At 37.0% G+C, this 288,358-nt stretch overlaps 2 non-coding genes across 2 annotated transcripts; both read left to right on the top strand.

The window, feature by feature from the left end:
• Positions 1-211,256: 211,256 nt before the first annotated feature.
• LOC149813224 (small nucleolar RNA R71) lies at positions 211,257-211,359 on the top strand. The gene has a single exon (XR_016428439.1). It is a non-coding gene; the product is annotated as a small nucleolar RNA R71 (small nucleolar RNA).
• Positions 211,360-232,210: 20,851 nt separating this feature from the next.
• On the top strand, positions 232,211-232,313 carry LOC149813225 (small nucleolar RNA R71). Its single transcript, XR_016428440.1, has one exon. It is a non-coding gene; the product is annotated as a small nucleolar RNA R71 (small nucleolar RNA).
• Positions 232,314-288,358: the final 56,045 nt, after the last annotated feature.

Below are 288,358 nucleotides of genomic sequence, written 5' to 3' on the forward strand. Positions count from 1 at the left end.
ATATCTTCTCACAGAAGGATTTGAACATGAGGCAAAGACGATGGTTAGAATTTCTCAAAGATTATGATTTCTCCATTTTTTATCATCCAGGCAAAGCCAATGTAGTGGCTGATGCTTTGAGTAGAAAGGCTGGAAGCCTTGCGAGTTTTATTAGCAGTGAGTGAAGATTACTCAAAGACCTGATAGTTTGGAAGCCTTTTGAAGCAGAATTAGGTCAGATTCAGATCGCTAGCACGACAGTGCAAACATAACTCATGAACCAGATCGTCGCCCAACAGAAGGATAACCCTGAATTCCATAAGATGATTGCAGCATGCAAGTAAGACCAGTCAGCATTGCACTTAGAGGAGGATGGAAGCATCTGGTATGGCCAGAGGCTCTGGGTGGCCGTAGAGCCCCAATTGAGGAAAGAGTTATTGGATGAGGAACATCATACCGAGTTCACTATACATCCAGGGAGCACCAAGATGTATAAAGATCTTCAGAGAAATTACTGGTGGCCCGACATGAAGAGGGACATCGCTGAGTATGTGTCGAGATGCTTAATCTGCCAGCAGGTTATGATCATCGCAAAATTTTTCCTCTCGTAATATTCTCTCTCTTCATTCTCTTTTCCTTTCTAATCCCTATTTCCTCCTTTTTGAAGGGAGAAAATAAAAGATAGAAAAAGAAGAGAAAAGAGAAAAGAAAGAAAAGAAGAGAAAGAGAAACTCTTTTGCGAGGTCTCACTTGACCTTAATTTGAAAATATTTGAGAAAATAACTCGCCTCCGTTTTGAAATATTTACGGGAAAATCGAGAGACAAGATTCGCTCGTCGGTACAAGGTTCGACCGTTCCTGGTGCCTTTACCAAGGATAATCAAATCAAGGGTCGAATTCATGCCTTTTTGCTTTGCCTAAATATTATCTAAGAATTTATTCTAAGTCTAAATGCACAAAAAATCATGCTTGTGCAATGTAAAAATGTATGCTCTTTCGAAAAATGATTTTGGAAATTTCCGAGTGCTTCTGATAAATAGAGTGAAGAAATGGGTTCTAACTTGGAACTTAAGATTTAAAGTTCTAAGTTTTTGGAATAATCAAAGCTTGGAAAAATAAACTTGAACTTCGAAAGGAATGTTTTGAAGTTTGAGATAAAAGGAGAAGAAAGGAAAGTTCAAAGTCATAAATGGACTTTGAATTAGAATTTTGAATCAGGATAGAGATGGAATGCGATTCGAATTTTCAGTTTTAAAGTTTGAAATCAGAGTAAGATTTGAGAAATAGATTTGAGAGATGGAATTGGTTTTTGGATTTTTAGGAATCAAAACTTGGATTTTGAAATCTGGGATGAAGTGGAATTGGATTTGAGAATAGAAGTTGATTTGACATCTGGAATTCAAGATGGAATTTGAATCCAAAGTCTGAATTCTAAATAGAGTTGAGATTGAATTCTGGATTTAGGATCCTAAATGGGAATTGGATCTGAAGTTTAGAATGGAGTTTGGATCTGAAGTCTGAGATCCGAGATGGAAGTGAATTCTGGATCTTAAATGAAATTTGGATATGAAGTCTGAGATCTAGGATGAAATTGGGTTATGGATCCTAAAATGGGGATTGGATCTGAAGTCTGAGATCCAAGGTGAAATTGGGTTCTGGATCTTAGAATGAATTTTGGATCTGAAGTCTGAGATCCAAAAAGTGGAGATTGTACTTGAAAATCTGGATCCAAGTTGGATTTAGGATCTAACTCTGTATTTGGATTCTGAAAGTCTACATGGGACTTTTGAAGATGGATCTGGGTTTTGAAAACCCAGATTGAATTTAAAATTTTAAGAAGGGTGTGATCATCGCAATTTTTTTCCTCTCTTGTGGTTTCTCTCTCTTCCTTCTCTTTTTCCTTTCTAACCTCTATTTTCCTCCTTTTTGAAGGGAGAAAAAATAAAAGAGAGAAAAGAAGAGAGAATAGAAGAGAAGAAGAAGAGAGAAGAGGAAATCTTTTGCGGGGTCTCACTTGACCTTGATTTGAAAATATTTAGAAAATTACTCGCCTTCGTTTTTGAAATATACTGCGGGAAAATAAAGAGACAGGATTCGCTCGTCGGTACGAGGTTCAACCGTTCCTGGCGCCTTTACCAGGGGTAATCAAACCAAGGATCAAATCTATGCCTTTTGCTTTGCCTAAATATTATCTAAGAATTTATCCTAAATCTAAATGCACAAAGAATCATGCTTGTGTAATGCAAAGATGTATGCTCTTCAAAAAAATGGTTTTGGAAATCTCCAAGTGTCCTGAGATGGACTTGATAATGGAGTGAAGAAATGGTTTCTGAATGGTAGAATCTAATCTTAGAACTTGAGATAGATTAGGAAGGATATTTTGAAGTTCTAAGTCTTTGAAATGATCAGAGTTGGGAAAATAAATCTTTGAATTTTGGAAAGAATGATTTGAAAAGGGGAAAAGGAAGGAAATTTCAAAGTCGAAAGATGGACTTTGAACTTAGATTTAGGAGAAGAGGTAAAATTTGAAATGGAATTGAATTTAAGATTTTGAAATCGGGATGGATTTAAGAAATCCAAATGGTATTTAAAAATAGAAATGGATTTAGGAAGTTCAGATGAGATCTGAAAATGGAATTGGATTTGAAGTCTAGAATTGAGAATGGGATTGGATTTTGGATTTTAAATAGAATTGGATCCAAGATCTGGAATCCAAGATGGAATTGGATTTTGAATCCTAAAATAGATTTTGGATCTTAAAAATGGATTAAGGATTTGAAATATGAGATCCGAGATAGAGTTGGACTCTAGACCCTAAGATGGATTTTGGATCTGAAGTCTGAGATCCAAAGTGGAGCTGGGTTCTGGATCCTAGAATGGAATTTGGATATGGAGTCTGAGATCCAAAGTAGAATTGGGTTCTGGATCCTAAAATGGATTTGGATCTGAAGTCTGAGATCCCAAGTGAAAGTTGGATTCTGGATCTTAAAATGGAATTGGATCTGAAGTCTGAGATCCAAAGTAGAATCGGGTTCTAACTTTGGATTTGGACTTTGAAGGTCCAAAGAAGATGGATCTGGGTTTTAGAAACCCAGACTAAATTTGAATTTTAAGAGGGATCAAGTTTTTGAGATTCAGAATCAATCTCAAACTTTGGTTTTGAATTTTGAAGATGATAACATTAAACTTGATTTTGAAACAGAAGGTGACTTCAAAATTAAATTGAACTTTGAAGTTTGATTTAGAATTTGAATTTTTGGGATATACAAATGAATTTCAAAGTCAAATTGGACTTCGAATTCGAATTTTGAATCAGAAGATGGATCAAAAATCTCAAAGTTTAAATTGAACTTTGAAATTGGACTTGAATTTGGAAATGGAATTTTGAATATAAAGATTGAATTTTGAAATTTCAAAGTCAAATTGGACTTTGAATTTGAAATTTTAAATCTTTGAAATAAGATAGAAGAATGAATTAAAATAGAGATTGAAGAGAGATATTTGAGATCACTTGGATTTTGGAAAAGAATTTTGAAAATATGATGTTGCTCTTTCTTAAATGATGAATGAATTTAAAGAATCTTGAAATTGGATTTTGAAAAGCTATTCCATTCTTTAAATGAATTAAAAATGAGATTGAAGATATAATACATCCCTGACTATGGTCATTGAATGTATTATATAATAACCACATTTAAATTCAAGTGAAGAATAAAATACATTTTGGTGCTTTTATAGAGTTTAAAATGAAATTAACTCTCAATATACCCTAACTATGGCCATTGGTATATATATTGAATTAATTTTAAATTAAACTCTGATAAAAGAAGAAAATATTTAAAGAAAATTATGATGAATCTTGAAAAAGGAACCAATATGGATCCAATGTTATTTTATAAAAGATAAAAATACTAAGTCTTGTTTACATCCTGACTATGGCCATTGATGTAAATCATCAACTTAGGATTGATTTACCTCTTACGAAATGGTGCACGTGCCATTCGTGTTTCACCATTTGTGAGATTTTGGAAAATAAAAAAAAAGCACGAAAATAAGCAATTAATGATATTTACAATGCTCATTTACTCTATCTAAAAGCAAAAAATGTAATTTTTCATTAAAACCTAACTTATTACAATATATAAAATTTAAATTTACAATTCCAGGTAATGTCATTTTCCACATATTCCCTGCAAAATTCAAATTAGTTCGAGATGTGTATAGAGAACACTCTACCCAAATTACTGCATTTGAAGCCGAAAGGCAAAAGAGAGACTCATGTGTATAGTTCAAGACATAATATCTAGGAATATATTACATTATGATAAGCTAAATCATATGAACAGGTCATGAAAGTAAAGCAAAAGGAAATGAAGCTGCTGTGATATGTAAGATGCTAACATGACATTCAAAATGCACAGAAGATGTATTGTGGAGCTGATTGGTATTTATATTATGCAGAGACCGATGCCAATGTAGATATGGAATGTGCAAGGGTGTAAAGAATGCGGGTATAATCGGTGTAGCTGTGCTGCTGAGTGTGATTTACAAAGGAGGCAGGTGTGTAAGTGAGTAGATATAGATGCTGAAAAAGTGTGTTTGGCAGGTAATATGGGTTGTGAAGTGCAGTGTTATGTTGTGAAAGGAAAGGAATGCCACAACAAGATTATTGTATTTCAACTGAGTTTTGACTTACCAATTTCAACAATTTTGCATTGATGTCGCCTTATCAAATTCTGAGCTTTTCTGTAATTTATTCTGTTTATGACAGCGGAGCCATCAATAAGCATCAACCGATACATGATAGGGAAGCACTTAAACTTCCTCTTTACACCCTCCTGCTCCATCGAAAAACCTTTCACTAAGGACCTGCAACAACACTTGATCCACGCGTAAGGCCAATTATAAATGCTGGAACACCTTACCAATCCAGTGTTGCTGTCATTAATGTACCAAAACTGATGACAGTGAAATAAAGCAATGATAAAGAAACCTCTGGAAGTACGACAATTTGTTTAATGTATACAGACCATGCGTCAATAGCAGGAGCCTTCAAAATTCTTTAAAAAAAAAGTTTTTTTTATGCCAGCTTTCCACCACAAATTCTCTTGCTGATGAGGTACTCTTTTGTGTTGATGATTGCTCCTGCCTCCTCAACATGAACTGATTTCACCAATGAACTATCTAAGCGAAATGTTTGAATCCTTACTTCATTGCATTCATTTAGAGCAAGAATGCCCTCATATACACTTATGATGAGCCAATATTCCACAAAAACTGATATAACATTGCAAAATAACAAAACCAGTGATGAAGCTCCAAGTGACACAAAGGCAATTACAAATCCAGTAACAACAGAGGTGCAACAATTATGAGTTACAGAAGGTCACAGCAGTTCTAAGGGGCTGCTGTGAAGGGCCCATTGCTACCGTTGTTGAAATGAACTGCTATGGCAGGTCCAAAACCACAGTGTTTTAAGCAGAGGACATAGAGCCATAGTAATTTAGGCTGAACTACTGTAAAGAAAATGAGATTTAAACAAGGGAGTGCTGATGGCATTGAGATCTAATTAATGTTGAGTCTCAGGGTATAACAATCAGTAGATGAATCAGTGAAGTGCGCAAGTGGCAAGCATGGCAGGTGCTGATAGCAAAATTTATCCTACGCTGTATGTGATGGACTCACTGTGTACCCAATATGAGTGCTAAGTGACATCCCATCAAACAACATGGCTATATATGCAAGTTAGTATAGAAATACAAATTGACATATGAAACACAGTTAATAAACAGGAGCTAAACGTAAGCAACATATACTTCACCTTGTCCTGCTAAGCTCCCTTACTAGCGTAGCACCTGGTCCCTTACCCAATCCTCGACTCTGAGTCTTTGAGGATGATGACTCACTGCAAACACCCTGTCCAGAGTTTTATTCATTACGATAGCTCTTCTATTTTTAAAGCTCGTGGATAATGCCTCAAGAGGAGGCCTCTTCAGATCATTCGATGAGCTTTTATTCCCTTCCCATATAACCTGTCATTTAAGCCAAATCAGTTGACAGTATGAGCCCCAAAATGCAAGATATAAGCTGTCATGCATGTCTTTTACTATATAATTCTCAAGTCTCCAATGTACGACCAATGTTATAGGAATCATTTATAAAGGAATCGTAATAAAATTAGATGATACCACCTGAATGTTTCAAACTGATTTATGGGATTACCAGCGTGGCTTTACTGGTAAGCCAATCGAAATGAAGACGGAGACCAGGCTACAGAAGCATTCCAATGCTCTCTTTCATAGACAATTTTCCTGTAGATATGTGGGTTTCCTGCGGATGTATCATATTCACTGAATCAACCACTTGACTGCCCAGCCTTGTATCAGTTGTTTGTCTGATCAATTTATTTTATGCACCATTCTTCTTCGGCAAACAAATTCCATTCTCTTTTGCAACAAAACCGATAAAGAGGGATTTCTAATAACCTTCCCTCAATTCGAAGTTGACATGCACGACTGTAGTTCCAAAGAACTTTGAAAGAGGATATTTATAACAAGCACATGGATAAGGAAATAACAAAAGACAGATTGAAATAATAACAAAAAATCAGCCCAAAGGGGAGTGAAAGTTAAGACATGAGGAGAATGAGCATCCCTTGTGACCTGATGGAAAGGTTTTCACAGAATCCAAAATAATGTCATTGATGCAGACAAGGCCCAATAAACCTAGCACACCATTTTGGGATGCGATAAAGTACCCTGAATGTCATACTAGTGAAGCCACAAATAACAACATGATGAGAATGACATGAGGATGGTGAAATGAAGCTTAATGAACAAAAGACGCTATGACGATGATGTGATAGGGAGCAAATGTTGTGAGACACAGGGCCCATCTGAACTTGTGAATAAATGCCAGCGGATCTTGCTGTGCACTGCATTCCGCTCCAGGTGGGGTTTCAGTGGATTGAGCTTATGTCTTCACGAAGAATGCTATATCCAAAACTGGACATCCAGACCTATGCTAACATGATGCTGGGGACTAGTGGATCGGACTGCCTGGACTTCAAAACACGCAGGGGGTATCAAATGAAACAAAACATGGTGAATATATGCTAATGATGGTTCCCAATTCTTACAAGCAACAAAAAAAAACATGGTTAGCAGGATGCTGACGATGAATAAATTACAGGAAGCATGAACAACTTAAGCAGCAATACATGAACTCAGGCTACAACAAGGCATAGTCATGTATTGTAATGAGAAGCCAAAGGGAATTTAAAGAAAAAAAGAAAATTTCAGACAAGATGACGATGTACAATGAGAATAAGAAATTGAAAACTGATGAAATTTTGTAAACAAAAAAAATTTGTTGGAATCTGAAGATTCCTCTTGATATTGCATTGAGTGGGTCGACCCTGCCATATGCAGGACGATTCCATTCTTCGTGCTGTAAACTAAAAAAAAAAATTAGACGATAAGCAGAGAGATAACATTTTGTAGAGAATCTGAAGGAAGGGAGAAAAATGGCTACTCACCTGGTCGTTGCAGGGATTTTGATCTACTTCAAACAACAAAAGATGAGGTACCTTTAGAGATGGCACTTCAGCTCGGATTGCTGGAGGGTTGATTGATCGTGGCCGTCACTGGAAGTTGGGTTTTCTTCGCTCGATCAGGGAAGATCCGAGAGAAGGAGGAAAAAGGGAGAAGGAGAAGAAACAAAGGGGTGCGGGGGTGAAGGCGATCATGTCTTTCCAAGGGGAAACCAAATCCTTTGTAGTTGCAGATGTCGATTCCCTCGGTGGAGCTTCTGCTGTAGGGATGACCTTCTCCGATCAATGGAGAAGGAATCCAAGGAAATGCCGAGAAGAAGGAAGACCGGGAAGAAGAAGAAATATGATGAGGTGAGAACGGATGGGTGCTCTGAAGGAAAGAGAAAAGGGGGAAGGGTGGAAACGGATGCTGAAGATGAAGGAAGATGCGGGGGTGAGAACAGATGGCTTTAGGGTTTTTATTTGTCGATTCTTAAAGAAGAGGAGGAAGAGTAGGAAGGGAGGTCCATTAGTGATGGGTGGTGGAGAGTTGCCTGGGTGGTTGGCGATGGAAGGTTTAGCTGGAGTTCCTCTGGAGGGGAAGAGAAGGGGATGTTTCTGGAAGAGGAGAGTGTGGCGCGCCCTGCTTCTGGTTCTTTACGAAAGCTTTTCAAAGAGAAACCCTAGGAACAGTTTTGCAAATGGCCCCTGTTATTTCAAAATTTTTACAGAGGGGTTTTTAAAAGGTGTTTTCATAAAACTCGATTTTCAAAAGGTGTTTTAAAAAAGATTATTTTACAAAAGAATGGTTTTTAAAAGAGGTTTTTCAAAAACTAATTTTTTGTTTCTTTTCTATTTGCATTTTCCATTTTTTTGTATTTTTTTGAAATAAAATCTTAAAGTTTTACGGGAAAACAAAGATTAAACACTATTTTTTTTGTATTTTTCTAAGAAATATTTACAAGAGTGTTTTTCCAAGAATTTTAGGCCATTTTGGGGAAATTTCTTCAGAAGGATGGGTTTGGATCCAGATTTTGAGAAAATGTTCGAGTTTTTGAAACCCGAATTGAGAAATATAACACGATAGATCCAAACGGATACCAAACGAAGTGTCTGAGCTTTTCAAAAGTTATTTTGGTAATTTTGAGAATTTGGTTTAAAAATTGGACAACGAAGCTTAGATTTGGATCTTTTATCTGGATCTGGATCCGAAATTGAGTCAGATATATAAAATGAATTTAATTTTAGTAAAATTTGAGAAATGAACTGAAAAAAGTGACTCAATTGCTCAGAAAATGAAATCAGGGGCAAAAAGGGAATATCTAAAAGATTTTAAAAAATTTGGGGTGTTCACAAATGCCCGTCTTTGCTACTAAGCCAGTTGAAAGCCGAGCTTAGTGGCAAAGATAACACTTCAAATTTTGAAAAATGCCTCAGTCACTAGATCTGAACTGGGTGTGGAAGAATTTATTTGAAAGACATGGCTTTTCAGGTTTAAAACCTTATCCTGAATGGCTTGGCGGAGACGAAATCCTCGAAAATGATATGACTGAATAATAGAAATGAGAAAATCGTGATGGGACTTTGGGTAAAGATCCCGAAGTGATGAAAGATAAGAATTTTGATTGAGTCTCATGAGTGAGACAAGATCAACTTTTGGCACGACTCAGGTTTTAGCCCTTAACCTAGATGGGACGAAGGTATCTCGAGATAACCTGAAATGGGGAAAGGAATATATGAAGACCTTGATGGGACATTTTTGGAAGATGCCTCATGAGATGAAGCTCAAATAGGATCCTGTCCTGGATGGATATACAAAGCATGAATTCCTTGATGGGAAGAACCATGATGGGACTGAAAAAACACCTCGTTGAAACAAGAGAAACTCGTTGGAACGAGATTCAGGTTTAACCGAAACCTGAAAAAGGAAGATACCTCGGTGGGCGAGGTTCAAGCTTAACCCTCAACCTTAAGGGAACGACCAAATGGAATCCTCGAGTGAAGAAACCATGATGGGACCTTTAGAGTTTGGACGAACAAAATCCAAAAGGGGTTTGCGAAAGGAGAAAGATGAGATTCCCTAAAGCTTGGAAAAGGGATGACCTTGGGCGTCTCATTGCTGAGACTAAATCAGCTTTTGAAATCGATGACCTTTCGCAGAAAGCACAGGTTTGACCCTTAACCTGAGCGGGTACGACCATACGGATTTCTCAAATGAAGAAACCGTGATGAGACAGGAAGAGATACTTCTTCTGAAGGAGGTAACTCTTCTGGGAGATACAAACAACACTAGGTTGCATCAAAATGGATATTGAATATTTATTTCATTCTTGGAATAACTCAAAGATTTTGCCAATAAGCTAAAATTATAATTGACTCAGATGCTTAAAAATGTGCACGTATGTGCAAAAGACATTTCCTCTTTTACCTAGAGTATTTCCTCCAACGAGGTTAACTCCTCGGTTTTAAGAGTCAAATTCAAAATTTTAGCACTGATGATTTTCTTCAAGGAAGCTATCCATTTCCTTGATATGAGAAGAGAAGAAATATTCTCAATTTCATAAAAGCAAGTAGTGAAAAGACATTGATAAAGGAATTTCGCATAAGAAAAGACGACTTCTGGCAATTTTGGCAGTTTGATATTTGATTGTTTGATAATGCATGAAATGCGCATCATGTTAACAAGTTTTTCATGCATTTTGTAATGAGTTTAAGGTTTTAAACCCATGTTTAGATGCATTTTGATAGTAAGGGGTTATGGTTCGAATTTCAGAGAAATCAGAGTTAAAATGAGAGAGTTATGGCTATTTTAGTGTTCGGGCACGGATTTCGAGGTGGATCGGATCCATATCTGACCCAATCAGGATATTTGGACCTTGGATCAACCTTTAGAAAGCCCAAAATCTAACCCACACGCATATCCATATCCATTTCAAAAACTTTTGCAGAAAATCCCTCAGAAAGTGGCGCCTAGTAAAATATTTTTTTTATAACCTTGTTTCTGAAATTCCAAAAAGTATAAATATAATTTTTAGAAGAACCCTAGGCGTCTTTGGCATTGGGATTGGTGCCTCTTGCTGTAATTCTAGCTCCAGCCCTTCTCCTACCTATCGTTCCATCACATTCTCCATTGAAGATTGGTTCTTGCTTGGTTTTCAAGCATTAGTCTTTCTCCCGTTTCAATTCTAATCATTTCTTTAGCATCCTTGCTGCGTTTTCTCACCATTTTCTGTAATTTTGCAGGTGTAGCAGAGGTGGAGACCATTAATCTTGATTGGAAGTGTGATCATGCATATAATTCAGGGTTTATTAACATTTAAATATGCATGATTTTATAAAATAATGTTTCAAAAACCCAATTTTATGATAGTTTTTGAGTAAATATGCTAAAATGATTTAAAAATAGAAAATGCATGAAAAATAGTTTTATTTTACATTTTTATGCATATTTTAGTTTTTGTTATAGTCATAGTAGTTTTAGTTTTCAATAAAAATAAAATAAAAATAAAATAAAAATTAGAGTTAAAAATTAGAGTTAGATATATTGTGAAATAAGGTTAGTGTAAATAATTTTTTTAGTTCATTTGAGGTTTTTAGTAAATAGTTTGTTTTTTTTTTACTCTTTTAAATAGTTTGTTGTTTTTAGATTTTTTTTAAAAAAGAGAAAAAATAATAATAATAAACCAAACCGGTTCAAACCGGTTTGCATTTGGTTTTTAAACTAAAATAAAAAAAAATATATGATAAATCAAACCAGTTTGCAATTTCAAAAAGAAAACTAAAAAAAAATATAATAAACAAACCGGCTTGAACCGGTTTGCATTTGTTTCAAACCGGTTCCAGCCGGTTTGTTGTTTTTAAAAACCCCAAAAACAGAGAAAACCGGCGCCTCCTTCCATTCACGCCTGAAGCCATTCTTTCCCCTATTTCCCTCTATTCCCTCTCTTCTCTCCTCCCTCCACCATTGCCGGTGGCTCTCCTTTTCCCTAACTTCTCCTTCTTCCTCTTTCTTTATCTACACTCCAGCCGGCGGCATTGGTGGAAGATCCTTATTCCGGCGACAGGTGGTGGAGGCCGCCACCTCTTCTTCAGCTTCTTCTTCATCACGGTAAGTTCTGACTCTTCTCCTTCAGATCTTCTTCTTCCTCCTCTTCTTCTTTCAATTTCTTCTTCTTCTTCTTCTTCTCTTTCAGATCTTCTTGTTCTTCATCCGATTTCTTCTTCCGATCTGTTTTTTTTTTTTTTTTTAACTTTTTCTTCTTCATCAATAAATCCTATTTTTATTCTCCTTTCTGATTCTTCAAATCTTCTTCTGGTTATTGCTATATCTGTAAAACAGAAATAAAAAGAAAAAAAAACTGAAAAAGAAAAAAAACAAAAATAAAAAAAATACATTTACGATTATGTTCTTTTATTCATCGGCCGATCATTTTTAGTTTACAGTTTTTTTTTTTAGATTTTGTTAATTGCTTCAGTCGTTGTTTTCATTCAGTAGTAATTTCTTTTTGTTTTGATTCAGTAGTAATTTCTTTTTGTTAATTCATTCAGTAGTAATTTCTTTTTATTCAGTAGTGATTTCTGTTTGTTAATTGATTCAATAGTTGTTTTCAGTAGATTTTGTTAATTGATTTAGTAGTTGTTAATTGATTTAGTAGTTGTTAATTGATTTAGTAGTTGTTAATTGATTCAGTAGTTAAATGATGTATTTTGATATAGCATAGTTATTATTACCATTTCTTCATAGTTGTTTTCTGTTGCTATTCGGTTGTAGTAGAAATCTCTTGTTGTGATTGTTTTCTTTCCGATCTTATGTGTTTCATTCTAGTTTTTCAGTTTGTCATAGTTAGTGATTCAAAGTTTTTAATTCATGATATTTCTTGTTTTTAATTGATTGCATTCCTTGTTTTGTTTTAGTAATTAGTTTAAGTTCCTGTTAGACATTAGTTAATTGAGTATTAGTTAATAGTTAGTTAAATGACTAATTAGCTATTAGTTAAGAAGTAACTGTTAGTCATTTAGTTGCAATTTAGTTAAATAGTTTTATTTAGTTAAGAGAATGTTGTCAGTTAGTTTTGATTTTTAGTTCTTAAAATTGCTTAGTGAATTACTTAGCCATAGTATTTTTAGCATTTAAATAAGTTGTTTAGTATAGTTTTAGTGTCTATCTCTAGTACTGCTCGTGTTCATTTGAATTGTGCAGGATAGCAAAGACTGGAGCGGAAGCGATTACATGACACGAAGTACAAAGATAGAAGAATAAAGCTTCTTTTTACTTTTTAGTTTAGAATTAGGAATTTAATTGGGTTTGTAAATATTGCACTTTACGCCCTCTGCGAAGGGTATTCATTTGTTGTAATAGTTAGTTGTTTTACTCTTTTGAAACATTTTACATTTCAATAATTCGACAATAAAGATTAGTTTAGATTTGTGTGCTTGAATACGATATATTCCCGTTCCCTGAGTTCGACCCGGTCTCATTCACTAGTGAGAACCGGTTTTTATTATTTGATGTCTGGTTTTCACATGTTTTTCATATAAAAATCTTTTCAAAATTACAACGATTTAAAAGAAGACATCAAATTTTTGGCGCCGTTGCCGGGGAACGGCGTAATATTAGTATTTGCTTTATTGCCTAGTGTTTGTGTGCATTTAGGTTTAGAACCACGTATGTGCATATCTTAGAGACAAGCTTACTTTTCTGCACAGCCCACCTAATAGGATCCCCTTAGAGGTGACTGTGTACGATTGGTATCGTACACATAGATTTCATATTTCTTTGCATAATCTCTGTTATGTGTAACTGCGTGGTGTTTGTTTAGTTCTTGTTGTTTTTAGTTTACTCGCTTTGTGGTTTGCGTGGTTTGGCCGCTTAGTGCGTTAGTTAGGTAGAAAATCCAAAGTTAGGACGTGTGCTACACCGGTCTACTCCAAGGTGTACGCAATGGCTGACGATCATCAATTGATCCGTCCTTTGAGGGAGTACTTCATGCCAAATACGTATACTCCCACCTCCTGCATCACGAGACCTGATGTAGGAGCGAGCCATTTTGAGATTAAGGCCAGTGTGATTCAAATGTTACCTTCATTTTATGGCCTTAGCAATGAGGACCCATATCGTCATCTCGACGAATTCCTTGAGATTTGCTCGACTGTGCGAATCAATAACTTTGGAGATGATGCTATGAGGTTAACTTTGTTTCCGTTCTCTCTCAAAGATAAAGCCAAGCACTGGTTAAAATCTCTTGAGACGGTTCATATTACTACTTGGGAAGGAATGCAAAAAGAATTTTTAAAAAAATATTTCCCAATTAGTAAAACAAATCAGTTTCGTAAAGCTATAACCAGTTTTTCTCAAATTGAGGGAGAACAATTTCACGAGTCTTGGGAGAGATTGAAAGATCTTCTCCGCAAGTGTCCCCATCACCAGGTGCCTCGTTGGCAGTTGGTGCAGTATTTTTATGACGGGCTTACTGAAAAGCATCGTCAAATGGTTGATTCGTCTTGTGGGGGCACTTTTATGCTCAAGAGTGAGGACGAGGCGTGGTCTCTATTCGAGACCTTGAGTGAAAACACGATGCATCATACCTTGTCTTCACGGCTCGATAGGACTACATCTCTGTCTAGTGGTCCTAGGAAAGTTGGGATTTCCGAAGTTGGGTCCGAATTAGAATTGCGTATCAAGGTTGACCAGTTGACTAGGAAGTTAGATCAATTCTTAGCAAATTCTTCGAGAAATCCAGTAGAAAGAGTGTGCGAGCTATGTGCTAGCCCTGCACATTGTGTTTCGGATTGTCCAGCAGCACCATTATATCCTGAATTCGTTCAGGAGCAGGTGAATGCTGCCCAAGGTTTCGCTAAACCCATGTCTGATTCATTTACATCCTCATATAACCCAGGTTGGCGAAACCAGTTTATTTCCCCATCCCATCAGTCCTCCCAGACAGAGTATAGACCCAGTAACCCTTCACAAGGTTACTCGCATCCTATATTTTCACAGGTTCATTCCCAGTATTGTCTACCTTCTCCTCAGGAGCCCATTCCAAGTTCATCATTTCAAGAGAAGATGTTAGAAGCCTTTTCTGATATCAAGGCCACTCTTTGTTCCCATACGCAGTCAATAGCCAAGCTAGAAACTCAAATGGGACAGTTAGCTCAGACATTGAGTAGACAAAGTCAAGGGAACCTTCATAGTCAGTCTGTTGTCTCTAAGGGAGAGGATTCCATGTCATTTGACTTGCAACCCACTGATTCACATCATGAGCAAGTAAAATCTATTACATCCCTTCAGTATGGGAAGGCGTGTCACTCCACTCAGGAATCGACTCATGAGCCCCATATTACTTCTACTGACGAGTCGATTTCCATATTACCTCAGCAGAAGGGGCTTTACTCACAACATACATTTTCATCATATAAAGCCCCATTTCCTCAGCCTTTAGGATCACCAATCGTTTTGAGTAAGCAAGAGGTGCAGATGCAGAAGGTGCTTGACCAAGTCAAGCCAGATCATATTCACCACTTGTCTGAAATTGCATTCATTGATAGTCGGTCGGTCCTAGACTCTCATTTCCTGACCAGTCTCTCAGATGAGACTAATGTCCGTTCTTCATGTCAAGAGAGTCATGATACTACATTTGGAGGTAGAAGGGATGGAAACACAGTGCGTAGTGTCACAGATGACACTCTTTTCTTCATAGAGCCCGGTTGAGTCTGACTTCATGTCCATTGATCTCATGGACGATGAAGGATTTTTCTAGGGATCCGTCTGGCTGGGGACGTGAAACTTAGCGCTTTATGGGAGGCAACCCATATCTTGTATATTATTAGAATTGCTTAGAATTTATAGATTTTATTTTTACTTTTTCATGAGTTTTTCATGTTGTTTTTGTTTCATTCATGAGTTTTATGTTTTGTCATGTATACATTGCATTCATTACATTCATAGAACGTATATTTTTAATTCATGTCAGGTTATTCTACTCTTTTCCCTCATTTATTTCTCTCATGTGCATTCCCGTAGTTTCATTCAAGCATGGGGGAGTGCCACTGGGACAGTGTCATTCAAGCATGGGGGAGGGTGTAGATTGCACACCTTGATATTTCTGTTTACGTTCTTGCACATGTTTACACATCTCTCATGAAAAGTAGATTTTTAAAGAAAGAGTTTGAACTTATATGAATGTTATTTCAAATCTGATGTTTTTAGAGGATTTTTAAGCCCCACGAAAAATTTTTCTGACATAAATCTAAAAATTATGGTTGTTTATGCGGATTTCAAAGAAATGATGATAGATACATGTTAGAATTTATTTTGAATCATAAATATGAATATGTACAGTTGTATTTTTGAAAAACTAAGCAAATGAACAAAAGCATAAAAATAAGCTCAAAAGAAAAAAATATAGCATGTGTTAGGTTGTTTGGATAATTCCACAATCCTTAGTAGATGGAACTTAGATGTAAGTTGAAACTTTTAATTCCATTTTCGAAAAGGAGAGTGGAAAACTTCGTGATCCTAAGTAACTGAGAACAGATACAAGTTGAAATGTTTGACTCTCATGTTATAAGGGTGAATGAAGAAAGTCACTTTTATGTCTTAGTTGATATCTTTTGGTATGTATTGACATTGCACAAGGCATAAAAGCAGACCACATGCAAGCTATAAGAGAAAAATAAGTGCGCAAAAAGAAAAAGCGTGAAAAGAAAGAAAAAAAAAAGAGAAAGAAAAGAGCTTAAAAAGAAAGAAAAGTTCAGTGCTTAGAAGTGCGATTGAGAAAACTTGTGCAGAAAACATATGAGTGAGGATAAGTAAATAATAATATGTTTTTATTGGATTTTCTAAGAATTAAACATAAATAATTGTGATATTTAGAAAAATGAAAGAAATTCTTTTTCTGTGGTGGTATATAAAAGACTCTAATTATGTTTTGATTTTGAAATAACAGGAAATATTTGTGGAAACAAAGCCTTTGATTACCTACTGATTGTGAGGATGTGTAATATTATGCATACATGACAGAGATGTTTGTGGGTAGCATCACTGCAAACCCTCACGAGACCTTACTCGTCTACTGGGGTAACCCAGGGGTTGAAAGGGCTTGTTGCATGAGCTAAATGAAACCGTAATTCCTACGAAAGTGAGTTAGGTGAGAATTTGATTTCTTGCATTTTTCTAGTTTGCTCGAGGACTAGCAAAACATAAGCATGGGGGTATTTGATCATGCATATAATTCAGGGTTTATTAACATTTAAATATGCATGATTTTATAAAATAATGTTTCAAAAACCCAATTTTATGATAGTTTTTGAGTAAATATGCTAAAATGATTTAAAAATAGAAAATGCATGAAAAATAGTTTTATTTTACATTTTTATGCATATTTTAGTTTTTGTTATAGTCATAGTAGTTTTAGTTTTCAATAAAAATAAAATAAAAATAAAATAAAAATTAGAGTTAAAAATTAGAGTTAGATATATTGTGAAATAAGGTTAGTGTAAATAATTTTTTTAGTTCATTTGAGTTTTTTAGTAAATAGTTTGTTTTTTTTTTACTCTTTTAAATAGTTTGTTGTTTTTAGATTTTTTTTAAAAAAGAGAAAAAATAATAATAATAAACCAAACCGGTTCAAACCGGTTTGCATTTGGTTTTTAAACTAAAAAAAAAAAAAATATATGATAAATCAAACCGGTTCAAACCGGTTTGCAATTTCAAAAAGAAAACTAAAAAAAAATATAATAAACAAACCGGCTTGAACCGGTTTGCATTTGTTTCAAACCGGTTCCAGCCGGTTTGTTGTTTTTAAAAACCTCAAAAACAGAGAAAACCGGCGCCTCCTTCCATTCACGCCTGAAGCCATTCTTTCCCCTATTTCCCTCTATTCCCTCTCTTCTCTCCTCCCTCCACCATTGCCGGTGGCTCTCCTTTTCCCTAACTTCTCCTTCTTCCTCTTTCTTTATCTACACTCCAGCCGGCGGCATTGGTGGAAGATCCTTATTCCGGCGACAGGTGGTGGAGGCCGCCACCTCTTCTTCAGCTTCTTCTTCATCACGGTAAGTTCTGACTCTTCTCCTTCAGATCTTCTTCTTCTTTCAATTTCTTCTTCTTCTTCTTCTTCTCCTTCAGATCTTCTTGTTCTTCATCCGATTTCTTCTTCCGATCTGTTTTTTTTTTTTTTTTTTTAACTTTTTCTTCTTCATCAATAAATCCTATTTTTATTCTCCTTTCTGATTCTTCAAATCTTCTTCTGGTTATTGCTATATCTGTAAAACAGAAATAAAAAGAAAAAAAAACTGAAAAAGAAAAAAAACAAAAATGAAAAAAATACATTTACGATTATGTTCTTTTATTCATCGGCCGATCATTTTTAGTTTATAGTTTTTTTTTTTAGATTTTGTTAATTGCTTCAGTCGTTGTTTTCATTCAGTAGTAATTTCTTTTTGTTTTGATTCAGTAGTAATTTCTTTTTGTTAATTCATTCAGTAGTAATTTCTTTTTATTCAGTAGTGATTTCTGTTTGTTAATTGATTCAATAGTTGTTTTCAGTAGATTTTGTTAATTGATTTAGTAGTTGTTAATTGATTTAGTAGTTGTTAATTGATTCAGTAGTTAAATGATGTATTTTGATATAGCATAGTTATTATTACCATTTCTTCATAGTTGTTTTCTGTTGCTATTCGGTTGTAGTAGAAATCTCTTGTTGTGATTGTTTTCTTTCCGATCTTATGTGTTTCATTCTAGTTTTTCAGTTTGTCATAGTTAGTGATTCAAAGTTTTTAATTCATGATATTTCTTGTTTTTAATTGATTGCATTCCTTGTTTTGTTTTAGTAATTAGTTTAAGTTCCTGTTAGACATTAGTTAATTGAGTATTAGTTAATAGTTAGTTAAATGACTAATTAGCTATTAGTTAAGAAGTAACTGTTAGTCATTTAGTTGCAATTTAGTTAAATAGTTTTATTTAGTTAAGAGAATGTTGTCAGTTAGTTTTGATTTTTAGTTCTTAAAATTGCTTAGTGAATTACTTCGCCATAGTATTTTTAGCATTTAAATAAGTTGTTTAGTATAGTTTTAGTGTCTATCTCTAGTACTGCTCGTGTTCATTTGAATTGTGCAGGATAGCAAAGACTGGAGCGGAAGCGATTACATGACACGAAGTACAAAGATAGAAGAATAAAGCTTCTTTTTACTTTTTAGTTTAGAATTAAGAATTTAATTGGGTTTGTAAATATTGCACTTTACGCCCTCTGCGAAGGGTATTCATTTGTTGTAATAGTTAGTTGTTTTACTCTTTTGAAACATTTTACATTTCAATAATTCGGCAATAAAGATTAGTTTAGATTTGTGTGCTTGAATACGATATATTCCCGTTCCCTGAGTTCGACCCGGTCTCATTCACTAGTGAGAACCGGTTTTTATTATTTGATGTCTGGTTTTCACATGTTTTTCATATAAAAATCTTTTCAAAATTACAACGATTTAAAAGAAGACATCAAAGTGCTAAACACACCATCAAGATGAGCCGGCCCTACCTCCATCCGGTTTTCTAAGCCCTTTGATCGCGAATCGGCACCCGTTCCATCTTCGGTGGATCTCCAACGTGTTGCAGCTGTGGAAATACTGTTCGTGGTGATATTCCAGCATTCTCGAACGGTTCGGGACGTCAACCCAAGGCCATTGTCCGCTCTCTTCTTCTCCACGATCGTCGGATCTCCCTTGAGGTAGGTCTTCTTCTATCTTTTCTTCTAGATAAAGCCCAAAATCGTGTGTGTGGTTTTCTTTTATTATTTCTGTGTGTTTTCTTTATTTTTTATTGTTACAACCTTAGAGTAGCATTCGTGCATAGGCCAGCATGGTAGCTTTAGTTTTTGTTTCATTGTTCTTGAGTTCGAGGATTGAATTTTTATTGTTTTTATTCAAAACGTGTAAATCGACTAGAGGTTCTTCTAGCCGATTTGTTTGTTTTTGTTTCCAGCATGTTATGTATTGTCTTTTTTACAGAAAATCCAATAAAAAAATTTCGTTTTGATTCACTTTAGTTGTTGGGTTTGATCGATTCTTGTTTCCATTGAAAAGAAAACAAAAATCGGCTAGATTAAGTCTAGCCGATCTTTGGGGTTTTAATACGTATACGGTCTGTCATTATTTCCTGTGTTGTGACTGCGTGATCTGAGTTCCTTCAATTATTTCCAGTGTCATTTCTTCTCGTTTTAGGGGGAGTTGAATTTCTTATGTGTCGTATGAGAGTTTTTGCCAAAATCGTGAATGAATGTTTGAAGTCATGTAAGTGTATGTGATTCCCTTGTGTAATTCGTGTGGTTTACTGTTTGTGTCGCAGTTCACAGTTTCGTAAAGTTGCGTGAGTCAATTTCATTGTCTTAGGATCGTTTTAATTCTTGTTTTGATGTTTTAGTGTTTTAGGTGTTTTCTTTATATTGCAAAAATATAAAAATCGAGTTTTTCTTGTGTTCTTGATTGTAGTGTTCAGCCGGCTGTAGTTGTTCATTTAGTTCCAGTTTATTACATTAGCATAATTTGTTGATTAATATTTAGTTAAGATAAAATTTTATTTTGTGGTAACCGTGGTGTTGATTAGCTTAAATTCCTAGTGTTCTAGGTTATGCGTGTAGTTAGGTTAGTATTCTTTCTTTGTGTAATTTTTAGTTCCAGCATTTTATTTGGTTAATGTGGTTGCCGTAGTATAATTAGTTTAAATTAAGATCATTATCATGTTGCTATTTGTTTAGTTCTGAAATTTTATGTTATTTAAGTGATAAGTCAATTTTTACTTAGGTAGTCTTCTTCCCCAAGATGGGGCGTCAGCCATTAGAGCTCCAATTGAGCTCTAGGCTGTTTTTGGTAGGAATTAATTGCAATTAGGTAAGTCCATTATGGTGTCTAGGTTCAATGCATTAGGTTTAATGTCTTAGACGTTTTTGAAGTTTATTTAGGTAAGTCTTGAATTAGGTGTAACCCATTTAAGTTTCTTGTAGAAAATCGTGTTTTCCATTTAGGTCCTTTCATTACTCTAGGTAAGTTTTAAATTACTTAGCCTAGAATAACCTTAATTAGATATTGACATTTTTTTTTAGAAGGAGGGCAAGTAAGTAATTGAAGTTGAAAACGTTTTTTGGGAAGATTGGATTTTTCAAAAATCGTGTGGAATATTTAAAGAAAGACTTAAAATTTTGATTGCCTAGCCAAGGTAGAAGGGAGTTACTCATTTAGCTTTGGAAAGTGACTTTGAAATTCAATTAAATTTCCAAATTGGGTGTCCACGGTTTCAAGAAAGAAATAATTGCTATTTAATTTTTGCTTGAAAAGCCAAAACCGTGGGGGTCTCTAGGCTGGACGTTTCCACTTCCCAAGTTGAATTTTAATGCCATTAAGGAGAATGTTTATATTTGGGCTGGACGGTTTTTGATATTCCAAGTTTCCAAATTCATTAATGCATCTTTCCCTCCTTTTATCTAACTTTCCCTAGTGATTTAAATCAGATTAGGTCCTAACTAATTTAGTCATAGTGGCCTTAGTTTAGGTTTTAGAAAATCGTGTATTTCATTTATGTTAGTAATTCAGTCATCAATTAGGTAGGTAGTCATTATTACTTATTTAATTCTTAATTAGACATGTATTAGATTTGAATTAAATAGCTTTATTGATTTTCGTTTTTTTTATTTATTAATTAGCTTTAAATTAGTTACTCTAACTTAGTCAATCTAGTTGACCCAGTTAGCTAAGTCTAGACTAAGCCAAGTCGAGTCAACCTAACCGAACCTACCCTAGTCAACCTAGTTGACTTAGTTAGGTGAGTCGGGTACCTAACCCTAGTCTAAGCCTAGCCGAGTCAACCGAGCCTAGTTCAGTCAACCGAGTCAACCTAACCCTAGTCCTATCCTAAACCCGCAGCCCCTTTGGTCCTTAGTGGCTTCATTCCATTTAGTTGTAATTCATATTGATTAACTAGTTTAGTTATTTATTCAATTGATCTAGTTATATTGTAGAAGTGTGTGTTCAAGTTGTAATTGTTTCTTGTGTGTGATTTTGTAGTTCAATTATTCCAATAGTAGTTAGTTAGTAATAACTGCAGTTTTTAATTTATTTAACTAGGTTTGCATCTCTTTGATTATCTTAGTTGCATTTGCATCGTTAGTTAGCTTAGTGTTAGTCATAAATTGCATCTTGCAGTTATTCTTTCATTCATTTAGTAAAAGTGCATTCATCATCTCTATATACACTGTTAATTAGTGTCATTTAGATTGCATTAGGGTTATTTTGCATTTCTAGTGTTCAAAATAGACTTATTTAGTGAATAGTGCATTGAAAGCAAAACCCGATTTTTGCCCTATCGCACTGTCGTCATTTTATGTGCAAAAATTTCAAGTTTTCAAAATATTATTTTCTATTCACTTTATTGGTGTGTTAACTATCTGCAGACCAATATTCAGCTCGATTCGAGTTGGTTTGGTCTGATTTTTAGGCGTTTTGTGAAAACCGCTTTTTCTGGTTTTTAAATTTCGGGACTTGCGATATCCTGATTTTTCCCAGTTTTGAAATGCTTATATCTGGAGTTTCAGATATCATTTTTCCATTCTGTAAAAATTGTCAGATTCTTTAATCTGTTAATTACAGAACAAAATAAATTTCGGGAAAATTGGACCTTGTTTGCCCTGTCAAACAATGGTTTTCCAAAGAGCTGTCAGAAGTCTATTTTACACTAGATAGGGGCATCTTGGTAATTTCATTCTTTTCAGCATTTTCGTACTGTTTTCAGTATTTTCTGCATATTAGGTGTTTCATCTGCATCATATAGCATTGTTAAGCCTTAAGTTAGTTGATTTTTGAATTAGTTTAATAATTTAAGTAATTGCTTTAGTGTAATTAGGAATTATTTTGCTAATTGCTTGAAAATTAGGTTTAGTTGCATTTTTAACTTGCATTATTAGAATAAATTACTAACTCTTCATTTTCCTTTGTTTTTTAGGTTGAAAAGCCTAATCATTTTCCAGGGTTATTGTCCAAGTGTGAAGAGTGGATAATTGGCGAAAAGACAGAAATACCCTTGGCGTGGAATAGAAGACTTATTTGCTTTTCCCTTTCAATTTAGTGTTAATTTGTAATTGTAGTAGATTTGTGATTGTAGACTGATATTTGTAATCAATAAATTAAATTTTTGAGAAATATTCAGAGTAATTCCTGTTCCCTGAGGATTCGACCCGTACTTACCACTTTGTGGAAAGTCGGTTATTTACTTTTGGTTGACGATTTTCCAAAGCTTGTATTGAAAATTATTGTTTTAAAAATACCACTTCCAAAATATCAACCAAATTTTGGCGCCTGTGATCATCGCAAAAATTTTTCTCTCGTAATATTCTCTCTCTTCCTTGTCTTTTACCTTTCCAACCTCTATTTCCTCCTGTTTGAAGGGAGAAAAATAGAAGAAAGAAAAGAAGAGAAAAGAATAGAGAGAAGAGGAACTCTTTTGCGGGGTCTCACTTGACCTTAATTTTGAAAATATTTGAAATAACTTGCCTCCGTTTTGAAATATTTGCGGCAAAACTGGGAGACGGGATCCGCTCGTCGGTACGAGGTTCGACCGTTCCTGGTGCCTTTACTAGGGGTAATCGAACCAAGGGTCGAATTTATGCCTTTTGCTTTGCTAAGAAATTATCTAAGGATTTATCCTAAGTCTAAATGCACAAAGAATCATGCTTGTGCGAATGCAAAGATGTATGCTCTTTTTGAAAATGTTTTAAAGAATTCCCAAGTGTTTCTGAGATGAATCTGATAAGGGAGTGAAGAAATGATTGAATCTAACTTAGAACTTGAGATAGATCAGAGAAGTTCTAAGTTTTTGAAGTAAAATCCGATTTTGAAGAATGAATCTTGAGAATGATTTGAAGCTTTGAAATGAAAGGAAATAAAGCTTCAATGTCAGAAATGGACTTTAAATTTGAACTTGTTTTTAGGAAATGAAATGAATACTTGAGATGGAATTGAATTTAGATTTTGAAGTTTGAAATTGGAATGGACTGAGAAAATCAAATGGTATTTAAGAATAGAAATGGATTTAAGGGATTCAGATTAGATCCGAAAATGGAACTGAAATCTAGAATTGGAATTGGATTCCGGATCCTAAACAGAATGGGATCCAAGACTTGGGTTCTAGATCCTAAAATGGAGTGGATCTGAAGTCTGAGATCCAAATATGGAATTGGGTTCTGGATCCCAGAATGGTTTTGGATCTGAAGTCTAAGATCCAAAATAGAATTGGGTTCTGAATCTTAAAATGGATTTGGATCTGAAGTCTAAGATCCAAATGTAGAAGTTGGGTTCTGGATCCTAAATGGAATTTGGATCCGTAATCTGAGATCCAAAGTAGAATTGAGTTCTGAATCCTAGAACTGGAATTTGGATCTGTAATCTGAGATCCAATGTAGAATGGGGATCTGGATCCTAGAATGGATTTTGGATCTGAAGCCTGAGATCCGATATGAATGTTGAATCCTGGATCCTAAAATGGGGTTTGGATATGAATTTGAGATCCAAAAAGTGGGGATTTATAGTTTGGAAATCTGGATCCAAGTTGATCTAATTTTGGATTGGAGTTTTTGAAAGTCCAAATGGGACTTTTGAGTATAGATATGGGTTTTGAAAACCCAGATTGAATTTAAAATTTAGAGAAGGCCAAGCTTTTGAGATTCAGGATTACTCTCAAATTTGGATTTTGGATTTTGGATTTTGAAGATGAATCAGAATTTCCAATTGAATTTGGAAGATGAAATCTAGAAATTGGATCTTGAATATACAAATGAATTTCGAAGTCAAATTAGACCTTGAATTTTGGAAGTTTGAATTTGGAATTTAAAAGATGAATCAAGAATCTCAAAGTTTAAATTGAACTTTGGATTCGATCAGAATTTTTGAATATAAAATGAATTTGAAATCTCAAAGTTAAATTGAACTTTGAGACTTGAAAGTGAAATAGAATTGAAAATGAAAAGATGAATTGAATTTTACAAGAGTTGAAGATTGATTGAAGAAGATATTTACATCACTCGGAGTTTTGAAAAAGGAATTTTTGAAAAACATGATGCAGTTCTATCCTAAGTGATGAATGAATTTAAAGAGTTTGAAATTGGATTTAAAAATCATATTTCATTCTTCAAATGAATTTAAATAAGATTAATGATATAATACACTCCTGACTATGGTCATTGAATGTATTATATAATAGTCATATCTAAATTCAAATGAAGGATAAAATACCTTTTTGGTGCTTTTATAGAATTTAAAATGAAATTAACCTTCAATATACCCTGACTATGGCCATTGGTATATATTTTGAGTTAATTTTAAGTTAAATTCTGATAAAAGAAGAATTTTTTTTTAGAGAAATATGATGAATTTTGAAAACGGATCCAGTGGGGATCCAGTGTCATTTTGTAAAAGATAAAAATGCTAAGTTTTGTCCACACCCTGACTATGGCCATTGATGTGGATCATCAACTTAGTATCAATTATCTTTTATGAAATGGTGCACGTGCCATTCGTGTTTCACCATGGTGAGAATTTGAGAAATAAAGGCAAAAATGCATGAGAACAAGCAATTTATGATATTTACAATGCTCATCCCTTCTACCTAAAGCAGGAAATGTAAATTTTCATTCAAGTCTAGCTATTACAATACATAAAATCAAATCTCCAATTTCAAATGATAACCTTTTCCACACATTCCCTGCAAAATAATTGGGTTAATACCAAATAACAATAAATTTAATATGTCACACAAATTCCAAAAGATGTTAATGATAAGAAGATGTTCATATATCAAGAAAAGATAGGGGATGATATATATATTATACTTATACATGTATGTTAGGCATGTAGGTATATATATATATATATATATATATATATATATATATATATATATATATATATATATATATATATATATATATATATCAGTTGCTCATGAGAGGTATAACATGATAGATTTGACTAATCCATCGATTTCTACATATGAATTTCAAGGGTGGTCATCACCATAAATATTGATATGTTAAAGTATGCAGGTGGGAAAGCAGCCCACTGGTGCTGTGGTATTGCAGCCGGGATATGATGGTGTTGTTACAGGTAGTGGTGGCTGGAAGATGCTGGTACTGAAGTGGAAGGTGTATGATGTGAAGAAAATGAAGTAGGTGGCATGACTGAATGTGCTGCAGTAAGTAAGTGCAGGGTGCAGGTGAAATGATGTGGTTGGTTGCAATATGGGGAAATCTGTGTTGCTAAGCTTGGTCCTATAGCCCTCAATTAACAAGGCTGAGATTAAAGAAATTAAATGAATAAGTAGGAACTAATGGGAAAGCCGCCCCAACCGATATCATACAGGTGAGTATTTGCAAAAGATATATCCGAAGAGATGATGAAAATTGATGGCCATAAAAGATAGCCAACAAGTGAATGCTAAACAACATAAATGTTGTAGATGACCAATACCTCTGTGGATGCCTAAGAGCAGTACCTAAGTGCGGTGTGATGGAATCTAGAGGCTATGAAGGTGGAACCTGGGTAGGTGAGTACTGTGCCAAATGCTATTAACAGGGTGTGTAGGTGGTGCAGGGGATGGCTGATATAGCTAGTGGGACAATGGTGTGCTGGTAGTGTAGGGACTTACTAACTGGTGTTGATGGCAGTGATGGGTGTTTGAGGTAAGTAGAGAGAGAAAGAGGGTGATTAAAAAGACACCCAATATACTTAAAAACAGAAAATACTGCTTTGAAAAGAAGAGTTGTTGGGAGAGAAAAGAAAAGAAAAAGCATTCATAATCCCTGTAATGTAATATGAATCCCCCCCCCCCCCCCCCATACATGAAAAATTCAGATATACATATTTGCTAAGTGCTCTTGTAACATAGAATGCTGATTCAACAATATCTATCTCAGCCCATATATGCGCAGGAAGAGAAATCTAATCAGACAAAGACAAAAGCTAGCTGTTATGATATCTGAAATAGCATGAAGCACCAAGGTCACCTCAACTCCACCTTTAAAGGATCACACGAATAAGAGCTTATGCATCCGTACAATCAACAAATCAGAAATAAGGACGACAGGCTCAGTAAACAGCAAACCAACAGTTAAGCATTCTAATATCAATGATTGAAATTAAAACTTTGAAAGTAAAATATCATCAGAGAATCAACAGTTAAGATTTAGACAGTCAATAAGAACTCGATGTCCAAGAATCAATAAATCGGTCAATGCTAGAAATCAGAGGATTGATTTTCAAACCGATTCTTGCAGGAGATCTTATTAGATAATACCTGACCAGGCTGGAAATCTCAACGAATCGATGATCACTGGATTCAAAAATCCATAAAAGATCAATACCCAGATTGTTATCAATTGTCAGGAATGATTTTATTAATAGCTGACTATCAGTGATGGGATCCTCGCATCACGAGGACCTGATCATCGGGAGCAATCAGGAAGTAATCCCCTCTGAAAGAACAGGACACAGCAAAATCAGATTGTTCTTCACAGATAATTGAGCAGGATGATCCAGATTTGAAAAAAAATAAAAATAAATCAGAATTTATCTGTAAAGAAATTCATTCATCGGAGGCCAAATGGTTGCTTCAGGTACTCAAATAATCGTCTTGATAGGTGGTTGATATCGGAGGAAAACCCATCAACGCTCATGCACTCCCTTGATTGCTGGCAAACAAGTGATCGACCAAAGATTTAAACAAATAAATGGAAAAAGCAACGATTAGTTCTGGCTCTAAATATCTAGCTGAGATTCAGACGACAATTTTGCCATGGTTCCAGCCATCGGTGATCACCAGAGATCAAAATACGATCAATCAATATAACATTCGGACAAATCAGAATTAATCCAGAAACAATACTTAATGCCGGACAGTAAAATGAAATAAAAAAAAAAGAACGCCATGAGTTGGAATAAGACCAAAGATTACGATGAAGATCAAAAAATGTAATAACTAGTAGAATTGGAAATCAAATTTCAAGAAATAACATGAACAAGAGATTAGAAAAAAATAAATAAATACATAAATGAGGTACAAAACTGTTAGATCATAACCATCTTATGGCAACACAAAAGAGGGGGTTGGTTTTACACAAGCAATCCAACGTCACTATGGATGCCGTAATGAAGTGATAACAGAAAAATTTTCAAAGGAAGTGAAAATCGAAGGGAATTTACAGTCAAAACACAATAAAATGTCAGAACTAAAAGCCCCTGTTGATGTTACTCTGTATGAGTCGAGGTTGCTATATGCAACCCGACACCATACGCGAGGTTTACCCTCAAACCATTCAAAACTCAAGAAAAACGAATCTAATGCAGAAAACGAAGAAGGATGAAGATGAACTCTTGCCTGATTTGTTGTTATAGATCTTCAAAGCTGGAAGAAAAGAGGACCAACGGGGATCGGATTGAAGGAGAATGCAACTGATCTTTTGGTGCTTTTTGCTGAACTGATCGACAAATTTGTTGGGGCTTCGTAGAATCGATTTCTTTCAGTTGATGATAAGGACCCTTGCAGAAGTTCAAAGGCCAAAGAGGTGAGGTTGAAAATTGATTGGATGTTTCTTTTGAAGATGAAAGCCCCTTTGGTCAACCAGGAGGGGAGAAACCAGTTTGCTTCACTATGGCTTGGCCCGGCAGGGGGTTTGGCGTCTCTCTTAGGTGACTGTAGTGGGGGTACTGTGGATCCTTGGCTATCGATGGTTGGATGATCCCCTTTCCTTGGCTGATCCAGAGCAATCAGGAGGAGGGCTGGTGCTTCGATGTCCGACTCCGTGGTTATCTCTGGAGATCGAGTCTCCAATACTCTGAGATGGGAGCCCCTTAAAAGAGAAGGCAGGAAGAAGATAAAAGGGGAAGAAAAGGACGTGTGTAGCAATGGAGGGGTGATGACGGATCGTCGAAGGAGAAGAAGATGGTGGGGTAGAAGACGGTGCCTAGGGTTTCCTTGTCGTGCCCCTCTTAAGGAGGGGGGCGAAGGTTCGGGAATGGGACGACGGTTGAAGATGAAGGGCGATGGAAGAGTTTGTGCGAAGATGGGTGGTTTTGATGGATAATGGAGGCTGAAAAGGAGAGAGGTTTTGCCGATAGAGGAGGGCTTTAGGGTTTCGGTGGAGAGAGAGAGTGAAGAAGAGAAATGGAGGGGAGCGACTTTTCTTCTTTTTCCTTACGAAAAGAAAACCCTAAAAAGGTTTTGCAAAAGACCCCCCCCTTCAACTTTCAATTTTTTTACAAAAGAGGGCTTCAGAGGTCTTTAGCGATTTTTTTTTTTCAAAAGGCTTAAAATCATTTGTTTTTCTCAAAATTTTTCCAAATTTTTGGTTTTTGTGTTATTTTTCCATTTTTTTGTATTTTTAGAATAAAACCCTAAAGTTTCACGAGAAATCAAAGGTTAAAACTGATTTTTTTGGTATTTTTTTAAAATATTTACATAAGGGGAATTTTTCTGAGAATTTAAAAAGCTATTTCGAGAAAACTTCTTTAGAAATAGGTTTGGATCCGGTTTTTGAGAAAATATGGATTTTAAGTACTGGATTCGGATCCAGAATAAATTTTGAATATACCAATATGGAATTTAATTCAGAGAATCCGAAGAACGATCGAAATATAGCTTTGGTTTCCTCAGAAAATGGAGTCAGGGGCAAAAAGGTCATTTTTACAAAACTTTGAAAAATTTGGAGTGTTCACAGATGCCCCTCTTTGCTACTAAGCCGGTTGAAAGCCGAGCTTAGTGGCAAAGATAACACTCCAAATTTTGAAAATGCCCCAGTCAGTAGATCTGAACTGGGTATGGAAGAATTATTTTGAAAATATGGCTTCTCAGGCTTAGAACCTTATCCTGAATGGTTTTGGGGAGACGAAATCCTCGAAGATGATATGATTGGGTAAAAAAACAAGGAAATCGTGATGGGACTTTGGGTGAAAATCCCAAAATGTTGGAAATCAGGAATTTGATCAGGTAAGATACACTTTTTGGAACGATTCAGGTTTAACCCTTAACCTGGATGAGACGAAAATATATCAAGATGAATTTTGAAAGGAATACATGAGGACCTTGATGGGACATTTTTGGAAAATGCCTCGTGAAATGAAGCTCAAAGTGGAATTCTATCCTGGATGGATATACAAAGCATGGATTCCTCGATGGGAAGAGCCATGATGGGACTGGAAGAAAACATCTCGTCGAAATGAGGAATTTTGTAGGAACAAGACTCAGGTTTAACCCAAACCTGCAAGGAACATACCTCGCGAAGCGAGGTTCCGGGTTAACTTTTAACCTGGATAGGAAATCTACCATACGAATTTCTCAAATGGAGAAACCATAATAGGACCTTCGGAATTTGGACGTACAAATCCGAAAGGGGTTTTACGAGAGGAAGAAAATATAGGGTCCTCTAAAGCTTTTGAAAGGGGAGAAGAAATTGGGCGTCTCATTGCTGAGACTGAAATAGCTTTTGAAATTAAATGATCTTTCGCAGATGGTTCAGGTTTGACCCTTATCCTGAGTGGGGGCACCATACGGGATCCTTGACTGAAGAAAACCGCGATGGGACAGGAAGAGATACTTCAACTGAATGAGGCAACTCTTCTGGAAGATATAGACAACGCTAGGTTGCATCAAAAATTGGATATTGAATGTTTATTTCATTTTTGGAATAGCTAGAAAATTCTGCCAATAAGATAAAATTGTAGTTGTTTCAAACACTTGAAAATGTGCATGTATGTGCAAAGATATTCCCTCTTTTACCTAGAGTATTTCCTCCAAATGAGGTGAACTCCTCGGTTTTAAGAGTCAAATTCAAAATTTTAGCGTTGATGATTTTCTTCAAGGAAGCTATCCATTTCCCTGATATGAGAAGAGAAGAAATATTCTCAATTTCATAAAAGCAAGTAATGAAAAGATATTTATAAAAGAATTTTGTATGAGAAAAGATGACTTTTGGCAACTTTGTCAGTTTGATATCTGGGTGTTTTCCCTACGATGATCTTTTTGCACTCTTTTTGAGTCATTGCACTTTCTCGAGCTCTTACATCATCCTTCATTTGGATGGGTCCTGACTTTTCTCTCTTTTTTCAGAGAAGGGTACGTCACAAACTCCTTCATCTTGGAGATGCTCCGATCCTTCTTTTTCTCAGGGATTATATATGATATTGGCTCAAAAGGTCTTTAGATGATAGCAGAAATCAAATATCTTTTAGGGTTTGTCGGTAGGTTCATCACACTCACCTTCATCTTGACGGTGATCTGAACTTTCCCTGGAAGGATCCGTCACAAACTCCGTCATCTTGGAGATGTTTCCAATCTTCTTTGGCCCCGGGAGTCCACTCGCTTAATTCACCTTCATCTTGACGACAATTGAGAGATCCCTTTTGCGGATATTTGATTGCAACTCTTAAACAAAATGAGAAGATATGGGTTGAGTGGACTCTTTTTATAGCTCAAGATATCTCCACTGCCTGATTGCCAGAAAGTCATTTTTAAACATGCGCCATAGCCAAGATCAATATCAATTCGCTTCTGTCTTTTCAACATCATTGAAGATTTCTTTCATTGATCATATCGAGGACATTTCTTACATCCTTTTGGTTGATCAACAGGAAAAGGATTTGAATTTTACCTCTTTTCGCAAAAAGTTTTACCTTTTTGGAAAAAATGCTAGAGGTAATCTGAAGAAATTCCTTTTGTGTAGTCGGATTTTTAGAATCAACAACTGCTTTTAGCAAATTGGCAAAGTTTTCACGAATTCTTTTGTGAAATAATCGCTCAAATATAGATTTTGATAATCCTTTAGCTAAAATTTTGGAGAAAATAACATGAAAATATTGGTTTTATCACACAACATTGGCTCAACAGGGACTCAACCTAAGAGCCGTAAAGAGTATGGGATCCGTAGGGATTCATCCTACAGATTGAAATTTTGAAAAATGAAGTTTAATTCAATAGGAATTCAACTTAAAAAATTTTCAAAAGAATTTGTGGCAAATAAGAATTTATCTATAGACTAAATTTTCAAAGAACGAATTTGGTTCAATAGGCTTTCAACCTAAGAACAGCAAAAGAAGTATGGATCATTAGGAATTCAAACTACAGATTTACTTCTTGAAGAATGAATGTGGTTTGATGGAAACTCAGCCTAAGAACCGTAACAGAATATGGGTTAGTAGGAATTCAGCCTACAGATTTACTTTTTGAAGGATGAATTTGGTTCAATAGGAATTCAACCCAAGAACCGCAGAAGGATATAGATTAGTAGGAATTCAACCTACAGATTGACTTATGAATGGTCTGAAGGGGATTCAAAATGAGAAATGCGAATTAGTAGGAGTTCGACCTAAAGATTGCGGATCAGTAGGAGTTCAACTTAAAGATTGATGGAAGTAATGGTCCTAAAGGATTTCAACCTAAGGACTGCGAATCAGTAGGACTTCAACCTAAAGCTCGCTGATCAGTAGGGGTTCGGCCTAAAGATCGAAAGAAATGGTCCTAAAGGGTTTCAACCTAAGGACTGCGAATCAGTAGGACTTCAACCTAAAGCCCGCTGATCAGTAGGGGTTCAGCCTAAAGATCGAAAGAAATGGTCCTAAAGGATTTCAACCTAAGGACTGCGAATCAGTAGGACTTCAACCTAAAGCTCGTTGATCAGTAGGGGTTCAGCCTAAAGATCGAAAGAAATGGTCCTAAAAGATTTCAACCTAAGGACTGCGAATCAGTAGGACTTCAACCTAAAGCTCGCTGATCAGTAGGGGTTGAGCCTAAAGATCGAAAGAAATGGTCCTAAAGGATTTCAACCTAAGGACTGCGAATCAGTAGGACTTCAACCTAAAGCTCGCTGATCAGTAGGGGTTCAGCCTAAAGATCGAAAGAAATGGTCCTAAAGGGTTTCAACCTAAGGACTGCGAATCAGTAGGACTTCAACCTAAAGATCGACAGTTTTGAGAAGGAATTTTAGTTCAAGAGGAATTTAACCTGTGAGCCATATTGGTTTGACAGGGGTTCAACCTACATGCTTTTGATTTTATAGGAATTCAACCTAAATATCGCAAATTAAGAAGAAAGGATTCAACTTGTGGATTGAAATAGACCATCATAGTTAAGCTGTATGTGGCCTGGTTTTCAGGATTAAACCCTTATCCTGAATGGGGACTGAAATAAAATCTGAGAAGGATTGACGAAAAAGAGATAGAGATTGTTGGAAGATTTGACAAAAGAGAAGAATCAAGGAAATTTTATGGAAATAATTCTCACAGGTAGCATTGTTGCTCCTATGAGGGGTTTCAGGATTATCCCTTATCCTGAATGGGAAAGGAATAAAATTTTAAGCAAAAGTTGATGAAAAAGCTTTGGAAGAATTAAAATTAAATTAAGAAATAAAATTGATATAATTGAACAAAGAAAAAGATTTAGCAGAGATAAATGAAGCTTTAAAAGAGAAAGACATTCAGGACTATCCCTTATCCTGAAGAAAGAAGGACCTCGTAGGATGAGGTTTCAGGTTTATCCCTTAACCTGAAAGGGGAGGAGAAAGAATGAAAAAGAAGAAAAAAAAAGAAAAAGAAATACCTCATGGGAAAGAAGCATCAGGTTTATCCCTTAACCTGAAAGGGCAATCTTTGAAAATGAGAATCAAGAAGAATTAATAAAATGAATAATAAAAAAAAATTGATAAAACTGATAAAGATGGATAAACAAAAGGTTGATAAAAGTTGAGAAAAGGAGTTTGATCCTGCCTGCATGTGGGATCTTTAAAATGAGAGAAGAAGATGAGAAAATCATTTTTGGAAAGAAAGATTACCCGCGAGAGCTAATCTTTGAAAGAGGATCATTCATGAGAGATCATCATGAGGGTTAATTTTTTGAAGCAATGATTTGAAAACCAAATTTGTAGAAAATATGATCAACACGAGGGTTGATATTTGAATGCAATGATTCAAAATCATTTTTTTTTTAGAAAATATGATCAATGCAAGGGTTGATCTTTGAATGCAATGATTCAAAATCGATTTTTTTTTAGAAAATATAATCAACACCAGGATTGATCTTTGAATGCAATGATTCGAAATCAATTTTCAGAAAATATGATCAACACAAGAGTTGATGTTTGAATGTAATGAAATCAAATTTTGGAAAATGAGATCAACACAAGGGTTGATCTTTGAATGTAATGATTCGAAATCAATTTGTAGAAAAATATGATCAATACGAGGGTTGATCTTTGAATGTAATGAAATCAAATTTTGGAAAATGAGATCAACACAAGGGTTGATCTTTGAATGTAATGAAATCAATGAGATCAACACGAGGGTTGATCTTTGAATGCAATAGTTTGAAACCAATTTTTAGAAAATATGATCAACACAAGGGTTGATCGAATGTAATGATTTGAAGTCAGTTTTTGGAAAATATGATCAACATAAGGGTTGATCTTGGAAATGCAATAATTCGAAATCAATTTTCAGAAAATATGATCAGCGCAAGGGTTGATCTTTGAAATGCAATGATTTGAAATCAATTTGTTAGAAAAATATGATCAACACAAGGGTTGATCTTTGAAAAAGGTTGTAAAAATATTTGAACTAAAATTTTCATGATTTTTGCAAGACCCTCATAGGTAATATCATTTCTCTCATGAATGATGTCAGGATTGTCCTGCATTTTTTGAAAAGAATAGGAATCTGATGGCAAAAGAATATTTTGGAGTGTAAATGAAAATTTAAACAATAAAAGATACCCTAATATTGCGAAAAGAAATAAGAATTGAACCTCAAAGGTAGGAAGAGAATCGACATTTCATTTATAAGCAAAATTGACAGCAAAGACTGAAATATTTACAGGTATTTTTGACCAAAAGGTCACAAAAGACTCGGGCTGACTTGCCCTTACATGATGGTTTGGTAAAGAAAAAGGGAGGACAACAAAAAAAGACTCTAGTGTCATCAGCTTTTTGAATGATCCAAAAAAGGCAATGTCTGGATGGCGGGCTGCTCTTCAGTTTTCTCTTCTATCAGAAGGTGTTTATCGATGCAGTCCTGGATGATATTTTTCAGAACGAAGCAGTGCTCGGTATCGTGCCCCACTGCTCGATGATACTTGCAGAACTGTTCTTTAAAGCTGCCCAAGACTACTGAAGGATCGCCAGCTTTTGGTAGACGAATCATATTCTTTGTGAGCATATATTCCAGAACCTCATCGATTGTCTGCTCCAAAGGGGTGAATTCGTGGTCAGGACCCCAGTCCTTGCGCTTTGGTTTTTCCTGATTCTTTTCTCGCTGCTGAGAATTAGGTTGGGAAGGCTTATTGTTGCTAGAAGACCTTCCTCTTTGACCTCTGAATCCTTCTGAATTGCTGACATGATCATCCTTGTTACCCTTGTTTTCGGATGAGGGACCAACGAAAAGAGTGAAATGGGTTTTCTTCTTTGCATCTTGATTGCCCCTTGCCAAGGTGGTACCGTCATAGACTCCGTTATCTATTGCCATCTCGAGCCATTCAGCTTGCTCAGTCAACTCAATAAATGACTTGGAAGGGTATGGGAAAATGAGGCTTTTCAGGGGTTGAGAGAAGTTATTGAGGATGAGTTGAAGGGCATATTCTTCTGAAATTGAGGTTCTCATCTTGTTGCAGGTATTTCTCCACCTACGGATGAAATCTATGACCTTTTTGTTGTCATCCTGCCTCAAATTGCATAAGTGATTGAGGGTTGGCGGCGCCTCAGTATTGAACATGAATCTCTCTACAAACAGGTTGACAACTTTATCAAAATCACGCAGCTCGACAGGGTTGATGTGCTCCACATACCATTTAGCTGCTATGCCCTCCAAACTGTGAGGAAAGCATAAGAAGAGGGCCCAATTGTTTTCAATGAACCTGGCACATTCGGCGAAGAACGTTGCGAGATGGGCCTTTGGGTTGTCGGACCCATCGAACTTAATAAACTTTCGGGGGAGATCTTCCAAGTTGTTGTCCCCATCTAAACTAAGGTAGAAGTCTTGTCTGGTATATACCCTTTTTCCTTTATCTCGAATCTGCAGATCTTTGACCATCTTAGTCAATACTTGAACTGAATCTTCTGTCGGGACTCCATCTTTAGGCTTGTTGACTGATTCAGGTTCTTTTGCCACTTTCTTGGGCTGTCGCAGATGTTTTGGGATGAACACAAACTGTTCTTCTTCAGAATCCTCTTTTGCTGATTCTGTGCCCTCAGATGTGCTGTCCTGCTGGACCTTCTTTTTGCTGATCCTGGCATGCTTCTTCACTGGATTTCTCTTGGTCTTGCTCTTAGAAGATGTCTTTTTTGAACTTGCCCCTCCTTGCTCAGACATCATCTTTGCCATCATTTTTTGAAAGAACTTATACATCGCCGGGTCAACGTCATCTTCCTCTGAATTATGTTTTCGAGACAATCTGGAAGAGTTTATTTCTTCCACTTCGTTGTCATCGTGCTGCTGAGCTGCCCTTCTTCTCGCTCTCGTTTAAACCATGATGAAACGTTGACGTTTTCACTGATGAATAAATGGAAGGTTTTTAGAAAAGATCTAGGAAGGAAATTTTAGTAAAGGAAGAAATCACAATTTGACAATGAAAATATCCCATTACGAGGGATCGGGTTGTCACCAAATTTTGCGACAACTGCATTTGTTTTTCTGAAAAAGGATAAACGAGTAAAATATGAACAAAGATTAATTTTGAAAAGGACATCTCCTGACAAAAGATGTTTTATTGTAAATGAGGGTAAGGAATAGAATATAGAAAAGGATTTCAAAATTTTTGAAGAATTGCAGGCAGGATTTAGAAGAAATTAAGAGAAGAAAAGGAAAATACACTTGGGTTTTTTTTTTTTTTTTAAATAAAGAGGAAATTTTGAATAATATATACCCAGGGTTTTGAAAAATATAGGGAATATCATACAATCATAGATATACAAACAAGGATGCACAAACAACACTCCCTAGAGGCTGACTCTAAATGCAATATTTTGAAATGGCTTGTAGGACCTTAATCCTAACTCTAGGATTCAGATTATCTGATTTCAATCAAGATATGCCGATATACTCAAGCCGAAGCTCAAAGTACGTGGCATAGAAATATTCCTCTGGTTCTAAGGTAATGGCTTCCCAACATCCTTGAGCACCTACCGATATACCTCGGATTATGGCCCTTAGGTACGTAGTAGGGGGCGCAAACCCAAATAAGTGGTCCAGTTGTGGGGCTCTCTCCCAAACTATGGTTCAGTGAGACAACCCAGCAACGTGAACACCGGGACAATATAGGTAGGGATGTTTTTGAAAACATGTTCAGCATGCAATAAAATCAGAAGGCTCTAATGCAAGTCCTAAAGAGATAGAATTAAAGTGAAAGAAGCATACACTTGCATACATTGTTTGCATTCAATCCCTAAAATTGAGGAGAGTTGTATTTCAGACCTAAGTCTAATGTGAACATGGAATAATCTCCTCAACATGGTCCTACCAAACCATACTTAAATCCTATATGCAATGATGTCAGCTTAGGACAGAGTCTAGGCTCCTAAGGTTTGCATGGAAATGAAGCTGACATTTAAAGAATAAAGACTTAGATAATATCAAAGCAAAGCAAAAAGGCATTAAATTCGACCGGACGAAGACGGGTCCCATCACGGTCGCCAAAACTGTGATCATCGCAAAATTTTTTCTCTCGTAATATTCTCTCTCTTCCTTGTCTTTTTTCTTTCCAACCTCTATTTCCTTCTGTTTGAAGGGAGAAAAATAGAAGAAAGAAAAGAAGAGAGAAGAGAAGAGAAAAGAATAGAGATAAGAGGAACTCTTTTGCGGGGTCTCACTTGACCTTAATTTTGAAAATATTTGAAATAACTCGCCTCCGTTTTGAAATATTTGCGGGAAAACTGGGAGACGGGATCTGCTCGTCGGTACGAGGTTCGACCGTTCCTGGCGCCTTTACCAGGGGTAATCTAACCAAGGGTCGAATTTATGCCTTTTGCTTTGCTAAGAAATTATCTACGGATTTATCCTAAGTCTAAATGCACAAAGAATCATGCTTGTGCGAATGCAAAGATGTATGCTCTTTTTGAAAATGTTTTGAACAATTCCCAAGTGTTTCTGAGATGAATCTGATAAGGGAGTGAAGAAATGATTGAATCTAACTTAGAACTTGAGATAGATCAGAGAAGTTCTAAGTTTTTGAAGTAAAATGAGATTTTGAAGAATGAATCTTGAGAATGATTTGAAGCTTTGAAATGAAAGGAAATAAAGCTTCAATGTCAGAAATGGACTTTGAATTTGAACTTGTTTTTAGGAAATGAAATGAATAGTTTAGATGTAATTGAATTTAGATTTTGAAGTTTGAAATTGGAATGGACTGAGAAAATCAAATGGTATTTAAGAATAGAAATGGATTTAAGGGATTCAGATTAGATCCGAAAATGGAACTGAAATCTAGAATTGGAATTGGATTCCGGATCCTAAACAGAATGAGATCCAAGACTTGGGTTCTAGATCCTAAAATGGAGTGCATCTGAAGTCTGAGATCCAAATATGGAATTGGGTTCTGGATCCCAGAATGGTTTTGGATCTGAAGTCTAAGATCCAAAATAGAATTGGGTTCTGGATCTTAGAATGGATTTGGATCTGAAGTCTGAGATCCAAATGTAGAAGTTGGGTTCTGGATCCTAAATGGAATTTGGATCTGTAATCTGAGATCCAAAGTAGAATTGGGTTCTGAATCCTAGAATTGGAATTTGGATCTGTAATTTGAGATCCAATGTAGAATGGGGATCTGGATCCTAGAATGGATTTTGGATCTAAAGCCTGAGCTCCGATATGAATGTTGAATCCTGGATCCTAAAATGGGTTTTGGATCTGAATTTGAGATCCAAAAAGTGGGGATTTATAGTTTGGAAATCTGGATCCAAGTTGATCTAATTTTGGATTGGAGTTTTTGAAAGTCCAAATGGGACTTTTGAGTATAGATCTGGGTTTTGAAAACCCAGATTGAATTTTAAATTTAGAGAAGGCCAAGCTTTTGAGAATCAGGATTACTCTCAAATTTGGATTTTGGATTTTGAAGATGAATCAGAATTTCCAATTGAATTTGGAAGATGAAATCTAGAAATTGGATCTTGAATATACAAATGAATTTCGAAGTCAAATTAGACCTTGAATTTTGGAAGTTTGAATTTGGAATTTAAAAGATGAATCAAGAATCTCAAAGTTTAAATTGAACTTTGGATTCGATCAGAATTTTTGAATATAAAATGAATTTGAAATATCAAAGTTAAATTGAACTTTGAGACTTGAAAGTGAAATAGAATTAAAAATGAAAAGATGAATTGAATTTTGCAAGAGTTGAAGATTGATTGAAGAAGATATTTACATCACTCGGAGTTTTGAAAAAGGAATTTTTGAAAAACATGATGCAGTTCTATCATAAGTGATGAATGAATTTAAAGAGTTTGAAATTGGATTTAAAAATCATATTTCATTCTTCAAATGAATTTAAATAAGATTAATGATATAATGCACTCCTGACTATGGTCATTGAATGTATTATATAATAGTCATATCTAAATTCAAATGAAGGATAAAATACCTTTTTGGTGCTTTTATAGAATTTAAAATAAAATTAACCTTCAATATACCCTGACTATGGCCATTGGTATGTATTTTGAGTTAATTTTAAGTTAAATTCTGATAAAAGAAGAAATTTTTTTAGGGAAATATGATGAATTTTGAAAACGGATCCAGTGGGGATCCAGTGTCATTTTGTAAAAGATAAAAATGCTAAGTTTTGTCCACACCCTGACTATGGCCATTGATGTGGATCATCAACTTAGTATCAATTATCTTTTATGAAATGGTGCACGTGCCGTTCGTGTTTCACCATGGTGAGAATTTGAGAAATAAAGGCAAAAATGCATGAGAACAAGCAATTTATGATATTTACAATGCTCATCCCTTCTACCTAAAGCAGGAAATGTAAATTTTCATTCAAGTCTAGCTATTACAATACATAAAATCAAATTTCCAATTTTAAATGATAACCTTTTCCACACATTCCCTGCAAAATAATTGAGTTAATACCAAATAATAATAAATTTAATATGTCACACAAATTCCCAAAGATGTTAATGATAAGAAGATGTTCATATATCAAGAAAAGATAGGGGATGATATATATATTATACTTATACATGTATGTTAGGCATGTAGGTATACACACATATATATATATATATATATATATATATATATATATATATATATATCAATTGCTCATGAGAGGTATAACATGATAGATTTGACTAATCCATCGATTTCTACATATGAATTTCAAGGGTGGTCATCACCATAAATATTGATATGTTAAAGTATGCAGGTGGGAAAGCAGCCCACTGGTGCTGTGGTATTGCAGCCGGGATATGATGGTGTTGTTACAGGTAGTGGTGGCTGGAAGATGCTGGTACTGAAGTGGAAGGTGTATGATGTGATGAAAATGAAGTAGGTGGCATGACTGAATGTGCTGCAGTAAGTAAGTGCAGGGTGCAGGTGAAATGATGTGGTTGGTTGCAATATGGGGGAATCTGTGTTGCTAAGCTTGGTCCTATAGCCCTCAATTAACAAGGCTGAGATTAAAGAAATTAAATGAATAAGTAGGAACTAATGGGAAAGCCGCCCCAACCGATATCATACAGGTGAGTATTTGCAAAAGATATATCCGGAGAGATGATGAAAATTGATGGCCATAAAAGATAGCCAACAAGCGAATGCTAAACAACATAAATGTTGTAGATGACCAATACCTCTGTGGATGCCTAAGAGCAGTACCTAAGTGCGGTGTGATGGAATCTAGAGGCTATGAAGGTGGAACCTGGGTAGGTGAGTACTGTGCCAAATGCTATTAACAGGGTGTGTAGGTGGTGCAGGGGATGGCTGATATAGCTAGTGGGACAATGGTGTGCTGGTAGTGTAGGGACTTACTAACCGGTGTTGATGGCAGTGATGGGTGTTTGAGGTATGTAGAGAGAGACAGAGGGAGATTAAAAAGACACCCAATATACTTAAAAACAGAAAATACTGCTTTGAAAAGAAGAGTTGCTGGGAGAGAAAAGAAAAAAAAAAGCATTCATAATCCCTGTAATGTAATATGAATTTCCCCTCCCATACATGAAAAATTCAGATATACATATTTGCTAAGTGCTCTTGTAACATAGAATGCCGATTCAACAATATCTATCTCAACCCATATATGCGCAGGAAGAGAAATCTAATCAGACAAAGACAAAAGCTAGCTGTTATGATATCTGAAATAGCATGAAGCACCAAGGTCACCTCAACTCCACCTTTAAAGGATCACACGAATAAGACCTTATGCATCCGTACAATCAACAAATCAGAAATAAGGACGACAGGCTCAGTAAACAGCAAACAAACAGTTAAGCATTCTAATATCAATGATTGAAATTAAAACTTTGAAAGTAAAATATCATCAGAGAATCAACAATTAAGATTTAGACAGTCAATAAGAACTCGATGTCCAAGAATCAATAAATCGGTCAATGCTAGAAATCAGAGGATTGATTTTTAAACCGATTCTTGCAGGAGATCTTATTAGATAATACCTGACCAGGCTGGAAATCTCAACGAATTGATGATCACTGGATTCGAAAATCCATAAAAGATCAATACCCAGATTGTTATCAATTGTCAGGAATGATTTTATTAATAGCTGACTATCAGTGATGGGATCCTCGCATCACGAGGACCTGATCATCGGGAGCAATCAGGAAGTAATCCTCTCTGAAAGAACAGGACACAGCAAAATCAGATTGTTCTTCACAGATAATCGAGCAGGATGATCCAAATTTGAAAAAAAAAAAATAAATCAAAATTTATCTATAAAGAAATTCGTTCATCGGAGGCCAAATGGTTGCTTCAGGTACTCAAATAATCGTCTTGATAGGTGGTTGATATCGGAGGAAAACCCATCAACGCTCATGCACTCCCTTGATTGCTAGCAAACAAGTGATCGACCAAAGATTTAAACAAATAAATGGAAAAAGCAACAATTAGTTCTGGCTCTAAATATCTAGCTGAGATTCAGACGACGATTTTGCCATGGTTCCAGCCATCGGTGATCACCAGAGATCGAATTACGATCAATCAATATAACATTCGGACAAATCAGAATTAATCCAGAAACAATACTTAATGCCGGACAGTAAAATGAAATTAAAAAAAAAAAAAGAACGCCATGAGATGGAATAAGACCAAAGATTACGATGAAGATCAAAAAATGTTATAACTAGTAGAATTGGAAATCAAATTTCAAGAAATAACATGAACAAGAGATTAGAAAAAATAAATAAATACATAAATGAGGTACAAAACTGTTAGATCATAACCATCTTATGGCAACACAAAAGAGGGGGTTGGTTTTACACAAGCAATCCAACGTCACTATGGATGCCGTAATGAAGTGATAACAGAAAAATTTTCAAAGGAAGTGAAAATCGAAGTGAATTTACAGTCAAAACACAATAAAATGTCAGAACTAAAAGCCCTTGTTGATGTTACTCTGTTTGAGTCGAGGTTGCTATATGCAACCCGACACCATACGTGAGGTTTACCCTCAAACCATTCAAAACTCAAGAAAAACGAATCAAATGCAGAAAACGAAGAAGGATGAAGATGAACTCTTGCCTGATTTGTTGTTATAGATCTTCAAAGCTGGAAGAAAAGAGGACCAACGGGGATCGGATTGAAAGAGAATGCAACTGATCTTTTGGTGCTTTTTGCTGAACTGATCGACAAATTTGTTGGGGCTTCGTAGAATCGATTTCTTTCAGTTGATGATAAGGACCCTTGCAGAAGTTCAAAGGCCAAAGAGGTGAGGTTGAAAATTGATTGGATGTTTCTTTTGAAGATGAAAGCCCCTTTGGTCAACCAGGAGGGGAGAAACCAGTTTGCTTCACTATGGCTTGGCCCGGCAGGGGGTTTGGCGTCTCTCTTAGGTGACTGTAGTGGGGGTACTGTGGATCCTTGGCTATCGATGGTTGGATGATCCCCTTTCCTTGGCTGATCCAGAGCAATCAGGAGGAGGGCTGGTGCTTCGATGTCCGATTCCGTGGTTATCTCTGGAGATCGAGTCTCCAATACTCTGAGATGGGAGCCCCTTAAAAGAGAAGGCAGGAAGAAGATAAAAGGGGAAGAAAAGGACGTGTGTAGCAATGGAGGGGTGATGACGGATCGTTGAAGGAGAAGAAGATGGTGGGGTAGAAGACGGTGCCTAGGGTTTCCTTGTCGTGTCGCTCTTAAGGAGGGAGGCGAAGGTTCGGGAATGGGCCGACGGTTGAAGATGAAGGGCGATGAAAGAGTTTGTGTGAAGATGGGTGGTTTTGATGGGTAATGGAGGATGAAAAGGAGAGAGGTTTTGCCGATAGAGGAGGGCTTTAGGGTTTCGGTGGAGAGAGAGAGTGAAGAAGAGAAATGGAGGGGAGCGACTTTTCCTCTTTTTCCTTACGAAAAGAAAACCCTAAAAAGGTTTTGCAAAAGACCCCCCCCCCCCTTCAACTTTCAATTTTTTTACAAAAGAGAGCTTCAGAGGTCTTTAGCGATTTTTTTTTTTCAAAAGGCTTAAAATCATTTGTTTTTCTCAAAATTTTTCCAAATTTTTGGTTTTTGTGTTATTTTTCCATTTTTTTGTATTTTTAGAATAAAACCCTAAAGTTTCACGAGAAATCAAAGGTTAAAACTCATTTTTTTGGTATTTTTTTAAAATATTTACATAAGGGGAATTTTTCTGAGAATTTAAAAAGCTATTTCTTGAAAACTTCTTCAGAAATAGGTTTGGATCCGGTTTTTGAGAAAATATGGATTTTAAGTACTGGATTCAGATCCAGAATAAATTTTGAATATACCAATATGGAATTTAATTCAGAGAATCCGAAGAACGATCGAAATATAGCTTTGGTTTCCTCAGAAAATGGAGTCAGGGGCAAAAAGGTCATTTTTACAAAACTTTGAAAAATTTGGAGTGTTCACAGATGCCCCTCTTTGCTACTAAGCCGGTTGAAAGCCGAGCTTAGTGGCAAAGATAACTCTCCAAATTTTGAAAATGCCCCAGTCAGCAGATCTGAACTGGGTGTGGAAGAATTATTTTGAAAACATGGCTTCTCAGGCTTAGAACCTTATCCTGAATGGTTTTGGGGAGACGAAATCCTCGAAGATGATATGATTGGGTAAGAAAACAAGGAAATCGTGATGGGACTTTGGGTGAAAATCCCAAAATGTTGGAAATCAGAAATTTGATCAGGTAAGATACACTTTTTGGAATGATTCAGGTTTAACCCTTAACCTGGATGAGACGAAAATATATCAAGATGAATTTTGAAAGGAATACATGAGGACCTTGATGGGACATTTTTGGAAAATGCCTCGTGAAATGAAGCTCAAAGTGGAATTCTATCCTGGATGGATATACAAAGCATGGATTCCTCGATGGGAAGAGCCATGATGGGACTGGAAGAAAACATCTCGTCGAAATGAGGAATTTTGTAGGAACAAGACTCAGGTTTAACCCAAACCTGCAAGGAAGATACCTCGCGAAGCGAGGTTCTGGGTTAACTTTTAACCTGGATAGGAAATCTACCATACGAATTTCTCAAATGGAGAAACCATAATAGGACCTTCGGAATTTGGACGAACAAATTCGAAAGGGGTTTTACGAGAGGAAGAAAATATAGGGTTCCCTAAAGCTTTTGAAAGGGGAGAAGAAATTGGGCGTCTCATTGCTGAGACTGAAATAGCTTTTGAAATTAAATGATCTTTCGCAGATGGTTCAGGTTTGACCCTTATCCTGAGTGGGGGCACCATACGGGATCCTTGACTGAAGAAAACCGCGATGGGATAGGAAGAGATACTTCAACTGAATGAGGCAACTCTTCTGGAAGATATAGACAACGCTAGGTTGCATCAAAAATTGGATATTGAATGTTTATTTCATTTTTGGAATAGCTAGAAAATTCTGCCAATAAGATAAAATTGTAGTTGTTTCAAACACTTGAAAATGTGCACGTATGTGCAAAGATATTCCATCTTTTACCTAGAGTATTTCCTCCAAATGAGGTGAACTCCTCGGTTTTAAGAGTCAAATTCAAAATTTTAGCGCTGATGATTTTATTCAAGGAAGCTATCCATTTCTCTGATATGAGAAGAGAAGAAATATTCTCAATTTCATAAAAGCAAGTAATGAAAAAATATTTATAAAAGAATTTTGCATGAGAAAAGATGACTTTTGGCAACTTTGTCAGTTTGATATATGGGTGTTTTCCCTACGATGATCTTTTTGCACTCTTTTTGAGTCATTGCACTTTCTCGGGCTCTTACATCATCCTTCATTTGGATGGGTCCTGACTTTTCTCTCTTTTTTCAGAGAAGGGTACGTCACAAACGCCTTCATCTTGGAGATGCTCCGATCCTTCTTTTTCTCAGGGATTATATATGATATTGGCTCAAAAGGTCTTTAGATGATAGCAGAAATCAAATATCTTTTAGGGTTTGTCGGTAGGTTCATCACACTCACCTTCATCTTGACGGTGATCTGAACTTTCCCTGGAAGGATCCGTCACAAACTCCGTCATCTTGGAGATGTTTCCAATCTTCTTTGGCCCCGGGAGTCCACTCGCTTAATTCGCCTTCATCTTGACGACAATTGAGAGATCCCTTTTGCGGATATTTGATTGCAACTCTTAAACAAAATGAGAAGATATGGGTTGAGTGGACTCTTTTTATAGCTCAAGATATCTCCACTGCCTGATTGCCAGAAAGTCATTTTTAAACATGCGCCATAGCCAAGATCAATATCAATTCGCTTCTGTCTTTTCAACATCATTGAAGATTTCTTTCATTGATCATATCGAGGACATTTCTTACATCCTTTTGGTTGATCAACAGGAAAAGGATTTGAATTTTACCTCTTTTCACAAAAAGTTTTACCTTTTTGGAAAGAAATGCTAGAGGTAATCTGAAGAAATTCCTTTTGTGTAGTCGGATTTTTAGAATCAACAACTGCTTTTAGCAAATTGGCAAAGTTTTCACGAATTCTTTTGTGAAATAATCGCTCAAATATAGATTTTGATAATCCTTTAGCTAAAATTTTGGAGAAAACATGAAAATATTGGTTTTATCACACAACATTGGCTCAACAGGGACTCAACCTAAGAGCCGTAAAGAGTATGGGATCCGTAGGGATTCATCCTACAGATTGAAATTTTGAAAAATGAAGTTTAATTCAATAGGAATTCAACTTAAAAAATTTTCAAAAGAATTTGTGGCAAATAAGAATTTATCTATAGACTGAATTTTCAAAGAACGAATTTGGTTCAATAGGCTTTCAACCTAAGAACAGCAAAAGAAGTATGGATCAGTAGGAATTCAAACTACAGATTTACTTCTTGAAGAATGAATGTGGTTTGATGGAAACTCAGCCTAAGAACCGTAACAGAATTTGGGTTAGTAGGAATTCAGCCTACAGATTTACTTTTTGAAGGATGAATTTGGTTCAATAGGAATTCAACCCAAGAACCGCAGAAGGATATAGATTAGTAGGAATTCAACCTACAGATCGACTTATGAATGGTCTGAAGGGGATTCAAAATGAGAAATGCGAATTAGTAGGAGTTCGACCTAAAGATTGCGGATCAGTAGGAGTTCAGCTTAAAGATTGATGGAAGTAATGGTCCTAAAGGATTTCAACCTAAGGACTGCGAATCAGTAGGACTTCAACCTAAAGCTCGTTGATCAGTAGGGGTTCGGCCTAAAGATCGAAAGAAATGGTCCTAAAGGGTTTCAACCTAAGGACTGCGAATCAGTAGGACTTCAACCTAAAGCCCGCTGATCAGTAGGGGTTCAGCCTAAAGATCGAAAGAAATGGTCCTAAAGGATTTCAACCTAAGGACTGCGAATCAGTAGGACTTCAACCTAAAGCTCGCTGATCAGTAGGGGTTCGGCCTAAAGATCGAAAGAAATGGTCCTAAAGGGTTTCAACCTAAGGACTGCGAATCAGTAGGACTTCAACCTAAAGCCCGCTGATCAGTAGGGGTTCAGCCTAAAGATCGAAAGAAATGGTCCTAAAGGATTTCAACCTAAGGACTGCGAATCAGTAGGACTTCAACCTAAAGCTCGCTGATCAGTAGGGGTTCAGCCTAAAGATCGAAAGAAATGGTCCTAAAGGGTTTCAACCTAAGGACTGCGAATCAGTAGGACTTCAACCTAAAGATCGACTGTTTTGAGAAGGAATTTTAGTTCAAGAGGAATTTAACTTGTGAGCCATATTGGTTTGACAGGGGTTCAACCTACATGCTTTTGATTTTATAGGAATTCAACCTAAATATCGCAAATTAAGAAGAAAGGATTCAACTTGTGGATTGAAATAGACCATCATAGTTAAGTTGTATGTGGCCTGGTTTTCAGGATTAAACCCTTATCCTGAATGGGGACTGAAATAAAATCTGAGAAGGATTGACGAAAAAGAGATAGAGATTGTTGGAAGATTTGACAAAAGAGAAGAATCAAGGAAATTTTATGGAAATAATTCTCACAGGTAGCATTGTTGCTCCTATGAGGGGTTTCAGGATTATCCCTTATCCTGAATGGGAAAGGAATAAAATTTTAAGCAAAAGTTGATGAAAAAGCTTTGGAAGAATGTGATCATCGCAAATTTTTTTTCTATTCTCTTGTTGTTTCTCTCTTCCTTCTCTTTTCCTGTTCTAACCTCTATTCTCCTCCTTTTTGAAGGGAGAAGAATAAAAGAAAGAAAAAGAAAGAGAGAAGAGAAAAGGAAGAGAAAAAAAGAGAAGAGGAACTCTTTTGCGCGGTTTTCACTTGACCTTTATTTGAAAACATTTAGAAAATTACTCGCCTCCATTTTGAAAATTCGCGGGAAAAATGGAGAGACGGGGTTCGCTCGTCGGTACGAGGTTCGACCGTTCCTGGCGCCTTTACCAGGGGTAATCGAACCAAGGATCGAATCTATGCCTTTTGCTTTGCCTAAATATAATCTAAGAATTTATCCTAACTCTAAATGCATAAAGAATCATGCTTGTGCAATGCAAGGATGTATGCTCTTTTGAAAATTGATTTAGAAATTTCCAAGTATTTCTGAGATAAACTTGATAAGGGAGTGAAGAAATGATTGAATCTAACTTAGAACTTGAGATAGATCAGAGATGTTCTAAGTCTTTGAAGTAATTTAGAGTTTGGAAGAATAGATCTTGGCTTTGAGAAAAGAATGATTTGAAGCTCTGAAATGAAAAGAAATGAAGTTTCAAAGTCAGAAATGGACTTTGAATTCAATCATGGATTTAGGAGAAGAAGATGAAATTTTGAAGTGATATTGAATTTGAATCTTAGAATGGATCTGAGAAAATCAAATGGTATTTAAAAATAGAAATGGATTTAGGGAATTCAAATGAGATTGGATTTGAAATCTAGAATTGGAATTGGATCTTAAAATGGATTTAAGATTTGAAATCTGAGATCCGATGTAAAATTGGGTTCTGGATCCTAAGATGGAATTGGATCTGAAATCTGAGATCTAAAGTGTGATTGAATTCAGGACCCTAAAATGGATTTGGATATGAAGTCTGAGATCCACAAGTGGAATTGGACTCTGGACCCTAAGATGGATTTTGGATCTAAAGCCTGAGATCCAAAGTAGAATTAGATTCTGGATCCTAAAATGGAATTGGATCTGAAGTTTGAAATCCAAAGTAAAATCGGATTCTAGATCAAAAAATGGAATTGGATCTGAAGTCTGTGATCCATAGTAGAATTGGGTTCTGGATCCTAAAATGTATTTGGAGTTTGTTAAATCCAGAAGATGAATCAAGAACTTCCAAGTTTTGAATTGAACTTGAAAAATGGGATTTAGAATTTGAATCTTGAATATACAAATGAATTTCAAAGTCAAATTGGACTTGAATTTGGAGCTTGAATTCAGAATTTAGAAAATGAATCAAGAATCTCAAAGTTAAATTGAACTTTGAGTTTGATTGGAGTTTTGAATGAAGTTGGAATTTCAAAGTCAAATTTGAACTTTGAAATCTGATTTGAATTTGAATATAAAATGAATTTGAAATCTCAAAGTTAAATTGAACTTTGAGATTGAAAATGAAATAGAATTTGAAAAATGAAAGGATGAATTGGATTTTACAGGAATTGAAGATTGATTGAAGAAGATATTTACATCACTTGGAGTTTTAAAAAAAAAAAAAAAGAATTTTGAAAACATGATGCAGTTCTATCCTAAATGATAAATGAATTTGAATTTTTTTTTTTTTTTGGAAATTTGGATTTTGAAAAGCAATTTCATTCTTTAAATGAATTAAAAATAAGATTGAAGATATAATACATCCTTGACTATGGTCATTGAATGTATTATATAATAATCTATATTTAAATTCAAGAGAAGGATGAAACACATTTGGTGCTTTTATAGAATTTAAAATGAAATTAACTCTCAATATACCCTGACTATGGCCATTGGTATATATTTTGAGTTAATTTTGAGTTAAATTCTGATAAAAGAAGAAAATATTTAGGGAAAATATGATGAATTTTGAAAACGGATCCAGTGTGGATCCATTGTTATTTCGTAAAAATTAAAAATCCTAAGTTTTGTCCGTACCCTGACTATGGCCATTGGTATGGATCATCAACTTAGGATTAATTTACCTCTTACGAAGTGGTGCACGTGCCATTCGTGTTTCACCATTTGTGAGATTTTAGAAAAACAAAGAAGAAAATATGAGAACAAGTGATTCATGATATTTACAATGCTCATTCATTCTATCTAAAGCTTGAAATATAAATTCTCATTCAAAATCTAACTATTACAACATATAAAATTTACAACTCCAAGTAATGATATTTTCCACATATTCCCTGCGAAACAATTGGGTTAATGTGAAAATTGGAAGAAGTTTGCATATATCACATAGATGTCAATGGTAAAATGCTCATGTGCCAGGATGTATGATTTAGAACATGAGGAGATGAGAGATGATATATAGATATATGCTTACATGTATATATACAGGCATACCAATGTATATATATATAAACGTGTATATAACATGTATGTAATATAGGTGGATGAGGGCGATGAAGTGCTAGTGCATTATAGCCGTGATGGTACTACCCAAAAAAAAGGGTAATGAAATGGACTGTAGATGAATGTGGCTATAGGGGTGAACATACAATCTTGCAACAGAGAATTCAATGGTTGAAATGACTCAACTTATGCTTTTATAGCAAATCAGGATTGATTTATCAAACCAGGGAATTTCCTTTTCCTAGCAGGAACAGATTTTTGCATCAAATTAGTTAACAGTGGTTTGCCTTCAGCCAACATATCGATTTCAGTAGGTAGATGATATATGGAGTGTGATTGAAGGGAAGGCAGAGTTTGAAGGTAGGCTGCAGGGGAGATTGCTAATGACGGAGGCCCCAATGGAGGGAAATGATTGTGTGATGAAGGTGTTGCAACAGTAACATACACAATGCAAGATGGATGTAGCAGAAAAAGTGGTAAGTTTTATGGGAATATGATAGGTTGCTGTGGTGGCATATAGGTGATGACTTAAGTATGAATGCAGAAGAAGAGAACATACAACAGCTATAAGCTGCTGTAAATGTTCATAAGCCCAGAGGAAGTAATGAAGATGGATTTTGATAGGCGAAGCAGGTGATTGGGAAGCCACTGCAGTCGATGGATAGTGTTGTGATGGCAGGGTAGTGATACTATAGCTGGTTGAAGATAATTGAGAGGGAAATGATGCTGGGAAAATACATAGGTGTTATACTGTGAAAGGGAATAATGAAATGGGTTGGTGGTGAATGCATGCACGGCAATGACTGGTATGAAGGTATGGCTGGAGCTTATAACAAGTGAGGGTTTACACAAGCTATTGTGAGGGTGGTTTGAAGGAGAATAAAAGGGATGGATACATAACCTATAACTGCTATAATACTCTAATTAATACCCTGATCTGAAAACTTGAATATGCTGAATGTGAATAATAGGATGAATATGCTGTGATTTGTGAAGAATATAGTAGAGAGATGAGATATATGATCACTGTGTATCAGTGCAAATGAGGGGAATGATGGGAATGTATTAACAGATAACGTGTGCTGCATAATGGCCTGAAGTGGACACACAAGAATAACAGGAAATGTGCAGCAGGATTGTGGTGTTCTATGTGCAATAGGTAGCAGTTGTGTACAATGAAGGCTTCAGCAGCGTTTAAGCACTGCTAAAAATAAATAAAAAAAAGGTGGTAGCACTAGTGCTTGTTACTGTTATAAACACTAAAGTGCAGACCGCAACAATCATTTTTGGGGCCTGCAAAGGTTATAGCAATTATATATATATATATATATGTGTGTGTGTGTGTGTGTGTGATGAAGTTGTAAGTAAGGATGGCTTGAGGTGATATGACATAGTGAAAGGTTTTGCATTTCTCTCTTTTTTTTTTTTTTTAACCTTAACAGGTAATGAACTGGAAAAGGAAGGCACCCCAGAAACAGACGGCTGTTGGATCATGACCCCCTGGCTCATCATCACTAGGCACTGCTGAAGAAATGAAAATTGTGCTAATATCTCTCCCACTGCAGAAGAGATCGGTCTTACCCTATCAGCGCCCCTTTGTAAAGGTAAGCGGCCAGAACTTAATGCCTTGAAGACCTAACTGGCTTGCTACAAAGAACGACACCATTCTTTGGCAGGAAAAGGATCAACAAATAATGCAGAGGTAGATCGCCCAACCTTTCCTGGAGTTGTAGGTGGCTTCACTTGTTATTTGGGAAAATACAACTGTAGCAATAGTTGCCTCTAAGTTCATCTACCCTAGAGTGGCTTGCATTGATGACCCAAACTTAGTCAGAGGTAAGGAAGTGCTCTATGCAATAGGATTTACAATATACACAGTAGGGTCACCTTAGCTAATTGGGTATCTTGTGGCTGAAGACCTGGGCATAGTCTGGGCATTAGCTGAGGGATGGCAATATTCACGATAGGCTAAAAAAAAAAAAAATGCACACAGGGTGTGACAACATGGCTGTGGTGCAGACATTGAGATGTCGCGGATGAGATGCTTAACATACCTTAACGCAACAATCTGTCATAAAACGATTTACAGTATAATGCACGGTACCTGATTAACAAAATTCTCAACAGCACCTTTTGAGGCTATCAGAAGGATTATCAAAAAAAAAAAAAGGAAAGTAAAGAGGGCCTCAACAAACATATCTCTGCCCACCAATTTACAACAAATAACATGGATTTCTACACAGTGAATCTATGGATTCTTTGGCAATTATTGCTGGTATTGATATAAAAATATTTTGAAGGTAAAAGGCGCGACACAGCATCTTGGGGAGGCATACCATGGAAAGGGCTGAAATCTATTAACATAGCTGGAATACTTTGTTTACCTGATTGATGACACAAATCTCAGAAAGTGAAAGTGCTGAAAATGCAGCCAATGATTTGCAACAACTGGGTTCTCAAGCTTGCTTTTGTCTCTTCTTGCAGGGTAAGGGTGTATTACGGAGACGACCAACGTGAACATCCAATCGTTCACCCTTCCTTGCCCTGTAGCTGTGGCTCCAGTGTATGAATGGTAATGCAGCAAAACATCATACACGATGAATGTTCATAGAGATAAACTAACCACCGAGAATGTGAAACAGCCAATGACACATGGTTTCGGTAATTCCAACCATCAACAAATCATTTCCAGCAGCCATACACTCATCTTTTATGCATTGATTTCTGCAATTGTGAACCGATTTCTGCAGAGAGTGATGTTATAAAGGATGAACAACTAAAGATAGGGGTCTAAGTCGACCCCCATTCAGCAATTTCCTGTCTGATTCAACAATGATGTTCTTTGATAATGTAAAGATAAAATCTAAATAGTGGAGATATGGTGTTGTATCAAACCACCACTACCGAACTGAATCGGTGCTGCTGAGGGCCTAAACTTCCATTATGTCCAGATCACAAGGGGATCTCAGGAAGGAGATTCAAATATTGTCATTCTTGAGCTTTGAACAGACAAGGATCCTACATTGGTCGAATGAGTGCAAGGTACTGTAATCAAATAAAAAAAAATGGAAAATAAGTAGAAATTGAAAACCCATATTGGCATATGAAACCGAGAAGGTAAATTAAAGATTACCTATAATAGACTATCAAACTAAAACAAGGAATCGACATAGACAGGTAAACAAAACGAGCTAATCGGATGAGGCAATAAAAAAAAAAAAAAATGAGACGATGTACAAACAACATGATATAATGATGAAATTGAAACAGGAAACGAAAATACCCCAAAGAAAATATTCATGGTATATGAAGATTAAAAAAAGAAAAGAAAGAAGAACAAAATGTAGGAACATGAGAATTCCATCAATATAGCAATACGTAGGTCGATGTTACTAGAGGTAAATCGACATTACGGATGATGCCCCTTTGTAAACAATGAAAGGTAAACGTAAAAGAAGCAGAGATACAGCTGACGTCAAATTGCAACAGAGAGGGGAAGAGATTTTACAAAGAAAGAGAGAGAAAAAAAAAATATAGTTACCTACCGTGACCTTGTGTTTGCCCGATCGACTCTTTTCAGTTGATGGAGAAGGGAACCAGGGATAAGTGAAGAATTCTTACTTGATTCCAGAAGCTCTGAAGGAAGGAGGGAGGAAGTAGGAAGGAAAAAGGGGTAAAGAGCGGATGCTGGATGGAAATCGATGGGGATACGCAGTAAAGAGGTGAAGAGTGGATCAAAAATGGATGATAGTGGAGAGGTGGGAGACGGATCAAGAAGAAGAAGATGGAGGGGTCGATAATGGATCCGTGAAGGAGGAGAATGTGGAGGGGTAGAAGACGACCTCCCGTAGAGGCTTTGGAGGTCTCTTCTTAAAGAGAGGCTCAAATCCTCGAGAAGATGAAGCAGTTGAGGATGGAAGGTCATCGATCGGGAGAGAGGCGATGGAGGGTGCGAACGGGAGTGGCCGTTGCAATTTTTTTGAAATTCCCAAGAGGGGTCTCCTTTTCAGAACTTTTCTAAAAAAATGGTTTTCATTTTCAAAAGGAGGTTTTAAAAGAGTGTTTTAACAAAAAATAGTTTTTAAAAATGTTTCAATTTGCATATTTTTCTGAATTTTTGGAATTTTTCTATTGTTTCCCCTTTTTTTGATTTTCTTATATTTTTTTTTTCTAAACATATATTTGTAAAAACAAAACTCTAAAACTAAGAAAATTAATACTAATTTTACAAAATTTCAAAATATTCATAAGAGAAAGGTTTTTCTGAAAGATCAGGGTTATTTCGGGGAAAATTTCTTCAAAAGAATGGGTTTGGACCCAAGTACTGAGAAAATGTTCAATTTTGACACTCGAATCGAGAAATACAATGTGATGGACCCAAATGGATGTCGGATGGACTGTCCAAGCTTATTTAAAACTATTTTTGATATTTTCTATAATTTTAATTTTAAAATTTGGACAATGAGACTCAAATTTGGATCTGGATGATGGATCCAGATCCGAAATCAATTTAAACATATAAAATGAATTTAATTTCAGTAAAACTTGAGAAATGAACTGGAATTTAGATTTAAAAATGACTCATTTGCTCAAAAAATGAATTTAGGGGCAGAAAGGGAATATTTAAAAGATTTTGAAAAATTTGGGGTGTTCACAGATGCCCCTCTTTGCTACTAAGCCAGTTGAAAGCCGAGCTTAGTAGCAAAGAAAACACTCCAAATTTTGAAAAATGCCCCAGTCAGCAGATCTGAACTGGGTGTGGAAGAATTATTTTTAAAAGATGGTTTTTCAGGCTTAAAACCTTATCTTGAATGGCTTGGGGGAGACGAAATCCTCGAAAATGATCTGATTGAGTAGAAAATGAGGAAATCGTGATGGGACTTTGGGTGAAGATCCCCAAATGATGAAAGATAGGGAATTTAGATCAAGTCTCGTGGGTGAGACTAGATCAGCCTTGTGGAATGACTCAGGTTTAGCCCTTATCCTGGATGGGACGAATATATCTCAACATAATCTGAATAGGGAAATGAGTATGCGAGGATCTTGATGGGACATTTTTGAGAAAATGCCTCATGAGATGAAGTTCAAGTAGGACTTTATTCTGGATGGATATACAAAAACACAGATTCCTCGATGGGAAGAACCATGATGGGACTGAAGGAAAACACCTCGTCGAAACAAGGGAAACTCGTTGGAACGAGATTCAGGTTTTACCACAACCTGAAGGGGACGACCATATGGAATCTCGAGTGAAGGGATCATGATGGGACCTTCAGAGTTTGGACGAACAAATCCGACAGGGATTTGCGAAAGGAGGAAGGAAATGGGGTTCCCTAAAGCTTGAAAAAGGGATGAACTTGGGCGTCTCATTACTGAGACTAAATCAGCTTTTGAATTTAATGGCCTCTCGCAGGGAGTACAGGTTTTGACCCTTAACCTGAGTGGGAACAACCATACGGATTTCTTGAAACCGTGCTGGGACAGGAAAGATATTTCAACTGAATGGGGTAACTCTTCTGGAAGATATAAACAACGCTAGGTTGCATAAAAAAATGGATATTGAATATTTATTTCAATCTTAGAATATCTAGAAAATTTTGCCAATAAGATGAATTTATAGTTGACTTCAACGCTTGAAAAATGTGTACATGTGTGCAAAGATATTCCGTTTTTTTTACCTAGAGTATTTCCTCCAGCGAGGTTAACTTCTCGGTCTTAAGAGTCAAATTCAAAATTTTAACGCTGATGATTTTCTTCAAGAAAGCTATCAATTTCCTTGATATGAGAAGAGAAGAAATATTATCAATTTCATAAAAGCAAGCAAAGAAAAGATATTGATAACAGATATTTTGCATAAGAAAGGATGACTTCTGGCAATTTAGGCAGTTTGATATCTGAGTGTTTTCTCATGATAATCTTTTTGCACTCCTTTTGAGTCATTGGGCTTTTTCGGGCTTTTACACCATCCTTCATTTGGATGTGTCCTGACTTTTCTCTCTTTTTTCGGGGAAGGGTACGTCACAAACTCCTTCATCTCGGAGATGCTCCGATCCTTCTTTTTCTCAAGGATTATATATGATATTGGCTCAAAGGTTTTTAGATGATAGCTGAAATCAAATATCATTTAGGGTTTGTCGGTAGGTCCATCACACTCGCCTTCATCTCGATGGTGATCTGAACTTTCCCTGGAAGGATCCTTCACAAACTCCTTCATCTCGGTAGATGATCCAAATCTTCTTTGGCCCCGGGGGTCTACTCGCTTAATTCGCCTTCATCTTGACGACAATTGAGAGATCCCTTTTGCAGATATTTGATTGCAACTTTAGAAATGAGAAGATATGGATTAAGTGGGTTCTTTTATCGCTCAGGATATTTCCACTGTCTGATTGCCAGATAGCTGTCTTTAAACATGCGCCATAGCCATGATCAATATCAATTCGCTTCTGGCTTTTCAACGTCATCGAATATTTATTTCACTAATCATACCGAGAATATTTCTTTCATCCTTTTGGTTGATCAACAGGAAAAAGATTTGAATTTTACCTCTCTTTCACAAAGAGTTTCACCTTTTATGAAGAAAATACTAGAGGTAATCTAAGGTAATTCTTTTGTGCAGTAAGATTTAGTTGGAATCAACAAATATTTTTAGCAAATTGGCAAAGTTTTCATGACTTCTATGTGAAATATTTACTCAATATAGATTTTGATGCGACCTTTAGTTGTAATTTATGATTTTGGATATTCTAACCGGTAAAATTGGAACCTTTCATTTAACGACCAACGAAGGAGCTGGAACCTTTCATTTAATGACCAGCGAAGTAGCTGGGACATTTCATTTAACGACCAACGAAGGAGTTGGAACATTTTATTTAACGACCAGCAAAGTAGCTGGGACATTTCATTTAACGACCAACAAAGGAGTTGGAACATTTCATTTAGCGACCAGCGAAGTAGCTGGAACATTTTATTTAACAACCAGCAAAGTAGATGGGACATTTCATTTAACGACCAACAAAGGAGTTGGAACATTTCATTTAGCAACCAACGAAGTAGCTGGAACATTTCATTTAGCGACCAGGGAAGTAGCTGGGACATTTCATTTAATCATTTAACGACCAGCGAAGTAGCTGGGACATTTCATTTAATCATTTAACGACCAGCGAAGTAGCTGGGACATTTCATTTAATCATTTAACGACCAGCGAAGTAGCTGGGACATTTCATTTAATCATTTAACGACCAGCGAAGTAGCTGGGACATTTCATTTAACGACCTGATTTAAGATTGAGACGTTTGGAAGATTAACAAAATATGAGGACTGAGTTTTGTGACTGAACTTGATCTTTAGATTTTGAAAATTTAGCAAAATAGCTAGCGTGAACACTAGGTTTTTTTCCAACTGAGGGTCGGGAAGGAGATCGGCCTATTTAAGATATTTAGAGATCGATGCAAGAAGAATGGCCAGGGTTTCAGGATTATCCTTTATATAGACATTTGATGAGAATTTAGAAAGGAATGATTCAGTTTTACTCCTTGACCTGAAAGGGAAAAGAATATACAATTGATGAGAATTTTAGGAAAAGAAAGATTCAGGTTTATCCCTTAACCTGAAGGGGAAATAGAATAGACATTTGATGAGAATTTAGGAAAAGAATGATTCAGGTTTATCCCTTAACCTGAAGGGGAAATGAAAGATTTTATGAAGAGATAACCTGAGTCTTTGAATTTAGAAGAGATATGACAAGATTTAGAATTTATGATCTATGATTTAGATGGACCAGGTATGCGGTCCAATTTTCAGGATTAAACCCTTATCCTGACGGGGAATATAGAAAGAATAAACTTTTCAGAAGACAGAAGGATATAGAATTTTGAAAAAAATGTAGAACATTTGAGGCAATTGATTTATTTTTGTAAAAAGAATTCTCACAGGTAGCATGGTTGCCCCTATGAGTGATCTCAGGATTATCCCTTATCCTAAATGGGGAAAAGAATAGAATTTAAGAAGGTGAAGAAAAATTGATATAAATTTAGAAAATCAATAAAGGTTGACAAAAACTTGTATTTACAAAAGAATTCTCGTAGGTAGCATTATTGCTCCTACGAGGAGTTTCAGGATTCTCCCTTATCCTGAATGGGAAAAAGAATAGAATTTAAAGAGATTTTAATGAAGGGAAATTGATATAAATCTAGAAAATCAACAAAGATTGACAAAACTTGTATTTACAAAAGAATCCTCATAGGTAGCGTTGTGGCTCCTACGAGGGGTCTCAGGATTTTCCCTTATCCTGAATGGAATAGGATTTTAAGAAAATTAAATGATATAAATCTAGAGAATCAATAAAGATTGGCAAAACTTGTATTTACAAAAGAACCTTCATAGGTAGCGGTATTGCTACTACGAGGGGTTTCAAGATTTTCCCTTATCCTGAATGGGAATAGGATTTTAAGAAAATTAAATGATATAAATCTAGAGAATCAATAAAGATTGGCAAAACTTGTATTTACAAAAGAACCCTCATAGGTAGCGGTATTGCTCCTACGAGGGGTTTCAGGATTTTCCCTTATCCTGAATGGGAACACCTTGGACAACGAGGGTCAGGTTTATCCCTTAACCTGAGAGGGTAGATATAAAAAGAATACCTCATTGAAAAGAGGCATCAGGTTTATCCCTTAACCTGAAAGGGAAAAGAATTGATAAAATTTAATGGAATTTTTGAGAAAATATTTGATAAACTTGATAAAATTGATGTAAACTTGATAAAAATATGAATGAAATGAATGAAACTGATAAAGATATCAAAATTAACTGGAGATTTACAAGATTTGAGAAAAAGAAGTTTTTTTGATCCTGCCTGCATATGGGATCTTGAAAGGAAAATGTTTATTTAAAAGATAAGAGAAAAATCATTTTTGGGAAGAAAATTTACTGTAAGAAGAGTGATCAGTGCGAGAACTGATCCTTTAAACCAAACATGAGAGATTATCATGAGGGTTAATTTTCGAAGGCAATGGTTTTGAATACCTAATTTTGAAAAAGAAGATCAACAATAGATCTGATTTCTAAAAATAACAGTTCGAAATCGATAATAAGATCAACACAAGGGTTGATCGTTGAAGGTAATGCTTAAAAACCAAATCTTGGAAGATAAGACCAACACAGGGTCGATCTTTGAATATAATGATTTAAAACCCATTTTTGTAAGATAAGACCAATGCAAGGGTTGATCTTTGAATATGATGATTTATAACCCATTTAAAAGATAAGAACAACGCAAGGGTTGATCTTTAAAAAGTTTTGAGATCAATTTTGGAGGATAAGAGCAACGCAAGGGTTGATCTTTTGAATAAAAAAGATTTGAAATCCATTTTGGAAGATAAGATCAATACAAGGATGAATCTAAAGGTTTTAAAATCCACTTTGAAAGATAAGGGTTGATCTATAAAGATTTGAAATCCATTTTGAAAGATAAGACCAACACAAAGGTTGATCTTTGAATATAAAGATTTAAAATCCATTTTGAAAGATAAGATCAACACAAGGATTGATCTTTGAATATAAAAAGTTTAAAATTCATTTTGGAAGATAAGACCAACACAAGGGTTGATCTTTCACTATAATGGTTTGAAAAACTTATTTTTGAAGACATGATCAACACGAGGGTTGATTTTTTGTCAAAGGTTAGACCAAGGAATATTTGAACTCCTTGGTCATAACGAAGATTTTAAAATTTCATGATTTTTGAAAAAGCCCTCATAGGTAATATCATTTCTCTCATGAATGATTTCAGGATTGCCCCGCATTCTGAAAAGAACAGGAATTTAAATGCCCCAGTATAGCGAAAGAAGGAAGTATTTGAATATCAAAGATATAAAGAAAAATTGACATTTCATTGATAAGCAAAAGGTTCGATAACAACTGAATATTTACAAGAACTTGAAAAAGGAAAGGACTTATAGAAGACTGGGCTGACTAGCCCCTACAAGACAACTGACAAAAAAGAGACGAAAGCAAACAAAAGACTTTGGCTTTATCAATTCTTTGAGTGGTCCGGGAATGGTTCTGTCAGGACTGCTGGCTGCTTTTCTTCCTCATCCTCTATCAGCTCACTTCTGTCAATGCAGTCTTGTATCATGTGCTTGAGGACGAAGCAATGCTCTGTGTCATGCCCCGTTGCTCTATGGAACTTGCAGAATTGATCTTTAAATTTTCCCAAGATTACGAGAGGATCTGCTATTTTAGGGAGCTTGATCATCCCGTGCTTCAAAAGGTAATTCATAATCACTTCTAAACTCTCAGACAACGGAGTGAAGACTCGATCTTTTTCCCACTTGATGTACTTGGGTTTCTCTTGAAGATCACCCTTTTGCTGAATGCCAATTGGAAGCGGCTTGTCATTGTTCTTATACGCTCTCTCCTTCTGCCCCTTGTTCTGATCTACTCTCGGACCACTGTCACTATTGTTCTTGTTTCCTTTGCTGCTACTACCAAGATTATTGCAGGAGGCATCAACTGAATGAGCAAACTGCGCCTTCTTCTTTTGGTCTTGGACATTCTTGACCAGAGGCGTGCCCTAGTACAGTCCGCTTTCTATTCCTGCTTCGAGCCATTCAGCTCGCTCAATTAACTTGATGAAGGATTTCGCCGGGGAAGTGGCGATGAGGCTCCTTATGGGCTGAGAGAAATTGTTGAGGATCACCTGCAATGCGTGCTCCTCAGGAATGGGTACCTTCATCTTATTACAGGTGCTTCTCCACCTATGAATGAAATCACCTGCTCTCTCATTCTCTCCTTGCTTCAGGTTGTAAAGATGATTTAATGTAGGTGAGGCTTCAGTGTTGAATAAGAAGCGTTCGATGAACAGATTTACTACCTTATCGAACTCTCGTAGTTCGATAGGATTCACGTGATCAGCATACCATCTGGCTGCTACACCCTCCAGACTGCAGGGAAAACAGATGAATAAAGCCCTGTTATCTTTCCTGAAACGGCTGCACTCTGCATAAAATGTGGCCAGATGGGCTTTAGGGTTGCCAGTCCCGTCAAATTTGAGAAACTTACGGGGAAGATTCTCCAAGTTATCGTCCCCATCTAGACCATCATAGAAATCTTCGCCAGTGTAGGTCTGCTTGCCCTTACCCTTGGCTTGAATATCCTTAATAGCTCGATTCATCTCCTTCATCTGTTTACTCATCAGGTCCTCTACTGGAGCCCCAGACTTGGGCTTGTTGACGGATTCAGGCTCTTCTGCAGCTATTTTTACGGACTGCCTTTGAGGATTCTGTTTGTAGACAATCTGCTCTTCCTCTTCTGACTCTTCCTCGACTGACTCTGATTCCTCAGAAATAGTATCTGGCTGCACCTTCTTTCTAATGATTCTGACTTGCTTCTTTACAGGCTTCTTCCTCAGCTTGCTTTTAGGAACTGCCTCTTTCAGCTTAGCCTCGGCTTGCTCTGACATCATCCTTGCCATCATCCTTTGGAACATGTCATACATAGCGGGGTCGATGTCATCCTTCTTGCTCTGACTCTGTCCCCTGACTGATTTAGGAGAGCTTATCTCTTCTGCCTCACTGTCACTGAGTTGAGGAATTGTTTCTTTTCCCCCTCTTGTAGTGACCATTTTTGAAATATCAGAACTCTCTATGGAGGAAAAATGGAGGTTTTTAGACCAAAGAAACCTTTTGGAGATATTTTGACAAAGAGGAAGGATTTAGGTTAAAAATTTAATTATATCCCATTACTAGGGATTGAGTCGCCACCAAATTTGTGACAATTGCGTTGTTTACTCTACGAGGGAGAGTAACCAACTGAAAATATGAAAAGAAAATATTATTTTGAAAAGGATATCTCTTGATGGAAAGAGATTTTTATGAAAATATAAACAAGAATATAAAAAACAGAAGGAAAATAAAAGGAAAAATGGAATTTTGAGAATAAATGGTAAGGATTTAAAATTTTGAAGAACTTGCAGGCAGGATCAGAAGAATTTGGAAGAATTTTTAGAGGAAGAAGAAGAAGAGAAAGAATAATACACCTGGGTTTTTAAAACAAAGAGGAAATTTTGAAATATATACCCAGGGTTTTGGAAAATATAAGGAAGAAGATATATATATATATCATACAATCACAGATATACAAGCAAGGATACACAAACAACACTCCCTAAAGCTGACTCTATATGCAATATTTGAAATGGCTGATAGGACCTTAATCCTAACTCTAAGATTTATATCATCTGATTCAAATCAAGGTACGCCGATATACTCAAGCCGAAGCTCGAAGTACGTGGCATATAAGATATCTCTTCGGTTCTAAGGTAAGAGGCTTCCCAACATCCTTGAGCACCTACCGATATACCTCGGACTATGGCCCTTAGGTACGTGGTAGGGGGGCGTGAACCCAAATAAGTGGTCCAGTTGTGAGGCTCTCTCCCGAACTATGGTTCAGTGAGACAGCCCAGCAACGTGAAGACCGGGACAATATAGGTAAGGTTGTTTTCAAAATATGATCAACATGCAAATAAAATCAGCAGGCTCTAATGCAAGTCCTAAAGAGATAGATTTTAAAAGAAGCATACACTTGCATACATTGTCTGCATTCAATCCCTAAAATTGAGGAGAGTTGTATTTAAGACCTAAGTCTAATGTGAACATGGATAATCTCCTCAATATGGTCCTACCAAACCATACTTAGATCCTATATGCAATGATGTCAGCTTAGGACAAAATCTAGGCTTCCTAAGGTTTGCATGAAAAAAATGTAGCTGACATATGTTAGAATAAAGACTTAGATTATATAAAAGCAAAGCAAAGGCATAGATTCAACCGGACGCAGACGAAGTCCCATCACGGTCGCCAAGCCTGTGATCATCGCAAAAATTTTTTCTATTCTCTTGTTGTTTCTCTCTCTTCCTTCTCTTTTCCTGTTCTAACCTCTATTCTCCTCCTTTTTGAAGGGAGAAGAATAAAAGAAAGAAAAAGAAAGAGAGAAGAGAAAAGGAAGAGAAAGAAAGAGAAAGAAAGAGAAGAGGAACGCTTTTGCGCGGTTTTCACTTGACCTTTATTTGAAAACATTTAGAAAATTACTCGCCTCCGTTTTGAAAATTCGCGGGAAAAATGGAGAGACGGGGTTCACTCGTCGGTACGAGGTTCGACCGTTCCTGGCGCCTTTACCAGGGGTAATCGAACCAAGGATCGAATCTATGCCTTTTGCTTTGCCTAAATATAATCTAAGAATTTATCCTAACTCTAAATGCACAAAGAATCATGCTTGTGCAATGCAAGGATGTATGCTCTTTTGAAAATTGATTTAGAAATTTCCAAGTATTTCTGAGATAAACTTGATAAGGGAGTGAAGAAATGATTGAATCTAACTTAGAACTTGAGATAAATCAGAGAAGTTCTAAGTCTTTGAAGTAATTTAGAGTTTGGAAGAATAGATCTTGGCTTTGAGAAAAGAATGATTTGAAGCTCTGAAATGAAAAGAAATGAAGTTTCAAAGTCAGAAATGGACTTTGAATTCAATCATGGATTTAGGAGAAGAAGATGAAATTTTGAAGTGATATTGAATTTGAATCTTAGAATGGATCTGAGAAAATCAAATGGTATTTAAAAATAGAAATGGATTTAGGGAATTCAAATGAGATTGGATTTGAAATCTAGAATTGGAATTGGATCTTAAAATGGATTTAAGATCTGAAATCTGAGATCTAAAGTGTGATTGAATTCTGGACCCTAAAATGGATTTGGATATGAAGTCTGAGATCCACAAGTGGAATCGGACTCTGGACCCTAAGATGGATTTTGGATCTAAAGCCTGAGATCCAAAGTAGAATTAGATTCTGGATCCTAAAATGGAATTGGATCTGAAGTTTGAAATCCAAAGTGAAATCGGATTCTGGATCAAAAAATGGAATTGGATCTGAAGTCTGAGATCCATAGTAGAATTGGGTTCTGGATCCTAAAATGTATTTGGAGTTTGTTAAATCCAGAAGATGAATCAAGAACTTCCAAGTTTTGAATTGAACTTGAAAAATGGGATTTAGAATTTGAATCTTGAATATACAAATGAATTTCAAAGTCAAATTGGACTTGAATTTGGAGCTTGAATTCAGAATTTAGAAAATGAATCAAGAATCTCAAAGTTAATTTGAACTTTGAGTTTGATTGGAGTTTTGAATGAAGTTGGAATTTCAAAGTCAAATTTGAACTTTGAAATCTGATTTGAATTTGAATATAAAATGAATTTGAAATCTCAAAGTTAAATTGAACTTTGAGATTGAAAATGAAATAGAATTTGAAAAATGAAAGGATGAATTGGATTTTACAGGAATTGAAGATTGATTGAAGAAGATATTTACATCACTTGGAGTTTTTTTAAAAAAAAAAAAAAGAATTTTGAAAACATGATGCAGTTCTATCCTAAATGATGAATGAATTTGAATTTTTTTTTTTCTTTTTGGAAATTTGGATTTTGAAAAGCAATTTCATTCTTTAAATGAATTTAAAATAAGATTGAAGATATAATACATCCTTGACTATGGTCATTGAATGTATTATATAATAATCTATATTTAAATTCAAGAGAAGGATGAAACACATTTGGTGCTTTTATAGAATTTAAAATGAAATTAACTCTCAATATACCCTGACTATGGCCAGTGGTATATATTTTGAGTTAATTTTGAGTTAAATTCTGATAAAAGAAGAAAATATTTAGGGAAAATAAGATGAATTTTGAAAACAGATCCAGTGTGGATCCATTGTTATTTCGTAAAAGTTAAAAATCCTAAGTTTTGTCCATACCCTGACTATGGCCATTGGTATGGATCATCAACTTAGGATTAATTTACCTCTTACGAAGTGGTGCACGTGCCATTCATGTTTCACCATTTATGAGATTTTAGAAAAACAAAGAAGAAAATATGAGAACAAGTGATTCATGATATTTACAATGCTCATTCATTCTATCTAAAGCTTGAAATATAAATTCTCATTCAAAATCTAACTATTACAACATATAAAATTTAGAACTCCAAGTAATGATATTTTCCACATATTCCCTGCGAAACAATTGGGTTAATGTGAAAATTGGAAGAAGTTTGCATATATCACATAGATGTCAATGGTAAAATGCTCATGTGCCAGGATGTATGATTTAGAACGTGAGGAGATGAGAGATGATATATAGATATATGCTTACATGTATATATACAGGCATACCAATGTATATATATATAAACGTGTATATAACATGTATGTAATATAGGTGGATGAGGGCGATGAAGTGCTAGTGCATTATAGCCGTGATGGTACTACCCAAAAAAAAGGGTAATGAAATGGACTGTAGATGAATGTGGCTATAGGGGTGAACATACAATCTTGCAACAGAGAATTCAATGGTTGAAATGACTCAACTTATGCTTTTATAGCAAATCAGGATTGATTTATCAAACCAGGGAATTTCCTTTTCCTAGCAGGAACAAATTTTTGCATCAAATTAGTTAACAGTGGTTTGCCTTCAGCCAACATATCGATTTCAGTAGGTAGATGATATATGGAGTGTGATTGAAGGGAAGGCAGAGTTTGAAGGTAGGCTGCAGGGGAGATTGCTAATGACGGAGGCCCCAATGGAGGGAAATGATTGTGTGATGAAGGTGTTGCAACAGTAACATACACAATGCAAGATGGATGTAGCAGAAAAAGTGGTAAGTTTTATGGGAATATGATAGGTTGCTGTGGTGGCATATAGGTGATGACTTAAGTATGAATGCAGAAGAAGAGAACATACAACAGCTATAAGCTGCTGTAAATGTTCATAAGCCCAGAGGAAGTAATGAAGATGGATTTTGATAGGCGAAGCAGGTGATTGGGAAGCCACTGCAGTCGATGGATAGTGTTGTGATGGCAGGGCAGTGATACTATAGCTGGTTGAAGATAATTGAGAGGGAAATGATGCTGGGAAAATACATAGGTGTTATACTGTGAAAGGGAATAATGAAATGGGTTGGTGGTGAATGCATGCACGGCAATGACTGGTATGAAGGTATGGCTGGAGCTTATAACAAGTGAGGGTTTACACAAGCTATTGTGAGGGTGGTTTGAAGGAGAATAAAAGGGATGGATACATAACCTATAACCGCTATAATACTCTAATTAATACCCTGATCTGAAAACTTGAATATGCTGAATGTGAATAATAGGATGAATATGCTGTGATTTGTGAAGAATATAGTAGAGAGATGAGATATATGATCACTGTGTATCAGTGCAAATGAGGGGAATGATGGGAATGTATTAACAGATAACGTGTGCTGCATAATGGCCTGAAGTGGACACACAAGAATAACAGGAAATGTGCAGCAGGATTGTGGTGTTCTATGTGCAATAGGTAGCAGTTGTGTACAATGAAGGCTTCAGCAGCGTTTAAGCACTGCTAAAAATAAATAAAAAAAAGGTGGTAGCACTAGTGCTTGTTACTGTTATAAACACTAAAGTGCAGACCGCAACAATCATTTTTGGGGCCTGCAAAGGTTATAGCAATTATATATATATATATATATATGTGTGTGTGTGTGTGTGTGTGATGAAGTTGTAAGTAAGGATGGCTTGAGGTGATATGACATAGTGAAAGGTTTTGCATTTCTCTCTTTTTTTTTTTTTTAACCTTAACAGGTAATGAACTGGAAAAGGAAGGCACTCCAGAAACAGACGGCTGTTGGATCATGACCCCCTGGCTCATCATCACTAGGCACTGCTGAAGAAATGAAAATTGTGCTAATATCTCTCCCACTGCAGAAGAGATCGGTCTTACCCTATCAGCGCCCCTTTGTAAAGGTAAGCGGCCAGAACTTAATGCCTTGAAGACCTAACTGGCTTGCTACAAAGAACGACACCATTCTTTGGCAGGAAAAGGATCAACAAATAATGCAGAGGTAGATCGCCCAACCTTTCCTGGAGTTGTAGGTGGCTTCACTTGTTATTTGGGAAAATACAACTGTAGCAATAGTTGCCTCTAAGTTCATCTACCCTAGAGTGGCTTGCATTGATGACCCAAACTTAGTCAGAGGTAAGGAAGTGCTCTATGCAATAGGATTTACAATATACACAGTAGGGTCACCTTAGCTAATTGGGTATCTTGTGGCTGAAGACCTGGGCATAGTCTGGGCATTAGCTGAGGGATGGCAATATTCACGATAGGCTAAAAAAAAAAAAAATGCACACAGGGTGTGACAACATGGCTGTGGTGCAGACATTGAGATGTCGCGGATGAGATGCTTAACATACCTTAACGCAACAATCTGTCATAAAACGATTTACAGTATAATGCACGGTACCTGATTAACAAAATTCTCAACAGCACCTTTTGAGGCTATCAGAAGGATTATCAAAAAAAAAAAAAAAAAAAGGAAAGTAAAGAGGGCCTCAACAAACATATCTCTGCCCACCAATTTACAACAAATAACATGGATTTCTACACAGTGAATCTATGGATTCTTTGGCAATTATTGCTGGTATTGATATAAAAATATTTTGAAGGTAAAAGGCGCGACACAGCATCTTGGGGAGGCATACCATGGAAAGGGCTGAAATCTATTAACATAGCTGGAATACTTTGTTTACCTGATTGATGACACAAATCTCAGAAAGTGAAAGTGCTGAAAATGCAGCCAATGATTTGCAACAACTGGGTTCTCAAGCTTGCTTTTGTCTCTTCTTGCAGGGTAAGGGTGTATTACGGAGACGACCAACGTGAACATCCAATCGTTCACCCTTCCTTGCCCTGTAGCTGTGGCTCCAGTGTATGAATGGTAATGCAGCAAAACATCATACACGATGAATGTTCATAGAGATAAACTAACCACCGAGAATGTGAAACAGCCAATGACACATGGTTTCGGTAATTCCAACCATCAACAAATCATTTCCAGCAGCCATACACTCATCTTTTATGCATTGATTTCTGCAATTGTGAACCGATTTCTGCAGAGAGTGATGTTATAAAGGATGAACAACTAAAGATAGGGGTCTAAGTCGACCCCCATTCAGCAATTTCCTGTCTGATTCAACAATGATGTTCTTTGATAATGTAAAGATAAAATCTAAATAGTGGAGATATGGTGTTGTATCAAACCACCACTACCGAACTGAATCGGTGCTGCTGAGGGCCTAAACTTCCATTATGTCCAGATCACAAGGGGATCTCAGGAAGGAGATTCAAATATTGTCATTCTTGAGCTTTGAACAGACAAGGATCCTACATTGGTCGAATGAGTGCAAGGTACTGTAATCAAATAAAAAAAAATGGAAAATAAGTAGAAATTGAAAACCCATATTGGCATATGAAACCGAGAAGGTAAATTAAAGATTACCTATAATAGACTATCAAACTAAAACAAGGAATCGACATAGACAGGTAAACAAAACGAGCTAATCGGATGAGGCAATAAAAAAAAAAAAAAAAAATGAGACGATGTACAAACAACATGATATAATGATGAAATTGAAACAGGAAACGAAAATACCCCAAAGAAAATATTCATGGTATATGAAGATTAAAAAAAGAAAAGAAAGAAGAACAAAATGTAGGAACATGAGAATTCCATCAATATAGCAATACGTAGGTCGATGTTACTAGAGGTAAATCGACATTACGGATGATGCCCCTTTGTAAACAATGAAAGGTAAACGTAAAAGAAGCAGAGATACAGCTGACGTCAAATTGCAACAGAGAGGGGAAGAGATTTTACAAAGAAAGAGAGAGAAAAAAAAAATATAGTTACCTACCGTGACCTTGTGTTTGCCCGATCGACTCTTTTCAGTTGATGGAGAAGGGAACCAGGGATAAGTGAAGAATTCTTACTTGATTCCAGAAGCTCTGAAGGAAGGAGGGAGGAAGTAGGAAGGAAAAAGGGGTAAAGAGCGGATGCTGGATGGAAATCGATGGGGATACGCAGTAAAGAGGTGAAGAGTGGATCAAAAATGGATGATAGTGGAGAGGTGGGAGACGGATCAAGAAGAAGAAGATGGAGGGGTCGATAATGGATCCGTGAAGGAGGAGAATGTGGAGGGGTAGAAGACGACCTCCCGTAGAGGCTTTGGAGGTCTCTTCTTAAAGAGAGGCTCAAATCCTCCAGAAGATGAAGCAGTTGAGGATGGAAGGTCATCGATCGGGAGAGAGGCGATGGAGGGTGCGAACGGGAGTGGCCGTTGCAATTTTTTTGAAATTCCCAAGAGGGGTCTCCTTTTCAGAACTTTTCTAAAAAAATGGTTTTCATTTTCAAAAGGAGGTTTTAAAAGAGTGTTTTAACAAAAAATAGTTTTTAAAAATGTTTCAATTTGCATATTTTTCTGAATTTTTGGAATTTTTCTATTGTTTCCCCTTTTTTTGATTTTCTTATATTTTTTTTTTCTAAACATATATTTGTAAAAACAAAACTCTAAAACTAAGAAAATTAATACTAATTTTACAAAATTTCAAAATATTCATAAGAGAAAGGTTTTTCTGAAAGATCAGGGTTATTTCGGGGAAAATTTCTTCAAAAGAATGGGTTTGGACCCAAGTACTGAGAAAATGTTCAATTTTGACACTCGAATCGAGAAATACAATGTGATGGACCCAAATGGATGTCGGATGGACTGTCCGAGCTTATTTAAAACTATTTTTGATATTTTCTATAATTTTAATTTTAAAATTTGGACAATGAGACTCAAATTTGGATCTGGATGATGGATCCAGATCTGAAATCAATTTAAACATATAAAATGAATTTAATTTCAGTAAAACTTGAGAAATGAACTGGAATTTAGATTTAAAAATGACTCATTTGCTCAAAAAATGAATTTAGGGGCAGAAAGGGAATATTTAAAAGATTTTGAAAAATTTGGGGTGTTCACAGATGCCCCTCTTTGCTACTAAGCCAGTTGAAAGCCGAGCTTAGTGGCAAAGAAAACACTCCAAATTTTGAAAAATGCCCCAGTCAGCAGATCTGAACTGGGTGTGGAAGAATTATTTTTAAAAGATGGTTTTTCAGGCTTAAAACCTTATCTTGAATGGCTTGGGGGAGACGAAATCCTCGAAAATGATCTGATTGAGTAGAAAATGAGGAAATCGTGATGGGACTTTGGGTGAAGATCCCCAAATGATGAAAGATAGGGAATTTAGATCAAGTCTCGTGGGTGAGACTAGATCAGCCTTGTGGAATGACTCAGGTTTAGCCCTTATCCTGGATGGGACGAATATATCTCAACATAATCTGAATAGGGAAATGAGTATGCGAGGATCTTGATGGGACATTTTTGAGAAAATGCCTCATGAGATGAAGTTCAAGTAGGACTTTATTCTGGATGGATATACAAAAACACGGATTCCTCGATGGGAAGAACCATGATGGGACTGAAGGAAAACACCTCGTCGAAACAAGGGAAACTCGTTGGAACGAGATTCAGGTTTTACCACAACCTGAAGGGGACGACCATATGGAATCTCGAGTGAAGGGATCATGATGGGACCTTCAGAGTTTGGACGAACAAATCCGACAGGGATTTGCGAAAGGAGGAAGGAAATGGGGTTCCCTAAAGCTTGAAAAAGGGATGAACTTGGGCGTCTCATTACTGAGACTAAATCAGCTTTTGAATTTAATGGCCTCTCGCAGGGAGTACAGGTTTTGACCCTTAACCTGAGTGGGAACAACCATACGGATTTCTTGAAACCGTGCTGGGACAGGAGAGATATTTCAACTGAATGGGGTAACTCTTCTGGAAGATATAAACAACGCTAGGTTGCATAAAAAAATGGATATTGAATATTTATTTCAATCTTAGAATATCTAGAAAATTTTGCCAATAAGATGAATTTATAGTTGACTTCAACGCTTGAAAAATGTGTACATGTGTGCAAAGATATTCCGTTTTTTTTACCTAGAGTATTTCCTCCAGCGAGGTTAACTTCTCGGTCTTAAGAGTCAAATTCAAAATTTTAACGCTGATGATTTTCTTCAAGAAAGCTATCAATTTCCTTGATATGAGAAGAGAAGAAATATTATCAATTTCATAAAAGCAAGCAAAGAAAAGATATTGATAACAGATATTTTGCATAAGAAAGGATGACTTCTGGCAATTTAGGCAGTTTGATATCTGAGTGTTTTCTCATGATAATCTTTTTGCACTCCTTTTGAGTCATTGGGCTTTTTCGGGCTTTTACACCATCCTTCATTTGGATGTGTCCTGACTTTTCTCTCTTTTTTCGGGGAAGGGTACGTCACAAACTCCTTCATCTCGGAGATGCTCCGATCCTTCTTTTTCTCAAGGATTATATATGATATTGGCTCAAAGGTTTTTAGATGATAGCTGAAATCAAATATCATTTAGGGTTTGTCGGTAGGTCCATCACACTCGCCTTCATCTCGATGGTGATCTGAACTTTCCCTGGAAGGATCCTTCACAAACTCCTTCATCTCGGTAGATGATCCAAATCTTCTTTGGCCCCGGGGGTCTACTCGCTTAATTCGCCTTCATCTTGACGACAATTGAGAGATCCCTTTTGCAGATATTTGATTGCAACTTTAGAAATGAGAAGATATGGATTAAGTGGGTTCTTTTATCGCTCAGGATATTTCCACTGTCTGATTGCCAGATAGCTGTCTTTAAACATGCGCCATAGCCATGATCAATATCAATTCGCTTCTGGCTTTTCAACGTCATCGAATATTTATTTCACTAATCATACCGAGAATATTTCTTTCATCCTTTTGGTTGATCAACAGGAAAAAGATTTGAATTTTACCTCTCTTTCACAAAGAGTTTCACCTTTTATGAAGAAAATACTAGAGGTAATCTAAGATAATTCTTTTGTGCAGTAAGATTTAGTTGGAATCAACAAATATTTTTAGCAAATTGGCAAAGTTTTCATGACTTCTATGTGAAATATTTACTCAATATAGATTTTGATGCGACCTTTAGTTGTAATTTATGATTTTGGATATTCTAACCGGTAAAATTGGAACCTTTCATTTAACGACCAACGAAGGAGCTGGAACCTTTCATTTAATGACCAGCGAAGTAGCTGGGACATTTCATTTAACGACCAACGAAGGAGTTGGAACATTTTATTTAACGACCAGCAAAGTAGCTGGGACATTTCATTTAACGACCAACAAAGGAGTTGGAACATTTCATTTAGCGACCAGCGAAGTAGCTGGAACATTTTATTTAACAACCAGCAAAGTAGATGGGACATTTCATTTAACGACCAACAAAGGAGTTGGAACATTTCATTTAGCAACCAACGAAGTAGCTGGAACATTTCATTTAGCGACCAGGGAAGTAGCTGGGACATTTCATTTAATCATTTAACGACCAGCGAAGTAGCTGGGACATTTCATTTAATCATTTAACGACCAGCGAAGTAGCTGGGACATTTCATTTAATCATTTAACGACCAGCGAAGTAGCTGGGACATTTCATTTAATCATTTAACGACCAGCGAAGTAGCTGGGACATTTCATTTAACGACCTGATTTAAGATTGAGACGTTTGGAAGATTAACAAAATATGAGGACTGAGTTTTGTGACTGAACTTGATCTTTAGATTTTGAAAATTTAGCAAAATAGCTAGCGTGAACACTAGGTTTTTTTCCAACTGAGGGTCGGGAAGGAGATCGGCCTATTTAAGATATTTAGAGATCGATGCAAGAAGAATGGCCAGGGTTTCAGGATTATCCTTTATATAGACATTTGATGAGAATTTAGAAAGGAATGATTCAGTTTTACTCCTTGACCTGAAAGGGAAAAGAATATACAATTGATGAGAATTTTAGGAAAAGAAAGATTCAGGTTTATCCCTTAACCTGAAGGGGAAATAGAATAGACATTTGATGAGAATTTAGGAAAAGAATGATTCAGGTTTATCCCTTAACCTGAAGGGGAAATGAAAGATTTTATGAAGAGATAACCTGAGTCTTTGAATTTAGAAGAGATATGACAAGATTTAGAATTTATGATCTATGATTTAGATGGACCAGGTATGCGGTCCAATTTTCAGGATTAAACCCTTATCCTGACGGGGAATATAGAAAGAATAAACTTTTCAGAAGACAGAAGGATATAGAATTTTGAAAAAAATGTAGAACATTTGAGGCAATTGATTTATTTTTGTAAAAAGAATTCTCACAGGTAGCATGGTTGCCCCTATGAGTGATCTCAGGATTATCCCTTATCCTAAATGGGGAAAAGAATAGAATTTAAGAAGGTGAAGAAAAATTGATATAAATTTAGAAAATCAATAAAGGTTGACAAAAACTTGTATTTACAAAAGAATTCTCGTAGGTAGCATTATTGCTCCTACGAGGAGTTTCAGGATTCTCCCTTATCCTGAATGGGAAAAAGAATAGAATTTAAAGAGATTTTAATGAAGGGAAATTGATATAAATCTAGAAAATCAACAAAGATTGACAAAACTTGTATTTACAAAAGAATCCTCATAGGTAGCGTTGTGGCTCCTACGAGGGGTCTCAGGATTTTCCCTTATCCTGAATGGAATAGGATTTTAAGAAAATTAAATGATATAAATCTAGAGAATCAATAAAGATTGGCAAAACTTGTATTTACAAAAGAACCTTCATAGGTAGCGGTATTGCTCCTACGAGGGGTTTCAAGATTTTCCCTTATCCTGAATGGGAATAGGATTTTAAGAAAATTAAATGATATAAATCTAGAGAATCAATAAAGATTGGCAAAACTTGTATTTACAAAAGAACCCTCATAGGTAGCGGTATTGCTCCTACGAGGGGTTTCAGGATTTTCCCTTATCCTGAATGGGAACACCTTGGACAACGAGGGTCAGGTTTATCCCTTAACCTGAGAGGGTAGATATAAAAAGAATACCTCATTGAAAAGAGGCATCAGGTTTATCCCTTAACCTGAAAGGGAAAAGAATTGATAAAATTTAATGGAATTTTTGAGAAAATATTTGATAAACTTGATAAAATTGATGTAAACTTGATAAAAATATGAATGAAATGAATGAAACTGATAAAGATATCAAAATTAACTGGAGATTTACAAGATTTGAGAAAAAGAAGTTTTTTTGATCCTGCCTGCATATGGGATCTTGAAAGGAAAATGTTTATTTAAAAGATAAGAGAAAAATCATTTTTGGGAAGAAAATTTACTGTAAGAAGAGTGATCAGTGCGAGAACTGATCCTTTAAACCAAACATGAGAGATCATCATGAGGGTTAATTTTCGAAGGCAATGGTTTTGAATACCTAATTTTGAAAAAGAAGATCAACAATAGATCTGATTTCTAAAAATAACAGTTCGAAATCGATAATAAGATCAACACAAGGGTTGATCGTTGAAGGTAATGCTTAAAAACCAAATCTTGGAAGATAAGACCAACACAGGGTCGATCTTTGAATATAATGATTTAAAACCCATTTTTGTAAGATAAGACCAATGCAAGGGTTGATCTTTGAATATGATGATTTATAACCCATTTAAAAGATAAGAACAACGCAAGGGTTGATCTTTAAAAAGTTTTGAGATCAATTTTGGAGGATAAGAGCAACGCAAGGGTTGATCTTTTGAATAAAAAAGATTTGAAATCCATTTTGGAAGATAAGATCAATACAAGGATGAATCTAAAGGTTTTAAAATCCACTTTGAAAGATAAGGGTTGATCTATAAAGATTTGAAATCCATTTTGAAAGATAAGACCAACACAAAGGTTGATCTTTGAATATAAAGATTTAAAATCCATTTTGAAAGATAAGATCAACACAAGGATTGATCTTTGAATATAAAAAGTTTAAAATTCATTTTGGAAGATAAGACCAACACAAGGGTTGATCTTTCACTATAATGGTTTGAAAAACTTATTTTTGAAGACATGATCAACACGAGGGTTGATTTTTTGTCAAAGGTTAGACCAAGGAATATTTGAACTCCTTGGTCATAACGAAGATTTTAAAATTTCATGATTTTTGAAAAAGCCCTCATAGGTAATATCATTTCTCTCATGAATGATTTCAAGATTGCCCCGCATTCTGAAAAGAACAGGAATTTAAATGCCCCAGTATAGCGAAAGAAGGAAGTATTTGAATATCAAAGATATAAAGAAAAATTGACATTTCATTGATAAGCAAAAGGTTCGATAACAACTGAATATTTACAAGAACTTGAAAAAGGAAAGGACTTATAGAAGACTGGGCTGACTAGCCCCTACAAGACAACTGACAAAAAAGAGACGAAAGCAAACAAAAGACTTTGGCTTTATCAATTCTTTGAGTGGTCCGGGAATGGTTCTGTCAGGACTGCTGGCTGCTTTTCTTCCTCATCCTCTATCAGCTCACTTCTGTCAATGCAGTCTTGTATCATGTGCTTGAGGACGAAGCAATGCTCTGTGTCATGCCCCGTTGCTCTATGGAACTTGCAGAATTGATCTTTAAATTTTCCCAAGATTACGAGAGGATCTGCTATTTTAGGGAGCTTGATCATCCCGTGCTTCAAAAGGTAATTCATAATCACTTCTAAACTCTCAGACAACGGAGTGAAGACTCGATCTTTTTCCCACTTGATGTACTTGGGTTTCTCTTGAAGATCACCCTTTTGCTGAATGCCAATTGGAAGCGGCTTGTCATTGTTCTTATACGCTCTCTCCTTCTGCCCCTTGTTCTGATCTACTCTCGGACCACTGTCACTATTGTTCTTGTTTCCTTTGCTGCTACTACCAAGATTATTGCAGGAGGCATCAACTGAATGAGCAAACTGCGCCTTCTTCTTTTGGTCTTGGACATTCTTGACCAGAGGCGTGCCCTAGTACAGTCCGCTTTCTATTCCTGCTTCGAGCCATTCAGCTCGCTCAATTAACTTGATGAAGGATTTCGCCGGGGAAGTGGCGATGAGGCTCCTTATGGGCTGAGAGAAATTGTTGAGGATCACCTACAATGCGTGCTCCTCAGGAATGGGTACCTTCATCTTATTACAGGTGCTTCTCCACCTATGAATGAAATCACCTGCTCTCTCATTCTCTCCTTGCTTCAGGTTGTAAAGATGATTTAATGTAGGTGAGGCTTCAGTGTTGAATAAGAAGCGTTCGATGAACAGATTTACTACCTTATCGAACTCTCGTAGTTCGATAGGATTCACGTGATCAGCATACCATCTGGCTGCTACACCCTCCAGACTGCAGGGAAAACAGATGAATAAAGCCCTGTTATCTTTCCTGAAACGGCTGCACTCTGCATAAAATGTGGCCAGATGGGCTTTAGGGTTGCCAGTCCCGTCAAATTTGAGAAACTTACGGGGAAGATTCTCCAAGTTATCGTCCCCATCTAGACCATCATAGAAATCTTCGCCAGTGTAGGTCTGCTTGCCCTTACCCTTGGCTTGAATATCCTTAATAGCTCGATTCATCTCCTTCATCTGTTTACTCATCAGGTCCTCTACTGGAGCCCCAGACTTGGGCTTGTTGACGGATTCAGGCTCTTCTGCAGCTATTTTTACGGACTGCCTTTGAGGATTCTGTTTGTAGACAATCTGCTCTTCCTCTTCTGACTCTTCCTCGACTGACTCTGATTCCTCAGAAATAGTATCTGGCTGCACCTTCTTTCTAATGATTCTGACTTGCTTCTTTACAGGCTTCTTCCTCAGCTTGCTTTTAGGAACTGCCTCTTTCAGCTTAGCCTCGGCTTGCTCTGACATCATCCTTGCCATCATCCTTTGGAACATGTCATACATAGCGGGGTCGATGTCATCCTTCTTGCTCTGACTCTGTCCCCTGACTGATTTAGGAGAGCTTATCTCTTCTGCCTCACTGTCACTGAGTTGAGGAATTGTTTCTTTTCCCCCTCTTGTAGTGACCATTTTTGAAATATCAGAACTCTCTATGGAGGAAAAATGGAGGTTTTTAGACCAAAGAAACCTTTTGGAGATATTTTGACAAAGAGGAAGGATTTAGGTTAAAAATTTAATTATATCCCATTACTAGGGATTGAGTCGCCACCAAATTTGTGACAATTGCGTTGTTTACTCTACGAGGGAGAGTAACCAACTGAAAATATGAAAAGAAAATATTATTTTGAAAAGGATATCTCTTGATGGAAAGAGATTTTTATGAAAATATAAACAAGAATATAAAAAACAGAAGGAAAATAAAAGGAAAAATGGAATTTTGAGAATAAATGGTAAGGATTTAAAATTTTGAAGAACTTGCAGGCAGGATCAGAAGAATTTGGAAGAATTTTTAGAGGAAGAAGAAGAAGAGAAAGAATAATACACCTGGGTTTTTAAAACAAAGAGGAAATTTTGAAATATATACCCAGGGTTTTGGAAAATATAAGGAAGAAGATATATATATATATATCATACAATCACAGATATACAAGCAAGGATACACAAACAACACTCCCTAAAGCTGACTCTATATGCAATATTTGAAATGGCTGATAGGACCTTAATCCTAACTCTAAGATTTATATCATCTGATTCAAATCAAGGTACGCCGATATACTCAAGCCGAAGCTCGAAGTACGTGGCATATAAGATATCTCTTCGGTTCTAAGGTAAGAGGCTTCCCAACATCCTTGAGCACCTACCGATATACCTCGGACTATGGCCCTTAGGTACGTGGTAGGGGGGCGTGAACCCAAATAAGTGGTCCAGTTGTGAGGCTCTCTCCCGAACTATGGTTCAGTGAGACAGCCCAGCAACGTGAAGACCGGGACAATATAGGTAAGGTTGTTTTCAAAATATGATCAACATGCAAATAAAATCAGCAGGCTCTAATGCAAGTCCTAAAGAGATAGATTTTAAAAGAAGCATACACTTGCATACATTGTCTGCATTCAATCCCTAAAATTGAGGAGAGTTGTATTTAAGACCTAAGTCTAATGTGAACATGGATAATCTCCTCAATATGGTCCTACCAAACCATACTTAGATCCTATATGCAATGATGTCAGCTTAGGACAAAATCTAGGCTTCCTAAGGTTTGCATGAAAAAAATGTAGCTGACATATGTTAGAATAAAGACTTAGATTATATAAAAGCAAAGCAAAGGCATAGATTCAACCGGACGCAGACGAAGTCCCATCACGGTCGCCAAGCCTGTGATCATCGCAAAAATTTTTTCTATTCTCTTGTTGTTTCTCTCTCTTCCTTCTCTTTTCCTGTTCTAACCTCTATTCTCCTCCTTTTTGAAGGGAGAAGAATAAAAGAAAGAAAAAGAAAGAGAGAAGAGAAAAGGAAGAGAAAGAAAGAGAAAGAAAGAGAAGAGGAACGCTTTTGCGCGGTTTTCACTTGACCTTTATTTGAAAACATTTAGAAAATTACTCGCCTCCGTTTTGAAAATTCGCGGGAAAAATGGAGAGACGGGGTTCACTCGTCGGTACGAGGTTCGACCGTTCCTGGCGCCTTTACCAGGGGTAATCGAACCAAGGATCGAATCTATGCCTTTTGCTTTGCCTAAATATAATCTAAGAATTTATCCTAACTCTAAATGCACAAAGAATCATGCTTGTGCAATGCAAGGATGTATGCTCTTTTGAAAATTGATTTAGAAATTTCCAAGTATTTCTGAGATAAACTTGATAAGGGAGTGAAGAAATGATTGAATCTAACTTAGAACTTGAGATAAATCAGAGAAGTTCTAAGTCTTTGAAGTAATTTAGAGTTTGGAAGAATAGATCTTGGCTTTGAGAAAAGAATGATTTGAAGCTCTGAAATGAAAAGAAATGAAGTTTCAAAGTCAGAAATGGACTTTGAATTCAATCATGGATTTAGGAGAAGAAGATGAAATTTTGAAGTGATATTGAATTTGAATCTTAGAATGGATCTGAGAAAATCAAATGGTATTTAAAAATAGAAATGGATTTAGGGAATTCAAATGAGATTGGATTTGAAATCTAGAATTGGAATTGGATCTTAAAATGGATTTAAGATCTGAAATCTGAGATCAAAAGTGTGATTGAATTCTGGACCCTAAAATGGATTTGGATATGAAGTCTGAGATCCACAAGTGGAATCGGACTCTGGACCCTAAGATGGATTTTGGATCTAAAGCCTGAGATCCAAAGTAGAATTAGATTCTGGATCCTAAAATGGAATTGGATCTGAAGTTTGAAATCCAAAGTGAAATCGGATTCTGGATCAAAAAATGGAATTGGATCTGAAGTCTGAGATCCATAGTAGAATTGGGTTCTGGATCCTAAAATGTATTTGGAGTTTGTTAAATCCAGAAGATGAATCAAGAACTTCCAAGTTTTGAATTGAACTTGAAAAATGGGATTTAGAATTTGAATCTTGAATATACAAATGAATTTCAAAGTCAAATTGGACTTGAATTTGGAGCTTGAATTCAGAATTTAGAAAATGAATCAAGAATCTCAAAGTTAATTTGAACTTTGAGTTTGATTGGAGTTTTGAATGAAGTTGGAATTTCAAAGTCAAATTTGAACTTTGAAATCTGATTTGAATTTGAATATAAAATGAATTTGAAATCTCAAAGTTAAATTGAACTTTGAGATTGAAAATGAAATAGAATTTGAAAAATGAAAGGATGAATTGGATTTTACAGGAATTGAAGATTGATTGAAGAAGATATTTACATCACTTGGAGTTTTTAAAAAAAAAAAAAAAAGAATTTTGAAAACATGATGCAGTTCTATCCTAAATGATGAATGAATTTGAATTTTTTTTTTTCTTTTTGGAAATTTGGATTTTGAAAAGCAATTTCATTCTTTAAATGAATTTAAAATAAGATTGAAGATATAATACATCCTTGACTATGGTCATTGAATGTATTATATAATAATCTATATTTAAATTCAAGAGAAGGATGAAACACATTTGGTGCTTTTATAGAATTTAAAATGAAATTAACTCTCAATATACCCTGACTATGGCCAGTGGTATATATTTTGAGTTAATTTTGAGTTAAATTCTGATAAAAGAAGAAAATATTTAGGGAAAATATGATGAATTTTGAAAACAGATCCAGTGTGGATCCATTGTTATTTCGTAAAAGTTAAAAATCCTAAGTTTTGTCCATACCCTGACTATGGCCATTGGTATGGATCATCAACTTAGGATTAATTTACCTCTTACGAAGTGGTGCACGTGCCATTCATGTTTCACCATTTATGAGATTTTAGAAAAACAAAGAAGAAAATATGAGAACAAGTGATTCATGATATTTACAATGCTCATTCATTCTATCTAAAGCTTGAAATATAAATTCTCATTCAAAATCTAACTATTACAACATATAAAATTTAGAACTCCAAGTAATGATATTTTCCACATATTCCCTGCGAAACAATTGGGTTAATGTGAAAATTGGAAGAAGTTTGCATATATCACATAGATGTCAATGGTAAAATGCTCATGTGCCAGGATGTATGATTTAGAACGTGAGGAGATGAGAGATGATATATAGATATATGCTTACATGTATATATACAGGCATACCAATGTATATATATATAAACGTGTATATAACATGTATGTAATATAGGTGGATGAGGGCGATGAAGTGCTAGTGCATTATAGCCGTGATGGTACTACCCAAAAAAAAGGGTAATGAAATGGACTGTAGATGAATGTGGCTATAGGGGTGAACATACAATCTTGCAACAGAGAATTCAATGGTTGAAATGACTCAACTTATGCTTTTATAGCAAATCAGGATTGATTTATCAAACCAGGGAATTTCCTTTTCCTAGCAGGAACAAATTTTTGCATCAAATTAGTTAACAGTGGTTTGCCTTCAGCCAACATATCGATTTCAGTAGGTAGATGATATATGGAGTGTGATTGAAGGGAAGGCAGAGTTTGAAGGTAGGCTGCAGGGGAGATTGCTAATGACGGAGGCCCCAATGGAGGGAAATGATTGTGTGATGAAGGTGTTGCAACAGTAACATACACAATGCAAGATGGATGTAGCAGAAAAAGTGGTAAGTTTTATGGGAATATGATAGGTTGCTGTGGTGGCATATAGGTGATGACTTAAGTATGAATGCAGAAGAAGAGAACATACAACAGCTATAAGCTGCTGTAAATGTTCATAAGCCCAGAGGAAGTAATGAAGATGGATTTTGATAGGCGAAGCAGGTGATTGGGAAGCCACTGCAGTCGATGGATAGTGTTGTGATGGCAGGGCAGTGATACTATAGCTGGTTGAAGATAATTGAGAGGGAAATGATGCTGGGAAAATACATAGGTGTTATACTGTGAAAGGGAATAATGAAATGGGTTGGTGGTGAATGCATGCACGGCAATGACTGGTATGAAGGTATGGCTGGAGCTTATAACAAGTGAGGGTTTACACAAGCTATTGTGAGGGTGGTTTGAAGGAGAATAAAAGGGATGGATACATAACCTATAACTGCTATAATACTCTAATTAATACCCTGATCTGAAAACTTGAATATGCTGAATGTGAATAATAGGATGAATATGCTGTGATTTGTGAAGAATATAGTAGAGAGATGAGATATATGATCACTGTGTATCAGTGCAAATGAGGGGAATGATGGGAATGTATTAACAGATAACGTGTGCTGCATAATGGCCTGAAGTGGACACACAAGAATAACAGGAAATGTGCAGCAGGATTGTGGTGTTCTATGTGCAATAGGTAGCAGTTGTGTACAATGAAGGCTTCAGCAGCGTTTAAGCACTGCTAAAAATAAATAAAAAAAAGGTGGTAGCACTAGTGCTTGTTACTGTTATAAACACTAAAGTGCAGACCGCAACAATCATTTTTGGGGCCTGCAAAGGTTATAGCAATTATATATATATATATATATATATATGTGTGTGTGTGTGTGTGTGTGATGAAGTTGTAAGTAAGGATGGCTTGAGGTGATATGACATAGTGAAAGGTTTTGCATTTCTCTCTTTTTTTTTTTTTTAACCTTAACAGGTAATGAACTGGAAAAGGAAGGCACTCCAGAAACAGACGGCTGTTGGATCATGACCCCCTGGCTCATCATCACTAGGCACTGCTGAAGAAATGAAAATTGTGCTAATATCTCTCCCACTGCAGAAGAGATCGGTCTTACCCTATCAGCGCCCCTTTGTAAAGGTAAGCGGCCAGAACTTAATGCCTTGAAGACCTAACTGGCTTGCTACAAAGAACGACACCATTCTTTGGCAGGAAAAGGATCAACAAATAATGCAGAGGTAGATCGCCCAACCTTTCCTGGAGTTGTAGGTGGCTTCACTTGTTATTTGGGAAAATACAACTGTAGCAATAGTTGCCTCTAAGTTCATCTACCCTAGAGTGGCTTGCATTGATGACCCAAACTTAGTCAGAGGTAAGGAAGTGCTCTATGCAATAGGATTTACAATATACACAGTAGGGTCACCTTAGCTAATTGGGTATCTTGTGGCTGAAGACCTGGGCATAGTCTGGGCATTAGCTGAGGGATGGCAATATTCACGATAGGCTAAAAAAAAAAAAATGCACACAGGGTGTGACAACATGGCTGTGGTGCAGACATTGAGATGTCGCGGATGAGATGCTTAACATACCTTAACGCAACAATCTGTCATAAAACGATTTACAGTATAATGCACGGTACCTGATTAACAAAATTCTCTACAGCACCTTTTGAGGCTATCAAAAGGATTATCAAAAAAAAAAAAAGGAAAGTAAAGAGGGCCTCAACAAACATATCTCTGCCCACCAATTTACAACAAATAACATGGATTTCTACACAGTGAATCTATGGATTCTTTGGCAATTATTGCTGGTATTGATATAAAAATATTTTGAAGGTAAAAGGCGCGACACAGCATCTTGGGGAGGCATACCATGGAAAGGGCTGAAATCTATTAACATAGCTGGAATACTTTGTTTACCTGATTGATGACACAAATCTCAGAAAGTGAAAGTGCTGAAAATGCAGCCAATGATTTGCAACAACTGGGTTCTCAAGCTTGCTTTTGTCTCTTCTTGCAGGGTAAGGGTGTATTACGGAGACGACCAACGTGAACATCCAATCGTTCACCCTTCCTTGCCCTGTAGCTGTGGCTCCAGTGTATGAATGGTAATGCAGCAAAACATCATACACGATGAATGTTCATAGAGATAAACTAACCACCGAGAATGTGAAACAGCCAATGACACATGGTTTCGGTAATTCCAACCATCAACAAATCATTTCCAGCAGCCATACACTCATCTTTTATGCATTGATTTCTGCAATTGTGAACCGATTTCTGCAGAGAGTGATGTTATAAAGGATGAACAACTAAAGATAGGGGTCTAAGTCGACCCCCATTCAGCAATTTCCTGTCTGATTCAACAATGATGTTCTTTGATAATGTAAAGATAAAATCTAAATAGTGGAGATATGGTGTTGTATCAAACCACCACTACCGAACTGAATCGGTGCTGCTGAGGGCCTAAACTTCCATTATGTCCAGATCACAAGGGGATCTCAGGAAGGAGATTCAAATATTGTCATTCTTGAGCTTTGAACAGACAAGGATCCTACATTGGTCGAATGAGTGCAAGGTACTGTAATCAAATAAAAAAAAATGGAAAATAAGTAGAAATTGAAAACCCATATTGGCATATGAAACCGAGAAGGTAAATTAAAGATTACCTATAATAGACTATCAAACTAAAACAAGGAATCGACATAGACAGGTAAACAAAACGAGCTAATCGGATGAGGCAATAAAAAAAAAAAAAAAAATGAGACGATGTACAAACAACATGATATAATGATGAAATTGAAACAGGAAACGAAAATACCCCAAAGAAAATATTCATGGTATATGAAGATTAAAAAAAGAAAAGAAAGAAGAACAAAATGTAGGAACATGAGAATTCCATCAATATAGCAATACGTAGGTCGATGTTACTAGAGGTAAATCGACATTACGGATGATGCCCCTTTGTAAACAATGAAAGGTAAACGTAAAAGAAGCAGAGATACAGCTGACGTCAAATTGCAACAGAGAGGGGAAGAGATTTTACAAAGAAAGAGAGAGAAAAAAAAAATATAGTTACCTACCGTGACCTTGTGTTTGCCCGATCGACTCTTTTCAGTTGATGGAGAAGGGAACCAGGGATAAGTGAAGAATTCTTACTTGATTCCAGAAGCTCTGAAGGAAGGAGGGAGGAAGTAGGAAGGAAAAAGGGGTAAAGAGCGGATGCTGGATGGAAATCGATGGGGATACGCAGTAAAGAGGTGAAGAGTGGATCAAAAATGGATGATAGTGGAGAGGTGGGAGACGGATCAAGAAGAAGAAGATGGAGGGGTCGATAATGGATCCGTGAAGGAGGAGAATGTGGAGGGGTAGAAGACGACCTCCCGTAGAGGCTTTGGAGGTCTCTTCTTAAAGAGAGGCTCAAATCCTCCAGAAGATGAAGCAGTTGAGGATGGAAGGTCATCGATCGGGAGAGAGGCGATGGAGGGTGCGAACGGGAGTGGCCGTTGCAATTTTTTTGAAATTCCCAAGAGGGGTCTCCTTTTCAGAACTTTTCTAAAAAAATGGTTTTCATTTTCAAAAGGAGGTTTTAAAAGAGTGTTTTAACAAAAAATAGTTTTTAAAAATGTTTCAATTTGCATATTTTTCTGAATTTTTGGAATTTTTCTATTGTTTCCCCTTTTTTTGATTTTCTTATATTTTTTTTTTCTAAACATATATTTGTAAAAACAAAACTCTAAAACTAAGAAAATTAATACTAATTTTACAAAATTTCAAAATATTCATAAGAGAAAGGTTTTTCTGAAAGATCAGGGTTATTTCGGGGAAAATTTCTTCAAAAGAATGGGTTTGGACCCAAGTACTGAGAAAATGTTCAATTTTGACACTCGAATCGAGAAATACAATGTGATGGACCCAAATGGATGTCGGATGGACTGTCCGAGCTTATTTAAAACTATTTTTGATATTTTCTATAATTTTAATTTTAAAATTTGGACAATGAGACTCAAATTTGGATCTGGATGATGGATCCAGATCTGAAATCAATTTAAACATATAAAATGAATTTAATTTCAGTAAAACTTGAGAAATGAACTGGAATTTAGATTTAAAAATGACTCATTTGCTCAAAAAATGAATTTAGGGGCAGAAAGGGAATATTTAAAAGATTTTGAAAAATTTGGGGTGTTCACAGATGCCCCTCTTTGCTACTAAGCCAGTTGAAAGCCGAGCTTAGTGGCAAAGAAAACACTCCAAATTTTGAAAAATGCCCCAGTCAGCAGATCTGAACTGGGTGTGGAAGAATTATTTTTAAAAGATGGTTTTTCAGGCTTAAAACCTTATCTTGAATGGCTTGGGGGAGACGAAATCCTCGAAAATGATCTGATTGAGTAGAAAATGAGGAAATCGTGATGGGACTTTGGGTGAAGATCCCCAAATGATGAAAGATAGGGAATTTAGATCAAGTCTCGTGGGTGAGACTAGATCAGCCTTGTGGAATGACTCAGGTTTAGCCCTTATCCTGGATGGGACGAATATATCTCAACATAATCTGAATAGGGAAATGAGTATGCGAGGATCTTGATGGGACATTTTTGAGAAAATGCCTCATGAGATGAAGTTCAAGTAGGACTTTATTCTGGATGGATATACAAAAACACGGATTCCTCGATGGGAAGAACCATGATGGGACTGAAGGAAAACACCTCGTCGAAACAAGGGAAACTCGTTGGAACGAGATTCAGGTTTTACCACAACCTGAAGGGGACGACCATATGGAATCTCGAGTGAAGGGATCATGATGGGACCTTCAGAGTTTGGACGAACAAATCCGACAGGGATTTGCGAAAGGAGGAAGGAAATGGGGTTCCCTAAAGCTTGAAAAAGGGATGAACTTGGGCGTCTCATTACTGAGACTAAATCAGCTTTTGAATTTAATGGCCTCTCGCAGGGAGTACAGGTTTTGACCCTTAACCTGAGTGGGAACAACCATACGGATTTCTTGAAACCGTGCTGGGACAGGAGAGATATTTCAACTGAATGGGGTAACTCTTCTGGAAGATATAAACAACGCTAGGTTGCATAAAAAAATGGATATTGAATATTTATTTCAATCTTAGAATATCTAGAAAATTTTGCCAATAAGATGAATTTATAGTTGACTTCAACGCTTGAAAAATGTGTACATGTGTGCAAAGATATTCCGTTTTTTTTACCTAGAGTATTTCCTCCAGCGAGGTTAACTTCTCGGTCTTAAGAGTCAAATTCAAAATTTTAACGCTGATGATTTTCTTCAAGAAAGCTATCAATTTCCTTGATATGAGAAGAGAAGAAATATTATCAATTTCATAAAAGCAAGCAAAGAAAAGATATTGATAACAGATATTTTGCATAAGAAAGGATGACTTCTGGCAATTTAGGCAGTTTGATATCTGAGTGTTTTCTCATGATAATCTTTTTGCACTCCTTTTGAGTCATTGGGCTTTTTCGGGCTTTTACACCATCCTTCATTTGGATGTGTCCTGACTTTTCTCTCTTTTTTCGGGGAAGGGTACGTCACAAACTCCTTCATCTCGGAGATGCTCCGATCCTTCTTTTTCTCAAGGATTATATATGATATTGGCTCAAAGGTTTTTAGATGATAGCTGAAATCAAATATCATTTAGGGTTTGTCGGTAGGTCCATCACACTCGCCTTCATCTCGATGGTGATCTGAACTTTCCCTGGAAGGATCCTTCACAAACTCCTTCATCTCGGTAGATGATCCAAATCTTCTTTGGCCCCGGGGGTCTACTCGCTTAATTCGCCTTCATCTTGACGACAATTGAGAGATCCCTTTTGCAGATATTTGATTGCAACTTTAGAAATGAGAAGATATGGATTAAGTGGGTTCTTTTATCGCTCAGGATATTTCCACTGTCTGATTGCCAGATAGCTGTCTTTAAACATGCGCCATAGCCATGATCAATATCAATTCGCTTCTGGCTTTTCAACGTCATCGAATATTTATTTCACTAATCATACCGAGAATATTTCTTTCATCCTTTTGGTTGATCAACAGGAAAAAGATTTGAATTTTACCTCTCTTTCACAAAGAGTTTCACCTTTTATGAAGAAAATACTAGAGGTAATCTAAGATAATTCTTTTGTGCAGTAAGATTTAGTTGGAATCAACAAATATTTTTAGCAAATTGGCAAAGTTTTCATGACTTCTATGTGAAATATTTACTCAATATAGATTTTGATGCGACCTTTAGTTGTAATTTATGATTTTGGATATTCTAACCGGTAAAATTGGAACCTTTCATTTAACGACCAACGAAGGAGCTGGAACCTTTCATTTAATGACCAGCGAAGTAGCTGGGACATTTCATTTAACGACCAACGAAGGAGTTGGAACATTTTATTTAACGACCAGCAAAGTAGCTGGGACATTTCATTTAACGACCAACAAAGGAGTTGGAACATTTCATTTAGCGACCAGCGAAGTAGCTGGAACATTTTATTTAACAACCAGCAAAGTAGATGGGACATTTCATTTAACGACCAACAAAGGAGTTGGAACATTTCATTTAGCAACCAACGAAGTAGCTGGAACATTTCATTTAGCGACCAGGGAAGTAGCTGGGACATTTCATTTAATCATTTAACGACCAGCGAAGTAGCTGGGACATTTCATTTAATCATTTAACGACCAGCGAAGTAGCTGGGACATTTCATTTAATCATTTAACGACCAGCGAAGTAGCTGGGACATTTCATTTAATCATTTAACGACCAGCGAAGTAGCTGGGACATTTCATTTAACGACCTGATTTAAGATTGAGACGTTTGGAAGATTAACAAAATATGAGGACTGAGTTTTGTGACTGAACTTGATCTTTAGATTTTGAAAATTTAGCAAAATAGCTAGCGTGAACACTAGGTTTTTTTCCAACTGAGGGTCGGGAAGGAGATCGGCCTATTTAAGATATTTAGAGATCGATGCAAGAAGAATGGCCAGGGTTTCAGGATTATCCTTTATATAGACATTTGATGAGAATTTAGAAAGGAATGATTCAGTTTTACTCCTTGACCTGAAAGGGAAAAGAATATACAATTGATGAGAATTTTAGGAAAAGAAAGATTCAGGTTTATCCCTTAACCTGAAGGGGAAATAGAATAGACATTTGATGAGAATTTAGGAAAAGAATGATTCAGGTTTATCCCTTAACCTGAAGGGGAAATGAAAGATTTTATGAAGAGATAACCTGAGTCTTTGAATTTAGAAGAGATATGACAAGATTTAGAATTTATGATCTATGATTTAGATGGACCAGGTATGCGGTCCAATTTTCAGGATTAAACCCTTATCCTGACGGGGAATATAGAAAGAATAAACTTTTCAGAAGACAGAAGGATATAGAATTTTGAAAAAAATGTAGAACATTTGAGGCAATTGATTTATTTTTGTAAAAAGAATTCTCACAGGTAGCATGGTTGCCCCTATGAGTGATCTCAGGATTATCCCTTATCCTAAATGGGGAAAAGAATAGAATTTAAGAAGGTGAAGAAAAATTGATATAAATTTAGAAAATCAATAAAGGTTGACAAAAACTTGTATTTACAAAAGAATTCTCGTAGGTAGCATTATTGCTCCTACGAGGAGTTTCAGGATTCTCCCTTATCCTGAATGGGAAAAAGAATAGAATTTAAAGAGATTTTAATGAAGGGAAATTGATATAAATCTAGAAAATCAACAAAGATTGACAAAACTTGTATTTACAAAAGAATCCTCATAGGTAGCGTTGTGGCTCCTACGAGGGGTCTCAGGATTTTCCCTTATCCTGAATGGAATAGGATTTTAAGAAAATTAAATGATATAAATCTAGAGAATCAATAAAGATTGGCAAAACTTGTATTTACAAAAGAACCTTCATAGGTAGCGGTATTGCTCCTACGAGGGGTTTCAAGATTTTCCCTTATCCTGAATGGGAATAGGATTTTAAGAAAATTAAATGATATAAATCTAGAGAATCAATAAAGATTGGCAAAACTTGTATTTACAAAAGAACCCTCATAGGTAGCGGTATTGCTCCTACGAGGGGTTTCAGGATTTTCCCTTATCCTGAATGGGAACACCTTGGACAACGAGGGTCAGGTTTATCCCTTAACCTGAGAGGGTAGATATAAAAAGAATACCTCATTGAAAAGAGGCATCAGGTTTATCCCTTAACCTGAAAGGGAAAAGAATTGATAAAATTTAATGGAATTTTTGAGAAAATATTTGATAAACTTGATAAAATTGATGTAAACTTGATAAAAATATGAATGAAATGAATGAAACTGATAAAGATATCAAAATTAACTGGAGATTTACAAGATTTGAGAAAAAGAAGTTTTTTTGATCCTGCCTGCATATGGGATCTTGAAAGGAAAATGTTTATTTAAAAGATAAGAGAAAAATCATTTTTGGGAAGAAAATTTACTGTAAGAAGAGTGATCAGTGCGAGAACTGATCCTTTAAACCAAACATGAGAGATCATCATGAGGGTTAATTTTCGAAGGCAATGGTTTTGAATACCTAATTTTGAAAAAGAAGATCAACAATAGATCTGATTTCTAAAAATAACAGTTCGAAATCGATAATAAGATCAACACAAGGGTTGATCGTTGAAGGTAATGCTTAAAAACCAAATCTTGGAAGATAAGACCAACACAGGGTCGATCTTTGAATATAATGATTTAAAACCCATTTTTGTAAGATAAGACCAATGCAAGGGTTGATCTTTGAATATGATGATTTATAACCCATTTAAAAGATAAGAACAACGCAAGGGTTGATCTTTAAAAAGTTTTGAGATCAATTTTGGAGGATAAGAGCAACGCAAGGGTTGATCTTTTGAATAAAAAAGATTTGAAATCCATTTTGGAAGATAAGATCAATACAAGGATGAATCTAAAGGTTTTAAAATCCACTTTGAAAGATAAGGGTTGATCTATAAAGATTTGAAATCCATTTTGAAAGATAAGACCAACACAAAGGTTGATCTTTGAATATAAAGATTTAAAATCCATTTTGAAAGATAAGATCAACACAAGGATTGATCTTTGAATATAAAAAGTTTAAAATTCATTTTGGAAGATAAGACCAACACAAGGGTTGATCTTTCACTATAATGGTTTGAAAAACTTATTTTTGAAGACATGATCAACACGAGGGTTGATTTTTTGTCAAAGGTTAGACCAAGGAATATTTGAACTCCTTGGTCATAACGAAGATTTTAAAATTTCATGATTTTTGAAAAAGCCCTCATAGGTAATATCATTTCTCTCATGAATGATTTCAAGATTGCCCCGCATTCTGAAAAGAACAGGAATTTAAATGCCCCAGTATAGCGAAAGAAGGAAGTATTTGAATATCAAAGATATAAAGAAAAATTGACATTTCATTGATAAGCAAAAGGTTCGATAACAACTGAATATTTACAAGAACTTGAAAAAGGAAAGGACTTATAGAAGACTGGGCTGACTAGCCCCTACAAGACAACTGACAAAAAAGAGACGAAAGCAAACAAAAGACTTTGGCTTTATCAATTCTTTGAGTGGTCCGGGAATGGTTCTGTCAGGACTGCTGGCTGCTTTTCTTCCTCATCCTCTATCAGCTCACTTCTGTCAATGCAGTCTTGTATCATGTGCTTGAGGACGAAGCAATGCTCTGTGTCATGCCCCGTTGCTCTATGGAACTTGCAGAATTGATCTTTAAATTTTCCCAAGATTACGAGAGGATCTGCTATTTTAGGGAGCTTGATCATCCCGTGCTTCAAAAGGTAATTCATAATCACTTCTAAACTCTCAGACAACGGAGTGAAGACTCGATCTTTTTCCCACTTGATGTACTTGGGTTTCTCTTGAAGATCACCCTTTTGCTGAATGCCAATTGGAAGCGGCTTGTCATTGTTCTTATACGCTCTCTCCTTCTGCCCCTTGTTCTGATCTACTCTCGGACCACTGTCACTATTGTTCTTGTTTCCTTTGCTGCTACTACCAAGATTATTGCAGGAGGCATCAACTGAATGAGCAAACTGCGCCTTCTTCTTTTGGTCTTGGACATTCTTGACCAGAGGCGTGCCCTAGTACAGTCCGCTTTCTATTCCTGCTTCGAGCCATTCAGCTCGCTCAATTAACTTGATGAAGGATTTCGCCGGGGAAGTGGCGATGAGGCTCCTTATGGGCTGAGAGAAATTGTTGAGGATCACCTACAATGCGTGCTCCTCAGGAATGGGTACCTTCATCTTATTACAGGTGCTTCTCCACCTATGAATGAAATCACCTGCTCTCTCATTCTCTCCTTGCTTCAGGTTGTAAAGATGATTTAATGTAGGTGAGGCTTCAGTGTTGAATAAGAAGCGTTCGATGAACAGATTTACTACCTTATCGAACTCTCGTAGTTCGATAGGATTCACGTGATCAGCATACCATCTGGCTGCTACACCCTCCAGACTGCAGGGAAAACAGATGAATAAAGCCCTGTTATCTTTCCTGAAACGGCTGCACTCTGCATAAAATGTGGCCAGATGGGCTTTAGGGTTGCCAGTCCCGTCAAATTTGAGAAACTTACGGGGAAGATTCTCCAAGTTATCGTCCCCATCTAGACCATCATAGAAATCTTCGCCAGTGTAGGTCTGCTTGCCCTTACCCTTGGCTTGAATATCCTTAATAGCTCGATTCATCTCCTTCATCTGTTTACTCATCAGGTCCTCTACTGGAGCCCCAGACTTGGGCTTGTTGACGGATTCAGGCTCTTCTGCAGCTATTTTTACGGACTGCCTTTGAGGATTCTGTTTGTAGACAATCTGCTCTTCCTCTTCTGACTCTTCCTCGACTGACTCTGATTCCTCAGAAATAGTATCTGGCTGCACCTTCTTTCTAATGATTCTGACTTGCTTCTTTACAGGCTTCTTCCTCAGCTTGCTTTTAGGAACTGCCTCTTTCAGCTTAGCCTCGGCTTGCTCTGACATCATCCTTGCCATCATCCTTTGGAACATGTCATACATAGCGGGGTCGATGTCATCCTTCTTGCTCTGACTCTGTCCCCTGACTGATTTAGGAGAGCTTATCTCTTCTGCCTCACTGTCACTGAGTTGAGGAATTGTTTCTTTTCCCCCTCTTGTAGTGACCATTTTTGAAATATCAGAACTCTCTATGGAGGAAAAATGGAGGTTTTTAGACCAAAGAAACCTTTTGGAGATATTTTGACAAAGAGGAAGGATTTAGGTTAAAAATTTAATTATATCCCATTACTAGGGATTGAGTCGCCACCAAATTTGTGACAATTGCGTTGTTTACTCTACGAGGGAGAGTAACCAACTGAAAATATGAAAAGAAAATATTATTTTGAAAAGGATATCTCTTGATGGAAAGAGATTTTTATGAAAATATAAACAAGAATATAAAAAACAGAAGGAAAATAAAAGGAAAAATGGAATTTTGAGAATAAATGGTAAGGATTTAAAATTTTGAAGAACTTGCAGGCAGGATCAGAAGAATTTGGAAGAATTTTTAGAGGAAGAAGAAGAAGAGAAAGAATAATACACCTGGGTTTTTAAAACAAAGAGGAAATTTTGAAATATATACCCAGGGTTTTGGAAAATATAAGGAAGAAGATATATATATATATATCATACAATCACAGATATACAAGCAAGGATACACAAACAACACTCCCTAAAGCTGACTCTATATGCAATATTTGAAATGGCTGATAGGACCTTAATCCTAACTCTAAGATTTATATCATCTGATTCAAATCAAGGTACGCCGATATACTCAAGCCGAAGCTCGAAGTACGTGGCATATAAGATATCTCTTCGGTTCTAAGGTAAGAGGCTTCCCAACATCCTTGAGCACCTACCGATATACCTCGGACTATGGCCCTTAGGTACGTGGTAGGGGGGCGTGAACCCAAATAAGTGGTCCAGTTGTGAGGCTCTCTCCCGAACTATGGTTCAGTGAGACAGCCCAGCAACGTGAAGACCGGGACAATATAGGTAAGGTTGTTTTCAAAATATGATCAACATGCAAATAAAATCAGCAGGCTCTAATGCAAGTCCTAAAGAGATAGATTTTAAAAGAAGCATACACTTGCATACATTGTCTGCATTCAATCCCTAAAATTGAGGAGAGTTGTATTTAAGACCTAAGTCTAATGTGAACATGGATAATCTCCTCAATATGGTCCTACCAAACCATACTTAGATCCTATATGCAATGATGTCAGCTTAGGACAAAATCTAGGCTTCCTAAGGTTTGCATGAAAAAAATGTAGCTGACATATGTTAGAATAAAGACTTAGATTATATAAAAGCAAAGCAAAGGCATAGATTCAACCGGACGCAGACGAAGTCCCATCACGGTCGCCAAGCCTGTGATCATCGCAAAAATTTTTTCTATTCTCTTGTTGTTTCTCTCTCTTCCTTCTCTTTTCCTGTTCTAACCTCTATTCTCCTCCTTTTTGAAGGGAGAAGAATAAAAGAAAGAAAAAGAAAGAGAGAAGAGAAAAGGAAGAGAAAGAAAGAGAAAGAAAGAGAAGAGGAACGCTTTTGCGCGGTTTTCACTTGACCTTTATTTGAAAACATTTAGAAAATTACTCGCCTCCGTTTTGAAAATTCGCGGGAAAAATGGAGAGACGGGGTTCACTCGTCGGTACGAGGTTCGACCGTTCCTGGCGCCTTTACCAGGGGTAATCGAACCAAGGATCGAATCTATGCCTTTTGCTTTGCCTAAATATAATCTAAGAATTTATCCTAACTCTAAATGCACAAAGAATCATGCTTGTGCAATGCAAGGATGTATGCTCTTTTGAAAATTGATTTAGAAATTTCCAAGTATTTCTGAGATAAACTTGATAAGGGAGTGAAGAAATGATTGAATCTAACTTAGAACTTGAGATAAATCAGAGAAGTTCTAAGTCTTTGAAGTAATTTAGAGTTTGGAAGAATAGATCTTGGCTTTGAGAAAAGAATGATTTGAAGCTCTGAAATGAAAAGAAATGAAGTTTCAAAGTCAGAAATGGACTTTGAATTCAATCATGGATTTAGGAGAAGAAGATGAAATTTTGAAGTGATATTGAATTTGAATCTTAGAATGGATCTGAGAAAATCAAATGGTATTTAAAAATAGAAATGGATTTAGGGAATTCAAATGAGATTGGATTTGAAATCTAGAATTGGAATTGGATCTTAAAATGGATTTAAGATCTGAAATCTGAGATCAAAAGTGTGATTGAATTCTGGACCCTAAAATGGATTTGGATATGAAGTCTGAGATCCACAAGTGGAATCGGACTCTGGACCCTAAGATGGATTTTGGATCTAAAGCCTGAGATCCAAAGTAGAATTAGATTCTGGATCCTAAAATGGAATTGGATCTGAAGTTTGAAATCCAAAGTGAAATCGGATTCTGGATCAAAAAATGGAATTGGATCTGAAGTCTGAGATCCATAGTAGAATTGGGTTCTGGATCCTAAAATGTATTTGGAGTTTGTTAAATCCAGAAGATGAATCAAGAACTTCCAAGTTTTGAATTGAACTTGAAAAATGGGATTTAGAATTTGAATCTTGAATATACAAATGAATTTCAAAGTCAAATTGGACTTGAATTTGGAGCTTGAATTCAGAATTTAGAAAATGAATCAAGAATCTCAAAGTTAATTTGAACTTTGAGTTTGATTGGAGTTTTGAATGAAGTTGGAATTTCAAAGTCAAATTTGAACTTTGAAATCTGATTTGAATTTGAATATAAAATGAATTTGAAATCTCAAAGTTAAATTGAACTTTGAGATTGAAAATGAAATAGAATTTGAAAAATGAAAGGATGAATTGGATTTTACAGGAATTGAAGATTGATTGAAGAAGATATTTACATCACTTGGAGTTTTTAAAAAAAAAAAAAAAAGAATTTTGAAAACATGATGCAGTTCTATCCTAAATGATGAATGAATTTGAATTTTTTTTTTTCTTTTTGGAAATTTGGATTTTGAAAAGCAATTTCATTCTTTAAATGAATTTAAAATAAGATTGAAGATATAATACATCCTTGACTATGGTCATTGAATGTATTATATAATAATCTATATTTAAATTCAAGAGAAGGATGAAACACATTTGGTGCTTTTATAGAATTTAAAATGAAATTAACTCTCAATATACCCTGACTATGGCCAGTGGTATATATTTTGAGTTAATTTTGAGTTAAATTCTGATAAAAGAAGAAAATATTTAGGGAAAATATGATGAATTTTGAAAACAGATCCAGTGTGGATCCATTGTTATTTCGTAAAAGTTAAAAATCCTAAGTTTTGTCCATACCCTGACTATGGCCATTGGTATGGATCATCAACTTAGGATTAATTTACCTCTTACGAAGTGGTGCACGTGCCATTCATGTTTCACCATTTATGAGATTTTAGAAAAACAAAGAAGAAAATATGAGAACAAGTGATTCATGATATTTACAATGCTCATTCATTCTATCTAAAGCTTGAAATATAAATTCTCATTCAAAATCTAACTATTACAACATATAAAATTTAGAACTCCAAGTAATGATATTTTCCACATATTCCCTGCGAAACAATTGGGTTAATGTGAAAATTGGAAGAAGTTTGCATATATCACATAGATGTCAATGGTAAAATGCTCATGTGCCAGGATGTATGATTTAGAACGTGAGGAGATGAGAGATGATATATAGATATATGCTTACATGTATATATACAGGCATACCAATGTATATATATATAAACGTGTATATAACATGTATGTAATATAGGTGGATGAGGGCGATGAAGTGCTAGTGCATTATAGCCGTGATGGTACTACCCAAAAAAAAGGGTAATGAAATGGACTGTAGATGAATGTGGCTATAGGGGTGAACATACAATCTTGCAACAGAGAATTCAATGGTTGAAATGACTCAACTTATGCTTTTATAGCAAATCAGGATTGATTTATCAAACCAGGGAATTTCCTTTTCCTAGCAGGAACAAATTTTTGCATCAAATTAGTTAACAGTGGTTTGCCTTCAGCCAACATATCGATTTCAGTAGGTAGATGATATATGGAGTGTGATTGAAGGGAAGGCAGAGTTTGAAGGTAGGCTGCAGGGGAGATTGCTAATGACGGAGGCCCCAATGGAGGGAAATGATTGTGTGATGAAGGTGTTGCAACAGTAACATACACAATGCAAGATGGATGTAGCAGAAAAAGTGGTAAGTTTTATGGGAATATGATAGGTTGCTGTGGTGGCATATAGGTGATGACTTAAGTATGAATGCAGAAGAAGAGAACATACAACAGCTATAAGCTGCTGTAAATGTTCATAAGCCCAGAGGAAGTAATGAAGATGGATTTTGATAGGCGAAGCAGGTGATTGGGAAGCCACTGCAGTCGATGGATAGTGTTGTGATGGCAGGGCAGTGATACTATAGCTGGTTGAAGATAATTGAGAGGGAAATGATGCTGGGAAAATACATAGGTGTTATACTGTGAAAGGGAATAATGAAATGGGTTGGTGGTGAATGCATGCACGGCAATGACTGGTATGAAGGTATGGCTGGAGCTTATAACAAGTGAGGGTTTACACAAGCTATTGTGAGGGTGGTTTGAAGGAGAATAAAAGGGATGGATACATAACCTATAACTGCTATAATACTCTAATTAATACCCTGATCTGAAAACTTGAATATGCTGAATGTGAATAATAGGATGAATATGCTGTGATTTGTGAAGAATATAGTAGAGAGATGAGATATATGATCACTGTGTATCAGTGCAAATGAGGGGAATGATGGGAATGTATTAACAGATAACGTGTGCTGCATAATGGCCTGAAGTGGACACACAAGAATAACAGGAAATGTGCAGCAGGATTGTGGTGTTCTATGTGCAATAGGTAGCAGTTGTGTACAATGAAGGCTTCAGCAGCGTTTAAGCACTGCTAAAAATAAATAAAAAAAAGGTGGTAGCACTAGTGCTTGTTACTGTTATAAACACTAAAGTGCAGACCGCAACAATCATTTTTGGGGCCTGCAAAGGTTATAGCAATTATATATATATATATATATATATATGTGTGTGTGTGTGTGTGTGTGATGAAGTTGTAAGTAAGGATGGCTTGAGGTGATATGACATAGTGAAAGGTTTTGCATTTCTCTCTTTTTTTTTTTTTTAACCTTAACAGGTAATGAACTGGAAAAGGAAGGCACTCCAGAAACAGACGGCTGTTGGATCATGACCCCCTGGCTCATCATCACTAGGCACTGCTGAAGAAATGAAAATTGTGCTAATATCTCTCCCACTGCAGAAGAGATCGGTCTTACCCTATCAGCGCCCCTTTGTAAAGGTAAGCGGCCAGAACTTAATGCCTTGAAGACCTAACTGGCTTGCTACAAAGAACGACACCATTCTTTGGCAGGAAAAGGATCAACAAATAATGCAGAGGTAGATCGCCCAACCTTTCCTGGAGTTGTAGGTGGCTTCACTTGTTATTTGGGAAAATACAACTGTAGCAATAGTTGCCTCTAAGTTCATCTACCCTAGAGTGGCTTGCATTGATGACCCAAACTTAGTCAGAGGTAAGGAAGTGCTCTATGCAATAGGATTTACAATATACACAGTAGGGTCACCTTAGCTAATTGGGTATCTTGTGGCTGAAGACCTGGGCATAGTCTGGGCATTAGCTGAGGGATGGCAATATTCACGATAGGCTAAAAAAAAAAAAATGCACACAGGGTGTGACAACATGGCTGTGGTGCAGACATTGAGATGTCGCGGATGAGATGCTTAACATACCTTAACGCAACAATCTGTCATAAAACGATTTACAGTATAATGCACGGTACCTGATTAACAAAATTCTCTACAGCACCTTTTGAGGCTATCAAAAGGATTATCAAAAAAAAAAAAAGGAAAGTAAAGAGGGCCTCAACAAACATATCTCTGCCCACCAATTTACAACAAATAACATGGATTTCTACACAGTGAATCTATGGATTCTTTGGCAATTATTGCTGGTATTGATATAAAAATATTTTGAAGGTAAAAGGCGCGACACAGCATCTTGGGGAGGCATACCATGGAAAGGGCTGAAATCTATTAACATAGCTGGAATACTTTGTTTACCTGATTGATGACACAAATCTCAGAAAGTGAAAGTGCTGAAAATGCAGCCAATGATTTGCAACAACTGGGTTCTCAAGCTTGCTTTTGTCTCTTCTTGCAGGGTAAGGGTGTATTACGGAGACGACCAACGTGAACATCCAATCGTTCACCCTTCCTTGCCCTGTAGCTGTGGCTCCAGTGTATGAATGGTAATGCAGCAAAACATCATACACGATGAATGTTCATAGAGATAAACTAACCACCGAGAATGTGAAACAGCCAATGACACATGGTTTCGGTAATTCCAACCATCAACAAATCATTTCCAGCAGCCATACACTCATCTTTTATGCATTGATTTCTGCAATTGTGAACCGATTTCTGCAGAGAGTGATGTTATAAAGGATGAACAACTAAAGATAGGGGTCTAAGTCGACCCCCATTCAGCAATTTCCTGTCTGATTCAACAATGATGTTCTTTGATAATGTAAAGATAAAATCTAAATAGTGGAGATATGGTGTTGTATCAAACCACCACTACCGAACTGAATCGGTGCTGCTGAGGGCCTAAACTTCCATTATGTCCAGATCACAAGGGGATCTCAGGAAGGAGATTCAAATATTGTCATTCTTGAGCTTTGAACAGACAAGGATCCTACATTGGTCGAATGAGTGCAAGGTACTGTAATCAAATAAAAAAAAATGGAAAATAAGTAGAAATTGAAAACCCATATTGGCATATGAAACCGAGAAGGTAAATTAAAGATTACCTATAATAGACTATCAAACTAAAACAAGGAATCGACATAGACAGGTAAACAAAACGAGCTAATCGGATGAGGCAATAAAAAAAAAAAAAAAAATGAGACGATGTACAAACAACATGATATAATGATGAAATTGAAACAGGAAACGAAAATACCCCAAAGAAAATATTCATGGTATATGAAGATTAAAAAAAGAAAAGAAAGAAGAACAAAATGTAGGAACATGAGAATTCCATCAATATAGCAATACGTAGGTCGATGTTACTAGAGGTAAATCGACATTACGGATGATGCCCCTTTGTAAACAATGAAAGGTAAACGTAAAAGAAGCAGAGATACAGCTGACGTCAAATTGCAATAGAGAGGGGAAGAGATTTTACAAAGAAAGAGAGAGAAAAAAAAAATATAGTTACCTACCGTGACCTTGTGTTTGCCCGATCGACTCTTTTCAGTTGATGGAGAAGGGAACCAGGGATAAGTGAAGAATTCTTACTTGATTCCAGAAGCTCTGAAGGAAGGAGGGAGGAAGTAGGAAGGAAAAAGGGGTAAAGAGCGGATGCTGGATGGAAATCGATGGGGATACGCAGTAAAGAGGTGAAGAGTGGATCAAAAATGGATGATAGTGGAGAGGTGGGAGACGGATCAAGAAGAAGAAGATGGAGGGGTCGATAATGGATCCGTGAAGGAGGAGAATGTGGAGGGGTAGAAGACGACCTCCCGTAGAGGCTTTGGAGGTCTCTTCTTAAAGAGAGGCTCAAATCCTCCAGAAGATGAAGCAGTTGAGGATGGAAGGTCATCGATCGGGAGAGAGGCGATGGAGGGTGCGAACGGGAGTGGCCGTTGCAATTTTTTTGAAATTCCCAAGAGGGGTCTCCTTTTCAGAACTTTTCTAAAAAAATGGTTTTCATTTTCAAAAGGAGGTTTTAAAAGAGTGTTTTAACAAAAAATAGTTTTTAAAAATGTTTCAATTTGCATATTTTTCTGAATTTTTGGAATTTTTCTATTGTTTCCCCTTTTTTTGATTTTCTTATATTTTTTTTTTCTAAACATATATTTGTAAAAACAAAACTCTAAAACTAAGAAAATTAATACTAATTTTACAAAATTTCAAAATATTCATAAGAGAAAGGTTTTTCTGAAAGATCAGGGTTATTTCGGGGAAAATTTCTTCAAAAGAATGGGTTTGGACCCAAGTACTGAGAAAATGTTCAATTTTGACACTCGAATCGAGAAATACAATGTGATGGACCCAAATGGATGTCGGATGGACTGTCCGAGCTTATTTAAAACTATTTTTGATATTTTCTATAATTTTAATTTTAAAATTTGGACAATGAGACTCAAATTTGGATCTGGATGATGGATCCAGATCTGAAATCAATTTAAACATATAAAATGAATTTAATTTCAGTAAAACTTGAGAAATGAACTGGAATTTAGATTTAAAAATGACTCATTTGCTCAAAAAATGAATTTAGGGGCAGAAAGGGAATATTTAAAAGATTTTGAAAAATTTGGGGTGTTCACAGATGCCCCTCTTTGCTACTAAGCCAGTTGAAAGCCGAGCTTAGTGGCAAAGAAAACACTCCAAATTTTGAAAAATGCCCCAGTCAGCAGATCTGAACTGGGTGTGGAAGAATTATTTTTAAAAGATGGTTTTTCAGGCTTAAAACCTTATCTTGAATGGCTTGGGGGAGACGAAATCCTCGAAAATGATCTGATTGAGTAGAAAATGAGGAAATCGTGATGGGACTTTGGGTGAAGATCCCCAAATGATGAAAGATAGGGAATTTAGATCAAGTCTCGTGGGTGAGACTAGATCAGCCTTGTGGAATGACTCAGGTTTAGCCCTTATCCTGGATGGGACGAATATATCTCAACATAATCTGAATAGGGAAATGAGTATGCGAGGATCTTGATGGGACATTTTTGAGAAAATGCCTCATGAGATGAAGTTCAAGTAGGACTTTATTCTGGATGGATATACAAAAACACGGATTCCTCGATGGGAAGAACCATGATGGGACTGAAGGAAAACACCTCGTCGAAACAAGGGAAACTCGTTGGAACGAGATTCAGGTTTTACCACAACCTGAAGGGGACGACCATATGGAATCTCGAGTGAAGGGATCATGATGGGACCTTCAGAGTTTGGACGAACAAATCCGACAGGGATTTGCGAAAGGAGGAAGGAAATGGGGTTCCCTAAAGCTTGAAAAAGGGATGAACTTGGGCGTCTCATTACTGAGACTAAATCAGCTTTTGAATTTAATGGCCTCTCGCAGGGAGTACAGGTTTTGACCCTTAACCTGAGTGGGAACAACCATACGGATTTCTTGAAACCGTGCTGGGACAGGAGAGATATTTCAACTGAATGGGGTAACTCTTCTGGAAGATATAAACAACGCTAGGTTGCATAAAAAAATGGATATTGAATATTTATTTCAATCTTAGAATATCTAGAAAATTTTGCCAATAAGATGAATTTATAGTTGACTTCAACGCTTGAAAAATGTGTACATGTGTGCAAAGATATTCCGTTTTTTTTACCTAGAGTATTTCCTCCAGCGAGGTTAACTTCTCGGTCTTAAGAGTCAAATTCAAAATTTTAACGCTGATGATTTTCTTCAAGAAAGCTATCAATTTCCTTGATATGAGAAGAGAAGAAATATTATCAATTTCATAAAAGCAAGCAAAGAAAAGATATTGATAACAGATATTTTGCATAAGAAAGGATGACTTCTGGCAATTTAGGCAGTTTGATATCTGAGTGTTTTCTCATGATAATCTTTTTGCACTCCTTTTGAGTCATTGGGCTTTTTCGGGCTTTTACACCATCCTTCATTTGGATGTGTCCTGACTTTTCTCTCTTTTTTCGGGGAAGGGTACGTCACAAACTCCTTCATCTCGGAGATGCTCCGATCCTTCTTTTTCTCAAGGATTATATATGATATTGGCTCAAAGGTTTTTAGATGATAGCTGAAATCAAATATCATTTAGGGTTTGTCGGTAGGTCCATCACACTCGCCTTCATCTCGATGGTGATCTGAACTTTCCCTGGAAGGATCCTTCACAAACTCCTTCATCTCGGTAGATGATCCAAATCTTCTTTGGCCCCGGGGGTCTACTCGCTTAATTCGCCTTCATCTTGACGACAATTGAGAGATCCCTTTTGCAGATATTTGATTGCAACTTTAGAAATGAGAAGATATGGATTAAGTGGGTTCTTTTATCGCTCAGGATATTTCCACTGCCTGATTGCCAGATAGCTGTCTTTAAACATGCGCCATAGCCATGATCAATATCAATTCGCTTCTGGCTTTTCAACGTCATCGAATATTTATTTCACTAATCATACCGAGAATATTTCTTTCATCCTTTTGGTTGATCAACAGGAAAAAGATTTGAATTTTACCTCTCTTTCACAAAGAGTTTCACCTTTTATGAAGAAAATACTAGAGGTAATCTAAGGTAATTCTTTTGTGCAGTAAGATTTAGTTGGAATCAACAAATATTTTTAGCAAATTGGCAAAGTTTTCATGACTTCTATGTGAAATATTTACTCAATATAGATTTTGATGCGACCTTTAGTTGTAATTTATGATTTTGGATATTCTAACCGGTAAAATTGGAACCTTTCATTTAACGACCAACGAAGGAGCTGGAACCTTTCATTTAATGACCAGCGAAGTAGCTGGGACATTTCATTTAACGACCAACGAAGGAGTTGGAACATTTTATTTAACGACCAGCAAAGTAGCTGGGACATTTCATTTAACGACCAACAAAGGAGTTGGAACATTTCATTTAGCGACCAGCGAAGTAGCTGGAACATTTTATTTAACAACCAGCAAAGTAGATGGGACATTTCATTTAACGACCAACAAAGGAGTTGGAACATTTCATTTAGCAACCAACGAAGTAGCTGGAACATTTCATTTAGCGACCAGGGAAGTAGCTGGGACATTTCATTTAATCATTTAACGACCAGCGAAGTAGCTGGGACATTTCATTTAATCATTTAACGACCAGCGAAGTAGCTGGGACATTTCATTTAATCATTTAACGACCAGCGAAGTAGCTGGGACATTTCATTTAATCATTTAACGACCAGCGAAGTAGCTGGGACATTTCATTTAACGACCTGATTTAAGATTGAGACGTTTGGAAGATTAACAAAATATGAGGACTGAGTTTTGTGACTGAACTTGATCTTTAGATTTTGAAAATTTAGCAAAATAGCTAGCGTGAACACTAGGTTTTTTTCCAACTGAGGGTCGGGAAGGAGATCGGCCTATTTAAGATATTTAGAGATCGATGCAAGAAGAATGGCCAGGGTTTCAGGATTATCCTTTATATAGACATTTGATGAGAATTTAGAAAGGAATGATTCAGTTTTACTCCTTGACCTGAAAGGGAAAAGAATATACAATTGATGAGAATTTTAGGAAAAGAAAGATTCAGGTTTATCCCTTAACCTGAAGGGGAAATAGAATAGACATTTGATGAGAATTTAGGAAAAGAATGATTCAGGTTTATCCCTTAACCTGAAGGGGAAATGAAAGATTTTATGAAGAGATAACCTGAGTCTTTGAATTTAGAAGAGATATGACAAGATTTAGAATTTATGATCTATGATTTAGATGGACCAGGTATGCGGTCCAATTTTCAGGATTAAACCCTTATCCTGACGGGGAATATAGAAAGAATAAACTTTTCAGAAGACAGAAGGATATAGAATTTTGAAAAAAATGTAGAACATTTGAGGCAATTGATTTATTTTTGTAAAAAGAATTCTCACAGGTAGCATGGTTGCCCCTATGAGTGATCTCAGGATTATCCCTTATCCTAAATGGGGAAAAGAATAGAATTTAAGAAGGTGAAGAAAAATTGATATAAATTTAGAAAATCAATAAAGGTTGACAAAAACTTGTATTTACAAAAGAATTCTCGTAGGTAGCATTATTGCTCCTACGAGGAGTTTCAGGATTCTCCCTTATCCTGAACGGGAAAAAGAATAGAATTTAAAGAGATTTTAATGAAGGGAAATTGATATAAATCTAGAAAATCAACAAAGATTGACAAAACTTGTATTTACAAAAGAATCCTCATAGGTAGCGTTGTGGCTCCTACGAGGGGTCTCAGGATTTTCCCTTATCCTGAATGGAATAGGATTTTAAGAAAATTAAATGATATAAATCTAGAGAATCAATAAAGATTGGCAAAACTTGTATTTACAAAAGAACCTTCATAGGTAGCGGTATTGCTCCTACGAGGGGTTTCAAGATTTTCCCTTATCCTGAATGGGAATAGGATTTTAAGAAAATTAAATGATATAAATCTAGAGAATCAATAAAGATTGGCAAAACTTGTATTTACAAAAGAACCCTCATAGGTAGCGGTATTGCTCCTACGAGGGGTTTCAGGATTTTCCCTTATCCTGAATGGGAACACCTTGGACAACGAGGGTCAGGTTTATCCCTTAACCTGAGAGGGTAGATATAAAAAGAATACCTCATTGAAAAGAGGCATCAGGTTTATCCCTTAACCTGAAAGGGAAAAGAATTGATAAAATTTAATGGAATTTTTGAGAAAATATTTGATAAACTTGATAAAATTGATGTAAACTTGATAAAAATATGAATGAAATGAATGAAACTGATAAAGATATCAAAATTAACTGGAGATTTACAAGATTTGAGAAAAAGAAGTTTTTTTGATCCTGCCTGCATATGGGATCTTGAAAGGAAAATGTTTATTTAAAAGATAAGAGAAAAATCATTTTTGGGAAGAAAATTTACTGTAAGAAGAGTGATCAGTGCGAGAACTGATCCTTTAAACCAAACATGAGAGATCATCATGAGGGTTAATTTTCGAAGGCAATGGTTTTGAATACCTAATTTTGAAAAAGAAGATCAACAATAGATCTGATTTCTAAAAATAACAGTTCGAAATCGATAATAAGATCAACACAAGGGTTGATCGTTGAAGGTAATGCTTAAAAACCAAATCTTGGAAGATAAGACCAACACAGGGTCGATCTTTGAATATAATGATTTAAAACCCATTTTTGTAAGATAAGACCAATGCAAGGGTTGATCTTTGAATATGATGATTTATAACCCATTTAAAAGATAAGAACAACGCAAGGGTTGATCTTTAAAAAGTTTTGAGATCAATTTTGGAGGATAAGAGCAACGCAAGGGTTGATCTTTTGAATAAAAAAGATTTGAAATCCATTTTGGAAGATAAGATCAATACAAGGATGAATCTAAAGGTTTTAAAATCCACTTTGAAAGATAAGGGTTGATCTATAAAGATTTGAAATCCATTTTGAAAGATAAGACCAACACAAAGGTTGATCTTTGAATATAAAGATTTAAAATCCATTTTGAAAGATAAGATCAACACAAGGATTGATCTTTGAATATAAAAAGTTTAAAATTCATTTTGGAAGATAAGACCAACACAAGGGTTGATCTTTCACTATAATGGTTTGAAAAACTTATTTTTGAAGACATGATCAACACGAGGGTTGATTTTTTGTCAAAGGTTAGACCAAGGAATATTTGAACTCCTTGGTCATAACGAAGATTTTAAAATTTCATGATTTTTGAAAAAGCCCTCATAGGTAATATCATTTCTCTCATGAATGATTTCAGGATTGCCCCGCATTCTGAAAAGAACAGGAATTTAAATGCCCCAGTATAGCGAAAGAAGGAAGTATTTGAATATCAAAGATATAAAGAAAAATTGACATTTCATTGATAAGCAAAAGGTTCGATAACAACTGAATATTTACAAGAACTTGAAAAAGGAAAGGACTTATAGAAGACTGGGCTGACTAGCCCCTACAAGACAACTGACAAAAAAGAGACGAAAGCAAACAAAAGACTTTGGCTTTATCAATTCTTTGAGTGGTCCGGGAATGGTTCTGTCAGGACTGCTGGCTGCTTTTCTTCCTCGTCCTCTATCAGCTCACTTCTGTCAATGCAGTCTTGTATCATGTGCTTGAGGACGAAGCAATGCTCTGTGTCATGCCCCGTTGCTCTATGGAACTTGCAGAATTGATCTTTAAATTTTCCCAAGATTACGAGAGGATCTGCTATTTTAGGGAGCTTGATCATCCCGTGCTTCAAAAGGTAATTCATAATCACTTCTAAACTCTCAGACAACGGAGTGAAGACTCGATCTTTTTCCCACTTGATGTACTTGGGTTTCTCTTGAAGATCACCCTTTTGCTGAATGCCAATTGGAAGCGGCTTGTCATTGTTCTTATACGCTCTCTCCTTCTGCCCCTTGTTCTGATCTACTCTCGGACCACTGTCACTGTTGTTCTTGTTTCCTTTGCTGCTACTACCAAGATTATTGCAGGAGGCATCAACTGAATGAGCAAACTGCGCCTTCTTCTTTTGGTCTTGGACATTCTTGACCAGAGGCGTGCCCTAGTACAGTCCGCTTTCTATTCCTGCTTCGAGCCATTCAGCTCGCTCAATTAACTTGATGAAGGATTTCGCCGGGGAAGTGGCGATGAGGCTCCTTATGGGCTGAGAGAAATTGTTGAGGATCACCTGCAATGCGTGCTCCTCAGGAATGGGTACCTTCATCTTATTACAGGTGCTTCTCCACCTGTGAATGAAATCACCTGCTCTCTCATTCTCTCCTTGCTTCAGGTTGTAAAGATGATTTAATGTAGGTGAGGCTTCAGTGTTGAATAAGAAGCGTTCGATGAACAGATTTACTACCTTATCGAACTCTCGTAGTTCGATAGGATTCACGTGATCAGCATACCATCTGGCTGCTACACCCTCCAGACTGCGGGGAAAACAGATGAATAAAGCCCTGTTATCTTTCCTGAAACGGCTGCACTCTGCATAAAATGTGGCCAGATGGGCTTTAGGGTTGCCAGTCCCGTCAAATTTGAGAAACTTACGGGGAAGATTCTCCAAGTTATCGTCCCCATCTAGACCATCATAGAAATCTTCGCCGGTGTAGGTCTGCTTGCCCTTACCCTTGGCTTGAATATCCTTAATAGCTCGATTCATCTCCTTCATCTGTTTACTCATCAGGTCCTCTACTGGAGCCCCAGACTTGGGCTTGTTGACGGATTCAGGCTCTTCTGCAGCTATTTTTACGGACTGCCTTTGAGGATTCTGTTTGTAGACAATCTGCTCTTCCTCTTCTGACTCTTCCTCGACTGACTCTGATTCCTCAGAAATAGTATCTGGCTGCACCTTCTTTCTAATGATTCTGACTTGCTTCTTTACAGGCTTCTTCCTCAGCTTGCTTTTAGGAACTGCCTCTTTCAGCTTAGCCTCGGCTTGCTCTGACATCATCCTTGCCATCATCCTTTGGAACATGTCATACATAGCGGGGTCGATGTCATCCTTCTTGCTCTGACTCTGTCCCCTGACTGATTTAGGAGAGCTTATCTCTTCTGCCTCACTGTCACTGAGTTGAGGAATTGTTTCTTTTCCCCCTCTTGTAGTGACCATTTTTGAAATATCAGAACTCTCTATGGAGGAAAAATGGAGGTTTTTAGACCAAAGAAACCTTTTGGAGATAATTTGACAAAGAGGAAGGATTTAGGTTAAAAATTTAATTATATCCCATTACTAGGGATTGAGTCGCCACCAAATTTGTGACAATTGCGTTGTTTACTCTACGAGGGAGAGTAACCAACTGAAAATATGAAAAGAAAATATTATTTTGAAAAGGATATCTCTTGATGGAAAGAGATTTTTATGAAAATATAAACAAGAATATAAAAAACAGAAGGAAAATAAAAGGAAAAATGGAATTTTGAGAATAAATGGTAAGGATTTAAAATTTTGAAGAACTTGCAGGCAGGATCAAAAGAATTTGGAAGAATTTTTAGAGGAAGAAGAAGAAGAGAAAGAATAATACACCTGGGTTTTTAAAACAAAGAGGAAATTTTGAAATATATACCCAGGGTTTTGGAAAATATAAGGAAGAAGATATATATATATCATACAATCACAGATATACAAGCAAGGATACACAAACAACACTCCCTAAAGCTGACTCTATATGCAATATTTGAAATGGCTGATAGGACCTTAATCCTAACTCTAAGATTTATATCATCTGATTCAAATCAAGGTACGCCGATATACTCAAGCCGAAGCTCGAAGTACGTGGCATATAAGATATCTCTTCGGTTCTAAGGTAAGAGGCTTCCCAACATCCTTGAGCACCTACCGATATACCTCGGACTATGGCCCTTAGGTACGTGGTAGGGGGGCGCGAACCCAAATAAGTGGTCCAGTTGTGAGGCTCTCTCCCGAACTATGGTTCAGTGAGACAGCCCAGCAACGTGAAGACCGGGACAATATAGGTAAGGTTGTTTTCAAAATATGATCAACATGCAAATAAAATCAGCAGGCTCTAATGCAAGTCCTAAAGAGATAGATTTTAAAAGAAGCATACACTTGCATACATTGTCTGCATTCAATCCCTAAAATTGAGGAGAGTTGTATTTAAGACCTAAGTCTAATGTGAACATGGATAATCTCCTCAATATGGTCCTACCAAACCATACTTAGATCCTATATGCAATGATGTCAGCTTAGGACAAAATCTAGGCTTCCTAAGGTTTGCATGAAAAAAATGTAGCTGACATATGTTAGAATAAAGACTTAGATTATATAAAAGCAAAGCAAAGGCATAGATTCAACCGGACGCAGACGAAGTCCCATCACGGTCGCCAAGCCTGTGATCATCGCAAAAATTTTTTCTATTCTCTTGTTGTTTCTCTCTCTTCCTTCTCTTTTCCTGTTCTAACCTCTATTCTCCTCCTTTTTGAAGGGAGAAGAATAAAAGAAAGAAAAAGAAAGAGAGAAGAGAAAAGGAAGAGAAAGAAAGAGAAAGAAAGAGAAGAGGAACGCTTTTGCGCGGTTTTCACTTGACCTTTATTTGAAAACATTTAGAAAATTACTCGCCTCCGTTTTGAAAATTCGCGGGAAAAATGGAGAGACGGGGTTCACTCGTCGGTACGAGGTTCGACCGTTCCTGGCGCCTTTACCAGGGGTAATCGAACCAAGGATCGAATCTATGCCTTTTGCTTTGCCTAAATATAATCTAAGAATTTATCCTAACTCTAAATGCACAAAGAATCATGCTTGTGCAATGCAAGGATGTATGCTCTTTTGAAAATTGATTTAGAAATTTCCAAGTATTTCTGAGATAAACTTGATAAGGGAGTGAAGAAATGATTGAATCTAACTTAGAACGTGAGATAAATCAGAGAAGTTCTAAGTCTTTGAAGTAATTTAGAGTTTGGAAGAATAGATCTTGGCTTTGAGAAAAGAATGATTTGAAGCTCTGAAATGAAAAGAAATGAAGTTTCAAAGTCAGAAATGGACTTTGAATTCAATCATGGATTTAGGAGAAGAAGATGAAATTTTGAAGTGATATTGAATTTGAATCTTAGAATGGATCTGAGAAAATCAAATGGTATTTAAAAATAGAAATGGATTTATGGAATTCAAATGAGATTGGATTTGAAATCTAGAATTGGAATTGGATCTTAAAATGGATTTAAGATCTGAAATCTGAGATCCGATGTAAAATTGGGTTCTGGATCCTAAGATGGAATTGGATCTAAAATCTGAGATCTAAAGTGTGATTGAATTCTGGACCCTAAAATGGATTTGGATATGAAGTCTGAGATCCACAAGTGGAATCGGACTCTGGACCCTAAGATGGATTTTGGATCTAAAGCCTGAGATCCAAAGTAGAATTAGATTCTGGATCCTAAAATGGAATTGGATCTGAAGTTTGAAATCCAAAGTGAAATCGGATTCTGGATCAAAAAATGGAATTGGATCTGAAGTCTGAGATCCATAGTAGAATTGGGTTCTGGATCCTAAAATGTATTTGGAGTTTGTTAAATCCAGAAGATGAATCAAGAACTTCCAAGTTTTGAATTGAACTTGAAAAATGGGATTTAGAATTTGAATCTTGAATATACAAATGAATTTCAAAGTCAAATTGGACTTGAATTTGGAGCTTGAATTCAGAATTTAGAAAATGAATCAAGAATCTCAAAGTTAATTTGAACTTTGAGTTTGATTGGAGTTTTGAATGAAGTTGGAATTTCAAAGTCAAATTTGAACTTTGAAATCTGATTTGAATTTGAATATAAAATGAATTTGAAATCTCAAAGTTAAATTGAACTTTGAGATTGAAAATGAAATAGAATTTGAAAAATGAAAGGATGAATTGGATTTTACAGGAATTGAAGATTGATTGAAGAAGATATTTACATCACTTGGAGTTTTTAAAAAAAAAAAAAAAAGAATTTTGAAAACATGATGCAGTTCTATCCTAAATGATGAATGAATTTGAATTTTTTTTTTTCTTTTTGGAAATTTGGATTTTGAAAAGCAATTTCATTCTTTAAATGAATTTAAAATAAGATTGAAGATATAATACATCCTTGACTATGGTCATTGAATGTATTATATAATAATCTATATTTAAATTCAAGAGAAGGATGAAACACATTTGGTGCTTTTATAGAATTTAAAATGAAATTAACTCTCAATATACCCTGACTATGGCCAGTGGTATATATTTTGAGTTAATTTTGAGTTAAATTCTGATAAAAGAAGAAAATATTTAGGGAAAATATGATGAATTTTGAAAACAGATCCAGTGTGGATCCATTGTTATTTCGTAAAAGTTAAAAATCCTAAGTTTTGTCCATACCCTGACTATGGCCATTGGTATGGATCATCAACTTAGGATTAATTTACCTCTTACGAAGTGGTGCACGTGCCATTCATGTTTCACCATTTATGAGATTTTAGAAAAACAAAGAAGAAAATATGAGAACAAGTGATTCATGATATTTACAATGCTCATTCATTCTATCTAAAGCTTGAAATATAAATTCTCATTCAAAATCTAACTATTACAACATATAAAATTTAGAACTCCAAGTAATGATATTTTCCACATATTCCCTGCGAAACAATTGGGTTAATGTGAAAATTGGAAGAAGTTTGCATATATCACATAGATGTCAATGGTAAAATGCTCATGTGCCAGGATGTATGATTTAGAACGTGAGGAGATGAGAGATGATATATAGATATATGCTTACATGTATATATACAGGCATACCAATGTATATATATATAAACGTGTATATAACATGTATGTAATATAGGTGGATGAGGGCGATGAAGTGCTAGTGCATTATAGCCGTGATGGTACTACCCAAAAAAAAGGGTAATGAAATGGACTGTAGATGAATGTGGCTATAGGGGTGAACATACAATCTTGCAACAGAGAATTCAATGGTTGAAATGACTCAACTTATGCTTTTATAGCAAATCAGGATTGATTTATCAAACCAGGGAATTTCCTTTTCCTAGCAGGAACAAATTTTTGCATCAAATTAGTTAACAGTGGTTTGCCTTCAGCCAACATATCGATTTCAGTAGGTAGATGATATATGGAGTGTGATTGAAGGGAAGGCAGAGTTTGAAGGTAGGCTGCAGGGGAGATTGCTAATGACGGAGGCCCCAATGGAGGGAAATGATTGTGTGATGAAGGTGTTGCAACAGTAACATACACAATGCAAGATGGATGTAGCAGAAAAAGTGGTAAGTTTTATGGGAATATGATAGGTTGCTGTGGTGGCATATAGGTGATGACTTAAGTATGAATGCAGAAGAAGAGAACATACAACAGCTATAAGCTGCTGTAAATGTTCATAAGCCCAGAGGAAGTAATGAAGATGGATTTTGATAGGCGAAGCAGGTGATTGGGAAGCCACTGCAGTCGATGGATAGTGTTGTGATGGCAGGGCAGTGATACTATAGCTGGTTGAAGATAATTGAGAGGGAAATGATGCTGGGAAAATACATAGGTGTTATACTGTGAAAGGGAATAATGAAATGGGTTGGTGGTGAATGCATGCACGGCAATGACTGGTATGAAGGTATGGCTGGAGCTTATAACAAGTGAGGGTTTACACAAGCTATTGTGAGGGTGGTTTGAAGGAGAATAAAAGGGATGGATACATAACCTATAACTGCTATAATACTCTAATTAATACCCTGATCTGAAAACTTGAATATGCTGAATGTGAATAATAGGATGAATATGCTGTGATTTGTGAAGAATATAGTAGAGAGATGAGATATATGATCACTGTGTATCAGTGCAAATGAGGGGAATGATGGGAATGTATTAACAGATAACGTGTGCTGCATAATGGCCTGAAGTGGACACACAAGAATAACAGGAAATGTGCAGCAGGATTGTGGTGTTCTATGTGCAACAGGTAAAAAATAAATAAAAAAAAGGTGGTAGCACTAGTGCTTGTTACTGTTATAAACACTAAAGTGCAGACCCGCAACAATCATTTTTGGGGCCTGCAAAGGTTATAGCAATTATATATATATATATATATATATATATATATATATATATATATATATATATATATATATATATATATATATATATATATATATATATATATATGTGTGTGTGTGTGTGTGTGTGTGTGTGTGATGAAGTTGTAAGTAAGGATGGCTTGAGGTGATATGACATAGTGAAAGGTTTTGCATTTCTCTTTTTTTTTTTTTTAACCTTAACAGGTAATGAACTGGAAAAGGAAGGCACTCCAGAAACAGACGGCTGTTGGATCATGACCCCCTGGCTCATCATCACTAGGCACTGCTGAAGAAATGAAAATTGTGCTAATATCTCTCCCACTGCAGAAGAGATCGGTCTTACCCTATCAGCGCCCCTTTGTAAAGGTAAGCGGCCAGAACTTAATGCCTTGAAGACCTAACTGGCTTGCTACAAAGAACGACACCATTCTTTGGCAGGAAAAGGATCAACAAATAATGCAGAGGTAGATCGCCCAACCTTTCCTGGAGTTGTAGGTGGCTTCACTTGTTATTTGGGAAAATACAACTGTAGCAATAGTTGCCTCTAAGTTCATCTACCCTAGAGTGGCTTGCTTTGATGACCCAAACTTAGTCAGAGGTAAGGAAGTGCTCTATGCAATAGGATTTACAATATACACAGTAGGGTCACCTTAGCTAATTGGGTATCTTGTGGCTGAAGACCTGGGCATAGTCTGGGCATTAGCTGAGGGATGGCAATATTCACGATAGGCTAAAAAAAAAAAAATGCACACAGGGTGTGACAGCATGGCTGTGGTGCAGACATTGAGATGTCGCGGATGAGATGCTTAACATACCTTAACGCAACAATCTGTCATAAAACGATTTACAGTATAATGCACGGTACCTGATTAACAAAATTCTCAACAGCACCTTTTGAGGCTATCAGAAGGATTATCAAAAAAAAAAATAAAAAAAAAAAGGAAAGTAAAGAGGGCCTCAACAAACATATCTCTGCCCACCAATTTACAACAAATAACATGGATTTCTACACAGTGAATCTATGGATTCTTTGGCAATTATTGCTGGTATTGATATAAAAATATTTTGAAGGTAAAAGGCGCGACACAGCATCTTGGGGAGGCATACCATGGAAAGGGCTGAAATCTATTAACATAGCTGGAATACTTTGTTTACCTGATTGATGACACAAATCTCAGAAAGTGAAAGTGCTGAAAATGCAGCCAATGATTTGCAACAACTGGGTTCTCAAGCTTGCTTTTATCTCTTCTTGCAGGGTAAGGGTGTATTACGGAGACGACCAACGTGAACATCCAATCGTTCACCCTTCCTTGCCCTGTAGCTGTGGCTCCAGTGTATGAATGGTAATGCAGCAAAACATCATACACGATGAATGTTCATAGAGATAAACTAACCACCGAGAATGTGAAACAGCCAATGACACATGGTTTCGGTAATTCCAACCATCAACAAATCATTTCCAGCAGCCATACACTCATCTTTTATGCATTGATTTCTGCAATTGTGAACCGATTTCTGCAGAGAGTGATGTTATAAAGGATGAACAACTAAAGATAGGGGTCTAAGTCGACCCCCATTCAGCAATTTCCTGTCTGATTCAACAATGATGTTCTTTGATAATGTAAAGATAAAATCTAAATAGTGGAGATATGGTGTTGTATCAAACCACCACTACCGAACTGAATCGGTGCTGCTGAGGGCCTAAACTTCCGTTATGTCCAGATCACAAGGGGATCTCAGGAAGGAGATTCAAATATTGTCATTCTTGAGCTTTGAACAGACAGGGATCCTACATTGGTCGAATGAGTGCAAGGTAATGTAATCAAATAAAAAAAAATGGAAAATAAGTAGAAATTGAAAACCCATATTGGCATATGAAACCGAGAAGGTAAATTAAAGATTACCTATAATAGACTATCAAACTAAAACAAGGAATCGACATAGACAGGTAAACAAAACGAGCTAATCGGATGAGGCAATAAAAAAAAAAAAAAAAATGAGACGATGTACAAACAACATGATATAATGATGAAATTGAAACAGGAAACGAAAATACCCCAAAGAAAATATTCATGGTATATGAAGATTAAAAAAAGAAAAGAAAGAAGAACAAAATGTAGGAACATGAGAATTCCATCAATATAGCAATACGTAGGTCGATGTTACTAGAGGTAAATCGACATTACGGATGATGCCCCTTTGTAAACAATGAAAGGTAAACATAAAAGAAGCAGAGATACAGCTGACGTCAAATTGCAACAGAGAGGGGAAGAGATTTTACAAAGAAAGAGAGAGAAAAAAAAAATATAGTTACCTACCGTGACCTTGTGTTTGCCCGATCGACTCTTTTCAGTTGATGGAGAAGGGAACCAGGGATAAGTGAAGAATTCTTACTTGATTCCAGAAGCTCTGAAGGAAGGAGGGAGGAAGTAGGAAGGAAAAAGGGGTAAAGAGCGGATGCTGGATGGAAATCGATGGGGATACGCAGTAAAGAGGTGAAGAGTGGATCAAAAATGGATGATAGTGGAGAGGTGGGAGACGGATCAAGAAGAAGAAGATGGAGGGGTCGATAATGGATCCGTGAAGGAGGAGAATGTGGAGGGGTAGAAGACGACCTCCCGTAGAGGCTTTGGAGGTCTCTTCTTAAAGAGAGGCTCAAATCCTCCAGAAGATGAAGCAGTTGAGGATGGAAGGTCATCGATCGGGAGAGAGGCGATGGAGGGTGCGAACGGGAGTGGCCGTTGCAATTTTTTTGAAATTCCCAAGAGGGGTCTCCTTTTCAGAACTTTTCTAAAAAAATGGTTTTCATTTTCAAAAGGAGGTTTTAAAAGAGTGTTTTAACAAAAAATAGTTTTTAAAAATGTTTCAATTTGCATATTTTTCTGAATTTTTGGAATTTTTCTATTGTTTCCCCTTTTTTTGATTTTCTTATATTTTTTTTTTCTAAACATATATTTGTAAAAACAAAACTCTAAAACTAAGAAAATTAATACTAATTTTACAAAATTTCAAAATATTCATAAGAGAAAGGTTTTTCTGAAAGATCAGGGTTATTTTGGGGAAAATTTCTTCAAAAGAATGGGTTTGGACCCAAGTACTGAGAAAATGTTCAATTTTGACACTCGAATCGAGAAATACAATGTGATGGACCCAAATGGATGTCGGATGGACTGTCCGAGCTTATTTAAAACTATTTTTGATATTTTCTATAATTTTAATTTTAAAATTTGGACAATGAGACTCAAATTTGGATCTGGATGATGGATCCAGATCCGAAATCAATTTAAACATATAAAATGAATTTAATTTCAATAAAACTTGAGAAATGAACTGGAATTTAGATTTAAAAATGACTCATTTGCTCAAAAAATGAATTTAGGGGCAGAAAGGGAATATTTAAAAGATTTTGAAAAATTTGGGGTGTTCACAAAGAATTAAAATTAAATTAAGAAATAAAATTGATATAATTGAACGAAGAAAAAGATTTAGCAGAGATAAATGAAGCTTTAAAAGAGAAAGACATTCAGGACTATCCCTTATCCTGAAGAAAGAAGGACCTCGTAGGATGAGGTTTCAGGTTTATCCCTTAACCTGAAAGGGGAGGAGAAAGAAAGAAAAAGAAGAAAAAAAAAGAAAAAGAAATACCTCATGGGAAAGAGGCATCAGGTTTATCCCTTAACCTGAAAGGGCAATCTTTGAAAATGAGAATCAAGAAGAATTAATAAAATGAATAATAAAAAAAAATTGATAAAACTGATAAAGATGGATAAACAAAAGGTTGATAAAAGTTGAGAAAAGGAGTTTGATCTTGCCTGCATGTGGGATCTTTAAAATGAGAGAAGAAGATGAGAAAATCATTTTTGGAAAGAAAGATTACCCGCGAGAGCTAATCTTTGAAAGGGGATCATTCATAAGAGATCATCATGAGGGTTAATTTTTTGAAGCAATGATTTGAAAACCAAATTTGTAGAAAATATGATCAACACGAGGGTTGATATTTGAATGCAATGATTCAAAATCATTTTTTTTTTAGAAAATATGATCAATGCAAGGGTTGATCTTTGAATGCAATGATTCGAAATCAATTTTTTTTTAGAAAACATAATCAACACCAGGATTGATCTTTGAATGCAATGATTCGAAATCAATTTTCAGAAAATATGATCAACACAAGAGTTGATGTTTGAATGTAATGAAATCAAATTTTGGAAAATGAGATCAACACAAGGGTTGATCTTTGAATGTAATGATTCGAAATCAATTTGTAGAAAAATATGATCAATACGAGGGTTGATCTTTGAATGTAATGAAATCAAATTTTGGAAAATGAGATCAACACAAGGGTTGATCTTTGAATGTAATGAAATCAATGAGATCAACACGAGGGTTGATCTTTGAATGCAATAGTTTGAAACCAATTTTTAGAAAATATGATCAACACAAGGGTTGATCGAATGTAATGATTTGAAGTCAGTTTTTGGAAAATATGATCAACATAAGGGTTGATCTTGGAAATGCAATAATTCGAAATCAATTTTCAGAAAATATGATCAGCGCAAGGGTTGATCTTTGAAATGCAATGATTTGAAATCAATTTGTTAGAAAAATATGATCAACACAAGGATTGATCTTTGAAAAAGGTTGTAAAAATATTTGAACTAAAATTTTCATGATTTTTGCAAGACCCTCATAGGTAATATCATTTCTCTCATGAATGATGTCAGGATTGTCCTGCATTTTTTGAAAAGAATAGGAATCTGATGGCAAAAGAATATTTTGGAGTGTAAATGAAAATTTAAACAATAAAAGATACCCTAATATTGCGAAAAGAAATAAGAATTGAACCTCAAAGGTAGGAAGAGAATCGACATTTCATTTATAAGCAAAATTGACAGCAAAGACTGAAATATTTACAGGTATTTTTGACCAAAAGGTCACAAAAGACTCGGGCTGACTTGCCCTTACATGATGGTTTGGTAAAGAAAAAGGGAGGACAACAGAAAAAGACTCTAGTGTCATCAGCTTTTTGAATGATCCAAAAAAGACTATGTCTGGATGGCGGGCTGCTCTTCAGTTTTCTCTTCTATCAGAAGGTGTTTATCGATGCAGTCCTGGACGATATTTTTTAGAACGAAGCAGTGCTCGGTATCGTGCCCCACTGCTCGATGATACTTGCGGAATTGTTCTTTGAAGCTGCCCAAGACTACTGAAGGATCACCAACTTTTGGTAGACGAATCATATTCTTTGTGAGCATATATTCCAGAACCTCATCGAGTGTCTGCTCCAAAGGGGTGAATTCGCGGTCAGGACCCCAGTCCTTGCGCTTTGGTTTTTCCTGATTCTTTTCCCGCTGCTGAGAATTAGGTTGGGAAGGCTTATTGTTGCTAGAAGACCTTCCTCTTTGACCTCTGAATCCTTCTGAATTACTGACATGATCATCCTTGTTACCCTTGTTTTCGGATGAGGGACCAGCGGAAAGAGTGAAATGGGTTTTCTTCTTTGCATCTTGATTGCCCCTTGCCAAGGTGGTACCGTCATAGACTCTGTTATCTATTGTCATCTCGAGCCATTCAGCTCGCTCAGTCAACTCAATAAATGACTTGGAAGGGTATGGGAAAATGAGGCTTTTCAGGGGTTGAGAGAAGTTATTGAGGATGAGTTGAAGGGCATATTCTTCTGAAATTGGGGTTCTCATCTTGTTGCAGGTATTTCTCCACCTACGGATGAAATCTATGACCTTTTCGTTGTCATCCTGCCTCAAATTGCATAAGTGATTGAGGGTTGGCGGCGCCTCAGTATTGAACATGAATCTCTCTACAAACAGGTTGACAACTTTATCAAAATCACGCAGCTCGACAGGGTTGATGTGCTCCGCATACCATTTAGCTGCTATGCCCTCCAAACTGTGAGGAAAGCATAAGAAGAGGGCCTGATTGTTTTCACTGAACCTGGCACATTCGGCGAAGAACGTTGCGAGATGGGCCTTTGGGTTGTCGGACCCATCGAACTTAATAAACTTTCGGGGGAGATCTTCCAAGTTGTTGTCCCCATCTAAACTAAGGTAGAAGTCTTGTCTGGTATATACCATTTTTCCTTTATCTCGAATCTGCAGATCTTTGACCATCTTAGTCAATACTTGAACTGAATCTTCTGTCGGGACTCCATCTTTAGGCTTGTTGACTGATTCAGGTTCTTTTGCCACTTTCTTGGGCTGTCGCAGATGTTTTGGGATGAACACAAACTGTTCTTCTTCGGAATCCTCTTTTGCTGATTTTGTGCCCTCAGATGTGCTGTCCTGCTGGACCTTCTTTTTGTTGATCCTGGCATGCTTCTTCACTGGATTTCTCTTGGTCTTGCTCTTAGAAGATGTCTTTTTTGAACTTGCCCCTCCTTGCTCAGACATCATCTTTGCCATCATTTTTTGAAAGATCTTATACATCGCCGGGTCAACGTCACCTTCCTCTGAATTATGTTTTCGAGACAATATGGAAGAGTTTATTTCTTCCACTTCGTTGTCATCGTGCTGTTGAGCTGCCCTTCTTCTCGCTCTCGTTTGAACCATGATGAAACATTGACATTTTCACTGATGAATAAATGGAAGGTTTTTAGAAAAGATCTAGGAAGGAAATTTTAGTAAAGGCAGAAATCACAATTTGACAATGAAAATATCCCATTACGAGGGATAGGGTTGTCACCAAATTTTGCGACAACCGCATTTGTTTTTCTGAAAAAGGATAAACGAGTAAAATATGAACCAAGATTAATTTTGAAAAGGACATCTCCTGACAAAAGATGTTTTATTGTAAATGAGGGTAAGGAATAGAATATAGAAAAGGATTTCAAAATTTTTGAAGAATTGCAGGCAGGATTTAGAAGAAATTAAGAGAAGAAAAGGAAAATACACTTGTTTTTTTTTTTTTTTAAATAAAGAGGAAATTTTGAATAATATATACCCAGGGTTTTGAAAAATATAGGGAATATCATACAATCATAGATATACAAACAAGGATGCACAAACAACACTCCCTAGAGGCTGACTCTAAATGCAATATTTTGAAATGGCTTGTAGGACCTTAATCCTAACTCTAGGATTCAGATTATCTGATTCCAATCAAGATATGCCGATATACTCAAGCTGAAGCTCGAAGTACGTGGCATAAAAATATTCCTCTGGTTCTAAGGTAATGGCTTCCCAACATCCTTGAGCACCTACCGATATACCTCAGACTATGGCCCTTAGGTACGTGGTAGGGGGCGCAAACCCAAATAAGTGGTCCAGTTGTGGGGCTCTCTCCCGAACTATGGTTCAGTGAGACAGCTCAGCAACGTGAAGACCGGGACAATATAGGTAGGGATGTTTTTGAAAACATGTTCAGCATGCAATAAAATCAGAAGGCTCTAATGCAAGTCCTAAAGAGATAGAATTAAAGTGAAAGAAGCATACACTTGCATACATTGTTTGCATTCAATCCCTAAAATTGAGGAGAGTTGTATTTCAGACCTAAGTCTAATGTGAACATGGAATAATCTCCTCAACATGGTCCTACCAAACCATACTTAAATCCTATATGCAATGATGTCAGCTTAGGACAGAGTCTAGGCTCCTAAGGTTTGCATGGAAATGAAGCTGACATTTAAAGAATAAAGACTTAGATAATATCAAAGCAAAGCAAAAAGGCATTAAATTCGACCGGACGAAGATGGGTCCCATCACGGTCGCCAAAACTGTGATCATCGCAAAATTTTTTCTCTCGTAATATTCTCTCTCTTCCTTGTCTTTTTTCTTTCCAACCTCTATTTCCTCCTGTTTGAAGGGAGAAAAATAGAAGAAAGAAAAGAAGAGAGAAGAGAAGAGAAAAGAATAGAGATAAGAGGAACTCTTTTGCGGGGTCTCACTTGACCTTAATTTTGAAAATATTTGAAATAACTCGCCTCCGTTTTGAAATATTTGCGGGAAAACTGGGAGACGGGATCCGCTCGTTGATACGAGGTTCGACCGTTCCTAGCGCCTTTACCAGGGGTAATCGAACCAAGGGTCGAATTTATGCTTTTTGCTTTGCTAAGAAATTATCTAAGGATTTATCCTAAGTCTAAATGCACAAAGAATCATGCTTGTGCGAATGCAAAGATGTATGCTCTTTTTGAAAATGTTTTGAACAATTCCCAAGTGTTTCTGAGATGAATCTGATAAGGGAGTGAAGAAATGATTGAATCTAACTTAGAACTTGAGATAGATCAGAGAAGTTCTAAGTTTTTGAAGTAAAATCAGATTTTGAAGAATGAATCTTGAGAATAATTTGAAGCTTTGAAATGAAAGGAAATAAAGCTTCAATGTCAGAAATGGACTTTGAATTTGAACTTGTTTTTAGGAAATGAAATGAATAGTTGAGATGTAATTGAATTTAGATTTTGAAGTTTGAATTTGGAATGGACTGAGAAAATCAAATGGTATTTAAGAATAGAAATGGATTTAAGGGATTCAGATTAGATCCGAAAATGGAACTGAAATATAGAATTGGAATTGGATTCCGGATCCTAAACAGAATGAGATCCAAGACTTGGGTTCTAGATCCTAAAATGGAGTGGATCTGAAGTCTGAGATCCAAATATGGAATTGGGTTCTGGATCCCAGAATGGTTTTGGATCTAAAATCTAAGATCCAAAATAGAATTGGGTTCTGGATCTTAGAATGGATTTGGATCTGAAGTCTGAGATCCAAATGTAGAAGTTGGGTTCTGGATCCTAAATGGAATTTGGATCTGTAATCTGAGATCCAAAGTAGAATTGGGTTCTGGATCCTAGAATTGGAATTTGGATCTGTAATTTGAGATCCAATGTAGAATGGGGATCTGGATCCTAGAATGGATTTTGGATCTAAAGCCTGAGATCCGATATGAATGTTGAATCCTGGATCCTAAAATGGGTTTTGGATCTGAATTTGAGATCCAAAAAGTGGGGATTTATAGTTTGGAAATCTGGATCCAAGTTGATCTAATTTTGGATTGGAGTTTTTGAAAGTCCAAATGGGACTTTTGAGTATAGATCTGGGTTTTGAAAACCCAGATTGAATTTAAAATTTAGAGAAGGCCAAGCTTTTGAGATTCAGGATTACTCTCAAATTTGGATTTTGGATTTTGAAGATGAATCAGAATTTCCAATTGAATTTGGAAGATGAAATCTAGAAATTGGATCTTGAATATACAAATGAATTTCGAAGTCAAATTAGACCTTGAATTTTGGAAGTTTGAATTTGGAATTTAAAAGATGAATCAAGAATCTCAAAGTTTAAATTGAACTTTGGATTCGATCCGAATTTTTGAATATAAAATGAATTTGAAATCTCAAAGTTAAATTGAACTTTGAGACTTGAAAGTGAAATAGAATTGAAAATGAAAAGATGAATTGAATTTTACAAGAGTTGAAGATTGATTGAAGAAGATATTTACATCACTCGAAGTTTTGAAAAAGGAATTTTTGAAAAACATGATGCAGTTTTATCCTAAGTGATGAATGAATTTAAAGAGTTTGAAATTAGATTTAAAAATCATATTTCATTCTTCAAATGAATTTAAATAAGATTAATGATATAATGCACTCCTGACTATGGTCATTGAATGTATTATATAATAGTCATATCTAAATTCAAATGAAGGATAAAATACATTTTTGGTGCTTTTATAGAATTTAAAATAAAATTAACCTTCAATATACCCTGACTATGGCCATTGGTATATATTTTGAGTTAATTTTAAGTTAAATTCTGATAACAAAAGAAATTTTTTTTAGGGAAATATGATGAATTTTGAAAACGGATCCAGTGGGGATCCAGTGTCATTTTGTAAAAGATAAAAATGCTAAGTTTTGTCCACACCCTGACTATGGCCATTGATGTGGATCATCAACTTAGTATCAATTATCTTTTGAAATGGTGCACGTGCCATTCGTGTTTCACCATGGTGAGAATTTGAGAAATAAAGGCAAAAATGCATGAGAACAAGCAATTTATGATATTTACAATGCTCATCCCTTCTACCTAAAGCAGGAAATGTAAATTTTCATTCAAGTCTAGCTATTACAATACATAAAATCAAATTTCCAATTTTAAATGATAACCTTTTCCACACATTCCCTGCAAAATAATTGGGTTAATACCAAATAATAATAAATTTAATATGTCACACAAATTCCAAAAGATGTTAATGATAAGAAGATGTTCATATATCAAGAAAAGATAGGGGATGATATATATATATATTATACTTATACATGTATGTTAGGCATGTAGGTATACATATATATATATATCAATTGCTCATGAGAGGTATAACATGATAGATTTGACTAATCCATCGATTTCTACATATGAATTTCAAGGGTGGTCATTACCATAAATATTGATATGTTAAAGTATGCAGGTGGGAAAGCAGCCCACTGGTGCTGTGGTATTGCAGCCGAGATATGATGGTGTTGTTACAGGTAGTGGTGGCTGGAAGATGCTGGTACTGAAGTGGAAGGTGTATGATGTGAAGAAAATGAAGTAGGTGGCATGACTGAATGTGCTGCAGTAAGTAAGTGCAGGGTGCAGGTGAAATGATGTGGTTGGTTGCAATATGGGAGAATCTGTGTTGCTAAGCTTGGTCCTATAGCCCTCAATTAACAAGGCTGAGATTAAAGAAATTAAATGAATAAGTAGGAACTAATGGGAAAGCCGCCCCAACCGATATCATACATGTGAGTATTTGCAAAAGATATATCCGAAGAGAGGATGAAAATTGATGGCCATAAAAGATAGCCAACAAGCGAATGCTAAACAACATAAATGTTGTAGATGACCAATACCTCTGTGGATGCCTAAGAGCAGTACCTAAGTGCGGTGTGATGGAATCGAGAGGCTATGAAGGTGGAACCTGGGTAGGTGAGTACTGTGCCAAATGCTATTAACAGGGTGTGTAGGTGGTGCAGGGGATGGCTGATATAGCTAGTGGGACAATGGTGTGCTGGTAGTGTAGGGACTTACTAACCGGTGTTGATGGCAGTGATGGGTGTTTGAGGTATGTAGAGAGAGAAAGAGGGTGATTAAAAAGACACCCAATATACTTAAAAACAGAAAATACTGCTTTGAAAAGAAGAGTTGCTGGGAGAGAAAAGAAAAAAAAAAGCATTCATAATCCCTGTAATGTAATATGAATTCCCCCCCCCCCCCCCATACATGAAAAATTCAGATATACATATTTGCTAAGTGCTCTTGTAACATAGAATGCCGATTCAACAATATCTATCTCAGCCCATATATGCGCAGGAAGAGAAATCTAATCAGACAAAGACAAAAGCTAGCTGTTATGATATCTGAAATAGCATGAAGCACCAAGGTCACCTCAACTCCACCTTTAAAGGATCACACGAATAAGAGCTTATGCATCCGTACAATCAACAAATCAGAAATAAGGACGACAGGCTCAGTAAACAGCAAAACAACAGTTAAGCATTCTAATATCAATGATTGAAATTAAAACTTTGAAAGTAAAATATCATCAAAGAATCAACAGTTAAGATTTAGACAGTCAATAAGAACTCGATGTCCAAGAATCAATAAATCGGTCAATGCTAGAAATCAGAGGATTGATTTTCAAACCGATTCTTGTAGGAGATCTTATTAGATAATACCTGACCAGGCTGGAAATCTCAACGAATCGATGATCACTGGATTCGAAAATCCATAAAAGATCAATACCCAGATTGTTATCAATTGTCAGGAATGATTTTATTAATAGCTGACTATCAGTGATGGGATCCTCGCATCACGAGGACCTGATCATCGGGAGCAATCAGGAAGTAATCCCCTCTGAAAGAACAGGACACAGCAAAATCAGATTGTTCTTCACAGATAATTGAGCAGGATGATCCAGATTTGAAAAAAAATAAAAATAAATCAGAATTTATCTGTAAAGAAATTCATTCATCGGAGGCCAAATGGTTGCTTCAGGTACTCAAATAATCGTCTTGATAGGTGGTTGATATCGGAGGAAAACCCATCAACGCTCATGCAATCCCTTGATTGCTGGCAAACAAGTGATCGACCAAAGATTTAAACAAATAAATGGAAAAAGCAATGATTAGTTCTGGCTCTAAATATCTAGCTGAGATTCAGACAACGATTTTGCCATGGTTCCAGCCATCGGTGATCACCAGAGATCGAATTACGATCAATCAATATAACATTCGGACAAATCAGAATTAATCCAGAAACAATACTTAATGCCGGACAGTAAAATGAAATTAAAAAAAAAAAAAAGAACGCCATGAGATGGAATAAGACCAAAGATTACGATGAAGATCAAAAAATGTAATAACTAGTAGAATTGGAAATCAAATTTCAAGAAATAACATGAACAAGAGATTAGAAAAAATAAATAAATACATAAATGAGGTACAAAACTGTTAGATCATAACCATCTTATGGCAACACAAAAGAGGGGGTTGGTTTTACACAAGCAATCCAACGTCACTATGGATGCCGTAATGAAGTGATAACAGAAAAATTTTCAAAGGAAGTGAAAATCGAAGGGAATTTAAAGTCAAAACACAATAAAATGTCAGAACTAAAAGCCCCTGTTGATGTTACTCTGTATGAGTCGAGGTTGCTATATGCAACCCGACACCATACGTGAGGTTTACCCTCAAACCATTCAAAACTCAAGAAAAACGAATCAAATGCAGAAAACGAAGAAGGATGAAGATAAACTCTTGCCTGATTTGTTGTTCTAGATCTTCAAAGCTGGAAGAAAAGAGGACCAACGGGGATCGGATTGAAAGAGAATGCAACTGATCTTTTGGTGCTTTTTGCTGAACTGATCGACAAATTTGTTGGGGCTTCGTAGAATCGATTTCTTTCAGTTGATGATAAGGACCCTTGCAGAAGTTCAAAGGCCAAAGAGGTGAGGTTGAAAATTGATTGGATGTTTCTTTTGAAGATGAAAGCCCCTTTGGTCAACCAGGAGGGGAGAAACCAGTTTGCTTCACTATGGCTTGGCCCGGCAGGGGGTTTGGCGTCTCTCTTAGGTGACTGTAGTGGGGGTACTGTGGATCCTTGGCTATCGGTGGTTGGATGGTCCTCTTTCCTTGGCTGATCCAGAGCAATCAGGAGGAGGGCTGGTGCTTTGATGTCCGACCCGTGGTTATCTCTGGAGATCGAGTCTCCAATACTCTGAGATGGGAGCCCCTTAAAAGAGAAGGCAGGAAGAAGATAAAAGGGGAAGAAAAGGATGTGTGTAGCAATGGAGGGGTGATGACGGATCGTCGAAGGAGAAGAAGATGGTGGGGTAGAAGACGGTGCCTAGGGTTTCCTTGTCGTGCCCCTCTTAAGGAGGGGGGCGAAGGTTCGGGAATGGGTCGACGGTTGAAGATGAAGGGCGATGGAAGAGTTTGTGCGAAGATGGGTGGTTTTGATGGGTAATGGAGGCTGAAAAGGCGAGAGGTTTTGCCGATAGAGGAGGGCTTTAGGGTTTCGGTGGAGAGAGAGAGTGAAGAAGAGAAATGGAGGGGAGCGACTTTTCCTCTTTTTCCTTACGAAAAGAAAACCCTAAAAAGGTTTTGCAAAAGACCCTGTAAACACCCCAAATTTTTACCTTCATCCAATGTTTGTCCATTTCATAAGTCATTACAGATCATTGCATGTCATTGCACGTATTCTGCATAGCATTGTATGACATTGCATCTCATTTTCGAGATCCAGCACTCCTATTTCAAAACATTCAATCCAGATTTGAATTTTAAAGCTTTATTTCAAAATCAATTTCAAAACCTGGGTTTTTATTCAATACTCTGTCATTTTCCAACCCCAGGACTTTATATTTCGAAGTATTTTCTCAGAAAATAATCTGGATTCATTCCAAATTCACATTTTAATCGATTTCAATTCACAGATGAGACCCATTGAGGTGGTGTCGCTTCTGAATTCCTCTATTCATCAAATTTCTCAAATTTTTGAAAGTTTCAGTCCGATCAGGACTCTGTCTCAGAGTCCTAATCCAGTCAGGAGTCTGTTTTTAAGTTTGTTTTATTTCCATTTTTAGTCTTTTTCGATTATTTTCAAAGTTTAGGTCATTTTACAGAGTCCAGTTAGTTCAGGACTCTATTTTAGAGTTCGGTCAAGTTAGGAGTCTAACCCTGACTGTGTTTTCTGACTTATTTCATCGTTTCTTGATAAAATCTTTCAAAAACCTTTCATTTAGCTTTCTAAAATTTAAAATCTCAGAGTCCTAAGAGTTCAGGACTCTGACTCGGAGTTCCAGTTCGCTTGAGACCCTATTTTCAGAGATCTTGAATTTCAAATATTGATTTTAACCCCTTTTTCAAAGTTGTTTTCAGTAGTTATTTCAAAACTGTCAAAAATCGATATGGGCCCACTCAGTTGGAACCATATCCAGAGGAATTTTGACCCAGTTAAAACCCTATTCCGTTTCAAAAATTTTAATTTCAAAGTTTACTTTTGAAGATCTTTTGAAAAATCCTTCAATTTCAAGTTTTAAAATCATTTTTTTTTGAAAAACTCAAGTAGGGCCCACCCGGGGTGGTGCCATATTCGAGTAAGTCAGGGCTAGACTAGGGTTAGTCAGTGTCTTGGTTAGTGTTAGAGATTTAGAAGAGTCAAAAGTTATTTAAACAAAAAAAACTCATTTTGAACTTTGGATTTTAAAACTAGTGTTTTAAAAGGTTTTTAAAGAACTTTAAAAACCCAAATGTGGAAAATGCCAAGTGGCATCACATTTGGGGATTTTTTAGGATTAGCTAGGGGTTAATTAGGCATTATTTAGGATAATTTAGACTAGGGGTAGTTAGGTAACTCCACCCCAAAATCGCCCCCCCCTTTAGAAGTCCAAAAATTTCAAAATTGCTAATTTTTAAAACCTAAAAAATTGTTATAAAAGGCCCCCATAGGGGGGACGATTTTTCCAGCCACCTTGGAAGCAAATCTTGGAGCTTCTCTCTCCTCTTCAGCCCTTCCTCCATTGCTGCAACTCCAAGGTATGAACTTCTTCACTTTTCTTATTTTATTTAATGCTTTTTAATGCTTTAAACCTAGATTTAGGCTTGGACACCCCTCCTTATGGAAGATCAACCATGGTTTCACCTCAAGAACCATCAAGAATCAGCAAGAACGATCCAAGAAGATGATCTAACCCTGTTTTGGACGATTTACAGGGATTTTAATCCATTAGAATTGATTTTAATATGATTCCTTACATTATTAACCAATAAAATATATGATTTACCCTTTTTAATGGGTTAAATCTATGTTTTAAAGGTGATATCAAATTCCAGCCATTGATTCTCTGTTTTTATTTTATTTTCATGGTTTATTCATGTTTGTTTTACGTTCTACAGCATAAAAATAATTTTTATTTACTGTTTTATGGTTTATTTTATTGATTTACATTAGTTAATGCATGGTTTTCCAAGTTTTTTTAAATTTCTGTGTGTTTTAGGTTTAGAACAGCAAAGATGATGTTATTTCGGATGGAAGTTCTAATTGTTTATTTCTGATTTTTTTATATGTGGTGAATGCATGAGTTATTGAGTGACTGTAGAAAAATCAGAGGTTTTGGATCTCGGGAACCCTGTCAAAAAAATCAGACATCAAATCGGGTTTTTAAAGCTTTAAAATCGTGGTTAAAATCAAGAAGGTAACTTTCTGTGATGATATTTCTCTCATATTATATCCGATTTTAAATCTGTAAAGTGCTATGGATTCACATTGAATAGATATGTCTACTGTGAAATTTTCAGAATTTTTTATTACTGTTTAGTATTTTTCCCCTTTCAGAGAATCTGTTTTTAAAGTTAAAGCTCGTTAGGGTTTACCAAAACCCTAATCAGACTTGTGTTATTCATAAATCCCAAACCACAGATCCGATTTTAGATCTGTAAAAAGTGAGTATTCTTATTTTTCTGTCTACTGTTCACCACTAAAATTTCAGAGATTTTTGTTTAGTATTGATATTTATTTCTGTATTTGCAATCTGAAGTAGCCGTTTTAATCCCTGTTAAAAGTGATATGTTTTAGCTCAGATTGCCGGAAGGGTTTCTCCCTAACCGAAGATGATTTTTCCGATCTGTAAATTGGGAAATCTCTGTTTTTATTCTTAGTTAGTCTCTGTAAAATTTCATAAATTTCCATGGAGATTTGACCCCTAGTTCAGGTCTTGGATTGAGACTGGTTGGTGAATTAAGTCAAAATAGCATATTTTTAGGGTTTAATGCAATTTTCGGATTAAGTTAATATCAAAAAATTATTTTTATAATTACAATTAAACATTAGGGTTATAACAAGTGCAGGTACCAATTTTTATGGATTTTGGAATCCATTTGATGGCTGAATCAAGCAAATTGCAAAACCGGGTTCCTGAAAGATCCAAAAACACTGCAAAAATTACAAAATTTGTGATATTATTGGATTTTCTTGCATAAGCATATATTTTTAGGGTTTAATCATGTTCATAATCATATTAGGATGCTTTAGGTTTAATTTTGTGCTCATTTGATTTCATTTAGTGCATAAAACCTAAGTTTTTACCAAAATCTATTTCTAAAAACCCTGATTTCAAGGCCATAGTCTTGCTATCGGGGGCAATTTGGTCATTTGACCTAAATTTCGAAATCCTTAACCCTAATTTCATATTTTTAATCATGTCATAGCATATTTGGTTTGAGTTTATTCCATTCAAATTTCAAAACTTGCATTTTATCAAAATATCTTTCTAAAAACCCTAATTTCAAGGCCATAGTCTTGTTATTAGGGGTATTTTAGTCATTTTGACCCCAATTTCGAAATTTCAAATTCCATTTTCATATTTTTTTCATTTTATTTCATATTTTATTAGTTTTGATTTAAGAGAATCATGGAAAAGGCTTATATCTAGAAAAATCCAACAATTTCTTGATATTGTTGGATAAATCTAGAAAAGCCAACATATTTTCATTAACCAAGTTTTCTAGTTTTGCAGGTACATTGAAGACTTTATTTTTCATGTATTTAAATTTCAATAGTGATGTAACTTGTAATTAAACTTTGGAATAAGAATTTACATTTCCTGCTTAGCTTAGGTTGCATTGCATATAGTTTATTTTTATAATGTTAATGTGTGATGGATGATGATTCATGCATATTTTTATGAATTCACTATGGTCTACACGAATGACACATGCACTAGCTTCTATGAAGTTTATAAACTTGGTGGAATTTGTATTTATGGCCATAGTCAGAATATGAATGATACTTAGATTTATGATCTTCACATTAGCCACATTCAGCCTACACTCTTAGGCTAACTTCAAAATGCACTGCATTTCTCAAAAATACAAAAAGTATTTCTCAATTCCTCAAATCCATATTCATTCATTTCATGCATTTGCCAATTCCAATTCAAATTTCAATTCAGAGAAATCGGTTTTCTCAAAATTTTCTAAGTCATATGGAGAAATCGATTTTCTCAGAATATGAAAATCTCAAAGTATGTTTCAAGTGTTTCTCAAGTTCAAAATTCAAAATTTCAAGTTATATTTTCAAGTTCAAAGTTGGAATTCAGAGAAACCAAGTTCTCTCAGAATTGATTTTCATAAAATCTCAAGATTTCCCCAGAAATCGATTTTTACTTTTCTCAGAAATATTTTTCAAGTCCTAATTCATGATTTCTCATGTGATATCATTTCCAAGATTTACATTTTCTAAATATTTCAATCATTCAAAGCAAACATCATGTTTTCAAAATGTGCATTTTCTAAAAATTCATAGCACATGCCTGATTCTTTGTGCATTTAGAAATTAGAATATGATTTAGACAAGTTGAATAGAGTAGAGCATAAGATTGATCATTGGTTCAATTACCCCTGTTAAAGGTGGCAGGAACGGTTGAACCTCGTACCGACAGGCGAGTCCCATTCTTCGGAATAATCCCGCATTTTAAAACGGAGGCGAGTTATTTTCAAAAACTATTTCAAAGGTCAGTTTGATTTGCAAAAGTAAAATTTTGCGATGATAACAGGTTTGGCGACCGAGATGGGACCCGTCTTTGCCTGATCAATCTAATGCTCTACTTAGTTCAAATTGTCAAAATCGATTTCCATGGAATGTCAGCTTTGCTTTATGATATCATGTGAACCTAGGAGCCTGGACTTGAACCCAGCTGACATGGAATGCATATAGACTAGGTATGGTTTGGTAGGACCATATTGAGGAGAATTATTCATGCTCAAATAGACTTAGGTCTAATACAACACTCCTCAATTTAGGAATTGCATGAAAACAATGCTTGCTTCTTCAAATATTTCAAAAATATATCTCTTTAGGACTTAGAGCCTTCTATTTGCTTGCATGTGCTCATGTTTTTCAAAAAACCACCCCACCTATATTGTCCCGGTCTTCACGTTGCTGGGCTCTCTTCCAGAACCATAGTTCGGGACAGAGCCTCACAACTGGGCCACCTATTTGGGTGAAAACCCCCCTGCCACGTACCAAGGGCCATAGTCCAACATATATCGGCAGGTGCTCAAGGATGTTGGAAAACTTGAACCTAGAACCGGAGAAATTGATTTTATGCCACGTACATCGAGTCTTGGCTTGAGTATATAGTCATAACTGGATTGGATACAGTTGATCTGAACCTTAGAGTTAGGATTAAGGTCCTACAACTATTTCAAAATTTGTGCATCTAGAGTCAACTTTTAGTGAATGTTGTATGTGCATACTTGTTTATGCAGAATGTGATTGAATGTGTTATTTCCTTTTTATTTTCCATATTTTCCCAATTTTCTAAAATACTGGACGATTTTCTCAAAATTCCCCAATCTATGTCCATGTACTGTCCATGTTTTAAACCTTGGACGATTTTCAAATACTCCATTTTATGAAATATTAAAACCCTGGACGATTTTCATGAAATTCCTCTATTTTCTTCAAAACTCCAAGTGATTTCCCATCTTTCCTTTCTTCTGGATCTCGAATTTTCTGCTTCATTTTATCCTGCCTGCATTTTCCTCAAAATTCCTGTATTTTCCAAGTCTTATTCCAATTTCCATGTCTTCCAGTCCGATGGCATCCAGTCAACTTGATTCAGTCTTCCCCGAGGGTCACATCTCCTACGAGGTGCGACAAAGTCTTCCCGAACATCGAGTCCTCAGCACCGGATCCTTCTTTCCCCGGTGGTATTATTCATGGTTCAAGAACTTCTCTCGTATGTTTCCGGACCATCTGGACGAGTGTGGATTGGAACTGGCGTCCGCAGTGGAAAAGCAGACAGTCAACGACAACTTGATTCATGCACTAGCAGAGCGGTAGAATCCGAGCACTTCTACCTTCTGGTTCCCGTAGGGCGAGATGACAGTACTGATGGATGAATTTTCAGAGATTATGGGATTGCCCGAGCCAGCCGGTCAGCCTGGAGATCCATTGGAGAAACAGTTTCTGATTAATGTTAAGGGTCTGGACCCTAAGGATGCTTTAGCTCGCATGACAGGACGCAAGTCTTGGCCATTGATAGAGGAGGATGGAAACGAATATGTGGATCTGCTCGAAATCTACAGACAGTATGGAACATTTGCAGAAGTCAGCTCGTTGTCCAGAACAACTCGAGAGAGAATTCAGCACGCGATGGTTCTGTGCACGGTGGGATTAGCTTTCTTTCCCGATGGACGGAATTACATGGATATCAGAATAGTCCAGCTTCTAAGGAGATGGGGAAGTCGACAGACCAACCACCTCTCAATAGCCATGGCTGCACTCGCTTTCCTATACCGAGGGTTGACTCGTTTCGCACTCGGAGAGTCGATCCTAGTCGAAGGGTGCACCTATGCCTTGCAGTCTTGGTTCCTCCGACATGTGCCAGTCCGAGCCAGTTCCTTCAGATACAATGGTGAAAAGCTTCTTCCAGTTGCGCGATACCGGTTCTTGATCGACAACCTTCAGGAGGAAGAGGTCGTATGGGATTACTTTGATCGTCAGGAATCACCTTCCAGATACACTTATGCTTATGGCAAGCGATTCAGGCTACTTGGCCCATTCTTCTGCGCATACTATTATCCAAAGCGGTGTGTCAGGCAGTTCTCTCAGAGGCAGAAGCGCGTAGAGATTTGTCCACTAGCAGGGGTTCTGCCAGAATTCGACCTCGCATCAGATCAATGGTCCAGAGCATACCATTCTGCCAGACATGACTGGAATTCCTTTGTCAATCTTACTATTTTTCCTGGCCCTCGAGTGTCATCTGATTATCCGGAGTGGTGGAAAATTGTTTGTCCCCCTCCCCTCTGTCAAGTATATTATTGATAAAATCATGTTTTTCCCCTCAATAAAATTCCTTTATTTTACATTTTACATTGGTTTGACGACCTCGCCTAGGTAACAAGGCATATTTTCAGTTGTTTATCCTGCAAAGAATAGCAACACAATTGTCGTAATCCCAGCGACGACTCAATCCCTAGTAATGGGATATTATTTCAATTGTCTACCAAAATTCTCAACAAATATTTTCCTCCAAACCAAATTTCCTTCAGAAGCCTAACCATCAGTTCTGCCTTGCAGAGAGCATCAACAAGTTCTGGACGATTTACTGCGAAAGATCAAGGTCAAGCCAGACACCACACCTGAAGACATGGCTCAGATCGTTAATCAAGCCATGACCAATGCTCCCATAACCTTCTCAGATGAGGATTTGCCAAAACCTCACGCATTTCATAACAATGCCTTGTACATTGTGGTGCGAACCCGGGGAATGACTGTGCCCCACGTGCTTGTAGATGGAGGCAGTAGCCTCAACATTTGTCCTGAGATGACTGCCAAGGCTCTGGGTATAAAAGAAGAAGAGTATACACCGGATCCGATCACCATTTATGGGTTTGATAATCATGGACAGACAACAAAGGGAAAGATCTTCTTGGAAATATTTATCAACTACTCTGTTCATACAGTGCTTTTCCATGTCGTTAACGTGCCGCCAACGTATAATCTTCTACTGGGACGAACATGGATTCATAATGCCAACGCCGTGCCATCCACTCTGCATCAGTGCATCAAGTGGTCTAAAGGTGACATGATAACTACTGTTTTGGGGGAAGATCCTGAAGAGAGGCTACCTCAGCCTATGATCCCTAGGCCAACTTATACTGCTGATATCCCTAGCATTAGAGAAAGTGAAGAAATTGTTCTCAGTGAAAGCCTTGAAATGCTAAAGTTAGGAGCAACATCAGAGACAAATCACACTGCAGCAATGGTCCAATGGCAAGGACCACATTTCTTTAAGATTGAAGGTCGTCTCGATTACAGTACTTTCAAGGACCATCCTCTTTTCTCGCAGTTTGTTAGGACCAAGAAAGGATTTGACCTGTTACTGAAGCATGGTTATCAGCCTTTCAAAGGATTGGGCAAGAACGAAGATGGCCGGCTAGAGCCAGTGATCCCTGATCATCATCCGCGCAGGGCAGGACTAGGATTCATGGGTAAAAGATCTCACAAAAATACTGTCTTCATTAAAGGGATCCATTAAAAATCTTCTACCATCTGTCTTTTCTATTCCATTCATTTGATTTTTGCAGTTTGTAGGGACAATGTCCCATTTCAGTTCATTTTTAAATGTCCTTATTTCATTTCAAGTCTTCAATAAAGTTATCAATTTTCTCGTCTATCTGGATGTCACCTTTCTCTTATTCCTCTGCAATTTGTCTTCAAAATTCATTTGTTCTTATCTTTTTTATTCCCATGCAATTTATGTCATAGTAAAGGAGCTTTCTCTAAAAGCTATTCCTTTTCAAAATTTCAGAATGTCTTCTCAACCGATAAAAAGGTTAGTCATTAATCCTTCAATCCTATCGAAACCGGCAAAGATATATCGGGTCTGAGCAAGAGCAGGGGACAGTAAGGTCACAAAGCAGTCAGAAGAAATGGCAGAATTCGATTCATCGCTTCCAGAGTTGCCAGAATTTGCAGCGATTCAGAAACAAGATGAACCATTGACCCTAGTCCAGGATCCGACTGAGGACATCAATATTGGTGCAGAAGATAGTCCAAAAATTCTCAAGATCGGCACCAGCCTAAGTACAGATGAGAAGGAAAGGCTCATCGACTTTCTCAAGCAGTACCAAGAAGTATTCCCATGGACTTATGAAGATATGCCCGGTTTAGATCCTAAATTGGTGGAACATCGACTCGTTCTGAAGCTTGATGTGAAACCTGTTAAACAGAAGTTAAAGAAAATGGATCCTCGAATCGAGCAACAGGTCAAGGAAGGACTTGAGGACTTGCTTAAAGCAGGATTCATTCGAGCAATAGATTATCCGGACTGGTTGGCGAATATCGTTGCAGTTCCCAAGAAAAATGGCAAAGTGCGAATTTGTATCGACTTTCGCGATCTCAATAAAGCTACTCCGAAGGATGACTATCCCCTCCCAAATATTGACCTCCTAGTTGATAGCACGGCCGGACATGCCATGTTTTCCTTCATGGACGGATACTCCGGATATAATCAGATCAAGTTAGCCGCTCGTGATCAATCCAAAACATCCTTCACCACGCCATGGGGCACTTTCTGTTATACAGTCATGCCGTTTGGGCTCAAAAATGCTGGGGCAACCTATCAGCGTGCAATGGCTGTCATTTTCCATGATCAAATGCATAAGACTATGGATGCATATGTTGATGACATCCTGGTCAAATCCAAAGAAGAAGAAGATCATATCGATGCCTTAAGTCAAGTCTTCAAGCGGCTTATTCTTTATAAGCTAAGACTCAACCCTCAGAAGTGTGTCTTCGGAGTTGAATCAGGCAAATTGCTAGGCTTCTTGGTCAGCAAAAAGGGGATAGAAATGGATCCCGCTAAAGCAAAGGCCATCATTGACATGCCACCTCCAACTACTCTTAAGGAATTGCGTAGTCTTCAGGGACGTATGCAATCAATTCGGAGATTCATATCCAACCTTGCCATGAGATGTGAACCTTTCAATCATCTACTCAGAAAAGGAGTGAAATTTGAATGGGGACCAGAGTGTCAGCAACCGTTTGAGCGTATCAAGAAATATCTTCTTAATCCGCCCGTTCTAAAGCCACCAGAATTGGGAAAGCCTCTCTTGCTATACGTTTCAGTTAACCAAGCCGCTTGTGGCGGATTCTTGGCACAATATGAAGAAGGCAGTTTGGTTGAACATGCCATTTACTATGTAAGCAAGACTTTTATTGACTACGAGAAGAAATATTCTCAAATAGAGAAGACATGCCTAGCACTGGTATGGATGTGTCAGAAGCTGAGACATTACTTGTTAGCATCAGAAGTCAAGATTCTCTCAAAACTTAATCCTCTCAAGTATATTCTCGAACAACAATTTCTTAGTGGACGGATTGCTAAGTGGCAAGTCCTGTTAATGCAGTATGATCTGGGGTATGTTTCTCAGCAATCTATCAAAGGTCAAGCAATTGCAGACCAATTGGCAGATTTTCCTTTAGCAGAAGATGTTAGAATCGAGGATAGCTTTCCCGATGAGCGGATCTGTAATGTTCAACAATCCCCAATTTGGAATCTGTTTTTCGACGGATCCAAAAACGTGGCCGGCATAGGAGTCGGAATCTTGCTGATCACACCAGAGAAAGAGATGATCCCCTTTTCTCTGAAACTGGATTTTCAATGTACCCATAATATGGCTGAATATGAAGCTTTAATACAAGGTATGAGAATTTTGCAAGACTTCAATGTTCAGAGGGTACACGCTTTCAGCGATTCATTGCTCGTCGTCAGCCAAGTCAAAGCTGAATGGCAGGTAAAAGATCAGAAGTTGTTCCCTTACCAAAAGATCGTTTTATCCCTTATCAACAATTTCGATGAATTTCAGCTTTTTCACATCAAAAGAGAGTTTAATCAAATAGCTGATGGTTTGGCCAGCCTGGGCTCCATTATGTCTTTCAAAAATGGAGAATCCTGTCGCTCCTTTGAAATCGGTAGACTTGACCAACCTGCCTTCGTTCCGGTAATGCAAGTCAACCAGGCGGAACAGAAAAAGAAGCCTTGGTACCAAGATATTAAAATTTTTATTGAAACTGGTGAGCTTCCACCAGAACTATCAAAGAAGGAGCAAAAAGCAATTCAGCATATGTTCACCCGCTATTTTATCCTTGCCAATGTTCTTTATCGTCGTGGGTTCAATTCTGAGTATTCCAGGTGCTTAGACGAAGAAGAAGCCAAAGAAATCATACGAGAAGCGCATGAAGGTATTTGCGGTGGTCATGTCGGCTACCAAACTCTTGTTAAACAAATCATTCGGGCAGGATACTATTGGAGAACCATGCAGCAAGACTGCTATCGTTTTGTGAAGAAGTGCGTTCAGTGTCAGATACACGCACCTTCCATTCATGCGCCAGCCACGTACTTGCAATCAGTCGTGTCTCCATGGCCATTTTCCATGTGGGCCTTCGACGTCGTAGGACCCATCTCTCCTTCAGCTTCTAATGGTCATAAATATTTCCTTGCCGCAACATAATATTTCACCAAATGGGTTGAAGCCGTCACTCTGCGTACAGTGGAAGGTCGACATGTAGTCTCGTTCATTCATAAGAACATTCTTTGTCGTTTCGGTATACCGCACGACATCGTGTCAGAAAATGGTACTCATTTCAAGAATGAGAGAATGAAGATCTTTTGTTCAAAATTCAGAATTCATCATCATTTTTCAGCTCCTTATTATCCACAAGGAAATGGTCAGGCAGAAGCAACCAACAAAAGTTTGATTCGCATCTTGGAAAGAACCGTTGAGACGGGTCGTGATTGGCACGAGAAAATTCATGATGCACTTTGGGCATATCGAACTACCATTCGAACCCCAACCAATGCGACTCCTTCAGAACTTGTTTATGGGACTGAGGTGGTGTTACCTCTTCATGTTCAGAAACCCGCCCTTAAGTTCGCATCTCTTTTAGAGCTACCACTCGATCAGTATCAGCAACAGAGATTGGTACAGTTAGATTTACTCGATGAAAAAAGACTCAAAGCAGCAGAACATGCTCAGTCTTATCGTCAGAGGATAGCAAGGCAATATGCCAAGTCAGTCGTCGAAAGGAGATTCCAAGTTAATGACTTGGTCCTTAGATCAACGGCTTATCTCAAGCATCAACCACATGGCAAATGGTCACCAAACTGGGAAGGCCCCTACGTGGTGAAAGAAGCGTTGCCCCGTAATTCATATCGTCTGATTAATGCAGACGGGGTAGAACTATCCGACCCCATTAATGCTCGACATCTGAAGAAATTCTATACCTAGAAAATCTCCATTCTATCTTTTGTATTCTTCAAAAATTCCCCTCAATAAATGATCAATTATTCTTTGGTCAAAATATCTCTCTTCCATAGAATATACTGGGGCATTCTTGTTAAAGTTGCCTTTTATCCAAAACAATTTGTGTGCAGGCAGGATCTAATAAATCTCTCATTTTGCACACATGTGCACTCAGTTGCATCCATTTGCATTTGCACGCATTCATCTGCATCAATTTGCATTGAATTTCCCATTCAGGATAAGGGATAAATCCTGAGACCCCGGCAAGTCGTCCAAGTCATCGCCAATTGATGACCCTTCAAAACCCAGTGCTCGTACTGGTAATCTTTAAAACCCAGTGCTCGTACTGGTAATCTTTAAAACCCAGTGCTCGTACTGGTAATCTTTAAAATCCAGTGCTTGTACTGGTAATCTTTAAAACCCAGTGCTCGTACTGATAATCTTTTAAAAACCCAGTGCTCGTACTGGTAATCTTTTAAAATTCAGTGCTCGTACTGATAACCTTTTAAAATCCAGTGCTCGTACTGGTAACCTTTTAAAGTTTAGTGCTCGTACTGGTATCCTTTAAAAATCCGGTGCCCGTACTGGTAGTCTTTTAAAATTCAGTGCTCGTACTGATAACTTTTTAGAATCCAGTGCTCGTACTGGTAGTCTTTTAAAGTCCAGTGCTCGTACTGGTATCCTTTAAAAATCCAGTGCTCGTACTGGTAATCTTTTAAAATACAGTGCTCGTACTGATAACTTTTTAAAATCCAGTGCTCGTACTGGTAGCCTTTTAAAGTCCAGTGCTCGTACTGGTATCCTTTAAAAATCCAGTGCTCGTACTGGTAATCTTTTAAAATACAGTGCTCGTATTGGTACTTTGTCAAAGTTCGGTCTTCATACTGGTCGCAACATAACTCTCACATTGAGATTCAGGCTCAATCCTTAGACCTGCGAACCAAACAATCTGTATCAGACCCTTAGGTCGTGCCATTCTGTTAATCTGACATTCGGGTTGCCGATTTTGTCAAGACCTCTAGTCATTCGTGTTATCAAGCAGTTCTTTGAGTTATCAAAAGCTATCAAAATCAATCGCCAAGTTTTTCTCTTGCGAGGGACCCTTTTTCCAGGGAGAGTTCGAGGGAGCTCGTTTCTTTTCGCATGTCTTTATTGTTCGTTCGTTGAACCCCTTTTTCTAGGGAGAGTTTGAAGGGACTCGTGATTCACGAACAGTTTGCAAAATGATCTTTATTGTCACACAAGGAATCCTTTTTCTAGGGAGAGTTTCGACGGAAGCTCGTCCTCCTTGTAACCCTAAATGTCTTTTGTTAGGCCACCCCCGTCGTCGAGGACCCTTTTTCCAGGGAGAGTGTGATGAACTCGTTCCTCTATGATATCCTTTCAATCTCTGTTAGCGGCCCCCTTTTCATAAGAGAAGCCTAGAAATAGGGAGTTTTGACGAAAACTCTATTTCTCTTCGAAAGTTCGTTTTGCAAACACCTCCTCTTCAGGGAAGAGAGGAGTATCTTTTGTTACCCGTTCAGGTAAGGGTCAAGCCTGAGTCTCTCCTTTGGGTAAAGGAGAGGAGTATCTAGCCACGGATGTGTCATATAGATCTCAAATGATTTCCTTCACCAAGGATTCCAAGAATATTTTGCCAATTTGCCATAAAAAATAGTTGTTGATTTCAAAATCATTATCGCATAAAATTGTACCTCAGAATACCTTCAGTATTACTTCCGAAGTGACAAAGCTTTTGCGAAAAAGGATTCAAAATTCAAAATCTTTCTATTGGCCAACCAAAAGGATGAAGAATAAATCCGCGATATGGCCAGCAAAGAGAATTCAATGTTGTTGCAAAGCCATGAGTGATTGATATTGATCGCAGTCAATGGCACATTTTTAAAGACCATTCTTGAAAAATAAAGCAGTCGAAATATCCTGGGTGATACAGAAAAATCCATACCATCTCTACATCTCCTCCATCACCTAAGCTGCAACTAAATATCTGCAAAAGGGATCTCTCAACTGTCGTCAAGATGAAGGCGAATTAGACGAGTCGACCCCCGGGGCCAAAGAAGATTTGGATCATCTCCAAGATGACGGAGTTTGTGACGGATTCTTCCAAGGAAAGTCCAGATTACCGTCGAGATGAAGGCGAGTGTGATGGATCTATTGACAAACCCTAAAAGATATTTAATTTCCGCTATCATCAAGAGACTTTCAACCAAAGAGCTAATAACCGTCAATATAATCCCTGAGAGAGAAGAAGGATCAGAACATCTCTAAGATGAAGGAGTTTGTGACGTACCCTTCCAAAAAAAAAATAAAGAGAGAAAAGTCAGGACATCTCCAAAATGAAGGATGATGTAATTCCCGAAAAATCCAAGAAAGCTTCAATTCTGTCAAAAAGAGAGTGCAGAAAGATCATCATGAGAAGAGAATCCCAGGATATCAGACTGCCGAATCTATCAAGAATCTTCTTTAATTTTGCGAAATTCTTTTATCAATATTCTTTCACCAATAGCTCTCGTAATATCAAGAATATATTCTTTTTCACCCATATCAAGGAAATTGATAGCTTCCTTGAGAGAAAGTCAATGGCAATGATAGTCGAATTTGAATCTTGATTCTACGGAGTTAAGTCCAGTCAGAGATAATACTTCAGATAGACAAGAGGGAATATTATTCATATATATATGTGCTTATCATTCTCGAATCAACTACAATTTTTTTATCTTATTGGCAATCTTTTTAAGTTATCCTGACATGAAGTGAGAACTTGATGTTTATGTTGATGTATCCAGGCGTTGTTGTTATCCCTTTTAGGATCGGATGATGGGAGTTGTCCAAGATCCTTCCCTTCTTGTTTTAATTTGAGTGCCTGGGGTCTCAGATTCGCACACTTCCCTGTGCTCCCCACTGTCCCACCATAGACAGTTCCCGTTCAGGTTAAGGGTTAAACCTGAATTTTCCGCAAAAGGTCATCTGTCTTAAAAGCCATTCAGTCTTAGTAATGAGACGTCCAAGATCAATCCCTTTTCAAGCTTTAGGGAACCCCCTTTCCTCCTTTTGCGAACCCCTCTCGGATTTATTGTGCAAAATTCGATGGTCCCATCATGGTTTCTTCATTCGAGGACTCCGTATATCGTCCCCTTTCAGGTTAAGGGTTAAGCCTAAGCCTCGTTTTTCCACGAGGTATCGTCCCCTTTCAGGTTAAGGGTTAAGCCTGAGCCTCGTTTTTCCACGAGGTATCGTCCCCTTTCAGGTTAAGGGTTAAGCCTGAGCCTCATTTTTCCACGAGGTATCGTCCCCTTTCAGGTTAAGGGTTAAGCCTGAGCCTCGTTTTTCCATGAGGTATCGTCCCCTTTCAGGTTAAGGGTTAAGCCTGAGCCTCGTTTTTCCACGAGGTATCGTCCCCTTTCAGGTTAAGGGTTAAGCCTGAGCTTCGTTCCATACGAGGTATTTTCTGTCCCATCCAGGTTAAGGGCAAAACCTGAATCTCACTTTTTTTTTTTTCGAAATAAAATTTTCTCCTTATTCTTCATTTCATATCTATCATCATCCTTTGAACTAACTCTTTCATACCCAGTCAGATTCATCTAACTGGGGCATTTTTATAGTCCAAATTTGGTGTGTTTTCTTTGCCACTAAGTTCGGCTTTCAACCGGCTTAGCAGCAAAGAGGGGCATCTATAAACACCCCAAATTTTTACCTTCATCCAGTGTTTGTCCATTTCATAAGTCATTACAGATCATTGCATGTATTCTGCATAGCATTGTATGACATTGCATCTCATTTTCGAGATCCAGCACTCCTATTTCAAAACATTCAATCCAGATTTGAATTTTAAAGCTTTATTTCAAAATCAATTTCAAAACCTGGGTTTTTATTCAATACTCTGTCATTTTCCAACCCCAGGACTTTATATTTCGAAGTATTTTCTCAGAAAATAATCTAGATTCATTCCAAATTCACATTTTAATCAATTTCAATTCACAGATGAGACCCATTGAGGTGGTGTCACTTCTGAATTCCTCTATTCATCAAATTTCTCAAATTTTTGAAAGTTTCAGTCCGATCAGGACTCTGTCTTAGAGTCCTAATCCAGTCAGGAGTCTGTTTTTAAGTCTGTTTTACTTCCATTTTTAGTCTTTTTCGATTATTTTTAAAATTTAGGTCATTTTACAGAGTCCAGTTAGTTCAGGACTCTATTTTAGAGTTTGGTCAAGTTAGGAGTCTAACCCTGACTGTGTTTTCTGACTTATTTCATCGTTTCTTGATAAAATCTTTCAAAAACCTTTCATTTAGCTTTCTAAAATTTAAAATCTCAGAGTCCTAAGAGTTCAAGACTCTGACTCAGAGTTCCAGTTCGCTTGAGACCCTATTTTCAGAGATCTTGAATTTCAAATATTGATTTTAACCCCTTTTTCAAAGTTGTTTTCAGTAGTTATTTCAAAACTGTCAAAAATCGATATGGGCCCACTCAGTTGGAACCATATCCAGAGGAATTCTGACCCAGTTAGAACACTATTCCATTTCAAAAAATTTAATTTCAAAGTTTACTTTTGAAGATCTTTTGAAAAATCCTTCAATTTCAAGTTTTAAAATCATTTTTTTTTGAAAAACTCAAGTAGGGCCCACCCGGGGTGGTGCCATATTCGATTAAGTCAGGGCTAGACTAGGGTTAGTCAGTGTCTTGGTTAGTGTTAGAGATTTAGAAGAGTCAAAAGTTATTTTAAAAAAAAACTCATTTTGAACTTTGGATTTTAAAACTAGTGTTTTAAAAGGTTTTTAAAGAACTTTAAAAACCCAAATGTGGAAAATGCCAAGTGGCATCACATTTGGGGATTTTTTAGGATTAGCTAGGGGTTAATTAGGCATTATTTAGGATAATTTAGACTAGGGGTAGTTAGGTAACTCCACCCCAAAATCGCCCCCCCCTTTAGAAGTCCAAAAATTTCAAAATTGCTAATTTTTAAAACCTAAAAAATTGTTATAAAAGGCCCCCATAGGGGGGACGATTTTTCCAGCCACCTTGGAAGCAAATCTTGGAGCTTCTCTCTTCTCTCCAGCCCTTCCTCCATTGCTGCAACTCCAAGGTATGAACTTCTTCACTTTTCTTATTTTATTTAATGCTTTTTAATGCTTTAAACCTAGATTTAGGCTTGGACACCCCTCCTTATGGAAGATCAACCATGGTTTCACTTCAAGAACCATCAAGAATCAGCAAGAACGATCCAAGAAGATGATCTAACCCTGTTTTGGACGATTTACAGGGATTTTAATCCATTAGAATTGATTTTAATATGATTCCTTACATTATTAACCAATAAAATATATGATTTACCCTTTTTAATGGGTTAAATCTATGTTTTAAAGGTGATATCAAATTCCAGCCATTGATTCCCTGTTTTTATTTTATTTTCATTGTTTATTCATGTTTGTTTTACGTTCTACAACATAAAAATAATTTTTATTTACTGTTTTATGGTTTATTTTATTGATTTACATTAGTTAATGCATGGTTTTCCAAGTTTTTTTAAATTTCTGTGTGTTTTAGGTTTAGAACAGCAAAGATGATGTTATTTCGGATGGAAGTTCTAATTGTTTATTTCTGATTTTTTTATATGTGGTGCATGCATGAGATATTGAGTGACTGTAAAAAAATCAGAGGTTTTGGATCTCGGGAACCCTGTCAAAAAAATCAGATATCAAATCGGGTTTTTAAAGCTTTAAAATCGTGGTTAAAATCAAGAAGGCAACTTGCTGTGATGATATTTCTCTCATCTTATATCCGATTTTAGATCTGTAAAGTGCTATGGATTCACATTGAATAGATATGTCTACTGTGAAATTTTCAGAATTTTTTATTACTGTTTAGTATTTTTCCCCTTTCAGAGAATCTGTTTTTAAAGTTAAAGCTCGTTAGGGTTTACCACTACCCTAATCAGACTTGTGTTATTCATAAATCCCAAACCACAGATCCGATTTTAGATCTGTAAAAAGTGAGTATTGTTATTTTTATGTCTACGGTTCACCACTAAAAGTTCAGAGATTTTTGTTTAGGATTGCTATTTATTTCTTTATTTTCAATCTGAAGTAGCCGTTTTAATCCCTGTTAAAAGTGATATGTTTTAGCTCAGATTGCCGGAAGGGTTTCTCCCTAACCGGAGATGATGTTTCTGATCTGTAATTTGGAAAATCTCTGTTTTTCTTCTTAGTTAGTCTCTGTAAAATTTCATAAATTTCCATGAAGATTTGACCCATGGTTCAGGTCTTGGATTGAGACTGGTTGGTGAATTAAGTCAAAATAGCATATTTTTAGGGTTTAATGCAATTTTCGGATTAATTTAATGTCAAAAAATTATTTTTATAATTTCAATTAGACATTAGGGTTATAACAAGTGCAGGTACCAATTTTTATGGATTTTGGAATCCATTTGATGGCTGAATCAAGCAAATTGCAAAACCGGGTTCTTGAAAGATCCAAAAACACTGCAAAAATTACAAAATTTGTGATATTATTGGATTTTCTTGCATAAGCATATATTTTTAGGGTTTAATCATGTTTATAATCATATTAGGATGCTTTAGGTTTAATTTTGTGCTCATTTGATTTCATTTAGTGCATAAAACCTAAGTTTTTACCAAAATCTATTTCTAAAAACCCTGATTTCAAGGCCATAGTCTTGCTATCGGGGGCAATTTGGTCATTTGACCTAAATTTCGAAATCCTTAACCCTAATTTCATATTTTTAATCATGTCATAGCATATTTGGTTTGAGTTTATTCCATTCAAATTTCAAAACTTGCATTTTATCAAAATATCTTTCTAAAAACCCTAATTTCAAGGCCATAGTCTTGTTATTAGGGGTATTTTGGTCATTTTGACCCCAATTTCGAAATTTCAAATTCCATTTTCATATTTTTTTCATTTTATTTCATATTTTATTAGTTTTTATTTAAGGGAATCATGGAAAAGGCTTATATCTAGAAAAATCCAATAATTTCCTGATATTGTTGGATAAATCTAGAAAAGCCAACATATTTTCATTAACCAAGTTTTCTAGTTTTGCAGGTACATTGAAGACTTTATTTTTCATGTATTTAAATTTCAATAGTGATGTAACTTGTAATTAAACTTTGGAATAAGAATTTACATTTCCTGCTTAGCTTAGGTTGCATTGCATATAGTTTATTTTTATAATGTTAATGTGTGATGGATGATGATTCATGCATATTTTTATGAATTCACTATGGTCTACACGAATGACACATGCACTAGCTTCTATGAAGTTTATAAACTTGGTGGAATTTGTATTTATGGCCATAGTCAGAATATGAATGATACTTAGATTTATGATCTTCACATTAGCCACATTCAGCCTACACTCTTAGGCTAACTTCAAAATGCACTGCATTTCTCAAAAATACAAAAAGTATTTCTCAATTCCTCAAATCCATATTCATTCATTTCATGCATTTGCCAATTCCAATTCAAATTTCAATTCAGAGAAATCGGTTTTCTCAAAATTTTCTAAGTCATATGGAGAAATCGATTTTCTCAAAATATGAAAATCTCAAAGTATGTTTCAAGTGTTTCTCAAGTTCAAAATTCGAAATTTCAAGTTATATTTTCAAGTTCAAAGTTGGAATTCAGAGAAACCAAGTTCTCTCAGAATTGATTTTCGTAAAATCTCAAGATTTCCCCAGAAATCGATTTTTACTTTTCTCAGAAATATTTTTCAAGTCCTAATTCACGATTTCTCATGTGATATCATTTCCAAGATTTACATTTTCTAAATATTTCAATCATTCAAAGCAAACATCATGTTTTCAAAATGTGCATTTTCTAAAAATTCATAGCACATGCCTGATTCTTTGTGCATTTAGAAATTAGAATATGATTTAGACAAGTTGAATAGAGTAGAGCATAAGATTGATCATTGGTTCAATTACCCCTGTTAAAGGTGGCAGGAACGGTTGAACCTCGTACCGACAGGCGAGTCCCATTCTACGGAATTTTCCCGCATTTTAAAACGGAGGCGAGTTATTTTCAAAAACTTTTCAAAGGTCAGTTTGACTTGCAAAAGTAAAAATTTTGCGTTAATAACAGACCCCCCCCTTCAACTTTCAATTTTTTTACAAAAGAGGGCTTCAGAGGTCTTTAGCGATTTTTTTTTTTCAAAAGGCTTAAAATCATTTGTTTTTCTCAAATTTTTTCCAAATTTTTGGTTTTTGTGTTATTTTTCTATTTTTTTGTATTTATAGAATAAAACCCTAAAGTTTCACGAGAAATCAAAGGTTAAAACTGATTTTTTTGGTATTTTTTTAAAATATTTACATAAGGGGAATTTTTTTGAGAATTTAAAAAGCTATTTCGAGAAAACTTCTTCAGAAATAGGTTTGGATCCGGTTTTTAAGAAAATATGGATTTTAAGTACTGGATTCGGATCCAGAATAAATTTTGAATATACCAATATGAAATTTAATTCAGAGAATCCGAAGAACGATCGAAATATAGCTTTGGTTTCCTCAGAAAATGGAGTTAGGGGCAAAAACGTCATTTTTACAAAACTTTGAAAAATTTGGAGTGTTCACAGATGCCCCTCTTTGCTACAAAGCCGGTTGAAAGCCGAGCTTAGTGGCAAAGATAACACTCCAAATTTTGAAAATGCCCCAGTCAGCAGATCTGAACTGGGTGTGGAAGAATTATTTTGAAAACATGGCTTCTCAGGCTTAAAACCTTATCTTGAATGGTTTTGGGGAGACGAAATCCTTGAAGATGATATAATTGGGAAAAAAAACGAGGAAATCGTTATGGGACTTTGGGTGAAAATCCCAAAATGTTGAAAATCAGGAATTTGATCAGGTAAGATAGACTTTTTGGAATGATTCAGGTTTAACCCTTAACCTGGATGAAACAAAAATATATCAAGATGAATTTTGAAAGGAATACATGAGGACCTTGATGGGACATTTTTGGAAAATGCCTCGTGAAATGAAACTCAAAGTGGAATTCTATCCTGGATGGATATACAAAGCATGGATTCCTCGATGGGAAGAGCCATGATGGGACTGGAAGAAAACATCTCGTCGAAATGAGGAATTTTGTAGGAATAAGACTCTGGTTTAACCCAAACCTGCAAGGAAGATACCTCGCGAAGCGAGGTTCCGGGTTAACTTTTAACCTGGATAGGAAATCTACCATACGAATTTCTCAAATGGAGAAACCATAATAGGACCTTCGGAATTTGGACGAACAAATCCGAAAGGGGTTTTACGAGAGAAAGAAAATATAGGGTTCCCTAAAGCTTTTGAAAGGGGAGAAGAAATTGGGCGTCTCATTGCTGAGACTGAAATAGATTTTGAAATTAAATGATCTTTCGCAGATGGTTCAGGTTTGACCCTTATCCTGAGTGGGGGCACCATATGGGATCCTTGACTGAAGAAAACCGCGATGGGACAAGAAGAGATACTTCAACTGAATGAGGCAACTCTTCTGGAAGATATAGACAACGCTAGGTTGCATCAAAAATTGGATATTGAATGTTTATTTCATTTTTGGAATAGCTAAAAAATTCTGCCAATAAGATAAAATTGTAGTTGTTTCAAACACTTGAAAATGCGCACGTATGTGCAAAGATATTCCCTCTTTTACCAAGAGTATTTCCTCCAAATGAGGTGAACTCCTCGGTTTTAAGAGTCAAATTCAAAATTTTAGCGCTGGTGATTTTCTTCAAGGAAGCTATCCATTTCCCTGATATGAGAAGAGAAGAAATATTCTCAATTTCATAAAAGCAAGTAATGAAAAGATATTTATAAAAGAATTTTGCATGAGAAAAGATGACTTTTGGCAACTTTGTCAGTTTGATATCTGGGTGTTTTCCCTACGATGATCTTTTTGCACTCTTTTTGAGTCATTGCACTTTCTCGGGCTCTTACATCATCCTTCATTTGGATGGGTCCTGACTTTTCTCTCTTTTTTCAGAGAAGGGTACGTCACAAACTCCTTTATCCTGGAGATGCTCCGATCCTTCTTTTTCTCAGGGATTATATATGATATTGGCTCAAAAGGTCTTTAGATGATAGCAGAAATCAAATATCTTTTAGGGTTTGTCGGTAGGTTCATCACACTCGCCTTCATCTTGACGGTGATCTGAACTTTCCCTGGAAGGATCCATCACAAACTCCGTCATCTTGGAGATGTTTCCAATCTTCTTTGGCCCCAGGGGTCCACTCGCTTAATTCGCCTTCATCTTGATGACAATTGAGAGATCCCTTTTGCGGATATTTGATTGCAACTCTTAAACGAAATGAGAAGATATGGGTTGAGTGGATTCTTTTTATAGCTCAAGATATCTCCACTGCCTGATTGCCAGAAAGTCATTTTTAAACATGCGCCATAGCCAAGATCATATCAATTCGCTTCTGTCTTTTCAACATCATTGAAGATTTCTTTCATTGATCATATCGAGGACATTTCTTACATCCTTTTGGTTGATCAACAGGAAAAGGATTTGAATTTTACCTCTTTTCGCAAAAAGTTTTACCTTTTTGGAAAGAAATGCTAGAGGTAATCTGAAGAAATTCCTTTTGTGTAGTCGGATTTTTAGAATCAACAACTGCTTTTAGCAAATTGGCAAAGTTTTCACGAATTCTTTTGTGAAATAATCGCTCAAATATAGATTTTGATACATCCTTTAGCTGAAATTTTGGAGAAAATAACATGAAAATATTGGTTTTATCACACAACATTGGCTCAACAGGGACTCAACCTAAGAGCCATAAAGAGTATGGGATCCGTAGGGATTCATCCTACAGATTGAAATTTTGAAAAATGAAGTTTAATTCAATAGGAATTCAACCTAAAAATTTTGCAAAAGAATTTGTGGCAAATAAGAATTTATCTATAGACTGAATTTTCAAAGAACGAATTTGGTTCAATAGGCTTTCAACCTAAGAACAGCAAAAGAAGTATGGATCAGTAGGAATTCAAACTACAGATTTACTTCTTGAAGAATGAATGTGGTTCGATGGGAACTCAGCCTAAGAACCGTAACAGAATATGGGTTAGTAGGAATTCAGCCTACAGATTTACTTTTTGAAGGATGAATTTGGTTCAATAGGAATTCAACCCAAGAACCGCAGAAGGATATAGATTAGTAGGAATTCAACCTACATATCGACTTATGAATGGTCTGAAGGGGATTCAAAATGAGAAATGCGAATTAGTAGGAGTTCGACCTAAAGATCGCGGATCAGTAGGAGTTCAGCTTAAAGATCGATGGAAGTAATGGTCCTAAAGGATTTCAACCTAAGGACTGCGAATCAGTAGGACTTCAACCTAAAGCTCGCTGATCAGTAGGGGTTCGGCCTAAAGATCGAAAAAAATGGTCCTAAAGGGTTTCAACCTAAGGAGTGCGAATCAGTAGGACTTCAACCTAAAGCTCGCTGATCAGTAGGGGTTCAGCCTAAAGATCGAAAGAAATGGTCCTAAAGGATTTCAATCTAAGGACTGCGAATCAGTAGGACTTCAACCTAAAGCTCGCTGATCAGTAGGGGTTCAACCTAAAGATCGAAAGAAATGGTCCTAAAAGATTTCAACCTAAGGACTGCGAATCAGTAGGACTTCAACCTAAAGCTCGCTGATCAGTAGGGGTTCAGCCTAAAGATCGAAAGAAATGGTCCTAAAGGATTTCAACCTAAGGACTGCGAATCAGTAGGACTTCAACCTAAAGCTCGCTGATCAGTAGGGGTTCAGCCTAAAGATCGAAAGAAATGGTCCTAAAGGGTTTCAACCTAAGGACTGCGAATCAGTAGGACTTCAACCTAAAGATCGACTGTTTGGAGAAGGAATTTTAGTTCAAGAGGAATTTAACCTGTGAGCCATATTGGTTTGACAGGGGTTCAACCTACATGCTTTTGATTTTATAGGAATTCAACCTAAATATCTCAAATTAAGAAGAAAGGATTCAACTTGTGGATTGAAATAGACCATCATAGTTAAGCTGTATGTGGCCTGGTTTTCAGGATTAAACCCTTATCCTGAATGGGGACTGAAATAAAATCTGAGAAGGATTGACGAAAAAGAAATAGAGATTGTTGGAAGATTTGACAAAAGAGAAGAATCAAGGAAATTTTATGGAAATAATTCTCACAGGTAGCATTGTTGCTCCTATGAGGGGTTTCAGGATTATCCCTTATCCTGAATGGGAAAGGAATAAAATTTTAAGCAAAAGTTGATGAAAAAGCTTTGGAAGAATTAAAATTAAATTAAGAAATAAAATTGATATAATTGAACGAAGAAAAAGATTTAGTAGAGATAAATGAAGCTTTAAAAGAGAAAGACATTCAGGACTATCCCTTATCCTGAAGAAAGAAGGACCTCGTAGGATGAGGTTTCAGGTTTATCCCTTAACCTGAAAGGGGAGGAGAAAGAAAGAAAAAGAAGAAAAAAAAAGAAAAAGAAATACCTCATGGGAAAGAGGCATCAGGTTTATCCCTTAACCTGAAAGGGCAATCTTTGAAAATGAGAATCAAGAAGAATTAATAAAATGAATAATAAAAAAAAATTGATAAAACTGATAAAGATGGATAAACAAAAGGTTGATAAAAGTTGAGAAAAGGAGTTTGATCTTGCCTGCATGTGGGATCTTTAAAATGAGAGAAGAAGATGAGAAAATCATTTTTGGAAAGAAAGATTACCCGCGAGAGCTAATCTTTGAAAGTGGATCATTCATGAGAGATCATCATGAGGGTTAATTTTTTGAAGCAATGATTTGAAAACCAAATATGTAGAAAATATGATCAACACGAGGGTTGATATTTGAATGCAATGATTCAAAATCAATTTTTTTTTAGAAAATATGATCAATGCAAGGGTTGATCTTTGAATGCAATGATTTGAAATCAATTTTTTTTTAGAAAACATAATCAACACCAGGATTGATCTTTGAATGCAATGATTCGAAATCAATTTTCAAAAAATATGATCAACACAAGAGTTGATGTTTGAATGTAATGAAATCAAATTTTGGAAAATGAGATCAACACAAGGGTTGATCTTTGAATGTAATGATTCGAAATCAATTTGTAGAAAAATATGATCAATACGAGGGTTGATCTTTGAATGTAATGAAATCAAATTTTGGAAAATGAGATCAACACAAGGGTTGATCTTTGAATGTAATGAAATCAATGAGATCAACACGAGGGTTGATCTTTGAATGCAATAGTTTGAAACCAATTTTTAGAAAATATGATCAACACAAGGGTTGATTGAATGTAATGATTTGAAGTCAGTTTTTGGAAAATATGATCAACATAAGGGTTGATCTTGGAAATGCAATAATTCGAAATCAATTTTCAGAAAATATGATCAGCGCAAGGGTTGATCTTTGAAATGCAATGATTTAAAATCAATTTGTTAGAAAAATATGATCAACACAAGGGTTGATCTTTGAAAAAGGTTGTAAAAATATTTGAACTAAAATTTTCATGATTTTTGCAAGACCCTCATAGGTAATATCATTTCTCTCATGAATGATGTCAGGATTGTCCTGCATTTTTTGAAAAGAATAGGAATCTGATGGCAAAAGAATATTTTGGAGTGTAAATGAAAATTTAAACAATAAAAGATACCCTAATATTGCAAAAAGAAATAAGAATTGAACCTCAAAGGTAGGAAGAGAATCGACATTTCATTTATAAGCAAAATTGACAGCAAAGACTGAAATATTTAGAGGTATTTTTGACCAAAAGGTCACAAAAGACTCGGGCTGACTTGCCCTTACATGATGGTTTGGTAAAGAAAAAGGGAGGACAACAGAAAAAGACTCTAGTGTCATCAGCTTTTTGAATGATCCGAAAAAGGCTATGTCTGGATGGCGGGCTGCTCTTCAGTTTTCTCTTCTATCAAAAGGTGTTTATCGATGCAGTCCTGGATGATATTTTTCAGAACGAAGCAGTGCTCGGTATCGTGCCCCACTGCTCGATGATACTTGCAGAACTGTTCTTTGAAGATGCCCAAGACTACTGAAGGATCGCCAACTTTTGGTAGACGAATCATATTCTTTGTGAGCATATATTCCAGAACCTCATCGAGTGTCTGCTCCAAAGGGGTGAATTCGCGGTCAGGACCCCAGTCCTTGCGCTTTGGTTTTTCCTGATTCTTTTCCCGCTGCTGAGAATTAGGTTGGGAAGGCTTATTGTTGCTAGAAGACCTTCCTTTTTGACCTCTGAATCCTTCTGAATTGCTGACATGATCATCCTTGTTACCCTTGTTTTCGGATGAGGGACCAGCGGAAAGAGTGAAATGGGTTTTCTTCTTTGCATCTTGATTGCCCCTTGCCAAGGTGGTACCGTCATAGACTCCGTTATCTATTGCCATCTCGAGCCATTCAGCTCGCTCAGTCAACTCAATAAATGACTTGGAAGGGTATGGGAAAATGAGGCTTTTCAGGGGTTGAGAGAAGTTATTGAGGATGAGTTGAAGGGCATGTTCTTCTGAAACTGGGGTTCTCATCTTGTTGCAGGTATTTCTCCACCTACGGATGAAATCTATGACCTTTTCGTTGTCATCCTGCCTCAAATTGCATAAGTGATTGAGGGTTGGCGGCGCCTCAGTATTGAACATGAATCTCTCTACAAACAGGTTGACAACTTTATCAAAATCACGCAGCTCGATAGGGTTGATGTGCTCCGCATACCATTTAGCTGCTATGCCCTCCAAACTGCGAGGAAAGCATAAGAAGAGGGCCCGATTGTTTTCACTGAACCTGGCACATTCGGTGAAGAACGTTGCGAGATGGGCCTTTGGGTTGTCGGACCCATCGAACTTAATAAACTTTCGGGGGAGATCTTCCAAGTTGTTGTCCCCATCTAAACTAAGGTAGAAGTCTTGTTTGGTATATACCCTTTTTCCTTTATCTCGAATCTGCAGATCTTTGACCATCTTAGTCAATACTTGAACTAAATCTTCTGTCGGGACTCCATCTTTAGGCTTGTTGACTGATTCAGGTTCTTTTGCCACTTTCTTGGGCTGTCGTAGATGTTTTGGGATGAACACAAACTGTTCTTCTTCAGAATCCTCTTTTGCTGATTCTGTGCCCTCAGATGTGTTGTCCTGTTGGACCTTCTTTTTGCTGATCCTGGCATGCTTCTTCACTGGATTTCTCTTGGTCTTGCTCTTAGAAGATGTCTTTTTTGAACTTGCCCCTCCTTGCTTAGACATCATCTTTGCCATCATTTTTTGAAAGATCTTATACATCGTCGGGTCAACGTCATCTTCTTCTGAATTATGTTTTCGAGACAATCTGGAAGAGTTTATTTCTTCCACTTCGTTGTCATCGTGCTGCTGAACTGCCCTTCTTCTCGCTCTCGTTTGAACCATGATGAAACATTGACGTTTTCACTGATGAATAAATGGAGGGTTTTTAGAAAAGATCTAGGAAGGAAATTTTAGTAAAGGAAGAAATCACAATTTGACAATGAAAATATCCCATTACGAGGGATCGGGTTGTCACCAAATTTTGCGACAACCGCATTTGTTTTTCTGAAAAAGGATAAACGAGTAAAATATGAACAAAGATTAATTTTGAAAAGGACATCTCGTGACAAAAGATGTTTTATTGTAAATGAGGGTAAGGAATAGAATATAGAAAAGGATTTCAAAATTTTTGAAGAATTGCAGGCAGGATTTAGAAGAAATTAAGAGAAGAAAAGGAAAATACACTTGGGTTTTTTTATTTAAATAAAGAGGAAATTTTGAATAATATATACCCAGGGTTTTGAAAAATATAGGGAATATCATACAATCATAGATATACAAACAAGGATGCACAAACAACACTCCCTAGAGGCTGACTCTAAATGCAATATTTTGAAATGGCTTGTAGGACCTTAATCCTAACTCTAGGATTCAGATTATCTGATTCCAATCAAGATATGCCGATATACTCAAGCTGAAGCTCGAAGTACGTGGCATAGAAATATTCCTCTGGTTCTAAGGTAATGGCTTCCCAACATCCTTGAGCACCTAACGATATACCTCGGAATATGGCCCTTAGGTACGTGGTAGGGGGGCGCGAACCCAAATAAGTGGTCCAGTTGTGGGGATCTCTCCCGAACTATGGTTCAGTGAGACAGCCCAGCAACGTGAAGACCGGGACAATATAGGTAGGGATGTTTTTGAAAACATGTTCAACATGCAATAAAATCAGAAGGCTCTAATGCAAGTCCTAAAGAGATAGAATTAAAGTGAAAGAAGCATACACTTGCATACATTGTTTGCATTTAATCCCTAAAATTGAGGAGAGTTGTATTTCAGACCTAAGTCTAATGTGAACATGGAATAATCTCTTCAACATGGTCCTACCAAACCATACTTAAATCCTATATGCAATGATGTCAGCTTAGGACAGAGTCTAGGCTCCTAAGGTTTGCATGGAAATGAAGCTGACATTTAAAGAATAAAGACTTAGATAATATCAAAGCAAAGCCAAAAGGCATTAAATTCGACCGAACGAAGACGGGTCCCATCACGGTCGCCAAAACTGTGATCATCGCAAAAATTTTTCTCTCATAATATTCTCTCTCTTCCTTGTCTTTTTTCTTTCCAACCTCTATTTCCTCCTGTTTGAAGGGAGAAAAATAGAAGAAAGAAAAGAAGAGAGAAGAGAAGAGAAAATAATAGAGATAAGAGGAACTCTTTTGCGGGGTCTCACTTGACCTTAATTTTGAAAATATTTGAAATAACTCACCTCCGTTTTGAAATATTTGCGGGAAAACTGGGAGACGGGATCTGCTCGTCGGTACGAGGTTCGACCGTTCCTGGCGCCTTTACTAGGGGTAATCGAACCAAGGGTCGAATTTATGCCTTTTGCTTTGCTAAGAAATTATCTAAGGATTTATCCTAAGTCTAAATGCACAAAGAATCATGCTTGTGCGAATGCAAAGATGTATGCTCTTTTTGAAAATGTTTTGAAGAATTCCCAAGTGTTTCTGAGATGAATCTGATAAGGGAGTGAAGAAATGATTGAATCTAACTTAGAACTTGAGATAGATCAGAGAAGTTCTAAGTTTTTGAAGTAAAATCAGATTTTGAAGAATGAATCTTGAGAATGATTTGAGGCTTTGAAATGAAAGGAAATAAAGCTTCAATGTCAGAAATGGACTTTGAATTTGAACTTGTTTTTAGGAAATGAAATGAATACTTGAGATGTAATTGAATTTAGATTTTGAAGTTTGAAATTGGAATGGACTGAGAAAATCAAATGGTATTTAAGAATAGAAATGGATTTAAGGGATTCAGATTAGATCCGAAAATGGAACTGAAATCTAGAATTGGAATTGGATTCCGGATCCTAAACAGAATGAGATCCAAGACTTGGGTTCTAGATCCTAAAATGGAGTGGATCTGAAGTCTGAGATCCAAATATGGAATTGGGTTCTGGATCCCAGAATGGTTTTGGATCTGAAGTCTAAGATCCAAAATAGAATTGGGTTCTGGATCTTAGAATGGATTTGGATCTGAAGTCTGAGATCCAAATGTAGAAGTTGGGTTCTGGATCCTAAATGGAATTTGGATCTGTAATCTGAGATCCAAAGTAGAATTGGGTTCTGGATCCTAGAATTGGAATTTGGATCTGTAATTTGAGATCCAATGTAGAATGGGGATCTGGATCCTAGAATGGATTTTGGATCTAAAGCCTGAGATCCGATATGAATGTTGAATCCTGGATCCTAAAATGGGTTTTGGATCTGAATTTGAGATCCAAAAAGTGGGGATTTATAGTTTGGAAATCTGGATCCAAGTTGATCTAATTTTGGATTGGAGTTTTTGAAAGTCCAAATGGGACTTTTGAGTATAGATCTGGGTTTTGAAAACCCAGATTGAATTTAAAATTTAGAGAAGGCCAAGCTTTTGAGATTCAGGATTACTCTCAAATTTGGATTTTGGATTTTGAAGATGAATCAGAATTTCCAATTGAATTTGGAAGATGAAATCTAGAAATTGGATCTTGAATATACAAATGAATTTCGAAGTCAAATTAGACCTTGAATTTTGGAAGTTTGAATTTGGAATTTAAAAGATGAATCAAGAATCTCAAAGTTTAAATTGAACTTTGGATTCGATCAGAATTTTTGAATATAAAATGAATTTGAAATCTCAAAGTTAAATTGAACTTTGAGACTTGAAAGTGAAATAGAATTGAAAATGAAAAGATGAATTGAATTTTACAAGAGTTGAAGATTGATTGAAGAAGATGTTTACATCACTCGGAGTTTTGAAAAAGGAATTTTTGAAAAACATGATGCAGTTCTATCCTAAGTGATGAATGAATTTAAAGAGTTTGAAATTGGATTTAAAAATCATATTTCATTCTTCAAATGAATTTAAATAAGATTAATGATATAATACACTCCTGACTATGGTCATTGAATGTATTATATAATAGTCATATCTAAATTCAAATGAAGGATAAAATACCTTTTTTGGTGCTTTTATAAAATTTAAAATGAAATTAACCTTCAATATACCCTGACTATGGCCATTGGTATATATTTTGAGTTAATTTTAAGTTAAATTCTGATAAAAGAAGAATTTTTTTTAGGGAAATATGATGAATTTTGAAAACGGATCCAGTGGGGATCCAGTGTCATTTTGTAAAAGATAAAAATGCTAAGTTTTGTCCACACCCTGACTATGGCCATTGATGTGGATCATCAACTTAGTATCAATTATCTTTTATGAAATGGTGCACGTGCCATTCGTGTTTCACCATGGTGAGAATTTGAGAAATAAAGGCAAAAATGCATGAGAACAAGCAATTTATGATATTTACAATGCTCATCCCTTCTACCTAAAGCAGGAAATGTAAATTTTCATTCAAGTCTAGCTATTACAATACATAAAATCAAATTTCCAATTTCAAATGATAACCTTTTCGACACATTCCCTGCAAAATAATTGGGTTAATACCAAATAATAATAAATTTAATGTCACACAAATTCCAAAAGATGTTAATGATAAGAAGATGTTCATATATCAAGAAAAGATAGGGGATGATATATATATTATACTTATACATGTATGTGTAAACACCCCAAATTTTCACCCTCATCCAGTGTTTGTCCATTTCATAGGTCATTACAGATCATTACATATCATTGCATGCATTCTACATATCATTCCATCGCATTGCATAGCATTGCATGTCATTGCATCTCATTTTCGAGATCCAGCACTCCTATTTCAAAACATTCAATCCAGATTTGAATTTTAAAGCTTTTATTTCAAAATCAATTTCAAAACCTGGGTTTTTATTCAATACTCTGTCATTTTCCAACCCCAGGACTTTATATTTCGAAATATTTTCTCAAGAAAACAATCTGGATTCATTTCAAATTCAAATTTTAATCGATTTCAATTCACAGATGAGACCCATTGAGGTGGTGTCGCTTCTGAATTCCTCTATTGATCATGCATATATTTTAGGGATTTTTCATATAAAAATATGCATGATTTCATGAGAAAATGATTTAAAAACCCAATTTTATGTTAGTTTCGAGTAAATGTGCTAAAATGATTTAAAAATAGAAAATGCATGAAAAATAGTTTTATTTTACATTTTAATGCCTATTTTAGTGTTTGACATAATTGTAGTAGTTTATTTTTTGAAAATCATAAAAAAATTAGAGTTAAAATAGACTTAGTTTTGTATTTTCTAAAACATAGTCATTTTGAGTTGTTTTGTAAATAACTTTTTGAAGAGAGGTTTTTGAAATGTAATTTTACAAAGAAGAGGGACTTATGGAGAAAAGTTCAAAATTATAAATATCATACGTAGGGGAAAGAGAGGCTTGTCTTCTCTCTTTTGCCCAAGCCCTCTCTTCTTCCCCTTCCTCTCCACCTCTTCTTACCTCTTCTTCTTCTTCTCCCTATTTTCCCCTCTTTTTCTCATCCTCTTTCCGGTGGAGAATTCCGGCAATGGCTGAAGCAAGATAGAGGATTCCAACCTCTTTTCCCAACCAAAACTGTAAGTCCTCTCTTCTCCTCTCCTTCTTCCCTCTTCTTTGTCTCTCATTCTTTCTCTCTTTTGATCTCAGGTAGTGTAATAATGTGTTGATTTTACATTCATATTGTTTTTTTTCCATTGCATATGCTTTTCATTATCCTGATTAACATTTTGTTTTGCATTACCTCATTTGCATTTGCCGTGAAAGTAATCTTCATCCATCATTTAGCAACATCCAGCATCATCATAGCATGTTCACAGTGAAATCATCTGCAGATCTCACTAGATCTGTCATGAAAAGCTGATTTACATCTGTCGATGAGTTGAATTAAAATTCACAGTAAAAATCTGGTAGATCAGAGTTGATTTTCACGGTGAAACTTTGGTTCATCGTGAAAACCTCTTTTGGTTCACTGTGAGACCAGTGTAAACAGTGAATCCTAGAAGCAGATTTGTATTTGCCATGAACCACAACGTGGAAACGTGAAATCAAATTTTGCCAGAATACATTTCCTGTTTGTTGCCGGAATATAGTCCCTGTTTTTCCAACAGCCGTGAAAATCAGATTTCATCCGTCAGGAGTAGCATTTGCTGGGAATCCCGGCAAGCCCAATATCGGCACCTCAGTCCAGCAAACTTGATTAGCCGGAATGTGAAGATCAAATCTAAATCCGATCAACTCTGTCGGCATCTTGCTCCACCGGACTTGCTCTCTTTCTCTGCTGGATTACCATCTTTTGCCGGAATCTACTCCAGATTTGTCGGTTGTGCTTTGTCTGTGCCAAAATTAACGTGTAGCTGCCGTAATCCTCTATTCTGTCAAGATTGCCTATTCCTCTCATCCATGGTCTTCAGATATGCCAGAATTTTAACTGTAAATGCCTATTTTTCAATGAATTGGACGGTCGATCTACCATGAAGTATTTGTCTGAAATTGTTGTTCACAAAAAAAAGTTGAAATTCTGCAATAACCGTGAAAGCATTTTTCACAGCAGCTTGGAACACGATTTTTGAATTATCCAGCATCTGAACTCCACTTCACAACACTCCGACAACCTCTATGAAGGTCGTCGGGCTTCAGTTGTTCAACCGTGAAAAAGGATTTTCACGGCTGTTTGTTTTTAAAAAAAACATTTTCACGGCTGCTTCATTTTGAATTTCACGGCAACACTTCACATTGCATTTTAGATAATTTTTTTATTATTTTTGGCATCGCATTTTTAGGCATTTTAGGTATTTTTGATTTTTACGTTTGGCATCTCTTTTTATTTTGCATATTTTTACGTGTCTTACATTTTTTTTTGCGTAGTGTTAGTTTGTCGTCTTTCGCTGCTTGTGTGCTTGTGTTTCGCAGGAAAGCGCGAAGTGAAGGCAAGCGAGCGAGATACATGGTGGTGCGCATCCGACACGTGACACGAGGCACGAGCGCAGAAGACTCTTTTACTTTTCTTCTAGAATTAGAAATTTAATTCAATTGTTGGTTTGTAATAAAGTCTTTTTACGCCCTCTACGTAGGGTATTCATTCATTGTAATAGCTAAGTAGCTTAATTTTCCTCGTACTTTTCATTTTGGCAATAAAGAATAGTTTAGACTTGTGTGTTTGAATACAACATATTCCCGTTCCCTGAGTTCGACCCGGTCTCATCCACTAGTGAGAAGCGGTTTTTATTATTTGATGTCTGGTTTTCACATATTTTTCATATAAAAATCTTTTCAAAATTACAACGATTTAAAAGAAGACATCAAATTTTTGGCGCCGTTGCCGGGGAACGGCGTAATATTAGTATTCACTTTATTGCCTAGTGTTTGTGTGCATTTAGGTTTAGAACCACGTATGTGCATATCTTAGAGAAGAGCTTACTTTTCTGCACAGCCCACCTATTAGGATCCCCTTAGAGATGACTGTGTACGATTGGTACCGTACACATAGATTTCATATTTCTTATGCATAATCTCTGTTATGTGTAACTGCGTGGTGTTTGTTTAGTTTTTGTTGTTTTTAGTTTACTCGCTTTGTGGTTTGTGTGGTTTGGCCGCTTAGTGCGTTAGTTAGGTAGAAAACCCAAAGTTAGGACGTGTGCTACACCGGTCTACTCTAAGGTGTACGCAATGGCTGACGATCATCATTTGATCTGTCCTTTGAGGGAGTACTTCATGCCAAATACGTATACTCCCGCCTCCTGCATCACGAGACCTGATGTAGGAGCGAGTCATTTTGAGATTAAGGCAAGTGTGATTCAAATGTTACCTTCGTTTTATGACCTTAGCAATGAGGGCCCATATCGTCATCTCGACGAATTCCTTGAGATTTGCTCGACTGTGCGAATCAATAACTTTGGAGATGATGCTATGCGGTTGACTTTGTTTCCGTTCTCTCTCAAAGATAAAACCAAGCACTAGCTAAAATCTCTTGAGACGGTTCGTATTACTACTTGGGAAGGAATGCAAAAAGAATTTTTAAAAAAATATTTCCCAATTAGTAAGACGAACCAGTTTCGTAAAGCTATAACTAGTTTTTCTCAAATTAAGGGAGAACAGTTTCACGAGTCTTGGGAGAGATTGAAAGATCTTCTCTGCAAGTTTCCCCATCACCAGGTGCCTCGTTGGCAGTTGGTGCAGTATTTTTATGACGGGCTTACTGAAAAGCATCGTCAAATGGTTGATTCGTCTTGTGGGGGCACTTTTATGCTCAAGAGTGAGGACGAGACATGGTCTCTATTCGAGACTTTGAGTGAAAACACGATGCATCATACCTTGTCTTCACGGCTCGATAGGACTACATCTCTGTCTAGTGGTCCTAGGAAAATAGGGATTTCTGAAGTAGGGTCTGAGTTAGAATTGCGTACCAAGGTTGACTAGTTGACTAGGAAGTTAGATCAATTCTTAGCCAATTCTTCAAGAAGTCCAGTAGGAAGAGTCTGCGAGCTATGTGCTAGCCCTGCACACTGTGTTGCGGATTGTCCGGCAGCACCATTATATCCTGAATTCGTTCAGGAGCAGGTGAATGCTACCCAAGGTTTCGCTAAACCCATGCTCGATTCATCTACATCCTCATATAACTCAGGTTGGCGAAACCAGTTTATTTCCCCATCCCATCAGCCTTCCCAGACACAGTATAGACCCAGTAACCCTTCACAAGGTTACTCGCACCCCATTTTTCCACAGATTCATCCCCCATCCCAACCTGCTTATACTCAACCCCATTCCCATGAGCCTTCATTTAGTCAATCCTTCCAAGATAGGATATTACAACTTTTGAGTTCCCATACACAGTCAATAGCCAAGCTAGAGACTCAAATGGGACAATTGGTTGAGGCCTTCAGTAGGCAAAGAGAGGGGAACCCATCTAGTCAGTCTGTTGTCACATCCAAGGGAGAGGATTCCATGTCATTTGACTTGCAACCTACTTCACATCATGAGCCAGTCAAATCTGTTACATCCCTTCAGTATGGGAAGGCGTGTCACCCCACTCAGGAATCGACTCATGAACCCCATATCATTTCTACTGACGAGTCGATCTCCATGATACCTCAGCAGAAGGGGCCTTACTCACAGCATACATTTTCATCATATAAAGCCCCATTTTCTCAGCCTTTAGGATCAACAATCGTTTTGAGTAAGGAAGAGGTGCAGATGCAGAAGGTGCTTGACCAAGTCAAGCCTGATCATATTCACCACTTGTCTGAAGTAGCATTTATTGATACTCGGTCGGTCCTAGACTCTCGATTCTTGACCAGTCTCTCAGATGAGATTAATGTCCGTTCTTCATGTCAAGAGAGTTATGATCCTACAGTTAGAGGTAGATGGGATGGAAACACAGTGCGTAGTGTCACAGATGACACTCTTTTCTTCATAGAGCCCGGTTGAGTCTGACTTCATGTCCATTGATCTCATGGATGATGAAGGGTTTTTCAGGGATCCGTCTGGCTGGGGACGTGAAACTTAGCGCTTTATGGGAGGCAACCCATATTCTGTACAGTTTTACATTTGTTAGGATTTGTAGATTTCATTTGGTTTTATTTTTCGTTTTCTATCTTTTCTATGAGTTTCATGTTTTGTCATGTATACATTACATTCATTACATTCATAGAACGTGCATTTTTAATTCATGTCAGGTCATTCTACTCTTTTCCCTCATTTATTTCTCTCATGTGCATTCACTTAGTTTCATTCAAGCATGGGGGAGTGCCACTGGGACAGTGTCATTCAAGCATGGGAGAGGGTGTAGAGTGCACACCTTGATATTTCTGTTTAAGTTTTTGCACATGTTTACACATCTCATGAAAAGTAGATTTTTAAAGAAAGAGTTTGAACTTATATGAATGTTATTTCAAATCTGATGTTTTTAGAGGATTTTTAAGCCCCACAAAATTTTTTTCTGACATAGATCTAAAAATTATGGTTATTTATGCGGATTTCAAAGAAATGATGATAGATACATGTTAGAATTTATTTTGAATCATAAATATGAATATGCACAGTTCTATTTTTGAAAAACTAAGCAAAGGAACAAAAGCGTAAAAAATGAGCTCAAAAGAAAAAAAATAGCATGCGTTAGGTTGTTTGGATAATTCCACAATCCTTAGTAGATGGAACTTAGATGTAAGTTGAAACTTTTAATTCCATTTCGAAAAGGAGAGAGGGAAAACTTTGTGATCCTAAGTAACTGAGAACAGATACAAGTTGAAATATTTGACTCTCATGTTATAAAGGTGAATGAAGGAAGTCACTTTTATGTCTTAGTTGATATCTTTTTGTATGTATTGAAAAAGTATAAAAGATATTGACATTGCACAAGGCATAAAAGCAGACCACACGCAAGCTATATGAGAAAAATAAGTGCGCAAAAAGAAAAAGCGTGAAAAGAAAAAAAAGAGAGAAAAGAGCTGAAAAAGAGAGAAAAGTTCAATGCTTAGAAGTATGATTGAGAAAACCTGTGCAGAAAACATATGAGTGAGGATAAGTAAATAATAATATGTTTTTATTGGATTTTCTAAGAATAAAACATAAATAATTGTGATATTTAGAAAAGTGAAAGAAATTCTTTTTCTGTGGTGGTACATAAAAGATTCTAATTATATTGTGATTTTGAAATAACAGGAAATATTTGTGAAAATAAAGTCTTTGATTATCTACTGATTGTGAGGATGTGTAATATTATGCGTACATGACAGAGATGTTTGTGGGTAGCATCACTGCAAACCCTCACGAGACCTTACTCGTCCACTGGGGTAACCCAGGGGTTGAAAGGGCTTGTTGCATGAGCTAAATGCAACCGTGATTCCTACGAAAGTGAGCTAGGTGATAGTTTGATTTCGTGCATTTTTCTAGTTTGCTCGAGGACTAGCAAAACATAAGCATGGGGGTATTTGATCATGCATATATTTTAGGGATTTTTCATAAAAAAATATGCATGATTTCATGAGAAAATGATTTAAAAACCCAAATTTATGTTAGTTTCGAGTAAATGTGCTAAAATGATTTAAAAATAGAAAATGCATGAAAAATAATTTTATTTTACATTTTAATGCCTATTTTAGTGTTTGACATAATTGTAGTAGTTTAGTTTTTGAAAATCATAAAAAAATTAGAGTTAAAATAGACTTAGTTTTGTATTTTCTAAAACATAGTCATTTTGAGTTGTTTTGTAAATAACTTTTTGAAGAGAGGTTTTTGAAATGTAATTTTACAAAGAAGAGGGACTTATGGAGAAAAGTTCAAAATTATAAATATCATACGTAGGGGGAAGAGAGGCTTGTCTTCTCTCTTTTGCCCAAGCCCTCTCTTCTTCCCCTTCCTCTCCACCTCTTCTTACCTCTTCTTCTTCTTCTCCCTATTTTCCCCGCTTTTTCTCATCCTCTTTCCGGTGGAGAATTCCGGCAATGGCTGAAGCAAGATAGAGGATTCCAACCTCTTTTCCCAACCAAAACTGTAAGTCCTCTCTTCTCCTCTCCTTCTTCCCTCTTCTTTGTCTCTCATTCTTTCTCTCTTTTGATCTCAGGTAGTGTAATAATGTGTTGATTTTACATTCATATTGTTTTTTTTCCATTGCATATGCTTTTCATTATCCTGATTAACATTTTGTTTTGCATTACCTCATTTGCATTTGCCGTGAAAGTAATCTTCATCCATCATTTAGCAACATCCAGCATCATCATAGCATGTTCACAGTGAAATCATCTGCAGATCTCACTAGATCTGTCATGAAAAGCTGATTTACATCTGTCGATGAGTTGAATTAAAATTCACAGTAAAAATCTGGTAGATCAGAGTTGATTTTCATGGTGAAACTTTGGTTCATCGTGAAAACCTCTTTTGGTTCACTGTGAGACCAGTGTAAACAGTGAATCCTAGAAGCAGATTTGTATTTGCCATGAACCACAACGTGGAAACGTGAAATCAAATTTTGCCAGAATACATTTCCTGTTTGTTGCCGGAATATAGTCCCTGTTTTTCCAACAGCCGTGAAAATCAGATTTCATCCGTCAGGAGTAGCATTTGCTGGGAATCCCGGCAAGCCCAATATCGGCACCTCAGTCCAGCAAACTTGATTAGCCGGAATGTGAAGATCAAATCTAAATCCGATCAACTCTGTCGGCATCTTGCTCCACCGGACTTGCTCTCTTTCTCTGCCGGATTACCATCTTTTGCCGGAATCTACTCCAGATTTGTCGGTTGTGCTTTGTCTGTGCCAAAATTAACGTGTAGCTGCCGTAATCCTCTATTCTGTCAAGATTGCCTATTCCTCTCATCCATGGTCTTCAGATCTGCCAGAATTTTAACTGTAAATGCCTATTTTTCAATGAATTGGACGGTCGATCTACCATGAAGTATTTGTCTGAAATTGTTGTTCACAAAAAAAAGTTGAAATTCTGCAATAACCGTGAAAGCATTTTTCACAGCAGCTTGGAACACGATTTTTGAATTATCCAGCATCTGAACTCCACTTCACAACACTCCGACAACCTCTATGAAGGTCGTCGGGCTTCAGTTGTTCAACCGTGAAAAAGGATTTTCACGACTGTTTATTTTTAAAAAAAACATTTTCACGGCTGCTTCATTTTGAATTTCACGGCAACACTTCACATTGCATTTTAGATAATTTTTTTATTATTTTTGGCATCGCATTTTTAGGCATTTTAGGTATTTTTGATTTTTACGTTTGGCATCTCTTTTCATTTTGCATATTTTTACGTGTCTTACATTTTTTTTAGCGCAGTGTTAGTTTGTTGTCTTTCGCTGCTTGTGTGCTTGTGTTTCGCAGGAAAGCGCGAAGTGAAGGCAAGCGAGCGAGATACATGGTGGTGCGCATCCGACACGTGACACGAGGCACGAGCGCAGAAGACTCTTTTTCTTTTCTTCTAGAATTAGAAATTTAATTCAATTGTTGGTTTGTAATAAAGTCTTTTTACGCCCTCTACGTAGGGTATTCATTCATTGTAATAGCTAAGTAGCTTAATTTTCCTCGTACTTTTCATTTTGGCAATAAAGAATAGTTTAGACTTGTGTGTTTGAATACAACATATTCCCGTTCCCTGAGTTCGACTCGGTCTCATCCACTAGTGAGAACCGGTTTTTATTATTTGATGTCTGGTTTTCACATGTTTTTCATATAAAAATCTTTTCAAAATTACAACGATTTAAAAGAAGACATCATCTATTCATCAAATTTCTCAAAGTTTTGAAAGTTTCAGTCCGATCAGGACTCTGTCCCAGAGTCCTAATCCAGTCAGGAGTCTGTTTTGAAGTCTGTTTTACTTCCATTTTCAGTCTTTTTCGATTATTTTCAAAATTTAGGTCATTTTACAGAGTCTAGTTAGTTCAAAACTCTATTTTAGAGTTCGGTCGAGTTAGGAGTCTAACCCTAACTGTGTTTTCTGACTTATTTCATCATTTCTTGATAAAATCTTTCGAAAATTCTTTCATTTGGCTTTTAAAATCTAAGATCTCAGAGTCCTAAGAGTTCAGGACTCTAACTCGGAGTTCCAGTTCGCTTGAGACCCTATTTTCAAAGATCTTGAATTTCAAATGTCAATTTTAACCCCTTTTCAAAGCCATTTTCAGTGTTTATTTCAAAATTCTTCAAAATTCGATGTGGGCCCACTCAGTTGGCACCATATCCAGAGGAGTTCTAACCTAGTTAGGACCCTATGCCATTTCAAAAATTATAACTTTGAAATTTGTCTTTGAAAATCCTTTTGAAAACTCCTTCAATTTCAAGTTTTAAAATCGCTTTTTGAAAAACTCAAGTAGGGCCCACTCGGGGTGGCGCCATATTCGCGTAAGTCAGGGCTAAACTAGGTCAAGTTATTGTCTTGGTTAGTTTTAGAAATTTAGAAGAGTCAAAATCCATTTTGAAAACCCATTTCTAAAAACTTGATTTCAAACTATTGTTTTTAAAGGTTTTAGTTAAGATTTTAAAAATCAAATGTGGAAAGTGCCAAGTGGCACCACATTTGGAGTCTCTAGGGTTAATTAGGGGTGTCATTAGGTGTTAATTAGGATTAGGAGTCTCTAAAAAAATCGCCCCCCCTAATGACTTTGGATAGGTTTTAAAAAGGGCAAAAAAGTAATTTAAAAATCCAAGACTAAACCTAATTTTTTTATTATAAAAGGGAGCATAGGGGGGGGACAATTTTTACTATTCACTTACCTTCAATTCTTGGAGCTTCTCTCTCCTCTCCATCCCTTCCTCCATTGCTGCAACTCCAAGGTATGAATTCCTTTGCTTTTTCATATTTTATTTAATGATTTTAATGTTCTAAACCTAGATCTAGGCTTGGATACCCCTCCTCATGGAAGATCAATCATGATTTAACCTCAAGAACCATCAAGAATCAGCAAGAACGATCCAAGAAGGTGATCTAACCCTGTTTTATGTGATTTACAGGAATTTTAATCCGTTAAAAGTGATTTAATCATGATTCTTTACATTATTAACCAATAAAATACATGATTTACCCTTTTCATGGGTTAAATCTACGTTTTAAAGGTAATATTGAATTCCAGCCATTGATTCCCTTATTTTATTTTATTTTTTATGTTTATTCATGTTTGTTTTACGTTATATAGCATAGAAATAATTTTTATTTACTGTTTTATGGTTTATTTTATTGATTTACAATAGTTAATGCATGGTTTTTCAAGTTTCTTAAATTTCTGTGTGTTTTAGGTTTAGAATAGTAAAGATAATGTTATTTTGGATTGAAGTATTCATTGTTTATTTCTGATTTTTTTATATGTGATGCATGCATGAGTTATTGAGTTACAGTAGAAAAATCAGAGGTTTTGGATCTCGGGAACCCTGTCAAAAAAATCAGACATCAAATCGGGTTTTTAAAGCTTTAAAATCGTGGTTAAAATCAAGAAGGTAACTTGCTGTTATGATATTTCTCTCATCTTATATCTGATTTTAGATCTGTAAAGTGCTATGGATTCACATTGAGTAGATCTGTCTTCTGTGAAATATTCGGATTTTTTTTATCACTGTTTAGTATTTTTTCTCTTTCAAAGAATCTGTTTTTAAATTTAAAACTTATTAGGGTTTACCAAAACCCTAATCAGACTTGTGTTAGTCATAAATCCCAAACCACAGATCCAATTCATGATATGTAAAAAGTGAGTATTGCTATTTTTCTGTCTAATGTTCACCACTAAAATTTCAGAGATTTTTGTTTAGAATTGCTATTTATGTCTGTATTTTCAATCTGAAGTAGCCGTTTTAATCCCTGTTAAAAGTGATATATTTTAGCTCAGATTGCCGGAAGGGTTTCTCCCTAACCGGAGATTCTTTTTCCGATCTGTAAATTGGGAAATCTCTGTTTTCCTTCTTAGTTAGTCTCTGTAAAATTTCATGGATTTTCATGGAGATTTGACCCCTGGTTCGGGTCTTGGATTGAAACTGGTTGGTGAATTAGGTCAAAAATAGCATATTTTTAGGGTTTAATGCAATTTTCGGATTAATTTAATGTCAAAAAATTATTTTTATAATTCCAATTCGACATTAGGGTTATAACAAGTGCAGGTACCGAATTTGATGAATTTTGGAATCCATTTGATGTCTGAATTAATAAAATTGCAAAACAGGATACCTGAAAGATCCAAAAACACTGTTGAAATCATATTTTTTGTGATATTATTGGATTTTCGTGCATAAGCATATAGTTTTAGGGTTTTATTATGTTCATAAGCATCTTAGGATACTTTAGGTTTAATTTTGTAGTTATTTGATCTCATTTAGGTCATAAAACCCAAATTTTTACCAAAATCTATTTTAGAAAACCCTGATTTCAAGGCCATAGTCTTGCTATCAGGGGCAATTTGGTGATTTGACCTTAATTTCGAAATTCGTAACCCTAATTTTCATATTTTTAATCATGTCATAGTATATTTAGTTTGATTTATTCTCATTTGTATTTCAAAACTTGCATTTTATCAAATATATTTCTAAAAACCCTAATTTCAAGGCCATAATCTTGTTATTAGGGGTATTTTGGTCATTTTGACCCCAATTTCGAAATTCCATATCTTATATTCATTATTTGTTCAATTTGATTTCATATCTTTATCAAATTATTATTTAAGGGAATCAAGGAAAAGGCTTATATCTAGCAAAATCCAGTAATTTCTAGATATTACTGGATAAACCTAGAAAAGCCAACATATATTCACTAACAAGTTTTCTAGTTTTGCAGGTACATTGAAGATTTTATTTTTCATGTATTTAAATTTCAATAGTGATGTAAACTAAATGTAAACTTTGGAATAAGAATTTACATTTCCTGCTTAGCTAAGGTTGCATTGCATATAGTTTATTTTTTTAATGTCAAAGTGTGATGGATGATGATTCATGCATATTCAAACTCACCATGGTCTACACGAATGGCACATGCACTAGCTTTTATGAAGTTTATAAACTTGGTGGAATTTGTATTTATGGCCATAGTCAGAATACGAATGATACCTAGATTTATGATCTTCACATTAGCCACATTCAGCCTACACTCTTAGGCTAACTTCAAAATGCACTGCATTTCTCAAAAATACAAAAAGTATTTCTCAAATCCTCAAATTCATATTCATTCATTTCATGCATTTGCCAATTCCAATTCAAATTCTAAGTCAAGTAAATTGAATTCCTCAAAATCTCCTAAGTCTTATAGCAAAATCGATTTTCCCAAAAGCATTGAATTTCAAAGAATATTTCAAGTGTTTCTCAAGTTCATAAATTCAATTTTCCAAGTTATGCAGTCAATTTCAAAGTTTGAAGTTAGAAAAATCAAAAATTTTCTAAGTCTTATTCAAAAATCGATTTTCTCAAAATATGGATTTTCTCAATGATATTTCAAGTATTTCCCAAGTTCCAAATTCAAATTTTCTAAGTTAGAATTTCAATTTCAAAGTTTGAATTCAGAGAAACCAAGTTTCTCAGAATCGATTTGCATCAAATGTCAAGGATTCCTCAAAATCGATTTTTACTTCTCTCAGAAGTATATTTCAAATCCCAATTCACGATTTTTCATGTGATATCATTTCCAAGATTTTCATTTTCTAAATATTTCAATCATTCAAAGCAAACATCATGTTTTCAAATGTGCATTTTCTGAAAATTCATAGCACATGCCTGATTCTATGTGCATTTAGAAATTAGAATATGATTTAGACAAGTTGAATAGAGTAGAGCATAAGATTGATCCTTGGTTCAATTACCCCTGTTAAAGGTGGCAGGAACGGTTGAACCTCGTACCGACAGGCGAGTCCCATTCTTCGGAATAATCCCGCATTTTAAAACAGAGGCGAGTTATTTTCAAAAACTATTTCAAAGGTCAGTTTGATTTGCAAAAGTAAAATTTTGCGATGATAACAGGTTTGGCGACCGAGATGGGACCCGTCTTTGCCTGATCAATCTAATGCTCTACTTAGTTCAAATTGTCAAAATCGATTTCCATGGAATGTCAGCTTTGCTTTATGATATCATGTGAACCTAGGAGCCTGGACTTGAACCCAGCTGACATGGAATGCATATAGACTAGGTATGATTTGGTAGGACCATATTGAGGAGAATTATTCATGCTCAAATAGACTTAGGTCTAATACAACACTCCTCAATTTAGGAATTGTATGAAAACAATGTTTGCTTCTTCAAATATTTCAAAATTCTATCTCTTTAGGACTTAGAGCCCTCTGTTTTCTTGCATGTGCTCATATTTAAAAAATCACCCCCACCTATATTGTCCCGGTCTTCACGTTGCTGGGCTCTCTTCCAGAACCATAGTTCGGGACAGAGACTCACAACTGGGCCACCTATTTGGGTGAAAACCCCCCTGCCACGTACCAAGGGCCATAGTCCAACATATATCGGTAGGTGCTCAAGGATGTTGGAAAACTTGAACCTAGAATCGGAGAAATTGATTTTATGCCACGTACATCGAGCCTTGGCTTGAGTATATAGGCATAACTGAATTGGATACAGTTGATCTGAACCTTAGAGTTAGGATTAAGGTCCTACAGCCATTTCAAAATTTGTGCATCTAGAGTCAGCTTTTAGGGAATGCTGTATGTGCATACTTGTTTGTGCAGGATGTGATTAAATGTGTTGTAGTCATGTCCTTTTTATTTTTCATATTTTCCCAATTTTCTAAAAAAATACTAGACGATTTTTCCAAAAATCCCCAATCAATGTCCATGTACTGTCCATGTTTTAAACCCTGGACGATTTTCAAAATACTTCATTTTATGAAGTACTTCCTTATATTTCATTAAACCCTGGACAATTTTCATAAAATTCCTCCATTTTCCTCAAAACTCCAGGTGATTTCCCATCTTTCCTGTCTTCTGAATCTCGAATTTCCTACTTTATTTTTATCCTGCCTGCATTTCCCTCAAATTTCCTGTATTTTCCCAAGTCTTATTCCAATTTTCCATGTTTTCCAGTCTGATGGCATCCAGTCAGCTTGATTCAGTCTTCCCTGAGGGTCACATCTCCTACGAGGTGCGACAAAGTCTTCCCGAGCATCGAGTCCTCAGCACCGGATCCTTCTTTCCCCGGTGGTACTATTTATGGTTCAAGAATTTCTCTCGTATGTTTCTGGACCACTTGGACGATTGTGGGTTAGAACTAGCGTCCGCAGTGGGAAAGCAGACAGTCAACGACAACTTGATCCATGCACTAGCAGAACGGTGGAATCCGAGCACTTCTACCTTCTGGTTTCCGTGGGGCGAGATGACAATACTGATGGATGAATTTTCAGAAATCATGGGATTGCCCGAGCCAGCCGGTCAGCCTGGAGATCCATTGGAGAAATAGTTTTTGATTAATGTCAAGGGTCTGGACCCTAAAGATGCCTTAGCTCGCATGACGGGACGCAAGTCTTGGCCTTTGATTGAAGAAGATGGAAATGAATATGTGGACCTGCTCGAAATCTACAGACAGTATGGGATATTCATAGAAGTCAGCTCGTTGTCCAGGACAGCTCGAGAAAGAATTCAGCATGCGATGGTTCTGTGCACGGTGGGATTGGCTTTCTTTCTTGATGGACGAAATTATATGGATATCAGAATAGTTCAGCTTTTAAGGAGGTGGGGAAGTCGACAGACCAGCCGCCTCTCGATAGCCATGGCCGCACTGGCCTTTTTATACCGAGGGTTGACACATTTCGCACTCGAAGAATCAATTCTAGTCGAAGGGTGCACCTACGCGTTGCAATCTTGGTTCCTTCGGCATGTGCCAGTCCGAGCCAGTTCATTCAGATACAATGGAAAAAAGCTTTTGCCAGTTGCGCGATACCGGTTCTTGATCGACAACCTTCAGGAGGAAGAAGTCGTATGGGATTACTTTGATCGTCAGGAAGCGCCTCCCAGATATACTTACGCTTATGGCAAGCGGTTCAGGCTACTTGGTCCATTCTTCTGCGCATACTACTATCCAGAGCGGTGTGTCAGGCAGTTCTCTCAGAGGCAAAAGCGCGTAGAGATTCGTCCACTATCGGGGGTCTTGCCAGAGTTCGACCTCGCATCAGATCAGTGGTCCGGAGCATATCATTCTGCCAGACATGGCTGGGATTCCTTTGTCACTCTCACTATTTTTCCTGGTCCTCGAGTGTCCTCTGATTATCAGGAGTGGTGGAAAATTGTCTGTCCCCCTCCCCTTTGTCGAGTCTATTATTAATAAAATCATGTCCTTTTCTTCAATAAAATTCCTTTAAATTTCATTCTATCTTGGTTTGACGACCTCGCCCAGGTAACAAGGCATACTTCCAGTTGTTTATTTTGCAAAGAATAGCAACGCAATTGTCGTAATTCCAGCGATGACTCAATCCCTAGTAATGGGATATTATTTCAATTGTCTACCGAAATTTTCAACAAATATTTTCCTCCAACCAAATTTCCTTCAGAAACCTAACCATCAATCTTACCTTACAGAGAGCATCAGCAACATTCAAAAAGAACACTCGTGATACTCGATGGTTCATACAAGGTCCGGAAAGAAAACCCTATCAGTTGAAGGTGTCACATACTCAGCCGCTTCGGAAGAAGAGATGGACTCCCCCCGATCAGCTAAAAATCAGGGACAGCAGGTTGAGGATGACATTGATCCTCAAATGTACGTCATGTTCAAGAAAATGATGACCAAGATGCTAGCAGAGCAAGCTGAGGCCAGTACTGAGCAAATTCAGACCAAACAGAAAGATAAGGGTCATACCGTCAAGAATGTGAAGATCAGCAAAAAGCAGAGTCGTCACGAGGAAATGTCTGATGAATCAGAATCAGCTGACGATGCTGACAAGGAATGTGAAAATAAACATGAATTCAAAAGGTCGACTCAGAGCCAGGGGTCGGCTTACAAATCCAAAAATCAGTCTGTTGATGACCCTACTCAGTCACAATTAAAAGATATGATGAGAATGGTCAAAGATCTGCAGGCCCGCGACAAGGGCAAGAAAGTCTTCACCAGCGAAGACTTCTATGATGGTTTAGATGGGGACGACAATCTGGATAATCTCCCCAGAAAATTTATCAAGTTCGATGGTTTTGGCGATCCTAAGGCTCATCTCGCCATGTTTTTCGCTGAATGTTCACGATTCAAGCGTGACAATCGGGCACTCTTCCTTTGCTTCCCTCGCAGTCTGGAGGGAACGACAGCTAAAAGGTACTCAGAGCATATCAACCCCATAGAGCTGAAAGAATTTGACAAGGTGGTGAATATGTTCATTGAGCGCTTTCTGTTCAATGATGAGGCGCTCCCGACCCTCAGCCACCTCTGTGGCCTGAAACAGAGAGAAAATGAAAAGGCCCGAGATTTTATCCACCGCTGGAGGTCAGCTTGCAATAAGATGAGAGACCCCATATCAGAAGGGCATGCTTTGTCCTTGATTCTAAGCAATTTCTCGCAGCCTCTAAAAGGCCTCATCTCCACCGCACCATCCAGAACCTTTCTAGAGTTAACAGAGCGAGCCGAATGGCTCGAATTGAGTATGGAGAATGGTTTCTATGAAGGTTTCACTTTCACCAAGAACAACAGTCAGAATGAGTCGAAAAAGAAGACTCATTTCACTAATTCTGTCAGTAATAAACAGAATCATCGCAAGGGGCAGAATAGAGACTTCTGTTATGGGACAGGAGGTTCAAACAAGAATGACCAGAAAGGAAATTCGATCCTGCAATTCAGCAAGCCGCTTCAGCTGGAGCAGGGACCAAAACCCCGAGAGAAAGTGAAGCACGAAGGATGGAGCTATGAGAGGAAGTTCACTCCATTAGATCAATCACTCGAGACTGTACTCGAGTACCTGTTGACCAAGGAGATGGTCAAATTGCCCAGGCTGGTCGATCCTTCCGCTCCTATGGGAAAATTTAAAGACCAATTCTGCAAATTTCATCAAACAGTGGGGCACAACAATGAGAATTGCTTCGTTCTGAAGAACATTGTTCAGGACCTTATTGATAAAAATCTTCTGGTAGAAGGTGCGCAAGATGAAAATATAGATATTCTAAAAGTGCCATTTCCTCGTCATTCTACAGTAGTCATCACCGAACAGTCGTTTCAACCACAGGAGCATATCAGACCATGCTCTGAAAATGATATGCAAGCTCAGCATCGGGTCCTGGTATTGCAACAGGCTCAGTCCAAGGCCCAGAAGATGGACCTTATTTCAGCTTTCGACAAATTGAAAGTATCTGACAAGCCCGCTGGGGTGTCTTACGAGGTAGCCAGAAGTATGCCATGGCTCCCTAAGCATCTCATTAAGTCCACCCCAAAGAAAAGCGAGACATCCACTCTAAAGCCTATTACAACATTATCCAATGTCTCAATTTTGGACTTAACCCAAGCTTCCGCTAAACATCAGCAAGTATTAAATAATCTGTTGCAGAAAATCAAGGTGAAACCAAGCATAACTCCAGAAGACATGGCCCACATAGTCAATCAGGCCATGACTAATGCTCCAGTTACTTTCTCCGATGAGGATCTCCCTAAACCTCATGTATTTCACAACAATGCCTTGTATGTTGTGGTTCGAACCAGAGGGATGACAGTTCCTCATGTGCTGATCGATGGAGGCAACAACCTCAATATATGTCCGGAAATGACCGCCAAAGCTTTGGGCATTAAAGAAGAAGAATATATTCCAGATCCAATCACCATTTATGGGTTCGACAATCATGGCCAAACAGCGAAAGGAAAAATCTTCCTGGAGATCTTCATTGACTACTCGGTCCATTCAATTCTCTTTCACGTGGTCAATGTGCCGCCCACTTATAATCTGCTTCTCGGGAGACCATGGATCCACAACACAAACACAGTACCGTCTACTCTGCATCAGTGCATCAAGTGGTCAAAAGGTGGTATGATCACGACAGTCTTAGGCGAAGATCTGGAGCAGAGGCTAGCACAGCCCATGGTTCCCAGGCCCTCTTTCACTACTGATATCCCACGCATTAGGGGTATTGAAGAGGTCAGCTTCGAAGAGGATTCAGGAATAATACAGACGACAGAGCAACCTGAGCATACAGTGGCTGCGACCCGATGGGGAGGCCCACAGTTCTTCAAGATTGGAGGACGAATTGATTATAGCGCACTTAAGGGTCATCCTCTATTCTCCCAATTTATGAAGGCTAAAAAGGGATTTGATTTACTAGTGAAGCACGGCTACCAGCCTTTTCAAGGCCTAGGCAAAAATGAAGATGGTCGTCTTGAATCAGTGATTCCTCAGCATTGCCCTAAAAGGACTGGATTGGGCTTTAATGGCCGAAGATCTCGGAAAGGGACTGTTTTCATTAAGGGAACGCATTAGAAGAATTCATTTGTCTTTCCTTTTCTATTCTTTTGTCGGGATGATATCCCATTTCATTCTCATCATTGTCATTTTGATTAATTCTATCTTTCAATAAAGTTGCAAGTTTCCTTTGTCTATCTTGGTGCCATTTGTCTCTTTACTCCTCAATATTAAATCTTCACAAAATTGAAATCATTCTGCTCTTTTATCTTTCCAATTATTTTCAATAAAAGCAATTTATTTCATGATGAGCAATTTCCCTAAATCAATTTATCATCCAATTTTCAGAATGTCTTCCCGATCTATCAAGAAGCTCGTCTTTAATCTAAAAGCCTGTTCGAAATCAGCAATAATTCATCAGGTCAGAATAAGAATAGAATGTAGTCAGACTGCAAAGCAGTCAGAAGAATCCGTAGAGTTCGATTCAGCTCTTCAAGAACTGCCAGAATTTGCATCGGTTCAGAAGCAAGATGAGCCATCAACCTTAGTTCAAGATCCGACTGAGGATATCAATATTGGATTAAAAGACGATCCTAGAATTCTCAAGATTGGCAGTGGTTTGAGTCCAGGAGAGAAAGAAAGGCTCACTAATTTCCTTAAGCAGCATGAAGAAGTATTCGCATGGACTTATGAGGATATGCCAGGTTTAGATCCGAAATTGGTGGAACATCGCCTCGTTCTGAAGCCTGAGGCAAAACCAGTCAAGCAGAAGTTGAGAAAAATGGATCCTCGAATCGAGCAACAGGTCAAGGAAGGACTTGAGGATCTTCTTAAAGCAGGATTCATTCGAGCAATTGATTACCCGGATTGGTTGGTGAATATCGTAGCAGTTCCTAAGAAGAATGGTAAAGTGCGAATCTGTATCGACTTCCGTGATCTCAATAAAGCCACTCCGAAGGATGACTATCCGCTCCCAAACATTGATCTCCTAGTCGATAGCACAGCCGGGCATGCTATGTTTTCCTTTATGGACGGATACTCCAGATATAATCAAATCAAGTTGGCCGCTCGCGACCAATCCAAAACATCCTTTACCACGCCATGGGGCACTTTCTGTTACACGGTTATGCCTTTTGGGCTCAAGAATGCTGGAGCCACTTATCAGCACGCTATGGCCGTTATTTTCCATGATCAGATACACAAGACTATGGATGCATATGTCGATGATATTCTGGTGAAATCCAAAGAAGAGGAAAATCACATTGAAGCTCTTAATCAAGTCTTCAAGCAACTCATTCTTTACAAGCTAAGACTCAATCCACAAAAATGTGTCTTTGGAGTCGAATCAGGCAAGTTGCTAGGCTTCTTGGTCAGCAAGAAGGGGATAGAAATGGATCCCGCTAAGGCCAAAGCTATCATTGGCATGCCGCCCCCGACTAATCTCAAAGAATTGCGTAGCCTTCAAGGACGCATGCAATCAATTCGGCGATTCATTTCTAATTTGGCCATGAGGTGTGAGCCTTTCAATCATTTGCTCAGAAAAGGAGTGAGGTTCGAATGGGGACCAGAGTGTCAGTAGTCGTTCGAACGCATCAAGAAATATCTTCTCAATCCTCATGTTTTAAAGCTGCCAGAATTAGGGAAACCCCTATTGCTATACATTTCAGTTAATCAAGTTGCTTGCGGCGGATTCTTGGCGCAATACGAAGAAGGCAGCTTGATAGAACATGCCATTTACTATGTGAGCAAGACCTTTATTGATTACGAGAAGAAATACTCTCAGATAGAGAAGACATGTTTAGCTCTAGTATGGATGTGTTAGAAATTGAGACATTATCTATTAGTGTCTGAAGTCAAGATTCTATCTAAATTAAATCCTCTCAAGTACATTCTTGAACAACCATTTCTCAGCGGACGAATCGCCAAATGGCAAGTCCTATTAATGCAATACGACTTGGAATATGTCTCTCAGCAATCTATCAAAGGCCAAGCAATTGCAGACCAATTAGCAGATTTTCCTCTAGCAGAGGATGATAAAGCTGAGGATGATTTCCCCGATGAGCGGATCTGCAATATTCAACAATCCCCAATTTGGAATTTATTCTTCGACGGTTTCAAGAATATGGCAGGCATAGGAATCAGAATTCTGCTAATCACACCAGAGAAAGAGATGATTCCCTTTTCTCTCAAATTGGATTTTCAGTGCACTCACAATATGGCCGAGTATGAAGCCTTGATACAAGGTCTGAAAATTCTACAGGACTTCAATGTCAAAAGAGTGCATGCTTATGGCGACTCCTTGCTCATCGTCAATCAAGTCCTAGTCAAATGGCAAGTAAAAGATCATAAATTACTTCCTTACCAGAAGATTGTCTCAGCTCTTGCCAACAAATTCGAAGAATTCCAACTTTTTCATATCAAGAGAGATTTCAATCAAGTTGCAGACAGTTTAGCTAATCTGGGATCCATCATGTCTTTCAGGAGTGGAGGATCTTGTCGCTCATTTGAAATTGGCAGACTTGATCAACTCGCTTTCGTCCCAATAAAGCAGATAAACCAGGCTGAGCAAAAGAAGAAGCCTTGGTATCATGATATCAAGAATTTCATTAAAACTGGCGAATTTCCTCCAGAATTATCAAAGAGAGAGCAACGAGCAATTCAACGCATGTCTGCTCGATATTTTATTCTTACCGACGTCCTTTATCGTCGTGGATTCAGTTCTGAGTATTCCAGATATTTGGACGAAGAAGAAGCTAAAGAAGTTGTGCAAGAAGCACATGAAGGCATTTGCGGTGGTCATGTTGGCTATCAGACTCTCGTCAAACAAATCATCCGAGCAGGATATTATTGGAGAACTATGCAACAAGATTGCTATCGTTTTGTGAAGAAGTGCATTCAATGTCAGATGCATGCGCCTTCCATTCATGCGCCAGCAACATACTTGCAATCTGTCATCTCGCCATGGCCATTTTCCATGTGGGCTTTCGATGTTGTAGGCCCCACCACTCCTTCAGCCTCCAATGGTCATAAATATTTTCTTGCCGCAACAGAATATTTTACTAAATGGGTAGAAGCAGTCACTCTACGCACAGTAGAAGGTCGACACGTGGTTTCTTTCATCCATAAGAATATCCTTTGCCGTTTCGGTATACCGCATGATATTGTGTCGGATAATGGCAATCATTTCAAGAATGAGAGAATGAGGACATTCTGCTCAAAATTCAGAATTCATCATCATTTTCCGCTCCTTATTATCCTCAAGAGAATGGTCAGGCAGAGGCCACCAACAAGATTCTGATCCGAATCCTGGAGCGAACTTTAGAAACGGGCCGTGACTGGCATGAAAAGATTCATGATGCATTATGGGCATACAGAACCACCATTCGAACTCCAACGAATGCTACTCCGTCAGAACTTGTCTACGGAACTGAAGTAGTACTACCTCTACATGTTCAGAAACCTGCTCTGAAATTTGCATCACTTATATAATTACCTCTTGATCAGTATCAGCAACAACGACTGGTACAACTTGATTTGCTCGATGAAAGAAGGCTCAGAGCAACAGAGCATGCTCAATCCTATCGCCAGAGGATAGCCCGACAATATGCAAAATCTGTCATTGAGAGAAAATTTCGGGTCAATGATCTAGTGCTCAGATCAACAGCTTATCTCAGGCATCGCCCAGGTGGCAAATGGTCGCCAAATTGGGAGGGTCCTTATGTTGTCAAAGAGGCACTACCTCGCAATTCATATCGGCTCATCAATGCTGATGGAATAGAATTACCAGATCCCATCAATGCTCGACATTTGAAAAAATTCTATACTTGAACAATTTCCTATTCTTTGTAATTCTTCCAAATTTTCTTCAATAATGATCAAAATTCTTTTTCCCAGTTACACTAGGGCATTTTAAAATTTTGTTTTTATCTACAAATATCCTGTATGCAGGCAGGATAAACAAATCTCTCATTTCATGCACTTGTGCATTCATGTGCATCAATTTGCATTCATTTGCATTCAATTGCATTAATAACGATCTGGTCAGTATTGAGATTTCAACTATCAATCCCATCACAATTCCTAACGATTCAAGATTGAAAGATAATCACCAGAACTGAACCAAAATCCAGTATCCAAACTGGTACATTTTTAAACCGGTATGCATACCGGTATCCTTTCAAAATCGAGCACTCGTGTTAGTGTTCCACTGAATGGTCATGTCAGTCGACCTCTTGAGTTCACTCTTCGTGCCGATCACTCATCCAATTTCCAAATTTCTAATTTCCAATTTCCAAATATCAATTTCCAAATTCCAAAATTCCAAATTTCTAATTTCCAATTTCCAAATATCAATTTCCAAATTCCAAAATTCCCAATTTCTAATTTCCAATTTCCAAATATCAATTTCCAAATTCCAAAATTCCAAAATTCCAAATTTCCAATTTCCAATTTCCAATTTCCAAATATCAATTTCCAAATTCCAAAATTCCCAATTTCTAATTTCCAATTTCCGAATATCAAATTCCAAATTCCAAACTTCCAATTTCTAATTTCAAATATCAAAATTCCAATTTCAAAAATTCAAAATTCAAAATTCCAAATTTCGACCTTTTGGTCACTCAATACCAATTCCAAAAATTTCTCTTGCGAGAGACCCTTTGTATAGGGAGAGTTCGAGGGAGCTCGCTCTTTTCGCATGCTATCCAATTCGTTCACTTAGCCCCTTTTTAGGGAGAGTTTGAAGGGACTCGTGCCTTTGTGAACCGTTTGCAAAACAAAATTCCAATTTCATACAAGGAACCCTTAGTTCAGGGAGAGCTTCGACGAAAGTTTGTTTTCCTTGTAACCATAACTTCAGACTAGGCCATTTCATCATGAAGGACCCTCTTTTCGGGGAGAATATGATGGACTCGTTCCTTCATGACCAATTTACCAACCTCACCAATTCCTGCCCCCTTTCCATAAGAGAAGCCTAATGTTAGGAAGTTTTGACGAAAGCTTAATTTCTCTTCGAAAGTTCATTTTGCAAACACCTCCTCTTCAGGGAAGAGAGGAGTAATTCCCAATTCTAATTTCTGAATCTTCTCCTTTGGGGAAAGGAGAAGAGAATTTATGTCATGGATGTGTTGCGTTGTGCTTCAAATGCTCGCTTTCACAAAAGGATTTCAAGAAAATTTTGCCAATTTGTCATTAAATATTTGTTGATTTCAAAAATCTTTATTGCACAAAATTATTACTTCAGAATACCTCCACTATTACTTCCGAAAGGGCAATGCTTTCGCGATTAAGGATTCAAAATTCAAAATCTTTCTATTGGCCAACCAAAAGGATGAAGAATAAATCCGCGATATGGCCAGCAAAGAGAATTCAATGTTGTTGCAAAGCCATGAGTGATCGATATTGATCGCAGTCAATGGCACATTTTTAAAGACCATTCTTGAAGAATAAAACAGTCGAAATATCCTGGGTGATACAGAAAAATCCACTCAATTTTCATATCTCCTCAATCACCTAAGCTGCAATTAAATATCTGCAAAAGGGATATCTCAATTGTCGTCAAGATGAAGGCGAATTAAGCGAGTCGATCCCCGGGGCCAAAGAAGATTTGGATCATCTCCAAGATGATGGAGTTTGTGACGGATCCTTCCAGGAAAAGTTCAGATCACCGTCGAGATGAAGGCGAGTGTGATGAGCCTACCGACAAACCCTAAAAGGTATTTAATTTCTGCTATCATCAAGAGATTTCCTACCAAAGAGCCAATAACTATCAAGATAATCTCTGAGAGAAAAGAAGGATCGAAACATCTCTGAGATGAAGGAGTTTATGACGTACCCTTCCCAAGAAAAAAAAGAGAGAAAAGTCAGGACATCTCCAAAATGAAGGATGATGTAATTCCCAAAAATCCAAGAGAGCTCCAATTCTGTCAAAAAGAGTGCAGAAAGATCATCATGAGAAAAGAATCCCAGGATATCAGACTGCCGAATCTATCAAGAATCTTCTTTAATTTTGTGAAATTCTTTTATCAATATTCTTTCACCAATAGCTCTCGCAATATCAAGAATACTTTCTTTTCCGTCCATATCAAGGGAATTGATAGCTTCCTTGAAAGAAAGTCAATCGCAAGCAATTTGAATTCGAATCTTGATTCTATGAAGTTAAGCCCAGTCGGAAGTAATACTTCAGGTAGAAAAGAGAGAATACTTTCAAAACAAAGTGCATCATTTTCAATTATTTTGAATCAACAACAATTTTCAACATTTTGACAATATTTTCTAGTTATCCTGGCATGAAGCGAGAGCTTGAGGTTCATCTTTGGCGCATCCTGACACCATCCCTTTTAGGACTTGATAACGGGAGTTTTCAAGATTCCTTCCCTTCTTTGGTATAATCTGAGTGCACGGGCTCTCAAATTCGCACACTTCCATGTGTCCCCACTGTCCCACCATAGACAGTCCAATTTCGGCTTGAGGTTAAGTCACCAATTCCAGCAAAAGGCAATTTCAAAAGTTATTTAGTCTCAGCAATGAGGCGCCCAAAATCAAACCCTTTTCAAGCTTTAGGGACCCCAATTTTCTTCCTTTTGCAAAACCCCTATCGGATTCATTGTGCGGAAATCCGAGGGTTCCATCATGGTCTCTTCTTTCGAGGATCCCGTCCATTCATTTCCCAATCAGGTTAAGGGTATAAACCTGGGCCTCCTTTGATGAGGTATTCCATTTCCACCCAATCAGGTCAAGGGTACAAACCTGAGCCTCACGTGATGAGGTATTTCATTTCCCAATCAGGTTAAGGGTTAAGCCTGAGCTTCGTTCCATACGAGGTATTTCCCGTCCCATCCAGGTTAAGGGCAAAACCTGAATCTCATTTCTTTTTGAAGTAAAATTTTCTCCTTATTCTCCATTTCATATCTACCATCATCATTTGAATAAATTCTTTCATACCCAGTCAGACTCATCTAACTGGGGCATTTTTTTATGGTTCAAATTTGGTATGTTTTCTTTGCCACTAAGCTCGGCTTCTAACCGGCTTAGCAGCAAAGAGGGGCATCTGTAAACACCCCAAATTTTCACCCTCATCCAGTGTTTGTCCATTTCATAGGTCATTACAGATCATTGCATATCATTGCATATATTCTGCATATCATTCCATCGCATTGCATAGCATTGCATGTCATTGCATCTCATTTTCGAGATCCAGCACTCCTATTTCAAAACATTCAATCCAGATTTGAATTTTAAAGCTTTTATTTCAAAATCAATTTCAAAACCTGGGTTTTTATTCAATACTCTATCATTTTCCAACCCCAAGACTTTATATTTCGAAATATTTTTTCAAGAAAACAACCTGGATTCATTTCAAATTCAAATTTTAATCGATTTCAATTCACAGATGAGACCCATTGAGGTGGTGTCGCTTCTGAATTCCTCTATTCATCAAATTTCTCAAAGTTTTGAAAGTTTCAGTCCGATCAGGACTCTGTCCCAGAGTCCTAATCCAGTCAGGAGTCTGTTTTGAAGTCTGTTTTACTTCCATTTTCAGTCTTTTTTTATTACTTTCAAAATTTAGGTCATTTTACAGAGTCTAGTTAGTTCAAAACTCTATTTTAGAGTTCGGTCGAGTTAGGAGTCTAACCCTGACTGTGTTTTCTGACTTATTTCATCATTTCTTGATAAAATCTTTCGAAAATTCTTTCATTTGGCTTTTAAAATCTAAGATCTCAGAGTCCTAAGAGTTCAGGACTCTAACTCGGAGTTCCAGTTCGCTTGAGACCCTATTTTCAAAGATCTTGAATTTCAAATGTCAATTTTAACCCCTTTTCAAAGCCATTTTCAGTGTTTATTTCAAAATTCTTCAAAATTCGATATGGGCCCACTCAGTTGGCACCATATCCAGAGGAGTTCTAACCTAGTTAGGACCCTATGCCATTTCAAAAATTATAACTTTGAAATTTGTCTTTGAAAATCCTTTTGAAAACTCCTTCAATTTCAAGTTTTAAAATCGCTTTTTGAAAAACTCAAGTAGGGCCCACTCGGGGTGGCGCCATATTCGAGTAAGTCAGGGCTAAACTAGGTCAAGTTATTGTCTTGGTTAGTTTTAGAAATATAGAAGAGTCAAAATCCATTTTGAAAACCCATTTCTAAAAACTTGATTTCAAACTATTGTTTTTAAAGGTTTTAGTTAAGATTTTAAAAATCAAATGTGGAAAGTGCCAAGTGGCACCACATTTGGAGTCTCTAGGGTTAATTAGGGGTGTCATTAGGTGTTAATTAGGATTAGGAGTCTCTAAAAAAATCGCCCCCCCCCTAATGACTTTGGATAGGTTTTAAAAAGGGCAAAAAAGTAATTTAAAAATCCAAGACTAAACCTAATTTTTTTATTATAAAAGGGAGCATAGGGGGGGACGATTTTTACTATTCACTTACCTTCAATTCTTGGAGCTTCTCTCTCCTTTCCAGCCCTTCCTCTATTGCTACAACTCCAAGGTATGAATTCCTTTGCTTTTTTATATTTTATTTAATGATTTTAATGTTCTAAACCTAGATCTAGGCTTGGATACCCCTCCTCATGGAAGATCAATCATGATTTAACCTCAAGAACCATCAAGAATCAGCAAGAACAATCCAATAAGGTGATCTAACCCTGTTTTATGTGATTTACAGGGATTTTAATCCGTTAAAAGTGATTTAATCATGATTCTTTACATTATTAACCAATAAAATACATGATTTACCCTTTTCATGGGTTAAATCTATGTTTTAAAGGTAATATTGAATTCCAGCCATTGATTCCCTAATTTTATTTTATTTTTTATGTTTATTCATGTTTGTTTTACGTTATATAGCATAGAAATAATTTTTATTTACTGTTTTATGGTTTATTTTATTGATTTACATTAATTAATGCATGGTTTTTCAAGTTTCTTAAATTTCTGTGTGTTTTAGGTTTAGAACAGTAAAGATAATGTTATTTCGGATTGAAGTATTCATTGTTTATTTCTGATTTTTTTATATGTGATGCGTGCATGAGTTATTGAGTTACTGTAGAAAAATCAGAGGTTTTGGATCTCGGGAACCCTGCCAAAAAAATCAGACATCAAATCGGGTTTTTAAAGATTTAAAATCATGGTTAAAATCAAGAAGGTAACTTGCTGTTATGATATTTCTCTCATCTTATATCCGATTTTAGATCTGTAAAATTCTATGGATTCACATTGAGTAGATCTGTCTGCTGTGAAATTTTCGGATTTTTTTTATCACTGTTTAGTATTTTTCTCCTTTCAGAGAATCTGTTTTTAAATTTAAAACTCATTAGGGTTTACCAAAACTCTAATCAGACTTGTGTTAGTCATAAATCCCAAACCACAGATCCAATTCATGATCTGTAAAAAGTGAGTATTGCTATTTTTCTGTCTAATGTTCACCACTAAAATTTCAGAGATTTTTGTTTAGAATTGCTATTTATGTCTGTATTTTCAATCTGAAGTAGCCGTTTTAATCCCTGTTAAAAGTGATATATTTTAGCTCAGATTGCCGGAAGGGTTTCTCCCTAACCGAAGATTTTTTTTCCGATCTGTAAATTGGTAAATCTCTGTTTTCCTTCTTAGTTAGTCTCTGTAAAATTTCATGAATTTTCATGGAGATTTGACCCCTGTTTTGGGTCTTGGATTGAAACTGGTTGGTGAATTAGGTCAAAAATAGCATATTTTTAGGGTTTAATGCAATTTTTGGATTAATTTAATGTCAAAAAATTATTTTTATAATTCCAATTCGACATTAGGTTTATAACAAGTGCAGATACCGAATTTGATGAATTTTGGAATCCATTTGATGTCTGAATTAATAAAATTGCAAAACAGGATACCTGAAAGATCCAAAAACACTGTTGAAATCATATTTTTTGTGATATTATTGGATTTTCGTGCATAAGCATATAGTTTTAGGGTTTTATTATGTTCATAAGCATCTCAGGATACTTTAGGTTTAATTTTGTAGTTATTTGATTTCATTTAGGTCATAAAACCCAAATTTTTACCAAAATCTATTTCAGAAAACCCTGATTTCAAGGCCATAGTCTTGCTATCAGGGGCAATTTGGTCATTTGACCTCAATTTCGAAATTCCTAACCCTAATTTTCATATTTTTAATCATGTCATAGTATATTTAGTTTGATTTATTCTCATTTGTATTTCAAAACTTGCATTTTATCAAATATATTTCTAAAACCCCTAATTTCAAGGCCATAGTCTTGTTATTAGGGGTATTTTGGTCATTTTTACCCCAATTTCGAAATTCCATATCTTATATTCATTATTTGTTCAATTTGATTTCATATCTTTATCATTTTTATTTAAGGGAATCAAGGAAAAGGCTTATATCTTGCAAAATCCAGTAATTTCTAGATATTACTGGATAAACCTAGAAAAGCCAACATATATTCATTAACAAGTTTTCTAGTTTTGCAGGTACATTGAAGATTTTATTTTTCATGTATTTAAATTTCAATAGTGATGTAAACTAAATGTAAACTTTGGAATAAGAATTTACATTTCCTGCTTAGCTTAGGTTGCATTGCATATAGTTTATTTTTTTAATGTCAATGTGTGATGGATGATGATTCATGCATATTCAAACTCACCATGGTCTACACGAATGGCACATGCACTAGCTTTTATGAAGTTTATAAACTTGATGGAATTTGTATTTATGGCCATAGTCAGAATACGAATGATACCTAGATTTATGATCTTCACATTAGCCACATTCAGCCTACACTCTTAGGCTAACTTCAAAATGCACTGCATTTATCAAAAATACAAAAAGTATTTCTCAAATCCTCAAATTCATATTCATTCATTTCATGCATTTGCCAATTCCAATTCAAGTTCTAAGTTAAGGAAATTGAATTCCTCAAAATCTCCTTAGTCTTATAGCAAAATCGATTTTCCCAAAAGCATTGAATTTCAAAGAATATTTCAAGTGTTTCTCAAGTTCATAAATTCAATTTTCCAAGTTATGCAGTCAATTTCAAAGTTTGAAGTTAGAAAAATCAAAATTTTTCTAAGTCTTATTCAAAAATCGATTTTCTCAAAATATGGATTTTCTCAATGATATTTCAAGTATTTCCCAAGTTCCAAACTCAAATTTTCTAAGTTAGAATTTCAATTTCAAAGTTTGAATTCAGAGAAACCAAGTTTCTCAGAATCGATTTGCACCAAATGTCAAGGATTCCTCAAAATCGATTTTTACTTCTCTTAGAAGTACATTTCAAATCCCAATTCACAATTTTTCATGTGATATCATTTCCAAGATTTACATTTTCTAAATATTTCAATCATTCAAAGCAAACATCATGTTTTCAAATGTGCATTTTCTGAAAATTCATAGCACATGCCTGATTCTATGTGCATTTAGAAATTAGAATATGATTTAGACAAGTTGAATAGAGTAGAGCATAAGATTGATCCTTGGTTCAATTACCCCTGTTAAAGGTGGCAGGAACGGTTGAACCTCGTACCGACAGGCGAGTCCCATTCTTCGGAATAATCCCGCATTTTAAAACGGAGGCGAGTTATTTTCAAAAACTATTTCAAAGGTCAGTTTGATTTGCAAAAGTAAAATTTTGCGATGATAACAGTATGTTAGGCATGTAGGTATATATATATATATATATATATATATATATATCAATTGCTCATGAGAGGTATAACATGATAGATTTGACTAATCCATCGATTTCTATATATGAATTTCAAGGGTGGTCATCACCATAAATATTGATATGTTAAAGTATGCAGGTGGAAAAGCAGCCCACTGGTGCTGTGGTATTGCAGCCGGGATATGATGGTGTTGTTACAGGTAGTGGTGGCTGGAAGATGCTGGTACTGAAGTGGAAGGTGTATGATGTGAAGAAAATGAAGTAGGTGGCATGACTGAATGTGCTGCAGTAAGTAAGTGCAGGGTGCAGGTGAAATGATGTGGTTGGTTGCAATATGGGGGAATCTGTGTTGCTAAGCTTGGTCCTATAGCCCTCAATTAACAAGGCTGAGATTAAAGAAATTAAATGAATAAGTAGGAACTAATGGGAAAGCCGCCCCAACCGATATCATACAGGTGAATATTTGCAAAAGATATATCCGGAGAGATGATGAAAATTGATGGCCATAAAAGATAGCCAACAAGAGAATGTTAAACAACATAAATGTTGTAGATGACCAATACCTCTGTGGATGCCTAAGAGCAGTACCTAAGTGCGGTGTGATGGAACTTGCCTCCGTTTTGAAAATTGCGGGAAAATCCATTTGATGGGGCTCGACCTGTCGGTACGAGGTTCGACCGTTCCTGCCGCCTTTAACAGGGGTAATCGAACCAAGGACCAAAATTGTGCTTGACTTAGTTAAATCATCAAAATCATGTTCTATCCTAAATACACAGAGAATTCAGGCATGTGCTATGAGACTTTATAAAATATAAGTTGGAAAACTATGATGTATGCTTGGAAAACTTTGGAGTTGAAAAACATTTCTCAGGAAAAAGGTCAATTTCTCAGGAAACTCAGATGAAAAAGGGTTTTTGAAATCACGGGAAAGTTTATAACGACGTGGGAAAATCAGAAATAGTTGAAAATCTTGGGAAAATAGAAGTGATTCTTGAGAAAAGGTGAACATTTGAAAAGGGAAACACTTCTCGGGAAAACTCAGACTTTGAGAATTTTCTTAGGAAAATGATGGAAAAATTATAGGAAAACTCATTGGAGAAGAAAACTGAACTTGGGAAATCGAAATCTTGGGAATCTTACCCTTGAAATACTTAGAAATCGATTTTGATCTTTGAGAAAGGTGAGAGACTTCTATTGAAAATCTTGAGAAAATAACATTTTCCAAGGAAAATCGAGGGAAATTTTGATTTTCGAAATTCAACTTAGAAGTTTCTTAAGAGACTGGTTTCCATGGAAAACTGTGAAAACTTGACTTGGGAAAACCGATTTTGGAAAATACTCAGAGTTTCTTGAGAAATCGATTTCTTTGAGAATAAAGTTTTCTTAAGAAAATCATGGGAAAACCAATGATTTCATGATGCAAATGATATGAGTGAATGAATGCACTTTGAAAGATTTTCTAAGAAACTTGTTGGAAAATGTGCATTAAGTCAAAATAAATCTTTCACATATTCTGACTGTGGCCATGAATATGTTCAGAGTTTAATTGATTTAATGCACAATACTTTGAAAATGTTAGAAAGATGATGTGCATTTTAAGATAGCCTAAGAGTGTAGGCTCAATGTGACTAGTAGAAAGATGATGGATCTGGGTCTCGTCCATATTCCGACTAGGACCGTAAATATGGATTCCACCGAGTTCATCAACTCCCTAAGAGTTGGTGCACGTGCCATTCGTGAACATCATAGTGCTTTTGAAATAGAATGCATGAATCATAGAAACAGGATATTGCATAAATTTAAACTATATGATATGCATCCTAGTCTAAGCAGGAAATTAAAATCTTATTCCAAAATTTACATTATTACATCACTAAATAAATGAAATAAATGGAAATTGCAGACTTCAGCTCCTTCTTTTGAATGTCTCTGCCAAACTTGAAATGAGGTTAGCTCAAATATGTGGGTTTTTCCAAGATTTTCCAATAATATTATGAAATTATTGGATTTAATTGGATATAAACCCTATTCTCATGCTTCCTTGATATTTGAAATGATGAAAATGCAAGAAATTCAGTAGAAAATAGTTTGAAATTCGGAATTGGGGTCAAAATGACCAAAATACCCCTAATATTAAAGTTATACCTTTAAAATCAGGGTTTTTTGAAGGAAAATTTGGTAAAATTGAGATTTCGAAATTCAAATTGAATCAAATGATGATGAAATGCAGTATGAGGCATTATGACATGCTGATAAACACATTAGGACTATAAAATCAGAATTTGGCATCTTGCAATTTATCCAAAATAACGAATTTCGCTTGTTTTTCGCTTGGATCCGGGTCCCACGGGGCCCTGTTTTGATAATATGGATAAATCAAGCCTCAAATGAATTCCAAATTACACCAAATTCGGTATGAAGCATCTACATACTCTGATAAACAGCCTAGAATGCTAAAAATCATGAAATGATATGATTTGAATGCTAAAATTTAAAGAAAGTCCTAAAAGGGATAGATTTTGCCTATGGACCCGAACCAAATGCAATGCTTAATATGATAATGCAAAATTTACACCATGAAAACTTCTGATATTTTTCAGACTGATAAAGGACCCAAAATAGAACATTTTTGGTTTTTACAGCTTCGGGATTTGAGCCATGGTGAGTTCGGTAACAGGGATTTGGTTCTGACGGATGTAAAAATCAACCTAATCTAATATAAAATGCTAAAAAAATAGAAAACAGCCATGGAAATTTCTGATATTTAACAGAGATACTTACAACATCTACAGAGACAACTTTTATGTTAATGACTTTGGTATTTGATCAACAGGAACATGGATAAAAATCTAACTTTTCATTCCTAAATCGACAGAACAATCAAATGTGACCAAACAGATGACTGACAAGAAAAATCCGAAGCAGATATCAAAACTGTTATAAAAATCATGGGCTTTCATATGAAAACAGAGGACATCTCATACATAATATTCACTTTTTACAGATTTGGATTTGGATCAATAACTAAAGAGAACCCATCGACCTAAGGCGATCCAAAGTCTCAGAGGCCTAAATTAGGCTCTGACATGTGTCCCGAACTCTCGGATTTGTGTCAGACATACAAAAACTCAGAAAAATCTGGAAAAATCAGGTTAAAAACTAGAAATCTTCCTGAATTCATAACATATTTCAGATAGAAATTCGGATCTCCCATGAGGGAGATCTCGATTTTACAAGTCTGAAATGAAATTTTAAAATGCATCCCGGGTAGTAAAACCCGACTCACCTTTTTGAACGTTTACCACAGTAAACGAATTCAAATGCTTCCGAAATTTTGGCACATTTTTAGGGACACCTAAGGACGCATTTTATAATTTTTTTTTGATTTTTTAACAAAAATTACATGCATGAAATGATGTGTGGACTGACTGACAAAAACAGAGAGTTACTGAAACTAAGCAGAATTGAAATAAATGCTAAATTAATCCTAATTAACTCATGAACCATGCTAAATTAACGAAATAAAATGCAAATTAAATCTAGTTAAATGCATGAATGCTAAAAATCATCAAGGAAGTATAATTATATATTTTTATATATGTCGTTTTATGAGAATAGCTCCATCCATTTCTCGGATGAGCTCTTTCTTACAACGACACCTGAATCAAATCATAATATAAAATCAAGAGGAAAAGAGGTGCACCTTGCTTCGTTATGCAGCTTTGAAACTCTTGAAAGGGGCGGCTACCAAGGGCTTTGTTCGTCCTTCGCTCCGGGCTACGGATGATTCACCAAGATTGACCCACTGCACTGAGCCCAAGGGGGCGTGAATTCCAAGGTTCAAAAACCGGGTTCTGAAGACACTCTAGGTTGAATTTCAAAGTCCAAAAGAAGCTCTCAAAAAAATGGTCTCTCTAGGCTGGGCATGAGCCCTTGTTTTTATAGATTTTTTCTGAAAATTTTGAATTTCAAACAGGCTCAATCTGAGCCCTCCATGTGGCGCCATCTCAGGGGTGCTATTTTGATTTTTTTGAGAAAATAAAATGGGAAATTTTGTAGATGAGACACCTCAGCAGAATTTGAAAATTTTCAAAATTGGGTTTGCTTGATTTTCTCTGCAGGAGGCTCCTAGATGGCGCCACCTCAGAGGGTATCATCTGGGAGTTTGAAATTCGAATTTGGCTTTTCTGAAGGCTTCTCAAATGGCGCCACCTCAGGAGCTATTTTTATTTAAAAAATAAAATAAATAAAAGGAATGAAGCCAAGTGGGGGCTCTGGATTGGCGCCACTTCAAAATGTGTTCTGAGGTGTAAAGTTGGAAACAATAGGAGCATGCCATGTGGCACCACCTCTGGAGGCTCTTGAGACATGTCAGAAGGATAGGAGTGGAAGAAGCAGACTGTGCCACCTCAGCAGAATTCAAATTCTACTTTTCTGCAGGAAAGGAGAGGCTAACATGTGGCAGACAAGTGTCAGCTGTCTGGAGAGGTTTTCTCAAATGGCGCCACCTCAGAAGGAGATTTGAATTTCAAATGGGGGTTGGCTCTGGAGGAATGGAGGATGGACATGTGGCAGTTCCTCAGGGTGGCTCCTACAATGCCATGTGGCAGGAGGGAAAAGCAAGGAACATGTGGCGCCCTCATATTCAAAGTAGAAAAAGCAGAATCCAGGATTTGCGCCACCTAGCTCTTGTCTGAAAATTTTTGAATAGTTGTTTTTTCTGAAGAAAGCCAAGAATGACATGTGTCTTCTACTTTTTCTGAAGAAAGCTGGAGATGACATGTGTCCTTTACTTTTTCTGAAGGAGGCTGGAGATGACATGCGTCATCTAATTTTCTAAGAAAAGCAGAAGGAGACATGTGTCATCTGCCTTTTCTGAAAGAAGCAGAGAATGACACATGGCAAAGGGGAGAGAAGGAGGTCCAAGCCATGTGGCGCCATCTCGGACAAAATGGAAAAGGTGAAGTTCAGGATTTGCGCCACCTCTGGAGAGATTTGAATATTTGAATTCCAGTTTTTCTGAAGAGAGCAGGAAATGACACGTGGCATCTACTTTTTCTGAGAAGAGCAGAGAATGACACATGTCACCTGCTTTTTCTGAAAAGAGTAGAGGATGCCATGTGGCATTTGCTTTTTCTGAGGAAATGAGAGATTGACATGTGTCCTCTGCAGGAGACAAACTTCAAATGGCGCCACCTTAGAGGAGACAAGCCTACTTTTTCTGGAGGAATCTAGGAGTGACATGTGTCTCCTACTTTTCTGAGAAAAGTAGGGAGAGACATGTGTCAGGCTACTTTTCTGGAAGAGGGAGAGGTTGACATGTGTCCTCTGCAGGAGACACTCTTCAAATGGCGCCACCTCAGAGGAGACAAGTTTTGTTTTTTTCTGGACAGGACAACACATGACACTTGGCATCTCAGGATGATCTTTGGAATGACACATGGCGCAGGGTGAAGATGGTGGATGCTGACACATGGCATGGAATGAAGAGGGGGTCTGATGACATGTGGCGGCTTCTTAAGGTAGCCCCACACTGACACTTGGCAGATAGATGAGAGAAGAGAGAAAAGACAAGTGGCGCCAATCCAGGGGACAAGGCTCCTATATTTTTGGGTCTTTTCAAAATTCAGGTTTTTAAAAAAAAGAAAAGCCTATGTGACACCACCTCAATGTGGGTCCCACATTGCTTCTTTATTGAAATAAGAACAAGACAACAACCTCTTTTTGGAATTTTCATAAAATCTGGACTAATTGGTAAAACAGAAATTTTTGGAAAGAGTTGGCCCCTGTAGGGCGATTTTGTAAAAGGAAGATAGTTGAAATAGCTGACAAAAGGCAAAATCTGAGTTGAAATTTATTGAAAATTATCCAGATTGTTTTCCTGAGGAAATATTTTGAAATTCAGAGCCCTGGGGGTAAAATGGGAAGAGTTGATAATTTTGAAGACCCAGGGTTTTGAAATCAATTTTGAAAAGAGTTGAAATTCAAATCTGGATTAAAAATTTTGAAATCGAGAGTTCTGGACCTCGAAATGACATGCTGTGCAGTGCAGCGATATGAAATGCTCATGCAATGATATGCAATGCCATGTCTTATGAAATGTAATATTGAACCGGGCTTTGGGGATTCCCGTCTCCTGTCAGGAGTAGAATTTTGAACATCTGGGCTAAAAATAGAGAAATTTTGAGAGTTGCAGATGAAATTTAGACTTTTGCAAGGTCTGGGCTCAGAAAATGACCATTTTGCTCTCTGGCAATTTCAGAGGCTGGATGATGATGTTGGGTGGAAATGTTGAAGAGGTGAGTGAAAATTTGGGGTGTTTACACAAGGACCAGATGACTGGAGGCCTGTTTCATGCTGTGTCACAGCAGTAGGCCAAATCTGTTATGGCCCTGAGGAGTGGACATGAGTATCACGTCGAGAGCAGAGAGAGTGAGAGTAAAGAGAGGATAGAGGAGCCAGAGACCATTGTTTCACCTTCGTCGGCTCAACCATCATCATCATCCCCATCATCATCTTCTTCACCTTCACCATCATCTTCATCCTCAGTACAGAAGAAGGATAGGAGTGAGCCTTCTCACAAAGAGGAGGAACCACCCGCGTATATTTCTCCACCACCCTATCCCAAAGCATTAGAGTCTCTCGGATTCAGAGGAAAGCAGAGTGCGAAGATCCAGGACATGCTTGACATCTTCAAGCATGTCCAGATCAACTTACCTTTACTCGATGCAATTCAGCAGGTGCCGACTTATGCCAAATTCTTGAAGGAGCTCTGTACGCAGAAAAGGAAATCCAGAGAGAGAGTTCCTAACAGGGTCCATTTTAGTGAGCAGGTGAGTTCAGTACTTCAGCATCAGACACCACCAAAGCTCAAGAACCCTGGAGCCCCCATCATTGCTTGTACCATAGGGAACATCCGAATAGAACACATATTGCTCGATCTTGGAGCAAGCGTGAACATTCTGCCCGGGTATTTCTTTGATTCTTTCGGGCTAGGAGAGATGAGATCGACTCCTATTACACTTCAGCTGGCAGATCGTTCTGTCAAGGTACCGAGAGGTGTCTTGGAGGACGTGCTAGTTAAAGTGGATGATTTTTATTTTCCCGTCGATTTCATTATTCTGGATATGGAAGGAGTGGATAGCCAGCACCAGACTCCGATCATTTTGGGCAGACCATTCTTGGCGACTGCCAATGCGTGCATCAACTGTAGGACCGGAGCCATGGATCTCTCATTCGGCAATAAGAAGGTCAAGCTGAATATTTTCAATGCCGCTATGGGACCAGCGGAAGACATGGACTGCTTTCATGTAGATATTGCACAAGAGTTATTGGAGGAGCAACCCGATTTGTATATTACTGAAGATTCTTTAGATTTGTACCATATAGAGAAGAATAGTTATATAGATAGTGTAGATGTGTCTAGAGTGTCATCAGAGAGACCACCTTGGGGAGCTATCATTGAGCCTCTCCCACCACTTGCGGAGACCCCAGCCAAATCTTCGATCGAGTCACCTCCGAAACTTGAGTTGAAACCCTTACCGGATTCTCTCAAGTATGCATACCTCGGAGATGATAAGACTCTGCCTGTGATCATCTCGTCCCTGCTCACTGAGGAGCAGGAGCAGAGATTATTGACTATTCTACGAGAGCACAAGGTAGCGATTGGCTGAGGAGTTGTTGATCTGAAGGAGATTGATCATTCATTCTGCATGCATAGAATTCATTGCGATGAGGAAGTCAAGCCAGTGAGAGATATGCAGAGAAGGCTAAATCCCAATATGAAGGAAGTGGTGAAGAATGAGGTGGTGAAGTGGTTGGATGCCGGAATCATTTACCCTATTTCTGATAGTCAATGGGTCAGTCTAATTCAGGTTGTTCCGAAGAAGTCAGGACTCACTGTGGTTGAGAACGAGAAGGGTGAGAGAATTCCGATGAGAACCACTACAGGATGGCGAGTCTGCATCGATTATAGGAAGCTGAACGTGACAACTAGGAAAGATCATTTCCCATTGCCATTCATTGATCAGATCTTAAAGAGACTCGCGGGACAGAGATACTACTGCTTTCTAGACGGATATTCAGGATATAATCAGGTAGCTGTCCATTCTGACGACCAGAAGAAGATGACATTTACATGTCCTTATGGCACCTTCGCATTCAGACGTATGCCGTTCGGGCTCTGCAATGCCCTGGCCACTTTTCAGAGGTGCATGCTTGCTATCTTCTCGGACATGATAGATGATGTGATTGAGGTTTTCATGGATGACTTTTCAGTGTATGGCTCTTCATTTGAAGATTGCCTCCAAAAACTTACTCGAGTATTGAGTAGGTGTGCAAAGACAAATCTTGTCTTGAGTTGGGAAAAAAGCCACTTTATGGTCCAGGAGGGGATTGTGCTTGAACACATTGTGTTCAAGCGGGGCATTGAGGTTGACAGAGCGAAGGTGGAATCCATTTCACGTTTGACTCAACCTACCACTGTGAGGCAGATTCGGTCATTTCTAGGGCATGCGGGTTTTTATAGGCGGTTCATAAAAGATTTCAGCAAAATCTCTCGATCGCTTTGCACTTTATTGGAGAAGGACCAGCCCTTTGATTTTAGCGAGGATTGCATGAAGGCCTTTGAGATTCTCAAAGAGGCCTTGATTAATGCACCCATTCTGAGACCTCTGGATTGGAATCTCCCATTTGAGATTATGTGCGATGCTTCTGACTATGCTATGGGGGCTATTTTAGGACAATGCATTGATAGGAAGCCCTATGTGATTTACTACTCAAGTAGAACTCTGTCTGATACTCAGATGAATTATACCACGACAGAGAAGGAGTTACTTGCTGTAGTGTTCACATTGGACAATTTTAGGTCCTATTTGCTCAGTTCAAAGGTGGTTGTCTATTCTGACCATGCTGCATTGAAATATCTGTTGAATAAGAAAGACACCAAACCAAGACTGATTCGTTGGGTTCTACTACTACAAGAGTTTGATCTCAAGATTCGAGACAAGAAGGGAAGCGAGAATGTAGTAGCAGACCATCTTTCTAGACTGATCATGGAGACCACGCAGGATTAGAGGCCGATCAGTGATTCTTTCCCCGACGAGCAGATCATGTCAGTCAGGACATCGCAGTTACCTTGGTTTGCAGATATTGTGAGCTATCTGGTTTTGAGACAGATACCTGAGCATTGGAACAAGAATGAGCGCGAGAGATTCTTATCTCAGGTGAGGCACTATTATTGGGATGAACCAGAGTTGTTCAGATATTGCGCAGACCAGATCATCAGGAGATGTGTGCCGGAGGAGTACGAGTCCATTTTGAGTTTTCCCATTCATTAGCCTGTGGAGGGCATTTTAGCAGTAGGAAGACGGTTGCAAAGGTTTTGCAGTCGGGATTTTATTGGCCCACACTCCACAGGGATACTCATGAGTTCTGTAGGCGTTGCATTAGATGTCAGCAGATTGGGAACATGTCCAAGAGGGACATGATGCCCTTACTCCCGATCTTGATAGTTGAGATTTTTGATGTTTGGGGCATTGATTTCATGGGATCATTCCCGCCTTCATTCGAAAACTTATACATTCTTGTGGCAGTTGATTATGTGTCCAAGTGGGTCGAGGCTGTGGCAACCAAGACCAATGATCATAGAGTGGTGCTTAAGTTCATTAAGCACAACATTTTTAGTCATTTTGGTGTGCCACGTGCGATGATTAGCGATGGTGGCAAGCATTTTAGGAATGTATAGATAGCTTCTCTGTTGAGAAGATATTCTGTCAATCATAGATTCACCACTCCGTATCATCCACAGACTAGTGGACAGGTAGAGGTGTCGAATAGGGAGATTAAGCGGATTTTAGAGAAAACAGTTCGCCCGGACCGCAAGGATTGGTCCCAGCGCTTAGATGATGCATTATGGGCATATAGGACTGAATTTAAGACTCCCATTGGCATGTCCCCGTATCGCCTTGTATTCGAGAAAGCATGCTATCTTCCTGTCGAACTGGAGCATAGAGCGTATTGGGCTATCAAGAAATTGAATTTTGACCTCGCCCAAGCTGGCAAAGCGAGAGCACTGCAACTCTCAGAATTAGAGGAACTCAGGAATGATGCTTATGAGAACACCAAGTTATATAAAGCCCGCACTAAAGCATTTCATGATAAGCATATTGTCAGAAAAGTGTTTGAGTCGGAGCAGAAAGTGTGGCTATATAATTTTCATTTGCATTTATTCCCAGGGAAGTTGAGATCGAGATGGACAGGACCGTACATAGTGAAAGAAGTGTTTCCACATGGAGCAGTGACATTATTCGATCCTATGACCCAAGGTACATTCAAGGTTAATGGGCAAAGACTGAAGCCCTTCATTTCAGATTCCTTACAGAATGGTGAGTGTGAGATAGTGCATCTCACGAAGGCATGAGGATTCGACCAGAGGGATGTATCATATGTACATTAATGTTGTTCTTCATTCCAGTACTTGCTTTTATTTTAGTATTTCATTTCATATGTGCTGACATTTGTTTTTGGTTTATGCAGGATGAATCTAACATTTGGTGTATGAGAATTAGTTACCAGGTACAGGGCAGAGCTTTCAGAGAATTCATTGATCAGATGAAAAAGTCAAATCAATTAAATTTCAGAAGCCCATCACAGATCAGGTTGTATCTATCCTTTCTCCCATATTTATTCTTATTGTCTTTTAGTGTGCATTTGCATTGCATTTTTACATATTTTGTATGCCACTAGGGACAGTGTCATTCAAGCATGGGGGGGTGGTTTAGATGCACACTAAATTTTTTTTTTATGTCTGGTAGCTAAAGTAGGCATTTGAGAACAAAGTTGTAGCATATATGATTGTTTTTGGCATAATCTAACATGTTAGAAAATTTTAAGCCCCATGATTTTTTTTTCTGAACTGATTCAAATAGAGTAGTTATTTATGAGAAAATTCAAAGAAAAGATAGTATTTGATTGTTAGAAATTTTGAATCACTTTAGTATAAGTATGCACAGTATGTTTTGTGAAAAAAATAAACAATGAAAAGATGTTTTAGAAAAATGAGTTAAAAGAATAGAGCTATGTTTAGTTGTTGATGTCTTCGTGCATCCTAGTAGTGGAACTCAGACACAAGATGAAGTGTTTGAGTCTCTTGACGGAAAGGATAACGAAGGAGATCATCCTCTTGTCTAGTCGATATATGTGGCCTTTGTAGTTCGAGTAAGTAGAATCTGAAGGGTGTTTTACACCTGGTGCCCCAAAGCCAGCTGGTTTGGGAGCCACCAATTCGAAAGCTTGTTACATGGACTGCATAGAAAGCCTAAGAGATAGAGACATTGCACATGACGAGAGGAAGACTATACGTAAACTATTAGAATAGAAGGTCTAGTGACTCGAGCAATTAAGTCCGAGGGATATTTTGTATCTAGTGCCCTAAGGTCGGCTAACCTGGGAGTCACTGACCCAAAGCTCGCTACACGGGTCACGAAAGCTGGATATTCGAAATAGTGCTCATGTGAGAAGAATGCTCAAGGGAGAAAAAATGAAAAAGGGTGAAAAATTGAAAATCCAAAGAAAGAAAAAGAATGTGCTGAATGAGAAAAATTTCATTGCTTAAGAATATGTGTGCATTACTGTGCAGAAAATATACAAGTGAGGAAAAATGAATAAAATATGATAGTACTTGACTTTCTGAGAAAAATCATAGATACCTACAATTTTAGAAAAGTGAAGGAAAAAGAATTTTACTGTGGTGGCATGAGATTTCTGAATTTGCTTTAAGAATGTCCATTACATGAAATATTTGTTCCAACTGTTTTCTTAATTACCTAATATTCTTGAAAAGTCATTCATGCATTTCATTGATGTTTGTGGGTAGCATCTCTGCAAACCCTCACGAGACCTTACTCATCCACTGGGGGAACCCAGGGGTTTAAAGGGCTTGTTGCATACGCTAAATGCAACCGTGATTACTACGAAAGTGAGTTAGTTTTGATGCATTCATGGTTAGCATTTCTTGTCTCTGTTGCATAGCATAGTTAGGGTTTGTTAAGGGACTAACAAACATTCAAGCATGGGGGTATTTGATGATGCATGAAATGCACATCATGTTAACAAGTTTTTCATACATTTTGTAATGAGTTTAAGGTTTTAAACCCATGTTTAGATGCATTTTGATAGTAAAGAGTTATGGTTCGAATTTCAGAGAAATCGGAGTTAAAATGAGAGAGTTATGGCTATTTCAGTGTTCAGGCATTGATTTCGAGGTGGATCGGATCCATATCCGACCCAATTAGGCTATTTGGACCTTGGATCAACCTTTAGAAAGCCCAAAATCCAACCCACACGCATATCCATATCCATTTCAAAAACTTTTGCAGAAAACCCCTCAGAAAGTGGCGCCTAGTAAAATATTTTTTTATAACCTTGTTTCTGAAATTCCAAAAAGTATAAATATAATTTTTAGAAGAACCCTAGGTGTATTTGGCATTGGGATTGGCACCTCTTGCTGTGATTCTAGCTCCAGCCCTTCTCCTACCTATCATTCCATCACATTCTCCATTGAAGATTGGTTCTTGCTTGGTTTCCAAGCATTAGTCTTTCTCCCGTTTCAATTCTAATAATTTCTTTAGCATCCTTGCTGCGTTTTCTCACCATTTTCTGTATTTTTGCAGGTGTAGCAGAGGTGGAGACCATTAATCTTGATTGGAAGTGCGAAACACACCATCAAGATGAGCTTGCCCTACCTCCATCCGGTTTTCTAAGCCCTCTGATCGCGAATCAGCACCCGTTCCATCTTCGGTGGATCTCCAACGTGTTGCAGCTGTGGAAATACTGTTCATGGTGATATTCCAGCATTCTCGAATGGTTCGGGACGTCAACCCAAGGCCATTGTCCGCTCTCTTCTTCCCCACGATCGTCGGATCGCCCTTGAGGTAGGTCTTCTTCTATCTTTTTGTCTAGATAAAGCCCAAAATCGTGTGTGTGGTTTTCTTTTATTATTTTTGTGTGTTTTCTTTATTTTTTATTGTTACAACCTTAGAGTAGCATTCGTGCATAGGCCAACACGGTAGCTTTAGTTTTTGTTTCATTGTTCTTAAGTTCGAGGATTGAATTTTTATTGTTTTTATTCAAAACGTGTAAATCGGCTAGAGGTTCTTCTAGCCGATTTGTTTGTTTTTGTTTCCAGCGTGTTATGTAGTGTCTTTTTTACAGAAAATCCAATAAAAAAATTTCATTTTGATTCACTTTAGTTGTTGGGTTTGATCAATTCTTGTTTCCATTGAAAAGAAAACAAAAATCGGCTAGATTAAGTCTAGCCGATCTTTGGGGTTTTAATACGTATACGGTCTGTCATTATTTCATGTGTTGTGACTGCGTGATCTGAGTTCCTTCAATTATTTCCAGTGTCATTTCTTCTCGTTTTAGGGGGAGTTGAATTTCTTATGTGTCGTATGAGAGTTTTTGCCAAAATCGTGAATGAATGTTTGAAGTCGTGTAAGTGTATGTGATTCCCTTGTGTAATTCGTGTGGTTTACTGTTTGTGTCGCAGTTCACAGTTTCGTAAAGTTGCGTGAGTCAATTTCATTGTCTTAGGATCATTTTAATTCTTGTTTTGATGTTTTAGTGTTTTAGGTGTTTTCTTTATATTGCAAAAATATAAAAATCGAGTTTTTCTTGTGTTCTTGATTGTAGTGTTCAACCGGCTGTAGTTGTTCATTTAGTTCCAGTTTATTACATTAGCATAATTTGTTGATTAATATTTAGTTAAGATAAAATTTTATTTTGTGGTAACCGTGGTGTTGATTAGCTTAAATTCCTAGTGTTCTAGGTTATGCGTGTAGTTAGGTTAGTATTCTTTCTTTGTGTAATTTTTAGTTCCAACATTTTATTTGGTTAATGTGGTTGCCGTAGTATAATTAGTTTAAATTAAGATTGGTTGATATTTTGAAGTGAGCTTTTTTTAAACAATTATTTTCAATCAACTTTGGAAAATCGTCAACCAAAAATATAAAAACCGACTTTCCACAAAGTGGTAAGTACGGGTCGAATCCTCAGGGAACAGGAATTAAATACAATATCTCTAGAAAATTTAATTTATTAATGAAAAATATCAATCTACAATTATAAAGTTAATACAACTACAAATAATCACTAAAAAAAAAAGTAATCAAGCAATCAGTCTTCTGCTCCACGCCAAGGGTATTTCCGTCTTTTCGCCACGTAGAGAATCTTCTCACTTGGTCAATAACCCTAGACACTAAATATGCTTTTCAACCTAAAAATGCAGAAAAATACAAAGTTAGTTTTCTATTCTAACAATTAAAACAATAACTAAAACTATTTCTAATTTTACGAAAATTACAAAACAAATGCTATTTATCAAGCAAAAATTAAATAAAATACTAAATTAATTCTAAAATTAACCAATTTAACTCTACTAATGCTGTATGATGATGATGCAACTCCTAAAATGCAGAAATTATTGAAAACAAGTCTAAATTGCCGAAAATAAGAAAATTACGAAACTGCCCCTAACTAGTGTAAAATAGCATTCTGACAGGTTATCGGAAAACCACTGTTTGACAGGGCAAACGAGGTCCGATTTTCCCGAAATATGTTCTGTTCTGCAACTGACAGATTAAACAATCTGACAGTTTTTACAGAATTGAAAAACAGTATCTGGAACTCCAGATATAAGCGTTTCAAAACTGGGAAAAATCAGGATATCGAAAGTCCCGAAATTAAAAAACCAGAAAAAGCGGTTTTCACAAAACGCTTAAAAATCAGACCAAATCAACTTCGAATGAGCTGAAATTTGGTCTGCAGTCAAACAACACGTCTAGAAAGTGAATAGAATAAATTTTTTTGGAAAACACAGAATTTTTGTACAGAAAATAAGGTTGGTACGACAGGGTAAAAATCTGGTTTTGATTTGAGTGCACTATTCACTATTTGAACTATTTTACTCTCTAAGAATGTAATCTACATGCAAGGCAAACTTAATTAATCCTATATAACTGATTATATGCAGATGCTAACTATAATGAAGCTAAATGAACTCTACACGAAATATGACATGCATGTTATGACTACGCACTAAATGAAATACTAATGCAATCACAATCAATACACTAAATAGTATAGTTAAATATATGACTAAATGATATATGCTCTATAAACTAACTATACTAACTAACTAATCAACAACCGGTAAACTAACAAACACCAATCAAATCGACAATTAGAAATTTTAGCTAAACAATTAAAGAGATAACTACATTAGCTAATCTAAAATCATTATAAGTAAATCAAAAATTAGGGGACTAAAATGGAACAATAGGACACGGGTTCGACTAGGACTAGGGTCGATTGACTCCAATGGACTCGGTTTAGGCTTAGCTAAGGGGGGTTAACTTGGGTAGGCTCGAGTTAGGTTTGACTCAACTCGGTTTAGGTTCGAATAGGATAAGGTAAACTCGGTTGACCCACTAGGTTTAGACTAGGGTTTGGGTCATGGTTGAACTCGGATTGGATTAGGTAGGCTCGAGCTAAGGTTTGACTCGACTCGGACTAGTATGGGCTCGGCTAGGTTTGGGTTTGGGTTACCTTAGTCAACTAGGTTCGGTTGACTTAGGTGGACTTGGTTTGACCTTAGCTAAGGTTGGATTGGGTTTGACTAAGGTTGACTCAACTTGGTTTAGACTAAGGGTCGACTCAAACTAAGTCTAGGTCTTTGACTAGGTTTAGGTTTGACCTAACTAGTTGGGTTTGGGTTAACTTAGTCAACTAGGTTTAGTTGACTTAAGTAGACTCGGTTTGCCTTGGATAGGGTTGGTTTAACTTGGGTAAGGTTGACTCAACTTGGTTTAACCTAGGTTAGGTTTGACTTAGACTAGAGTTGACTCGACCTAGGCTCGACTAAGGTTAGGCTTTGGTCTTAGACTCGACCTAGGTGTGGTTTGACTAGACACGATTTTGGGAAAACCAATAACCCTCTTAATTACAATTAATAACCAATTTAGAAAGTTGAAGAGGTAAAACCGTCCAACCTAGAGAGGAGTTGAAATATTTAATGACCTTTAAAAATCAACTTGGAAAGTGGAGAAAGTAAAACTATCCAACTCAAAGGATTTGATACGTTTCCTTCTTGGGTTTTACAAATCAATTTGGGAATTGAAACAATCCAACCTAGAGACTCACACGGTTTTATCCTTCCAACAAAACTTTAATTAGCTTTTATTCCTTTCTTAAAATCGTGTGCACCTCTTTTAGAAGGAAATTGGAAATTTCAAATTTTGTTTCCCGAATTAATTGTAAACATTAATTCCTCTCTATTTTGGAGGGATATCCAAATTCAAACCTTCTTAAATTGCTTTTCACGAAATTAGAGGAGTCAATTTTTCCAAAAACGTTTTCAACCTTAATTACTTGTGTACCCTCCTTCTCAAAAATTGTCCACTCTAATTAAAGTTATTATACTCTAACTACATTAATATCTACCTAGGGTAATGAAAGGACCTAAAGGGAAAACACAATTTTCTAAAAGAAACTTAAATGGTCTACAACGAATTCCAAAACTCACTTAAATGGCTCCTAAAAACGTCTAAAGCAATAAACCCTAATACATTGAATTTAGACAACCTAATTACACTTACCTAACTCAATTAAAACTTACTAAAAAAAATCGACCAAGAGCTCAAGGGGAGCTCTAATGGCTGCCGCCCCACCTTGGGGAAGAAGGAGAACCATACGAAAAAAATAAAATAATAAAAAATAAAATTTGTAAATTAATAAAAAGCAATGAAACTGGATAACACTATTTTGATAAAACTAACTTAGAAAATAATACAAATGACTCCTAATTACACAAAAAGCTAACAAGAACATCACTATGCTGGAATTAAAAACATAAAAATAAAGAAAACTTGGATTTTTATAATTTTCAATAATACACTCAAACACCAAAAACGAAAAATGATTAAAACAATTTAAGTAAATCAGTCCTAACATAATGAATGACTAACACCAATTTATGCTACTGTTAAGAGACTAAACACACCGTAAACAACACGCCTTACCACTCTAAACACCCTTTTAACAATAATACAAAGATCGGCTAGAATATCTCTAGCCAATTTTTTTCTTTTTCAAAAAATAAAATCGAAACGAAACATAAACACAACCCACGACTTAGAATAAACTAAAATGAAATTTCCTAATGAGATTTTCAGCAACACAATACAAGACACATGCTGGACAAAACAAAAATATCAAAACAGAAAAATATTTTTGTAAAAATCAAGAATCGACTAGAATAAATCTAGCCGATTTTTTGGATTTTTATTTTCAATTAAAATCAAATGCAACCCACACACAAAACCGACTAAGATGAATCAAAATGAACACTTTCTTTATTGGAATTTCTGTAAAACAACACCAAGGACACTTATGACAAACTTGAAAAATCGGCTAGATGAAGATCTAGACGATTTTTATAAAAAAGATGAAAAATCAATAAAAACTCGATTCCAACGAATCAACCAAACACATAAACCTAATCTAACGTGCTGGTCTATGCACGAATACTACTCTAAGGTTGAAACAAAAAAGAAAACTAAGAAACACACAGAAAATAACACAACAAAATCCACACACAAATCGGTTTTATCTAGAAGAGAAGGAAGAAGAAGACCTACCTTTTTGGAAGATCCGACGACCGGGGGGATGAAGAAGAGCGAACCGTGACTGGAGATGGATGTCCTATACAGTTCGAGAATGCTGTACTTCACCAAAATTGGTACCTTTTGCAGCTGCTACACGTTGGAGATCCACCGACGATGGAATGTGAGCCGATTCGCGATCGGAGGGTGTAGAAAGCCGGATGGAGGTAGGGTCGGCTCACCTTGGTGGTGTGTTGCGCACTCCCGCCCAAGGTTAATGGTCTTCACCTCTGCTACACCTGCAAAAATACAGAAAAATGGTGAAAAGACAGCAAGGAATAAGAAAGAAATGAAAAGAAACCAAAGAAAGCTTGAAAATATGCTTGATAATCAAGCATAGATCGGTCTTCAATGGCCAACACGTGGGGAAGATGGAGAGGAAGGAGCTGCTGCTGTAGAGTCACTGTAGGGGGCGTCCAAACAAAGATAAAGACGCCTAGGGCTTCTCTAAAAAGTATATTTATACTTTTTGGAATTTGCAAAAACAATGTTATAAAAAATATATTTTCTAGGCGCCTATTTCTGGGGGGTTTTCAGAAAAACTTTTTGAAATGGATCTGGATAGGCGTGTGGGTTGGGTTTTGGACTTTTAAAGAGTTGATCCAAGGTCCAATTAACCTAATTGGGTCGGATATGGATCCGATCCACCTCGAAATCCGTGCCCAAACACTGAAATAGCCATAACTCTCTCATTTTAACTCTGATTTTTCTGAAATTCGAACCATATCCCCTTACTATCAAAACACATCTAAACATGGGTTTAAAACCTTAAACTTGATACAAAAATGCATGAAAAACTTGTTTACATGATGTGCATTTCATGCATCATCAAATACCCCCATGCTTGAATGTTTGTTAGTCCCTTAACAAACCCTAATCATGATATGCACTGAAGACAAGAAATGCTAAGCATGAATGCATAATACTAACTCACTTTCGTAGGAATCACGGTTGCATTTAGCGTATGCAACAAGCCCTTTAAACCCCTAGCTTACACTAGTGGACGAGTAAGGTTTCGTGAGGGTTTGCAGAGATGCTACCCACAAACATCAATGAAATGCGAGGATGATTTTTCAAAAATATTAGGCTCTTAAGAATGCAGTTGTAATAAATATTTCATGTAATTGACATTCTCAAAACAGGTTTAAAAATCTCATGCCACCACAGTAAAAATTCTTTTTATTCACTTTTCGAATATTGTAGTTAGTTCATGATTTTTCTCTGAAGGTCAAATATTCTCATGTTCTACTCATTTATTCTCACTTGTATATTTTCTGCACAGTAATACACATGTATGCTTAAGCAATGAAAATTTTCTCATTCAGCACATTCTTTTTCTTTCATTTTCACTCTTTTTTTTTTTTTCAACTTTTGATCTCTTGCGCATTCTTCTCATATGAGCACTATTTCGAATAGTCAATTTCCGTGACCCGTGTAGCGAGCTTTGGGTCAGTGACTCCCAAGTCGGCCAACCTTAGGGCACTAAATACAGAGTATCCCTCGGACTTAATTGCTCGAGTCACTAGACCTTCTATTCTAATAGTTTACGTATAGTCTTCCTCTCGTCCTGTGCACTGTCTCTATCTCTTAGGCTTTCTATGCAGTCCATGTAACAAGCTTTCAAACCAGTGGCTCCCAAACCAGTTGGCTTTGGGGCACCAGGTGTAAAACACCCTTCAGATTCTACTTACTCGAACTACAAAGGCCACAGATATCGACTTAGACAAGAAGATGATCTCCTTCGTTATCCTTTTCGTTAAGATACTCAAACACTTCATCTCGTGTCTGAGTTCTACTACTAGGATTCACGAAGACATCAACAACTAAACGTAGCTCTATTCTTTTAAACTCATTTTTCAAACACATCTTTCCATTGCTTATTTCTTTCAGAAAACATACTGTGCATACTTATACTAAAGTGATTCAAAATTTTCGAACAATCAAATACTATCTTTTCTTTGAATTTTCTCATGAATACCACTCTATTTGACTCAGTTCAGAAAATAAAAAATTTTTATAGGGCTTAAAAATTTATAAACTGTTAGATTATGTCAAAAACAATCATATATGCTACACTTTGTTCTCAAATGCCTACTTTGATTACCAGTCATACAAAATTTTTTTAAATTTTTGTGTGCATGCATCTAAACCACCCCCCCATGCTTGAATGACACTGTCCCTAGTGGCATACAAAATGAATAAAAATGTAATGCAAATTCACACTAAAAGACACTAACAAAAATACGGGAGAAAGGATAGATACAACCTGATTTTCTCTGTACTTCTGAAGTTGATTTTCCTCTGATCCTTGAATTCTTTGAAAGCTCTTCTCTGTACCTGGTAATTGATACACTAATTGTTAAGTTCATCCTGCATACATCAAAACACAAATTAGCACATGTGAAATGAAATACTAAATAAATAAAAACTCTAAAATGAAAAAGAAATAATGTACATATGATACATCCCTCTGGTCGAACCCTCATGCCTTTGTGAGATGCACTATCTCACACTCACCATCCTGCAAGGCATCTGAAATGAATGGCTTCAGTCTTTGCCGATTTACCTTGAATGTACCTTGGGTCATAGGATCGAATAGTGTCACTGCTCCATGGGGAAATACTTCTTTCACAATGTACGGACCTGTCCATCTCGATCTTAACTTCCCTGGGAATAAATGTAAACGAGAATTGTATAACCACACTTTCTGATCTGGCTCAAACACTTTTCTGACAATATGCTTATCATGAAATGCTTTTGTGCGAGCTTTGTATAATTTGGCATTCTCATATGCATCATTCCTGAGTTCCTCTAATTCTGAGAGCTGCAGTGCTCTCTCTTTGCCAGCCTGGGTGAGGTCAAAATTCAATTTCTTGATAGCCTAATACGCTCTATGCTCTAGCTTGACAGGAAGATGGCATGCTTTCCCGAATACAAGGTGATACGGGGACATGCCAATGGGAGTCTTAAATGCAGTTCTATATGCCCAAAGTGCATCATCTAAGCGCTGGGACCAATCCTTGCGGTCCGGACGAACTGTCTTCTCTAAAATTCGCTTAATCTCCCTATTGGACACTTCAACCTGTCCACTAGTCTGCGGATGATATGGAGTGGTGAATCTATGATTGACAGAATATCTTCTCAACAGAGAAGCTATCTGTATATTCCTAAAATGCTTGCCACCATCGCTGATCATCGCACGTGGCACCCCAAAACGACTGAAAATGTTGTGCTTAATGAACTTAAGCACTACTCTATGATCATTGGTCTTGGTTGCCACAGCCTCGACCCACTTGGACACATAATCAACCGCCACCAGAATGTATAAATTTCCGAATGAAGGCGGAAATAGTCCCATGAAATCAATGCCCCAAACATTAAAAATCTCGACTATCAAAATCGGAAGCAAGGGCATCATGTCCCTCTTGGACATGTTCCCAATCTGCTGACATCGCAGGCATCGCCTACAGAACTCATGAGCATCCCTGTGGAGTGTGGGCCAATAAAATCCTGACTGCAAAACCTTTGCAGCTGTCTTCCTACTACTAAAATGCCCTCCACAAGCTAACGAATGAGAAAAATTCAAAATGGACTGGTACTCCTCCTCCGGAACACATCTCCTAATGATCTGATCTGCACAATATTTGAACAACTCTGGTTCATCCCAATAATAGTGCCTCACCTGAGATAGGAATCTCTCACGCTCATTCTTGTTCCAATGCTCAGGTATCTGCCTCGAAACCAGATAGTTCACAATATCTGCAAACCAGGGTAACTGCGATGTATTAACTGACATGATCTGCTCGTCGGGAAAAGAATCGCTGATCGGCTTCTGATCTTGCGTGGTCTCCACGATCAGTCTGGAAAGATGGTCTGCTACTACATTCTCACTTCCCTTCTTATCTCGAATCTCGAGATCAAACTCCTGTAGTAGTAGGACCCAACGAATCAATCTCGGTTTGGTGTCTTTCTTATTCAACAAATATTTCAATGTAGAATGGTCAGAATAGACAACCACCTTCGAACCGAGTAAATAGGACCTAAATTTATCCAATGCGAAAACTACCGCAAGTAGTTCCTTCTCTGTCGTAGTATGTTTCATATGGGCATCAGACAGAGTTCTACTCGCATAATAGATCACATAGGGTTTCCTGTCAATGCGTTGTCCTAAAATAGCCCCCATAGCGTAATCAGATGCATCGCACATAATCTCAAATGGGAGAGTCCAATCTGGAGGTCTCAAAATAGGTGCAGTAATCAAGGCCTCTTTGAGAATCTCAAAGGCCTTCATACAATCCTCACCGAAAACAAAGGGTTGGTCTTTCTCCAATAACGTGCAAAGCGGTCGAGAGATTTTGCTGAAATCTTTTATGAACCGCCTGTAAAAACCTGCATGCCCTAAAAATGATTGAATCTGCCTCACAGAGGTGGGTGGAGTCAAACGGGAAATGGATTCCACCTTCGCTCTGTCAACCTCAATACCACGCTTGGACACAATGTGTCCTAGCACAATCCCCTCCTGGACCATAAAATGACTCTTTTCCCAACTCAGGACGAGATTGGTCTCCGCACACCTACTCAGTACTCGAGCAAGTTTTTGGAGGCAATCTTCAAAAGAAGAGCCATACACTGAAAAGTCGTCCATAAAAACTTCCATCACATCATCAATCATGTCCGAGAAGATAGCAAGCATGCACCTCTGAAAAGTAGCTGGGGCATTACAGAGCTCGAACGGCATACGTCTAAACGCGAAGGTGCCATAAGGACATGTAAACGTGGTCTTCTCCTGGTCGTCAGGATGGACAGCTACCTGATTGTATCCTGAATATCCATCTAGAAAGCAGTAGTAGCTCTGCCCTGCGAGTCTCTCTAAGATCTGATCAATGAATGGCAATGGGAAATGATCTTTCCTAGTTGCCATATTCAGTTTCCTATAATCGATGCAGACTCGCCATCCTGTAGTGGTCCTCATCGGAATTCTCTCACCCTTCTCGTTCTCAACCACAGTGAGTCCTAACTTCTTCGGCACAACCTAAATCAGACTGACCCACTGACTATCAGAAATAGGGTAAATGATTCCAGCATCCAACCACTTCACCACCTCTTTCTTCACCACTTCCTTCATGTTGGGATTTAGCCTTCTCTGCATATCCCTAAATGGCTTGACTTCCTCATTATAATGGATTCTATGCATGCAGAATGAAGGATCAATGCCCTTCAGATCAGCAACTCCCCAGCCAATCGCTGCCTTGTGCTCTCGAAGAAGAGTCAGTAATTTCTGTTCCTGCTCCTCAGTGAGCAAAGACGAGATGATCACAGGCAGAGTCTCATCATCTCCGAGGTATGCATACTTGAGTGAATCCGATAAGGGTTTCAGCTCAAGTTTCGGAGGTGACTCGATCGAAGACTTGGCGGGGGTCTCCGCAAGTGGTGGAAGAGGCTCCCTGACAGCTCCCCAAGGTGGTCTCTCTGACGACACTCTAGCCGCATCTACACCGCTATTCTTCTCTATATGGTACAAATCTAAAGAATCCTCAGTAAGGTACAACTCGGGCTGCTCCTCCACTAACTCATGTGCAATGTCTACATGAAAGCAGTCCATGTCTCCTGCTGGTCCCATTACGGCATTGAAAATATTCAGCTTGACCTTTCGATTGCCGAATGAGAGATTCATGGCTCCGGTCCTACAGTTGATGCACGCATTGGCAGTCGCCAAGAATGGTCTGCCTAAAATAATCGGAGTCTGGTGCTGGCTGTCTACTCCTTCCATATCAAGAATAATGAAATCGACTGGAAAATAAAAGTCATCCACCTTAACTAGCACGTCCTCCAAGACACCTCTCGGTACCTTGACGGAACGATCTGCCAGCTGCAGTGTAATCGGAGTCGATCTCATCTCTCCTAGCCCAAAAGAATCAAAGAAATATCCGGGCAGAATGTTTACGCTTGCTCCAAGATCGAGCAATGCGCGTTCTATCCGAATATTCCCTATGGTACACGCAATGATAGGGGCTCCAGGGTCCTTGAGCTTTGGTGGTGTCTGATGCTGAAGTACTGAACTCACCTGCTCAGTCAAATGGACCCTGTTAGGAACTCTCTCTCTAGATTTACGCTTTTGCGTACATAGTTCCTTCAGGAATTTGGCATATGCCGGCACTTGCTGAATCGCATCGAGCAAAGGTAGGTTGATCTGCACATGCTTGAAGATGTCAAGCATGTCCTGGATCTTCGCACCTTGCTTCCCTCTATAACCAGGAGACTCTAATGCTTTGGGATAGGGTGGTGGGGGAATATACTCTGTTGGCTCCTCCTCTTTGTGAGAAGGCTCACTCCTATCCTTCTTCTTCTTCTCTGAGGATGAAGATGATGAAGATGGTGAAGGTGATGATGGGGATGGGGATGATGATTGAGCCGACGTAGGTGAAACAATGGTCTCTGGCTCCTCTATCCTCTCTCTACTCTCTCGCTCTCTGCTCTCGACGTGATACTCACGTCCACTCCTCAGGGCCATAACCGATTTGGCCTGCTGCTGTGTCTCAGTATGAAATAGGCCTCCAGTCATCTGGTCCTTGCCCTTCGGGTTCATGACAGCTTGACTTGGCAATGTACCTTCGGGTCTCCTACTAATAGCCTCAGCTAACTGTCCCATTTGCGACTCTAATTTCGCAATGGACTGCGTATGCGAGCTCAAAATCTGGCTACACTTCCCGAAGGCGTTCTGATTAGAGGTTTTCACCTCTTGGAATGCCTGGAGAAGTCTCTCCTCAAAAGATGTCTACGGGGCAGACTCCTGCTGAATCGGGGAAGTAACAGAAGAAGAAGAAGACTGAGCATAGTTCGGTCTTTGAAATGACTGAGTAAAAGATGGTTGCCGAACTGGCTGAGAGGATGTAGGCATCTGCATGGAAGACTGTGGATTCTTCCATGAAAAATTGGGATGGTTACGCCAACCTGGATTGTATGTTGATGAAAATAGGTTATTCGGCGGTCTGACGTAACCCTGAGCTGCCTGAACTTGTTCTTGAACAAATTCAGGGTACTGAGCTGCCGAAGGGCACTCAGTGATCTCGTGTGCCGGACTGGCACAAAGAGTACACACCTGCTGTGTAGTGGATGGTCCTGAGAGAAGCTGGTCCAGCTTCTGAGCAATCATGTCTACCTTGCACTGTAGTGCAGTAGATGGACCAACTTCAAGAACACCAGCTTTCTTCTGAATGCTAGCTGTGGCTCTATCAGAATGAGAGCTCGAAGCATGGTGGAGAGAATTCTCGGCCAATGTATCAAATAACCTCCATGCTTCATCCTCGCTCTTCAGCATGAATGTCCCTCCACATGAAGAGTCGATCATCTGACGATTCTTGTCAGACAATCTATCGTAGAAGCTCTGCACCAGTTGTCATTTCGGCACCTGATGATGGGGACATTTCCTGAGGAGATCCTTCATTCTCTCCCAGGTCTCATGAAAGCGCTCACCATCTAGCTCTGAAAAGCTAGTGATGGCTCTACGATATTGGTTCGTACGACCAATGGGAAAATATTTCCGAAGAAACTCCTGTTGCAATTGATCCCATGACTCTATTTCTACAGAATCTAAGGACTTTAGCCAATACCTGGCTTTGTCCTTCAATGAAAAGGGGAATAGAGTCAACCTTAAAGCATCATCATCGAAATTCTGTATCTTAACAGTAGAACAGATTTCGAGGAATTCATCTAAGTGTCGGTAGGGATCCTCATGACTAAGACCATAAAAGGATGGAAGCATCTGAATAATGCTGGCCTTAATCTCATAATGCGGCGCTCCTACATCGGGTCTCCGAATGCAGGATGCCTGAACATAGTCTGTGGGAATGAAGTATTCCCGCAGAGGGCGTGAAAGAACTCGGGGTGGAGGTGGAGGATCCATGTCAGCCATTGTTGCCGAACTTCGATGAGAATGTAAAATTCTCTCTGGGTTGTCAACAAATGGGTGTAATGGGGTTCCTAGACCTCGTCGACCCTGCATACACTGGTACTAATACCAGATGTAAGCAAACGACCTAACTCTAAATCTTAACTACACAGGTACTATAATGTAAATAACACAAAATAAACAACTACTAAACAAATATGCTAAACTAATTATGTCAGAATGATCTATCTAAGTAAATGAAATAACAAATTAAACTACTCTAAAGTACTGAAAAGATAAATACAGGAAATCACAAACTAAGTTTTTCTAAAACCCACCTGTCTAATCGCTCCTTGCAGAATGAATTTCAAATGAATCCTAGAAAGACAGAACGCGAATCCTATATTTACTAACTATGTTAATCCTTTATTCACTTACTAATCCTACTAACTAAAAATAAAACAACTAATTAGCTAACTAAACAAATTAATAAATCAAACTCTAAGAAATAAAGTAATTAATTCGCTGTTCCCCGGCAACGGCGCCAAAATTTGGTTGATATTTTAAAGTGAGCTTTTTTTAAACAATTATTTTCAATAAACTTTGGAAAATCGTCAACCAAAAATATAAAAACCGACTTTCCACAAAGTGGTAAGTACGGGTCGAATCCTCAGGGAACAGGAATTAAATACAATATCTCTAGAAAATTTAATTTATTAATGACAAATATCAATCTACAATTATAAAGTTAATACAACTACAAATAATCACTAAAAAAAAAGTAATCAAGCAATCAGTCTTCTGCTCCACGCCAAGGGTATTTCCGTCTTTTCGCCACGTAGAGAATCTTCTCACTTGGTCAATAACCCTGGACACTAAATATGCTTTTCAACCTAAAAATGCAGAAAAATACAAAGTTAGTTTTCGATTCTAACAATTAAAACAAGAACTAAAACTATTTCTAATTTTACGAAAATTACAAAACAAATGCTATTTATCAAGCAAAAATTAAATAAAATACTAAATTAATTCTAAAATTAACCAATTTAACTCTACTAATGCTGTATGATGATGATGCAACTCCTAAAATGCAGAAATTATTGAAAACAAGTCTAAATTGCCGAAAATAAGAAAATTACGAAACTGCCCCTAACTAGTGTAAAATAGCATTCTGATAGGTTATCGGAAAACCACTGTTTGACAGGGCAAACGAGGTCTGATTTTCCCGAAATTTGTTCTGTTCTGCAACTGACAGATTGAACAATCTGACAGTTTTTACAGAATTGAAAAACAATATCTGGAACTCCAGATATAAGCGTTTCAAAACTGGGAAAAATCAGGATATCGAAAGTCCCGAAATTAAAAAACCAGAAAAAGCGGTTTTCACAAAACGCTTAAAAATCAGACCAAATCAACTCCGAATGAGCTGAAATTTGGTCTGCAGTCAAAAAACACGTTTAGAAAGTGAATAGAATAAATTTTTTTGGAAAACACAGAATTTTTGTACAGAAAATAAGGTTGGTACGACAGGGTAAAAATCTGGTTTTGATTTGAGTGCACTATTCACTATTTGAACTATTTTACTCTCTAAGAATGTAATCTACATGCAAGGCAAACTTAATTAATCCTATATAACTGATTATATGCAGATGCTAACTATAATGAAGCTAAATGAACTCTACACGAAATATGACATGCATGTTATGACTACGCACTAAATGAAATACTAATGCAATCACAATCAATACACTAAATAGTATAGTTAAATATATGACTAAATGATATATGCTCTATAAACTAACTATACTAACTAACAAATCAACAACCGGTAAACTAACAAACACCAATCAAATCGACAATTAGAAATTTTAGCTAAACAATTAAAGAGATAACTACATTAGCTAATCTAAAATCATTATAAGTAAATCAAAAATTAGGGGACTAAAATGGAACAATAGGACACGGGTTCGACTAGGACTAGGGTCGATTGACTCCAATGGACTCGGTTTAGGCTTAGCTAAGGGGGGTTAACTTGGGTAGGCTCGAGTTAGGTTTGACTCAACTCGGTTTAGGTTCGAATAGGATAAGGTAAACTCGGTTGACCCACTAGGTTTAGACTAGGGTTTGGGTCATGGTTGAACTCGGATTGGATTAGGTAGGCTCGAGCTAAGGTTTGACTCGACTCGGACTAGTATGGGCTCGGCTAGGTTTGGGTTTGGGTTATCTTAGTCAACTAGGTTCGGTTGACTTAGGTGGACTTGGTTTGACCTTAGCTAAGGTTGGATTGGGTTTGACTAAGGTTGACTCAACTTGGTTTAGACTAAGGGTCGACTCAAACTAAGTCTACGTCTTTGACTAGGTTTAGGTTTGACCTAACTAGTTGGGTTCGGGTTTGGGTTAACTTAGTCAACTAGGTTCGGTTGACTTAAGTAGACTCGGTTTGCCTTGGATAGGGTTGGTTTAACTTGGGTAAGGTTGACTCAACTTGGTTTAACCTAGGTTAGGTTTGACTTAGACTAGAGTTGACTCGACCTAGGCTCGACTAAGGTTAGGCTTTGGTCTTAGACTCGACCTAGGTGTGGTTTGACTAGACACGATTTTGGGAAAACCAATAACCCTCTTAATTACAATTAATAACCAATTTAGAAAGTTGAAGAGGTAAAACCGTCCAACCTAGAGAGGAGTTAAAATATTTAATGACCTTTAAAAATCAACTTGGAAAGTGGAGAAAGTAAAACTATCCAACTCAAAGGATTTGATACGTTTCCTTCTTGGGTTTTACAAATCAATTTGGGAATTGAAACAATCCAACCTAGAGACTCACACGGTTTTATCCTTCCAACAAAACTTTAATTAGCTTTTATTCCTTTCTTAAAATCGTGTGCACCTCTTTTAGAAGGAAATTGGAAATTTCAAATTTTGTTTCCCGAATTAATTGTAAACATTAATTCCTCTCTATTTTGGAGGGATATCCAAATTCAAACCTTCTTAAATTGCTTTTCACGAAATTAGAGGAGTCAATTTTTCCAAAAACGTTTTCAACCTTAATTACTTGTGTACCCTCCTTCTAAAAAATCGTCCACTCTAATTAAAGTTATTATACTCTAACTACATTAATATCTACCTAGGGTAATGAAAGGACCTAAAGGGAAAACACAATTTTCTAAAAGAAACTTAAATGGTCTACAACGAATTCCAAAACTCACTTAAATGGCTCCTAAAAACGTCTAAATCAATAAACCCTAATACATTGAATTTAGACAACCTAATTACACTTACCTAACTCAATTAAAACTTACTAAAAAAAATCGACCAAGAGCTCAAGGGGAGCTCTAATGGCTGCCGCCCCACCTTGGGGAAGAAAGAGAACCATACGAAAAAAATAAAATAATAAAAAATAAAATTTGTAAATTAATAAAAAGCAATGAAACTGGATAACACTATTTTGATAAAACTAACTTAGAAAATAATACAAATGACTCCTAATTACACAAAAAGCTAACAAGAACATCACTATGCTGGAATTAAAAACATAAAAATAAAGAAAACTTGGATTTTTATAATTTTCAATAATACACTCAAACACCAAAAACGAAAAATGATTAAAACAATTTAAGTAAATCAGTCCTAACATAATGAATGACTAACACCAATTTATGCTACTGTTAACAGACTAAACACACCGTAAACAACACGCCTTACCACTCTAAACACCCTTTTAACAATAATACAAAGATCGGCTAGAATATCTCTAGCCGATTTTTTTCTTTTTCAAAAAATAAAATCAAAACGAAACATAAACACAACCCACGACTTAGAATAAACTAAAATGAAATTTTCTAATGAGATTTTCAGCAACACAATACAAGACACATGCTGGACAAAACAAAAATATCAAAACAGAAAAATATTTTTGTAAAAATCAAGAATCGACTAGAATAAGTCTAGCCGATTTTTTGGATTTTTATTTTCAATTAAAATCAAATGCAACCCACACACAAAACCGACTAAGATGAATCAAAATGAACACTTTCTTTATTGGAATTTCTGTAAAACAACACCAAGGACACTTATGACAAACTTGAAAAATCGGCTAGATGAAGATCTAGACGATTTTTATAAAAAAGATGAAAAATCAATAAAAACTCGATTCCAACGAATCAACCAAACACATAAACCTAATCTAACGTGCTGGTCTATGCACGAATACTACTCTAAAGTTGAAACAAAAAAGAAAACTAAGAAACACACAGAAAATAACACAACAAAATCCACACACAAATCGGTTTTATCTAGAAGAGAAGGAAGAAGAAGACCTACCTTTTTGGAAGATCCGACGACCGGGGGGATGAAGAAGAGCGAACCGTGACTGGAGATGGACGTCCTATACAGTTCGAGAATGCTGTACTTCACCAAAATCGGTACCTTTTGCAGCTGCTACACGTTGGAGATCCACCGACGATGGAATGTGAGCCGATTCGCGATCGGAGGGTGTAGAAAGCCGGATGGAGGTAGGGCCGGCTCACCTTGGTGGTGTGTTGCGCACTCCCGCCCAAGGTTAATGGTCTCCACCTCTGCTACACCTGCAAAAATACAGAAAAATGGTGAAAAGACAGCAAGGAATAAGAAAGAAATGAAAAGAAACCAAAGAAAGCTTGAAAATATGCTTGATAATCAAGCATAGATCGGTCTTCAATGGCCAACACGTGGGGAAGATGGAGAGGAAGGAGCTGCTGCTGTAGAGTCACTGTAGGGGGCGTCCAAACACAGCCAAAGACACCTAGGGCTTCTCTAAAAAGTATATTTATACTTTTTGGAATTTGCAAAAACAATGTTATAAAAAATATATTTTCTAGGCGCCTCTTTCTGGGGGGTTTTCAGAAAAACTTTTTGAAATGGATCTGAATAGGCGTGTGGGTTGGGTTTTGGACTTTTAAAGAGTTGATCCAAGGTCCAATTAACCTAATTGGGTCGGATATGGATCCGATCCACCTCGAAATCCGTGCCCAAACACTGAAATAGCCATAACTCTCTCATTTTAACTCCGATTTTTCTGAAATTCGAACCATAGCCCCTTACTATCAAAACACATTGATCATGCATATAATTTAGGGTTTATTAACATTTAAATATGCTTGATTTTATGAAATAATGTTTCAAAAACCCAATTTTATGTTAGTTTTTGAGTAAATGTGGTAAAATGATTTAAAAAGAGAAAATGCTTGAAAAGTAGTGTTATTTTGCAATTTAATGAATATTTTAATGTTTGTCATTGTGAGTTCCTAAAAATAAAAATAAAAATTAGAGTTGAGAATCTAGTTAGTTAGTTTTAAAAATTAAAAAATTATAAAATTATAAAATAAGTTGAAATGAGGTTTAGTGTAAATATTTTTAAGAAGTAGTCTTTAGTTTAGTTGAGTTTTGAGGTTTTTAGCAAATAAAATTCTATAAAACAGTTTTTAGATTTTTTTTGAGAATAATAAAACAAACTCGGTTTCACGGTTTGAGTGTTTTGAAAATAAATCTGTTGCAAACCGGTTGAACCGGTTTGGAATTTTTTTAAAATTGAAAAAACAAACAATAGCAAACCGGTTCAAACCGGTTTGCTTGATGTTAAAAACCCAACGGAAGGGAAAATTTTCCCTGTCTTCATCTTTTGCGCCAGAGCCCTCTTCTCCTAACCCCTCTTTTCCCTCCACCTTTTTTCCTTATCTCCTTCTTCTCCTTCTCCCTTGATTTTCTCTTCTTCCCTGTTTCCGGTGGAGGTGCTTCTTCAACGGCGATGGCGTTGACGGTGGAGGCCGGCTTCTTTCCCCAAACCCCTCAGGTTCACGGTGAGTGCTGAGTCTATATCTTCTTCTTCTTCTTCTTCTTTCTGAATTTTAATTTTCATAATGTTTGAATTTTAATGTGGAAAAGATAAAAAAAAAGGAAAGACATAAAAAGAAAAAAAATAATATCTGCAAAAGATTTCCGGTGATCAACAGAGATCTGCCGGAACATTTGTTCTGAGGAATAATTGTAGTAAATGCTTGCATTAATTCTTGATCAAAAATCTTGATCGGAATCTGCTGAAGGAATTTCTGTATATTGATTATCTGAATCAATATCAGAAGTAAATGAATTGAGTTAAAAATTCTGTTGATCGTATTAATTGAAATCTGATTTCCGGCAAATGAAGTTCAGCTTGAATGAGTTTTCCGGTGCTTGATTATTTCAGTGTGAACGATTAGATGTCTGGATCAAATATCTCCAAGTGATTCCTGATTTACATTGTTGATCTTCAAATTAAGAATATCGGATTACTGATCAAAGTAATTCCAGTAATCGGCTGAATCTCTGCCGGAATCCACTCTGCTTTGCCGGAATTTTTTTTTCTCTTCACTGTGAAAATCTGTTTCACCGTGGAATGGTTGGATTGTTTGATTTCTGGATTGAATAGATGATTTCAATCGATTGATTATCGATAACATCGGGCTATTCATTTCTGTGAAAGCCAATGTCTGATTTGGTTCACAGAAGATGCTTTTTCATCCGCCGGAATTCATGTGATTGAGGTCCGAATCTGCTCCAATCTGCTAGAGTAGCACCTCAAAGTTGATCGTCACTTCATAGTCACAGTGTAATGGCATTCTGGTGTGTTCTACAACAGAAGTTGGTTGTGTGAAGGATTATCATTGCATTTGATTGATTTTCATCAGTTTTTGGAAAGAATTTGATCATTCGGATATCGGTTATGTTGTGGATCAGTTAAACCGGATACATGGATCCAGTTAAGTGCTGAGCTAATATTTCTATCAATGTTACTATTTTCTGGAATAAATTGGATTTCTGGTGTGATTTTCAATTGATTGAGTCAATGTAATTCATTGATTGTTGATCTTTAACTACTGTGGTTACTGATTTTCACTGATTTGTATTGTTTTGAGTAGTAATTTTAGATGTTAGTTAGGTAACTAGTTAAGCTGTTAGTTAATTGAAATAATTACCATCAATTTAGTGAGTTGTAAATAGTTAGCATATAGTTACTTAGATGTCTAGTATTAGATCATTATATTAGTGTTGGCAATTTAGATTAGTAGCATTTGATTTGTTAGCATGTGCTTGATTCAATATCTTGCAAATAGACTACTTAATTGATTTGAAATAATTCAAAATTAATAGAGCTTTACTTGTCAATTAGAATTCTTTCATAATTTTTAGCATTTACTTAGTATGTTCTGTTTAGTATATTTTCTATTTCTTTCTCTTGTACTGCTCGTGTCATTTTGACTTGTGCAGGATCACACCGAAGTGGAGTGAAAGTGATTACACGACACACGAAGTGCAAGAATAGAAGAATTTTTACTTTTTAGTTTAGATTTAGGAATTTAATTGGGTTTGTAAATATTGCACTTTACGCCCTCTGCGAAGGGTATTCATTTGTTGTAATAGTTAGTTGTTTTTACCTTTTCTGAACATTTTTACATTTCAATAAATTGGCAATAAAGAATAGTTTAGAATTGTGTACTTGAATACGATATATTTCCGTTCCCTGAGTTCGACCCGGTCTCATCCACTAGTGAGAACCGGTTTTTATTATTTGATGTCTGGTTTTCACATGTTTTTCATATAAAAATCTTTTCAAAATTACAATGATTTAAAAGAAGACATCAAATTTTTGGCGCCGTTGCCGGGGAACGGCGTAATATTAGTATTCGCTTTATTGCCTAGTGTTTGTGTGTGCATTTAGGTTTAGAACCACGTATGTGCATATCTTAGAGACGATCTTACTTTTCTGCACAGCCCACCTATTAGGACCCCTTAGAGGTGACTGTGTACGATTGGTACCGTACACATAGATTTCATATTTCTTTGCATAATCTCTGTTATGTGTAACTGCGTGGTGTTTGTTTTGTTCTTGTTGTTTTTAGTTTACTCGCTTTGTGGTTTGCGTGGTTTGGCCGCTTAGTGCGTTAGTTAGGTAGAAAACCCAAAGTTAGGACGTGTGCTACACCGGTCTACTCCAAGGTGTACGCAATGGTTGACGATCATCAATTGATCCGTCCTTTGAGGGAGTACTTCATGCCAAATACTTATACTCCCACCTCCTGCATCACAAGACCTGATGTAGGAGTGAGCCATTTTGAGATTAAGGCCAGTGTGATTCAAATGTTACCTTCGTTTTAGGGCCTTAGCAATGAGGACCCATATCGTCATCTCGACGAATTCCTTGAGATTTGCTCGACTGTGCGAATCAATAACTTTGGAGATGATGCTATGAGGTTAACTTTGTTTCCGTTCTCTCTCAAAGATAAAGCCAAGCACTGGTTAAAATCTCTTGAGACAGTTCGTATTACTACTTGGGAAGGAATGCAAAAAGAATTTTTAAAAAAATATTTCCCAATTAGTAAAACGAACCAGTTTCGTAAAGCTATAACCAGTTTTTCTCAAATTGAGGGAGAACAATTTCACGAGTCTTGGGAGAGATTGAAAGATCTTCTCCGCAAGTGTCCCCATCACCAGGTGCCTCGTTGGCAGTTGGTGCAGTATTTTTATGATGGGCTTACTGAAAAGCATCGTCAAATGGTTGATTCGTCTTGTGGGGGCACTTTTATGCTCAAGAGTGAGGACGAAGCGTGGTCTTTATTTGAGACCTTGAGTGAAAACACGATGCATCATACCTTGTCTTCACGGCTTGATAGGACTACATCTCTGCCTAGTGGTCCTAGGAAAGTTAGGATTTCCGAAGTAGGGTCTGAGTCAGAATTGCGTACCAAGGTTGACCAGTTGACTAGGAAGTTAGATCAATTCCTAGCCAATTCTTCGAGAAATCAGGGAGAAAGAGTGTGCGAGCTATGTGCTAGCCCTGCACACTGTGTTGCGGATTGTCCGGCAGCACCATTATATCCTGAATTCATTCAGGAGCAGGTGAATGCTGCCCAAGGTTTCGCTAAACCCATGCCCGATTCATTTATATCCTCATATAACTCAGGTTGGCGAAACCAATTTATTTCCCCATCCCATCATCCCTCCCAGACACAGTATAGACCCAGTAACCCTTCACAAGGTTACTCGCATCCTATATTTCCACAGGTTCATTCCCAGTATTGTCTACCTTCTCCTCAGGAGCCCATTCCAAGTTCATTTCAAGAGAAGATGTTAGAAGCTTTTTCTGATATCAAGGCAACTCTTTGTTCCCATACGCAGTCAATAGCTAAGCTAGAAACTCAAATGGGACAGTTAGCTCAAACATTGAGTAGACAAAGTCAGAGGAACCTTCATAGTCAGTCTGTTGTCACATCCAAGGGAGAGGATTCCATGTTATTTGACTTGCAACCCACTACTTCACATCATGAGCAAGTCAAATCTGTTACATCCCTTCAGTATGGGAAGGCGTGTCACCCTACTCAGGAATCGACTCATGAATCCCATATCATTTCTACTGACGAGTCGATCTCCATGATACCTCAGCAGGAGGGGCCTTACTCACAGTATACATTTTCATCATATAAAGCCCCATTTTCTCAGCCTTCAGGATCACCAATTTTTAGTAAGCAAGAGGTACAGATGCAGAAGGTGCTTGATCAAGTCAAGCCGGATCATATTCACCACTTGTCTGAAGTTGCATTCATTGGTACTCGGTCGGTCCTAGACTCTCGATTCTTGACCAGTCTCTCAGATGAGACTAATCTCCGTTCTTCATGTCAAGAGAGTCATGGTGCTACATTTGGAGGTAGACGGGATGGAAACACAGTGCGTAGTGTCACAGATGACACTCTTTTCTTCATAGAGCCCGGTTGAGTCTGACTTCATGTCTATTGATCTCATGGACGATGAAGGTTTTTCCAGGGATCCGTCTGGCTGGGGACGTGAAACTTGGTGCTTTATGGGAGGCAACCCATATTCTGTACAGTATTACATTTGTTGTTAGGATTTGTAGATTTTATTTGGTTTTATTTTTCGTTTTCTATCTTTTCTATGAGTTTCATGTTTTGTCATGTATACATTGCATTCATTCCATTCATAGAACATGTATAGTTTTAATTCATGTCAGGTTATTCTACTCTTTTCCCTCATTTATTTCTCTCATGTGCATTCACGTAGTTTCATTCAAGCATGGGGGAGTGCCACTGGGACAGTGTCATTCAAGCATGGGGGAGGGTGTAGAGTGCACACCTTGATATTTCTGTTTACGTTCTTGCACATGTTTACATATCTCTCATGAAAAGTAGATTTTTAAAGAAATAGTTTGAACCTATATGAATGTTATTTCAAATCTAATGTTTTTAGAGGATTTTTAAACCCCACGAAAATTTTTCTGACATAGATCTAAAAATTATGGTTGTTTATGTGGATTTCGAAGAAATGATGATAGATACATGTTAGAATTGATTTTGAATCATAAATATGAATATGAACAGTGGTATTTTTGAAAAACTAAGCAAATGAACAAAAGCATAAAAATGAGCTCAAAAAGTGAGAAAAGCATGCGTTAGGTTGTTTGGATAATTCCACAATTCTTAGTAGATGGAACTTAGATGTAAGTTGAAACTTTTAATTCCATTTCAAAAAGGAGAGTGGAAAACTTCGTGATCCTAAGTAACTGAGAACAGATACAAGTTGAAATGTTTGACTCTCATGTTATAAGGGTGAATGAAGGAAGTCACTTTTATGTCTTAGTTGATATCTTTTGATATGTATTGAAAAAAGTATAGAAGATATTGACATTGCACAAGGCATAAAAGCAGACCACACGCAAGCTATATGAGAAAAATAAGTGCGCAAAAAGAAAAAAAAAAGCGTGAAAAGAAAAAAAGAGAGGAAAGAGCTTAAAAAAAGAAAGAAAGAAAAGTTCAATGCTTAGAAGTGTGATTGAGAAAACTTGTGTAGAAAACATGAGCGAGGATAAGTAAATAATAATATGTTTTTATTGGATTTTCTAAGAATAAAACATAAATAACTGTGATATTTAGAAAAGATAAAGAAATTCTTTTTCTGTGGTGGTACATAAAAAAACTCTAATTATATTTTAATTTTGAAATAACAGGAAATATTTGTGAAAATAAAGTCTTTAATTACCTACTGATTGTGAGGATGTGTAATATTATGCATACATGACAGAGATGTTTGTGGGTAGCATCACTGCAAACCCTCACGAGACCTTACTCGTCCACTGGGGTAACCCAGGGGTTGAAAGGGCTTGTTGCATGAGCTAAATGCAACCGTGATTCCTACGAAAGTGAGTTAGGTGATAGTTTGATTTCTTGCATTTTTCTAGTTTGCTCGAGGACTAGCAAAACATAAGCATGGGGGTATTTGATCATGCATATAATTTAGGGTTTATTAACATTTAAATATGCATGATTTTATGAAATAATGTTTCAAAAACCCAATTTTATGTTAGTTTTTGAGTAAATGTGCTAAAATGATTTAAAAAGAGAAAATGCTTGAAAATTAGTGTTATTTTGCAATTTAATGAATATTTTAATGTTTGTCATTGTGAGTTCCTAAAAATAAAAATAAAAATTAGAGTTGAGAATCTAGTTAGTCAGTTTTAAAAATAAAAAAATTAAAAAATTATAAAATAAGTTGAAATGAGGTTTAGTGTAAATATTTTTAAGAAGTAGTCTTTAGTTTAGTTGAGTTTTGAGGTTTTTAGCAAATAAAATTCTGTAAAACAGTTTTTAGATTTTTTTTGAGAATAATAAAACAAACTCGGTTTCACGGTTTGAGTGTTTTGAAAATAAATCTGTTGCAAACCGGTTGAACCGGTTTGGAATTTTTTTAAAATTGAAAAAACAAACAGTAGCAAACCGGTTCAAACCGGTTTGCTTGATGTTAAAAACCCAACGGAGGGGAAAATTTTCCCCGTCTTCATCTTTTGCGCCAGAGCCCTCTTCTCCTAACCCCTCTTTTTCCTCCACCTTTTTTCCTTACCTCCTTCTTCTCCTTCTCCCTTGATTTTCTCTTCTTCCCTGTTTCCGGTGGAGGTGCTTCTTCAACGGCGATGGCGTTGACGGTGGAGGCCGGCTTCTTTCCCCAAACCCCTCAGGTTCACGGTGAGTGCTGAGTCTACATCTTCTTCTTCTTCTTCTTTCTGAATTTTAATTTTCATAATGTTTGAATTTTAATGTGGAAAAGATAAAAAAAAAGAAAGACATAAAAAGAAAAAAAATAATATCTGCAAAAGATTTCCGGTGATCAACAGAGATCTGCCGGAACATTTGTTCTGAGGAATAATTGTAGTAAATGCTTGCATTAATTCTTGATCAAAAATCTTGATCGGAATCTGCTGAAGGAATTTCTGTATATTGATTATCTGAATCAATATCAGAAGTAAATGAATTGAGTTAAAAATTCTGTTGATCGTATTAATTGAAATCTGATTTCCGGCAAATGAAGTTCAGCTTGAATGAGTTTTCCGGTGCTTGATTATTTGAGTGTGAACGATTAGATGTCTGGATCAAATATCTCCAAGTGATTCCTGATTTACATTGTTGATCTTCAAATTGAGAATATCGGATTACTGATCAAAGTAATTCCAGTAATCGGCTGAATCTCTGCCGGAATCCACTCTGCTTTGCCGGAATTTTTTTTTCTCTTCACTGTGAAAATCTGTTTCACCGTGGAATGGTTGGATTGTTTGATTTCTGGATTGAATAGATGATTTCAATCGATTGATTATCGGTAACATCGGGCTATTCATTTCTGTGAAAGCCAATGTCTGATTTGGTTCACAGAAGATGCTTTTTCATCCGCCGGAATTCATGTGATTGAGGTCCGAATCTGCTCTAATCTACTAGAGTAGCACCTCAAAGTTGATCGTCACTTCATAGTCACAGTGTAATGTCATTCTGGTGTGTTCTACAACAGAAGTTGGTTGTGTGAAGGATTATCATTGCATTTGATTGATTTTCATCAGTTTTTGGAAAGAATTTGATCATTCGGATATCGGTTATGTTGTGGATCAGTTAAACCAGATACATGGATCCAGTTAAGTGCTGAGCTAATATTTCTATCAATGTTACCATTTTCTGGAATAAATTGGATTTCTGGTGTGATTTTCAATTGATTGAGTCAATGTAATTCATTGATTGTTGATCTTTAACTACTGTGGTTACTGATTTTCACTGATTTGTATTGTTTTGAGTAGTAATTTTAGATGTTAGTTAGGTAACTAGTTAAGCTGTTAGTTAATTGAAATAATTACCATCAAATTAGTGAGTTGTAAATAGTTAGCATATAGTTACTTCGATGTCTAGTATTAGATCATTATATTAGTGTTGGCAATTTAGATTAGTAGCATTTGATTTGTTAGCATGTACTTGATTCAATATCTTGCAAATAGACTACTTAATTGATTTGAAATAATTCAAAATTAATAGAGCTTTACTTGTCAATTAGAATTCTTTCATAACTTTTAGCATTTACTCAGTATGTTCTGTTTAGTATATTTTCTATTTCTTTCTCTTGTACTGCTCGTGTCATTTTGACTTGTGCAGGATCGCACCGAAGTGGAGTGAAAGTGATTACACGACACACGAAGTGCAAGAATAGAAGAATTTTTACTTTTTAGTTTAGATTTAGGAATTTAATTGGGTTTGTAAATATTGCACTTTACGCCCTCTGCGAAGGGTATTCATTTGTTGTAATAGTTAGTTGTTTTTACCTTTTCTGAACATTTTTACATTTCAATAAATTGGCAATAAAGAATAGTTTAGAATTGTGTACTTGAATACGATATATTTCCGCTCCCTGAGTTCGACCCGGTCTCATCCACTAGTGAGAACCGGTTTTTATTATTTGATGTCTGGTTTTCACATGTTTTTCATATAAAAATCTTTTCAAAATTACAATGATTTAAAAGAAGACATCACACATCTAAACATGGGTTTAAAACCTTAAACTTGATACAAAATGCATGAAAAACTTGTTTACATGATGTGCATTTCATGCATCATCAAATACCCCCATGCTTGAATGTTTGTTAGTCCCTTAACAAACCCTAATCATGATATGCACTGAAGACAAGAAATGCTAAGCATGAATGCATAATACTAACTCACTTTCGTAGGAATCACGGTTGCATTTAGCGTATGCAACAAGCCCTTTAAACCCCTAGCTTACACTAGTGGACGAGTAAGGTTTCGTGAGGGTTTGCAGAGATGCTACCCACAAACATCAATGAAATGCGAGGATGATTTTTCAAAAATATTAGGCTCTTAAGAATGCAGTTGTAATAAATATTTCATGTAATTGACATTCTCAAAACAGGTTTAAAAATCTCATGCCACCACAGTAAAAATTCTTTTTCTTCACTTTTCGAATATTGTAGTTAGTTCATGATTTTTCTCTGAAGGTCAAATATTCTCATGTTCTACTCATTTATTCTCACTTGTATATTTTTTGCACAGTAATACACATGTATGCTTAAGCAATGAAAATTTTCTCATTCAGCACATTCTTTTTCTTTCATTTTCACTCTTTTTTTTTTTTTCAACTTTTGATCTCTTGCGCATTCTTCTCATATGAGCACTATTTCGAATAGTCAGTTTCCGTGACCCGTGTAGCGAGCTTTGGGTCAGTGACTCCCAAGTCGGCCAACCTTAGGGCACTAGATACAGAGTATCCCTCGGACTTAATTGCTCGAGTCACTAGACCTTCTATTCTAATAGTTTACGTATAGTCTTCCTCTCGTCCTGTGCACTGTCTCTATCTCTTAGGCTTTCTATGCAGTCCATGTAACAAGCTTTCAAACCAGTGGCTCCCAAACCAGTTGGCTTTGGGGCACCAGGTGTAAAACACCCTTCAGATTCTACTTACTCGAACTATAAAGGCCATAGATATCGACTTAGACAAGAAGATGATCTCCTTCGTTATCCTTTTCGTTAAGATACTCAAACACTTCATCTCGTGTCTGAGTTCTACTACTAGGATTCACGAAGACATCAACAACTAAACGTAGCTCTATTCTTTTAAACTCATTTTTCAAACACATCTTTCCATTGCTTATTTCTTTCAGAAAACATACTGTGCATACTTATACTAAAGTGATTCAAAATTTTCGAACAATCAAATACTATCTTTTCTTTGAATTTTCTCATGAATACCACTCTATTTGACTCAGTTCAGAAAATAAAAAATTTTTATGGGGCTTAAAAATTTATAAACTGTTAGATTATGTCAAAAACAATCATATATGCTACACTTTGTTCTCAAATGCCTACTTTGATTACCAGTCATACAAAAAATTTTTAAATTTTTGTGTGCATGCATCTAAACCACCCCCCCATGCTTGAATGACACTGTCCCTAGTGGCATACAAAATGAATAAAAATGCAATGCAAATGCACACTAAAAGACACTAACACAAATATGGGAGAAAGGATAGATACAACCTGATTTTCCTCTGATCCTTGAATTCTTTGAAAGCTCTTCTCTGTACCTGGTAATTGATACACTAATTGTTAAGTTCATCCTGCATACATCAAAACACAAATTAGCACATGTGAAATGAAATACTAAATAAATAAAAACTCTGAAATGAATGATACATCCCTCTGGTCGAACCCTCATGCCTTTGTGAGATGCACTATCTCACACTCACCATCCTGCAAGGCATCTGAAATGAATGGCTTCAGTCTTTGCCCATTTACCTTGAATGTACCTTGGGTCATAGGATCGAATAGTGTCACTGCTCCATGGGGAAATACTTCTTTCACAATGTACGGACCTGTCCATCTCGATCTTAACTTCCCTGGGAATAAATGTAAACGAGAATTGTATAACCACACTTTCTGATCTGGCTCAAACACTTTTCTGACAATATGCTTATCATGAAATGCTTTTGTGCGAGCTTTGTATAATTTGGCATTCTCATATGCATCATTCCTGAGTTCCTCTAATTCTGAGAGCTGCAGTGCTCTCTCTTTGCCAGCCTGGGTGAGGTCAAAATTCAATTTCTTGATAGCCCAATACGCTCTATGCTCTAGCTTGCCAGGAAGATGGCATGCTTTCCCGAATACAAGGCGATACGGGGACATGCCAATGGGAGTCTTAAATGCAGTTCTATATGCCCAAAGTGCATCATCTAAGCGCTGGGACCAATCCTTGCGGTCCGGACGAACTGTCTTCTCTAAAATTCGCTTAATCTCCCTATTGGACACTTCAACCTGTCCACTAGTCTGCGGATGATATGGAGTGGTGAATCTATGATTGACAGAATATCTTCTCAACAGAGAAGCTATCTGTATATTCCTAAAATGCTTGCCACCATCGCTAATCATCGCACGTGGCACCCCAAAACGACTGAAAATGTTGTGTTTAATGAACTTAAGCACTACTCTATGATCATTGGTCTTGGTTGCCACAGCCTCGACCCACTTGGACACATAATCAACCGCCACCAGAATGTATAAATTTCCGAATGAAGGCGGAAATGGTCCCATGAAATCAATGCCCCAAACATCAAAAATCTCGACTATCAAAATCGGAAGCAAGGGCATCATGTCCCTCTTGGACATGTTCCCAATCTGCTGACATCGCAGGCATCGCCTACAGAACTCATGAGCATCCCTGTGGAGTGTGGGCCAATAAAATCCTGACTGCAAAACCTTTGCAGCTGTCTTCCTACTACTAAAATGCCCTCCACAAGCTAACGAATGGGAAAAATTCAAAATGGACTGGTACTCCTCCTCCGGAACACATCTCCTAATGATCTGATCTGCACAGTATTTGAACAACTCTTGTTCATCCCAATAATAGTGCCTCACCTGAGATAGGAATCTCTCACGCTCATTCTTATTCCAATGCTCAGGTATCTGCCTCGAAACCAGATAGTTCACAATATCTGCAAACCAGGGTAACTGCGATATATTAACTGACATGATCTGCTCATCGGGGAAAGAATCGCTGATCGGCTTCTGATCCTGCGTGGTCTCCACGATCAGTCTGGAAAGATGGTCTGCTACTACATTCTCACTTCCCTTCTCATCTCGAATCTCGAGATCAAACTCCTGTAGTAGTAGGACCCAACGAATCAATCTCGGTTTGGTGTCTTTCTTATTCAACAAATATTTCAATGCAGAATGGTCAGAATAGACAACCACCTTCGAACCGAGTAAATAGGACCTAAATTTATCCAACGAAGCAAGTAGTTCCTTCTCTGTCGTAGTATGTTTCATCTGGGCATCAGACAGAGTTCTACTCGCATAATAGATCACATAGGGTTTCCTATCAATGCGTTGTCCTAAAATAGCCCCCATAGCGTAATCAGATGCATAGCACATAATCTCAAATGGGAGAGTCCAATCTGGAGGTCTCAAAATAGGTGCAGTAATCAAGGCCTCTTTGAGAATCTCAAAGGCCTTCATACAATCCTCACCGAAAACAAAGGGCTGGTCTTTCTCCAATAACGTGCAAAGCGGTCGAGAGATTTTGCTGAAATCTTTTATGAACCGCCTGTAAAAACCTGCATGCCCTAAAAATGATCGAATCTGCCTCACAGAGGTGGGTGGAGTCAAACGGGAAATGGATTCCACCTTCGCTCTGTCAACCTCAATACCACGCTTGGACACAATGTGTCCTAGCACAATCCCCTCCTGGACCATAAAATGACTCTTTTCCCAACTCAGGATGAGATTGGTCTCCGCACACCTACTCAGTACTCGAGCAAGTTTTTGGAGGCAATCTTCAAAAGAAGAGCCATACACTGAAAAGTCGTCCATAAAAACTTCCATCACATCATCAATCATGTCCGAGAAGATAGCAAGCATGCACCTCTGAAAAGTAGCCGGGGCATTACAGAGCCCGAACGGCATACGTCTAAACGCGAAGGTGCCATAAGGACATGTAAACGTGGTCTTCTCCTGGTCGTCAGGATGGACAGCTACCTGATTGTATCCTGAATATCCATCTAGAAAGTAGTAGTAGCTCTGCCCTGCGAGTCTCTCTAAGATCTGATCAATGAATGGCAATGGGAAATGATCTTTCCTAGTTGCCATATTCAGTTTCCTATAATCGATGCAGACTCGCCATCCTGTAGTGGTCCTCATCGGAATTCTCCCACCCTTCTCGTTCTCAACCACAGTGAGTCCTAACTTCTTCGGCACAACCTGAATCAGACTGACCCACTGACTATCAGAAATAGGGTAAATGATTCCGGCATCCAACCACTTCACCACCTCTTTCTTCACCACTTCCTTCATGTTGGGATTTAGCCTTCTCTGCATATCCCTAAATGGCTTGACTTCCTCATTATAATGGATTCTATGCATGTAGAATGAAGGATCAATGCCCTTCAGATCAGCAACTCCCCAGCCAATCGCTGCCTTATGCTCTCGAAGAAGAGTCAGTAATTTCTGTTCCTGCTCCTTAGTGAGCAAAGACGAGATGATCACAGGCAGAGTCTCATCATCTCCGAGGTATGCATACTTGAGTGAATCCGGTAAGGGTTTCAGCTCAAGTTTCGGAGGTGACTCGATCGAAGACTTGGCGGGGGTCTCCGCAAGTGGTGGAAGAGGCTCCCTGACAGCTCCCCAAGGTGGTCTCTCTGACGACACTCTAGCCACATCTACACTATCTACACCGCTATTCTTCTCTATATGGTACAAATCTAAAGAATCCTCAGTAAGGTACAACTCGGTCTGCTCCTCCACTAACTCATGTGCAATGTCTACATGAAAGCAGTCCATGTCTCCTGCTGGTCCCATTACGGCATTGAAAATATTCAGCTTGACCTTTCGATTGCCGAATGAGAGATCCATGGCTCTGGTCCTACAGTTGATGCACGCATTGGCAGTCGCCAAGAATGGTCTGCCTAAAATAATCAAAGTCTGGTGCTGGCTATCTACTCCTTCCATATCAAGAATAATGAAATCGACTGGAAAATAAAAGTCATCCTCCTTAACTAGCACGTCCTCCAAGACACCTCTCGGTACCTTGACGGAACGATCTGCCAGCTGCAGTGTAATCGAAGTCGATCTCATCTCTCCTAGCCCAAAAGAATCAAAGAAATATCCGAGCAGAATGTTCACGCTTGCTCCAAGATCGAGCAATGCGCGTTCTATCCGAATATTCCCTATGGTACACGCAATGATAGGGGCTCCAGGGTCCTTGAGCTTTGGTGGTGTCTGATGCTGAAGTATTGAACTCACCTGCTCAGTCAAATGGACCCTGTTAGGAACTCTCTCTCTAGATTTACGCTTCTGCGTACATAGTTCCTTCAGAAATTTGGCATATGCCGGCACTTGCTGAATCGCATCGAGCAAAGGTAGGTTGATCTGCACATGCTTGAAGATGTCAAGCATGTCCTGGATCTTCGCACCTTGCTTCCCTCTATAACCAGGAGACTCTAATGCTTTGGGATAGGGTGGTGGGGGAATATACTCTGTTGGCTCCTCCTCTTTGTGAAAAGGCTCACTCGTATCCTTCTTCTTCTTCTCTGAGGATGAAGATGATGAAGATGGTGAAGGTGATGATGGGGATGATGATTGAGCCGACGTAGGTGAAACAATGGTCTCTGGCTCCTCTATCCTCTCTCTACTCTCTCGCTCTCTGCTCTCGACGTGATACTCACGTCCACTCCTCAGGGCCATAACCGATTTGGCCTGCTGCTGTGTCTCAGTATGAAATAGGCCTCCAGTCATCTGGTCCTTGCCCTTCGGGTTCATGACAGCTTGACTTGGCAATGTACCTTCGGGTCTCCTACTAATAGCCTCAGCTAACTGTCCCATTTGCGACTCTAATTTCGCAATGGACTGCGTATGCGAGCTCAAAATCTGGCTACACTTCCCGAAGGCGTTCTGATTAGAGGTTTTCACCTCTTGGAATGCCTGGAGAAGTCTCTCCTCAAAAGATGTCTACGGGGCAGACTCCTGCTGAATCGGGGAAGTAACAGAAGAAGAAGAAGACTGAGCATAGTTCGGTCTTTGAAATGACTGAGTAAAAGATGGTTGCCGAACTGGCTGAGAGGATGTAGGCATCTGCATGGAAGACTGTGGATTCTTCCATGAAAAATTGGGATGGTTACGCCAACCTGGATTGTATGTTGATGAAAATAGGTTATTCGGCGGTCTGACGTAACCCTGAGCTGCCTGAACTTGTTCTTGAACAAATTCAGGGTACTGAGCTGCCGAAGGGCACTCAGTGATCTCGTGTGCCGGACTGGCACAAAGAGTACACACCTGCTGTGTAGTGGATGGTCCTGAGAGAAGCTGGTCCAGCTTCTGAGCAATCATGTCTACCTTGCACTGTAGTGCAGTAGATGGACCAACTTCAAGAACACCAGCTTTCTTCTGAATGCTAGCTGTGGCTCTATCAGAATGAGAGCTCGAAGCATGGTGGAGAGAATTCTCGGCCAATGTATCAAATAACCTCCATGCTTCATCCTCGCTCTTCAGCATGAATGTCCCTCCACATGAAGAGTCGATCATCTGACGATTCTTGTCAGACAATCTATCGTAGAAGCTCTGCACCAGTTGTCATTTCGGCACCTGATGATGGGGACATTTCCTGAGGAGATCCTTCATTCTCTCCCAGGTCTCATGAAAGCGCTCACCATCTAGCTCTGAAAAGCTAGTGATGGCTCTACGATATTGGTTCGTACGACCAATGGGAAAATATTTCCGAAGAAACTCCTGTTGCAATTGATCCCATGACTCTATTTCTACAGAATCTAAGGACTTTAGCCAATACCTGGCTTTGTCCTTCAATGAAAAGGGGAATAGAGTCAACCTTAAAGCATCATCATCGAAATTCTGTATCTTAACAGTAGAACAGATTTCGAGGAATTCATCTAAGTGTCGGTAGGGATCCTCATGACTAAGACCATAAAAGGATGGAAGCATCTGAATAATGCTGGCCTTAATCTCATAATGCGGCGCTCCTACATCGGGTCTCCGAATGCAGGATGCCTGAACATAGTCTGTGGGAATGAAGTATTCCCGCAGAGGGCGTGAAAGAACTCGGGGTGGAGGTGGAGGATCCATGTCAGCCATTGTTGCCGAACTTCGATGAGAATGTAAAATTCTCTCTGGGTTGTCAACAAATGGGTGTAATGGGGTTCCTAGACCTCGTCGACCCTGCATACACTGGTACTAATACCAGATGTAAGCAAACGACCTAACTCTAAATCTTAACTACACAGGTACTATAATGTAAATAACACAAAATAAACAACTACTAAACAAATATGCTAAACTAATTATGTCAGAATGATCTATCTAAGTAAATGAAATAACAAATTAAACTACTCTAAAGTACTGAAAAGATAAATACAGGAAATCACAAACTAAGTTTTTCTAAAACCCACCTGTCTAATCGCTCCTTGCAGAATGAATTTCAAATGAATCCTAGAAAGACAGAACGCGAATCCTATATTTACTAACTATGTTAATCCTTTATTCACTTACTAATCCTACTAACTAAAAATAAAACAACTAATTAGCTAACTAAACAAATTAATAAATCAAACTCTAAGAAATAAAGTAATTAATTCGCTGTTCCCCGGCAACGGCGCCAAAATTTGGTTGATATTTTAAAGTGAGCTTTTTTTAAACAATTATTTTCAATAAACTTTGGAAAATCGTCAACCAAAAATATAAAAACCGACTTTCCACAAAGTGGTAAGTACGGGTCGAATCCTCAGGGAACAGGAATTAAATACAATATCTCTAGAAAATTTAATTTATTAATGACAAATATCAATCTACAATTATAAAGTTAATACAACTACAAATAATCACTAAAAAAAAAGTAATCAAGCAATCAGTCTTCTGCTCCACGCCAAGGGTATTTCCGTCTTTTCGCCACGTAGAGAATCTTCTCACTTGGTCAATAACCCTGGACACTAAATATGCTTTTCAACCTAAAAATGCAGAAAAATACAAAGTTAGTTTTCGATTCTAACAATTAAAACAAGAACTAAAACTATTTCTAATTTTACGAAAATTACAAAACAAATGCTATTTATCAAGCAAAAATTAAATAAAATACTAAATTAATTCTAAAATTAACCAATTTAACTCTACTAATGCTGTATGATGATGATGCAACTCCTAAAATGCAGAAATTATTGAAAACAAGTCTAAATTGCCGAAAATAAGAAAATTACGAAACTGCCCCTAACTAGTGTAAAATAGCATTCTGATAGGTTATCGGAAAACCACTGTTTGACAGGGCAAACGAGGTCTGATTTTCCCGAAATTTGTTCTGTTCTGCAACTGACAGATTGAACAATCTGACAGTTTTTACAGAATTGAAAAACAATATCTGGAACTCCAGATATAAGCGTTTCAAAACTGGGAAAAATCAGGATATCGAAAGTCCCGAAATTAAAAAACCAGAAAAAGCGGTTTTCACAAAACGCTTAAAAATCAGACCAAATCAACTCCGAATGAGCTGAAATTTGGTCTGCAGTCAAAAAACACGTTTAGAAAGTGAATAGAATAAATTTTTTTGGAAAACACAGAATTTTTGTACAGAAAATAAGGTTGGTACGACAGGGTAAAAATCTGGTTTTGATTTGAGTGCACTATTCACTATTTGAACTATTTTACTCTCTAAGAATGTAATCTACATGCAAGGCAAACTTAATTAATCCTATATAACTGATTATATGCAGATGCTAACTATAATGAAGCTAAATGAACTCTACACGAAATATGACATGCATGTTATGACTACGCACTAAATGAAATACTAATGCAATCACAATCAATACACTAAATAGTATAGTTAAATATATGACTAAATGATATATGCTCTATAAACTAACTATACTAACTAACAAATCAACAACCGGTAAACTAACAAACACCAATCAAATCGACAATTAGAAATTTTAGCTAAACAATTAAAGAGATAACTACATTAGCTAATCTAAAATCATTATAAGTAAATCAAAAATTAGGGGACTAAAATGGAACAATAGGACACGGGTTCGACTAGGACTAGGGTCGATTGACTCCAATGGACTCGGTTTAGGCTTAGCTAAGGGGGGTTAACTTGGGTAGGCTCGAGTTAGGTTTGACTCAACTCGGTTTAGGTTCGAATAGGATAAGGTAAACTCGGTTGACCCACTAGGTTTAGACTAGGGTTTGGGTCATGGTTGAACTCGGATTGGATTAGGTAGGCTCGAGCTAAGGTTTGACTCGACTCGGACTAGTATGGGCTCGGCTAGGTTTGGGTTTGGGTTATCTTAGTCAACTAGGTTCGGTTGACTTAGGTGGACTTGGTTTGACCTTAGCTAAGGTTGGATTGGGTTTGACTAAGGTTGACTCAACTTGGTTTAGACTAAGGGTCGACTCAAACTAAGTCTACGTCTTTGACTAGGTTTAGGTTTGACCTAACTAGTTGGGTTCGGGTTTGGGTTAACTTAGTCAACTAGGTTCGGTTGACTTAAGTAGACTCGGTTTGCCTTGGATAGGGTTGGTTTAACTTGGGTAAGGTTGACTCAACTTGGTTTAACCTAGGTTAGGTTTGACTTAGACTAGAGTTGACTCGACCTAGGCTCGACTAAGGTTAGGCTTTGGTCTTAGACTCGACCTAGGTGTGGTTTGACTAGACACGATTTTGGGAAAACCAATAACCCTCTTAATTACAATTAATAACCAATTTAGAAAGTTGAAGAGGTAAAACCGTCCAACCTAGAGAGGAGTTAAAATATTTAATGACCTTTAAAAATCAACTTGGAAAGTGGAGAAAGTAAAACTATCCAACTCAAAGGATTTGATACGTTTCCTTCTTGGGTTTTACAAATCAATTTGGGAATTGAAACAATCCAACCTAGAGACTCACACGGTTTTATCCTTCCAACAAAACTTTAACTAGCTTTTATTCCTTTCTTAAAATCGTGTGCACCTCTTTTAGAAGGAAATTGGAAATTTCAAATTTTGTTTCCCGAATTAATTGTAAACATTAATTCCTCTCTATTTTGGAGGGATATCCAAATTCAAACCTTCTTAAATTGCTTTTCACGAAATTAGAGGAGTCAATTTTTCCAAAAACGTTTTCAACCTTAATTACTTGTGTACCCTCCTTCTCAAAAATCGTCCACTCTAATTAAAGTTATTATACTCTAACTACATTAATATCTACCTAGGGTAATGAAAGGACCTAAAGGGAAAACACAATTTTCTAAAAGAAACTTAAATGGTCTACAACGAATTCCAAAACTCACTTAAATGGCTCCTAAAAACGTCTAAAGCAATAAACCCTAATACATTGAATTTAGACAACCTAATTACACTTACCTAACTCAATTAAAACTTACTAAAAAAAATCGACCAAGAGCTCAAGGGGAGCTCTAATGGCTGCCGCCCTACCTTGGGGAAGAAGGAGAACCATACGAAAAAAATAAAATAATAAAAAATAAAATTTGTAAATTAATAAAAAGCAATGAAACTGGATAACACTATTTTGATAAAACTAACTTAGAAAATAATACAAATGACTCCTAATTACACAAAAAGCTAACAAGAACATCACTATGCTAGAATTAAAAACATAAAAATAAAGAAAACTTGGATTTTTATAATTTTCAATAATACACTCAAACACCAAAAACGAAAAATGATTAAAACAATTTAAGTAAATCAATCCTAACATAATGAATGACTAACACCAATTTATGCTACTGTTAACAGACTAAACACACCGTAAACAACATGCCTTACCACTCTAAACACCCTTTTAACAATAATACAAAGATCGGCTAGAATATCTCTAGCCGATTTTTTTCTTTTTCAAAAAATAAAATCGAAACGAAACATAAACACAACCCACGACTTAGAATAAACTAAAATGAAATATCCTAATGAGATTCTCAGCAACACAATACAAGACACATGCTGGACAAAACAAAAATATCAAAACAGAAAAATATTTTTGTAAAAATCAAGAATCGACTAGAATAAGTCTAGCCAATTTTTTGGATTTTTATTTTCAATTAAAATCAAATGCAACCCACACACAAAACCGACTAAGATGAATCAAAATGAACACTTTCTTTATTGGAATTTCTGTAAAACAACACCAAGGACACTTATGACAAACTTGAAAAATCGGCTAGATGAAGATCTAGACGATTTTTATAAAAAAGATGAAAAATCAATAAAAACTCGATTCCAACGAATCAACCAAACACATAAACCTAATCTAACGTGCTGGTCTATGCACGAATACTACTCTAAGGTTGAAACAAAAAAGAAAACTAAGAAACACACAGAAAATAACACAACAAAATCCACACACAAATCGGTTTTATCTAGAAGAGAAGGAAGAAGAAGACCTACCTTTTTGGAAGATCCGACGACCGGGGGGATGAAGAAGAGCAGACCGTGACTGGAGGACGTCCTATACAGTTCGAGAATGCTGTACTTCACCAAAATCGGTACCTTTTGCAGCTGCTACACGTTGGAGATCCACCGACGATGGAATGTGAGCCGATTCGCGATCGGAGGGTGTAGAAAGCCGGATGGAGGTAGGGCCGGCTCACCTTGGTGGTGTGTTGCGCACTCCCGCCCAAGGTTAATGGTCTCCACCTCTGCTACACCTGCAAAAATACAGAAAAATAGTGAAAAGACAGCAAGGAATAAGAAAGAAATGAAAAGAAACCAAAGAAAGCTTGAAAATATGCTTGATAATCAAGCATAGATCGGTCTTCAATGGCCAACACGTGGGGAAGATGGAGAGGAAGGAGCTGCTGCTGTAGAGTCACTGTAGGGGGCGTCCAAACACAGCCAAAGACGCCTAGGGCTTCTCTAAAAAGTATATTTATACTTTTTGGAATTTGCAAAAACAATGTTATAAAAAATATATTTTTTAGGCGCCTCTTTCTGGGGGGTTTTCAGAAAAACTTTTTGAAATGGATCTGGATAGGCGTGTGGGTTGGGTTTTGGACTTTTAAAGAGTTGATCCAAGGTCCAATTAACCTAATTGGGTCGGATATGGATCCGATCCACCTCGAAATCCGTGCCCAAACACTGAAATAGCCATAACTCTCTCATTTTAACTCCGATTTTTCTGAAATTCGAACCATAGCCCCTTACTATCAAAACACATCTAAACATGGGTTTAAAACCTTAAACTTGATACAAAATGCATGAAAAACTTGTTTACATGATGTGCATTTCATGCATCATCAAAGATCATTATCATGTTGCTATTTGTTTAGTTCTGAAATTTTATGTTATTTAAGTGATAATTCGATTTTTACTTAGGTAGTCTTCTTCCCCAAGGTGGGGCGTCAGCCATTAGAGCTCCAATTGAGCTCTAGGCTGTTTTTGGTAGGAATTAATTGCAATTAGTTAAGTCCATTATGGTGTCTAGGTTCAATGCATTAGGTTTAATGTCTTAGACGTTTTTGAAGTTTATTTTGGTAAGTCTTGAATTAGGTGTAACCCATTTAAGTTTCTTGTAGAAAGTCGTGTTTTCCATTTAGGTCCTTTCATTACCCTAGGTAAGTTTTAAATTACTTAGCCTAGAATAACCTTAATTAGGTATTGACGTTTTTTTTAGAAGGAGGGCAAGTAGGTAATTGAAGTTGAAAACGTTTTTTGGGAAGATTGGATTTTTCAAAAATCATGTGGAATATTTAAAGAAAGACTTAAAATTTTGATTGCCTAGCCAAGGTAGAAGGGACTTACTCATTTAGCTTTAGAAAGTGACTTTGAAATTCAATTAAATTTCCAAATTGGGTGTCCACGGTTTCAAGAAAGAAATAATTGCTATTTAATTTTTGCTTGGAAAGCCAAAACCGTGGGGGTCTCTAGGCTGGACGTTTCCACTTCCCAAGTTGAATTTTAATGCCATTAAAGAGAATGTTTATATTTGGGCTGGATGGTTTTTGATATTTCAAGTTTCCAAATTCATTAATGCATCTTTCCCTCCTTTTATCTAACTTTCCCTAGTGATTTAAATCAGATTAGGTCCTAACTAATTTAGTCATAGTGGCCTTAGTTTAGGTTTTAGAAAATCGTGTATTCCATTTATGTTAGTAATTCAGTCATCAATTAGGTAGGTAGTCATTATTACTTATTTAATTCTCAGTTAGACGTGTATTAGATTTGAATTAAATAACTTTATTGATTTTTGTTTTTTTATTAATTAGCTTTAAATTAGTTACTCTAACTTAGTCAATCTAGTTGACCCAGTTAGCTAAGTCTAGACTAAGCCAAGTCGAGTCAGCCTAACCGAACCTACCCTAGTCAACCTAGTTGACTTAGTTAGGTGAGTTAGTGTTTTCGTCGCAAAATTTTTCCCGTCTTCCCTTCCCTGCGGAAGAGAGAGGGAAATGCTTTCGCGATTCAAACTTGACCGGATTTTGGAAATTGTTTTGAAATACTCGCCTCCGTTTTGAAAATTGCGGGAAAATCCATGGGATGGGGCTCGACCTGTCGGTACGAGGTTCGACCGTTCCTGCCGCCTTTAACAGAGGTAATCGAACCAAGGACCAAAATTGTGCTTGACTTAGCGGAATTATCGAAGTTATGTTCTATCCTATATGCACAGAGAATTCAGGCATGTGCTATGAGACTTTGGAAGTTGGAAAACATGATGTATGCTCAGAAAACCTTTGGAGTTGAAAGATATTTCTCAGGGAAAAGGTCAATTTCTCAGGAAACTGAGATGAAAAAGGTTTGCAATCTTGAGAAAGTTTATAAAGACTTGGAAAAATCATGAATGGATGAAAATTCTGAGAAAGTGGAAGTGATTCTTGAGAAAAAGGTAAACATTTGAAGGAAAAGTGCTTGTCAGGAAAAGCTTCGAGTTTTGACAGCTTTCTTTGGAAAATGATTGAAATTCATTGGAAAATTCTTTAGAGAAGGAAAATTGAAACTCGGGCAACTGAAATTCTCAGAATCTTAGCTTTAAAACTCTTGGAAATTGGTTTTGATCTTTGAGAAAGGTGAGAGACTTCTTTTGAAAATCTTGAGAAGATAACTTTTTCCATGGAAAACTGTGGAAAAACTTGACTTGAAAAAACCGATTTTGAAAAATTCTCAGAGTTTCTTGAGAAATCGATTTCTTGAGAATGAATTTTTCTTAAGAAAATCATGAGAAAACCAATGATTTCATGATGCAAATGACATGAGTGTATGAATGCACTTTGAAAGATTTTCTAAGAAATTTGTTGGAAAAATGTGTATTAAGTCAAAATAAATCCTTCACATATTCTGACTGTGGCCATGAATATGTTCAGAGTTTAATTGATTTAATGCACAATACTTTGAAAATATTAGAAATATGATGTGCATTTTAAGATAGCCTAAGTGTGTAGGCTCAATGTGACTAGTAGAAAGATGATGGATTTGGGTCTCGTCCATATTCCGACTAGGGCCATAAATATGGATTCCACCGAGTTCATCAACTCCCTAAGAGTTGGTGCACGTGCCATTCGTGTACATCCATAGTGCTTTTGAAATAAAATGCATGAATCACATAAACAAGATATTGCAGGAATTCAAACTATATGATATGCATCCTAGTCTAAGCAGAAAATTAAATTTCTTATTCCAAAATCTACATTATTACATCACTAAATAAATGAAATAAATGGAAATTGCAGACTTCATCTCCCTCTTTTGAATGTCCCTGCCAAACTTGAAATAGGGTTAGCTCAAATATGTGGGTTTTTCCAAGATTTTCCAATAATATTCTGAAATTATTGGACTTAATTGGATATAAACCCTATTCTCATGCTTCCTTGATATTTGAAATGATGTACATGCAAGAAATTCAGTGGAAAATAGTTTGAAATTCGAAATGGTGGTCAAAATGACCAAAATACCCCTAATTATAAAGTTATACCTTTAAAATCAGGGTTTTTTAAAGGAAAACTTAGTAAAATTGAGATTTCGAAATTCAAATTAATTCAAATGATGATGAAATGCAGTATGAGGCATGATGACATGCTTCTAAACACATTAGGACTGTAAAATCAGAATTTGACATTTTGCAATTTATCCAAAATAACGAATTTCGCTTGTTTTTCGCTTAGATTCGGGTCCTGCGGGGCCCTGTTTTGATGATATGGCTAAATCAAGCCTCAAATGAATTCCAAATTACACCAAATTCGGTATGAAGCATCTACCTACTCTGATAAACAACCTAAAATGCTAAGAATCACGAAATAATATGATTTGAATGCTAAACTTTAAAGAAAGTCCTAAAAAGGGTGGATTTCGCCTATGGACCCGAACCAAATGCAATGCTTAATATGATAATGCAAAATTTACACCATAAAAACTTTTGATATTTTGCAGCCTGCTAAAGGACCCGAAATGGAACATTTTTGGTTTTTACAACCTCGGGATTTGAGCCATGGTGAGTTTGGTAGCAGGGATTTGGTTCTGTCGGAGGTAAAATCAACCTAATCTAATATAAAATGCTAAAAAAATAGAAAACAGCCATGGAAATTTCTGATATTTAACAGAGATACTCAAGACACCTACAGAAACAACTTTCATGTTCATGCCTTCTGCATTTGATCAACATAAACACAGATAAAAACATAACTTTTTATTCCTAAATCGACAGAACAGATAAATGTGACCAAACAGGTGACTGACAAGAAAAATCCGAAACAGATATCACAACTGTTCTAAAAATCACAGGCTTTCAGATGCAAACAGGAGACATCTCGTACATAACGTTCACTTTTTACAGATTTGGATCAATACCCAAAGAGAACCCATCAACCTAAGTCGATCCAAAGTCTCAGAGGCCCAAATCAGGCTCTGACACGTATCCCGCACTCTCGGATTTTTGTCAGACATTAAAAAAATCAAAAAAATCTGAGAAAATCAGGTTAAAACTAGACATACTCCCGAGCTCATAACATCTTTCGGATCGAAAATCGGATCTCCCATGAGGGAGATCTCAATTTTATAAGTTGGAAATGACATTTTAAAATGCATCCCGGGTAATAAAACCTGACTCATCTTTTTGAACGTTTACCGCAGTAAACGAATTCAAATCTCTCCGAATTTTTGGCACATTTCTAGGGACACCTAAGGTCGCATTCCATGATTGTTTTAGAATTTTTAAAGAAAAATAAATGCATGAAATGACGTGTGGACTGACTGACAAAAACAGAGAGCTACTGAAATTGAGCAGAATTGAAATAAATGCTTAATTAAACCTAATTAACCTATAAAATATGCTAAATTAATGAAATAAAATACAAACTAAATCTAGCTAAATGCATGAATGCTAAAAATCATCAAGGAAGCATAATTGTATACTTTTATATATGTCGTTTCATGAGAATAGCTCAATCCATCCCTCAGATGAGCTATTTCTTCAAACGACACCCGAATCAAATCATGATATGAAATCAAGAGGAAAAGAGGTGCACCTTGCTTCGTTACGCAGCTTTGAAACTCTTGAAAGAGACTGCTACCAAGGGCTTTGTTCGTCCTTCGATCCGGGCTTCGGATGATTCACCAAGATCGACCCACGCTTGAATCGAATTGGCTACAGCACGAGCAATGTAGGTACTTCACTGCACCTTCTCCACTGAGCTCAAAGGAGCATGAATTCCAAGGAACACAAGTGAGTTCTAGAGGGGACCTAGGCTGGATTTCAAAATCAGAATTGGAGTCTCAAATTGGAGTTCAAAATTCGATCCTTTAGGCTGGGCGTGAGCCCTGGTATTTGTAGAATTTTCAGAAAAATTTGAATTTCAAACAGACTCAATCTGAGCCCTCCATGTGGCGCCATCTCAGGGGGTGCTATTTTGATTTTTTTGAGAAAATAAAATGGGAAAATTTGTGGGTGAGACACCTCAGCAGAATTTGAAAATTTTCAAAATTTGAGGTCTGCTTGATTTTCTCTGCAGGAGGCTCCCAAATTGCGCCACCTCAGGGGTGCTATCTGGGAGTTTGAAATTCAAAATTTGGCTTTTCTGAAGCTTCTCAAATGGCACCACCTCAGAAGGCTAGTTTTATAAAAAAAATAAAATAAATAAAAGAAGTGAAGCCAAGTGGGGCTCTGGAATGGCGCCACCTCAAAAGGAGGTTTGAGGTGTAAAGTTGGAAACAGTAGGAGCATGCCATGTGGTGCTACCTCTGGAAGCTCTTGACACATGTCAGAAGGACAGAAGTGGAAGAAGCAGACTGTGCCACCTCAAAGGAATTCAAATTCTACTTTTTTCTGCAGGAAAGGAGAGGATGACATGTGGCGCCACCTTAGGGTGGTTCCACACTGCCATGTGGCAGAAGAACAGGACTGGAAGAAGCAGAATGCGCCACCTCAGAGGGGGGGCTTTTCTACTTTTTTTGATGCAGGGAGGTCTAAACATGTGGCAGAAAAGTGTCAGCTGTCTGGAGGAGTTTTCTCAAATGGCGCCACCTCAGAAGGAGATTTGAATTTCAAATGGGGGTTGGCTCTGGAGGAATGGAGGATGGACATGTGGCAGTTCCTCAGAGTGGCTCCTACAATGCCATGTGGCAGGAGGGAGGAGCAATTAACATGTGGCGCCCTCATATTCAAAGTAGAAAAAGTAGAATCCAGGATTTGCGCCACCTAGGTCTTGTCTGAAAATTTTTGAATGGTTGCTTTTTCTGAAGAAAGCCAAGAGTGACATGTGTCCTCTACTTTTTCTGAAGGAAGCTAGAAATGACATGTGTCATCTACTTTTCAAAGAAAAAGTAGGGGAAGACATGTGTCATCCTACTTTTTCTGAGAGAAGTAGAGATTGACACGTGGCAGAGGGAAGAGATGGAGGTCCAAGCCATGTGGCGCCATCTCAGACAAAATAGAAAAGGTGAAGTTCAGGATTTGCGCCACCTCTGGAAGGATTTGAATATTTGAATTCTAGCTTTCTCTGAAGAGAGTAGGAAATGACACGTGGCATTTACTTTTTCTGAGGAAATGAGAGATTGACATGTGTCCTCTGCAGGAGACACACTTCAAATGGCGCCACCTCAGAGAAGACAAGCTTTACTTTTTCTGGACAGAACAACACATGACACTTGGCATCTCAGGGTGATCTATGGAATGGCACATGGCGCAGGGTGAAGATGGTGGACACTGACACATGGCATGGAATGAAGAGGGTGTCTAATGACATGTGGCAACTTCTTAAGGTAGCCCCACACTGACACTTGTTGGAGGATGGAAGGAGAGAGAAAATGACAAGTGGCACCAATCCAGGGGACAAGGCTCCTATATTTTTTTGGGTTTTTCAAAGTTCAGTTTTTTCAAAAGAAAAGCCTGTGTGACGCCATCTCAGTGTGGGTCCCACATTGCTTCTTTATTGAAATGAGAACAAGACAACAACCTCTTTTTGGAATTTTCATAAAATTTGGGCTAACAGGAATTTTTAGAAAGAGTTGGCCCCTGTAGGGCAATTTTGTAAAAGGAAGATATTTGAAATTGTCAAAAGGGCAAAATCTGAGATAAGGTGGCTGAAATCCATATTAAAAACTATCCAGATCATTTTCCTGAGAAAATATTTGGAAATTCAGAGCCCTGGGGGTAAAATGGGAAGAATTGGTAATTTTGAAGACCCAGAGTTTTGAAATCGATTTTAAAAATAGTTGAAATTCTAATCTGGATTGAAAATTTTGAAATCAAGAGTTCTGGACCTCGAAATGACATGCTGTGCAGTGCAGTGATATGAGATGCTCATGCAATGATATGCAATGCCATGTCTTATGAAATGTAATCCTGAACCAAGACTTGGAGATTCCTGTCTTCTGTCAAGAATAAAATTTTGAACATCTGAGCTAAAGATAGAAAAATTTTGAGAGTTCCAGATGAAATTTAGACTTTTGCAAGGTCTGGGCTCAGAAAATGACCATTTTGCCCTCCAGCAATTTTAGAGGCTGGATGCTGATGCTTGGTGGAAATGTTGGAGAGGTGAATGAAAATTTGGGGTGTTTACAGTCGGGTACCTAACCCTAGTCTAAGCCTAGCCGAGTCAACCGAGCCTAGTTGAGTCAACCGAGTCAACCTAGTGAACCTAACCCTAGTCCTATCCTAAACCCGCAGCCCCTTTGGTCCTTAGTGGCTTCATTCCATTTAGTTGTAATTCATATTGATTAACTAGTTTAGTTATTTATTCAATTGATCTAGTTATATTGTAGAAGTGTGTGTTCAAGTTGTAATTGTTTCTTGTGTGTGATTTTTGTAGTTCAATTATTCCAATAGTAATTAGTTAGTAATAACTGCAGTTTTTAATTTATTTAACTAGGTTTGCATCTCTTTGATTATCTTAGTTGCATTTGCATCGTTAGTTAGCTTAGTGTTAGTCATAAATTGCATCTTGCAGTTATTCTTTCATTTATTTAGTAAAAGTGCATTCATCATCTCTATATGCAGTGTTAATTAGTGTCATTTAGATTGCATTAGGGTTATTTTGCATTTCTAGTGTTCAAAATAGACTTATTTAGTGAATAGTGCATTGAAAGCAAAACCCGATTTTTTCCCTATCGCACTGTCATCATTTCATGCGCAAAAATTTTGAGTTATCAAAATATTATTTTTTTATTCAGTTTATTGGCGTGTTAACTGTCTGCAGACCAAATTTCAGCTCGATCCGAGTTGGTTTGGTCTGATTTTTAAGCGTTTTGTGAAAACCGCTTTTTCTGGTTTTTAAATTTCGGGACTTGCGATATCCTGATTTTTCCCAGTTTTGAAACGCTTATATCTGGAGTTCCATATATCATTTTTCCATTCTGTAAAAATTGTCAGATTCTTTAATCTATTAGTTAAAGAACAGAACAAATTTCGGGAAAATCGGACCTCGTTTGCCTTGCAAACAGTGGTTTTCCAAAGAGCTGTCAGAAGTCTATTTTACACTAGATAGGGGCATCTTGGTAATTTCATTCTTTTCAGCATTTTCGTACTGTTTTCAGTATTTTCTGAATATTAGGTGTTGCATCTGCATCATATAGCATTGTTAAGCCTTAGGTTAGTTGATTTTTGAATTAGTTCAATAATTTAAGTAATTGCTTTAGTGTAATTAGGAATTATTTTGCTAATTGCTTAAAAATTAGGTTTAGTTGCATTTTTAACTTGCATTATTAGAATAAATTACTAACTCTTCATTTTCCTTTGTTTTTTAGGTTGAAAAGCATAATAATTTTCCGGGGTTATTGTCCAAGTGTGAAGAGTGGAAAATTGGCGAAAAGATAGAAATACCCTTGGCGTGGAATAGAAGACTTATTTGCTTTTCCCTTTCATTTTAGTGTTAATTTGTAATTATAGTAGATTTGTGATTGTAGACTGATATTTGTAATCAATAAATTAAATTTTTGAGAAATATTCTGAGTAATTCCTGTTCCCTGAGGATTCGACCCGTACTTACCACTTTGTGGAAAGTCGGTTATTTACTTTTGGTTGACGATTTTTCAAAGCTTGTATTGAAAATTATTGTTTTAAAAATACCACTTCCAAAATATCAATCAGTGTTTTTTCCATGATGATCCTTTTGCACTCTTTTTGAGTCATTAAACTTTTTCGGGCTTTTACATCATCCTTCATTTGGATGTGTCCTGACTTTTCTCTCTTTTTCATAGGAAGGGTACGTCACAAACTCCTTCATCTTGGAGATGTTCCGATCCTTCTTTTGTCTCAGAGATTATATTGATGATATTGGCTCAAAAGATCTTTAGATGATAGCAGAAATCAAATATCTTTTAGGATTTGTCGGTAGGTTCATCACACTCGCCTTCATCTCGATGGTGATCCGAACTTTCTCTGGAAGGATCCTTCACAAACTCCTTCATCTCGAAGATGATCCAAATCTTCTTTAGCCATGGGGGTCTGCTCGCATATTCATCTTCATCTTGACGACAATTGAGAGATCCCTTTTGTAGATATTTGATTGCAACTTTAAAATGAAACAAGGAGACATGGATTGAGTGGATTCTTTTTATCGCTTAGGATATTTCCACTGCCTAATTGCCAGAAAGCCGTCTTTAAACATGCGTCATAGCCATGATCAGTATCAATTCGTTTCTGGCTTTTCAACATCATTGAATATTTCTTTCGCTAATCATACCAAGGATATTTCTTATATTCTTTTGGCTGATCAACAGGGAAAAGATTTGAATTTTATCCCTTTTTCGCAAAAAATTTCACCTTTTTGGAAAGAATACTAGAGGTAATTTGAGGTGATTCTTTTGGTGTAGTCAGAATATTGGAATCAACAAGTATCTTTAGCAAATTGGCAAAGTTTTTGAGGATCCTTTGTGAAATAATAATTCAATATAAATTTTGATGAGACCTCGAGTTGAACTTGAGAAGGAATATTTAGATTTTTGTTGTGACCGACCAGCTCGAAAGCAGGATTTTTTTTGGAAGTACCAGCTCGAAAGCAGGATTTGTTTGCCCGACTAGCTCGAAAGCAGGATTTTTTTGGAAGTGCCAGCTCGAAAGCAGGATTTTTTTGCCCGACCAGCTCGAAAGCAGGATTTTTTTGACCGACCAGCTCGAAAGCATGATTTTTTTTTGGAAGTACCAGCTTGAAAACATGATTTGTTGACCGACCAGCTCGAAAGTAGGATTTGGTTTAACCGACCAGCTCGAAAGCAGGATTTTTTTAGAAGTACCAGCTCGAAAGCATGATTTTTTGGAAGTACCATCTCGAAAGCAAGATTTGTTTGCCCAACCAGCTCAAAAGCAAGATTTATGGAAGTACCAGCTCGAAAGTAGGATTTTGTTGACCGACCAGCTCGAAAGCAGGATTTATGGAAGTACCAGCTCAAAAGCAGGATTTTGTTGACCGACCAGCTCGAAAGCAAGATTTTGATTGACCTACCAACTCGAAAGCAGGATTTGATTGACCGACCAGCTCGAAAGCAGGATTTTGTTGACCGACCAGCTCGAAAGCAGGATTTTATTGACCGACCAGCTCGAAAGCATAATTTGTTTAACTGACCAGCTCGAAAGTAGAATTTTTGGAAGTACCAGCTCGAAAGCAGGATTTGATTGATCGACCAGCTCGAAAGCAAGATTTTGTTAACCGACCAGCTCGAAAGGAGGATTTTATTGACCGACCAGCTCGAAAGCAGGATTTTTGGAAGTACCAGCTCGAAAGCAGGATTTTGTTGACCGACCAGCTCGAAAGCAGGATTTTATTGACCGACCAGCTCAAAAGAAAGATTTGTTTGCCCGACCAGCTCGAAAGCAGGATTTGTTTGCCCGACCAACTTGAAAGCAGGATTTTGATTGACCGACCAGCTCGAAAGCAGGATTTGATTGACCGACCAGCTCGAAAGCAGACTTTTGTTGACCGACCAGCTTGAAAGCAGAATTTTATTGACTGACCAGCTCGAAAGCAGGATTTGTTTGACCGACCAGCTCAAAAGCAGAATTTTTGGAAGTACAAGCTCGAAAGCAGGATTTTGTTGACCGACCAACTCGAAAGCAGGATTTTTTTGACCGACCAGCTCGAAAGCAGTTTTTTTTTGCCCGACCAGCTCGAAAGCAGGATTTGTTTGCCCGACCAGCTCGAAAGCAGGATTTTGATTAACCGACCAGCTCGAAAGCAGGATTTGATTGACCGACCATCTTGAAAGCAGAATTGTTTATGTAAAATGATTGGCATTGATAGAGTTGTGACCCGAAGGTTGGAGAATGATGGATATTTGATAAGATTGTAACCCGAAGGCTTGAACTTGATATACATTGATGAATTTGTAACCCGAAGGCTTGAAAATGATAGATATTGATGAAATTGTAACCCGAAGGCTTGAAAAGGATAGATATTGATGAAATTGTAACCCGAAGGCTTGACAGTGAAAGACATTTGATGAAATTGATAGACATTTTGATGAGGATTTAGGAAATCATAATAAAAAAATGATTCAAGTTTATCCCTTAACCTGAAAAGGAAAAGAATACCTCGAAGGCCGAGGTTTAGTTTTGCCCCTTGACCTGAAAGGGAGGAGGGAGATTTTTGAGGATATACTTGAGACTTGAATTTAGAAGGGATATGACAAGATTTATGATTTATGATCTAGGATTTAGATGGACCGCACAGTTAGCTGTCTATGGTCCAGTTTTCAAGATTAACCCCTTATCCTGAATGGGGAAAAGAAAGAATAAAATTTGAGAAGATAAAAGAAAATAGAATTTGAGGAAATATTGATAAAAATGGAGAAAGTTTAGAGGAAATTTATTTACTTTGTAAAAGAATTCTCACAAGTAGCATTTGTTGCTCCTATGAGCAATCTCAGGATTATCCCTTATCCTGAGAAAGAATACATTGAATGTCGAGGTTCAGGTTTATCCCTTAACCTGAAAGGGGAAAGAATATAATTTAAGGAGAATTTAATGAAGAAAAAATGATATAAATTTAGAAAAATCAAATAAAGATTGATAAAACTTGTGTTGCTAAAAAAAAGAATTCTCATAGGTAGCATTATTGCTCCTACGAAAGGTCTCAGGATTATCCCTTATCCTGAATGGGAAAAAGAATAAAATTTAAGCAGATAGAAGGAAATATAATTTGATGAAATATTAATAAAAAATGGAGAAAATTTTGAGGAAATTTATTTACTTTGTAAAAGAATTCTCACAAGTAGCATTTGTTGCTCCTATGAGCGATCTCAGGATTATCCCTTATCCTGAGAAAAGAATTCCTCGAATGTCAAGGTTCAGGTTTATCCTAAATCTAAATGCACAAAGAATCATGCTTGTGCAATGCAAAGATGTATGCTCTTCAAAAAAATGGTTTTGGAAATCTCCAAGTGTCCTGAGATGGACTTGATAATGGAGTGAAGAAATTGTTTCTGAATGGTAGAATCTAATCTTAGAACTTGAGATAGATTAGGAAGGATATTTTGAAGTTCTAAGTCTTTGAAATGATCAGAATTGGGAAAATAAATCTTTGAATTTTGGAAAGAATGATTTGAAAAGGGGAAAAGGAAGGAAATTTCAAAGTCGAAAGATGGACTTTGAACTTAGATTTAGGAGAAGAGGTAAAATTTGAAATAGAATTGAATTTAAGATTTTGAAATCGGGATGGATTTGAGAAATCCAAATGGTATTTAAAAATAGAAATGGATTTAGGAAGTTCAGATGAGATCTGAAAATGGAATTGAATTTGAAGTCTAGAATTGAGAATGGGATTGGATTCTGAATTTTAAATAGAATTGGATCCAAGATCTGGAATCCAAGATGGAATTGGATTCTGAATCCTAAAACGGATTTTGGATCTTAAAATGGATTCAGGATCTGAAATCTGAGATCCGAGATAGAGTTGGACTCTAGACCCTAAGATGGATTTTGGATCTAAAGTCTGAGATCCAAAGTGGAACTGGGTTCTGGATCCTAGAATGGAATTTGGATCTGGAGTCTGAGATCCAAAGTAGAATTGGGTTCTGGATCCTAAAATGGATTTGGATCTGAAGTCTGAGATCCCAAGTGGAAGTTGGATTCTGGATCCTAAAATGGAATTGGATCTGAAGTCTGAGATCCAAAGTAGAATCGGGTTCTAACTTTGGATTTGGACTTTGAAGGTCCAAAGAAGATGGATCCAAGTTTTAGAAACCCAGACTGAATTTGAATTTTAAGAGGGATCAAGTTTTTGAGATTCAGAATCAATCTCAAACTTTGGTTTTGAATTTTGAAGATGATAACATTAAACTTGATTTTGAAACAGAAGGTGACTTCAAAATTAAATTGAACTTTGAAGTTTGATTTAGAATTTGAATTTTTGGGATATACAAATGAATTTCAAATTCAAATTGGACTTCGAATTTGAATTTTGAATCAGAAGATGGATCAGAAATCTCAAAGTTTAAATTGAACTTTGAAATTGGACTTGAATTTGGAAATGGAATTTTGAATATAAAGATTGAATTTTGAAATTTCAAAGTCAAATTGGACTTTGAATTTGAAATTATAAATCTTTGAAATAAGATAGAAGAATGAATTAAAATAGAAATTGGAGAGACATATTTGAGATCACTTGGATTTTGGAAAAGAATTTTGAAAATATGATGTTGCTCTTTCTTAAATGATGAATGAATTTAAAGAATCTTGAAATAGGATTTTGAAAAGCTATTCCATTCTTTAAATGAATTAAAAATGAGATTGAAGATACAATACATCCCTGACTATGGTTATTGAATGCATTATATAATAACCACATTTAAATTCAAGTGAAGAATAAAATACATTTTGGTGCTTTTATAGAGTTTAAAATGAAATTAACTCTCAATATACCCTGACTATGGCCATTGGTATATATATTGAATTAATTTTAAATTAAACTCTGATAAAAGAAGAAAATATTTGAAGAAAAATATGATGAATCTTGAAAAAGGAACCAGTATGGATCCAGTGTTATTTTATAAAAGATAAAAATACTAAGTCTTGTTTACATTCTGACTATGGCCATTGATGTAAATCATCAACTTAGGATTGATTTACCTCTTACGAAATGGTACACATGCCATTCGTGTTTCACCATTTGTGAGATTTTGGAAAATAAGGATAAAAAGCATGAAAAATAAGCAATTAATGATATTTACAATGCTCATTTACTCTATCTAAAAGCAGGAAATGTAAATTTACATTAAAACCTAACTTATTACAACATATAAAATTTAAATTTACAATTCCAAGTAATGACATTTTCCACATATTCCCTGCAAAATTCAAATTAGTTCGAGATGTGTATAGAGAACACTCTACCCAAAATACTGCATTTGAAGCCGAAAGGCAAAAGAGAGACTCATGTGTATAGTTAAAGACATAATATCTAGGAATATATTACATTATGATAAGCTAAATCATATGAACAGGTCATGAAAGTAAAGCAAAAGGAAATGAAGCTGCTGTAATCTGTGAGATGCTAACATGACATTCAAAATGCACAGAAGATGTATTGTGGAGCTGTTGGTATTTATATTATGCAGAGACCGATGCCAATGTAGATATGGAATGTGCAAGGGTGTAAAGAATGCGGGTATAATCGGTGTAGCTGTGCTGCTGAGTGTGATTTACAAAGGAGGCAGGTGTGTAAGTGAGTAGATACAGATGCTGAAAAAGTGTGTTTGGCAGGTAATATGGGTTGTGAAGTGCAGTGTTATGTTGTGAAAGGAAAGGAATGCCACAACAAGATTATTGTATTTCAACTGAGTTTTGACTTACCAATTTCAACAATTTTGCATTGATGTCGCCTTATCAAATTCTGAGCTTTTCTGCAATATATTTTGTTTATGACAGCAGAGCCATCAATAAGCATCATCCGATACATGATAGGGAAGCACTTGAACTTCCTCTTTACATCCTTCTGCTCCATCGAAAAACCTTTCACTAAGGACCTGCAACAACACTTGATCCACACGTAAGGCCAATTATAAATGCTGGAACACCTTACCAATCCAGTGTTGCTATCATTAATGTACCAAAACTGAGGACAGTGAAATAAAGCAATGATAAAGAAACCTCTGGAAGTACGACAATTTGTTTAATGTATACAGCCCATGCGCCAATAGCAGGAGCCTTCAAAATTCTTTAAAAAAAAAGTTTTTTTTTTATGCCAGCTTTCCACCACAAATTCTCTTGCTGATGAGGTACTCTTTTGTGTTGATGATTGCTCCTGCCTCCTCAACACGAACTGATTTCACCAATGAACTATCTAAGCAAAATGTTTGAATCCTTACTTCATTGCATTCATTTAGAGCAAGAATGCCTTCGTATACACTTATGAGGAGCCAATATTCCACAAAAACTGATATAACATTGCAAAATAACAAAACCAGTGATGAAGCTCCAAGTGACACAAAGGTAATTACAAATCCAGTAACAACAGGGGTGCAGTAGTTATGAGTTACAGAAGGTCACATCAGTTCGAAGGGGCTGCTGTGAAGGGCCCATTGCTACCGTTGTTGAAATGAACTGCTATGGCAGGTCCAAAACCACAATGTTTCAAGCAGAGGACATAGAGCCATAGTAATTCAGGCTGAACTACTGTAAAGAAAATGAGATTGAAACAGGAGAGTGCTGATGGCATTGAGATCTAATTAATGTTGAGTCTCAGGGTATAACAATCAATAGATGAATCAGTGAAGTGCGCAAGTGGCAAGCATGGCAGGTGCTGATAGCAAAATTTATCCTGCACTGTATGTGATGGACTCACTGTGTACCCAATATGAGTGCTAAGTGACATCCCATCAAGCAACATGGCTATATATGCAAGTTAGTATAGAAATACAAATTGACATATGAAACACAGTTAATAAACAGGAGCTAAACGTAAGCAACATATACTTCACCTTGTTTTGCTAAGCTCCCTTACTAGCATAGCACCTGGTCCCTTACCCAATCCTCGGTTCTGAGTCTTTGAGGATGATGACTCACTGCAAACACTCTGTCCAGAGTTTTATTCATTACGATAGCTCTTCTATTTTTAAAGCCCATGGATAATGCCTCAAGAGGAGGCCTCTTCAGATCATTCGATGAGCTTTTATCCCCTTCCCATATAACCTATCATTTAAGCCAAATCAGTTGACAGTATGAGCCCCAAAATGCAAGATATAAGCCGTCATGCATGTCTTTTACTATATAATTCTCAAGTCTCCAATGTACGACCAATGTTACTGGAATCATTTATAAAGGAATCGTAATAAAATTAGATGATACCACCTAAATGTTTCAAACTGATTTATGGGATTACCAGCGTGGCTTTACTGGTAAGCCAATCGAAATGAAGACGGAGACCAGGCTACGGAAGCATTCCAATGCTCTCTTTCATAGACAATTTTCCTGTAGATATGTGGGTTTCCTGCGGATGTATCATATTCACTGAATCGACCACTTGACTGCCCAGCCTTGTATCGGTTGTTTGTCTGATCAATTTATTTTATGCACCATTCTTCTTCGGCAAACAAATTCCATTCTCTTTTGCAACAAAACCAATAAAGAGGGATTTCTAATAACCTTCCCTCAATTCGAAGTTGACATGCACGACTATAGTTCCAAAGAACTTTGAAAGAGGATATTTATAACAAGCACATGGATAAGGAAATAACAAAAGACAGATTGAAATAATAACAGAAAATCAGCCCAAAGGGGAGTGAAAGTTAAGACATGAGGAGAATGAGCATCCCTTGTGACCTGATGGAAAGGTTTTCACAGAATCCAAAATAATGTCATTGATGCAGACAAGGCCCAATAAACCTAGCACACCATTTTGGGATGCGATAAAGTACCCTGAATGTCATACTAGTGAAGCCACAAATAACAACATGATGAGAATGACATGAGGATGGTGAAATGAAGCTTAATGAACAAAAGACGCTATGACGATGATGTGATAGGGAGCAAATGTTGTGAGACACAGGGCCCATCTGAACTTGTGAATAAATGCCAGCGGATCTTGCTGTGCACTGCATTCCGCTCCAGGTGGGGTTTCAGTGGATTGAGCTTATGTTTTCACGAAGAATGCTATATCCAAAATTGGACATCCAGACCTATGCTAACATGATGCTGGGGACTAGTGGATCGGACTGCCTGGACGTCAAAACATGCAGGGGATATCAAATGAAACAAAACATGGTGAATATATGCTAATGATGGTTCCTAGTTCTTACAAGCAGAAAAAAAAAACATGGTTAGCAGGATGCTGACGATGAATAAATTACAGGAAGCATGAACAACTCAAGCAGCAATACACGAACTCAGGCTACAGCAAGGCATAGTCATGTATTGTAATGAGAAGCCAAAGGGAATTCAAAGAAGAAAAGAAAATTTCAGACAAGATGACAATGTACAATGAGAATAAGAAATTGAAAACTAACGAAATTTTGTAAACAAAAAAAAAATGTTGGAATCAGAAGATTCCTCTTGATATTGCACTGAGTGGGTCGACCCTGTCATATGCAGGACGATTCCATTCTTCGTGCTGTAAACTAAAAAAAAAAAATTAGACGATAAGCAGAGAGATAACATTTTGCAGAGAATCTGAAGGAAGGGAGAAGAATGGCTACTCACCTGGTCGTTGCAGGGATTTTGATGTACTTCAAACAACAAAAGACGAGGTACCTTTAGAGATGGCACTTCAGCTCGGATTGCTGGAGGGTTGATTGATCGTGGCCGTCACTGGAAGTTGGGTTTTCTTCGCTCGATCAGGGAAGATCCGAGAGAAGGAGGAGGAAGGGAGAAGGAGAAGAAACAAAAGGGTGCGGGGGTGAAGGCGTTCTTGTCTTTCCAAGGGGAAACCAAATCCTTTGTAGTTGCAGATGTCGATTCCCTCGGTGGAGCTTCTGTTGTAGGGACGACCTTCTCCGATCAATGGAGAAGGAATCTGTGAACACCCCAAATTTTTCAAAATCTTTTAAAATATTCCCTTTTTGCCCCTAATATCATTTTTTTTGAAGCAATTGAGTCATTTCAAATCTAAATTCCAGTTCATTTCTCTAGTTTTATTGAAATTAAATTCATTTTATATGTTTAAATTGATTTCAGATCTGGATCCATTGTCCAGATCCAAAATTGAGTCTCATTGTCCAATTTTCAAGAAAATACCAAAAATAGTTTTCAAATAGCTCGGACAGTCCATCCGACATCCGTTTGATCTATCATGTTATATTTCTCGATTCGAGTTCCAAAACTCGAATATTTTCTCAAAACTCAGGTCCGAACCCATTATTCTGAATAATTTTCCCCAAAATGGCCTGAAGTTATTGGAAATACACTTTTGTAAATATTTTCTCAGAAAAATACAAAAAAATCAATGTTTAATTTTTGTTTTCCCGTAAAACTTTAAGATTTTCAAAAAATTGCAAAAAAATGGAAAATACAAAGAGAAAAGAAACAAAAAAATAGTTTTGAAAAAACCACTTTTTAAAAAAAAAAACCATCATTTTGCAAAACAATCTCTTTTGAAAACACCTTTTGAAAAAATTGAGTTTCATGAAAATACCTTTTTTTAGCAAAAATATATTAAAATCCCCATCTTTGTAAAATTTTGAAATAACAGGGGCCCTTTTCAAAAATATTTTTAGGGTTTCTTTGAAGACCCTTGAGAGGAAAGGGGACGTCGCCTCTTCTCTCGACCCCTCTCGCCCGAACCTTCCATGGCCATGTGCAAACTCCCTCCAACGTCCTCAACTTCTGAGGATCACCCTCCAATCACCCATGTGCCCCCATCGCAACTCTCCATGGTCGCTCATCTCCAACCGACCACCTTCCAGAGCTTTCCTTCTCCCCCTTTAAGAGAAGCACGCAGGGTCTCCCCAATGATCCATCCAGCTTCTACCTCTCCATGTGCTTTTTCTCTCTCCCGATCGATCCTTACCTCCAACCCTTGGTCGTCCCTCGGCTCTCTTTTCCTTTTGCATGATCTTTCCTCTCCTTGTTGATAAAGAGGTTCAATCGAATCAGTTGTAGTAGGAAAACCACCTGCAACTGCAATAGAAGACCTCTGTCGTAGAAGAAAAGAGTTCTACTCCTTTTGCAACACCTCGGTAAGTTTTCCCTCTCTCTCTTCCTACTGTAATTCCGATTTCTTTTTTTTTTGTTTTGTTTTTTTTGTTGGTCGCCTTATTATCGCGCCATGGATAGGGTCCGAAATGCTCATAGCCACTTCGGCCCATCTCTGTGCTACAACAAAAGGGAATATATCATTCCGACATTTCTTTTTCTTACGTTTTGTTAAGTTTTTTTTTTCTTATTTTCTTTTTCTTTTTTTTTTTTTGTTTTGAGATTCTATTCTTGCTCAGGTTATCGGATTCAGAACCAAATAAGGTTCATCCGAGTTTCAATCCAAATTTCCTGCTGATGCTCGATTTTTACTTCCATTTTATTTCCTGTGAAATTTTGGCTGCTGGTTTTGCATCATCATCTTTACTCTAGGGGGTTCGATTTCTTTCTCACTGTTCCTTGCACCTGGATGGCTATTACCATTGCAATTTTATTTCTGATCGATGCTTAGTTCCATTTTTTTTTTTACTAATTACAATCAAAAGTTGATCTCAGTGGTAGACTCAACCTAGTAATCTCTTGATACCCAGTTTGTTGTAAACTTTGTGTTTCTGGACAATATTTCCCCTGCTATGCAATGAAACACGCAGCCCTGCTTCCCATCTACACATCGGTAAGTGTTTTTGTTTATTCCCCTCTTTAGAGATATTGAAACCAGATATTGGTTTAGGCAGATTATCTGCAAGCAAAGTCAGGGGATAGAATTGATCTCAATGGTGATCATCCGGTAAAGTAAGATATTAAGATAAATGAGGGAAAAAATTTCCTAAGGGAGCTGAAGCTCGATATATAGGTGAAGTGAGTAGATCTCTGGTCTTTATATGCTTACGGCATCTCCAATTTCAAGTCAGGCAAAAGCTGGGCCTGGCTCTGTGAACAACTTTTTTTTGGGTCCTACTGCCTCAAGTAGGAAGTCGTGAATCCCTGTTGACCTTTGTACCCATACTGGTTAAAACTATATCTGTTTAAAAAAAAAAAAAAACTGATGGATAATGGTAAAGAATCAAAGTAATGTGCTGATATCTCTCCAAGAATGATGTTAAAGTTGAAACAACTTGGAAATATTCGATGAACCTGGGAAGCAGGGTCATTGCAGGAAGCCACGTGAATCATGAAGTTCTTTGTATAACGAGGCATGCTACTTAAGGAAGTGGATGCTGGAGCTTTAAATCAGAATGTCAGGTTTGTCCCCCACTGCTAAACAGATTTCGGATACTCAGGTAAATTTTTTTTTCTTTTTATTTCCCCAGAATACATCTTAAATTTTGACCTGATTTCTGTTTTGATGAATAATTCAACCTTTGTTCATGTAGGATGCACTATTAACTTTTCTTTCCAGGAGATGGAAAAGGTTACAGGAGCCTCTCTGTTACCTTAGAAACCATATTGAAGTGTGAAAATATTCATCAGTTGAAAACTTCATGTTCAAAAGATAAAGGCTGAAATACCAAACTGAGTTTTTTTTTTGGGGCTCCACCAAGAAATAAAAGAAAATAAGAATTTTGTTGTTCATTCAAGCCATGTGAAAGTGTCCACCAGTCGGATTCATCTGAAAAGCAATTTTACTCTGATCAGGAGTTGAGCCTATCTTTTCTTTTGAGAATATGTTTTGGCTTCCCAATGATGGATCCAATCTAAAAGCACTACCAGTAGTTGTCTGAGTCGGATTTCCTGCAAAGTGTAGATTAGTTCGATACATCTTGGACAACTCGAGTGGTGGATGAGAAAGTACATCCTCCTGTTGTTCCTGATTCATTTGCCTTCTTTCAGAAATTGACATCTAAGACCTACAAGGACTCTCACCCTAGAAACTGGAACGGAGTCCATTGGTCCGGATGATAACCTTGACTGCTAAGAAAGTAGCACAACACCAAAGAATTTTGCAATGGTAAGCTTGAGTTTTGCTTAAATTTATCTATTTGTAATATCTTCTGCCATGTAACATGAGTTGGTGGCGTTATATTATTGATTTTGTTTTCCTGCCCATTCTCATATCAATATGTTTGTCTGTATGTTCCAAAACCAGAATCAAGACATATTCTGTTTTGTTACCTATGAAGATTTGTTAAAACATTGGCCTTAGGTTTACATTCAAATTTGAGGCATTAATGCCCAAGGTTTTGAGACATGGTTGCTATTGGATTACATTATGAAGGCAATACCTGAAGGCAATAGCATCACTTACTACAATTCTTTTTGCATTGATTCTTTACCTATCTGTGTGTCCATTATACAGCATCCCAACGTGATCTCAAAGCCTGTTATTTGCCCAAGTAAACCTACTATGAGGTAATCCAACTAGCTTAAGGCATTCACAGGTTCCAGTGGGCTCATTCGGTCACCTCAGTCCCTATCATCATCCGCCCTTTAGCATGGTTCCTCTGCCGGCTCCAGCATATACTACAGCAGCCGCCCCCCCCTTTGTCCCTTAATGCTGTGTCACATCTCGGCATACAATAATCTGTATCTCACCCACTGTTGTTGTACGTCTCCCCTACTGTCTTAGTCATTCAGCCCCCAGCACCCTGGCTATATTCTTGCCATTTTCACCTGCATATATTTGCTCACTGTACATTCAAAACATTTCCACAAATTGTTGTAGCTTCATTAGATATACATGGCATGTGTAACCCCATCTCAGCAAAGCCCACAGTCGGAGTTGCAATTTCCATGTGTCCAGTAACACTTCTGAAACATCAATTCAAGGATGTAAACATGTCAAGAGATCCTGTGGTTCTTACAGCCAATTGCTCAGACTCCCTATGGACAAAATCCTCGGAAAGAGGTATAGGTTTTATCATAATGGATTTTGATGAAGTTGACGCTGTGTTTGGAATTAATCAATATGCTTTTAATATTCCTCACCATGGCTCCAAACTGCTGAAAAGGCTAGATTATCAAGATGAAGAAGAAATGAAGGTCGAATTAGTATAACTTGGTGTTGATATGTGTTCTGGTAAAGGATTTGTAAATCTGCAAACTGACTTTGCTCATGATCCACAGTATACCTCAGCCATTCCAGCATATTATGATGCAGTAGCATCTCTGTTTATGCAAGCAGGACAATCATAAAGTGGCAGTCACTTCAGTTCAACTTGTTGCGATAAGGGCATTGTTATCGTCGCGAAATTTTTCCCCCGTCTTCCCTTCCTTGCGGAAGAGAGAAAGAGAGAAACGATTTCGCGCTTCAAACTTGACCGGATTTTGAAAATGGTTTTGAAATACTCGCCTCCATTTTGAAAATTGCGGGAAAATCCATGGGATGGGGCTCGACCTGTCGGTACGAGGTTCGACCGTTCCTGCCGCCTTTAACAGGGGTAATCGAACCAAGGACCAAAATTATGCTTGACTTAGCAAAATTATCAAAGTTATGTTCTATCCTAAATGCACAGAGAATTCAGGCATGTGCTGTGAGATTTTGGAAAATGCAGCTTGGAAAAACATGATGTATGCTTGGAAAATATTTGGAGTTGAAAAGATTCTCTTAGGAAAAAGATGAAAGTCAATTTCTCAGGAAAACTCATGTGAAAAAAAGGGTTTTTGAAGTCACGGGAAAGTTCATGAAGTTGTGGGAAAATCATGAATGGTTGAAAATCCTGGGAAAATGGAAGTGATTCTTGAGAAAAGATGAACCTTTTGAAAAGGGAAACACTTCTTAGGAAAACTTGAACTTTGAGAGTTTTCTTAGGAAGATGATGGAAGATTTATAGGAAAATTCATTGGAGAAGGAAATTCAAAACTTGGGGAATCGAAATCCTGGGAATTTTACCTTTTGAAATACTTGGAAATCGATTTTGGATCTTGGAGAAAGATTGGGAAACTCTTTTGAATCTCTTAAGAAAATATCATTTTCCAGGGAAAACTGTAGAGAAACTTGTCTTTGGAAAACCGATTTTGAAAAATCCTTAGAGTTTCTTGAGAAATCGATTTCTTGAGAATGAAGTTTTCTTAAGAAAGTCATGGGAAAACCAATGATTTCATGATGCAAATGATATGAGTGAATGAGAGCATTTTGGAAGATTTTCCAAGAACTTTGTTGGAAAAATGTGTATTAAGTCAATGTAAATCCTTCACATATCCTGACTGTGGCCATGAATATGTTCCGAGTTTAATTGATTTAATGCACAAGATTTTGAAAACATTGGAAATATGATGTGCATTTTCAAGATAGCCTAAGAGTGTAGGCTCAATGTGACTAGTAGAAAGATGATGGATCTGGGTCTCGTCCATATTCCGACTAGGGCCGTAAATATGGATTCCACCGAGTTCATCAACTCCCTAAGAGTTGGTGCACGTGCCATTCGTGAACATCCATAGTGCTTTTGAAATAGAATGCATGAATCATATAAGCAGGATATTGCATAAATTCAAACTATATGATATGCATCCTAGTCTAAGCAGGAAATTAACTCTCTTATTCCAAAATTTACATTATTACATCACTAAATAAAGGAAATAAAAGAAATTTGCAGACTTCAGCTCCTTCTTTTGAATGTCCCTGCCAAACTTGGAATAAAGTTAGCTCAAATATGTGGGTTTTTCCAAGATTTTCCAATAATATTATGAAATTATTGGATTTAATTGGATATAAACCCTATTCTCATGCTTTCTTGATATTTTGAAATGATAAAAATGCTAGAAATTCAGTGAAAAACAATTTGAAATTCGGAATTGAGGTTAAAATGACCAAAATACCCCTAAAATTAAAGTTACATCTTTAAAATCAGGGTTTTTTGAAGGAAAACTTGGTAAAATTGAGATTTTGAAATTTAAATTGAATCAAATGATGATGAAATGCAGTAAGAGATATGATGACATGCTGCTAGACACATTATGACTGTAAAATCAGAATTTGACATTTTGAAATTTAGCCAAAATAGCGAATTTCGCTTGTTTTTCACTTGGATCCGGGTCCTGCGGGACCCTGTTTTGGTATTATGGATGATCCGAACCTCAAATGGATTCCAAATTGCACCAAATTCGGTATGAAGCATCTAAACACTCTGATAAACAACCTAGAATGCTAAGAATCACGAAATGATATGATTTAAATGCTAAAATTTAAGGAAAGTCCTAAAATGGTGGATTTTGCCTATGGATCCGAACCAAATGCAATGCCTAATATGATAATGCAAGATTTACACCATGGAAACTTCTGATATTTTGCAGACTGCTAAAAGATCCGAAATGGAATATTTTTGGTTTTTACAGCCTCGGGATTTGAGCCATGGTGAGTTCAATAACAGAGATTTAGTTCTGACAGAGGTAAAAATCACCCTAGTCTGATGTAAAATGCCCAAAAAATATAAAAAGGCCATGGAAATTTATGAAATTAATCAGAGTTATGCACAACACCTATATGAACAACTTTCATGTTTATGACTTCGGCATTTGATCAACGGAAGCATAAATAAAAACATAATTATTTCTGCCTAAACTAACAGAACAGACAAATGTAGAAAAATAGGGAGATGACAAGAAAAATTCTAAGCAGGGGTCAACACTGTTCTAAAAATTATAGGCTTTTAGATTCAAACATAGGACATCTCGGACACCACTTTCACTTTTTACAGTTTCGGATTTGGAGCAACACACAAAGAGAAACCATAGCCCTAAGTCGATCCAAGATCTCAGAGGCTCAAATTAGGCTCTGACACGTGTCCCGAACTCTCGGATTTTTGTCAGACATAAAAAAAATCATAAAAATCTGAAAACATCATATTAAAAACTAGACATCCTCCCTAGTTCGAAACATCTTTCGGATCGAAAATAGGATCTTCCATGAGGGATATCTCGATTTTACAATTTGGCAAATGATTTTCAAAACGCATCTCGGGTAAAAAACCCGACTTGCCATTTTGAATGTTTACCGCAGTAAACAAATTCAAATGCCTTCGAATTTTTGGCAAAATTTTAGGGACACCTAAGGGCGCATTCCGTGATTTTTTTGGGATTTTTAATAAAACATAAATGCATGAAATGACGTGTGGACTGACTGACAAAAACAGGGACCTACTGAAAATAAGCAGAATTGAAATAAATGCTAAATTAATCCTAATTAATTCATGAAATGTACTAAATGAATGAAATAAAATGCAAATTAAATCTAGCTAACTACATGCATGTTAAAATCATCAAGGAAGTATAATTATGTATTTTTATATATGTCGTTTTATGAGAATAGCTCAATCCATCCCTCGGATGAGCTCTTTCTTCAAACGACAACACGAATCAAACCAAAAGAATTATCATAGTGAAATCAATAGGAATGGAAGCTTACCTTGTGTTCTCCAGCGGTTTTGGAACTCCCAAAATGAGTGGCTACCTTGATAATGGGCTCCAGAGAGGCGTGAATCCAGAGGAAACCAAGAAAGAATGAAAATGGAATTCTGAAGTTCAATTCTCAAACAGGGCTCTCAGAGTGAAAATGCTAAATCCAAAAGAAGCTCCCCTAGGCTGGGCATGGGGCCTTGTATTTATAGAGATTTTTGGAAAATTTTGAAATTCAAAGAAGCTTAATCTGAGCCCTCCATGTGGAGCCATCTCAGAGGGTGTTGTCTTGGAGTTTGAAATTCAAAATCTGCTTTATTCTGGAAGGAGGAGAGACTTCCATGTGGCGCCATCTCAGAGCATCCACATTGCCATGTGTCAGAAGGTAGGAGCAGAGGAAGCAGAAGACGCCACCTCAGAGGGGTTTGAATTCTACTTTTTCTGATGAAAGGAGAGACTGACATGTGGCGCCATCTCAGAGCATCTTCATTGACATGTGTCAGAAGGAAAGGCAGAGGATTCAGATGGTGCCACCTCTGAGAGAGTTTGAAATTTAAATTTCTGCTTTTTCTAGAGGAAAGGAGAGACTGCCATGTGGTACCACCTCAGGGTGGCTCCTACAATGACATGTGGCAAGAGGGAGGAAAAGGGACACGTGGCACCATCTCACACAAAATAGAAAAGGTGAAGTTCAGGATTTGCGCCACCTCAGACTGGAGTTTGAACATTTGAATTCTAGCTTTCTCTGAAGGAGGCAGAAAGTGACATGTGTCACTTGCTTTTTCTGAAGAAAGCAGAGAGAGACACGTGTCCCTTGCTTTTTCTGAGAAGAACAGAGGGTGACATGTGTCACTTGCTTTTTCTGAGAAAAGCAGGGAGTGACATGTGTCTTCTACTTTTTCTAAAGGAAGCTGGAGATGACATGTGTCATCTACTTTTCTGAGAAAAATAGGAGGGAGACATGTGTCCTCTGCTTTTTCTGAAAGGAGCAGAGATTGACACGTGTCGCTTGCTTTTCCTGAGGAAAGGAGAGAGTGACATGTGTCACTTGCAGGAGACATAATTCAAATGGTGCCACCTCAGAGGAGACAAGTTCTACTTTTTCTGAACAGGACAACACATGACACGTGGCATCTCATGGTGACCTTGGAATGACACATGGCACAGGGTGAAGATGGTAGACATTGACACGTGGCATAAAATGAAGAGGATGACTAATGACATGTGGCGGCATCTTAAGGTGGCCCCACGCTGACACGTGTCAAAGGATGGCAGAAGAGAGAAGGTGACATGTGGCACTTCTAGGTGAACCCTATGCTGACACATGGCAGGTAAATGGGAGGAGAGAGAAAGGACAAGTGGCACCAATCTAGGGGACAAGGTTCCTATTTTTTTGGGTTTTTCAAAGTTCAGGTTTTTCAAAAGAAAAGTCTATGTGACACCACCTCAGTGTGGGTCCCACATTGCTTCTTTATTGAAATAAGAACAAGACAACAACCTCTTTTTGGAATTTTCATAAAAATTTGGACTAATTGGTAAAACAGAAATTTTTGGAAAGAGTTGGCCCCTGTAGGGCAATTTTGTAAAAGGAAGATATTTGAAATTGTCAAAAGGGCAAAATCTGAGATAAGGTGGCTGAAATCCATATTAAAACTATCCAGATCATTTTCCTGAGGAAATATTTTAAAATTCAGAGCCCTGGGGGTAAAATGGGAAGAACTGATAATTTTGAAGACCCAGGGTTTTGAAATCAATTTTGAAAAGAGTTGAAATTCTAATCTGGATTGAAAATTTTGAAATCGAGAGTTCTGGACCTCGAAATGACATGCTGTGCAGTGCAGTGATATGAAATGCTCATGCAATGCTATACAATGACATGTCTTATACAATATAATCTTGAACCAAGACTTGGAGATGCCTGTCTCCTGTCAGGAATAAAATTTTGAAAATCTGAGCTAAAATAGGGAGACTTTGAGAGTTCCAGATGAAATTTGGACTTTTACAAGGTTCGAACTCAGAAAATGACCATTTTGCCCTCCGGCAATTTCAAAGGCTGAATGATGATGTTTGGTGAAAATGTCGGGGAGGTGAGTGAAAATTTGGGGTGTTTACAGGCATCTGGTTGAGAGAGCGAGAGTGAGTTACTGTAAAATATTCTGACTTATTAGCTTTGGATCCACCTGTTAATACCATTCGCAGCTTGCTCTGTTAATGCTGTGATAATACTTGCAGCTCCTATAGCAGGTACACACATTCTCTGCATACACTTCATCCACATTTAGCTATAAGGCTAATAGAAGTTTTGCTGTAAATTGGGACTCATCGGTTTGTATGTTAGTCTTTGATAAAACAGGAAGCAGTTGGTATGCTAAATTCAAAATCGGTATTCGGTTTGCTGCAAAAGGCATAGTCTTGAACCAATATTTCACATGATATCATTGTCTGTCTTCTTAGTTAGATTTTCTTTAGTTTCAGTATGCACATATATATTCATGTATAGATCTGACCATGTTATAATATCTATTTTCTCACTAAATTAGGGTATTCAGCAGGCATTTCAGCATCCATTTTCTTCTTAGTATGAAGCATTCCTTATGCATTCAGATATATGATCTCTCATCAGCGTAATATATTATATTTTTTTGTGCATGAACACTTTCTCATATGATATATCTTTTCATAGTTGTATGTTGTCTTGTGCTAACCCAGTTGTTTTGCAGGAATATGTGAAAAATTTATTACTGGGAGTAGTGAATTCAACTTGATGTATTGTGATAAGTTAGATCTTAAATAAGAATTTACATTTCATGCTTTAGATAGAACGAATGAGCATTGTAAATATCATAAATTGCTTGTTTTCATGTTTTTATCTTTATTTTTCAAAATCTCACAAATGGGAACACGAATGCCACGTGCACCATTTCATAAGAGGTAATAAATCCTAGGTTGATGATTTACATCAATGGCCATAGTCAGGATGTAAACAAAACTTAGGATTTTTATTTTTTACAAAATAACACTGGATCCACACTGGATCCGTTTTAAAATTCATCATATTTTCCTTAAATATTTTCTCCTTTTATCAGAATTTAACTTAAAATTAACTCAAAATATATACCAATGGCCATAGTCAGGGTATATTGAGAGTTAATTTCATTTTAAATTCTATAAAAGCACCAAATGTATTTCATTCTTCACCTGAATTTAAATATAGATTATTATATAATACGTTCAATGACCATAGTCAAGGATGTATTATATCTTCAATCTTGTTTTAATTCATTTAAAGAATAGAATAGCTTTTCGAAATCCAATTTCAAAAATTCTTCAAATTCATTCATCATATAGGATAGGATTGCATCATATTTTCAAAATTCTTTTTTCAAAAAAAAATCCAGGTGATCTTGAATATCTCTCTTCAATTTCTACTTCATCAAATTCTATCTCATTTTCAGAGTCCAATTTGACTTTGAAAATTCAAATTCATTTTATATTCAAAACTCCATTCAATTTCAAAGTTCAATTTAACTTTGAGATCTCTTTCATCTTCTAAAATATCCAAATTCAAACTTCAAAATTCAAAATCTAAATTGACTTTGAAATTCATTTGTATATTCAAGATTCAATTTCTAAATTTCATCTTCTAAATTCAATTGAAAATTTTGACTCATCTTCTGATCTCAAACTCCAAACTCAAGTCCAATTTAAACTTTGAAATTCATTTGTATATTCAAGATTAAATTTCATTTTTCAAGTTCAAATCAAAACTTGGAAATCCTTGATTCATCTTCTGAATTTAACTCCAAATCCATTTTTTTTTAAGATCCAGGATTCAACACTCATATTGGATCTCAGACTTTAGGTCCAATTCCTCTTTAGGATCCAGAGTCCAAATTCCACTTTTCAGATCCAATTCCCCTTTAGGATCCAGACTCCAATTTCACTTTGGATCTTAGACTTCAGATCTAGTTCCATTTTAGGATCCAGAATTCAATCACATGTTGGATCTTAGACTTCTGATCCAAATCCATCTTAGGATCCAGAACCCAATTTTATTTCGGATCTCAGATCTCAGATCTTAAATCCATCTTTAGATCCAATTCCATTCCCAATTCTAGATTTCAAATCCAATTCCATTTTCAGATCTCATCTGAACTCCCTAAATCCATTTCTATTCTTAAATACCATTTGATTATCTCAGATCCATTCCAAACTTAAAAATTCAAATTCAATTTCATCTCAAGTCTTCATTTCCTTTTTTCTAAATTCAAATCCAAAATTCAAAGTCGATTTTGACTTTTAAACTTCATTTCCTTTCATTTCAAAGCTTCAAGTCATTCTTTCTCATTTATTCTTCCAAATCCTGATTTACTTCAAAAACTTAGAACTTCTTTGATCTATCTCAATCTCTAAGTTAAGTTCAATCATTTCTTCATTCCTTTACCAAGTTCATCTCAGAATACTTGGAAATTTTCAAAACATCTTTTAAAAGGAGCATACATTCTTGCATTGCACAAGCATGATTCTTTGTGCATTTAGAGTTAGAATAAATTCTTAGATTATATTTAGGCAAAGCAAAAGGTATAGATTCGATCCTTGGTTCGATTACCCCTGGTAAAGGCGCCAGGAACGGTCGAACCTCGTACCGACGAACGAATCCCGTCTCTCCATTTTCCCGCAATAGTTTCAAAACGGAGGCGAGTTAAATTTCTAAATGTTTTAAAATTAAGGTCAAGTGAGACCGCGCAAAATAGTTCATCTTCTCTCTTTCTTTCTTTCTTTCTTTTCTCTTCTCTTTTCTTTCTTTTATTCTTCTCCCTTCAAAAAGGAGGAAAATAGAGGTTAGAAAAGGAAAAGAGAAGGAAGAGAGAGAAACCAACGAGAGAGGAAAAATTTTGCGATGATCACAGTTTTGGCGACCGTGATGGGACTTCGTCTTCGTCCGGTTGGATTTATGCCTTTGCTTTGCTTTTATATAATCTAAGTCTTTATTCTAACATATGTCAGCTACATTTTTCCATGCAAACCTTAGGAGCCTAGACTTTGTCCTAAAGCTGACATCATTTTATATAGGATCTAAGTATGGTTTGGTAGGACCATATTGAGGAGATTATATCCATGTTCACATTAGACTTAGGTCTTAAATACAACTCTCCTCAATTTTAGGGATTGAATGCAAAACAATGTATGCAAGTGTATGCTTCTTCTTTTTTAAATCTATCTCTTTAGGACTTGCATTAGAGCCTTCTGGTTTTATTTGCATGTTGATCATATTTTGAAAAAATCCCTACCTATATTGTCCCGATCTTCACGTTGCTGGGCTGTCTCACTGAACCATAGTTCGGGAGAGAGCCTCACAACTGGACCACTTATTTGGGCTCGCGCCCCCTACCACGTACCTAAGGGCCATAGTCCGAGGTATATCGGTAGGTGCTCAAGGATGTTGGGAAGCCATTACCTTAGAACCGAAGAGATATCTTATATGCCACGTACTTCGAGCTTCGGCTTGAGTATATCGGCATACCTTGATTGGAATCAGATGATATAAATCTTAGAGTTAGGATTAAGATCATATTTGCCATTTCAAATATTACATATAGAGTCAGCTTTAGGGAGTACTGTTTGTACATCCTTGTTTGTATATCTGTGATTGTATGATATTTTATATCTTCCCTATATTCTTCAAAACCCTGGGTATATATTATTCAAAATTTTCTCCTTTTAAACCCAGGAGTACTTTCCCTTTATTCTTCTGATTTCTTCAAAATCTTTGATCCTGCCTGCAATTCTTCAAATTTTTTCTTTAAATATCCTCTTTCAAATTCTTTTGTGATAAAATAAATTTTTGTCAAGATATGTCCCTTTTCAAAATTAAGTATTTGTTTATCCTTTTTTTAGAAAAACAATGTGGTTGTCACAATTTTTGGTGACAAACCAATCCCTCGTAATGGGATATTTTCATTATCAGACTTTGACTTCTTTCTTTATCATAATTTCCTCCAAAAAAATTTCTAAATATCCCATTTTTACCTTCAGAGAGGACATTGATATTTCATCATGGTTCGGACAAGGACTGAAAAGGAAACAGTGCCCCAGCAAAGTGACAGTGAAGGAGAAGAAATGAACTCTATCAGGTCATCCAAGCAGCAAGGCCAAGAAGCAGATATCAATGTTGACTCAGCTACATACAAGTTGTTTCAGAAAGTGATGGCCAAAATGATGTCTGAACAGGCTGAGGAAAACCCTGAGAAAATATCTTCTAAAAGCAAAGCCAAGGGAAAAGTCAGCAAGAAGCAAGTTCATTATGACAACACTTCAGAGTCAGCAGAGGAGGACTCAGAGGAAGAGCAGCCGACATATTTTCACAATCCCTTGTATCGGTCCAAGAAAGTCAATGAGGGGCACGAGTCAGCAAGCAAAACCAAGTTTCAGATCCTAGCAGAAGATCCGATGCATAAGCAAATGAGAGAAATGACTCGTGCAATCAAAGACTTACAAACCCAGGACAAAGGCAAAAAGGTCTACACCGGTGCAGATTTTATGACGGCCTAGAAGGGGATGACAACTGGGAAGATCTTCCTCGTAAATTCATAAAATTTGATAGGACCGACAACCCCAAAGCTCATCTGGCCACATTTTTTGCCGAGTGGAACCGATTCAGAAAGAACAATAGGGCTTTATTCCTATGCTTTCCACGCAGTCTGGAAGGAGTTGCAGCAAAATGGTATGCCGACCACATCAACCCGATTGAACTGCGAGAATTTCACAAAGTCATCAACTTGTTCATTGAAAGGTTTCTCTTCAATACTGAGGCTCCGCCTACCCTCAACCATCTTTTCAACCTAAAGCAGAATGACAATGAGAGGGAAAAAGATTTCATTCATAGATGGAGATCCACCTGCAACCGGATGAAGGATCCGATATCAGAGGGGCATGCACTCTTAATAATTTTGAACAATTTCTCTCAACCCCTGAAGGGTCTGATCTCCACTTCTCCGTCTAAATCCTTCATCAAGTTAATAGAGCGAGTCAAATGGCTCGAATTGGGATTAGAGAATGGAACCTATCATGGCATCACCTTGGCAGGAGGCAGTCAGGATGTGAAAAAGAAAACCAACTTTACCTTTTCTACCAGTTCCTCCAACAACAATGGCAAAAACAAAAGAGGTGGCAGAAAGAACCACACTGGCGGGTCAGGCAGAGATGACTGTTCCAGTCAAAAGAGTGGGATCAGTAGGCAGAATGGCAGCCCTCCCTCGAGCATCCAGTTAGAGTCTAAGCCCCAAGGAAAACCAAAGCACGATGGTTGGGGATATGACCGTGAGTTTACACCCTTAGAGCAAACACTTGAAGAAGTTCTTGAGTATATGACAACAAAAGAGATGGTTAAACTTCCCAAGGTAGCAGATCCACCTGTGACTATGGGAAGGTTCAAGGATCAGTTCTGCAAATTTCATCGGGCGATGGGGCATGACATCGAGCACTGCTTTGTTTTCAAAAACATCGTCCAAGACTGCATTGACAAAAAGTTGATGGTGGAAGATCAAGAAAAAGAGTAGCTACCGTCCTGGCCTAGCTTCCCGAACCATGTCAATATTTTTCTGCTTTCTCTCTTTTCAGTCACCTAATAGGGACAACTCGGTCCCAGTCTTTTGTGACCTTTGGTCAAACAAGCTTGTAAATCCTTCAAGTCGTTGTTATCAATATTTTCCTATCAATGAAAATGTCAAATTTTCTTCATACCTGTCGATATCAAATACCTCTATCCTTCGCCACCATGGGGCATTTATTTTGGAAAAATTTGTATTTCTCCTATTCTTTTTAAATTAAGGGACAATCTAAAAACATCATCATGAGAGAAATGATATTATCTATGAAGGATTTTTCAAAATCATAAAAATCTTGAGAATTTCTGCAAAAACTTCTTCATGATCACCAAAAAGTTCAATATTTTGATCTAATCTTCTTCAAAATAAACTATCACCTTGATTTTTCTTAAAATGGGTTTTACCATTATCTTCAAAATTAACCCTCATGATGATCTCTCATGATGATTCCTTTTAAAAGGATCAGATCTCACACTAATCATTCTCCTTATAGTGGACTTTCTTCCCAAAATGATTTTTTTCACCTATCTTTTAAATAAACATTTTCCTTTCAAGATCCCATGCAGGCAGGATCAGAAAAACTCCTTTTCCTTTTAAGTCTTATAAATTTTCAGTTAATTTGATATCTTTATCAGTTTCATTCATTTTTTATTTTTGTCAAAGTTTACATCAGTTTTATCATGTTTTATCAAGTTTTTTTCCTCAATTCTATTAAATTTTATCAATTCCTCCCCCCTTCAGGTTAAGGGATAAACCTGACCCTCGTTGTTCGAGGTGTACCCCTTCAGGTTAAGGGATAAACCTGACCCTCGTTGTCCGAGGTGTTCCCATTCAGGATAAGGGAAAATCCTGAGACCCCTTGTAGGAGTAATAACGCTACCTATGAGAATTCTTTTGTAAATACGCGTTTTGCCAATCTTTATTGATTCTTTGTAGATTTATATCGATTTTCCTTCATTAAATTTTCTTAAATTTTATGCTTTTTCCCGCTCAGAATAAGGGATAATCCTGAGATCTCTCGTAGGGGCAATGATGTTACCTATGAGAATTCTTTTTGCAAATACAAGTCTCATCAAATTGATTTTCTAAATTTCTTTTCTTAAATTCTATTCTTTCCCCTTTCAGGTTAAGGGATAAACCTGAACCTCAACATTCGAGGTATTCTTTCTAAGGAATAATCCTGAGAACACTCATAAGAGCAATAATGCTACTCGTGAGAATTCCTTTTACAAAATAAATTTTCATAAATTTTCTTAAATTTTCTCCATTTTTTGTTAATCTTTTTCTATCTTCTTAAAATTTTATTCCTTCTTTTTCCCGTTCAGGACATGGGGTTAATCCTGAAAATTGGACCGCATACAGCCAAATGTGCTGGTCCATCTAAACCCTAAATCATAAATCATAAATCATAAATCATAAATCTTGTCATATCTCTTCTAAATTCAAATCTCAAGTATATCCTCAAAAATTTCCCTCTTCCCTTTCAGGGTAAGGGATAAACTTGAATCATTGTCTATTATATCCTAAATTCTCACCAAATGTCTATCAATTCATCAAATGTCTTTCATTATCAAGCCCTTGGGTTACCATTTTATCAATGTCTATCATCTTCAAGCCTTCGGGTCACAACTTCATCAAAGCACATCATTTTCAAGCCTTCGGGTCACAATTTTGTCTATATCTCTCAAAATCTCAAGCCTTCGGGTTACAATCTCATTCATGTCTATTAAATCTCAAACCTTCGGGTTACAATCTCATTTCACATCTATCCTCTTCAAAGCCTTCGGGTTACAAATTCATCAATGTATATCAAAAGTTCAAACCTTCGGGTTACAATCTCGTCAAATATCCATCATTTCCAAGCCTTCGGGTCACAACTATATCAATACCAATCATTTTACCAAACAAATCCTGCTTTCGAGCTGGTCGGGCAAAAAAATCCTGCTTTCGAGCTGGTCGGGCAATCAAATCCTGCTTTCGAGCTGGTCGGGCAAACAAATCCTGCTTTCGAGCTGGTACTTCCAAAAAATTCTGCTTTCGAGCTGGTCGGGCAATAAAATCCTGCTTTCGAGCTGGTACTTCCGAAAATCCTGCTTTCGAGCTGGTCGGGCAACCAAAATCTTGCTTTCGAGCTGGTACTTCCAAAAAATCCTGCTTTCGAGCTGGTCGGGCAACCAAAATCTTGCTTTCGAGCTGGTACTTCCAAAAAATCCTGCTTTCGAGCTGGTCGGGCAATCAAAATCCTGCTTTCGAGCTGGTCGGGCAATCAAAATCCTGCTTTTGAGCTGGTCGGGCAATCAAATCCTGCTTTCGAGCTGGTACTTCCAAAAATCCTGCTTTCGAGCTGGTCGGGCAAACAAATCCTGCTTTCGAGTTGGTCGATCAAACAAATCCTGCTTTCGAGCTGGTCGGGCAAACAAATCCTGCTTTCGAGCTGGTCGGTCAATCAAATCCTGCTTTCGAGCTGGTACTTCCAAACAAATCCTGCTTTCGAGTTGGTCGGGCAAACAAATTCTGCTTTCGAGCTGGTCGGTCAAACAAAATCCTGCTTTCGAGCTGGTCGGTCAATCAAAATCCTGCTTTCGAGCTGGTACTTCCAAAAAATCCTGCTTTCGAGCTGGTCAGGCAAACAAATCCTGCTTTCGAGCTGGTCGGTCAAAACAAAAAAAACTAAATATTCCTTCCCAAGTTTCAACTTGAGGTCTCATCAAAATCTATATTAAATAAGTATTTCACATAGAAGTCATGAAAAAATTTGCCAATTTGCTAAAAGTATTTGTTGATTCCAATATTCTTACTGCACAAAAGAATTACCTCGGATTACCTCTAGTATTTTCTTCATAAAAGGTGAAACTCTTTGTGGAAAAGAGGTAAAATTCAAATCTTTTTCCTGTTGATCAACCAAAAGGATGAAAGAAATATCCTCGGTATAATTAGTGAAATAAATATTCAATGACATTGAAAAGCCGGAAGTGAATTGATATTGATCATAGCTATGATGCATGTTTAAAGACGATTTCCTGGCAATTAGACAGTGGAAATATCCTGAGCCATAAAAGAATCCACTTAATCCATATCACCTTATCCAGTTTAAAGCTGCAATCAAATATCGGCAAAAGGGATCTCTCAATTGTCGTCAAGATGAAGGCGAATTAAGCGAATAGACCCCCGGGGCCAAAGAAGATTTGAAACATCTCCAAGATGACAGAGTTTGTGACGGATCCTTCCAGGGAAAGTTTGGATCACCGTCGAGATGAAGGCGGATGTGATGGACCTACCGACAAAACCTAAATGATATTTGATATCAGCTATCATCTAAAGACCTTTGAGCCAATATCATATATAATCCCTGAGAAAAAGAAGGATCGAAGCATCTCCGAGATGAAGGAGTTTGTGACGTACCCTCCCCTGAAAAAGAGAGAAAAGTCAGGCACATCCAAATGAAGGATGATGTAAAAAGCCCGAAAAAGTTCAATGACTCAAAAGGAGTGCAAAAAAAGATCATCATGAGAAAATACTCAGATATCAAACTGCCTAAATTGCCAGAAATCATCTTTTCTTATGCAAAATATCTTTTATCAATGTCTTTTCACTACTTGCTTTTATGAAATTGAGAATATTTCTTCTCTTCTCATATCAGGGAAATGGATAACTTCCTTGAAGAAAATCATCAGCGCTAAAAATTTTGAATTTGACTCTTAAGACTGGGAAGTTAACCTCGTTGGAGGAAATACTCTAGGTAAAAAGAGGGAATATCTTTTGCAAACATGTGCACATTTTCAAGCATTGAAGTCAACTATAAATTTATCTTATTGGCAAAATTTTCTAGATATTCTAAGAATGAAATAAATATTCAATATCAATTTTGGTGCAACCTAGCGTTGTTCATATCTTCCAGAAGAGTTACCCCATTCAGTTGAAGTACCTCTCCTGTCCCATCACGATTTCGAGAAATCCGTATGGTTGTTCCCACTCAGGTTAAGGGTCAAAACCTGTACTCCCTGCGAGAGGTCATTAAATTCAAAAGTTGATTTAGTCTCAGCAATGAGACGTCCAAGTTCATCCCTTTTTCAAAGCTTTAGGGAACCCCATTTCCTTCCTCCTTTCGCAAACCCCTTTCGGATTTGTTCGTCCAAACTCCGAAGGTCCCATCATGGTCTCTTCGCTCGAGGATTATGTATGGTCGTCCCCTTCAGGTTAAGGGTTAAGCCTGAACCTCGTACATCGAGGTACTTTCCTTTTCCAGGTTTGGGTTAAATCTGAGTCTCGTTTTGATGAGGTATTTCCAAGTCCCATCACGGTTCTTCCCATCGAGGAATCTATGCTTTGTATATTCATCCAGGACAGGATCCTATTTGAGCTCCATCTCACAAGGCCTTCTCTCATAAAATATCCCATCAAGGTCCACTCATATTCCTTTCCCCATTCAATTCACCTTGATATATCTTCGTCCCATCCAGGTTAAGGGCTAAACTTGAGTCATTCCAAAGGTAGATCTTGTCTCACCCATGAGACTTGATCAAAACTCTTATCTTTCACCATTTCGGGATCTTCGCCTTTTCCCATCACGATTTCCTCATCTCTATCATTCAGTCATATCATTGTCGACGATTTCGTCCCCCCAAGACATTCAGAACAAGGCTTTAAGCCTGAAAAGCCATAATTCTTCCACACCCAGTTCAGATCTGCTGACTGGGGCATTTTTCAAAATTTAGAGTGTTTTCTTTGCCACTAAGCTCGGCTTTTTAACCGGCTTAGTAGCAAAGAGGGGCATCTGTGAACACCCCAAATTTTTCAAAATCTTTTAAAATATTCCCTTTTTGCCCCTAATATCATTTTTTTTTTAAGCAATTGAGTCATTTCAAATCTAAATTCCAGTTCATTTCTCTAGTTTTATTGAAATTAAATTCATTTTATATGTTTAAATTGATTTCAGATCTGGATCCATTGTCCAGATCCAAAATTGAGTCTCATTGTCCAATTTTCAAGAAAATACCAAAAATAGTTTTCAAATAGCTCGGACAGTCCATCCGACATCCGTTTGATCTATCATGTTATATTTCTCGATTCGAGTTCCAAAACTCGAATATTTTCTCAAAACTTGGGTCCGAACCCATTATTCTGAATAATTTTCCCCAAAATGGCCTGAAGTTATTGGAAATACACTTTTGTAAATATTTTCTCAGAAAAATACAAAAAAATCAATGTTTAATTTTTGTTTTCCTGTAAAACTTTAGGATTTTCAAAAAATTGCAAAAAAATGGAAAATACAAAGAGAAAAGAAACAAAAAAATTAGTTTTGAAAAAACCACTTAAAAAAAAAAAAAACCATCATTTTGCAAAACAATCTCTTTTGAAAACACCTTTTGAAAAAATCGAGTTTCATGAAAATACCTTTTTTTAGAAAAAATATATTAAAATCCCCCTCTTTGTAAAATTTTGAAATAACAGGGGCCCTTTTCAAAAATATTTTTAGGGTTTCTTTGAAGACCCTTGAGAGGAAAGGGGGTGTCGCCTCTTCTCTCGACCCCTCTCGTCCGAACCTTCCATGGCCATGTGCAAACTCCCTCCAACGGCCTCTCCTTCTGAGGATCACCCTCCGATCACCCATGTGCCCCCATCGCAACTCTCCATGGTCGCTCATCTCCAACCGACCACCTTCCAGAGCTTTCCTTCCCCCCCTTTAAGAGAAGCACGCAGGGTCTCCCCAAAGATCCATCCAGCTTCTACCTCTCCATGTGCTTTTTCTCTCTCCCGATCGATCCTTACCTCCAACCCTTGGTCGTCCCTCGGCTCTCATGTCCTTTTGCATGATCTTTCCTCTCCCTGTTGATAAAGAGGTTCAATCGAATCAGTTGTAGTGGGAAAATCACCTGCAACTGCAGTAGAAGACCTCTATCGTAGAAGAAAAGAGTTCTACTCCTTTTGCAACACCTCGGTAAGTTTTCCCTCTCTCTTTTCCTGCTGTAATTCCGATTTCTTTTTTTTTAGTTTTTTTTTTTTTTGTTGGTCGCCTTATTATCGCGCCATGGATAGGGTCCGAAACGCTCATAGCCACTTCGGCCCATCTCTGTGCTACAACAAAAGGGAATTTATCATTCCGACATTTCTTTTTCTTACGTTTTGTTAAGTTTTTTTTTCTTATTTTCTTTTTCTTTTTTTTTTTGTTTTGAGATTCTATTCTTGCTCAGGTTATCGGATTCAGAACCAAATAAGGTTCATCCGAGTTTCAATCCAAATTTCCTGCTGATGCTCGATTTTTACTTCCATTTTATTTCCTATGAAATTTTGGCTGCTGGTTTTGCATCATCATCTTTACTCTAGGGGGGTCGATTTCTGTCTCACTGTTCCTTGCACCTGGATGGCTATTACAATTGCAATTTTATTTCTGATCGATGCTTAGTTCCATTTTTTTTTTTTACTAATTACAATCAAAAGTAGATCTCAATGGTAGACTCAACCTAGTAATCTCTTGATACCCAGTTTGTTGTAAACTTTGTGTTTCTGGACAATATTTCCCCTGCTATGCAATGAAACACGCAGCCCTGCTTCCCATCTACACATCGGTAAGTGTTTTTGTTTATTCCCCTCTTTAGAGATATTGAAACCAGATATTGGTTTAGGCAGATTATCTGCAAGCAAAGTCAGGGGATAGAATTGATCTCTATGGTGATCATCCGGTAAAGTAAGATATTAAGATAAATGAGGGCAAAATTTTCCTAAGGGAGCTGAAGCTCGATATATAGGTGAAGTGAGTAGATCTCTGGTCTTTATATGCTTACGACATCTCCAATTTCAAGTCAGGCAAAAGCTGGGCGTGGCTCTGTGAACAACTTTTTTTTTGGGTCCTACTGCCTCAAGTAGGAAGTCGTGAATCCCTGTTGACCTTTGTACCCATACTGGTTAAAACTATATCTGTTTAAAAAAAAAAAAAAACTGATGGATAATGGTAAAGAATGATAGTAATGTGCTGATATCTCTCCAAGAATGATGTTAAAGTTGAAACAACTTGGAAATATTCGATGAACCTGGGAAGCAGGGTCATTGCAGGAATGTAAACACCCCAAATTTTCACCCTCATCCAGTGTTTGTCCATTTCATAGGTCATTACAGATCATTGCATATCATTGCATGTATTCTGCATATCATTCCATCGCATTGCATAGCATTGCATGTCATTGCATCTCATTTTCGAGATCCAGCACTCCTATTTCAAAACATTCAATCCAGATTTGAATTTTAAAGCTTTTATTTCAAAATCAATTTCAAAACCTGGGTTTTTATTCAATACTCTGTCATTTTCCAACCCCAGAACTTTATATTTTGAAATATTTTCTCATAAAAACAATCTGGATTCATTTCAAATTCAAATTTTAATCGATTTCAATTCACATATGAGACCCATTGAGGTGGTGTCGCTTCTGAATTCCTCTATTCATCAAATTTCTCAAAGTTTTGAAAGTTTCAGTCCGATCAGGACTCTGTCCCAGAGTCCTAATCCAGTCAGGAGTCTATTTTGAAGTCTGTTTTACTTCCATTTTCAATCTTTTCCGTTTGTTTTCGAAATTTAGGTCATTTTACAGAGTCCAGTTAGTTCAAGACTCTATTTTAGAGTTCGGTCGAGTTAGGAGTCTAACCCTGACTGTGTTTTCTAACTTATTTCATCATTTCTTGATAAAATCTTTCGAAAATTCTTTCATTTGGCTTTTAAAATCTAAGATCTCAGAGTCCTAAGAGTTCAGGACTCTAACTCGAAGTTCTCGTTCGCTTGAGACCCTATTTTCAAAGATCTTGAATTTCAAATGTCAATTTTAACCCCTTTTCAAAGCCATTTTCAGTGTTTATTTCAAAATTCTTCAAAATTCGATGTGGGCCCACTCAGTTGGCACCATATCCAGAGGAGTTCTAACCTAGTTAGGACCCTATGCCATTTCAAAAATTATAACTTTGAAGTTTGTCTTTGAAAATCCTTTTGAAAACTCCTTCAATTTCAAGTTTTAAAATCGCTTTTTGAAAAACTCAAGTAGGGCCCACTCGGGGTGGCGCCATATTCGAGTAAGTCAGGGCTAAACTAGGTCAAGTTATTGTCTTGGTTAGTTTTAGAAATTTAGAAGAGTCAAAATCCATTTTGAAAACCCATTTTTAAAAAACTTGATTTCAAACTATTGTTTTTAAAGGTTTTAGTTAAGATTTTAAAAATCAAATGTGGAAAGTGCCAAGTGGCACCACATTTGGAGTCTCTAGGGTTAATTAGGGGTGTAATTAGGTGTTAATTAGGATTAGGAGTCTCTAAAAAAAATCGCCCCCCCTAATGACTTTGGATAGGTTTTAAAAAGGGCAAAAAAGTAATTTGAAAATCCAAGACTAAACCTAATTTTTTTATTATAAAAGGGAGCATAGGGGGGGGACGATTTTCACAATTCACTTACCTTCAATACTTGAAGCTTCTCTCTCCTCTCTAGCCCTTCCTCCATTGCTGCAACTCCAAGGTATGAATTCTTTTGCTTTTTCATATTTTATTTAATGATTTTAATGTTCTAAACCTAGATCTAGGCTTGGATACCCCTCCTCATGGAAGATCAATCATGATTTAACCTCAAGAACCATCAAGAATCAGCAAGAACGATCCAAGAAGGTGATCTAACCCTGTTTTATGTGATTTACAGGGATTTTAATCCATTAAAAGTGATTTAATCATGATTCTTTACATTATTAACCAATAAAATACATGATTTACCCTTTTCATGGGTTAAATCTATGTTTTAAAGGTAATATTGAATTCCAGCCATTGATTCCCTGATTTTATTTTATTTTTTATGTTTATTCATGTTTGTTTTACGTTATATAGCATAGAAATAATTTTTATTTACTGTTTTATGGTTTATTTTATTGATTTACATTAGTTAATGCATGGTTTTTCAAGTTTCTTAAATTTCTGTGTGTTTTAGGTTTAGAACAGTAAAGATAATGTTATTTCGGATTGAAGTATTCATTGTTTATTTTTGATTTTTTTATATGTGATGCATGCATGAGTTATTGAGTTACTGTAGAAAAAGCAGAGGTTTTGGATCTCAAGAACCCTGTCAAAAAAATCAGACATCAAATCGGGTTTTTAAAGCTTTAAAATCGTGGTTAAAATCAAGAAGGTAACTTTCTGTTATGATATTTCTCTCATATTATATCCGATTTTAGATCTGTAAAGTTCTATGGATTCACATTGAGTAGATCTGTCTGCTGTGAAATTTTCGGATTTTTTGATCACTGTTTAGTATTTTTTCCTATTCAGAGAATCTGTTTTTAAATTTAAAACTCATTAGGGTTTACCAAAACCCTAATCAGACTTGTGTTAGTCATAAATCCCAAACCACAAATCTGATTCATGATATGTAAAAAGTGAGTATTGCTATTTTTCTGTCTAATGTTCACCACTAAAATTTCAGAGATTTTTGTTTAGGATTTCTATTTATGTCTGTATTTTCAATATGAAGTAGCTGTTTTAATCCCTGTTGAAAGTGATATATTTTAGCTCAGATTGCCGGAAGGGTTTCTCCCTAACCGGAGATTCTTTTTCCAATCTGTAAATTGGAAAATCTCTTTTTTCCTTCTTAGTTAGTCTCTGTAAAATTTCATAGATTTTCATGGAGATTTGACCCCTGGTTCGGGTCTTGCATTGAAACTGGTTGGTGAATTAGGTCAAAAATAGCATATTTTTAGGGTTTAATGCAATTTTTGGATTAATTTAATGTCAAAAAAATTATTTTTATAATTCCAATTCGACATTAGGGTTATAACAAGTGCAGGTACCAAATTTGATGAATTTTGGAATCCATTTGATGTCTGAATTAATAAAATTGCAAAACAGGATACCTAAAAGATCCAAAAACACTGTTGAAATCATATTTTTTGTGATATTATTGGATTTTCGTGCATACGCATATAGTTTTAGGGTTTTATTATGTTAATAAGCATCTTAGGATACTTTAGGTTTAATTTTGTAGTTATTTGGTTTAATTTAGGTCATAAAACCCAAATTTTTACCAAAATCTATTTCAGAAAACCCTGATTTCAAGGCCATAGTCTTGCTATCAGGGGTAATTTGGTCATTTGACCTCAATTTCGAAATACCTAACCCTAATTTTCACATATTTAAGCATGTCACATCATATTTAGCTTAGTTTATTCCATTCAAATTTCAAAACTTGCATTTTATCAAAATATCTTTCTAAAAACCTTAATTTCAAGGCCATAGTCTTGTTATTAGGGGTATTTTGGTCATTTTGACCCCAATTTCGAAATTCCATATCTTATATTCATTATTTGTTCAATTTGATTTCATATCTTTATCATTTTTATTTAAGGGAATCAAGTAAAAGGCTTATATCTAGCAAAATCCAGTAATTTCTAGATATTACTGGATAAACCTAGAAAAGCCAACATATATTCACTAACAAGTTTTTTAGTTTTGCAGGTACATTGAAGACTTTAGTTTCTTTAATTTCATGTATTTAAATTTCAATAGTGATGTAAACTAAATGTAAACTTTGGAATAAGAATTTACATTTCCTGCTTAGCTTAGGTTGCATTGCATATAGTTTATTTTTTTTTTAATGTCAATGTGTGATGGATGATGATTCATGCATATTCAAACTCACCATGGTCTACACGAATGACACATGCACTAGCTTTTATGAAGTTTATAAACTTGGTGGAATTTGTATTTATGGCCATAGTTAGAATACGAATGATACCTAGATTTATGATCTTCACATTAGCCACATTCAGCCTACACTCTTAGGCTAACTTCAAAATGCACTGCATTTCTCAAAAATACAAAAAGTATTTCTCAATTCCTCAAATTCATATTCATTCATTTCATGCATTTGCCAATTCCAATTCCAATTCAAATTCTAAGTCAAGGAAATTGAATTCCTCAAAATCTCCTAAGTCTTATAGCAAAATCGATTTTCCCAAAAGCATTGAATTTCAAAGAATATTTCAAGTGTTTCTCAAGTTCATAAATTCAATTTTCCAAGTTATGCAGTCAATTTCAAAGTTTGAAGTTAGAAAAATCAAAATTTTTCTAAGTCTTATTCAAAAATCGATTTTCTCAATGATATTTCAAGTATTTCCCAAGTTCTAAATTCAAATTTTCTAAGTTAGAATTTCAATTTCCAAGTTTGAATTCAGAGAAACCAAGTCTCTCAGAATCGATTTTCACCAAATGTCAAGGATTTCTCAAAATCGTTTTTTACTTCTCTCAGAAGTATATTTCAAATCCCAATTCACGATTTTTCATGTGATATCTATTCTAAATATTTCAATCATTCAAAGCAAACATCATGTTTTCAAATGTGCATTTTCTGAAAATTCATAGCACATGCCTGATTCTATATGCATTTAGAAATTAGAATATGATTTAGACAAGTTGAATAGAGTAGAGCATAAGATTGATCCTTGGTTCAATTACCCCTGTTAAAGGTGGCAGGAACGGTTGAACCTCGTACCGACAGGCGAGTCCCATTCTACGGAATTTTCCCGCATTTTAAAACGGAGGCGAGTTATTTTCAAAAACTTTTTCAAAGGTCAGTTTAACTCGCAAAAAGTTAAAAATTTTGCGATGATAACAGGTTTGGCGACCGTGATGGGACCTGTCTTTGCCTGATCAATCTAATGCTCTACTTAGTTCAAATTGTCAAAATCAATTTCCATGGAATGTCAACTTTGCTTTATGATATCATGTGAACCTAGGAGCCTAGGCCTGAACCCAGCTGACATGGACTGCATGTAGACTAGGTATGGTTTGGTAGGACCATATTGAGGAGGAAATTTTCATGCTCACATAGACTTAGGTCTAATACAACCCTCCTCAATCTAGGTTTGATTGAAAACAATGTTTGCTTCTTCAAATTTTTCAAAATTCTATCTCTTTAGGTTTTAGAGCCTTCTGATTTGTTTGCATGTGCTCATATTTTTCAAAAACCACCCCACCTATATTGTCCCGGTCTTCACGTTGCTGGGCTCTCTTCCAGAACCATAGTTCGGGATAGAGCCTCACAACTGGGCCACCTATTTGGGTGAAAACCCCCCTGCCACGTACCAAGGGCCATAGTCCAACGTATATCGGCAGGTGCTCAAGGATGTTGGAAAACTTGAACCTAGAACCGGAGAAATTGATTTTATGCCACGTACATCGAGCCTTGGCTTGAGTATATAGGCATAACTGGATTGGATACAGTTGATCTGAACCTTAGAGTTAGGATTAAGGTCCTACAGCTATTTCAAAATTTGTGCATCTAGAGTCAGCTTTTAGGGAATGTTGTATGTGCATACTTGTTTGTGCAGAATGTGATTGAATATGTTATAGTCATTTCCTTTTATTTTCCATATTTTCCCAATTTTCTAAAATACTGGACGATTTTCTCAAAATTTCCCCAATCTATGTCCATGTTTTAAATCCTAGACGATTTTCAAAACACTTCATTTTATGAAGTACTTCCTTATATTTCATTAAACCCTGGACGATTTTCATAAAATTCCTCCATTTTCCTCAAAACTCTAGGTGATTTCCCATCTTTCCTGTCTTCTGGATCTCGAATTTCCTACTTTATTTTTATCCTGCCTGCATTTTCCTCAAATTTCCTGTATTTTCCCAAGTCTTATTCCAATTTTCTATGTCTTCCAGTCTGATGGCATCCAGTCAGCTTGATTCAGTCTTCCCTGAGGGTCACATCTCCTACGAGGTGCGACAAAGTCTTCCTGAGCATCGAGTCCTCAGCACCGGATCCTTCTTTCCTCGGTGGTACTATTTATGGTTCAAGAATTTCTCTCGTATGTTTCCGGACCACTTGGACGATTGTGGGTTAGAACTGGCATCCGCAGTGGGAAAGCAGACAGTCAACGGCAACTTGATCCATGCACTAGCAAAACGGTGGAATCCGAGCACTTCTACCTTCTGGTTCCCGTGGGGCGAGATGACAATACTGATGGATGAATTTTCAGAAATCATGGGATTGCCCGAGCCAGCCGGTCAGCCTGGAGATCCATTGGAGAAACAATTTTTGATTAATGTTAAGGGTCTGGACCCTAAGGATGCCTTAGCTCGCATGACAGAACGCAAGTCATGGCCATTGATAGAGGAGGATGAAAACGAATATGTGGACCTGCTCGAAATCTGCAGACAGTATGGGACATTTATGGAAGTCAGCTCGTTGTCCAGGACAGCTCGAGAGAGAATTCAGCACGCGATGGTTTTGTGCACGGTGGGATTAGCTTTCTTTCCCGATGGACGGAATTACATGGATATCAGAATAGTTCAGCTTCTAAGGAGATGGAGAAGTCGATAGACCAGCCACCTCTCGATAGTCATGGCTGCACTCACTTTTCTATACCGAGGGTTGACTCGTTTCGCACTCGGAGAATCAATTCTAGTCGAAGGGTGCACCTACGCGTTGCAATCTTGGTTCCTCCAGCATGTGCCAGTCCGAGCCAGTTCATTCAGATACAATAGAGAGAAGCTTCTTCCAGTTGCGCGATACCGGTTCTTGATCGACAACCTTCAAGAGGAAGAAGTCGTATGGGACTACTTTGATCGTCAGGAATCACCTCCCAGATACACTTACGCTTATGGCAAGCGGTTCAGGCTACTTGGTCCATTCTTCTGCACATACTACTATCCAGAGCGGTGTGTCAGGCAGTTCTCTCAGAGGCAGAAGCGCGTAGAGATTCGTCCACTATCGGGGGTCTTGCCAGAGTTCGACCTCGCATCAGATCAGTGGTCCGGAGCATACCATTCTGCCAGACATGGCTAGGATTCCTTTGTCAGTCTTACTATTTTTCCTGGTCCTCGTGTATCTTCCGATTATCCGGAGTGGTGGAAAATTGTCTGTCCCCCTCCCCTCTGTCAAGTGTATTATTGATAAAATCATGTTTTTCCCCTCAATAAAATTCCTTTATTTTACATTTCACTTTGGTTTGACGACCTCGCCTAGGTAACAAGGCATATTTCCAGTTGTTTATTTTGCAAAGAATAGCAGCGCAATTGTCGTAACTCCAGCGACGACTCAATCCCTAGTAATGGGATATTATTTCAATTGTCTACCAAAATTCTCAACAAATATTTTCCTCCAACCAAATTTCCTTCAAAAACCTAACCATCAATCCTACCTTGCAGAGAGCATCAGCAATATTCAAGAGAACATTTGTGATACCCGATGGTTCATACAAGGTCCGGAAAGAAAACCCTATCAGTCGAAGGCGTCGCGTACTCAGCCGCTTTGGAAGAAGAGATGGACTCCCCCCGATCAGCTAAAAATCAGGGACAGCAGGTTGAGGATGACATTGATCCTCAAATGTACGTCATGTTCAAGAAAATGATGACCAAGGTGCTGGCAGAGTAAGCTGAGGCCAGTACTGAGCAAATTCAGACCAAACAGAAAGATAAGGGTCATACCGTCAAGAATGTGAAGATCAGCAAAAAGCAGAGTCGTCACGAGGAAATGTCTGATGAATCAGAATCAGCTGACGATGCTGACAAGGAATGTGAAAATAAACATGAATTCAAAAGTTTGACTTAGGGCCAGGGGTCGGCTTACAAATCCAAAAATCAGTCTATTGATGACCCTACTCAGTCGCAACTAAAAGATATGATGAAAATGGTTAAAGATCTGCAGGCCCGCGACAAGGGCAAGAAAGTCTTCACCAGCGAAGACTTCTATGATGGTTTAGATGGGGACGACAATCTGGATAATCTCCCCAAAAAATTTATCAAGTTCGATGGTTTTGGCGATCCTAAGGCTCATCTCGCCATGTTTTTCGCTGAATGTTCACGATTCAAGCATGACAATCGGGCACTCTTCCTTTGCTTCCCTCGCAGTCTGGAGGGAACGACAACTAAATGGTACTCGGAGCACATCAACCCCATAGAGTTGAAAGAATTTGATAAGGTGGTGAATATGTTCATTGAGCGTTTTCTGTTCAATGCTGAGGCGCTCCTGACCCTTAGCCACCTCTGTGGCCTGAAACAGAGAGAAAATGAAAAGGCCCGAGATTTTATCCACCGCTGGAGGTAAGCTTGTAATAAGATGAGAGACCCCATGTCAGAAGGGCATGCTTTGTCCTTGATTCTAAGCAATTTCTCGCAGCCTCTAAAAGGCCTCATCTCCACCGCACCATCCAGAACCTTTATAGAGTTAACAGAGCGAGCCGAATGGCTCGATTTGAGTACGGAGAATGGTTTCTACGATGGTTTCACTTTCACCAAGAATAGCAGTCAGAATGAGTCAAAAAAGAAGACTCATTTCACTAATTCTGTCAGTAATAAACAGAATCATCGCAAGGGGCAGAATAGAGACTTCTGTTATGGGACAGGAGGTTCAAACAAGAATGACCAGAAAGGAAAGTCGATCCCGCAATTCAGCAAGCCGCTTCAGTTGGAGCAGGGACCAAAACCCCGAGAGAAAGTGAAGCACGAAGGATGGAGCTATGAGAGGAAGTTCACTCCATTAGATCAATCACTCGAGACTGTACTCGAGTACCTGTTGACCAAGGAGATGGTCAAATTGCCCAGGCTGGTCGATCCTTCCGCTCCTATGGGAAAACTCAAAGACCAATTCTGCAAATTTCATCGAACAATGGGGCACAACACTGAGAATTGCTTCATTCTAAAGAACATTGTTCAGGACCTTATTGATAAAAATCTTCTGGTAGAAGGTGCGAAAGATGAAAATATAGATATTCTAAAAGAGCCATTTCCTCGTCATTCTACAATAGTCATCACCGAACAGTCGTTTCAACCACAGGAGCATATCAGACCATGCTCTGAAAATGATATGCAAGCTCAGCATCGGGTCCTGGTATTGCAACAGGCTCAGTCCAAGGCCCAGAAGATGGACCTTATTTCAGCTTTCGGCAAATTGAAAGTATCTGACAAGCCCGCTGGGGTATCTCCCGAGGTAGCCAAAAGTATGCCATGGCTCCCTAAGCATCTCATTAAGTCCACCCCAAAGAAAAGCGAAACATCCACTCTAAAGCCTATTACAGCATTATCCAATGTCTCAATTTTGGACTTAACCCAAGCTTCCGCTAAACATCAGCAAGTATTAAATAATCTGTTGCAGAAAATCAAGGTGAAACCAAGCATAACTCCGGAAGACATGGCCCACATAGTCAATCAGGCCATGACTAATGCTCCAGTTACTTTCTCCGATAAGGATCTCCCTAAACCTCATGTATTTCACAACAATGCCTTGTATGTTGTGGTTCGAACCAGAGGGATGGCAGTTCCTCATGTGCTGATCGATGGAGGTAGCAGCCTCAATATGTGTCCGAAAATGACCGCCAAAGCTTTGGGCATTAAAGAATAAGAATATATTCCAGATCCAATCACCATTTATGGGTTCGACAATCATGGCCAAACAGCGAAAGGAAAAATCTTCCTGGAGATCTTCATTGACTACTCGGTCCATTCAATTCTCTTTCACGTGGTCAATGTGCCGCCCACTTATAATCTGCTTCTAGGGAGACCATGGATTCACAACGCAAACGCGGTACCATCTACTTTGCATCAGTGCATCAAGTGGTCAAAAGGTGGTATGATCACGACAGTCTTGGGCGAGGATCCTGAGCAGAGGCTGGCACAGCCCATGGTTCCCAGGCCCTCTTTCACTACTGATATCCCTAGCATTAGGGGTATTGAAGAGGTCAGCTTTGAAGAGAATTCGGGAATAATACAGATGACAGAGCAACCCGAGCATACGGTGGCTACGACCCGATGGGGAGGTCCACAGTTCTTCAAGATTGGAGGACGAATTGATTACAGCACACTTAAGGGTCATCCTCTATTCTCGCAATTTATGAAGGCTAAAAAGGGATTTGATTTACTAGTAAAGCACGGCTATCAGCCTTTTCAAGGCCTAGGCAAAAATGAAGATGGTCGTCTTGAACCAGTGATTCCTCAGCACTGCCCTAAAAGGACCGGATTGGGCTTTAATGGCCGAAGATCTCAGAAAGGGACTGTTTTCATTAAGGGAACGCATTAGAAGAATTCATTTGTCTTTCCTTTTCTATTCTTTTGTCGGGATGATATCCCATTTCATTCTCATCATTGTCATTTTGATTAATTCTATCTTTCAATAAAATTGCAAGTTTCCTTTGTCTATCTTGGTGCCATTTGTCTCTTTACTCCTCAATATTAAATCTTCACAAAATTGAAATCATTCTGCTCTTTTATCTTTCCAATTATTTTCAATAAAAGCAATTTATTTCATGATGAGCAATTTCCCTAAATCAATTTATCCTCTAATTTTCAAAATGTCTTCCCGATCTATCAAGAAGCTCGTCTTTAATCCAAAAGCCTGTTCGAAATCAGCAATAATTCATCAGGTCAGAATAAGAACAGAATGTAGTCAGACTGCAAAGCAGTCAGAAGAATCCGCAGAGTTCAATTCAGCTCTTCAAGAACTGCCAGAATTTGCATCGGTTCAGAAGCAAGATGAGCCATCAACCTTAGTTCAAGATCCGACTAAGGATATCAATATCGGATCAGAAGACGATCCTAGAATTCTCAAGATTGGTAGTGGTTTGAGTCCAGGAGAGAAAGAAAGGCTCACTAATTTCCTCAAGCAGCATGAAGAAGTATTCGCATGGACTTATGAGGATATGCCAGGTTTAGATCGGAAATTAGTGCAACATCGCCTCGTTCTGAAGCCTGAGGCGAAACCAGTCAAGCAGAAGTTGAGAAAAATGGATCCTCGAATCAAGCAACAGGTCAAGGAATGACTTGAGGATCTGCTTAAAGCAGGATTCATTCGAGCAATTGATTACCCGGATTGGTTGGCGAATATCGTAGCAGTTCCTAAGAAGAATGGTAAAGTGCGAATCTGTATCGACTTCCGTGATCTCAATAAAGCCACTCCGAAGGATGACTATCCGCTCCCAAACATTGATCTCCTAGTCGATAGCACAGTCGGGCATGCTATGTTTTCCTTTATGGACGGATACTCCGGATATAATCAAATCAAGTTGGCCGCTCGCGACCAATCCAAAACATCCTTTACCATGTCATGGGGCACTTTCTGTTACACGGTTATGCCTTTTGGGCTCAAGAATGCTGGAGCCACTTATCAGCGCGCTATGGCCGTTATTTTCCATGATCAGATGCACAAGACTATGGATGCATATGTCGATGATATTCTGGTGAAATCCAAAGAAGAGGAAAATCACATCGAAGCTCTTAATCAAGTCTTCAAGCGACTCATTCTTTACAAGCTAAGACTCAATCCACAAAAATGTGTCTTTGGAGTCGAATCAGGCAAGT

This window comes from Nuphar pumila, chromosome 16, assembly GCF_984573655.1.
Source record: "Nuphar pumila chromosome 16, dmNupPumi1.hap1.1, whole genome shotgun sequence".
Classification (NCBI taxonomy): Eukaryota; Viridiplantae; Streptophyta; class Magnoliopsida; order Nymphaeales; family Nymphaeaceae; genus Nuphar; species Nuphar pumila.